This window comes from Agelaius tricolor, unplaced genomic scaffold (assembly GCF_023055355.1).
Source record: "Agelaius tricolor isolate 1412-34295 unplaced genomic scaffold, bAgeTri1.0.p SCAF_2, whole genome shotgun sequence".
Taxonomy (NCBI): domain Eukaryota; kingdom Metazoa; phylum Chordata; class Aves; order Passeriformes; family Icteridae; genus Agelaius; species Agelaius tricolor.
Window position 1 is genome coordinate 25,366,742 of NW_027269262.1, and position 288,358 is coordinate 25,655,099.

Genomic DNA, 288,358 nt, shown 5'->3' on the forward strand with positions numbered 1-288,358 from the left:
GATCTCAATATACACTCCTAAATAAAATGTTATATCGTTGAGTCAGGGGTGGTTTTAATTGACAAGAAGGTGAAAGAAAACCAAAGCAGCAAACTGGGCTTTGAGTATTGGATCTGCGTGCAACAACTGAATACAAGAAGGCACAGTAGTGTGATTTGATGTTACTATTATGGTTTGCTAAAAAATGTTGAGGTTTGCTTTTCCTGAAAGTTTCTCAGTCTTTGAGTGACTAAAAGTAACGTTTTATCTTTCTAAAATAATTACCATTTAATATTATACTCCAGAGTATGGATTAAAGAAAGTCTTCTGCTGAAGAGAAACGAGGTTGCTGAACAGAGCAATATAAACCTGAAACTCTGTGGTACAATAATAGAAGAAAGAGTAGTGCTGACAGGTACAGTGCTTTTGCTTGGGCTACAAACAAAGTGAAGCAGCAGCAAAAGAGACAAGAACTGGTGTTACATGACACATGAGCCTGATTCCAGACGATTCTTCTTGGTGCTGAGCTTGTAGCTGTGAGAAAATTTTCAATTTCCTATCAGTCTGTCATTTTACAAGAGTAAACTTCCTAGAGCTCCCCAGAAGCTCAAACAAACTACCAGCCTCCTTGGGAGATTGGGTCTGTTTTGTTGGTTTAACACATAGCTCCGTTTTAATCAGCCCCATTATTTGACCTGGCCCACAACTAACATTTTTCACCAGGCCCTAGCTTTGCACACACAAGGCATCTCCCAGGAAAGATGCTACTAATTGATGAGATCCTGCAGGCACTTTGTCTGAACACAGGTCTGGCCCATGTAAATATTTACAAGTAGTATTCCTATTAATGTTAAAAGGAAAGCCTTGTGATCACTTAATAAACCTTGTGAAAGAAGTGGTGGGTGGTGATAGGAAAATAGGTGCATTTGCCAGATTCCCAGCCATCATTCTCACATGATTTAACTGCATTCCTGTCCATACCAAACAGTATTGCTGGCTCCCAGGCTTCAACCTATTTAACATATGAAATTATGTTTCTTTGAAAGTGCTTGCCAGCCTACTCTAATTACATTGTATTAAAACTCTAGGCTAGACGTGGCGTGTTGATGGTATGATATTATAAAGCAGTCAAGTTTTAAAAAGAGAGCTAGATGCTGGCAGGAGCTTTTCTGCCTTTTCAGCCCCAGTGATTTTGGATAACTTGTATATTATAAAAGAAAAGTTTTGAGTTAAAACTGAGGCAAAACCTGCTAAAGCTAAGCAGAAGCAAAAAAAAGGGCAGGTCACCCTGTCTTGTCCTTACTCAAAGACCCAATTCTGAGCCTGTTTTTGTTTCCATTCCAGAAGGAGTGAGTGGAACACATGATGAAATCCATGCCTTTCTAATTTGCCCTGCAATACTCAAGATGTTGCTGTTGACTACAGCCAATTTGTCAAGAAACCCTGAAAACATTCAGTTAATATACCTGTTGTTTATAGCAAAATAATTATATTGTTAATATAGATATTTAAGGCTGATAATTGCACAGGATACTACTTGATGCTCTCCTGATGAAACCTGAGGCCTCAAAAGAGCTTCCAAGATGGCAGCAATATAGCTGATGCATCTTTCCAAAAATATTCATTACTCCTTTGATTTTCCTGCCTCTGTGTTTCATTTTCATATTATATCTTTTGTGCCAAGGGTTTAGTTTGGGGTTGGGGGGTGATGGTTTGATTTAATAATTCTCATATTTCTATCACATTCAAAATAATACAATCAAGCTCATAGAATCTGTGTCTTCTAAAATTACTTTTAGAAGAAATTTCCCAGAATGTCACTGCAGCAATTGTTCTTGGTGGAATGGATATCTTTTGCTTTCCTAAATTTCATTCTATAAAAAACAGGTCTGCCACTGGAGGACACCAAAAGAGGCAAGATTGAATTTCTATAGGAAGTGAGAGACTTCTCTAATGAAGTAAGAGACAAATGAAGTCAACGTAATTTGATGGTGAAAGGTGTTTGTTGAGTTTCTTATATAGCAGAATGGGGAGTCAGTAGTTCATTAGTACTGGGCACTAATTGCATACAAAATAGTTGGTTCTGTGAAAATAGTATGCCACATTTATAAGAACGTAATTATATAGAGCATAATAAATTAACACATCACAGTTGGATGGGCAGAGATTTTGCAGAAAGGCTTGTTCAAAATAATTTGGCAGATGGTTCATGCGAGCTGCTTTAGCTCACACCCTTACAGAGAGGAACTGTCTTCCATATCAGGTGCTTTGATAAGTAGCTGCTTGTAATTCATTATGCTGAGTAATTTATAACTTCCTACAAATCACATTCTATAGAGTCTGTTCCCTGGCTTTCCAGAATGGCTGTGTGATCCCACACATATTTACAATTAACAGTATTTCAATTTTAGTTTCTGAAAAGTATTTGTTTAAAAATGCATACTTCTGCTGTGCACAGAATCTGCATCATGCTATCACAGAATGTCACCTTTGATCTTAGCAAGAAGAATGACTGTCCATGCTTTGAAATAGCAGGCATTTTAGCACTGCTTGACTGAAAGCAGAAGTGCCACCCAAGTGTGAAGTGGAGCTCCTTGGTAAGGTATTACTTAATCCTCACTCAAAGGTACATATGTGCTTAATGTCATTCAAGTAAACATTAAACCACTTAGTTTTTTAGTATGTCCCGAGGACTTTCACATTTCTATTTGAACTAAATTATTACTTCAGTAATTTTTCAGTCTCAGAGCAGAGAATATAAAAGGCAATCCCACCATATTTGAGAAATGAAGGTGTTGTATTCTGCCATGACTTCATCTGTGATTTCTGCTCTTTGGGAAGGGATTTTTACCAGTATGTAAAATTGATGAATTCATGACACCTACTTAGTCTGTTTTTTTTTCTCTATTCCTTGAGCCATAGAAAAGGTAAAAATTAAAACAGAAATTTGCACCATTTCAAATAGAGACATTTTAACAGACTAATCAGTCAGTTTCCCAGGAAGTGGAGTAACTAAGTTTCGAATGTGCTCTGAAGGGCCAAAACAGATGCTGGGTGACCCAAATCCAAAGCCTGGGAAAGAGAAGCTAAGGCACCCAACACTAGCTGATCCTCATCTCATAGAAACAGGCACAATTAATTAGACCTGCAGATGTGCAGTTGTTCATTGCAGAAGTGGCAGATTTATTAACTTTTAAAATCACTGCCTTGGCTTAAATCTAATGGAAGTTGGATTCCTCTTTGATGACTTCTGTATCCAAAAAATTTTTATATTCTGGCAGATTTCAATCTTAATGGAGAAAAATAGCTATGGACGTTAGGGTGTGTCTTTCATTCAATAGGAATACATTTGTAGAAAGGGCAATGATGCAATTTACTCAGCAATAATAAGAAATAAAGAATATTTGTACAGGCATCATGCTGTCCTCTGTGTGTGTGTGAGAATCATGACTGAAATTCTAGGTGGTTTGAATTACCTTATATAATGGCTGTATTATGTGTCTCTATTGACCATAAGAAAGAGCTTTTGGGGATCAGATTCTTATGCAATTCATTTGTGTAGAACAAAAAAAAAAACCTGAAAGTTTATTCCTCTGCTCACAGTGTCATTCCTGGTGGGTAAGGTGGTCATCCTCTGCACCACCAGATTCCTGCTGGGTCTCCCACTGCCTCTGCTACCACAGGTCTGCACACTCTCCCCTTCTGTAGAAGGAATTGCTCTCCCACCTCTTTGCTGAAGGAACTGCTGCTGTAAGACTGATTTTCATCCCAGGCGGCATGTGGCAATTAATTAACAGAATTTTTTATTGTTGGAATATTCCCCCTTTATACCTACCTTTATGTAGGTATATTTTATTGTTTAATATTCCCCCTTTATACCTACCTTTATGTAGGTAAAGGAGGACGAAATGTCAGACATACATTCTCCACAAGAGAAAATTCAACAGTCATGTGATGATGCACTGGGACCACTATAGTGCTAGATGTGTACTTATAAGGATGTTCTAGAAGCAAACTGACATTTTTAGGGCTATGTCATGAAACAGAGTTATTTTTCTATTTATTTTCCTACTGTTATTTTTTTCAAAAATAAAAGTATCTGCAAATGAACAGACATAAACACTAAAGTGAAAAAATGTCACAAAACTTTACAAAAAGATAAATGTGTGTTACATATTCTTTCCCCACCCCTTCAGTTTTGCATCCATTTTTATTCCAGAAAAGTAGAAACAAATGCAGAATGTATGCTGTGGAGTAAAGCAGCCTGAAGGCATTTCTATGAACCCATCCCCTTACTGTTCATTGCACTGAGAAGAAAAACAGAAAGATGAGATTCCTCCATGAAAGCAAAACAAGAGGCAGAAACATAATCTCATCTTTTCTGAGGAAGCAGGCAAATCTGCACTATTCACTAGTGCTGGAATTAATCAGCTTCGGAATAATACATTTGGACTGCTTGGTGAGATGATTCTGAGTTAGAGAGCCCACTCTGCAAGTGGGTGAAGGAAAGAAAAGAAGATATGGGGAACGCTATACACCAATTCAAGGCTCTGTTTTGGAAAAATTGGCTCTGCCGTGTGAGGCAACCGGTGAGTGTTTGGAAATAATTAAAAAAGGAATATTTTAATGATTTTAGTACCTGGAAATATTACTATTAGTATTTAGTATTGGAGAGAGTGTATCTATTGGTTTTCCCTATTCCCTGCAGATTGTTAAGGACAGGCTGGCTGCAAGTGGTTCTTGTTTTGCCTCTTGTCACCTAAAAACCCAAGTAGAGAATGTGTTGTTTTAGTTCTAAAATGGCTGAATACAGCAATGCTCCAATTTGAAAATGAGACAAATGTCATAAGAGTTTTGAAGAGCCACTTCTTATGTTTTAAATAACATTAGATACTAGCAGTGCTGGTTAGCAGTGGCAAGGGAAAAAAAATCAATTTTCTTCACATTACAGGTGCTTATAGGTAATGTAAGAAAGCTTGCATGACTGTGATCAAAGTCTAGATACAGAGAATGTATTCTGTATTAAAAATTGTATAAACCTCTAAATGTCCTTTCTTATCTGCTCTCCAAAGCCTAATTTAACCTTTCCAATTCCAATATGCAAAATTATGTGGCAGCTGCTTCAACAGAAGTCAAAATTAAAATGATGAAAATTAGATGTCTTTTACCTTAACTGTGATGGAAACAATCTTTTAGGATAGAAGGAAGTGAATTTTCTCAAGTGAGAGAACATTTTTGTGGGGAAAAAAGGTCACTTCAATTAATAGTTTCACACAGATTTCACTTGTCTATAATGATGTGGGGATTTGCAGAGAAGCATGTTGGCTGCTTTGGATAGGATTCTTTCAATTAAATAAGCACACAGCTTTCAGTTTCTGAAATATTTAGCCTCAATAAAATAGTGATTTAGAGAGGGATTTCTTCCCCAAATTAATGAAAGTGATGTTTTCTTATATAAAATATACTTTTGAGGGAAGGATGTTGTTGGTCATATTCTTCTCCATGCCTGAAGAGTTCTTATGTTCAATCGGGGTGCATCAAGTGGCTTCTCTGTATCTCCTGTTTTCCTGCATGTGGATCTATTTCTCCTCTTGTTCTGTGTGGTGTTCCCTCATATATTTCTGAAGGAAAAAAAAATCTTAATTCATGTAAGTTGTAAGTTTGTCTAATCGGTAGATTTCCTGAATAGAGGACTCACTGAGAAGCAGACTTCTCCAAGCCAGGAATCACAAGGGTGATCAAAAGCAAACTTCGTTCTGCCTGTTGAGAGGCAGAAGCTGCCCTGGGGAACTTGCACAACCTCCTTGTGTGCTGTTGTGCACGCACTGAGCTGTGAAGGAGCTCCATCTGCAGTACGGGAGGAGAAATCCAGGTGCACCGTCCACCTGTGCAGAGGTGGTGAGACCCTTGTGAATCTGAAGAGAGAAGCACCTCCTGAAAGATCTGATGTGCTTCAGCTCTGTTCCATATCATATAGATCTGTCTGTATAAGACTATTTTCTCCTCATGGCTATTTATCAGCAGTTAGAGCTGGAAGAGAGGGCTGTTGAACTAGCAAAGTGTCCTGAGTGCCATGTGACATTAGTCAATATTACACAGTGAAGGGTGCAGGGGTTGTGACAGATGTGAGAGTTCTGTAAGGAACAAGTCTTTTGAAATTCAGATTGGCATCAGCACCTTCTATCAACATGATTCAAAGGCAGGACAGGTTCTTTTGTACGTTTTCACTTGTTGAAGTTTGAAATTGCAGTTGTGCCAAAGACACATTCTCATTTCTTTTTTCAGAAGTTCTTACTTCAGGACTACAGATTCTAGAAGCTCAGGAGATACACACTACCAGGCAAATATACTACTTTAGTTTTCTATCACTGCATTTCTTAACTACCATTTAAATAATGTTTATTACCATCCAAATTTGTAGCTAGGTAAAGGATGACATGTGATTCCCAAATTCTGATGTCCTAATTTAGAGGACAATTGGAATTATAATCAGCTGATTTTAATCAGCTCTGTTACCAAAACTCACCATTCCTCCAAGGTGCATCTCCCCAGAATGTCATAAGCTCTCAGGCTCCAGTTCTCCTCAGTGCCTGGGCAAAGCAGCCGTCCCAGGGCTGCAATCCTGCAATGGCATGAATACTCTTTCCTTGGACCTTCTGTGGGTACTTGTCCTATTTGAACACAAGTAAGCCTTTTACAGCAGCATTATTTTGCCATGTTTACAACAAATAACTTACTTGCTAAGATCAGTTTTGCATGCTTAATGCTTGCAGCGTGCTGATGGTTCATTGTGTCCTCCAACCTGTTGTTTCCTCTGCAGCTGCCTTATCAGTTCTTATCCCAAATTCCTGTCAGCAGGAGCAGCAGTTCCTATCCAAGCTGAACCCTCCTCCCATGGACTATGCCAGAGATGGCAGGGCTGTGTTTGACCCTCATTCCTGGCTCAGACTTAGCCCTGGCTCACTCAGAGATCCAGGCTCCCAGCAGAGCCTGCTGCTTTCCCGGGGCACTGCCGGCCAGACCCTCCCTGACAGGGGCCCTGCTGCCCTGGCACCCTCCTGGCTCCCTGCCCTTCAGGAGCAGCTGGCTCCTGCTGTGCCCTGCCAGCGGGCTTGTCCTCAGCCCTGAGGGGGCACCAGGGAGCCCAGCTTGTGGCTGTCCAGGGCCTTCCCCTGTAAACCCCTTGAGTTCTGGTCTCCCACCCCCTGAACTTCTTGTTGGCCCTTCCCCCAGCCACTGACTGTGGGCTCTTATGGTGGTGGTGTGTGTCCCCAGGGACAGCTGGACCCTGCTGGGCAGCCTGGTGACATCCCCTCCCAAGTGTCCTCCGCAGTGGCCCTTCCCTCAGCTGCTGCAGCTGGCTCCATTCCCCACAGAGAGCCCAGGGATACTCTGCAGCAATGGCTCTGCTCCACAGCAAGGCCTCCATCTGACCCCAGGCAGGAGGAATGGGGATGAATATGCCAAGGAGGGGAGGATGCTGTCAGGCTTCTGGGCCTCTGCTAAGTTTAATGACTCTGAGCAGCCCAAGCCAGAACTGGGTTTCTGTGCCCTCTTGCCTGAGAGAAGTCAGAGTCATACTGCTCTCCAGCTCAGCCCTTGTGCTTGGCCACTGTTTGGCTTGACCTGCTGTGACACTGACCGAGGATTTGGACTCCTGGCTGAGGCTGGCTGTGAATAGCAGGCCTTATCCTGCTCCCCTTCTGGGCTGCCTGGGACGGGTCCCCTGCCCTGCTGGGTGGCGCTGTTACACACAGATCCCTGCACCCTGGGGAGCAGCTGGCCCTTGGTGATCCCTAAAAGATTGAAATAACCATCCCCACTTTTATTAGCTTGGCTTCTGTACTGTTTTAAGGGTGATCAGTTTAGAGAAATGGTGATTTCCCTAAATTTCAGGAAACCATTAGTTCCTTGTGTCATGTTCAGCACAGATGTCCTTCTCCACAGGGAAGAATCTGCCACTGGAGTTTGTTCTTAAGCATTATGTTATGGTTGTTAGGCATTTTTCTGACATGCCCAAGTTTACTTCTGTGATGGGATTTGGTAAACTCTGACAGTTTAGAAATAAAATCCCCTGTTTGCTCCAGAGAAGTTAACAGCCCCTAGTGGGAGACCTTCAGCATGCCTGTAATTTCTACTGTGTTTCTGTCCCTATTCACACTTTCCTAATGCTGTTACCAGTGAGTCTAGGAGCCTTTTGAAACTTGGCTGAATGGCTGTTTCTTCCTTTCTGCTGCTGAAAACTGGCACAATTGCTCTTCTTGGTGTTTATTTTTCTTCCTTCCAGTCCGTTTGAGAGTTTGTGCCCTCTCTGCAGAGGCATGAATGTGCTCTGTGTATGTGCAATCTGCTCAGAGAAGACACACTCAAAATCTGAGTCCTGCTGCATGTTAGCTTGTGTACCTTGTCATTGAGGCTCTGGAAATGGGAACACTGGGATAAGAGAAGTGTGGCTGGGGGCAGCCTCAGGCCTGTTAGCTTGGTCTCACTTGGTCTTCCCTCCTGGAGGTGGCAAGGGTGACTTTTGAATGAAGAGCATTTGAGTGCAGGTGGCTTTTGGAGAGCGTTTGAGTGCAGGTGACAGAAAGGGTGTAATGGCAGCAGCCAGGGAGTCAGGGAAGGACAGGGAGGTATGCCACCAGGAAGGGCTCAGGGGAGCATGAGGAATTTCACCAAGGTACAGGATGCTGCTGGCTTCTTAGGAAGCTCAGGTACGGGAAAGTTGAAGGTCACTATCATCACCTTGCCAGTCTTTGTCTTGACCTGAGGAAAATATCTACAAACAATATAAACTGAAATGAAAACTACTTTTCTGTTCTGAAAGAAGTGCATTTCACAGAGTTATAAGGATTTAAAATAGATGTGTCAGTTGTTAGCTTGCTTTAATGGTCTTGTTTTTCCTTAGATAGTTGTGGGGAGGATATTTAATGTTTTAATTTTAAAGTAAATGACATATGAATTTTAATGATTTGTTCCCAAACCCTATGTGCTATAGACTGATGTTCTGTTTTCCTTTTTCAGGTCCTCTCTCTCACTGAAATACTGTGGCCATGTGTACTTTTCTTGATTCTAGCTGCCATCCGCTTCCAGGAGCCCCCAAAATACAAGGAAAACTGTATGTTTTGGTTTTTTGTGTCTTCTCTTTTGGTTGCCTCTACTTGTAGAAGTATTTAGCAAACACTAAACACATCCTAGAAGGGAGGACTTAAATGTAGTGGAGTCAATGGAAAGAATCCTAGAGTGGGATTCAATCTTGTCCAGCTACAGATCTGAGGAAGCTGTATTTATGTGGGAAAGAAATGCTAAGTTTGGTAAGACAACTTTTAAACATAAGTTTTCGAGTAAGGGAGATTATTTGGGTTTTAGTTGTATTTATTGGTTTCTATTCAGTAATGGAGTAATGACTGCCTCAGAGGTGGATATTTACAATTAGACAAGATGAACCTTACCCCTACTCACTTCCTGTGATTGAGAATTTATATTTTGTTAAATTCTTCCATTTCCTTTAACACTTCAAAATTTATTACTCCCTCCACCTTATAAAGCTATTTTTGCTTTTATCTTGTCAAAATATATCTTAATTTAGAAAAGAATTATTTATTATAATCTATTCAGTTTATTATTCTGTTATTCGCCAATGCCAGTAAAATGGGGATAAACCAGCTTTAGCTGCATTAAAAATAAGTTTGGTAAAACAATTCTAGATTGTAGAGTGACCTATCTGGAGAGAATGTAGCCTGCATAATATATATTTACTTTATGGAGAGCTGTGGATAATTCCAGAGATAGGGAAAAATGGCTGTTTAAATAGTCTTGATTGATGCGTGTCCAGACATTGCTGAACACCAATTCCTTCATTTTTTGAAAGCCTTTGAGAAAAGCGGAAATACCACTTTGTGCAGAAGTTTATATTCCAATCCAGGTCACATGATTTTGGGGCTAGCAACCATGTGATACTGCAATAATGTTGCTACCAGGAAAATCAGATTTTCAAAGCTCTCAAATGTCACATGTAGCTTGTTGACACAATCTGACACAGAGGTTACTCATTTTCTGTGATGACTGAGTTTTTCTTAAATGAGATACCTGACATTGATACAACTTCATTGCTTGCAGGTGACAAAGAGGCTTTTTAGGATGAGGGAGCACAAATGTGATGGTACAGCTTGCAAATGTAATATTACTGGTCCTATTTCTGCTGCTGCTTGGTTTCAGGTTACTTAGAAGCTCGTGATTTACCGAGTCGGGGCCTTTATCCCTTCCTGCGGAGCCTTTTCTGTAACGTGGGCTCGAGGTGCAGGAATGCCAGTTACACAGCGCAGAGACACAGCCGCTCTGGGTGAGTTACGTCAGTGTGACAGAGCTGCCCCCACCACAGTGCATCTTCTTTTACGGAAAAGGTTCTTGCTGCCTTGCAGACAGGAAAAATATGAGCAATGTTATTCTGTGCTAAAAGTTTCCTTTGGTGTTCTTATGATTGTAAAAGGTCTAAGGCCTTAGTTGTACCTCTTGCTAACTTTTGTTTACGTTTCTTGGCATTTCATGCTGGTTTTGGATACTGAACACTCTGTGGGGGTGAAATTGTAGAGTTACCTTGTCATATTCTTTCCCTTTCACTGCTACCATGCCAGAGCATACTTTTATCCTTTACCAGAGAGTCTTTTATGACATGTGAGTGTAGCAGAGCACCAAAATTATATGTGGATTTAAACATTGAATAGTTTGGGAGCATATGTGGTGGGAGAAGTGAACCCAGAAAAGTGAAACAAGAATAATTTTCATGTAAGAGCCAGCAAGGAATAGCAGAAGTTCTTTGTTATTACAGAACTTGGAAGATGTTATCCATTAGAAGTCCTTGTCACAGATCCTAGAATGCAATTGATTTCAATTTGGAATTTTTCTTTACTAAATGAAGTAGTTTAATCTACTCCAAAAATGCTTGAGATGCAAGGACACTTATGCAAACTGGCTGAAGGGTGTGGTCATAAACAGCCTTTCAAAATATATAACAATAAAGTCAAAATAGGGTCAGCTAATCAGAATATATACATTTATATCTGTATGTTTATTCCTAGAAAATTGATAATATCTACCAAAAGATCTTAGAGGGCTGAGCCAGGTGTGTTAGAGCATTAAATATTTATGGTTTATTATTTTAGAGGTTTATAGGTAGCAATAAATTCAGCATACAACAAGTTGGAAAGCTTCAGTATCATAGTAACAGGCCATACTCATCTATTGATCTATATGGTCTGCTTCAGTTATTTGTACATGTAGAGAACTGTTGATTGAACATAAGACTGTACAAAACAAACTTTGTTTATGGGCAAACATGTTCTGCATAAGGTAGAATTTGTTTCTAGAATTGAAATCTTAACAATTTAAGGCAGTATTAGTCAAGATGCATTGTTACACAAGATACAGACAAAAATACCCCTATTAAAGTTCTCTTCCACCTCCTCCTCCTCCCACTAATACAGTTAAAATTTTTGCATGACCACTGAGTTTCCAGTCCTTTCTCTGGGGTTATGCTCACCTTTCCACTGGTGCTCTGGGTCATGTAAACAGCTGCAGATGGATGAAGATGGGGTTGTTATGGCAAGTAATGATATACAGTACTTTACCTGAAGGAATGTGGTGTTAATGGCTTCTTTTCTCACTTGAGGGTACACTTGGGGTCACTTGTGTTTGCTAGTGTGCTTTTATACTTTGCTTGTTTCTGTTGGTCTGCAGCTCTGGGAGACATTCAAATTTATGTGGTACACCTGAATGTATATGGTATTTTTTACAAATGTTAGCTACATGTTGTTTTTTCTTGATGCTTAGAAATTGGCTTTGTCCAGCTACGGTTCTGAATTTTAACTAAACACTGGTGACTTATTTATGGCCCTCAGAGCCAGCCTGTGCCCCACCTCTGATCAACCCAGATACTCCAGTTTATATTCCAGTGCAGTTCATCTCTGTCCCCACCTCTCAAGGCCTCACCTATTATACTGGGCCTGTGTTCTTCTGCACTGCCTTGTTAGCCATAAACATCTCATTTTGCCCTGAATGGTCACTTGCTACTTCTATCTGTATAAAACTATGATGGTGTTATGCAATCACAAGTGAAAATAGAGCAAATTGCCAGAGTTTCCCGGCCAGGAAAATTAAAAGAAAGGTAAAGTGAACACAAGTCAAAATGAAAACAAGTTCAGGCAAACCAAAGGTGGCCAGCCCCTGTGTGGTGGTCTTTCAAACTCCGTACAAAGCCTGTAGCCTCTCACTTGCAGTAGCAATTCTATATTACTGGGTTAAAGAGTTACCCTAACTCAAGCCTTTTAAAAAAAATTGTTCCCTAAAAGTATAGCTTTTATTTACATCACTAGTTCAGATGCCATCTAAATGTGTTGTATCTCTAGAAACTATGAACTATATTGACTGCTCTGCATGATTATTTACACTGTTTTGACTGAACTGCCCAAATTATGTTCCAGCTCAATAGAAAATCAGGAAAGAATTTCCTGGAGGCAGTCTTAGACCTACTTAAGAATCTGGGAAATTATTCAGTGGCTTTCAATTATTCAACTGAAAAATAAAATGCATGCATATATCCATATTTATGCACTCAATAGGCTGCACTGAGTAGCATATAGCATAGGTAAGGAAAAAACTAAAAAGGTAGGATGAAGTTCATTCTAAGGTCAGCCTGTTACACCAGGTCCATCAGTACAAATTAAATCAGCCTCGGGGCTGCTCTGACCTATGCTGGCTGCCAACAGCCTTAGGAATAGAGACTGTCAGTCTGATCAGTCAAACAACTGAATCCAGTCCCTGTTGACTGGAGAGATGGGGTGTCATAGGAGCAGTAATAGCAATTATCTTCCCTTCAAGGATTTATATCAAACCATAAGTCTGATAAGGGAACATTTTTTATGTCAATAATATTGTGTTTCTTAAGAGTGAGTCAGAGACTTCACAGTTTGCATGGACACTTGACCATTTGTTTCACAGTATGTAACACTTTTGTGCTATTCACTTTGAAATGTAGTAGTTGTCTTTGGGAGGAAGCAGTTCTGTGACTACTGTTGGAACCTCCATGGAATCCATAAACCACAAATAGCCATTTGTCAGTGAGCAGCACCCCCCATGGGGGGGCTGAGCCCAGGGTGAAGTGATTCTGGTGCAGGCCATGCCCTCACAGATGTGTCCCTGTCCCTTCAGGCAACAGCCTGTGGTATGGTGAGAAGATGAGCCTACAACCACATTAACTTTGATTTCCAGCAAGATCTGCCACCTCCTCTGATGCTTCAGAAAGCATCCAGTTGCAAGAGCTCTGTGGCTTCCTCCTTCCTCCTCTTTTCAGCCACTCCAAAAGCTGCTGACTGGCAGCAGTTGATATGATTCCCTAGCCTGATACACCTTCCCCTCTCAGAGCAGAGGAACAAGGAAGTATTCAGGAGCTCCCATGGCAAAGGACATTTTTCCCTGCTCTTTCCAGAGTGTTCCACTCCCCACCTCATCTTAGTGGAGCACAGTGTAAAACAGAGAGCATGAAAATAAGACAAAAACCTCACAGCCCAGGGGTCCTGTGGCTTTACACCCACACATTCCATGAATGTGCATGGCAACATCATGATTTCCCAGTACTCTGGATTCCCTGGCAAATCTTGCAGAACATGGCGGGATTTGCCCTTGCAGTCTTGACTCCTAGATCTATGTTAGTTAGACTTTTTGAGGACTAAAAGAAAATTAAGCCATTCTCAGACTTGGAACCACAAATATCATTAAAGCAAGACTCTAAAATGTCATTTCTAAGCACATTAGTTTATTTCTCTTTATTAGTTTATTTCTCTAAGCACATTAGTTTATTCGGCTACAAGTGGTAGCAGCCTGCGCAGCCTGACCCAGTCAATGTGGCAGAAGCCTGGGTCTGTCTCTGGCACCTCTTCTGGATGTGCCACTCATACCCACACAGTAGCTCTGTCTCCTTTTGCACCTGACTGGGCTCCTGGGCTCACCCTGCCTTGTTGGGGCTGTCTCTGGAGCCTGTAGCACGTTCCTGTGTCTGCCTCGGGCAGCCTGGGGGACAGTGTCTCACTGGTGAGGGCATGGACTGTTCCAGGCTTGTCCCAGCTCCTAGCTTGGCCCCCCTCCTGGAGCAGCCCTGCTCATGCCAGCCCCTTTCTTCTTACTGTTCTAAGCCTTTTGCTTTATTAATACTGGGCCTATGTTCTCCAGTGGAAGAGCTCACGTACAACAGCAGGTGGGGAAGAATAAAAATCGAGGAAGGTCTAAGCATCAGCAAAAGTCCTTGTGTAACAATTGCTTAAAGGGTCAGATTTTTCTTTAGTGACCTATATATTCAAATGAGAAATAGTTCTTCAAGATAGCTTATGGCTGCAGCAACTTTCTGCAATATTAACTCTGTGGTCTGGGCTAACTTTTGTAGTTGCAGGTTGTGTAGCTGAAAAACAGAAGCAGTTTTTGTGACCTTGCTTATAGATTGCCAGAGTTGGGGGGAAAAGGAAATTGAAACGTGTTTTCCTAATTTAAGAGCAAATTAAGAAGAATATATTTTTTTAGTTTGTTATATATTTTAGTCCATTGCATTTTAGGAAGGTTAGAATTGTATCTACATGGAAGAGAAAGATCTTTCTGTGAGAGACACACAGTATGTTATTGTCCAGCTTGTGTATTGGTATTGATGTCTCCAGGCTTATAATTCTGATAAAGTGCAGAATGAAAGCCAGCTGGGGCTTTGCAATTTTAGAGAGAAATTATTAATGTGGTGACAGGGGTGAGGTTGAGATGAGTGTGCTGAGATGCTTAAGAAAATCATGAGTCTAAAAGGCATTTCACATCATAGCTGAGTTCTCGAATGAACTCTGAAATGTTCTTATTGTTATCCTGAGTAACTGAGTAAATTGGACAGAATTAATGTTTCTGAGTCATGGCTTTAGGAAATAACAATTGCTTTTACATGCTCAAAGAGATGCAATCTTTTTGCTCTTTTGCAGTATTTTGTCAAAATCAAACTTTGTACCAATGTGTGTCTTTAGTTTGATTTCTGTTCTCATGAACTTTGTGGAAATGTACGGTTGAGGGAAGAGCTTCCATGGACAATAATGAAATTTTATATATACATTCCTCAACCCCTTCTTCTAAGACCCCAGTTCTAATTATGTATGTCCTCTCCTACAAATTACTGCTTCCTCCTTTTGTCTTTTTTATTATCCCTTGCTTCCTCTCTTTACTGTTCCTAGCAACTGCTGCTAGGAATTTCCTTGGAATGGCTGCTGGACTTCCTTTACACATTCACACACAAATGCGTTAGTGCCTCCTTCTGCTCCAGAAAGCACGCTTTGAAGGCTCTTTGGGAGAGTAGCAGTAACACAATTAAGTACTTTTATTGGCACACTCAGTGAAAATTGTTTGCTTTGACTATCTCTGTAGTTGGTTTTAAAGTGTAGTTTCTTATCTTTCTGGCAAGATGCTGACATCTTCCTGCAATTTTGTGTAACCTGTGCTGAATTAAGAGATTGGTAGAAACTTGTAGCACTCTTATTAGGAGATAAATGTAGTCCTCTATTACCATGCTGAAAATATATAAAATCCTTTAATCTTAGCACAGATATTCAGCAATTAAGACCTCTGTAATAATTTAATCTGTTTCATAAAACTGAGCCTAATAACCACTGTCATGTCTGTTGCCATTTCCCCTTCATAAAGAGGCTGTGCTCAGATCCAAGGATAGCAAGAGGCAGGTCTGTGGCAATGATGGCCAAAGAGGGTCACAAATGGCAGCTAGCTGACATGGCAGCTGACCTGGAAATCCCCACAAAGCTAATAGCTCACACAGCTCACAGCCAGCGTGTCCAAACAGCTGCTCTTGGACTGCTGAGAGGCTTGTGCTTAGGAAAGTGGCATATCTGTGGGTCTTTCATGTGCTTGAGAAGCCTTTAATAGCTAGGCCTTATGCCTTGGATTTGCTCCTTTTGCCATGCCCCAAATATCTATGTCCCCCTAGAGTTTCTCATCTCCCTCTCCACTTTCACCATCAACATGATTTCCCTGCACTTTGCCCAGTAGCTCTTCAGAGCCACCACACTTATAGTAGAGGAAATTTATTGTACCTGAATATCTGTATAGAGGCTTTGCCCCGGGAGGTCCCGGTCGTCCTTGATGGGCTGCAGCTGTGACCCATGAAGATAAGTGGGATAAAAGGGGGCGGGTTAGCCAGTCAGGGAGAGCCTTGGAGGAGCTCTGACCTGAGAGAGAGAACAACATGCAGAAGAAGGAGTCTGTGCTGTGAAGATCTGCAGCCATAAGAATGCACTGAGGAGGTATGGACTTTAGAAATCTGACAACAACAATATATGACTCTAGAAATAGAACAACAACACATGCCCCAAGTGCTAGTCTGTATCTTCCTAGTCTCCTTTCCCTGTCCCCATGTGCTCTGTGGGACCTTGTAGGGGTACCAGTTTTCAGTTTATCTGGGCCTGGGTTGAAGGCACTTGAGACAGTAATTTGTGTTTGGACTCAGGTGTTTATTATTTCTTATGAGTAAAACAGTCTCACTACTGTGAGTTTCGCAGCTTTCCATTAGAAGGCACAAAATGGTTAACAATTTCTTGTTACAAGGTCTTTTAAGACTAAACTATCCAATTAAGAACTGACACCTAGATTATTTTCCCTTTTAACCCAATAACTGATCCCAAAGAGTCCACAATGTGGACTTTTCTGCCTAATTACAAAATGCCACCCAAACCCAGGAAGAAGGAGGAAGAAGCATGAAGAAGAAACCCAGGATGACACCCTGTGCCATCCATCTTTCTTCCATCCACAACATACTGAAAATCCCAAAACATAAATTTCTCACCAAGTGATACACCTGTGTTATCTAATGTACTTCTGCTGTGCACCAAACAAATGGCTAAAGCACAAAAAATTAGATGCCAAGAGGATGCTTTTATATTGTTTCCCTGCTGTTTATCAACCCAAGCTTTGCAGACCAAATGTGCAGGAGAGTTGGTGATGGGGATAGAGTGGAAAGAATTACTGATTGTTTCCATCACTGCTATCTGTGCCCCCTGCAGCTGGTAGGGAGGCCAGGCAGCCCCAGCAGCCCCTGGAGACAGCATTGAGTCCTGCTGTGTGCCCCTATGTGATTAAGGCCTTTTCCCCAGTGCATTGTTGTTTGCAATGTTACTAAAACCAGGAGGTTTGTAGATGGGGATGCAAGGCTTGGGTCTAGTTTGGGGGGCAAACAATGTGGGTTGAAATACTGCACTCCTCTGAACACTTTTAATTTTAAGTGACCTTCTTAGGAGAGTTTAGTTTTCAATTTTACCTTCAGCTACTATTCAGAAAAAACCCAACACCATCACTCCCTCCAAACCCCACAAAAAAACAAAGACAACCAAAACCTGTGAAAAATCCCATGGAAACTGAGCTAGAGTTTTGGTATTTTTTAACATTCTGACTGTGGCTGCTGTTTTTCTGGTCAAGTGCTGGCTTCTTGTTCATCTCAAAAAGCAGAGTGCTAGGAAAATTTCAGTTCTTTGTAAACATGAGTATTCTCAGCTGTTGAAATTTTGGGCACTGGGAGTTTCAGTAATATTGGAATTTATGAGGTGATTTTCAAAGACAACAGCTAAAGTGCAACTTCTAGTCACTCAAAAAGCCACCTTCTGAACAACAGAAAGCTGCTTTTTAAAACTCCATTTAAAAGGGAAATATATATGTTGAGGAAATTTTCTGCCTTTAGCCCACTGAAGTTTGAGGCTGGTGAAAGAGTTTTCCAAAATCCTGCTGTCTGTTGGCTAAGTTGGGATCAAAATAAGCTGTACTGAAACAAATAAGAACTTGATTGTTTTAAGATGAAATTTTCTTTGTTTCCCTTAATCTGAAGTTGCAAACAGCTCTGTGAGTGTCTGAACAAATGAGTATCAGGGAGGGATGGAAAGAGAAATAAGAGAATGAGAAAGTGGAGACTGATAGCTTTCTTTGATTTGTGAATTGATCTCATTAGGCTTTTCTTTCAAAAAGTAAAAATTGTGGTGAAAGCAAGTATTGGCATATAAGCTCGATGTGAAAGGAATGTAACTCTTTATTATATTTTGTAAATGGGACAGGACAAGAAGCAATGGGCAGAACTGACAGACTAGAAGTTGCACTGCAATATTTGGAAGAACTTTACCGTGTAGGGGACTGAGCACTGGGACAGGTTGCCCAGAGAGGTTGTGGAGTCTGCCTCACTGCAGATAGTCAAGAACCATCTGGACACAATCCTGTGCCATGTGCTCTAGGATGATCCTGTTTGAGCAGGGAGGTTGGACCAGATGACCACTGTGGTCTCTTCCAATTTGACCCATTTTGTGATTCTGTGACAGCTAATTGTGTTTTTGATGCAAAATAGCAATGTTTTTGCTAGACAGATTGTAGCCTGTAAGATAATTTGAATCTCCTGTTAGATAAAACAGAATGCAACTGCCTAGTAACATGCTAAATAGAATTATTCCCTTGTTTATGGTGTTTTAGGAGAGTCTAAGTAATTTTGTCCTGTAAAGAGGCATTTAAATGGATCTGACTCCTGGTTTCATTTAAAAGTATTGTCAGAAAATTGTGCTGTTGAGTAGTCACCAGATAGCAATGTGATAGAGATAACAGAGATAACATTTACTAGTGGTATGTCTGCTGGGTAAAATAAGGAAAAAGCCAGTAGTAAGAATAAAATACTCTTTTTATCCATTGCTGTGTGTATTTGAAAAAACAAACTGTTACCTTAGATGCAACAGAAAAGCTTGAACTTTCTCATCAAAGAACTGCTACCAGGACACATGATAATCCAGGGGAGAAAAGTTGAGTGTGTTCAGAAATATTAAAGACATTTTGGACATGTCTGTTCTTGGCTGCTGCCAGAATTGGCATAGGTGACCTCAGCAATTTTTCATTGCCCACTTTCCTGAGGTTTTGAGACCCAGTGCTGCAACTTGCATGGTAATGAATTTAGCTAAATAGAAATTGTATAAATACATATTTGTTAAAAAAAATTATCAGAATAGTGCTGTGAGTATATACACATTTTTCAGCTACTTAATTTCAGTGTGTTATGTCACCTATCCCTCTTTTTTTCTGTCAAAAAAATAGTGCAAGCCCCCAAAGTGGTCCAGAGAGAGCCACTGGACCTGATCTAGACTTCATGGAAGAGCTAGAAGAACTTGCAAAGGAATTTATTGATACTACAGAGAAAGCCATGGCCTTAGAAAAGCTATGGGAAGAAAACTCAAGGCTCTCAGGTAAGCTGTGATTTTTCTAAAAATTAATTTCTTGGCCTATTGGTTAGTGATAGCCATCAAACAAAAGAATAGTTTGATCTAAAAAATAAAACTAGCCAACTGAAATTTTAGCTGATCTAAAAAAGGGCCACTTTTATGATTAGCAACACTGTGGCCATCAAAATTATCAGAGAAAAAATTTAGCTTTCTAAAACTGTGCCCTTGTATACTTGAGAGTTATGAAAACAATAGGAAAGAGGAAAGTTTAAAAGATAAGGATTATAATCAGAGTACAAGATTACTTTTTCTAATGTGCATTCAAAAGTAGTTTATGAGGATGTAGCTCTCCCTCCCTGTATTTTTCTGTTGTAATAAAGAGTATGGGAATGGAAAACAGCAGTATCTCACACCTGGTGACCTTAGGTGACCTTCAGTCTTGCACAGAAAGAGTGAGACTGGAAGTAGCAGGGTCGGGGTCTCCTGTTCCGTTTCCACCCACACTGCACAGCCTTGTTGCTGTACCGGGGGCACTGAGCTCCTCCCACTACCCTGCGTCTCTGGCTGAGTTCTCAAGCAGAAATATTCAGGGGAAATGGCAGTTTGCATGCCTGGCTGTCTGATAACTAGGACATTCATATAGTGTTGACATGATCCTTTTGCCTCACTAAAAAATTGAGCAGTAAGCAATGTCTTTTAAATTGTTTTTGTGATTTCCGTAAAAGTATTGTGAAGCACAGAAAATCAAATGGACCACTATCTTTGGGTATTAGTTGCTTCATGTGCCTTTACTTATCTAGAAACACCCTTTGTGCACTGTTTGCTCTGGCTTATAATATTGATCCTTCTAAAGCTAAAAATGTTTCTATTTAAAGGAAAATATTTAATTTTACAGGGCTCCATAACATCACCACTTTTCTTACTGTAAGTATTTTTTACAGTCTGTTTTGAGATTATAGCTCTGGGGTTTGAAGATCTTTATAATAATGGTTAGAAATTTGTATCCTGTCAAGTTTAAGTAGACTATCTTAAAAAAAAAGATGTTTGAAGGAAAAAATGGTGTCTTGTAAATTTGATAGACGTTCAATGGTTTCTAGATTACTTATTTAAACCAGTGTAGAATGTTAGTAGCTAAAATCCACAACTATTTGAAGGGCCTTTGTTTATTAGGAGCAATTTGAAAGTGCAACCATCAGATGTACTTTTTCCATATTTGATTGATTGTTACTTCTACTTCATGAAACTTAGATTTCCAGTTTATAACTTCAAATGAGATGGCAATTTTTAATTGCTCATAAGATCTCATTGATTGAAAGGAGCCATATCAATATGAAATTTCATTTCTGGAATGCAATGTAGAGTAGAAAGAATGTATTTCTCAACATTAAGAAAATATTAAGTTGGCAGTAGATGATCATTATTAGAAACAGAACTTGTATACACAAGCTTCTTTTTGTATAAGGCATGCTCATGTCACCATTATACAAAAAAAAGCCTTAGTGAGACATTAATTTAGAGTAGCAAAGAATGAATAATAAAAAAATGTGATAAAAGCTTGTTTTGCAAGGCATCATATCGTGTAGTCCTATGAAAGAAGCTGTTTTATCCTAGGGAGTTCACCTTTAAAGAGCCATTCTTATAAGTTGTTATCTGAGACCCCCACCAGCCTTGCAAAGAGCTGTGAGGCAAGGATGGCAAGGCCTGGGCAGTCCCATCCATTGCAGGGCTTGAGAGCTCCAAGATAATCCTTCCCTTGGTTACACCTCTGAGCAGAAAGAGATGCCTTAGCTTTACTTCCAGCTCCATTTCTCCGTCAGAGCAGAGAGACATATCAGAAACAAAGCCTCCATGAGTTCAAAATACCACCAAAATAATGTGGTATATTGCCAAATATGGAGGTATGTTTTCACTTCAGTAATATATTGTGAATGCTTTAAACTTCAAGAGAGTCAGGGAAATAAGAGGTACCTGCTTTTTTGTTTTTAATTTTTCTTCTGTTATTGGAAGTGTTGCATGTAATTTTTATTTTTTTCCACCTAAAGATGGATTTGAATGAAGCAGAAAAAATTATTTCTAGAGCAGAAAATCTGTACAAGCAACCATATTTCTGGAACCTTCTGCATTCACTCCCTCATCTTGAACTGAACAGCTTTTATACAGAAGATGAGTTAGCTACCATAAGACAGTTTCTAAAAGTTATTCAAAAGTAAGTACTTTCACATTCTTGAAAGTGCTCTGTTTTAAAATTTTATCTGCAATTCTCGTTCTTCTCACTGTCTACTTAATAAAATAGGCATCCTTTACATTGTAAAGAGGCCAAAATTTTCTTCTCCTTACCAGATTTTGCTTTTATAAAACTTTTTAGGAATTTTCACCCACACTGATTCCTTTGTAACTGTGTTTTGCACCTCTGCCAAACTCAACAGAGATGCCCTCGGAGTCTTTGTTAAGCAGCTCTATGTTATGAGTGCCTGAAATTAGCCCATCATGTAATATGGCTTTGAACCTTGTAGTGTACTTTGGGGGTCTTTGAAAGACAGAACATATACATTTGAATATAAGAAAAGAATAGTTTTGATCCTAATCAGATCTGAATGTATGTAGCACTTGGTCAGTATCAGGAAAATTACTCAATTTTGTTTCTTAAGCCTCTTGCCATCAAAATAGCTTTAGGTGTTCTTTTGCAAGAAGTGAAGCAGTAAGGAAAACACCCCAGAGACTGTGTTCTGAATCAGGTAAAGGACAGCTGGGTTCAGAGGAAGACACAGAATTAAAGCATAGACCAAGGCATAGATCTACCAGAATTTTCAGTAAAATAAGGTAATTATTAGGTGACAGTCAGATATGTGTTTGCCAGGGTAGGCAGTTTGTTGTAGTGGGTTGATATGCAATTATCATTGTAGTCAAATAACACAGTCATAAAGCAAGAGAAGCCCTCTGAACCTGGGTGCTTGTGCTAGACTGGCCAGGTATCTCACGAGCCTTAGGCCATGGGGAAGCAGGGGCTCAAAGATCATGAATGAGAAATTATTGTTCTATTCTACCATCCTTTATCATCCCACTGTCTTTTTCTCTTAAATTAAAAAAAAACAATCCCAAACCAAAGACAAACAACAAAAATAGCTCCCCACTCACAGAAGAAGGATATGATGACATAGCTCTTTGTCAAACTGGGAAACAATTTTCTCTTACAATATGTGGATTGCACCTATATTGGTGCTTGATTTTTAAAATTTAATTATTTTTCCTTTATGCCTAATTTGTAAACTTATTTCAGCTTGTTCTCTGAGCTACTAACATGCAAAACTACATAGGAGACTCAGATGTTTACGTATGGGCTTTGGTGTTTTCTTTTGCTTGGTTTTTTAAGATTTCTGTGCCCTTCAGTGACCAAATTTACCCTCATTGATGCAATTTGGAAAGCAAACCACAAAACCCGATGCTTGTTTCTTGACTAGTTTTGTATTATACTACATTCTAGTGGTCCTTTCTAAGGCAGAATTAAGCCAGTAGAAAGGTTCTTTATTTACATTTCCCACTTCCAGGTCTGTACCATGTTTTGCTGTGTCTCTCAGAGCTACTTAACAGAACTTTTCACATCTATGTGACTGGCTTTGGGTTTTTGTGGCAGGGGTGGTTTCTTTTTTTTTTTTTTTTTTTTTGTTTGTTTTTCTTCTTTTCATGAATGTTGGAAACTGATGATCCACACTGAAAAGCTGGATTCTCATTTGCATAATAAGAAAGGATTACTTGGTAGGAAATAACTGGCAAATTCGACATAAATTTTAAGTTATATTAACAGAATTTTTTTTCACAGATAAGGTAACAGAGACTTGTTAGAAATTCAATAGATATATTTTTATCAATGCATTCTGTAATGCACTTTGTTTAACCTCTTCTGAGAACAAGTATTATGTTGCTTTAAATTTTTTTTCCCTGCAGATTGCTGGGAAGTAAAATGTAAGTATTCTGTGTTGATCCTGCCTTCTTATGGAGATAACAGAGAATGTTTGTGATAATTTTGCCCTTATTTTTCCTCATCCCTTTTTTTTTTTTTTTTTAAAGAGGACATTGGTCCTCTCAGGACACATTTCCTTAATGGAAATTGACTGATACTCTAACTGTAAAATCTCAATTTGTGTTTTGTTCGGTTAAACTCTAATTTCATAAAACATCAGTTTTTCAACAGTAAAAAAAGCATTTTATTATTCAGTTGCTTGAAGGTTGTCTCTTTCCAGCAAGTCCTTTCAGGGTTTTGGGTGTATAGAGAGCTTGGCTTTTCATTTTATTTTCCACTTTCAGTACCTTAGCATCACTGAAGGATTTAGCTATGATGCCACTGGGCAAAAGTTTCTATGAAGTGGTGAAAATGGCACTGAATTTGACTGTTGCATCAGTACAGGATAGGAGCTTAGAAGGTAAGAAATTTGCTTCAGATTTTCTTTGAACTACCTAATAAGCATGCTGGAAATATAGGACAGTAACTGCTGGACCTTCTGCTGAGTTCCTGATGTGCAGAGACTAAACTATATTGCTGTACTGCTAACCTACTTTACTCATCTGCTTTTTAAATACCAATACTGATTACTAAATTTTATCAGACTCTGGCAACTATCAGATAAACTGGTCTAATACATAGTGTTTAGAATGATCATGGCTTAGCAATGAATTTTGGTGACAGACTAAACCAATGCAAGGGACAGTTTCTTCCATTTAATAGAAGGACAGCAATTCTTTTTTGGACATGCATGTTAAGCATTATGACTGGCTTACTTTAAGCTTCATCTTTCTGTTCTTGTAAATTCTGCCGTCAGCTGAAAGGTTAAATTTCTCCATCTGCTGCTTCACCATGGAAGATGAGTTTAATTGGAGAAGGTAGGCTGGCCCCAGGAAAACAAGAAAAGGTCAGGAGCAAGTTTCATGGGCAAACTGAAGAACACCATGGATAGGTGCAGCTGTCTGCTTGGTGTGGAAGTCAGGCTAAGAGTAATATGAAGTCTAAATCCCACTACACCTGCAAAAGTGAAGGCTGATGTGGGACAAAGGTGATGTGCTGGAGCCCTTGTACAGAGGATGACCTTGATTTCTCTGGAATTTGTGGTGTTCTCCCGTTGCTCTCACTCTCACTAGTGATTCACACCCAGTCCATACACACACTTTGCATGCCTCTGTGCAGTTCAGAATGGCACCCTACTGAGTTTGCTGGCAATTGCTATGCAGGGGCATCCCACCATCAGCATATCAACTGCTGAAATGCCATCACATTAATTGACTTTACCATTAGTGCAATCATGGGTTTTCTCCTCTGTAAATTTGTGTTCAGGTGCACGTATCCTGCTGTCCCCAAAAAAGCTGGGAACATGGTACTTGGATCTCAATAAGTGAGAACCACCAAGAAACAACATGAATAAATGAATGAATTACATAAACAAAAGATTTAATTTCTTTCAGGTTTTCAATACAATCTTTCTTTTGGGGATGTTTTGTGGAATCCGCTTGCTGTGAAAGCAGAACTTGAATCCAGGTTTGGTTTTGATGGCCCTCATGTTGAGAAGCTGCTAAGTTATACAGCACAATTAACAGAGGTAAATCAGTTGAAAATTTCTGTGTCTAACGCTTCAATATTTTTTTTATTTGTACTGAATGTATTTTCCTGCATTACAGAAGCTTGGTTTTGTGAAGCAGCAACAAGGTTGTTAAATAGCCTGGCTTCATTCGCATCAAACAAATGTCTAGCTTGACCTGAAATCTCTGCACATGAAGATACTGATAGGTCTAGTTTTATGCACTAATAAATTTATGCTTCTCTCAAGTCACAGCTGTGTATGACAGAGTCCTGTGTTTATTATCCTGTAGAGAATTCTGAGGGTTGCTCCACTAAGCTTTTAAACCAAATCCTTGATTTGAATGTGACAGGATTAGCTTGTCTGGCAGCACTTTTCATCTTATTTGCTGGACAAAGAATGCCTGTCTCTTCTGTGTGTAAATTAAGGGAGACCAAGAGTCCTTTCTTCTCAGTTGTGCAATCTTGATATGAATGTTCTACAATGAGTTGTCTCAGTGGTGCTTAATCAAATGTCCTGGAGATGCATCACATCTAGAAGAAAATCTCTTTCTTCAGATAGAGCAACCTATCCTCTAGACCAAAGTTGTCTGTTGTGGTGGTCTGGTTTGACTGCAGAAAACTGGAAACAACTTTTGAATTTGTGCTTAAGTCCACAGTTTCTTTAATAGAACATGTTGGTATTTATATGAAATCTGTTTGTTCTTTGTAGAGCAGTACAGTTTAGGGTTATAGTCCAGAAGAGCTCATTGTAAAAATAGCAGATTTAAACAAATGGATAAATTATAAAAAGAAAAAAAACCTTGACTTTTGAATGGCCTTTTAATGAAATATCATGATGGCCTGTTTAAGCAAATGAGCTGTATTCCACTGCAGCTTGGTAGCTGTGGTTGACTGTGAAATCCCAGGCTACTCACTTGGTAACTATTTAAACTAGTATCTCAATATTTTGGGCTTGTGTCAGAACATTGAAGACCATCATAAACTATGAAAGCAAATATGGAAGCCTGGTTAATACTTGTTTGGAGCACTTCAATTCTGTATGTAGCTCCCCATTTTGTTTGGTATCAAAACACCAGCAAAATTTTTTATGAATTCTCTGGTCAAAGTTGAAAGGAGCAAGGATGCAAAGTATCTCAGAAAGGCAATACCAGAATTAAAATGTGTGGCATTATTTCTGTAAGCTTTAATAATTATAGGCTTGGGAATATTTAATTATTCATCACAATTTATTGGCTTGGGAATATGAAATCATTCATCACAGAATTTAAAAATTAGTCTATGAGGAAAAAATTTTGTTGTCTTGGCCACTCTCTTGAAACCCACCAACCTCAATTTAAAGCTAGTTTGCTATATGTAGTGACTGGTGGAGATCCATCATTGTACTAAGTGCTTTTTATATCAGTAATTTTTGTACTTGTGAAGTTGTTGCAATATAGTTATTCTACTGTAAGGGTACTGTATCATAATCAAGTTAGTTCAGTGCCAGCCTGCAAATTACTGTAGAAGTAGCAACACGAGTGTAGCAACAAGGTGAAAATTCCTTGCATATACAAGTCCCATTATTCTGCCTGTTGTATGAACACCTTAATGGGGCCATTGGTATTTCATACAGCAACCTGCAAGTGCAGTACTTTGAAGTATGTGCCTGGGAATGTGAGGTTGGGTTAAATGGGCTTTGTTCTTGCTGAAGAGGCTATGTGTTATTCTTATTTTCACTAGATAAGTAAGTTGATAGGAGAGCTAACACTCAGCAATGCTCTTGAAATACTCATCAATTTCTTGTGTCCTTGCCAGATTCCCACAGGAGAGACACTGGAGCAGTTTGTGTGCTCTGCTCTGGCTGTTGTCCCAGAAGATGAAGCAAACAAGGAGAATAATGGAGAGGGCTGTAATTCTGCACAGCATGAGGCCAAACTGTATCTTGTTCATGCTGTCAGCAAGTTCAAACTCTATGCACGGGTAACTTTAATAAGTTAATAGTTTGAATTCCTAATTTTTGCATGCAGGTTGTCAGCAGTAACTCAGTTAAAAAAATCTAAGTTATCAATAAAATTATTTTAATGAACTTTCTTGCTAATAAAATGAAATAATCCTTATAAAGAATCATTATAGTGGAAGTATAATCTATCATCATGTGTCCACTTAATCAAATTTTCTCATTAATGGAGATTCAGATTTGAAATGTAATAGGGAATGTGATGAAATATGCTGCAGTGCAGAGACCTGTCAGAGGAAACTGTTTACTGTTCCACCTGAGATTGAATGTTGAACAAAACTGAAAATTGACTAGACACCTCCACTGGTATACAATTAATTAATTTATTTTTTCCCCTCACTGTCTCTGGCAATGGTGACTGAAGCAAGATAAAAGTAAACCTCCAGTAGAGCATCTTAAATTTCTCATCTGGCAGAATAGCTTGCCACGCATTCTCTGTAATGACATATGAGTAGTTGCATGGACAAAAGAATTAAATATCAGGTATTTCCTAAGAAAAACACCTAGCTGCCTTAACACTGGTATTTGTTTTTATACTGAAACATCGTATTTTTCTCCATTAAAAAAAGAAGAATGTATCAAGCTGCTCTGCAGATGTTTTCAATATTATGTAAAGAAAAAATGTAGATCTTCCTGTGTATTTCCTCAAAAATGGAATCTTTGAGGTTTCCCTGCTATATGATGAAGTATGAAGTAGGAGGTAATAATTCAATGTGACTGCCTAAACTAATGCACTGATTTCTGTGTAGGAAAACCCAGTAATAATTTCAGTCATGATTTTAAAACTCTTAGCATGGGTTGATGTTCTTATTATGGGAACCAGAAATATGTAAGCTGCTGGCCACTGTGAATTATCTTGGTGAACAGAATATCTCTTAGAGCAAATCAGTTATATTCACTTGACATTTAAAAGAAAAGTAATGGTGAAGAAAAGGAGAGCAGTCAGTAGTTTTGGCCAGGCCTTTTTATGCTTATTTCTGGACTACACATTGGGAAGCATGCAGGCGTCTTCATCATCACTGTGTTATGGGGCTCCAAAAATGTTAAGGCTGCTATCTTCCATTATATTGGCAGTGTAGGCAGAAGTCTGGTAAAAGAAGCCTGAGTAATCGGTGGTGGAGGTCAGGTTTTGGTTGATTTCAGCCTCAGTCCATCTTTTTTCCTTTCCTGGGTCTTTAGACAAGATCAGCACCACATAGGATGTCAGTTGTTTGTGTGCTGTAGCCTCTTACATTGCCGACTTGCATGTCAGTCAAAACTGTATTAAAAGTCAAGGTTGTCACGTCAGTAATTTCAGAGTCTAGACAGGTTATAAGGGAGAAATTTTGGTATCATTGTTGATTGTGGGAATTTTTTAATGACATGCAAATTCTGTGTACTGCCTAAGTAAGAAAGCTTTGATTAATGAGATGTTCTGTTTTGCATTCAATCCACTAGGTACTTGAGCAATGGCTCGACAGCAGCAGTCTCTCTCAAAATTTCCTTTTGGAACTTAGAAGAATTGTGGCTGATTTAATATCTCAATTTCTAGATGACAGGGAAGGCAGAAAACTTTTTTCAGAGATAAATACCCTGATCCAGCAATGGAATGAGAAATCAGATGCCTATTTTTCAGAAGGATATGTTCCATCTCATTGGTAAGTTATACTTATCTTTCTGAAACTTGTCTTATAAAATGAGATCAACCTGAATATTTGTTTTACTTTGCATTTAATTGATTTCTGCTTTTGTCTGTTTTGTGGTTTTATTTTTTATTCTGTAGTTCAAAACCCTGTATACAGTCAAATAATTGTGCTGATGCTTACATATTCTGGAAAAGAAATTAAGGGCTTCAGAATGTAGCTTCCGACAGGTTCAGCAGAGGACATGACTACTACATGATCAGGACTCACAGGAATCAGCAGCTGTGGATAATTGGCATTTTGAACTAGGACATGAATTTGTTATCTTATATGTTCTGCAAACAAAGTTGAATTCCCACAAGTAGTTGGTGTGACACAGTAATACTTCTCATGTATAGCAAGTCCAGCGCATCTGAAATATTTAGAATTTTTATTACAGAGGTCAGCCCAGTTGTGCAGGAGATCTTGTAACAGAAGCCTTCATCAACAGCTACAGCCTATGGAAAACAGAATTTTAAGCATATAGAATTAGTTGTACATATGTAATTTGCAATCTCATCTAGGGCACTCTGATTTCTTTTGATGTTTTTGAGCTTTCTTTACAGTTTCAAGTTCTCTGTTTGGTTCATGACAATGCAAATGTAAACACTTTATGTGAAGATTTGGCTGCAAGCCCTGGACTTATTAAGAATGATATGTTTTGTCAAGCTGTTCAAATATTCCTGCTCTGGAAAGTTCTACAGAGGAGTTAAGCTGTACATAAAGGGAGATAATGTTTGTCAGAGTTGGCAGAGGCTCAAGAAAGGTCTATGGCAGAGCACAGGAACTGATATTTTCCTCTTTCCAGTGGCATGTTAGAAAGGAAATTCCAAATATGGAATGACTTGCATCGCTTCCAGGAGTTATAATATTGGCCTCAGTTTCTCATTGCTTGTAATTACTTGTCAACTAGTGAGAGAGAGATTCCCTTATCAATTAGTAAGAGAGAGATTGCAGTCAAATTGTTTAAAAATTTAGTAGGGTGTTTTGAAATTTGGTTCTAATTTATAAAAGGAAACTGCTGTGCTACTGCAGTTGTAAGCAACAACAATGTATTTTTTAGCAGTTTTATCCTTTTGTTTGCAGCACACAATGTTTTTGTGCTCTACCTCTGTTGATTGCAGAGTCTGGAGAGAAACGAAATATATTTAAGGAGAAGATATTTTCAGCCTGAGGCCTCTACATTCAAAGACTCCTTTTTCCATGCACCTCCTCTTGACCAAACTTACAGAGCTAGTAGTTGTTTTTTCTTTTGATAAATAATACTGACACAATAGAAACATCAGAGGGTGCATTCCAATTTTCACTGTGATTTCACGTTTTTGTAGATACTAAAGAACCTGGTGGTTCAGCTACCAGGCAGTCAGTTGGAATGTTTTAACTTTCAATAATTATGAGAAAACAAAAAATTATTTAGAATTCATGGAAAATTAGATGTTTTGATCGATTTTATTGACACATTCCTTTCTGTAAAATAGTTAGTCTGTGGAACATGAAATCTTTGTTCTTTTCAGCAGCTGAAAATGTGATGCACTCAAAGGTGTTGGACTCTCTGGCTTCCAAGCTTGATTATAAGTACTGATAAATGCACAATTCTTTAACTGCTGTCTGCATTCAGGTTTTGATTTGAATGAGGTTATGACTTTCCAGTAGGGTTTTTTTCCATACTTTTTGAAACCCAAAACAATTGTCAGTTTTGCTAATTCAGATTTTGTGGTTAATTTGTGACTGCTATTTAAATTATATTTGGAATTTCCTTGAATTAAGTAAATAAACCTAGATTCTAAAATTTTAATAATATATAGTTAAAAAACCTTGGCTGCCTGCTAGATAAATAACAAGAAAAGAACTTACGATTGATTAATTTTTCAGGATTTTGACGTCTTTCAAAGAGTTTTTGAAGACAGAAGAAAACTTAAGGATTTCTGGTGAAAACAAAATGGATCATCTTTTTCACCTTGTAGAAGTCATAGAAAAAATTATAATGTTTGATTTCTCAGTTTCTTCAGACAAGTCTCTAATTGAAAATGCCTTGAATAATGCAATTATATGGATAAAAAATTTTGCTGAGGGGAAGGAATCTGCCGCCAATTTCTCACTTGCAGTTTCTGGACTCCATAATGACCTGCAAAAAAATTTCCAGCCTCTTCAGAGCATTTGGACAAAAACAAAGACAGAACTTTTCTGGCGTATAGTGGAAATTGTATTCCATGAACTAGATTCTAGGCTTTCTCTCTTGAGTCAAGTAGAAGAGGGAGAGGTAATTGAGACCCTATCTAGAATTTTATCTTCCATTACAGAAAATAAAATCTATAACAGAAGTACGGTGTTGCTCAAAAAGATCCTGACTGATTGGCCAGAGTTAAATATTACTGCTTTGGACCATTTAAAACATTTTAGTGAACACTTTCGGAGAAATCTCTATGAAGCTGGATCATTGTCTGGTGATCATGTCAATGTCTCATTTAGCACAATTCCTGGAGTGAGTAATACCTCTCCTTTATTGCTCTCCAATCCAACTTTTATGTATAAGGTACAAGAATTAGGAGAAATTGTGCATGATTTCCTCAAAAATATCCAAAAATTAAACAGTACTATTGTGGCCTCACTTGTTCCAAAAATTTTCTCTCTGTACCAGAAGGATGATCTGGTTTTAAATATTAAGAGCAATAACACTCTGTTAAAACTTCTTTATGAGGTTTCAAAAAGTATGTCATCCTCTCAAGTATGGCATGATTTGCAAAATAAGGAACTAATTTTTGATTTTCTGTTTGAAACTTTTGATCTTCTCTGGAATCTCACCAGTAAGTCTCTCTGTGAAAAATTACTATTAATTTACAACTATACAGAGTTTCAAGCACAGTTTCTTGCACAGAATGGAAAAAAAGATATACAAGTTGTTTATGACATTCTGAGCAGCCTTAAAACTTTATTTATAGATGAAGAGCTCCAAACAGCTGTCTTATGTTATTTGGAAGAGTTTCTTGATCTCCCTCCAGAATGCCTGGTAAATAATGGATGCACTGATTTCTATCTAGCAAACATGAGTTCAGTAGAGTATTCAGCAGAGGTTTATGACTTACTTCTGCTTCCATTGGACAGTGTCCTGTCTGATGTAACAAACTGGGGAGATAAGGTAAGCGTGCCTTCTGCTTTGCACTGCACTTTTACGTGGCTTCAGGCATGGACTGAGATTTTTGAAGAAGCATCAGAAATCTTAAATTTGAATTCAACCTTTTTTGTCTGCCTAAGAGATGATTTGGCATATCTCTCTGAAAACCTTTTAAATGTAACTCAAGATGAACTGTGCAATAATACAGGTATGGCTATTGTTGAAGCTACAGGAGCAGCAATGAAGCTTTTAAAAGCTGTTTTTCAGGAACATGGCAATTTAAATGACTTGAAAGATTTTGAGGCTTTCCTTGTTAATTTTCAAAGTGTAATTAACAATGCATTTGAAGTCACAAACTTGCTTAAAGATAGCAGTTTAGAAAGTGTTTTAGAGACAATAGGAGCTGTGATAACTAAAATTCAGAAATCTATACTGAAGATTGTTAATGAAGAGTTTTTGAATTCTTGGCTAGATGCTTTCATCTCAGGAGCATCTGAGGGAGAAGATAAGGGTGCTGGTGTATTTTCCATTGAAAGTTCCCTTTCTACTATTCTTAAGCTCTCCCAAGAGGAACTTGAAATTATTCTCACTGAGATAAATGCCACATCTGCTTTTTTAAAAAGTGTACCTCAAGACAAATATATGGCTTGTATCAGCATTTTCCAGAATATTACCAAACTAATTTTGGGTAATAGTCTGAAAGACATAAGCTACTTGCAAAAAAATTTTTCATCTCTTCTTAACTCCTTTCTAAACTTTCATAGTATAATGGATGAAGCAGAGGATTGTAACATGTGGATACATGGATTAAGTAATCACACTGAAAAAAACAAGTCACCTTCCCCCCTTGAAAGTGCAAAACGTATTTTATTTCTTCTGCAATCTCTGGGAAATGCTGAGACAGATGCTAAGCTAATGAATGTGATGGACTTCGTTAATTTGGTTTTTAATTTGACACTCCCTGAATGTTCCCTAGGTGGTTCTAATGTGATTTGTGCAGGTGTTTATTTCAATATCCTAGCAAAAACTTTGAAATTTATTCTCCCTGATCTTCATGTCAAACATGACATAAATGTGCTTGAATTTATTTTTAAACTTTTAAATGATTCTGGAGAGCAAATACAAACCGTTATCAGTGATTTAGTTGGGAGCTCATTGTATATGTCAAATAAGACCCGTTTTAGTCAGTCGACCCGTGATTTCAACAGAACCTCAAGAATGCTCCTTAATCCTTTTCACCACATTTCTCTTATATCAGTGGAACTCTTGTCAGAAATCCAAAGTCTTCTGAAAAATAAAACTTTTGACTTCCAAGAAAACAGCTCCTCTCATCTGGACAATGAGATTGAACCTTTCTTGCATGGGAAAAATAGGAGTTTGCTGATGGAGTTCTTTCAATATATGATTGGAAAACTTGACTCAAACTTGCAGAATGAACATAAAACATTTCCTCAGAAACTGATAGAAACAGCAGGTCTGAATATTGAACTGGTAAGAAAGGCACTTGAACTTTTCAAGTCACTTTCTTTTGCTGACTTTCCATTAAGAGATGAAAAGGAGCTTCTAAATCATATGGTTGCCTTGGTACAAATCATGAGAAACATGGATGTTGAGTTTTTGATAAGTAGATTCAAACAGATCCAGGAGAACCTAGAAAGTTTCTTTAAAAATATCAAACCTTTTAACCTTGAGAACTCTGGGTTAGGTATCTTAACAGACTGGTGGGATGCATTTGAGAACATATCATGTTACTGGAACCTGACTGGTGTACGCCAAATAACACAGCTTTTTGAACATGATGAGCTCTACAACACAGAAGATGTGTTCAACCTCCTCTTTGATGTCATTAGCCTTACAGAAAGATTGGCTCATGGAAATGTTACAGAAGCATTAGCGGAAGTATATGCTTTCATACTAACTCAGGAAGAAAAAATGCCAATGTTTACTGATGAAGAGCTCTCTAACCAAGTAGAAGATCTTCTAACGTTGCTGGAGATGTTGGCAGACACCTCCGATGAACCTGGAGAGGCCTTTGTTTGTTTTTCTGCAGCATTCTGCTGGACTCTCACAACAGCAACACCTCAGAGTGATACCACTGTTAAACCTTGTGACATGGTGCACACCAATTCTACTCTTCATTACAATGCAGTCATTGAAGTCATTAAGGAGCTTAAACTCATCGCTTTGGATGACAGTTTCACTTGTTCTATGGAGGACATTCAGATGGATATAATTCGTAATCTGACTTGCTTTTTTCATCAGATTAAAGAATGGAACTCTATAATTTTGAAATTTTCTGAGCTCCATCATATAAATAGCTCAGTTCTCAAAGAGCTGCTAGATTTTTGGAATGAGCTATCCCTTTATGCTGTGCCACTGCAGGTGAATAATACACATGCGATCAATTGTTCCTCCACACCAAAGAGCCAAATGGCTTTACAAATCATAGAAACTCTGGGCAGCATTTCAGTATCAGAAATAGAGATGGCCAAAAGGCTTCTTGAACAGCTGGATAATCTTTATGGTGGCCTAAGCTGGAACAGAGAGTCAAGAACATCACTTAAGAATGTTCTTACTAATGTTAAGAATATGACCAGTGAAGTTTCCAGACTCCTGAGTACTGAAGTTGTTCTTTCTTTTCTTTCTGTAATTCAGCATTTAATGACGCTCTCATCTGTTGGAAACCAGACACATGCAATGCTTATGACAATATCAACTTTAAGTGGGAACATCAATATAACTGACAACTTTGAGAACTTCTTATTTCCCGTAGTTACTAGCATAGAAAATTTATTGGTGAATTTTAGTGTTAGACACTTACTTGTGGTGATAGATCAAGGGTTTCAATTACTAAAGTTGGCCACTGGACAGTCCTCTTCAATGGCTCCTGATGTTTCACTAGAGCAGTTTAAGATATCGTCTGTAGAAGCCATATCAAGAAATTTTGAAGACCTACAAGAAATTGTGAATATCATTCTATGCGAGTGTAATGATAAAAATTATTCTAAAATAATGCGTGCTCTAATTCTCCTTATGACTAATGAAAGTTCATCAAATGACCTACTGCTGGCAGTCAAAAATATTATTGCCTTTCTGGAACTATTTCAAAATAAGCCTAAGAAGGACTATACTGGTATGTGGTTTGGGGACAGTCATTTTATCAAAGAGAAATTGAATAATACTCACCCTACTTTTTCAGTTTTGCTGAACAGCCTCCTTCACATAATTGCTGATCTTGATGTTGTAGAAGAAACTTTGCATACAAACAATACTGAGCTTCACAAAGTTGACTTTATTGATTCATTTTTTCATAATGCACTGTATAGAGACACTTCTACTCAGTCCCAAAGCAGAACTCTGAAGATCATGGAAGAGATTTTGCAAATAATATTTCAGTCCACTGCAGAACATGACAGGGATAAAACAAAACTCTTATTAATGAATTTGCATAAGGATGTAATGGCAGAACTGAGGTAAGTGTTTTCCATGTACTCATTTTGGGAAGTGTGCTGAAAATGACAGAAGGGCTCTCTGTTTATGAACAGCTCAATCAAAATTTTATTAAGTTAATTAGTGTTTCATTTCAGATTTGTTCCAACTTATGTTGTTCAGACCAGCTGTATTTGGTATCAGAACACATTGTATGGACTAGATTATTGTGTTTAGCTTATGTCTACAATATGTGTTTAGTCATGTGTTGATACTTGAATTGGTTTCTTTGAAGCTATTATAGAAACAATTATTTGAAGATACTTGTGTTTTAAAATCCTTACAAGTCTGAATACTGAGCCCCCACTAATTGCTGGGCAGCAGTCATTTTTGCCTTTGGAGCTAAATGTTAAGGAATGTTTGTGCCTAATTCTTTGTGGCATGAGTGGAGGTTTTTTCCTACATCTAAATAGAGCTATACAAAGTTTCTTTAACTTAAATTTGTTGATGTCTTATGGCTATTGAGTTAAGTTGTTCAGTTTAATAAATGCAGTGTCTGAAAGAATCTTGAGCCCACAGTCATATTTGCCTGATTGCTCAGATCAGATATAATTCAGAAGCAGAGCAAACCACTTCATATTTACTGATGGTTTACTTAATAAAAAGGCTGCTGGTCTGCATTTGCTGCATTTAAACAAAATTGAATGAGACACAAGTTGGTTGCTCCAAACAGCTCTAGGGTATCTTGCTGGTGGAGCTACTGGCCCTACTGATATAAACCAGCTGAGAAATGGCATTGTAAAGTTGATACATGAAACCATTGTCCATCAGGGCCAAGTATTAACCTAATCTGTTGAAAAATATCAAAAGCAAGTACTAAAAAAGTGGTTTATTTTCCCTACATGCTGGTTATCTGCTCTTTACCATCAAGTTAACATATTCTGTGGCCTCTTAGTATTTCTGAAGCTATTATGATTTTGCTTATTTTGTGAAGGTGTTTTCTAGCACTCCTAGGGTATGTTTTTTAACATGGAAGTATTATATTCTGATTTTGAAATCGTTCAAACAAATGTAATAACTGTTAATACTGAAATCCTTGAGTGGTTCATTGAAGACTGTATTTGTGCATTGTCACTTCTTGAAATTTTTCTGTGGTATACCCTTGGAATTAAAATAATGTTTTCTTATTGATATTTCTACAGAGCATCTAAAATCTGCAACATTCTTCAGGAACGTTTATACCCCGATAGTGTCGTACTATTGCAGAAATTGCAATTTACCGTTTTGAATATTCTCAAAATCTTTTCAGGTTGGTTACCACAGTAGTGACTCTGGGACCTATGTGTTAGTGCTGTTAAGTTAAGGCTTTACTCTAAGCAAACTTTTGTACAAATAAGGTAATTTGGGTGATGCCAAGCACACCAAGCATACTGATGCCTGGAAATTAAACCAACAGAGGCACATGAAGAAATCTGATACAGATCACACAAAGGAAGCATTCCTTTCTGGAGTGTTCATGTAGACTTAAAATCCCAGGGAAAGCAGGAAGCTTGCTGCTCCTCCTCAGCTAGTGAGCTGAGTCAGGTCACAGGGTTTTTTTTAATGAGGCAGACTTGCCACAGGGTAGTGTGTATTTGACAGTAAGGAAAAACGGGGCAAGTATTTAAAGGAAGTAGCCTCTCTCACTTCTGGCCTTGTCACACCAGTGAATTGGCTACCTGTAGCTGAAAACCTTCACCTTCAACAAATTGTTCAAATTTTAATGTGTTACCTTGTTTTATTCCTTATGTATATGCTCCCAAGTTGTGCATTTAAGAAAGGCTAAAACTTTTCAATATAGATATTGACCTGAGTATAAATTCATAATATTATTTCTTTGGGAAACAAAAGCCAGTGCTTTTCAGAGCTCATATTTTAGCCAACTATGCCCCGAATTGTTTGTAAAGAGCAATTAGGAGACATTAACCTGCCCTTCTAGGGCAAGGGACAAAATCTGTAATGTCTTATGCCAAATTAATTTCCAAAAGAGTGTAAGATGTGATTACAACCCAGTTTTGACTCTCTTCTCCACTCTCCTGTGAGGGATGTAGTTCCAAAGAGTAAAACAGTAGTGCTGTTGAGCTAGGATAAGTGATACTGCAATTGTGTAGCCAGGTACCTGTGTTCTGTCCTTGACCTCTGAAGAACAGTCTTTTTGAGAGAACTGAGATTAGGGAACTAAATTTCTGTCATTGTCATTTCAATCCTCTGTTCGTGGAAATGTTTCAAAATGTTTCATTTGTTACAGAAAATATTATGAAACCTAATGAGAAAAAATGAAAACTGCTTGATTTGGTTTGATTTGAGGAACAGTATTTTATTACTTCTATGAGCAAGATCAAGGTTTGCTTGTTTTAGAAGCAGTGTTTAATGTTTATTATTCTTCCTACTTGACTTAAGAAACAAACTTAAGGAAAAAAAACCATAGTTAAAAAAATTGCCTTGATATTGAATGAGAATGCAGCAGTCAAGTCAAATTCCTTCACTACTATCCCATGTATAAACCCACTGCAGACAGCAGAAAGGAGGCTTTTTCCAAGGATATGGTGGCTGCAAGCTTGGGTAGAAAGAGTCTCCATGGATGACCAGGGGGTAATACTATCACCCTATATGGTTTCATTATCCCAAGATATGGATAATACCTATGTAATGCTGTTTTCCTCCCCTTGTAGTTTGGGTTTGAAAGTTACTGCTCACTGGAGGGTTACTAACACCCAGGTGTTCCTAGAGGGAAATAGCATCAGGGGAGCCTGCCCGAGGAAAAGATAGATGTGGTTAATATACTCAGCTTCTCACAGTCATGAGCTCTTGCTCATGAAGAGCAAAAAGGAAATTGTCTTCTCTGGTTCTGTAGCAGGTAGGGATGCTCTTATTCCTAATCATACAAATGTAAAGGAGAAGAGTAACTGAAATTGAATCAAACCAGCCTTTCTTGTCCTCAGAAATTATACATACATTTACTTAGAAATATTTCTCTGTGCCTTAGCACATCAAATGTTCCTTCCTTTTAATAAATTTTCTCTCCCTTACTTGTTGGCCAACTTTAAATTTGATTTCAAGTTGGTTTTTTATCTGATTAAATCTGGACATTTTCTCTTACAGAAGAACCCATTGTCTTTAGCAACATTTTCTGTGCCATTTCCAAGTGTAAAGATGGATTAATGAGTCACTTGCTCTTCGCTGTCTTTGAAGGGATTGCTGTGGTTCAAGATCATTATCAGGTCTGAATGATTTCCTCACCTACAAGTGTACTTTACAGCATGCATTAAACTTCAGAAACTAATGAAAGTTTCCTTTTTTCCCCACTGTCTGAATGACAAGTCTCCGCAGTGGCTATACAAACCTGAGGTTTAAATAGGTATAGCTCTGATAATTTTGATAGAGATACCCAGAAGAAATTCCTTAAATTAGCATCGGTGAGCTTTACAAAGTATGACATTGAATTATTAGAAATCCTATAACTAGGATAGTTGGATTGTCAATCAATGTCAAACAGCAGCCCATTTTTAATTTCATTAAATTCCATTATTCTGCTAATTTAATGATTTATAGTATATTTATACTTTAAAATCTTCACAGGAACATTTGTGAAATTAGGCGAGAAACAAATAAACTTCTTAGCCAGAATAATTAAGGCTAAAATAACAGTTATGATTACCAGTAGGGTTCAGTCTGTTTTTCTTTAACATGACATTGCTAGCAGGTGAGAGCAATATTTGGCATATAGAGGCTCATCCAGAGTTGAAAGCAGGCCTTTGGGTAGCACACATATGTGTAAACAGGCAAGTGTGCTGTACACAGATAAAATACTAAGTCATACTTTTTAGTATAGAATCTGTCTTCTCTTTATTAAATAGCTCTTCTGCTGTGTCTACCTGGACATTTTTCTGATATGAACAGCAATGTGTTAAACACATGACAAGTGGCATCACTCAAAGCAGACTTTTGCAGGCCAAATGCATTGTCTAGTCACCACCCTTCTATGACCTACTTCTGCAAATATTAAAAGCTTTGCAAAATTAACATTGTAAATATTCAGCAGAAAACATAGAAGTGCATACTATGCAGAGCATAATACATGAAAAACTTTGGATATGAGGATCCAGATATTTTGGATTGTTGAATCAAAACAGATGTTCAAAACAAGTGGAAAAGATAAAATGGTCAGACTAAAATAAAAAAAGGAAAAAGAACAGCTCATTTAATTTTGAAACAAATTTTAAAAGGCTGGCATTTCTATTAGTGGATGACTGTCCATGACAGGCTAGTTCAAATTCCCAATCTGATTGTCTCCAAAACTCAAATATTTGAAAATTCCTTGCTTCTTGAAAACTTTTATTCCAGTTTCAGTTAATCATACAATAACTACAAGAATATTATTTTACGCAAATTCTCATTTGAAGCTATAAATAATTTAGTTGCTGAGAGCTGCCACTTCTAGCTGTTACACAATTTCATGAATTTACTAACCATGTGATCACTGTGTTCTGCAGGATGTTGGAAGATACTTGACCGCTTTCAACAAGGGAGATTGTGAGAGTATGGTATATATAAACCAAAAACTTTCCGATGCTTTGGAGAGCTTTGTGGGAGCCTTGCAGAATACCAGCAGTGACAGCTGTGAATGCCAACTAATGTTGGGGAATGTCCAGAGACGACTGCAAATGTAAAGCCTTTCACATTTTGGTACCTCAAATGGTTCCTCATCATTAGTGATGCTATTCTGTGCATATGTCTGTGTTCTAAACTAAGTGATTACAGGAGAGATACTGTCTTTTTAAGCTTTTTTAATTTAACTTCAAACTGAGTGGATAAAATATAGAAATTATTTAAGTAATTTAGAATAACTGAATATTCCTAAAAACCCTTCCATTTTTTTGCCAAGATCTTGCTGCTCCACCAGCCGAATGCTTTGGATCACAACTAAGAGAATTTTCAATTTCCTGTGACTCAAGTTAGGTCAAAATTTTGATACCAAATTTTTTATTTATAGCTCTTTTGATATATCTTTTTGTGAAATACTAAGCATTCAGATCAGTTCATCAGTTCAAAGAGTTAAAAACACAGTAGTGTGATTGTAAACTGATGGGATTGAAGTCCAAACAACTTCTCATAGTTATTTGCATGGGGAAAGCCATTAGATTTTAAGTAAAGCTGCTGCTACAGAGTGTTTCAAATTTGCAATCAGCTAGAAGTAGATAACATTATAATTATTGCTATACTGGTTTGACTGTTGGATTGTTTTCATAACAGGCTTGAATGGTGTCTGTGAATTACAATAATAATACAGAAGAACTTGAGCCTAGATGCTGCTCCTAAACACCATGGGCTCATGTCCACTTTTGAAGAGAAAACCATATCTAAGGAGTGCATACACTTCATTACTTAAATTATAGTTAGATAGATTTCTTTTCATCCTGAACTGCAGTGATTTGTATTTCTAGGTTTTTAAAATGTGTGTTCAGTGAGAAACATGGAAGTGAGATATTGCTAGACCTGTCCTTCTCTATAAGCTACTGTTTGCTAGGGCCCTTAGCCATTATGGGAATCTATCTCTACATATGTATATATGTAGAGTTGCACACGTGTATCTCTACATATGCAGCCTCATTTAGGCATGAAATATGATGACCACTGCACCATGTAAATGCTGCATGAGAAGGTCTGTAGAGGTGCTGACTGTGTGCACATTGTGTGCAGAAAGAGCACAGTGGGACCCTATTGCCTCTTTTAGTCCTGTTTCACTGTTCATGTTTGTCTTCATACATCGAAATGCTAATGACTTGGTTCTGATACCTTGTGAAACTAAGGCTATCATTCCAGGGTGACTGAAAATTTGGAGCTACAGTTGTCGGAAAACCCAGCGGTGGCTTTCCTCAACAATTTTAATCTTGTGAATGGTGGGTTCCAGTTTTCTTCACTTTTTCTATAAGTGTAATTTTGTAGGACAATAACTGTTTCTTTGTTTTTCCAACTTCAAAGGGATACTATTTATTACTACACTCCTACTATTGACATAAGGCAATTTTGTCACGCACAGTGAATTGAATTGAAAGGATACAATCTGTAGGGAATCTAATTAATAAATTTGGTGCTGTTGGTACTATTTTCTTTCTCTTCCAGATGTGAAAGTCAAAGATCTTGTGCAGAATATTACTCAGTTGAGGCTGGATATTGTTTCTTCTGTCAATATTTCTGAAGAAACTGTCAATACCCTTTTGGAAGCCAGTGTCTCTCATTCAGAGGTAAAAGATCAAAAAGAGGTGTCAAATTAGTGGGTTAATCTATAGCGTGGTGTGCCAGCTGAAGCAAAACAAATCATGTTGTTTGTGTGGAATCTACGATTTCCACATGAAATACTTTGGGAGTTTTAGGACTTTAAAGTAATATTGTGATGCATTAAGAGGTCAGTTTATAGTAGCACTATTCCTCTTGTCTAAATGGCACTGCTTCATTACTTTCAGCAATGTTTTATCCTCTTGTGCTGATGCAGAATTGGAGCTTTCTTGGTATTGTGGAAAAGATGAGGGTTTCTGGAGATATCATTTTGTATCTTACCACTTCTGCTCCTTGTGGTATGGAGTTGTCTTATGTATATATTTTTTTAAAATTCCTTTATCTGTTCCTCACTGTTCTTACATTATCTTACCAGAGTATTGCTTTACTTTCACCTTGAGATGTTGACTTTTGAGTAATTTTCTGAGGGAAAGAACAGTTACTTTTTCCTGTGATCCCAGTGATCAGTCGAAATCATGAGAAATGCCAGCTGCCGAACAGGTTCTCTCTTCTGTGAGTGTCTGTTGAAGAGCTGGGGGCACATTTGATGAAAATTGATCAGCTCAGTCAAGCAGCCACTGGGTGTCAGTGATGCTCCGCTTGCAGAAACCGCCGCAAGCTCTGTTTGTGAAAAGTGCGGCATTAAAAAGGCATTTCAGACCATCATAACTACTTATAGATGATTTGTTCTTTTGCTTCTGTGGCAGTGTGACTGCCTTTATTGTTAGCTTGTTATTGAGATACCACTAAATGGTAATGAGAGAAATCATCTGAAAGCAATTCAGTTAAATGGGATTCAGTGCACCTTTGATCCTTTGGAATAATAATGCTAATTAGCTGAATTGTCAAATTACTTTCCATCATTACTTTTTGCCAGTCTTATGTAGAGCTTAGATATATACACACATCTCACATTTGGATAATGGTAAAGAATTTTTTGTTTGCTTAGTGCTTATATCCTCCCCCAGTCCAACTGGAGCATTAAAGGCCCGTGTCTCTTACTAATTATGAAAGCTGCACAAGTACTTTCTAGAGCTGTATTTTAGGCATGCCCATTACGTTTATTGTCTATAAAGCCACTGTCTGATAACCTAATGATAGCTATAGGCCCATTGTAGCCCTATATTTCTGTGATTATATACTACTACTGTGCTTTCCTATAGAACAGTAAGAGTAACCCTGGGAATTTTTTGTGCTTATTTTATTTACCCGTAATTTCTGCCACAATGTTTTGTGCTGGCCATGCTCATTGCCAAGTGATGAAATTACTTGAAATCATTTAAAACCTGTAACCTGAAGACTATAAGCGTTCATTTACTGAGTGTGGATTAGCTCTGGCCCTCAGAAAGCTGCAAGAAAATTTCAGAGGAACTTAACCCAGGGGATAAAACATAGAATGTGTTAAAACTGCACTGAAATGGTGATATAGATTTGAGGCACATTTGAAATAAATTTCCAATTGCATCACAGTCAAATTTCCTCCCCAGCAAGAAGTCCAAATCAGTATCATCTTACACAGCTTGCAGAATTATGTTGGTATTCTGTTCCTTGAATGCACACACAAAAAAGTGAATCTTTAAATACATAGAAAACCTTGTAGAATCACAAAGGAGAAATTCTGTTCCAGAATAAAAATAAAAAAATCTAATTATTAAGTTGAAAAATAAAATGTTCATAGGAATTAAAGAGTTAAATTGCATATCCTGACTGTCTTGCATATCCTCTCCCTGACTGGGTGCTGTTAGCAGCAAGAGGTGCATTCAGTAGAGGCAGATTTTGTCCTAAGCAGTACAATGGAGCCCTGTTCTGTGGCTCCTAAAGGCTCCTAAAAAACTTGCAATTTTTCTGGACTTGTTGAGAATGGGTAGCTAAGAGCTCCTGAGATACCTGGGCTTCAAGCACTTCATTATCCAAGAATGTTTTATTATAGCCTCACCCAGGGTCTGCTTAGGCATTTGTCCCTTTATCTGCTATTAAATAATACTTTAAGCAGTGTTTAACTGAGAAATGTGAGCTGGCTCAGAGTAGATATTATGCCACATAGGCATCCCCAAGTGTTCATTTGTGTCCTTTGAAATAAGGAAAGACCATTTTGTTTCATGTTAGTGATTCACACACCTAGATTTTGATCTTCAGGTGTTTCTGCAGCAGAGGTGTATATCTGCTAGAAGGAGTATACTCAGCATTGTAAATATGCCTGCTTATGGTATGAATGCTCAGGAATGAATGATTGACCTGTGAAAAATGAAAGCAAATCCTTATAAGAAATACACTTCATCTTTTTATATGTACAAGGAGCATAAAGTAGGAACATAGCAATCTGATATAAAGCTGTATGGTTTATTATTTCAGGTCTGTTGGTGCCTGCAAATTATCATGTTACTGTGACACAAATTTTCACCTTATTGACTATAAAAAAAGGTGATGCATTTCAGAGAGAAAAATTTTTAATACACATATATTGTGATAGGTTCTTTACAGTGCCATTGTGGTAGCTTTAACTGGAAGATGTGATGAAGAAGTACTTAGCCTGCTGCTAGAGCTCCCTGAAAACAATAGAACTTCCCTGGTAGTGGAAGAATTATGCTCTTTACCAGCACTGGACTTGTATACTATGTTTGTATTGATTATACAAAATTTGAATGTCCGTCACATCATTTACCAGGTAAGATTTTTTTGGAAGGTAATATGAAACATACAGGTAGATAGATTAATAATTATGTTTTTTCTTCAGATGTTCTTTCTCTATGAAAGCAAACAGAAGACATATGTTACTTTTAGTCTTTGTTTTGCTCCCCAAATAGAACAGTTGAAAAATAGGTCTGATAGATGCTTCCTCAAGAAAATTATCACTGAGGAGTTAATTACAAAAGCTTTGCAGAAAACACAGGAGGTCAAAGACATGGTTTAATAATCTTTAGCAGAGTTTGCAGTTCATGCAATTAGTCACTTCATTATTTGTAAGACTGGAAGACTGATCTGACAATATTTGAACTAAAACCAGCATAGGTGCTCGCATCACAAGAATGACAAAACTATTTTCTAGGAAGAATTCATAGCACTGTGGATGGAGGTGTCTACAGCACAACTGTGTTATCTGTATAACTGTAGATAATCTGGAATCTAGTGTGGATATTCAGTGAGATAATGGTTTTATCTGTAAGAGCAGAATTATTGAATGGGGTAGTTAGAAGACATTTAGTTCAGTTCTTTTGGGAGTAACTGATTGACAGAACATAAAATGTGAGCATGAATAGCTGAAATATCCTTACAACATTGTGAGGAAGAAAGGCTTGTTCTAAAGCCATAGGACTCTGGTTGTATTCTGGATGTTTCATGTTTTGTTCTGGATGCTGCATGCTCAGTTAAGCAGATAGATATTGAATTTTAAAAACAAGACAATTTCCCATTGTGGGTAAAGATGCCTGAGGGGAAAGAAAAGACTTTACTTCCTGAATTATCTGCAAACCTAGGGAAAAAAAATAGAATAAAATAAACCAGTGCTTATTCTGATGAGTGTTTCTACTGAACTCTACAGACACCTAATCAAATTCTAGCAAAGAGTAAGAAATATTGTCAGCTCATCCTAAATTATGATGGAAGTTCACTACTTTTTTAGCAAAATAAGATTTTTTTTTAATGGGTGTCTTTCAATTTTTTCTCTTAACTGTGTAAGACTGAGAAGAAAATCAAGTACAGACATTATAGTAGGAAGACAAAGGTGAATAAAACATATAATCAGAGGGAGAACTGAAACTATATAATGAGATTATATTGGTTTTATTATTTTGCATAGACAGGTAACAATGAATCAGTTTGTATTATCATATCATCTAACTAATCCCCAAAAGCAAAGGGAACAGAGAGAAAATCCATAATGACAAATTTGCATGGTGTAAATAGCAAACAGCCAATTGAACTTAGGTCAAGTAAGTAATAAAATGCACAAAATTATTTTCAGCATGAAAAATTCAAAGACAGGAAGAGTGTGGCAGGAAAGTTAGTCGCTTTAGGGGTTATATTAAGCAATAAAAGTGGTTTCTAAATTTAATTTAACTTACAAATTATTTTTAAAATATGAAATTATTGCATTGAACATTTTTAAAGTGGTGAAAGAAAAGTTTTTATTAACACTGAATTCTAAAAGGATAGAATGTTGCAGATCCCATTAGCATCTTGGCTTGGAAAGCTCTCTTCAACTTGGCAGTTGTAAACATGTTTTCTGAATATTAATTTCTGTTTTGTCATAAGCCAGATCTAACATTAGATTACAGAGAACTTCTCCTCAGTTTAATCTGAGAGTAACCAGGGAGTTATATCAAAAGGAGTTTTGTTAAACATGGTTTGTAGGAACATTGTATTATCAGTTTTAGAAAAAGACTGAATATTTTGGACGCTTCATTGAAAGGTTAACATTTGTTTCTAACTGGAATTTCCTGTTGTGTTTTTTTTTCCTTCTTTTCCAAGGTCCAAATACCACCTGAGGTAGGCAATGTATTAAATCTACTACTGGATGTGGTTTCTAGTAACAGTTCACTTCTCAATAAAGTCCAACATGTCATGGAAAAGCTTCCAGTGTTCCTCCAAGGAATTCAAAATATTGGTGTGCTTGACATCTCTTCATTGCAGCAGGTATGTGTAAGATTTCAATATGCAAAATTAATTCCCCTTGTGAGGTGATTAGGTAAGGATATGTGCTTAGGAAGGAGGCAAACTAATAGAAATTATTTCCTAGAAAGTAGGGAATGCTAAGAAGAGTCCATAAATACTAGGAAGATTCATTTTGTCTCTTTCAAGCAGTCTGGTAATTCTAAAACTAGTGTTGTGATGTTTCTGTCATCTCTTTTTTTCTTAATTTATGAGATTCTATCTAAGTTACCTCAGTGTTTGTCAACTGACTAACATTATCACTCTGTGATTTGGAGATAGCTAGGCAGGTGTTTTCTGCTAATAGTGTGTTTTTGTTTGTTTTTTAAGAGCAGGCCATTACTTTTTTAACAAGAAATATCTTTGCTTTTTTAAGGAATATAAGTTCAAGAGAGCCTATGCAGTTCTTCTATCTGCCTTGTGTTTCTGTTCATGTCACCTAAGGGGTTTGTGTGATGGCTCTGCTTGACATTATAAAAAGTGGCATGAGGTGTGAGTGAGGGTATTTCTTTTGTCTCTGCCTTTAAGGGCAGTTGCTGTATGCACAGCTAGCACGCTGGTGGATCTAGTGTTAAATGAATCATCAGAAGGATTTCTGTCTCTAAGCAGGTTCCAATTCCATAGGAAGACATGCTGACCCTCATGGTATTACTTTTTGGGTTTGTTGTCCTTTGTGGAAGCCTGAGGATTGAATCTGTTTTAAAATTGCAAACCTCTGAAAGATCCCATAGTGATTGATGGTGCAATCTGGTTTATTGCTAGAGTACAGAGTAAACCCTGCCCTAAGTACTATTTTCCTTAGTGATACATTTTTCAAGATCTTCTCATCTGTGTGATAGAGACATGTTGAAAAATGCTGCTGTGGTGCATCTATCAGTTTTGAGCCTCTCTTTTTGGGGTAGCTCTTTGGCTGCTGCAATTAATGGTGACTTTCACCAGACATTTGCATTTTTTTCTGCTTTCCTTAAACTAGCTCCATTTGAGTCAGACTTTCCTTCCAGCAAATGAAATATTCCTTATGGACTAAAACCCCGAAGTTCCTTATTTGATAGAAGAACCTCTCAAAAGGTGCTGCTCAAAAAAAGTTTGCAAAGGAACAAATGGAACAGCAGAGGGCCCTCTGCTCACAGTTTTAAGCTATGCTCGATGGCCTCCCCTATTATCCCATAATTTACCATAGATTTAACCTTGGAATGATTTTTGTTCTTTTTTACTTCTAACCTTTTTTGATCACTTTTTTTTCACACAATCTTTATTTTCTAATGTTTTGCTAAATCCCTTTTACTTGTGAAATTGCTGGGGCTTATTGGTCACCTAATAATTTGTGGAAGATTAAAATAATCAGTGCCTATTTCTTTTATTAATAAGTTACATTTTTGATTTCAAGGGCTCTTCTGTCTCCATAACTTTTTTTTAATTTTGAAGACTAGTAGAAGTTTCTTTTTTTTTTTGTTTAAATTGATTTTTTTATACTTTCCAATAATTTTTATATTTTCCAATAATTTTTATACTTTGCAATAAGTCTTACTTATTGATTATTTTTTGCTTCTTTTCTATGGTGACCAAACATGTACTATTGAATAAGTGCTCCCCTGAAGTGCATATATTGCTTAGACACTTCCCTCCTTAAATGTTTTCTTCAATTTCCAAAAGAGCCTATCCTTATGGATTTTTGTTTTCATGATTACCAAAAGCAAAGTATTTCAGTGATATTGAAAGATTATCAGATAAAGAATGTAAACGTTTTTGGGGTAAAATATGTTGATCTTCGTCAGAAAGACATTGAAGCTAATTAAAAAATACTTCTATAATGAAAGAGGTAATAAAGTAATTGTCAACTATGCATACTAATCAACATGGATTTCTGTCTGAAAGAAAAACTGGAAAGGAAGAAATAACTTTAATGTATCTGTAAAATGTGAAGTTGAATTGAAAAGGTACATGTATTTTAATAAAAGATGATGTAAAACCTGTCAGTATTAACTGGAATATGGTGCCAGGTTCTACTTTTAAAAACACTGAGTGAATGGATAACTCCCTGAAGAAAAACACTGCTGGTTTCAATAATGATTTTTTGCTTGTGTTTTGCTGTTTGAAATTATTCACTTATATTTTCATACCTAATATTTTGGATGCTTGTCACTCATCAACACATAAGCTGTAGGGGACTTCCTAAGTTGCTAAATGCTGTTAATTGTGAGAGATGGCCTCACTCTGTAATCCTTCCACTAACTTGAACAAATTCCCTGTTGAACCTATCATTGTAGAACAACCTGTTGGGGTTTTAAATGAACAAAATCCTGACTTAGGTTTATTTGTGCCTACTATGTTTATTCTTGTATCAAAAATGTTCTGTGGCATTTTTAACGTCTCTGTTTTTTGCTTTAGCTTCTTCTATCAGGCTCTCAGTTGCTTAAGACAGCCTAGCATTGTTTTTGCATGCTGGTTTAAGGCTAATCCTGAATGCCTGGAAGAAGAAATGTGTGCAGTGTTTGAGGGGAATTACAACTGATGACTCTTGTAGCCTGCTCATTCTTGTTTATGCCTACTAAAATGACTTTCCTAAACTTGCATTCAACTTTTTCATCAGCTGCGCACAGTTTTGTCTCTTAGATGATTAAGGATAAGTGATATACTGAGATGACCTCCATTTTATAGCAAGATCTCATGATTTCAGTTGATAAATAAGATTTTGTACTGGTTATCTTTCTATTCAACTTGCTTTGAATTAGGCATATGTTTTTTTGCCACACTGGGTTCTCATCTTCTTTTCTCCTGCAATGCCTTCAATATTAAATGATAGGCAAATGTAGGCAATTTGCTTCTTTCAGGGCTCACAGGAAAAACACTAACAACTTCTTTGTAATCCTGTGCTTTCTTTCCTGTTAACAGGCTCCCTGCAATATTGTCTTAATGCCATTTTTTCACCGCTAATGATCGGCTGATTAATCGGTTGATTAATTGATGCTTAATATTTTCTGGAGCATGAACATTAATTGGTTGCTAGAGTTCCCCTAAACTTGAGTCAACTGGTAACATTTTGTTGAGAAAGGAATTGCCCTCCCACGTAAATATGTTGTGTTGGTCAGGCATGATAACTTGAGAATGCATTAAATTTTACTTCTCAAATATTTTTTCTCTTTAGTGTTCTCCCCTTGAATTTCACTGTATATCTTGCTCTAATAAACGTCAGAACCAGATATCCATTATTTCCTGGATCATTATACTTCTCATTCTTGAGTATACATGATTTTTGTACTTTTCAAATAGTGCCATCTAAATTTGATAGGCTTCTGAAAACTGTTTAATCAAATCAGCAATTTTGCTGTTATTCCCCTGATTCTGTCAATTTCAGGATGAAAAATACTTTGTTCTGTTTATGTTTTTTCCCAAGAATTAGGATTATCTATTTGTCTGAATTTATTGCCTTTAGCCCAATGGTTTCATCAAATTTTGAATTATCTTTAAGCTCCTTGTAGTTTTCCAGGAAAATTGCATTATTTTTTCTCTCTCTTTCTTTCTCTCTAATATAATGATTCAGAATGTATTTTAGATTTATTTTTTGCAAGCACTGTAGCCCAGTATGACTTTGAAGTCTCTTTTTATTAATAACTGGTATTTCTATTCCATGTGAATTTGTTTTTACTAATAACATTTTTTGGCATACAGCTGTTCTATTAGGTCAGAAGCTCCTATGCTATGAAGGTTTTGCCTCCATTTGAAAATCCAGTTCCAGATAACCTTTTAATCTTCCATATCAGCTTTCCTCTTCCATGACTTTGCTACAGTGGCTTGCTTAACTGATTAGTTTGTAGGAGAGGCTGGTTGTTTGGATTTATCCGTCTTGATTACAGCCCTACTTAAACTAGATCAAAGATAACTCTTTTTTTTTCGTGAGAGCCATACTATATATTCCTCATACTTTATCAAAGCCAAATTTTAAGAAACATATTTTTTAGAGTCAGTGGATATTTAGTTGAAAGACAGTAAGTAGATCCAGCCTGTTAGTGGCAGCTTACCACATAAATATTCATTATTTCAGTTTCAAATTATTTTGATTGGAACTGGAATTAATTAGTACGTTTGTGCTCTTTGACTGAAATAAGCCTCATTTATCCCTCTAGTGCAAATAGTCACTAATAAAGATTCATAACCAATTTTATACAGCATTGTGCATAAATAAAGTTTATTTCTCCAGTGAAGTCCATGCCAGCATATTCATTCAAGGGCTGTGCATGATTTTATTATGAAATATGGGTATTACTTATTTACTTTCCTCTGTGCTGAAACTGTATGCAAAAGTAAGATTTTGGGAGCAGCTAACACTGAGTTTTAAGCAACACTTACTAATATTCCTCCAGGATTACTAAAGAAGCACCTGGCACTTCAATAAATGCATTGATCAGGATAAACTGTTTCTAACAGCACAATTTCCAAACTGTCTGTGATTATGTCTTTATGTAAAGTGCTGTATTACTTTGAAAATTGACTCTTCTGTTTAAAAAAATTCCAGCAATAAAATGCTAATTTTTTCTTGTGTCGAATGTGTGTGTTTGACATACCACAGTGTTTTTTCTACTTGCCAGTTGTGGAGTCTTGAAATGATGTCTGATAGTCTAGTTATGCCTTTCTTGACAAGCATCTGCTGCAGTAATGAGTATCAGGCGAGCCAGTGCACTCTTCATTTGCACCACAGCAGAAAGATGCCTTGCAGTTGTGTCCTCTTAGAGCTGTGCACCTGTACAGACTTCCATGAGATATCACTTACAATCCAAGCCCATTATTTGAAAAGTGGAGCTGCACAGAGGATGAGACTATTGTTGTTCTTCTTCCTTTTTGAATGTGGTGAATGATGGTGCTTAAGCCATAAAAGCAGTCAGATTGCTCGCTCTCCTCATTAGATGTATGCTAGTCATGAACAAATGGCAATAATAAATGCTGGTATGACTCAAGATGTGCAAAAACTGTAAGCACATCTAACAAGTTAAAAGATGTACTTGAAAAATAGACTTTTAGGGCCTGTGAATATTTTTTTTTTCTTATTAGCAACTGTCTTCATTGTAAATGTTCATAGCAAAATGGCTTTGGTTGTTTCTGCTGCCTTTGTGACACAGGAATAATCTACCAGAGGAGCACATTTTGTGAAAATTGGCAGTGGAATCAGGGTATCTGTCGTCTAGTTGTCTTGGTGTTTTTGGTCCTTTTCTGCCGAACTGCTACACAGTGTTTTTCTAGTTTCAGTGTGGTACATTATGCTGCTGTCTTTCATTGAGTATCCTGACAATTAAAACTACATTACCTTTCCTCTCAATAATGGTGATCAGAAGAATAGAAATGAACACAGCAGGACCTCATCCTAACAGGCTCTTTCAACAGCCTAATTTTGTCAATCTCCTTAGACGTCAATATTGACAGAACACCAGGGCTAGTCCTTGAAGCTACTTAAAGCAACTTTGATTCATCTGTGTTTTTTGTTCATTTGTTCTAGTTTTTGCCGGGTGGGCAGTTCAGAAGTTCGGCTGTTGGATCCCTGGATTCTGTAATCAAGGCAGTATGTAAAGAAGAATCTTCGTTTTTCAGCAATGCAAACCTGTTCATAGACATGCCCAGAATCATGGGACTTTTGGAGGAAAATATGGCAAAATATGGCATTCCTGAAGATTCAAGTAAGAAAAAAAATCTGACAAGTTGCAGTATGAATTCAGAGTTAAGAGTAGTTTTTTCCACTTAAATGGAAATGTATATATACTCACTGACATCTCAATTGACACTGTCGTCTTGAACACTAAGTGTTGATCAATAAAAGTGGCTATGAGATAATTGTGGGTGAGACAGAAGAGATTCTGTTTTTTTCTATCTTTGCAAATAGTAAATAAGAGTGTTCTTGTCTTTGAAATATTTTGTTAACATTTTTAAAGCACTTGGTATTAAAAACATATCTTTGAGATACCGGATTGAGAATTTCTTGCTGCTTACCTTTCTTCGGAGAACACAAAGCTGTGGTATTATTGAGCAGTAAAATATACAAACCTTCTGGATAGAATGAGTTTTTTAATGGCTGATATTCCTATTCTGTTTGTCAAGTGCTCAGAAAAATCCCTTAGCTCTCATATAGTTTCACCTTTGCTCCCTTTCTTCAATACACATTTGACTTACCCTGATTAATTTTAATATTGCTAATAACCTTGTTAGTGCCTCAGGTGGCCCTGTGCAAGAGAAGAATACAGTGACAGAGTGTCACTAGGGAAGCCTCTGTCATCTATTGGTTTCTACAGGCAGAAATTGCTCCTGGCTTGGCTGGGACCCTTGGGAGGGAGCCAGAGCTCTGCTTCGGCCTTTTCACTTACATGTGTGGCATGCAGTGGTAAGCAGGCAGCTCTGCTTTTCTTTCCTGTTGGAAGAATGAAGTCAGCTGGATGGCTGATTAGACAGATTGTTTGGAACTTAGTCTCTTCAAAAGCTGTTTAGGCCAGAAGCACTCTTTCTTGATTTTTTTTTTTTTCAAGTTGTCACAACTCTTCTGTGCTTTTTACCATGGGACTCTGCAATATTTAAGACATCAGTTAGTTCCAGCTTTTCCATAAGTGAATTAGTACTGTTGCCCATATTTTATTAATTTGTAATTGGGGCAATGGAAAATGAAAAATAAAAAAAAATTGAAGCCACAGAAACTTGTTTCATACTGCTTCACAGTGATTAACTTATGTGTATTTTGCGGATACCAAACACTTCCTAATGACTTTCTGAAGATCACAGCAAACCCAGATTAGCAAGTCTTCAGTGTCCTTAGTCATTTATGTCTGGCCAACTTCTAGGCTCTTAATTCTTTGCTATTGTTTAGCAAGGATTGTTTACTAATGATTGTTTCATTTAAGAAAGTAAAAATTTGAGCAAAGATCTGTTTCTTGATGAAACATTTCTGACACTTCTTTCTTTAAATTTTGTCAGGAGTTTAAATGGTTTTGGCCCAGTTTTCCATCATGTAGATGATTTGTCTTCCTTGAGGAGTTCATTGATATTATTTAATATTTATTCAGAGCACTAGAAACAGGATATTTTGAAAACACTTGTAATAAATAATAAAACCCCCAAACACATGAGTTGGGCATAGAAATCTAAATGTTTCTTATAGGAACTCATTGCCTTTATGTGAGTACAAATGCAGTGGGATATATGGAAACTATTCCTTAGATCCTAGTTCTGAAGGATATACACCCTAATGCATTAGTAGCTCCATGTGATGTAGGAATATGGTTTTTTATTGAGGAATGGAAAAGAAAATTGGTTAGATCAAGAAGTTGAGTGTCATGATAATTTTTTGCCTGTTTTTTTGGCAGGTTCTTGTAAGATTATACAAAAATGAAAGTCTGTATTTCTGAAGGATTTTGTATATTCCTACTTCTTTCTTATGTAGGAATCTAAAGCTGCAGAGCAATGGAGGGTGTGGAAGGAATTTTTTTTTCTCTTTTAAGGTGACTTTTCCCTCTGAATTCACTTGCATGGGCAGAGGTCTTGCATATGTCCTTCTGCTCTAAAATGCACTAATGTTACACTTAGGACAGATAGGATTCACAGGCTGCTTTTCAGAAATGTGAGGAACTATTTAGATTCTGATTTTTTTCCTATTCAGTGTTTAGAGTTCTGCATCCTCAACACTATCATAGACTTTGTTTAAACAATTTCTATAGGAACCTCTAATGATTACTTAGTGGCAGTTGCATGGTGTTGTTACCCAAACACTCATAAAAGTTTTTCGGCATGGTGCTGTGGTAGACTCTAAAATAAGACTCGAGCTTTTATTTGAATAAAAAAATGTCAATCTTAAATGTGAATCTGTCTTTGTTTTTGCAGCTCCTTTTTGCTTGAAGCTTTATCAAGAGATTTTGCAGGCTCCTAATGGGGCTTTGCTATGGACTTTCCTGAAACCTTTATTACATGGGAAGATACTGTACAATTCAAACATCAGCATGATTGACCTGGTGATGGAGAAGGTGAGTATCAAAAAATGTCACTATTTCTGTGTATTGATTTTTGTCCTTGCAATTCGTTTTAAAGGTCCACTTCTTTCAGGGTAGGCAGAAGCAATTGGATAATTGCCTTTCAGAAAAATAGATCCAACCTGCCCCCTGAGCCCTTACCTGTTTCCAACTTTAAACTTAATGCTTCTCTTAACTTTTATCCTACTTGTTACAGTGGTTCAAACTCAGTGTGAAAAGCAGACTTTTCTCAAAGTCCTTTAAAGCGAGTATAGAAAGATTAAAAAGAACAGGTTAGCATGCTGAATTGAGGTGTAGGGTGCTCATATTCTAGGGAAGCTTTTGCCTTTAACATTTTCTTATCATGGGAACTGTAATGGGGCTGCATAAAGACCTGTGGGAAGGGATGGCCCCAGGGAAAAATAAAAGCCTGTTCTTAGGGAGTCACTGAGCTGAATTAAAAAGAAAAGAACTTAAGTAATCAGTAGTTCATCCTCATTGATTGTTTCTGACACCAGTAGCTGAGTGATCAGTCATAACTGAGGTGCTGTAAGTGCGGATGCTGATGATGGTATTCAAGAGTTGTACTATCTCTGCAGTTCTGCTATGGTTGATTTTCTTTCTTGAGTGGGGTTATTGACAATGACATGTTTCTTCATGCCTAGCTTAGAGGCACTCTGTAAGAGAAGGGTTTATGACTTGTTTTAGATTTCTCTGCAAATTTTGCATTCATCTTCTAAATATATGACTTTTAACCTGCAATGTTAGTTATTGTAAGGATGGAAATTTGGAAAAAAGAAATTGCTGCTTGTAAGTGGTACACAAAAAGACCATAATAACTTTAAATGTGGTGATAACTATATTCTCTTTAAATTGAAAACTTTGTGGTATTATGAATTGCGTTTTAAAAATATAGCAAAAAACTAAGCCAAAAACCCCACTGTAGATAGCAGATACTATGTAGCTTTATAGTTTCTGCTCTGAATTGGAAAAAAGGATTGAGTAATGTCATGCTTTGCAGTTAAATAACTTAATTTGGGGAATATCAGTTATCGCTCTAGAGCACAGTGTAATTAATTTAAAATTTCTAGTCAGTTAAAGATAAAGCTGTTCTTGATCTTTCTGGATGGAAATTCTGTAAAAAATGAGTTGTAAAAAATGATAAATATTACTTATATTTTTGAACTTATATTCTATGTTACAATGACATTTAGAATATACCACTTAAAATATTTCCACATTATTTTGCCAATTAATATGCTAAACCTCCTTTCTTAAAAACATCTGTGGGAAAGATGAATACCTTCACATACAATATATTCCCCTACAGAACTTTTAGTGAAATCTGGACTGAGTAATACAGTTCAGAAAGAAGCTGGCTTTAGGGTTGGTTTTTGGTTTTTCTGGTTGATTGGGTTTTTTTTGGGGGGTGGGATTTAGTCCTCTGGAACAATACAAAGATTCTGGTGGAAACTCTTATTCTACTTATATATTCTTAGGCTCGCAAAAGTTCTATGAGCCTATCCAGAAATCTCTGTAAATACACTCTTGCCCCTCTTCCCACTCCTGTAAATCTAACATGTAGTTATGAATGGGTATCTACTTATGTGTAAATATGAAACTAGTAGAAAATTTTCTTGTTTTTATTACAGAAATCTCTCAGCTATTGCTTGAACACAAACAAAATTTAAATTCAAAATACTGTCCCCAGTGTCTCAAATGCTCAAATGTTACTACTAAACCCCAACCCTATAGCATTTACAAGCCTAATCTCCTACTGAAACTGGAACAGTTCTGACTTCCTTTAGACTGTGTGGCCACATGTCATCTATTTACTAGAAGAAAAAAGTATCAGATTACAGCTTTGAAGAATACTGATGTTTGTATACTCCAACATATTCTCTAAGTTTTCCACATGGACGAATAAATTTGAGAGCATGTAATTGACCATTCTTTGATAAATTGTGAGGTTGCTGGGTTTGAGTTTCAGAGAAGGCAGCAATTCCACTGTCTGGAGTGATGGTGGTGATAGCCACAGGAACAGGCTGTGGTGATGACTGAGGGTAAAAGAGTTCCGTGCCATCTGGCATCCAGGACTTCGAAGGCCTCGTGTGATGTCTTTGATCTTTGCTTTCACAACCAAGTTTTTTGCCACTGATGAACTGATCTTATGGAAGTATTTCTTATTTCAGAAGATTTTCAGAGTTGATCTTATATTCAACAATCATTTTTGAATAATTTTTTGCTATTTCCAAAAAATGTTGGGGTCAGGCTTGCCAGGACTTTGCTGCTATAATTTGTCTACTTGCTTTTTGGGTTATATAAATTCCTAGTATTTATTGTGCCTGTGGTGAGTTCTGCATCAACCACTTCTTCTTCACTTGCTTGTTCTTCCACTTCAGGCTGTGGCACCTTCTATTTTAATGCTCTATATTTTTATCTCCCAGCTATAGTTATTTCTATTCTCTATTTACTACTGCTCTTTATTGTAATTTATTATTAGTATAAAAAATTGAAACTTTCTTAGATTTCAGAATTATTGGTGTGCATTAGTAGCATCTTTATTTATAACTTTGCATTTGTTATTTTCCACTTCCCTCATAACAAGGGAATTTTAATCAGGAAGTTACACTGCAGTGAGTAGTTCAGCTATTTAATCCTTGAGCACTTTTGAAATTCTTGGCTGGACATTATCTTTTCCTGGAAACTGCTTATCGTTCACTTCGTTAAGTTGTAGGACTTTATTTCTTAGTGCTGCTTTGATAAGAGACAGACTCTCCAAAGTGGTCTGTGTAGGGAAGGCATCTGACACAAGAACTTCCCAAATGCCTACAGTCATCAATGAATGAATGAAAAAGCAAAACTACTTTTAAGTGAACTCCTATTATTATTATTATTATTATTATTAATTTTTATTCCTTTGTGCTATACAGAATCAAGTTAAGAAGCACTAAGCTCTACTGAGTCCAGATCTTACAAGCTGCTTGGTATACTAGTTTCTAGTGGTGTCTGAAAGTTTGACCTCCTTGTGTTCTGGTGTGAACTGTAGTTGCTATGTCCTGGGGAGAAAGCAGTCTCCCAGACTGCCTGCTTGGCACCCTTGCAGCCTTCCGGTCTCCTTCATCTTGTCACCATTGTGCCTGGTCTGGGGGTTTCAGTCCATGAGGCTTTTGTGTTATTTCTGATCAGAAGAACTTATTTAGTTTACTTGACAGCAGGATTTGGTTTAACATTTAGGATCACTTTGTCTTTAATCCTTATGAACGATCACTCTTTAAAGTGGAATAGGGATTCTCATAGAAGTTAAACGCATAATGTTTTTCAAGTAAACAAAATTACGTGCATGTTCTCTTTAGAGTGTTCTGTGTTACAAAGAGGAAGAAAGAGCCACCAGAAATTGTTTTCTCTTGTTGTGCTAAGAGTGAGATTTCGAAAAAGAAACTTAAGATACTATGGTAGAAATTGCATACTTTCAACAGGAATTATTGCAAAAAGCATGGTCCCAAATTGGAGTTTACAACTCACTGCAGACACTCTTTGCTGGAAAATGTCACAATTTTTATCATAACAACTATGCTGGATTGTTCTTAAATGCACTTCTGTGACTGATAACACCAATTTAAAGAAAAAGATACTGCAATATTTTCTAGTCTTGAGTATACTTATGATCTGTTTAAAACAGGCTGGAAAAAAATTGCAGGTTGTTTACTAAGAGAGAAATTGTAACCTGTGTTTGACTGGGACAGAAAATATTTTTCTTTACTCAAGTCCTTCCCTGTGAGGGTATTTTGAAAGAGATTGATTGATCAGTTATATTTATTGTCCAAACTGTGCTGCCAAATTTCAGTTTTATTATGTACTCAGTCAAACTAGTTTGAATAAAAGACCCACAACTGAGAGGTTTTCTTTTGAATATGTCCCAACTTTATTTATTTTTTCTGTCTTTCTCAAGCACCCCACATGATATTCTCTATGAAAGAGATACTATAAAATAAAGAAGTCTTTGTTGATATGTCAGGTGGGAAACCTACAGAGCACAGGAAAACTTTGATTTGCTTGGTATAGAAAAAATATGTTTAATTTCTTAGGTAAAAAAAAGAAAACATGGATATTCTTACTGCTGACTATCAAAATGGAATGGAAAGGAGTTGCACAAGATCTAAAGCATTCCAGTTTTTTCTATTTCTTAAAATTTACTGTGCACATGTTTCACTTCATCTGTTTCCATGTATTTTTTTTTTCCCTAGGCTAATTTCACTTTTGGTTTTGTGGAAAACTTGAAGAGTTATTCTGAGACATGGCTTAGAATGTCTGAGGTTTTCAAAACCACTGGAAATGTCCTCACAGTCTCACGGCTGCAGGTTGGTGAACTGTGGGCGATCTTTCAATTTTCCAACTTTTTGCAGTTTGATCTAGACACTATTTCTATACATGCAAAACCACCCATATATCTGATTTCAGATTTAAAAAGAGCTGAAAAAGAGGCAGATTAGCTTTAGGTTATGAACCTAGAAACTGATGCTGAGAAACTTCTGACATGAAAATACTTAAAAGGAATGTTGCCTCACTATCTCCAGTATTGCTCCAGTATCAATGAAAAACAGGGGAAATAAAATGGTTTTGGTACTTGTTTGTTCATTGCTTATGTTTGCCAGGAAGATGTGAAACCGATGAAAAAAACAGATGAGGGAAATATGGACTATAAAAGAAAAGCATTCTTCTTACTTGGGTTTTTCCATTGTACATATTTGTGCTTTCCTCTGTCACTTCTCCTAAATCTCTTCCCTGCCCCCCTGCCATTTATTTGAAATGTGTAGTGCTTACCTGTTAAGAGGGAAAGACATGGACAAGCTAAATGACTTCTGCAGTGTCATGCAGGAAATCTTGGTAATGGAATAAGTCTTGGTAATGGAATTGAACATTAATACATATGTATATTTTGTATTTTCTTAGAGAAGATAAGCCTGAGGTAACATCTATCACTTTTCATTTCAGGAAGCACTGCAAAACAATTTTGTAAAGCATTTCATAGAAAGTAATTTGGATATCAACATGGAAAAACTCCTCAAAAAAATGAAAGCATATGGTGCGTATATGAAAGTACATGCAATGTTTAGCCTTGTTAGGCTTCAACTTAGAACTACATCTAGTTGGAATTGAGTATTTTACTTACATCAGTGATACTTGAGTAATGTAATAATAGACTTTACCCTCTTGAGTTAGTCTCAAATGTAATTGTCTCTTTTCTTTTGTGTGACTGGATAATTTGAATTTCAAATATTGAAACAATATTGGTAAAAAGTCAGAAGTGGGAAAGTGTCGTGGGAGAGTCTCAAACATATCATCCATACTTAAAAGGCCACAGTAGTCACAGTTCCATTAGGCAGAAGTATATTTTTGTAGTATATTTTGAAGGAAATAAATAGAAAATGAGATTGGATACAGTGTGTTTGATAAAAAACTCTTTGTATTTATATTTTCTGTTTATTCAGAATCAGTTGTGTGCCATGTCCTTGACCCTCAGAAAAGCCTGAGAGAGGGTTATAACCAGGGAGCTGCACTGTCAGTAGGAAGCAACCTGGGTCAGTCCCAGCCCTGGGGATGGGAATGATGCTGAGGGCAGAACACCACCCCATGGGAAGCAGTGTGGGCCCAGGTCCACAACCAGCTGTGAAATGGTGGGAGCTGCAGCCTGGAGCAGATCCAGGCCCAGTCCCAGCTTTGTGCAGCTCTGGTGGGCAAGGAGTGGCCGTGGTTCACTGGTCTGCCTGGCAGTCTCCCCCTGGGCACAGCCATTCCTGGCTGCTCCCTTTCTGCCTTGGTAGTGACCCCTGGCAGGCAAACAGAGAGCCTCCAGGTTTAGATAGATAGCCCAAGGGGGATGGTTCCTAATGGAGGAGAAGGAGAATTATTATTTTGACAAATTTGGGATATTCAAGTATTTAAGTAGAGAAGAGAAAGGATTATGCTGTAAATTTATGTTACTTAACAATTTTATAAGAATTTGATAACTGGAAAAAATTCAGTACATCCAGGTTTTAGTAAGGTAGGTGCACAATCATTAAAATGCTCTCCAGCATGTTCCAGAAGAAAAACTCTGTATTGAAGCAGATTCCAGTGTCATTTGAGAAAAGTTCACGATTTTGGGAATCAGAAAGAGACAAAAGTGGGATAAAATGCAATAACAGACAGTGTGACATCATGGACAAAAGGAGCAGAGTACTTCCCAGAGGAGGATTGTGGTAGAAAGGACAGATCTGTGTGGTTTCAGGTCACTGCCTGTTAGGATCATTATGAGCCAAACCAAAATCTGTTCCAGTTGCTTTCTGGAGGAGGGCAGTGATGAGCTCTCAGGTACCCCCACAGAGGAACTTTGTGACCCCCACTGGTTTAAAAAAATTCACTTTACAGAAATGTAAGTCATTAAGTCTGCTTAACAGTCAAAGAATTAAGACTACAGCTAAAATAAATAAATGCACCTGAAATACACTTTTTATTGGTTTTCAGAATCTGCCTCTAGGCAGGAGATGGACAAAATCCATGGAGGCTCCTGAGAGCTTGTAAATGAAGTGTGCTCTCAGTCTTGTACTACTGCCCTGAGCTGGTGCAGTCATAGTTGGTCTAAGCTGGTGTGGCTTTTCTTTAGCAGACAGGTTGTGAGATTTAGTTGAAATTGTGGATTTTAGTTGAAGTTGAAGGCTTTCTTTGAAGACTAGGACATCCTGTGCACTTTTTCAGTAAGAAAAATGGCAAACAGAGTCTGGAATTCAAACTGGAAAGAATCTGGGCTCTGTGTCCTCTGTAGGCAAGGGACTCAAATTCAAATCTTTGTCTTCAGATGATTTTCTTCAATAAACTGCTGCCTAGTCTGGGTTGGGCACAGCACACCACTCGAGGTGAAGATGGATCATAATACAGCTAAAAACCAAGCCCACAGAATCACAATGTTGGAAAGATAGGATGGAGGAAAGAGCAAGTCTCTTAAGCTCCAGGGAGTGCTGGAAACATAGCTATCTAAATCTATTAGTTCAGTAATAGCTGGATTTTGTTTGTGTGGACCTAACACTGAGAACTACAAGATAGGTTATGGACAAACAATATTCCATTAAATAGGTATCATGATCTCTGGAATTATCAGATCCATCTTCACTGATGCAGACAACATCAAAGAAATCTGTACCTGTGTTTCTCAAGCTATAGCTTTTTAACAGAGCTAAGGATGCTTAATGATATGTAATAAATGGTTAATAGCTTGGATGGTCAAGAAAAAGTATGGTTTGAGTGGTTTGTGAAACTAGGATTTCCTTATTTTAAGGGACTACAGTTGGTAAAATTAGCATCATATAAAAACTGAAGAAAATCAATAGGGGCTATAGATCACAAGAGCATTTATGCCTCTGTGAAACTGATCTCTCCAAAGCACCAGAGCACTCCTCTGCATTTATTATGCCTCTTTGTATAGATTCATTTGGTTGTTTTACTTCTTGAGAAATGATATGCACTCTTATTTTTATCTTAGCTCGTGTACTCTTTGTTTATTTTATTGGACCATAATCATGTGTAACTTAACTGTAAACCTGTTCTTTGTTTTTTAAAATTTTCATCAATCTTATATTGTATCAGCTGTTCAGTCCTGTAATTACCTTGTTTGCATCCAATTAAAGCCTTGAATATATCCATGTTAATGGTTTTACCACTCAAAATCTTTTTAATTTTCATCCAAAGCTCCGGCTTTCTAAAATCTCCTGATCTCTGTGATTATGTCTTCTAACTAAAGCAAATATCTTCTTTTATCACCTCTATACTCACATACAGATGACTTTTAATTATCCTCAAATACAAGGTGCTTGTCTTGGTATCGTTTTTTTTTATTTCTCTACAATGATATAAAAAAATGTTGACAGACTTAGTGATTTTTTTTCTGTGCTACTCCTGCTGCAAAGTGTCATGGACAGAGTGGATAGATGTAGACCTCTTCCAATGTCTCTATAAAATCATCATGCTGCAAGACCTCACAAGTTACCAATTTCCAAAACTGTTATTTAGCAGGATTACTGTGTCATATTTACTCAGGTGGAGCAAGGTAAATATTTAGGCTGAGGGCTAAAATCTTGTGGTTTTCCTTTTAATCCCTTTACTTTCTAAGCTAGCTGAGAGTGGGCACAGCAGTTGTTTTACTCTATGCTTGCTTTGCAGCCCAGCAACTTGGAATAATTTTCTACTGATCTTATATAAAACCTGACCCACTAGCACTTGTGAGCTCCTTGCTGGGCACAGTCCTTACAAACCCTCAGGAAGCACTGGGAGGCATTTGTGCTGCAAGTTCCTCTTTTAAATTCTTACTTGCTGAGTCTCTCTCTTGTCCTTCTTCTGTGGTTTCTTCCAGGTACGAATTTTCCTTTTTCACTATCAAGGGCTCTCCTTAAAGAGGGCTACATATGACACTGTGTATAACAGCCAGGGCAATAAAAACCAAGACCAAAACAAGCAGCTTTCCTTTGTGCTACCCCTCTGCTGCCCTCGTTGTAATGATATAGTTTTGTGGGTATTTATAAGGTAAGGAACAAATAGCTATAGTGCCATCACTGAAAACAGCGCCCAAAACCAAATCTTCTGATCCGAGAGACTTTTTTTCTAATTTCTGACCTAAATGTATTTATTCCTGATTTATTCTAATTTATTCTTCCAGCAACTTTTTATTTTTACTTAAACAGCACTTCTACCCCATGGTTTCACATAAACCATTTGTAATTTCTCCCAGTTACTTAATGATAGGTTAAACAAGCTGAGCGGAAGATGAGGGCTGACTTGATTTTTTTTTAATGAAATATGAAGATAATAGTGAACACAGATTTACCAAGTCTTTCATTCATAATTGCTACATTTATAAATGGGAAAAAACAAGGTCTTCAGCTCTATAGATCTTGATTTTAAAATTTTCATGTAGATTGCATTTTTCATATATGTGGTATTTCTAAAATGGAGTACAGAAGTTCATTAAGACAATTAAGCACATTAAGACAATATTTTTTCAAGATATATTTATGTATACCACACTCCAAGCCAACAACAATATAGATGTTATTTCTTATGCTAAAATATTCCATAATTTAACTCATGAGAGAAGCTTTTCTTACCTAATTATTGATTTCAAATTAGGATTTTGTGTGTGCTTATATCACTCAATGATAGAATGCTTTCAGTAGGAGGGGACCTTAAGGATGATACAGTTCCAATCCCTCTGCCATGGGGCCACCTTCTGCTAGACCAGGTTGATCAGAGCCCCATCCAGTCTTGCCTTGAACTCTTCCGGGCTTGGGGCATTCACAGCTTCTCTGGGCAACCTGCTCCAATCTAAATCTACTCTCTTACAGTTTAAAGCCATTCCCACTTGTCCTCCTAGTATATGCCATTGTAAAAAGTCTGTCCCTGGCTTTTTTGTAGGCCCCTTTCAGGCCACAATAAGATCTGGAAGGTGCTTTAAGGTCTGTCTGGAGCTTTCTCTTCTCCAGGTTGAGCAACCCCAACCCTCTCAGCCTGTCTTCATACAAAATAATGCATAGAGGGTTCTGTATAATTACATACACTTATATAAAAATCTATGAAAACCCTGACATTTGGGCTGAAGGTTAGGAATATTCTCTTCTCTCTAATGCTGTAAAAAAAAAGAGGTAGCATGGGTGTTTCCTTTATTGTCCTCCTCAAGGATAGCCATAAATAAGACATTTATTATATCTATTCTGTTCTGGTTTCTCTCAACCTATGAATTCACCCTGTCATTGTTTGCCTATCTTTTGAATTCTAGACTGTCAGTTCCTCTGCTTTTTCTCCTTGTGCACTTTACCCTTCTCACTGTTAATCATGCTTCTTCTTCAGACTGCTTCATACATTTTCCACTTATCTTCCTTCCTATTGTAATATTTCCTGTGCTGATGCTGAGTAATGTCTATGATCCAGGATTTGTCTGTCACCACTCTTATCATAGGAGATCATCACCTATCCTTTTTTAAAGATTATATCATCAAGTGAGTGTTGAAAAATTCAAGATGGAAAATTGTGTTGAATGTTTTATAGCCTTGCTTATTGCCTGAGAAATTCAGATGTTTTATTAAATCCAGATAGCATGTTTCTAGCTCATGATTATTCTCTCAAACATAAGGATATAGCATTATACCTACATTCTCTACCAACAGATGATGACCTGAATTCCTCCAAAGGTTGAGTTTTTTTAGAAACAAGGTTTTGATGGAGGTATATGTTGCTCCTGGATCCATAGATAAAGTAAAAATTAAGAGACTAGCAGGCTTTTTTCAGATTCTTTTAAATGTAGGACTCCTGTCAAAATGCTTACGCTCTATTTAACATGGTTCTTGAAATATTCACACTATCAAGGAGAAAAAGAACTGGATAATATGTTGCTAAATGAGAGATTAATATCTATTATGATATCTGAAGTACAGTAATTCCCTTGTATTTGTGGAAGTAGTTATGGAAACATAACAAAAAGTTCAAGGTTGTGGGCTCTTTCTTTTGCTAGAATTTGTTACATTTTTATTCCCCTGAAATGGAAGGAAAGAATAGCTGAGGGCTTGTAAAAGCCACTGAAACATGAACTGCACTTCCACAAGTTCACACTAAAATTTCTATGTCTTTTAAAATTCTTTTTTTTTTTTAAATACAATGAGGATTTACTCTTATAGGATGTGCAAGTGACAACACACCTTTCTGTTCTGACCATTAAAACTAAGCAAGTCCAATTTGTTTCCTCATCTTAGAAACTATGACGAACAAGATGCTTAACAGCTCAGCAAGTAAACAGATTGACCTGTTGACACAGCTTGTTGTAAATATCTCTTCCTGTGTGTTACTGGACCGTTTCCAGCCTTTTAACTCTATAGAGAAATTGGAGGAGAAGGCTCATGAACTCATGCAGGAAAATAATCTTTTGGCTAGTAAGTACCTTATGTGAAATGTATTTTTACAGAAAATTACAGACTTTGTATTTGTTGTCTGTGTTTATTGATAAGGTAGGTAAAGGTTACACAGTTTCAAAGCATGCATTAAATCACATATAAAACAGTCAACATAAAGCACATTTGAATGCTGTAATGTAAGCTGGAAAGACTAATTATATTGTTTTAACTGTGGAATGGCCAAATGAATGAGTCCTTGGAGTCTCTTATTTCTATCAAAATGTTTAAAAGAATGGTCATAAATATTAAAAGAAAAAGATAAAAAAATGTGGAATACTGAGGAAACTTAAGATGGCAAGGTCATCTAGTTTACATCCTTTCAAAATTTATTTTTTATATTCTGGACTTTTTAAAAAGGAGGAAAGGAAGGGGATTTGTTAAGATTTACTCTTAAATCCCTCAGAGAAATTAGCTTGTTTATTAAGAGTAAATAAGTTCTTTAGGAATTTATTTTCTTCCTTGGGATTACACTTTTTCTCTTTTTCCTGCATTATATGCTTATTGCTGAGAATCAATTAATTTTACAAAAGATTAAAAGGCAAGAACATTTTCCCTTAACATATGCACTTGTCTTGCAGAAAATGCTGTAGATTGCATGTAGTGTTTCCAAAAGAGAGGCCCCCTTAAGTCTATAAAAAGTGTTCCACAACGTTTTCCCTCTGTCTTTTTTGGGTTTTTTGTCTCCCTTATGCCTATAAGTGTATAATAGAAGATATGAGAAAGCAATTGTAAAGAAGGAAACTGTTCAGTCTGGAATCTCATGCTTGTTTTGTGATCTGCACAGTACCCTGGCAATTTCTACCCTCTATCAAAATGAAACAAACAGGCTATACTTTGAGACAAGGAAAGTTGCTCAGGAGTACTTTGGAGAAGGCAAAGTGTTTGTCTCTTTAAGGAAAGAAAAGGACAGATAAGTCTTGGCCCTCAGAAAACTGAATGATCAAATTATAGTTTCATTTTTCTTCCACTTACCTAGGGAAGGGTCATATTCTAATATAAGTCAAGACATTTTGTGTATTTTTCAGTACTTTGGCCTTATTATCTCCTCACATTATTAGAGATCAAGAAGATGGCGTTCTAAGGAACATAATGTGTCCAACGTGTCAATGTTACATGCTCTGACGGCATACGTTCCTTTCCATAGAAAGATGTTAAACTAGAATAGAATTCTCCTTTCTTTTTTTGTGGTCTTCAGAGCCTTCATAGCTTCATGAAATGTCTTAGAACATCAACTTTTTATTTAAATGGAAAAATGAGATTGGCTGGTTGAAAGACATCAGGTTTGCAGTATTCTGTTGAATTTGCAGGCAACCCCAACACGGGAAGAGATGGGAATCTTGACTCCGTGTTTCAGAAGGCTGATTTATTATTTTATGATATATATTGTATTAAAAGAAAATTATATATTAAAACTATACTAAAAGAATAGAAGAAAATATTTCATCAGAAGGCTAGCAAGGAATAGAAAGGAATGATAATAAAATCTTGTGACTGCTCACAGCCTCAACACAGGTGGCTGTCATTGGTCATGAAGTAAAAACAATTTCGCATGCCGAGTAAACAATTCTCCAAATCACATTCCAAAGCAGCTAAACGTGGAGAAGCTGAAGCTTCTTAGGTTCTCAGGAGGAAAGATCCTAAAGAAAGGATTTATCATAAAATATGTCTGTGACAGTATTCTCTATTTTATTATCTTTCGGAGAACCAGCTGGTAGGTAAGATATCGCTCCCTTTTCCCAAGGAAGAAAGGGGCAACATCTAGCATTTATCAGGAAGTCCAAAAAGTCTGGATAACACAAAAAGAGAACACAAGCAGTTTCATTTATTTGGCTTCAACTTTACAGCTACATGTTAAGCTTTCATCTGTTTGTTTGGGGTTTCCTTTCCTTTATACACAGCTAGAGAAAACAAACATGCAAATTCTGCTGTGCTAAACTAGAACTTCTGCAATTGACTTGAAGATTAATATCAGAATAAATTTTAGTGGGTTGGTGCTCTTTATCATCTGCTTATGAAAACTGTTGATGCTTTGATGCACAAATTTTATGGCTGCTGCTTCTACTGTGGAACTGATATCAGTCCCCCAAAAAGAGCTAAATGTGGAAGCAAAGAAAAAACTGCAGCTCAAAAAAAGAAAAATCACCTCAGATAAAAATGATTTTTATGAACTCATTTATCATGTGAATCATCTTTTACATTTCATATTCATGAACATGAAAAATGTGTCTCTGAAACCTGCCATTTTTGGGCTTGGAATCAAGAAATTTTGGAGGCCTGCCCTGACAGATTAATGCATCCTATATCACATAGTAATTAGCCATGAGTTAGCTATGGAAATAGCATAAATTATATAAGCTTAGTTATGAAGCTTCCTTTCTTCTTGTGTCAGGTATCATCTTCAGTACACCAGAGGACAAGAAGCAAGATTCTAGCAATTTCCTTCCAAGACATATTTCATATACAATTAGAACCAGTGTTCTCTACAGCATGAGAACAGATTTGATTAAAAATCCAACATGGAAATCTCATCCCCACAAGTTGCCAGCGGATGGGTTTAAATACAACCATGTCTTTATTCCTCTTCAAGATATGATTGAAAGGGCAATTATTTCAGCACAAACTGGGACAGACACCTCAGAGATAGCAATTCAGGTGCAAGCCATGCCTTACCCTTGCCATACCAGTGATCTGTAAGTAAAATTTCAGCTTTTTAATTTGATGTATTATCCTTGTTAGATTAGTTCTAGAGAACTTGGGATCCTACTAGGTTCCCACTTTTCAGTGGCTGAATGTATATCTCTGCACAGTCTTGAACAGGAATATTCAATACTAGAGTATTACAGTATAGCAAATATTGCCCAACAGCTGTGTTTAACATAACATGTTGTACATTGTTTGTCAAGTGACCCCTTACAAAATGTTTGCAGTCATAGTGCGATGTAGTCTGCTGGACAGTGGCTGTGTCAACATATTGTGCAATAAGCTTAAATTATTGTAAGAGATCCCTTTTAAATCCTTAGTTATTCTATATACAAACTGTTAATTGGTCCCTTGAAGGGTGAAGTTGATGAAGCAAAAGGGTAAGGTTGTTCTCTGTAAAACCACCAAAACATCCCAACTATTAGATTTTGAAATTAGTCAATGGTAACAAATTTGTTAAAGTGGAGTGAAAATTGACTGGGTCATGTTATTCCTTGATGTCCAAATATATTACTTTGCCATTGACACAAATCTGAATTTTGTTTGACTTTGAATGGAGCCCTAAAGAGTAATTATATCAGCTGTATGGTTTAAAATACTATAATATATAAAATTAGTACAATAATATTGTACCAGTACATACATTTAGCTTGTTACATTAAAAAAAAGTAATTCTAACCAAATCAGGAATAAATCTTTTTGTTCACGTCAGATCTTATTTTGAAAACAGTTCCAGTATTAACATATTAACATTCTGCTAGAAAATAGTTTACCTTTGTGGGCTGACAACTCTTCAAATTTCTTCTTTCATAGATTCTTGAACAACATAGGGTTTTTTTTCCCACTTATGATGATGTTAACATGGATGGTTTCAGTTGCTGGCATGGTTCGCAAACTGGTTTATGAAAGGGAAATTCATCTTGAAGAGGTAAGAGGCAGATTAACCTCTAAAAAGAAAATTTATTCATTTAGGTGCACTGAAATACAAAACTTGTGAGGTACTTTTAGGTACTCATAATCCAGATGGCTTTGTTTTCACTTGTTTCCTCTGGGCAGTAGGCTCTAGTTCTAGCTGCCAACTCAGTTTCAAAACATTATTTGAGCATCAGTATGCAAATATTGTCCATGAGACAAAAAGCAACAAGCAAAAGTTGAAGCTGAAAGTGTTATTTGGGAAGACCTTGTGATTAGAATGATTTTTGTTTTGGATTCTTTTTCATATTTTGCTCTATGTAGTCAGCAACGATAAAGCTACCTAAAATAAGTTAAAAATTTGTTATGAACTGTGTTATTACCAGAAATAAAAGGGAAATTGCAAACCAAAAATAAGGAGACAATTTGCTTCTATCAACAGCTAGTCTTCACAGGTGCTAAGCATTTGGAAGGATGGGGTCTTTGTGGTACATTTTCTTTAGGGAAAAATACGCTTTTTAAAGAATTACACTGATTTCACTCTATCAGCAGAATTACTTCTTGAGTAAGATTTTTAATTTGTGGAATTATTAAGGAATTATTTAATTTCTCTAATCTTTCTGTTGTACTGTAAACTTTTCTAATGCTCCAAAATATTAAATCAACTTAATAATAGTTTTGATGATCTTATGAGAACTGCTTCAAAGGTTTTATTAGATTGTATCCAAAAGCATTTTTTAGAAAAAGAGGGATGTACTTCATACCTGGCTAAATTATTATTTGCCTGGTAATACATAAAGGTTACAAACTATATGCCTCTTTTAGGCTGAGAAAAAATATTTGTATATATATTGCTGTGGATATTCTCAGTACTTAGAGTATAAAAAGGCAAAATCCTTCCCTAGCTGGAAGTAATCTGACATCTGTTTTTGAAACCCTATGCAAAAGAGAGTTTTGCTGACCCTGGTGATTCCTTCTGCTCATGTGTGATGACCTCAGAGCCTGCTCTGCTCAATAAAATGTCTGATCCAGGAGAGAGCACAGCACAAGGACAAAGAAACAAGAAATTTAAGGGGAAGATGACATCCTTTGGGAAGCTGATAATGTCTTGGTGACAAAATGTTTTGTTTAAAACAGAAAAAGGAAAAGAAAGTTTGTTTCCTGATTCTAACTCTCTTTGCTCTGTTGTCCTGCAGTATATGAAGACAATGGGTGTGTATCCGGCCATTCATTTCTTTGCTTGGTTTTTGGAGAATGTCATTGTGCTCACAGTAAGCAGCTGTGCTCTGGCCATCATTTTAAAAGCAAGTGGTATCTTTGCTTATAGCAATGGCTTCCTTATCTTCCTTTTTCTCCTGGCATTTGGAGTTACAGTCATCATGTTAAGCTACTTTTTGGGAGCGTTTTTCAGCAGTGCCGATACAGCAGCTCTGTGTGCCAGCCTTGTCTATATGATCAGCTTTTTACCCTACATAGTTTTGTTGGTCTTGCAGAACCAGCTGAGTTTCACCAACCAGATTATAATGGTAAATATTTCTTCTTTTCTAATTTTTCTCCTCCAACTGTGCTGTGAATTTCTGTAGTTTCAAAACTTCAGACCATAATGTATTTCTTTTTTCCCATGTTTCTGTTTGCTTTTGTGATTATTGGAAATAAAGCACACTAATAAATCTCCAACTGAGAAAATATTTAGAAGGTAGAAAAGAATGAAAAATAATGTGCCAGGGTAATTTTGTAAATCTACAGAACATATCAGGAAGTTGCATTCCTCATACCCATGAGTTCTCTTAATGTCTTGACTTCAAAATATTTGTAACATTAGTGAATTTTCAAGATCAGCTGATGACATTTCACTTCTCAAAGTCATTATTTGTCTGGAAAAAAACTAGTGATTGATTTTCTGTTAATATAATTGGAGAATAGATCAGAAATTTGTCCAACCATATAATCTGAGGTATGTGTTTCTTTGGTGTAGGTTCTTTCAGGTCTTTTCCTGTTCTATGTATTCCATAGCCTGTTTTATGTCTTTGTACTGTCCTAAAATACCACATCCCTGAATGTGACATCAAGTATCACCATCATATAAAGAAAACCATATTTCACATATTATGGCTTCACTATTTCAAAATAACTCACTAAATTAGGCTGGTGGAATAATTCATACATTGTTAAAAAATGCTCATTTTTTCAGTCTCAGTTGGTCAGATAAAGTAACACTTTCCAGTATTAATAACTAGGTCAGTGGAGCTCTGTTAGGTGGAGCAAATACTACTAAGGTTTGTGGGGAAGTATGGTTAAAACATAAAATGAAATAGCAACCATTAGCCTGTGTGGAGGAAAAAAAAGGTCTATTTAGTTTGTGCGTGATTTTAGTATCACAATATATTTTATTTCATGGAACTTGATAAGAGCATGTTTTTATTTGATGTTCACATACTCTTTCTCTGATATTGCAGTGTCTCCTGTCTACAACTGCCTTTGGGCAAGGAATATTTTTCATTACATATTTTGAGGGCCAAGAAATAGGTAAGGTCTTTGGTTAGGAGAAAAGTTTTGTAATTATTATTTCAAAAACTACAGTTGAAAATGTTTTTCAATCTGTTCTGAAAAAATCTCTAATAAATTGATAAGCTGGAACAAGTTCAGGTATTATATTAATGGATGCAATCTTTTTTTAGTATTACGGCAAGAACAATATTCATAACAGTGGATGTTTCAAACTATTGAAAAATTGTCATAATGGTACAAGAGTTTGTAAGAGTGGAAGAGACAGTTGCAGAATATATCACTTAAATTTCCCACCAAGCGCTTCATCAAAATGACTCATCTTTATTGAAGGAAGGGCAAAATGTGTTTTGGGAGAAACAACTTTCCTTGACAATTGCAGAAAAAGAATTGTAGAAGGAATATCATGATCCACTGTACTGCAAACAAAGTGGCATTTGCAGTTTAAAAAATGCAATTTTAAAAATAAATTTACAACTTTGTTACTTTTGTTTTTCATTTAGCAGAACAGTAGCTTTCTGTAGCATTAGTGTTTGCACCTTTTTTCCTTTAGTGTCTTCTGCAACGTAACAATCTTATGAAGCAATTATTCAGTGAGTTCATTCATGTTTACCTCTAAATGCAGTAAATGTACACTATGCTTCTTAGTTAGAATTCACAGATTTAAATCTTCAGATTTAGCATTATAGAAATGATATTAAACTTTGTGTAATCCTTTTCTTTATATTAGCAGAGTGGCTTAAAGCCTGATTCATTTTGTCAGTGTTGTAGTTTTTTCTTTTGCCAAATTAAGGGCCAGCTAAAACTTCATAAACAACCCTTTCAACATCTTCTCTACATTATCCCAGCAGCACTGTCACCTGCTGTTCTAAACACAGGCTTGTAGAGGCATAGAAATTTTTTTCTGTTCATTAGGATTTCTATTATTAACTATGGTCGGTCTTATGCCAGTGCTTAAATGCCCAGAAGTGTGTGGTGTTGATGTGTTTGTGATCTTTAATGCTGTGTTGATCTAGCTTTGACCTTTAAAAAAATCATTATTATTACTACCAGGAATTCAGTGGGATAATGTGCACCAGTCAACGGCACAAGGAGGATACATGACCTTTGCATGGATGTGCTGGATGATGTTCTTTGACTCCATTTTATATTTTGTTGGTGGCTGGTATTTCAGCAATATTTGTCCTGGTAAGACCATGGGCTTGTTCTTATTTCATGTTTTTGAAGAATTTATTTAATATTATTCATCCATTAATGTCTTCACAATGTAAACATTCAGTCAACATAGGAAACACTTATTGTGGCATTGTCTTTCTTGGTTTTATGCAGATAAAACAAAAATATGTATTTTTCTGAGTTATGGTTCTGTTGTGCAAAACTGTCTTTCTTTAGGGACTGGGAAACAACATCTTCCTAAATACATAAATACTGACTGGTGTTAACACATGGACTAGAATTTGTAGCCAGGCATGAAATATCTTTTGTTTGCAGATGGGTATGACAAATATTTGATAGAATTAGGAATTTATTGGATCTTCACAGTAAGAGAGCTTAGTCTAGAAGCAAAATTTCCTGGAAAAATGGTGAATCTCCTCTTAGTACCTGGGCTGAAACCCATGAACAACAGCATGTTTTCAGATCAAAAAAAATTTCAGACAGCACAGTAACTGTATCTTGTTCCCAATCAATCCATGGTCCAGTGTATAGAGAAAACAAATTGATTTTCAAGTATATTTTCAGAAAGTAGTGGTGTGGTTATTTAAATTTTTTCATTAACTAAGTTTTATAAGTCTTATTGAGTTAGTTGATGTATTTTGAATCATGGCCTCACGCCTCACTGTATGTTTTACCTTTCCTCTGATGATATATCTTTCCTCTGATTTGCATATGTCACTTTTTCTTATGGCTACTTTGTATTTTTTGTTTATTAAATTAAAATTAAATTTTGCCTTGAAAGATAGGGGTGGGTGGAGTATGCAACTGAATTTAAAAATCTTTATCTTGAATTGACACTTGCCCTTCAGTGTCCGTGTAATGACACTCCAAACAGAGAGAGTGTGTATTGTGCGATGGGTAAGTAATGCTTGAAAAGATCAGGCACTGCCAAAGATTAGTTTGTACATAGGACTGTGTTTTTGCCCTTTTTGTTTATGTGCCACAATAAGTGTTTCTTTTGGTGGCTGATTTGTTTGCGTGTTGCAGATATTAATGGAAGAACTGGTGCAATGGACTATTTTTATAATAAAAAAACAGGCTCTTTCTCTTGGCAGGCTATTTGGTGCATTTTCTTCCCTATGGGTTGCAAGATTATGATAGGTCTATGATTCTGTTACACTTTGAAGCTGATTTGGAGATGGGGTAAAACATCACTGAGGCTTGATTAGTTCATGGAAGAACCTGGTTTTATGACCAAATGACTTTTTTACACTTTATTAAAATTTTTAAGTAAAGAAAAGTATTTGGGCTAATTAAATGGTGTAACCAACTCGTTGTAAGCAATAATAGGACATTTTAGTCTACAAACAGATGAAAAATGACTATAAACTTTTCAACAGTTTATATCATAATTCTAATATAGGAAAATTTGGATTGAAGAACCGGTGGTACTTTCCCTTTACTCTTTCCTACTGGAAGAACCTGTGTGGTACAGAGAGAAGCAAGAGACATTATCTGAATTCTAATATGTTTTTCTTCAATGAAAACTTCCAAGAAAAAGGTTTGTAGTAATAGAATTTGAACAATGGCTTTTTTTTCTGAATGATGTATGTACTAGTCAGAGTCAATCTGCTTTTATCATTGCTTGGTCCTGTATTATATGTTTAGAGCTTATCCCTTTCTCTCTTTCATTATATAATATATACTGTGAATATTATATAGTAAGTGTTTCATTTTGCTACCCCCTGTAACGATTGATTTATTCTGTGAAAACTATTGTACAGAAATATTTAAGAAAACTCTTTGAAAGATGTAAAATAAGTATCTCTTGGGTTCATCCTCTCCTAGTGTATTGCCACTTTGCATTGTTTGGATCTTTTGGAAGCCACTGAACCCTTTCATACTCTCAATGAATCCCAAACGTGATGGGCTTTATTAACTTTTTTTAAAATTTGCTTCTTGTTTCAGTGGAAAAATTAACTTTGTTTCTTTCCCTTCTGTTCCTAATTTCCCTCTTCTATAATCACTGTTCTTTCTGTGTCTGCTTCTTAGCCATTTGTCTAGAAAGCTGTTATTGTACCTAATTTTTTTTCAGCCTCAAGATAATTTCACTGCTCTTCTATGTATGTTCACTTACTTACAATTAATTCAGATTTTTTAACCTTTTCCCCCCTCTCCAGTCCCTTTAAGGATGTTCCCACATTTAGTTTAGGTTTTGGAAATGAAGGAGTAAGTCACTCTCACCTGCGTTCCATCTTGGGCCTTAGAACAACATGATGGGTTGTTGTGCTTATTTTGGGAGTTACAATATCTTAGAAATTATTCAGTTGTGTGTAGCATAGGTGAAGAAGCTGAATAACTCAGCGCTTTTACATACAGGTGTCTCCTAGATTGGAGCAGACTTCAAAATGTCTTGAGGTTCATTTTTAACACTTGTGGAAAAATTATTTGTATGAGTTTTGTCTGAATTTCTGCAATTTGGAACAAGTCCATTTCGTTAACACAATTGTGTTTGGTTCTTACATAAAATGAAGCTTTCCCATGTTTCCTGGGTTCACCACATAATGTGCAGAAAACAAAGATGTAAACTTCTCTGCCTGACCAGTTTTAGTGTGGTTTCTGGCTCAAGTTATTTAAGCCATTTCCTCATGCCATGTGGTTGATAACAAACTGTGTGTGAATGGTAACACTGTCTGCAGCAAAGGAGCTTGCTGTCCTTTAAAAGAATTGGGTGCCATTGTACCGACAATAGGATAAATGCAGCCATGAAGGATTTTCTAGGAAGAGCCAAGTGACTTGTTTCCAGGCAATTTCTTCCCTTGTTCCATACAGCCCAGGTAAGGGCTGGTCCCAGGGGCATGGAGAACATTTAGGAAATCAGAGGTGTGTGAGGGAAGATCTGGGAGTGTAGGTCCTACCAGCTGGAACTACAACTGCAACAGGGCTGGCAGTGACCAGGGTGCTGTGTTCCCACTTGGAGCTCCCCTTTGGAGAAGTCCCAGGGTAATCAGTTTAGTGCTTGCAAGTAACTTGGAGCTCTCTCTCTTGAGTCTTTCCTGAGCTACATTGTCTGACGCCCCTCTGCTCTTGAGTGCTTTTTTGTTAATTTAAAGGATGCAAATTTAGGGAACAGCAGAGAGGTTCCTAGAAGAGAGGTGCATGGGTAGGAGATCTTAGTAGTGTCACAACTGCTGGTAGTATCTTGCTAGCAAGTGACCTCAAGTTTAGAATGAATTTTTGCCAGAAGCTTAAAATTGAGTGTGAAAGCAGCAAAACAACTTCTTCATTCACAGCGTAAACAAACCAATCTTTGAAATAATTATGTTTTTTTTAAATTTATAATTTGATTTATATTATTCAAGCTTTTCATGTAGAGGATAATTCTCTGTTCTTGTAATGTTTGCATTTTATTTATGTAAAAGTATTGCAAAGAATATAACTATAAACCATAAATATCTTATGTGTATGTATATGCATAGAATACTTCTCTCTTCTCATAATTCTCAAGCATAAAAGTTTGTTTCTTTGGATTAACATTGCAATCTGGCTTGCCTTTGCTTAAAAATAAACCAACTCACTGCCAGATCTCTAAGTAGTAATGAGTCAATAAAATATTAAACATGAATAATGTAATGGGGCTGCTGGTTGACTGTGCTCTTGTTTGGAAAGTAGTGCATACCTGACATGGACAGGAAGGCAACTTCATTGGTGTCACATGGTGTCTCAATTTGCTTAGGATATTGCCTCACAGCAAGAACATTGTTGGATATCTGCTTGCCTTGAGCACCTTGAATTATGCTTGGACTAGGCTGCTCTGAATAGTTTGAGATCTGCTTTGCTTAGTTGACTGAGGGGAATTGTGAAGAGTAACTGCCTGTGCCTGTGACTATTATGTCAATATTGTGTGCCTGAAACTGGATGACATATATGAAGTAGCTTACACAGTTACAATATTCTAATGCTTATGGACATAAAAAATGATTCAGGTAATGTTATTATAAGTATTTTTTAACTAGAAATAAAATATAGCAACTATTTTATGACTTTATCAAGATATATATAGACATGCACATAACTCAGCGTAACAAATGGGCCAAATTCTTAGGAATATTAATTGGCATGGTATCTTTCATTTCAGTGTAGTTTGTGTCAGTTCAGTCAATTTGAATGTCTGTTCTAGGCCTTGGTAAATGGTAGCAGAAGTTAACTAATTTTGTTATTCCTTTTATGCACAAACACATGTTTAGATTCAGCAACCTGCTTGTTCTGCTGCTCTTCCCCATGCAGACCCAGCACCTCAGGGATGGAAAGTCCCTTGCACTGAAGGAGCCACCACCATTGGTGTTGTGCTGCTGTCCCTCACCAAAGAGCACGTGGATGGTCAAAAGGCTGCTGTTAAAGATCTCAACCTCACTTTCCATAAGGGCCAGATAACAGCGCTCCTGGGACCTAATGGAGCTGGAAAGACAACAGTTATGTAAGCCTGACTTTTAATGCTATTACTCTGATCTCTGCTATGCTTTTTCAGTTTAAAATTTTGTGAACTGTTTGCTATGCCTTTTCTTCCCCCCCCCAAATAAATATTTGATAAACTCCCCAAAGCACATGGAAAGTGAAGGTTGTATATCTATGATGAAAGGAATGTAATGAGTAGAGAACTGAGTCCTCTGTGCCACCAGAACCATAATATCCCAAGAACTGCTTAAGCAGGACTTGGGCATGTCTGGTTGGAGATGTGTCAGGAAACACATCTTGAAGGAGTGTTTTTTGGCAACGTATATTTACTCATCACATGGAGAGTGTGGAATTTTATGGTGTTTTTGTCCCTAGAAGTTGCAGGGGACTTCTTTCTTGGAAGCTGACCAAAAATGACAGTAATAAAATTAAAAATGACCTTAGAAATATCTCAACTAAGAAGCTTATGTTTCTACCTTTCTCTTAGCTATAATCAGCTTTCATCAAGCCAGTGACACAGAATGGGACCTAACTGGGAAATAGTCCTCACAGAATACCCATGTGGAAAAGGAAACAACCACCTGTTATATTTAATTGGGGGAAAAAAAAGATTTTGCTCTGGAAGAAGGGAAATTAGGAACTCTTGAGATCATGTTCAAAAAACAAAACGAAAAACACACCAACAAACAAACCAACCAAAAAAATCCCCAAACCCAAAAAGCCACCAAAATAAAAAAGTAGCTAAATCCAAACCCAAAACATTAATGATGTCTCTATAACTATACTTGATTGAATTGGTGTTACTCTAAGGATGCCTCAGGATATCTAAGTGATGAGCTAATTGCATGTTATCTTGCTGATTTTTTTTTTCTTGTATCAGATCCCTGTTGACTGGTCTGTATCCACCGAGCTCTGGCACCATTATTGTTGATGGGAAGGACATACGGACAGAGCTGGCTGCCATCAGGACAGAGCTGGGTGTTTGTCCCCAGTACGACGTCCTGTTCAACACGCTTACGGTGCGAGAGCATCTCCTGCTTTACGGCTCAGTGAAGGCACCCGGGTGGACAAAAGAACAGTTGGATGAGCAAGTCAGCGGGTGAGTTTTCCTTCCTTTTCTTGAAATCTGTCAAGTGATTGGTAATGACTGTTGCAAGCCACCCAAATAAAAAAGAGAAAATGCAAAACTTACAAGGGAAAAACAATGGAAGCTGCAGGGTTTTGTGAGTTTTTGTCACATTTCATGTTCTGAAATCATGACTTGAAAATAAATTTCCTAGTGCCTAACTATTACTTGAATATATTTGTAGAGGGAACTGTCAATTGTTAAAACTGTCAACTGTTAAAAACCTGGTATACAGAACCATCAAATAATGATGTTTTTCACTGGAGTGGAAGTGCTTAGCCTTGTAAAAGTTGCAGGGGTTCCACCTCATGCTGTCTGCCTTACCTCTATCCTTGATGGAGAAGCAGATAGAAAAAAAAACCTGCAGTGCTTACCCCGAGTTTTTAAATAAATCAACAAAATTACTTTATATATTCATTATCCTGTATTCCTTCACCTGCAGCAGAAGAAAGGCTAGAAAACCAGAAAATCCAGGTAAAGGCAGTGATTGCTACAAATATTTTTAAATAAGCCACCTCATTTTCCTTTGCCAAATCCAGCCTTGAAATGTTTTTAATAAATGATGAGGTTTAAAAATGAAAAATACAATAGCAAAAATAAGTCAGAGCTCTGACATGAACTCAGAGGATTTACCACTTGTCAGGTGAAAAACATTTGCTAGTGTTTTTGTGCTGATATTTCTTCAATATAGGACTAGATATTAATTTTTCCTAGTGTATATTAAAGTAACTAGTAAACTGTACAAGCTGAAATCTGGTTCATTAGTAGCAAACTGCATTTATTCTACTTCAGAAATAAAAGGTATGCTTTTCAAACAGTGTGGAAGTGTAAAAAGTCTGTATTTACCTTCTGACTCATGCTAGACTCTGAGAAGGGCTGGGCATTTCCATGCTTCAATGGAAAAAAATGTCAAGTGTATGAGACTCTTCCTTAGGTGTACAATCAGGCATATGCAGAGGCATTTGTGGCAAAGTGGCTTTCCTTTTTGGTAGCAATCACAAAAGGCTGTTACTTTTAAATTTGGATCTGAACAAACTCAGGTGTGGACACCCTATTCTCTCCAGAAACAACAGAAGGAATTCTCTAGAATTACAGAGACAAAACAAACTTAGTAAATGGTTTAAAATTGATGCAAAATAATGTTCTGTATCTTAATGTACTTAAACTGCAGAATTGTAATTCTAGCAGCAGCCCGTCATACTAATGGCACATGAGAACACTCAGAACTCTGCAGACCTTGCTACTAAGAAGAATTATTTTTAAAAGACTTCAGAGAAATTGGAAAAGCAACAAAAGAATGAAGCAAAAGAACTTCATTTTATTAGCTAAAAGAGCAGGCTTCTAAAGAGATTAAGAATAATTTTTCTCACTATATATCTATAGAACAGCTATTGAAATGTGTTTTCTTAAAAATGAGAAATTCTCTCAGGGTAAATGGCATTGCTTACAGACTGCATATTCACTGTAATGATTCAGGAGTTTAGCTTAGGACTGTTGAGCCTTCTATGTCTTGCTTGCCAAGCTGATAGCAGCTGAAAGCTCTTAGGTCAGTGACTGTACTCTCAGTGTGATGAAAAATAAGTTAAAGGTCTTATAGTGTTGCCTTTATTAATCATGTTTCCATACCGTGCTCAGACGCACGACCAGCATCTTGCAAGGGCAAGGGCTGAATTGGAAACATCTGTAAGATATCTCCCAGTCCTTAACATAGGAATTAGATTAAATTTGATTAGATAATATCATTCTACTCAGGGATCTCTAATCAGTTTATTTCCCAAAACTAGCAGTCTTTATCATTATTTAGAGGGGCTATAATCTGTAGTTTGCTGAAGCTGCTGAACAAATTAGTATTAATTTTATTATCTTTAATTTAAAATTTTCCTTTACAATATTATTTAAAATCTGTGCATCTGAGGATGATAAGCATTTATGCTTTGTAGGTAGAGATTTTTTTTTCCTATTTGTTTTTGATACCAAAGTATATCATCAGACAGAGGTAGTGATTTTATTGCTTTCTGTTTACAATGAATTTTCAGTACTTGTTCTCTGAGTGGACAGAATGTGACTGGAAAGCATTTTCAAATTGGTCCTGTTTCTGTGTTCCTATTTCAGAGCTCTGGAAGATGTGGATTTATCCCAGCATCAGTACAAACCTGTTGGAGCCCTTTCTGGGGGAATGAAAAGGAGGTTGTCAATTGCCATCTCCTTTATTGGAAACTCCAAGACAGTTGTTCTGGATGAGCCCACCAGTGGCGTAGATCCATGTTCTCGCCGTAGTATCTGGGATGTTCTTCTGAAGTACAAAACCGGTACAAAGTTTATGGCCATCGTTTGCTTCTTATTTTCTTTTCTGTATTTTTTTTTCAATAAATTTAAACTGGATAGTCAAAGTGTAGTCAAAATATTATCAAAAGCTAAATACATTCATTTCTGAGGAAACATTAAGTTGATTTTGGTAACTTTAAGGCAAGTCAAATGGTATTACAAGAATTATCCACTATTGCACAGAAAGACACCCAGTCTTTAAGGCTGAACTTAGTCCTAAGTCCTGTCCTGATGTTTCTCCCCTTTCTTCAGCTTTCCAAAATTGCTTTCTGGTTTCCATTTCCTGTTTCGCATATACCTGTATATAGATGCTTATATACTTCTAATAAAAATGTATTCGTTGTCAGTCTGCTACACTAATTCTAAAATTGATTGTCGGAAGCAAACTCTTCAGCTAGTGAGCAATCAATTAGCTGTAGTAACTCACATAAGTGATCCATTGAAAGAGACACTGCTGTTACGTCATTTTAAGGAATTTCTTAAGCTTTTAGAACAGCTGGAGGTTCTAAAGCCTTAATACTCTTCGCTAAGGATAAAATAGGGCAAAGTTAGTTTAGAACTGAATGTAACTCAATTTGTAATTCTGACAGCATATTTTGTTTGTGTAGTAAAGATTTTAAAGAGTCCTGAAAATATGTTGCCCTAAGGCTAAAGGACCCTTGTGAGGGGTTTCTCTGGAAACCAGGTTTTGTAGACATGTACCAATCTTTGTCATGCAGGTTGCACTCTGATCTTTACCACTCACCATCTCGATGAGGCCGAGGTGCTCAGTGATCGCATTGCCATCCTGCAGCGAGGCCAGCTGAGGTGCTGTGGCTCTCCCTCTTATCTGAGGGAGACATATGGCCAGGGACACAGTCTAACACTCATAAAAAAGGTAAGTTAAAAATGTACTGTACTGAACTCAAGAGTACTTATCAAGTACAGTTTAAGGAAGATGTATGTCCCTGCCAGGAAGTAATATGTTTAGTAATAGGATTATTAGAGAACCAGCAAAACATGTTTTTATTGGATTCCTTAGTTGTTTTGGGTGGATGGTATTATTATTGCTATTTAAATGGATACAACAGCATCTTTGAAAATGCTCAGTTTCAGCTAAATACTGATACCTTGTCTCACTGCCCTTTATTCCTGAGAGGTAGTCTCTGTATCTCAGCTGTGATGCAGTTTCATTAGTGGACTTTTTCCTGTATGAATTCTAATATTGAGACCAATACTTCTGGTAATATTTAATTTTTTCTGCATTATTATCTTTCTTTCTTTACAGCCCTCTGTGTTTGAAATCCAGGACCCTAAGCACATTGTTCAGGTCACTTCTCTGGTACAGACCCACATTCCAGAGGCCTTCTTGAAAGATAACAGTGGGACTGAGCTGACCTATGTGATCCCAGAAAGGGCAGATAAGACATCTTTTAAAGGTCTTTTCCAAGCTTTAGATCAAAGCCTTCAGCATCTACATGTGACTGGCTATGGCATTTCTGACACAACTTTGGAAGAGGTACTTGTAGTTTTTCTTGTAATGACATTTTCTTGGTTAGAGAATCTTGATTGTATCTTTTATGTTGCACAATTTCTTGTGAGAAGCACATTTTCGAAAAAAAGGCAAAAAAACAAGCACAAGCAAACAAACAAACAAAATCTCCCAAATCAGGTAAAATCTATACTGTATAGTTTTGCTTTGCTGTTAATTTCAGCACCCACTCTACTATGGCATATTTTTTTCTTTTAAGAATCTAATGTGAAGACTGATGAACTGTGTAACCCTTAAATGTTTTTTTCTGCATTAACTTAAGGGAAATGTAATGTGTCATTGACATTGAGAAGCAGTGTTGTCCTAAGCCCATAGCATTGGAACAAACTTTGGGCTTTCAAGTCTGGTGATTCAGCTCAGGTGACTCTTTGGACTGAAAAAAAAATGCTAAGAATACATTTCAACTTACTAGTTCTGAAGCTTAGATCTTAGCCAAACTGTATGATGAAGTACCTAAAGAATATTTTTTGTGTATACTGGGAGACAAAGTCTTTGATGAAAGTATACATCAGCATATATACAAACATATATGTACATGTATATGGGTGTATATACTAAATGGATCAGAGGAAGAGAGTCTGTTATGCATCTTCATAATTCTGAATTTAGCTCTGTGTAAATAGCCATGTCAGCAAGTGGTTATTTCTTTTTGACTTTTTTTACCCTATTTATAATTTCGAAATTACAAGAGTCCCGAAACCACCGCTATCCAAGTACTGTACTATAGATCCTTTAGAAATAATTTTTTTTCACTTCAAGTGATGATAGGAGGCTAATGTCTCCTAGCATACATAATTTACAACTTTAATAAACATTTTATTTAATCTTATGAAGTAAATTAGATTCCTGTGATACAATTCTATGAGGCAAGTAAAAAAATATTGAAAAGTTTTTATTTTCATATAGAAGATGGATGATTAAGATGGTATAAGTAATAATATTGTTCACTGCCAACATTAGAGATTTGGAGGTAATGTATATATTAAGAATACTTTTGGCTTACATCCCCATGAGATAACACAAGACTTTCCAGAACTGACATGTATAAAGTAAATGCGAAGTTGTCCTGATATGAGGATGATTCTTCAGTGAGCTGTATCTATGACTCAGTTGAGAGCTTGCTTTTGGCTGTTTTGTGAAGGGGAAGTTTAAAACATCTTTAAATGTGTATTAGATATTAATGTATCATTCTTCAGCTTGAAGATTTAATGCATTAATTTGGGTTGATTTCTGTCATCTCTGCATCTCATCATTAGTTGTCATTACAACCTCAATTCTCTATTATTTTATCAAAAGCCACTTTGCATTGGGAACTAAAAGGATAGCACATAATAGCACTATTTAATCTATTCAAACAATCCAATCTGGAAATGAAGAACCTTTGTCTTAAAGGAAGAAATGTATTATAATTTTTTTGTCCTTTCTTTTTGTTCTCTTATACACTCACCATTATTGTTTTTAATTCTGAAGGACACTCACACTCTCTAAAAATCGTATTCACTGAGGGAAAATAGACTTCCATTCATATTTCAAAGGAATCTTAAAGTGCTAACAAATCAGTTTCTGACACCTTTAAATATCACTAATATTAAATTTGCTCAAATTTAGGCTTTAGATATCTTTTCCAACCATTTGTATTTGTATATTTTATAATATTTGTACTCCAAAGTGTTGGTAGAACCAAAAGGAGGGTAGAAGGGTAGTTAATTAAATTAAGCATATACTAAGAGCTCTCTGGAGGATGCTTTTTCACTTTCTGGCAACTCTGGAGATTTCAAATGTTATTGCTTTCTTGCTTTTCCTTGAGGGGAGAACAAAACAATTGTAACTTCTTTTCAAAATAAGATGTGTCAAAATTTTTTAATTGAGTACTGATTTGAAATTATTTTCTTTTGAAATTATCTGAGAGTTTGCATCAAAACTTTCCAGGGAAAGGCATATACCTAGTTGAAATGATGTGCACCTTCTAGTGAGATGCAGGGTGCTCCAACACGTTCTGGTGATGGCACAACCACATTAATCTGTTTCACTGTAATATTGTCATTTGGCCAGACTTGTTTTCTCAAGGACAGAAAGCACTTTTTGTCCTTGACAAGTCCTTAGTCAGATATAGACTTGCTAGTCAAAACAGAAATTAAATAGAATTTCAGAGAATTACAGTGTGACAGTGTTCGCAGGGGTATGAGGATGAGGGAAGAGATGAGGATCTGACTCCATGTTTCAGAAGGCTTGATTTATTATTTTATGATATATATTATTTTGAAACTATACTAAAAGAATAGAAGCAAGGATTTCATCAGAAGGCTAGCTAAGAATAGAAAAAGAAGGAATGAATAACAAAGGCTTGTGTCTCGGACAGGGAGTCTGAGCCAGCTGACTGTGTTTGGCCGTTAATTAGAAACAACTCTATGAGACCAATCACAGATCCACCTGTTGCATTCCACAGTAGCAGATAACCATTGTTTACATTTTGTTCCTGAGGTTTCTCAGGAGAAAAAATCCTAAGGAAGGGATTTTTCAGAAGATATCATGGCTACATTACAGAATTTTACAGAACATTCTGGGTTAGAAGGGACCCGAAAATGTCATCAAGTCCAGGTCTTAAGTGAATGGCCCACATGGGGATTGACCCCACAACCTTGCTGTCATTAACACCATGCTCTGACTAACTGAGCAAGCAGGAATTGCTAGGGCATGTGGGGAAAAGATGCTCTGCTGAGGTCTAGAATATGCCTTCATTTAGATGTAGCAAGAACACACTGTCTCTTTGTCATGGTGCCTAATCCTGACTTTTCCATGCCTGTGTGTTTCAGTAGGTACTCACTCTGTTTATAACATTGTTAGGCTAACACCACTTCTGTTCACAATATCTGGTTCAACATCAGGTAAATTATCATATCTTCTGTACAATGTAGTTCCTAATGATTCCCATTCTTAAGAGGATGTTTGAAAACTGGATACCATGGGAGGAATGGGCAATGTAGGTGGCCCTCTGCCTTTATAGCTCTATCAGAGTATCTGTCAATGAAGCTACAACAGACATGTAGAGAATATATTAGAAAAGCATTTGGTGGGTTTGTTTAATTTTTTTTAAGGTCTAACTACATCCTCTCTACAGTGACTTAATGAGATTAAATAAGAAAATGTGTCTGCAGCTATTTTAGCACTGAAGTAAAAATATGCAGGCAACATTCTGTAGTGTAGGCACTGTCCTAGCCACAGATATATAGTTTGTGGTTTCACCAAGTGGTTGACACACCTGAAGGACAGGATGCCATCTGGAGGGAGCTAGACAGGATCAAGAATTGGGCCCATGGGAATCTCTTGAGGTTTAACAAGACCAAGTTCAAGGTGCTGCCCCTGGGTTGGGGCAACCCCCTGTACCAACACAGGCTGGGGATGAACACGTCAGAGCAGCCCTGCCCAGAAGGATTTTGGAGTGCCCGTGGATGAGAGATTGAACATGGCCCAGCAATGTGCACTCGGAGTCCAGAAAGCCAAAGGTGTCCTGAGCTGCATCCAAAGCAGCATGACCAGCAGGGTGAGGGAGGGGATTCTGCCCCTCTGCTTTGCCCTGGTGAGACCCCACCTGCAGTGCTGCTTCCAGCTCTGGGGTACCCAGCACATGAGGGACAAGTTGGAACGAGTCCAGAGGAGGCCACCAAGGTGAATAGATGGATGGAGAACCTCTCCCATGAGGAAAGGCTGAGAGAGTTAGGATTGTTCAGCTGGGAGAGGAGAGGGCTTTGAGGTAACTTAATTGTGACCTTCTGTACCTGAAGGGAGGCTATGAGACAGAGAGGGACTTTTCACAAAAGCATGCAGTGACCGGACACGGGGCAGTAGGTTTAAATTAGACATTAGGAAGAAATTCTATTTTGTGAAGGTGGTGAGGCAGTGTATTGGGCTGTCCAGAGAAGCTCTGGATGTCCCATCCTTGGAACTGTTCAAGACTAGACTGTATGCAGTTCTGAGGAATCTGGTCCACTGGAATATGTTCTTGTCCATGGCAGAGGAGTTGAAAATAGACAATTTTGAAGATCCCTTCAAACACAGGGCATTCAGTGATTCTATGATTCAGTTGTTGCAGTTTAGTTTGGTTTGTTTGACAGAATTGGTGTTCATAGCTGTCATCAAGCAGGTCCAAGAAAACAAATTAGAATGTGGCTTTAGACTGTCAGGATCTGCCTCCAGGGTCTAATACAGAAATATCAGGCCAGAAATTTCTGGACTTGCAGTTTTTAATGGCCAAAGTTGCTCCCTGAAAGCTGGCAGGTAACAAATGCAATCAATAACCACTGTTAAATGGCAATTATATTGACTAAGCAAAATATGGTTTTTGTAACAGTCAGACGTTAGAAAGTCAAGAAATATCTTTCAAGAGCTATAAAGTACTTCACATTGACTGGTTTTTATTGTCTATTGTATGAGCTCCTTGGAAACAAGGAATTCTTTGTTATAGCTGAGATCAGATTCTTTTGTGGGAAGAAATAAATGGTTTCTTAATGATTTCTGAAAGTTGCACTCTGGGTATAATCTGTCTTGCAGCTCCACCCAAACAGAGGGGTAAGAGCAAAAGAAAACTTTGATCAAGACAAAGAAAAAATTTGGTTGTTCTTTTTCTGTTTAATTTGAGATGCTCATGGCACCTGTATTTTCTGTAAATTTTTATTTTTTTTCTTTTTACTTGAGGTTCTTAGATCACTATTTAAATTGCAGTTCAGGTTAGGATAAGAAAATGTTACTTGTGTTTTTAGTTTGAGCTTACAAGAAGTGGAGAGTGTGTGAATAAGGCTCATTATGAAAGCTTCTGCAAGGCTGAGGTACGGATAAATGAAATGCATGTCTATGAAATTCAACAGGCTTTATGTGGACAGAACTGTGAAACAGGTTTAAGGAAGAAATAGGTTGGACACATATCTGTTAGGGAAAGTGTATATAGCATTTAAATAGACCTCATGATTATGAAGTTGGTGAATTCTGCTGGGTTTTTATAATTTTAACTATAAGTTCCTTCTGACATGCATTCTGCTACTTTAGAAAAATCAATCCTTTCAAGCTAGTGCATAGTTTTAGATTGTTGCTTTTATAGAAAAGTAATTTCAGTTTTTCTCATGGCGATTTTAGGTAACAGGATCCTATAATCTCTATCCAATTTGGGGTTTGCAAGCTAATGTTTTCCTACTAAACTCACATTGTTGCCCAGTCTCTTCTGCAATATTAGTTTTACAAGACTTTGTTCACATTGGCTGTCTCTGATGATTGCCTTGTCCTTTATATGTCTTTCAGTAATGTTATTGTCCATGTGCTTGCACATATCTGGCACGTTTTCTGAGTGTCCCTAGACATTGTGAATTCCCTGGAATCTGTAGGTTCTCAGCTCTGTAGGATTTTGTACATTAGATTTAGATGCTCTAGTACAACTAGAACTCTTTGGTAACAGTTCTAGTTGTGCCCATAGATTTCTAGCTGGAAAATCAGAAGAGAGTTAAGCTGTTTCCTTGATAGAAACTGCAGTAACTGAGCTCCAAAATGTACCAAGGCTTAGGGGCATAAAAAGTCAATCAAGGGCAGACAGTCTATTGAAAAATCTTTGCAGATAAAAGTGTTCATAGGTCAGCAATGTTTTGCATGGATTTTTGCATCTATTGACATTTATTTCATTTTCCTTATCCCCAAGATTTTAACTGGAGAGCTTGACTAATTTTATAGTAATATTCTAGTAAGGTGTTTACAGCAGTCAGTAGTAATTTCTGACATTCTGGATGGTTTAGGATATATATATATGTAAAATAGTTTTAGAAAATCAATCGATTCTAAAGTACTTTTTCTAAAGTACTTTTTTCTACTTTCATGAAAGGTTTTTCTGAAGCTGCTGCAGGACTCAGAGAAGATGCCCTATGTTCCACAGGCAGCACACCTAGACCATACAAATGGTGCTGAACCAGTCCGTAAGTACACAATGATGTGCCTTCTGAAGCAACTAGATTTATAAAGATCAAAAACACAAATGTAAACACGCACAAAGTTCCCAAAAGCGAGGAATGCACAAGCAAATGGAGAATACTTCTTGCTACCATCTGGTAATTTCTTTTTTGTGTGTCTGCCTCGGGAAGTAGTTTTTCTATGTCTGCTGTGATTTACCTCTATCCCTTCACAGTCATCTTCCCACCCTTTTGTGGACACATGCATTCTCTCACTGCAGCAGCATTGACTAACTGCTTTGTACCAGTCCCTGGAAACTAATTATCCCCTTTGTCTCATACTGAAAATGGATAAATATTATGGACATATACCACAGATATAAAATCTCTACACTCTAAGAAAAGTACATTCATGTTCATCCACATACAATTCAAAGGAAGACATAAAAAGCTGGTTCCCCTTGGAGTAGATAATTCATCTTCTTAAGTGCCATGTTATTTTAGGTTCCTTTACATCTCCTTTTAAGGAAAAACCCCTCATACTTTCTCTTTTTTTGCCCTGCAAGCCTGGGAGGAGGTCCTTCCAAGTGCTTCTGAAAACGCAGGAAGATTTTTCTCTTTTAACAATTCTATTCATAAGAAGAATGACTTATCATCACTAATGATCATAAGGTGATGCCATTACAAAATCCAAGACTCAAGTTCTCTAATGTCAGTGCCCATCATGTTGATAAATGTTTTCACATTGGTTCTGGGATTTTCATGCTTCTATACTTACCCTGTTTCTATTTGAAGATTGACATTTAGATTATAGTTTTCTTTGGTTAGATGTCAAGAACTTTTTTCTATGTTTTTCATTATGTTTTTATAAAGTACAGACACAGGGAAGTCCTGATCTGTGGACCCTTAATGTTACTGTAAAAGAAATAACAATTTTCAGCCAAGCTTTCTTTATTTGTTAAGATAAATTCAATTGAATCTGTCAGTAATAAGTAATCATTGCCAAAAATGGTGGTCTAAGGTGAGACCTTGTCTCACAAAGTGCAAGCTTGAATAGTTGACTTTTTCCACAGGGTGTGTTTGCTGGGCTATTCCATCTTGAATCAGTGAAGATGTAAGTGTATAAAACTCAAACAACCACACTAAGCAAATAAAATTGCCACTTTTTCAATGGTGAGAATGAGACTTCTTTTCAAAACACAGTTTTGAATATCTCTTATTTTATAAGGGTCAATTTATTTATTCAAGATTCAGCTAGGACATCTGAACTAGTTTCAAATCATAACAATCTATCTTTTCCACATTGCATTTGCATTAAAGAGTAAGATTTACAGTTCCTAAAGTAATGAAGACAGTATATTCTACTGAAGAACTTGATATACTTTGCTATCTTCATCTCAAAATGTATAAAGAAGTATTTGTTTAAGTTATTACGTTAATAAAGAATTGAGTAATCAGAGACTCTGTATTTTTTCACCCTGATAAATTATAGCAAGAATATGTGATGATAATGCCATTTCTTTGGGGATGAGAGTACTGGAAAATTGTCATTCATTGCAGATGACTGTCATTCATCATTAAGGACAGTTGTGAAATGTAGGCATAAGGGATCTGGGAAATGGTCATGAAAGGTATCCATCATTGTCAAAGTTAACCAGAATACTCCATGGGCAATAGCTTGACTTGTATAACTTTGTCTTTGAAAGCAGGTTCAAAGGCAGTCAAACTTTCCTTTGTCAGAGTAGTCAAATGAATTTTCAAAACCCCTTAGAGCAAGCAGCTGGGATTATTGAGGAGATCACAGGACGCTGCTATTTGATTTGTGAAAGAATTTAGGCTAGAGAGATGCTTTCACAAAGCACAGATCTGAGCTCAAGCAGGGGTGTTGGCTATCCTTTAATGCTGCTGAGCTCTTGAGGTGTCAGGATTGTGCAGAAATCAAAATGTTGTCTAATGTCTCCTGGACAAGGAGGCTTAGCAGAGAGGTGTGTATGTCTCTTCTTAAATGAAACTGCAGAAAATCAGTATTTGATTTAGGCTGACCACCAATGCCAAAAACACACAAGAGACATTATTTCAGCAAAATATGACAGTATCTCACTGAAGTTAGAGCTGAGATAATTTCTAGTTATATTTTACAGTGTCTTAGTGTACTGTGTCTTATTGGAATTGAGTTACGTTTCTTCATAGCAGCCTCTATGATGCTGTGTTTTGGATTTGTGACTGAAACAGTGTTGATAACATGCTAGTGTTTTGGCTATCACTGAAAAGTAATAGTGGTGCCAAGGCTCTCTTTTCCCATGTCCCTGGTATGAGTAAGCTGAGGATGGGAAAAAGGGTGTGAGAGGACACAAGCTGGACAGAGGAGCTAAATTTGCCAGACAGTTATTTAATGCTACAGAGCGCCATTCTTGACAACAAAAGCTTTTTTGAGGAGTTAGCTGTTGCTACCAGTGGCTGAGCATGCCTACTTGTGGGAGGTGGTGATTGCCTTTGCATTATCTGGGTTGGATTTTTTTTTTGTTTTAGTTTGTTTCTTTTGGGTTTATTTTTCTTTCTTTTTCCTTTACTGCTGAAACTGCCTGTGTCCTGACCAACAATTTTTCTTGCTTTCTCTTTTCCTATTCTCTTCCCCATCCTCCTGGAGGAGGGGGAGTATGGGTGAGCAACTGTTTGGTGCTTTGCTGCTGCTTAAGGTCAGCAATGAAAATAATGTAAAACAAACTCAGAATTATTTACGCATTTTTAAATGAAAATGTTATAGTTAATTAACAGTCCATTAATTAAATTAATTGTAACAGTTTTAACACTGGTAATTTTAAAGATGCAAAGCACGCTGTAATATATAGTAGTTTGTTTCAATTGTGAATGGTTTTCTCAAATTTTTTAGTTTTATTCCAATGAAAAAACCTTGGGCTAAAACTAACTTTTTTGTGAAAAGAGTTAGAATTTTTTTAAGTCAGGGATTACTGTGTGCAGACATAGTACATGGATATATTATAGTACAGTCATGCATTATTAATTTATACACAGTTGGAACATACAGTAATTATTGTGTTGTAGATGTATACAGAGCATGCAGAAAAATGGTTAGACTGAGCTTGCAATGACGGTTTGACAAGAGCATTGAAGCCAAATAGCCTAGAGAAATGGAGAAACCAGCTCTATGGAGGCCAATAAAATTACATGATCCACAGCAGGCAGTATATATACAGAAATAATCAGGAGAGCTAAGAGCAAGCCCAAAAGGTGACTAGCTAACCATGGATAAATGACAAAAGAATCTGAACATATGGAAAAGCAGGTAATAGGCTAGTGAGCAGTCTCACTGGCTCATTCAGGGACCAATATTGTTGAATTAAGATACTCAGATGTTTTGCTGAAGAGCCAAATTATTTAATTTTGTAGCATTTATTGTCTTAGAAATTTCTGGGACATAACAACTTTGGATCTAGTCCCATCTGGCAGTAAACTACAGTTGGAACCCTTGAGGTAAAATGAAACTATACTGTAGAAAATTCAAAATTGATTCGTTATATTTTCGCACAGAGTAACACGTAACATTTGAATTTTCTTGCCATATAATATTACAGAGATTTAGAATATTGCATTACATTTTAAAAAGCCAAAGAATGGTTATTAATGGATGTATAATATGAACACATATAGTAACAGTAGTACTATTAAGGCTTATATGCCTCTGGACATCTTGGATGAATTAGCCTCTGAAAGCGTGGGTGTGGAAGCAGGGTGATACATAACTACCTTTTAATGTTGCTTTACCCTTTCTCTGAAGCAGCTGGTGTTAGCCATTTTGAACCAATATTGGGCCAAATGTGATGTTGCTCCTGTTAGGATTGATGAAATCAACAATATACAGTACTCATAAAGCTCAGCTAAAAGCTAATTTACTACGAAATTCTAGCTGACAAAAAGCAGGTCTTAATAGTGAAATATCAAATTCAAGAGCTTTTGTAAATTTGAGCTGGGTTTCAACTCTGCCTTTTAATTATCTTCATGACTGATGCTGAAGTAAACATAACCTTGCTGATGAAAAAGAAAGACCACTTCTAAAAGGTGATAAGTGAGACCAGTCCTAAGGACTGAGTTAGATCACTTGAAAAGCTGAATCCATTTTAAATAAAGGGTATTTTAATTAAGCCAAATGCTAGGCATGTCTGTGTGATGGGGAGTAATATCCTGGAAAATACTGACTGAGTTATCTCCTGATCCTGGTTGAGAAGCATTTTAAGACAGCTAAGGTGATTTATATTGGATCTGAATGTACAAAATGTTGCGAAGAGGTCATTTTGACTATCCATTCAAAATTGATGAGACTGATGCTACAATACTAGTACAATTTTTTTGTCCACATTTTTAAGTTTGAATGACTTTAGGAAGAAATTGAGAATTCAGAAACTGAGCAGAGAAGAATTAATATTTGTAGGTTGGCAGTGAAGTCCTTATAAAGACACCATCAGGGCTCCTTTTATGTAGTTTATCAAAAATAAGATAAGTCTATCAAAAATAAGATAGAGATGTGGTTTGCCTAAAGATCCTATTTTTTTTTTTAATCCATGGAGAATATATCTGTTAAAGTATAATTCTACCTTTTATTTAAGCAGAAGAGAGAAATTAAATAAAGGAAGAAAAAAGTAAGCAAATAGCTGTAATCTAAAGACAGGCAAGAGTTAATTAGCAGTTGGACTTTATCTACCCAGGGAAGTGTGCTGCTTCTCCTGGTGCATTTGGCACAAGACTTGGATCTTTGCAGAAAATATGCTATAGTAAAGGGTGTTATTGATTTCTGCACATGAGCAGCAGAGTGGAATTTGATGTCTTTTGGTAGATGATCAAGTGGTTTCTTCTATTCTTAAACAGGATCTTTTAATCAAATATGACTAATTGAGTTAACTGTAATTAAAAATGAAAAGGCTTGACAGTGATTTTTACAATATCCTTGAAGTTATATTTTAACATCCATTTTTAAATGGAGCTAACTTCTTTCAATTCCCTCTAAAATTTGCATAAAAGAACCTAGGAATTACTTCAGTGCTCCATCTTGCAAAATGTAATTTGATTTATGAGATGAATATTGTAGACATGAAGCATCAGTGTCTCTGTTTATAACTATTTCAGAGACGTGGTGTTAGTTTAACCCTACCTGCCTTCCTCACACCTCATATTCCACATAAACTATTATTTCTCTCCCTCGTAATATGGAGCCTATGTGTTGGACAAAATTTTCACTTTGATAATCAATGCAAAGTCATACATATGGTGTCAGAAAGCATTTGTTGCTAATAGCTAGTCTTAAGGTTTTATATGGAAAGTAAATTCTGATGGTTTCTTGCCTTGCTTGAGCTTACAAGTGGAGTGTATATTTTATAGATCTTTTTGTGTATTTATATTTTTACAGATGAAGAAAGTGTGTGTATGTACACACATGCCTACAAGTATTTTAAAACAGTTTTGCTTTATTAATGCTGTTGCACTAGAAACACAGATATTTTAACTTCAATTATGTAAGTAGTGTAAATGACCAATTTTTAAAAGAAATGCTTATCAAGAGTAAGATGTTTACTTTTCATTCTGAAACAGAACATTGCTTAGGGAAGGGGCTTCATGAAATCTTCCTAACATCTTGCCTCATTTATTGAGTAAATACCCTAGATATGTAGAAGGTGTGCTGTGCATCTTAGTTGTGCTAGTAAGACTCTCTTTGAGGCTGATGCTTTTACATGAAACTAGATTTTCACCTGACCAGTTCCTTCTCAAAAGAATTTCCTTTGGTGAAGTTGTTGTCTCTGCTCTGTTGCTAAAACGTTCCTTTTGTGCACCAAAAGCCCACAAAGGCTTCAGCAATATTCACACTTTTTTTTTCTCAATACTAGCAACATTCAGCAGTACTACATGGTTTTTGTTTGGGTTTTTTTGGTTTGTTTGTTTGTTTTCCTCAAAACTAAAAAAAAAAACCCAAAAAACTGGTTTAGGAGTACAGGGACAACGTGTAAAGTAGCTTCAGTATGAAGGGCAGTATGTGGAGCACTTAGGACACCCTTTTTTTGGCCAACTTTTCATATGGTAAACTTGTTACAGGATGATACAAGATGTTTATTACACTGTTGCTAGCCAATTCCTCATTTGAAATATAAGTGGGACTTCATTATAGTAGACCTGGTGTTGGACTTCTGTATAGGTGGAAATTTTTAGCCATGTAATTTTTTTCTATCAGTGTCTAAATCTATTTTACAGTTTATTTAGGTTACCATATTCATTGGAGATATTAGAAAAAATGAAGCTGTTGTTTCTGCTAATCCAGATCCTTGAAGTTGTTTAATACTACTATTTATGAGATACCTAAATGCCTGAGGAATGAGATTCTTCATCAAACACATTTTTTCAATAGTTTGCTATAGCTTCAGGTCTGAATAAAACATGTCTCCTGCAGAACTTTCAGTTTTGAATTGCTTCCCTGCACAAACTTTGATATGATTTTTGTATTAATAGAATAACTCCAGTAGAGATGTGGTCTAAAATATTCCTGATAATGGGAGCTGCAGTATTTTAGACCAAGTCCTTTGTTTGTATTAAGATAATACTTGCAAAATTTCTGAAAGTTAAAGTGAGTAAGAATGTCCTTGACTGTCATGGTGAAATCTGGGCCCTGCTGTTTCCTCTGTTTAATGTCTGAGATTTCTCTGAGCAATTCCGAGAGTCTTCTTCCAGAGTGCTGTACACAGTGTTTTCAAAGGCCACTCGTGGCTAACTGAGCAGCTGCATGACAGAAGCCATCTGCAGTACAACAATGGACAGTTGTTGTTTAAAAGTTCCCTTTCTGGCAGTAACCAGTGGGAAGTGGTTAGAATATATAGTTGTTTCTTCTGTTGCTCTATTTTATCTGTCTAGTTGGAAATGCTAAGGTACTTAGCATTAAGTCTCACACATAATGTTATGGGAAGTGGTAGAGCAAAGTTCAGATTTTATTGCCATCCTGCCCTTTTACCAGTTTTTCACCAAACACAGCAAAACTACAGTGGGGTGCAGCCCTATGGTCTGCATTGGATTCAATCTTGAAATGTTGTAACTTGAGTCTATAGGTTGTATTCAATGGGTTAAATTCTAACGACCTTCTGAGTACTGATTTACAGTTCTAGAAAGAAGAGGAACCAACCTCAATAAGTGTGCTACTGATTGTCATAAAAGGGTATATTCTAGTGCACAAGATATATCTGATGGTTGTTTACCTCTGCATGCACAAATGTATTCTTTCTCTTGGCCAAGTCTGACATAGATATGACATATATTAAATGAATTGGGATATTTTTTGCAATTCTAACAGTCTGTGCTTCTCTTCTACTGTTGTACCTTCAAAGACTACAAACAGAAGGTGAAACTAGGTTTCCATGTTGTAGCCACAATCTGTGCTTGTTTTTCAGCTCTTCCTTAACTTGTCTCCTCCTCCACGTGGCAATTCATTGCAGGTGCATCACTGCAGGGGATACAGTACTGCAATAAAAGGGTACCTATTTGCAAAATTATCTCCTGGAAATTGAAATTAGCCTAGTTGTTAATGTTGCAAGTTGACCATGCAGAAACCAAAATCAGAGAATTAAGGGTTTCAAATCTGTAGTAATGTTTTTTTCCAAGACATGATAGCCTGTCTACCTGTGTTTTGTTGTTGTTGTTGTTGTTTTTTTGTTTGTGTTGTTGTTGTTGTTTTTGTTTTTAATTTCCAAAGAATAGTCGCATCCCAAAATGATGAAGTTGTCCTGGCCACAGTAGAGTTCACAAGTCTAATAAAAATACTTGGTGTTTAATTCAAACTTCTTTTTCAGCATGCTTTAAGCTGACAAAAATGCCAACTAGGATGAAGAGATACAAATTATGGCAAAGTGGGAAAAAACCATAAAAATTGATCAAAAGGGATTGTTTTAGGCATCACAAATGTAGAAACAGTTGAAACCCTCTATTTATGAATTATTGTAACAGTGCATTCGGTAGTGTGTCCTCCTTTTCCACCAGGCCCAGACTAGCTTAGGTGGCCATTCACCAGATTAGCTTGGCTGTCAGTGTACCGACTGTATTTGGCTCTCCACAGCATCTGTAGGATGATGGATAGGAAGACACCATTGTTTCCCATTTCTTTATGCTCGTGAACTGTCTGTGGTCTTATGGCTCGAGAAGGTAAAGAAACAGAGTATTCTGCGCTAGAAAACTAATTCCCTTCATTAAAAGTAATGACAGTGCTTTTATAACCTGGAAGTGTTACATTCCCAAATAAATGTATGCTCAGTCAAGTTTCTGCTATGGCTACATCCCTGCCCATTTCCACACTAGTAAAAACAACAAGGGGTGTTTTGACACAAGCTCACACTTGAGCAGCAACAAAAAACAACAACACAAGGGTGTTGTTTTTTCCTAGGTTTTTCCTAGTGGAAGCTATTGTTTATTGTATGAGCCACGGTGCCTCGGAAACCCAATCTGAAGTCATGCCCTGTTGTTCCAGACACCCTACAGACTAATAGTAAGAATAAAAAACCCAGGTCCTTACCACCTCTGACAGCTTGCAGTCTAGTTTTAAGACTGAATGCAATGAGTAGATAAAAGAGAAAAATAGGTTTGAGAAGGCATGAGTATAAAGCAGGTCCACAGCAGAGGTCTCAGATCATTGTTTTTCTGACTATTTTATTTATTTGCTAAATTTATTTGCTAAACGCCATTTGGACGTTCTTGCTTCCTCAAATTTACATTTAGAGTGTGGTTGTGATGCACATCTGTTTTAAAGTTTTTATCTACTACCCCACATGTGATACATGGTGTGGCACTTTTAGAAGATTTTCTGCTATTTAATATGAGTGATGATAAGGCTTAATTTTTTTTTTGGCATTGATATGAGATTGAATATTCTTGCATTAAATAGAGGGTTAAAACAGTCAGGAAATTCTGTAGGTATATATTAGTTGTGTATTAATTAAAGAGGCTGGCTTACCTTCTTTCTGTCTTGAATGGGCATTTCAGATACTTAAATTCATATTTCATAAGATAGAATTATAATATTGACTATAAGTAGTTGTGATTGTGAACATATAAAGGAAGGGAAAACTAGAATCTAATTTTTAGTTTTAATCTATTTTGTATAATTGTGAAGAAATATTTTCCTTGCATTCAGTGGTGCTCATCTCTTTATCTATTGTTCATACCTCTAATATGCTCTAACTCTGAGAAAATGCAAGTTCTTGAAATTAAAGGATGATATTCATAATGTAAATGAGCGTATGCTATGCCGGGAGGCAAAATAAAGACCTTGACTTGTACTCTTTTTTACACTTAAAGTGTGTTCTGACTATTTTGTAGATCTTTGCAGCAGCATAGTGTGATGGTGGTTGGATGTTGAAAAAGTAGATTCAGGTAGGGATTCTGATCAAATTCACCTAGTAAACTCTACAAAAGTTGGAGAGTTTGGGGGACAGGTATAGTAATTTGCTGCATTTAATGAGCTCTTGAGAATCTAGGTGATGTACTCTATTCAGGTTATTTTGAGAGCTATCTAGTTGTGTATCCTAATGTATTCTCTTCAATTAGGTTATTCAGTACTCAAAAATTAGTCCTAATTTTAATTATTTCCCAGTCTGCTAGCTACCTATCCAGAAACTCTTCCATGGCAGGGTTAAGGTCCAAGATGAGTAGAGTATTTTAGATTGGTGCTTGAAGTGGGTCATATTTCTTGTGAAACTTCAAGCTGAAAATTCCTTTTTTTAACAATTCCTGCTCTCCCAACAAAATAATAAAAAAAGAGTGGAGCTCATGTTTTGGTTAACAAATTTACAGAATCAGAATCACAGAATCACTTAGGTAGGAAAAGACCACTGAGATAATGAAATCCAACCCATGACCTAACACCACCATATCAATTAGACAATGGCTCTGAGTGCCACATCCAGTCTTTTCTTAAACACCTCCAGGGCAGTCACTCCACAACCTCCTTGGGCAGCCCATTCCAGTGTTGCATCACACTTTTTGTGAAGAAATTCTTCCTAATGTCCAACCTAAACCTCCCCTAGTGCAGCTTAAGACTCCTCTTGTCCTGTCACTGGTTTCTTGGGAAAAGAGATTGACCCCAACCTGGTTACACCGCCCTTTAACAGAGTTGTAGAGAATGATAAGGTTCCCCCTGAGCCTCCTTTCCTGCAGGTTAAGCAACCCCAGATCCCTCAGACACTTTGCATAAGACTTGTGCTCCAGGCCCTTCATCAGATTCATTATCCTTCTTTGGACATGTATTTTCCATTGCCACTTAATTATGTGCCTTATGTTATTTGTACAATGTGTTTACACCCTGTGACAAACCTGGATGAAAATCTTGGCTGCAGAGTGATGTCCAGGATCAAATGCTCTTGCTTAGATACACCTCTGTCACTGCTTCAATAACAATGCAGCAAATCGGAGTAAAGAAAATTATTTTATGGATGAAGGCTTTTTGCTCTCTAACACCTGGATGTTTTAACTTTTCATTTGCACAAACTCACTTTACACTTCTGTCTTTCCTTTAACTAGTGAAAGTCAGATATATCTCCTCTCTGTGTCAAGTGTGAGGGTACTGTAAAGCCTTTCTCCCTCTGAGATTTAAATGCAATTGTATCCTACCAGTTCTTCCCCCCCTTACACATTGCTGGGAGTAGATAATTCCTACTCTGCTTAGGTCTGATTTTAGGATATATTTCTTTTAAATACAATGACAAATTGGAAAGGACTTTGCTGCATTCTTTCCCTAAGCTTTTTGTGTACAAATGAACTTTTGTTCATACCCCTTATTCAAGGATATAAAAACTAATAAAGAGATTAACGAGGCACCTTTATGAGTTTGCTAGTAGTTTTTCTAGGGGCAGGTTTTTAGATTATGAGATTTGGGTATTGGAGTTTCTTCAGTGAGAGTATACAGCACATTTTTCTGGTTATGCTGGTTCTTGATTTTTCAATAGGATTCAGATGTGTTGTTCAAGCTATCCTTTCACTGGTCTTCAGTGTGATAAAATATTAAGTGTGTCAGATCTTGAGCAAGAATATCATCTTAGATAAAGGAAGGAAATTGTCTAATCAGTCAACTGTCTGGCTTGAGGAAAAGGGCTTGGGAGATCTGAGTTGTGAAGGGAGTTCTTTACAAGGTTGGGGAGCGACAGACACCAATTCCTTGGCTTTAAAACGTGTTAATTCTACTGATGAACTCTTCAGGCCTATGCAGAATAGTATTTTGGGATCTGGCACTCAGAATGGAAAGCTAAATTTTTACTTTAAGCCCTACATGTTTTGCCTTCAAAAATGATACTTAATTGGATTAATCAATACGTATGGAGCAGGGAGAAACTCTCAGACAGGAAGTTCTTAAGATGGAAACAATTTGAATCAATGTTTTAGAAGAAATATTCACAATGCCTAAAATTAAAAATAGCCTGAGGGGAGGAATAGGAGGATTTATATCTAAAAATGCCCAAGGGAACTTCTCTTGTGACATTCCCCCCCAAAATAAATATTTTTCTGATCAGCTTTGGATAGAGACAACTCATTATTCTATTGGATATAAGCAAGAATCAGTCATTGTATGAAACACAGACTAGATGCATTCCCTTTGTACTTTACACCATGAAAGTGCCTTTTATTCACATTCCCCACATGAAAATTTGTCTTCAAAATCCTCCTGGAAACAAAATCAATACAATAATATTTTGTTATAATGAGTAAAAAAATGTGCAAGAAGAGGAAGGACATTTTTATATCTTCTAATGGGAGGCTGTGCACAGATTGGTGAGCTAGCACTGACTCTGGTGTGGGCTGAAATGCAGAGTGATGTCAGTTCACTTGCTCAGCTTAGAACTACTTGTTGGCAAAAAACTTCTGATAAACCAATAAATATGTGCAGCCTCCGAATGCAACCAGTTTCATGTGAGCTAGCTCACCTGTTTTGCCAGGATATTGCAGCTCCAAGTATTACCTTCCCAAAATCTGGACCTCCTCTAAATGACTTGCCTAAATGCCAAAGTTACAGAAGTAGAATTGAAAATGTATGCTCCTGGCTGTTAGTTTATCTATTGCATAGCCCATCTTTCCTTCTGCACTATGAAAAAACATTAGAATTACATTGTTTTCTAGAAGTGAAAAATACAGGAGAAAAGGATCATTTAATATCAAGTTAGAGACTTTTATAATAATTGTTTCTGCTCCTAATTCTAGAATAGTCTGTAGGCAAGGCTTTAGACAATTTTTGTTTCTGGATTTTAGGCCTTATTCTGTTTCCCTGTACCTCATATTAACCTATATATATTGGACAGTAGCATCAGTCTTGTCTATAATACAAAGGAAAGTCTGGATGAATTGGGAAGTACAAGTTAATTGTGAGCATAATTGCACTTCTGGTGGATAATTGCAATTGTAAGTCAAGCAAGACAGCTTCTAACACTTGGGTCAGGTTTTTAATTCTGTGATCTAAATTATTAATGAGGATATTTTCATAAGATTTCTGCATAAAAATTGACTTCATAACAGAGAGGTCAGCTGGTCTTGTCTTGTAGCCTTTATCATTTTCAGTGATAATCAGAAGCTGTTTTTCCATAAATGTATGCTGTTTATATGCATCCTGACATACATACCAGATGTAGGTGGTGAATTACTTAGAAGATTTATGAAGCAAAAATTAAAACTGTAGGTTCTAGTTGAAAGAGTGATTTAATACCTTGGGAATCTTGAAAGCCATATTGAGTCTATTATGGAAAGCCCAATGCAGGCTACTATTCACAGTGTGGCTGCCATCTGATGAAGTGGTATGATGCATAAAGAAAACAAGTTGACCAGTACAGGCATATATAATAATAACATATAAATCAGGAATGTTTCCACATCTGATAGACAGCTGCATTGAACACATTATATCTTGAGACTGATACAGTGTCAATATAAGAGGATTTGAGACAAGCAGCAAGGTTGATTAGGAGTATAAAGATTTTTATAAGAGGAGAGTGAAAGGATGGGATTATTTATGCAGAAAATGGATTGAAAACTTCTATAACCTGTCTCCTAAAGAAAGATTTAAGAGCCCATCTAGTATCATCACATGGAAAAAATTCAAAACAAGTATACAGGAATTTTGTTTTGTACCTGAGACACAAAGAAATGACAAAATTCAAGGTTGCAAAGATGGAAATTTAAGATAATTCAGAAAGGTATTTGGCACCCTTTTCAATTCAAATTTTAAACAATAAACATATGAGGTTTTAGAAAAGATAAATCACTTTAAAGTGCCTCAGTTAAATAGTCAAACGTATACTTCCACTTATAATGGTTTATTGCATCTTCTTGTGGTGTGTCTTGGCTCATTGGCATTATGAATATTGAGTAAGAGTCAGGATATTGGACAAAATGGACAATTATTTATATTCAGGGTGACAGTTTCCATTCCTTTGGCAATCTGAATTAAGTTGTTATAATTTATCTCCGCTCTGTTTGTCAAGAAAAAAAAGAATGGTTGACAGCTCTGATTTCCCTTTCTGTCCCCAGAAAGTAGATGTCATTGTTGCCTTTTAGAGATTCAAAGGGTCAAATATATTGAAGACTCTTTCATTCACATATCATGTTAATGAGGTCTGGGACTACAGAAAATATCAAATTCTGTGCTTATATTCTGGCATTTCACTACTTAGGTGAATGAGAGATGGAACACTTTACAATTTCAGAGATGTTAAGCTGGAAGCACTTACTGGGTGTGTTTTAGTCTAAAAACACTCTTACCTTGAAAATTTTTCTGCCTCTGACTGTCTCAATTTCTGTGTTGTACCAACTATTGGGAGTCTTATAACTTATCTTATGATATGATATTATCTTACCATGATAATATGAAGAACTTAATACATTCCTAAGAAGTTTCCTTCAAAAAAAATTTTTCTTAACAAGAGTGTCTCCTCCTCCTACTCCAATTTACGGAACAAAAAATTCCAAGCCTAAAATGTAACCCTTCTTGATCAGAGCACTTGAAAGTTGAATCAGAATCTGAATTCAGAAGGTACTTTTTCTCTCCACAGGTTCAAAACCTTCAATTCCATTTGTGTTAACTGTCAAATTAGCAAGCTATGGCTGATTAGAATGTCTTAAAGAGAGAATTTCTGCTTAATGGGATTTTCTGGGGAAAAAAGATATAAAATTCAGTTGCGGAGTTAAAGTAACAAATACTGGAGTTTCCCCCCTTGCCCTCCCCCCAAAATAACCCCCAAATTAATTAATTATAGTCTATTAAAATCAGAGAATATTAATGTTGAGAATGCAGGTCAAGCAGGTCAAGAGCAAGTTACTTAGTACCATGTCCAGGCCAGTCTTGAGCTTTGATTGTTTTCTTCACAGTGAAATTTCTTTTTCTGATTTATGATATCAGAATTTTCCAAGTACCAGCTGGTGCCTGTTGTAGCTTGTCCTTACCCTGAGCAGAGATTTTGCTCACTTATATCACTAGGGTTCTTAGATGCTGCCAGAGAGTTGCTCCTGCTGCCAGGAGTTTCTCCTTGTCCCCAGTGCCTTACAGAAAAATGATTTCAAACAGGGTGGATCCCCTCCAGGTGCAGGTATGCACACATGTCTGTGTTAAAAGGTACTGTTAGCCAGTGTTTTGCTCATCTTTGCCCCCAAGGGACATCCCAGCTAATCACCTGCTCCTCAGTTGGATCAGTATCCCTGTTCCCAGCCTGACAGGGTGGTACCTGTCAGTCCAGCCAGTGGGCCTTGTCCTCCACAGCCCATACAACTGTGGGACATCATATCACAGGCTTTGTTAAATCAAAATAAACAGCACACTCTGCTCACTTCATTCACCAAACCAGTCCTGTATTCATGATGAGTCTCAAGTGACACAGCTCAAACGTATCAAGTTTATTCCCGGTCATTACTTGTTTTTCATATCCTGGGAGTAATTTTCTGGAGAATTTGACATGTGACCTTCCCAGGCACTGAGGGTGATTAACCTGTATTTACCTGGAGTAATGAGTGCAGAAACTTAGCTGTTTGTTCGATGACCATGGTCAGAAGTTTGGCTTATTATCTGATTAATTTTTCTCTCTCTTTGCCTCACTTCTTGGCTAAAAATACTGTTAGAACAATGCAAAGGGTCTGGGATTAAAATTCTGTTAACTCAGAAAAAAAACCTGTTCTAAGGACAATTAATTTGAGGTTACTTGAGAACTTCCATACACGTAACTGTTTAAACATGGAATGTGGAAATCCTGGTTAGAATCCTGTCAATAAGCAGAAGGGAAGGTAATAAAGAGGCAAACCAGAAGTGTTGATAAAATATAGCATGACTTTGAGCACTGTAATAAACAGGCTATTCAGTCTTGCTACGGTACAAATACCCGTGGTGGTAAATCTGTCAGACGCTCTGCTATGCTGTTATGAAGTAAGGAGGTTGAAGGACATTTAACTGGGGAAGGCCACAGGCAAGAGGGTTTGATAAGAGCCTGCACATACCTAGAAGGCATTAGGGGCTAAAATGGAGGCAGAGTGATTGGTGTGATTCACAAGTGTCTGACAGAGAATGATCAAATAAAATTAAGGGAGGGTCTATCGGGAAAGTGATTGAATAAGCTGTGGACACACTCCCATGTGAATCTGAAGGACAGCCCATGAGCTCTGAAAACTGAATTGACGAACAAATATGACAATTTTATCAGTCCCATATGAGCAAGGAAATGAAGGGAATGTTTTATGAGAATCCATGTGCTTATCAACTGTGATGCTCTGAAGAGGATCCATTGAAATTTCTGTGGAAAAGTTGCCATTGATTCCAGTCAAGGTAGATCAAGACATTAGTGTGAATACAGGCCATGTTTGTCAGAGTAATTTGTCCAGGGTCAAAGGTGACAATCCACAAGGAATGGTCGAACCAGTGCAGGATCACAGGGAGTACCTAGGGAAAACAGTATTCAGTAAACCATTACCTGTGCATGGGAACCTATAGAGATGTGTTAACTGAATATCTGTTTTCCATCATAGGAAGAGTTAATTAGTTAATTGCTTATGCTTGGAAGTGATGTGGTATGGGGTTGCACTATTCCATTCAGGAGAGCATGCTAGGCTTGTGTAGTTTGATTTTATTAGAGTTAAAACACTGTCACGTTCTACATTTGACAGCATAACGTGAAAGTTTGGTTTTCCTTGTTTGTCAAGGGGTTGTTTTCTTTGTCTCACTTAGGTATTTCACTTGTGGGAGCCTCGAGTGTGCGTGGAGCCCGCCTTGTTCTCACACAGATTGTTGCCCTTGTGATGAGGAGGTTTCACCACACAAGGCGAGACTGGAGAGGAAGCCTGTCAAATGTTCTGCTGCCCGTCCTCTTTGTTGCACTGGCAATGGCTTTGTTTAGTGTGAAGCCACTGGCTATCGATTATCCTTCTCTCCAGCTGACACCAAGACTTTATGGCAATGCAGAATCCTTCTTTAGGTAAAGGGCTCATCCATCATCATCAACATCCAGGGCTCTGGGACCTTTACCCTTGAGCTCTCCTATTGTAAAGACCTTCTTGTATTCTAGAAAGAATGATAGGTTACTTTTTACAATAGTTATGTGGTGGGTTTTTTAGATGTTTAGTACACTTGTATAGATTATTGTAAGTGAAAGATAAAATTAGAAAAACTTTGTGTGAAGGATTTTCTGGAGGAAAGGGCAAAGACTTTGGAGAAGATTGAACTCAAATCAATACTAGCCATGACCATTTATATGTAAATGAACAAGCGTACTTAAACAAGCCTTTGCATGCTTCATTTTAAAAAAATTGCTTAGGTCTGAAGTTATTTTCTTGAAACAATCCTTGGGTTTGAAAATACCACACAGTATTTACAAAGCCTGCTGCTCTTCTTACTCAACCTAATTTCTATATGTTCAGCTTCGAAACCAACTAGATTATTTGTTTATTTATTTATATTTAATGTGCAGTATCAATAGAATCAATCAATATAGAGTGCTAATCACGTATATAGGTGCAAATATACAGATGAAGATAGCAAGATGCTGTTTGAATTTATAGATATAATATAAATTTATTTTATAAGCATAAAAACACTTTAGCAATGCCAATAGTTAGAAATGCATGACTTTAAGGAGAAGGATGCCCATGGGTAGATGTTGAGATTTGTTTAGCCATAATCGTAATGAACTTTCTTTACATGTTCACATAGAGTGAACAGTTCTCATTTTGAAATGAGATTATTGTGGTATGTTTCCTATGCATGGATTTTATAGTCCTTTAATTTCTTGGAAAATACATAGGACCTTGAGACTGAAGGCTAATAGAGCCAGCCATATTAACAAGTTTTATTTATTTTCTTTTTTTTTTTTCTTTCCCCTTCACTCCTTATACCCCTATGGTCCTCTTTGAACAGCACTGAAGATGATAACCTAGGAAAACTTTCTCAGGTTCTGCTGGGATATTTCTCTGACTGGGACCACAGATGCATGCATTCACAACATGGGTAATTGTAACTAATGTAACTATTTCCTTAATTTAAATATCGAATATTTAATTTTTTTTTCTTTCTGTGTAATGGATTATCTTAGCCTTTTTTTGGCAGCATGGAGTTAGTGACAAATCGTTTCTGATAAAGGAGCTGGCATAGAGGTGAAGAACAAAGTAGGCTTTACTGTTAAAGGTCTGATCCATACATCTTAAAAGTCAGTGGCACTTTTCCGATTAATTTCAGGATGATTTTGATCAAGCCTGGTGTCCATATGAAGGATGAATAGACAGTAAAGAAAATACTTGTTAGGAAGCATTCTAGATTTCCAAATTCAGGAATGAAGTGGTGACAATGCTTTAATAATTGCTGCAAATATGAGACATGAAGCTCATTTGACGCCTATATAAATACTTTTAATAAATCAACTTCGATAAAAGTGAGTAAAATTTGTATCACTCCTGACACAGCTGCTGCTGTGATCAAATGCTAAGAAGGTGTTAGCATGCCTGGTCTCATTACTCTCTGGACGACTTCTCTTAAGTGACATATCCCTCTCATTTCCTAGTTATAATTTTTATTACATTTATTCCTATTAGAAAAAATAATTCATGCTGGCAGACAGAATCTATGTCACCTCAGGATTCATGCAGATGTCTGTCTGAACAAGAGGTATGTAATTTTTTATTTACTTACATATGTAAAAAATGTATGTGTGTATATTTCTTCTAATTCCTTGGCTGCTGTTTTTAAAGGGCTGGTGAAAGTCACGAGGAAATAAATCCTCACAGGTCTGACTTTGTTATGATTGGAGGTTTACTTCTCTTTCACCTAATGAAATTGTACACAATTTTCTTGTTTATATATATATATGAACATATATGTGCACTAGAAATGGCTATAGATTGATCTGAAATAACAGGATCAGAGACAGCTGAACTATTTTCAGCAAATGCAACTTACTTTAAATATGTTATAGGACTCTGATTAAGTAAAACCTCCATGTAAAACAAGGTTAAAACATAACACTTCCATAACATCTGGAAGACTACCTACTTTCAGAGGGAAGGGTGGGTGAACCTAGCTTGTAGAACCCACCAGGGAATTTACACATGTATGAGATTCAATTGTTAGAGTTTGCTTGTGGTTTGGATTTTGGATTTCAAAATACAACAGGCTTCAAGAAATGAAGGATTTTGAAAAACATAATGAATTTCTGACCTTCTTAACAAATTATTTTTCCTGCTGACTTGCTCTAATTTGAGTAATAAACAAAAATATGAAGCTGTGTCTGCGGTGACAAATGCATTTCCCCAAAAAGGAATATCCTACAAAAAGTTTCTTTTATTTATAAGAAACTTCATAAGAATAAGAGTTGCATATGAAATATAGCAATGCAGTTTTGGGAAAAATTGAAGGAGGAAACTTATTTTTTACTTTTCTGGATGAGGAAGAAGTTTGTCTCTAATACTCAAGAGACTTAAATACAAATGGGAACTTTCACAGTGGGAGGTCTGTTAACCATGAAAACTGAAAGTCACTTGACAGTGGAGGCAGAACTTTCTGTGAGCTATGTAAGAGCAGTGTTTGAGAGTGAATTTTTATTTTTTTGTAGATTTGAGATGTCAAGCATTAAAATTTTTCAGTTGATTGGCATACAGTACTTTGTAAAACTTCTGAGATAATTGAGTATAATATCTGTCACCTTTTCTTTGGTTGTGAGAATGTCCCACTGAATCATTAGAGGACATCTTCCTTTATTCTTCTCTTCAGCTCATCAATGAAATTTTTAGAAGCTTATAACATTAATTAGAATTTTACTTTCATCTCATATTTATCTGGTGTCTATTTTGTGTTTCTTCTCAGGAAAAACAAATAAAAAGCAGTCTTGCCTTTTTCAATGCTGTAAACATTCCTAAGCTTATATACAAGTTTTGATGTTTTCAAAACAAGCTGACTGACAGGGCTGCAAGAGAAATCAAAGGGATTTCTAATGTGTAGGTGGCACAATCATTTGAGTTGCCTTATAAACATAAAAATATTCATAATTTATTGAAAATATGTTAAAGCTGGGAAAGGCAAATAGAGTTAAAAAGAAATGCTATAAAATCTACATCAATATCCAAAAATAAGGCTAAATGTAGTGCCACTGCTTTTAAAAAGTGCTTTACTTACTTTACGTATACTTTTTTTTCAGATGTGCCCAGCTTTCAATACCTCTGCTCCCTATGTGAAGAACAAGAAAGGACATATTTTGTATAATCTTTCAGGGTTCCCTGTGGAAGAGTATTTAGTGAGGTCTTCCAACAAAACAAGGTAACCTTAGAGTGTCTAGCTTTTGTTTATCCTTTGTGTATAAACCCTACAGTCCTCCCTGATCCAAAGCATAGACATTTGTCACTGAGAATATAAAGGGTCATTGTCTTTATCTGGTGATTGTTATCAAGGTGTAGAGTTAGGCTGCAATTCAAGGTAACATGAAACACCCTGAATGGTCACATCTCAGAACTTCCTCCAGCAGCTGCATGATGATCACCTCTAGGCATACTCTGGAGTTTCTTCCAGGTAGTGAGTTATTTCAGCATCTCAGAGATGCATATCTAAACCAGGTGAACAAAATAATTTCCATTCCTCAGAGACTCAATCAAACAGAGGTGGACATGCTCCAATTAATATTTTCTTTGAAGTAAAAAGGGCTGGTGTGCCCCTGGCAATACTTCATATTCTGTGATATCTGCAACAGAGGTTATCTGCTGTATTTTGAAGTTTATTTATATGCCTTTACAACTCAACCGCTGCTGATAATGTAAGTGGAAATATTAGACCATGTATGATTTTATTGAGGTGAAGAAAGTGTTAGCCATTTATATATTAAAAGAAGGTGCATCTGATTTGATATAAATAGAGGTAAGCATCTTTGGATGAAAGATTTGAGCTAATATATGAATGATGTAGGCAGAAATAAAGCTGTTTAAGATGCTTCTCACTTGCTCACAACCCTTCCTGCTGCTCAAAGATTTCAGCTTTCAGAAAGAAAAAAATTCTTATCTAAGGGAATACCTTTGCTAGAAAAAAACCAATAATATTCACCTGATTAAAAACTGCATTGTCCCTCTTTTTAAAAAGGAAGGCATTTGTGAGGGGTGAAGTTTTACTTTCAGTTGAAAAATAAAGCATTACTGCAGGTATCTCAACTTTACCCTTGCAAGAAAACTGCAGAGCTTAAGGCAGATAACTTTTTGTTACTTTAATTTCTACTATCAGATATGGTGGTTGGTCTTTTGGAGGGATGAAAACATTTGAACTTCAAGATAAAAAATTGAATAACACCAAATCTCTGCCTCTGGCTAAGGTAAGAGTTGCAAGTATGTGTGCACATCTGTATGTATGTATTGATTACCTTTTCATGCTTCCAAAATCATAGCACTTAGCAAATAAAAAATCATTTCATGAAATCCTTGCACTTGAAGAATTGGGAAAAAATCCTTTGTCTTTTATCATCTAACTCTGTTCATAATCCTTGAAATAATCTCCTGCATTTGATAAACTGTTTTAAATGAGTCAAATGATATACTTTTTTTTTTTCTCCTAGTGAACTCATTTTAGAATCTAAGTTTAAAACTTACTTTTAGATAGTCAGCCAAATAATATTTTTTTTTGTATTCTGCAAAAAGCCAATGTCAGAATTGGCCAAAGTGCATTGAACACCACAGTAATGGGTTGCTGTTGATGCTTTTCATGCCTACAAGGGATACTTTACTTTGCTTCATTTCTCTTACCACCCTCCCCCTAAGAGTAAAGACATCTTCCAGGAGCAGCTCCTTCTGCATAACAAACATATTATTCTTTTCTCAAAAGAACCTTTCTAAAATGTTCCAAGGGAAATAAAATCTCCTGCATTGGTAAGTGCGTGTTAGCCTCCAGGTCTCATCCCAAGTTTTCACAATATGGAGATACTGTACCTCTCATGGCCACTGCATACCAAAAGGCCCTAAGGAAAAACCCATTATTTCAATTGTGCTTAGAATAATCCTTCTTTGATTTTTGGGATTCATTCAAATGTAGATGCATTACAAGTAGAAGAGGAGCAGTCTTGGAGAAGTACTGATGCATATCAGTTAGAGGTCTCTGTCTTTGAATTTGAGGCAAACAAGATTTCTTAAGAGGAAGCTGTGCATTTTCCAGATTCTAAATTAGGATATGAAAGAAAGATGTTTCTGACTTTAAATATTTTAATGTAAATATAGATTTTATTTGGTCTTTAAAAAAAAGGAAAACAAGGAACAGCATAAGTAAGCTCCATACCAAAATCCATTTTGAGACAAAGTGTAAAGAAAAAATACAGATTTTCTCCAGTCCAATGTAATTTCATGCTTAGTTTTGCAAAATAACTTCCTGTTTCTCATGTTTTTTCCATATAATTTTTTAGAAATCTTCCTATTTTATATACAAATCTGAGCATATACAGATTTTCATTTTGGTAATTTGAAATCTCTCTTTTAGTCCCAGATATTTTATAGGTTTGAACTCCAGTTCCATCATTCCTTCATGAGAAACCTGAAAGTTTTCAGCAATATTTTTTTTTTCTGACTTCCAATTTTTCCTGTGTATCTTTAATCATTTTAGATTCTTGTTTTGACATGCTTGCACAGTGGTTCTTTTTTTTAGTGTGTTTGGTATAGAGCACCACCTGCCATCAGGACAGGGATAAATTATAGTTATATTCTTAGTGAGTAAACTTCATATTTCAGACCCAAAGCAAATAGTGGAGTCAATTTATAAAGGGCACTGTGTTATCTAAAGCATCTCCTGGAAATGTCTTTCAAGGGATGCAATGTCAAGTTATTGCATTAACCTTTCAGTAACTAATGACCAGATTTTTACTTTGACCTTTCAGGTCTGTTCATGAGACAGCGAATGTACCATTTACATAGCCTGGTATGAAAGAAAATGAGGAATTTGCATTTGAAGAGAATTACTGTATGATTCACTTAATTTTAGAAAATTTCTGAATCTTTATACATTCTTTTCCAGTGCTTGAAAAGCCAACAATTTTTCTTGTTCAAATTAAAAATATTTACTTAGTAACTATTTTACTGTACCTAATCATACTGTGCTGTATATATTACATATATGGTATATTGCATGCACATGAAGTATATATGCATATAAGAGAGAGAATATATCTGTGGCATGACAAATAGGGCTGATTAGAAACATTGATTATTGGCATTCATTGGTGATCAGTGCTAGCTAGCAAAAGCACAATTTCTCAAATTTTTTGTATTTTCCTGACTGTATATTTTTTGGCTTCCTTTGGTAATATGGCCAAAAAATTGTTCCACAATAGCTTCAGAGTTGCTGTTTTTTATAGCATAATGAAATATAGGAAGAACATGTGGTAATTTAAAATACTGCCGAAAGGCAAATTATTCTGTTCACATGTCATTTGGAAGAGTATATTTTTCCAATCCCAAAGGCTGGGACTTGAGGCTTTGCAGTACAGTTATTGTATAAGTGTCCAGAGGAAAAAATTACATCTTTCTTGTTTAATATCAGTCATTAATCTGGTCCAGCAATGCTGAGGGACTTCTCTGCTCCTTCTCATCCTTTTTTCTTGATAGGCATATGTTAGCTGAAATGTAAGTCTAGCTTTATTCTGGAATATTAATGGCAAGTAAAAGATTATGTAATAATGTAAAACATGTCTTCATAGAACTTCAATCTGATGTGGTGAGGGGTTGTGTTTTTCCTTGGGAAAGAATTTTCCTAACTATGAATAAAGTAAAAATTAATTATATTGATGTATATGGTTTTCTATTCCTCAGCTCTTTTCTGCCCTCTGTAAATAATTACCTGTGTGGCACAAAAGAAATATGAAAGATGTTTCAGCTAGAGCTAGTACATTTCCTCTTATTATATTTTACCTTTGCTAATAATTTTGAATAAGAAACAAGTCTTTAGAAAAAAGACCTTAAATATAACTTCTGGTGAAATGAACAACCTTAAATGTCTCTTTTTCCTGTTTATAATAAATTAAATATCCATTTGGTTATTTCCTCATGATTTGATTCAGTTACATAATGCAGCTTGGAGGATAATTCCAATTAACATGTTGGATATTGAAATATATTGTTACACACAATGCTCTATTGTGGTATTCATTTCAATACTGGTTGCATTAATTTATTTCAAAGGTGCTCTCTGAACATTTGCGGGTTTTCCCTTGCCTAAATTAAATGAGGATGTGTTGTCAGAATTTTGCTTTGTTTTTTTTTTTTTTAATTGCCTTTTTTTTTTTCCAATGCAACAGACACACTTGCAGTGGAGTTTCATTATGTATGTATGTAAAACCTTTCAAAAAATTATAGAATTGGAGGTGGGTATATGGGGCTGAGAAAAAGACAGGTTACCCTTGATCACTTGCTTCTTTTTGTCCTGATTGCTACTTGCACAGGAGGTGCTGCAATGCAAAGATTTTCAGTTTTCCTCATGAATCTTAGGTTTTCTTTCACTACCTTTTGTTAAAGACTGCTCTTGTTGATTAATGAATGGGGGATTTAGTTTGTGGAATAATTTGTGGGAATTGAACTGGAGAAGAACAAAGGAATTTCATGACTTTGCAAAGAGGAGAAGACGTTAGGTTTTGTTCTTTTTTCTTTTCTTAAATGTTGGGACATAGGGGTTTGAGACATTTGAGTACCATGTGCCATTACATTACATGGCACATGGAAGATATCCAGGGGATCAGGCACAGCCTATGTGGATTTATGAAAGGCAGGTCCTGCGTGACCAATCTGCCCTTCTATGACAAAGTGACCTGCTTACCAGATGAGGGAAAGGCTGTGGATTTTGTCTATCCAGATTTCAGTAAAGCATTTGACACTGTCTCCTACAGCATGCTCCTTCTAAAACTGATTTCTTGTGGCTTGGATAGCTGACTCTTATGGCTAAAAAACTGAGTATATGGCTGGGCAAGAGAGTTATGGTGCTACATCCTCTTGGTGGCTGGTCACTAGCTGTGTTCCCCAGGGCTCTGTTTTGGGGCTGGTCCTACTTAACATCCTTGTGGATGATCTGGATGTGGGGATTGAGTGCACCCTCAGTAAATATGCAGATGACACTAAGCTGTATGGGGGTGGGTGTTGATCTGCTTGAAGGTAGGAATGCTTTTCAGAAAGACTTGGACAGACTCAGTCATTGGATGGAGGACAACTGCATGAGGTTCCATAAGGTGAAATGCTGTGTCCAGAACTTGTGTCCCAGCAGCCCCATGCAGTGTTACAGGCAGGGGAAGAAGTGGCTTGAGAGCTTTTTGGCAGAAAAGGGATCTGAGGGTCCTGGTTGACCACCAGCTGAATATGAGCCAATGTGTGCCCAGGTAGTGACATCTTGGCCTACAGGATGAGGGTAGCCTAGCCAGCAGGACCAGGGCAGCGATTTTCACCTTATATTGAGCATTGCTGAGGTGGTACCTCAAGTACTGTGCTCAGTTCTGGGCAGCTCACTTGAAAATAACACTGAGGTGCTGAAGCGTATCCAAAGAAGGGCAGCAAGGCTTGTGGAAGGGTCTAGAGAACATGTCTCATGAGTAATGGCTGAGGGAGATGGGTTTGTTTAGTCTTGAGAACAAGAAGCTCAGGGAGCACCTCCTTCCTCTATACAACTCCTTGAAGGAAGGCTGTAGTGAGGTAGTGGCTGGTCTCTTCTGCTGTACCTGCAGAGAGAACAAGAGAAAACTGTCTTGAGCTGAAACAGGTGAGATTTAGATTAGATATTGGGAAAAAAAAATATGGGGGTCAGGAATTGGAATAGTTTTCCCAGGGAGTTGGGAGTCATCTCTGGAGGTGTTTAAGTGTTTGGATCTGATGCTGGATGATGTTGTTTAGTGTTCTAGGAGTTACAGTGGTAGTACTGGGTTATGTTAAAGGTCTCTTCCAACCTTGATGATTTGATGATGCTGTTGAGATTTCAAGCAGTTTGGAATACCACATAAGAGTATAAAATATGAAAGATAATGCAGACAAACATAATGGCAGATCAAAGCTGTTAATTTTTTACAAAATGGCTAACAGAGCTTGTGGCAAAGATTAAATGGTGAGAGAAGAAATGACAGTGGACCTCAGAGTGGTACTTGGAATTATGATCTAGGATAGATGGGAAGAAATAAAACAGACTCAGAGTACTGTTAACCTCACCTCACAAAAATGTGGAGATTCAAACAAGTAGGTAGTCAGGAGAACTAATCAGAAGAAAATTATTAAGAGAGGGAAACAGAATTGAAGGTAAGGCAGCCTACACTGGGAAATATAGAGGAGAATGTGTCAGAAAAAACAGTCAGAGTCTGGAACTAGGGTCCAAGTAAGGATTGTAGTTGGATAGCATAAGAAAAAAGAAAAAAAAAAGGCAGAAACATCTGCAAGTAAATGAGAACAGCATCAAGGAATGATAAGAGAATCTTTAGAGAAGTTCCTAAGATGTAACTGTATAGGTGGCAATTCTAGAAATGATGAAATTAAGAAAACTGATGTCTTAGGAGTGTTAAGACAAAAAAGATGTATATTAAACCCTGTTCACTTTGCATTATTATTCAGAGTACAGAGAGACAATGAGAATTGCCCTACCCATGATGTACAAAATACAGAGTACAAACAGTTGATATCAAAGACAGAAAGGTCAGGAGTTTTTCAACTGTTTAAAAAAAAGGGGAGAGGAAAGGGTGCTATGATGTGAGAAATGGTTAGTAATCAAATGGTTTTAAATGTCACTGAGACTGAAAATAAACATCCATAATAATTTGACTTCATTTTCATTATGTATAATATATATTCTAAGGCACTATGATTAACAGTAATGGGTGATAAGAATCAGTTTCTAACTACAGAGGAAACTCAAACCTCAGTATATTTGGTTTTGGGACAGATCAAGTCCTCAGCAATGGTTTTAGCAAGTAGAAGTGTGGACTAAGAGTACTTTATCAAGTCAGGATGATCTGCATGATCTGAAGATAAAGTGTATGTTACAACAGAAGTGTTTCCCTGTGTTCCTCAGAGAGACTGGCTTGTCTTGCCTGCCTTAAGGTTTGTCTGCATCAATTTCCTCCATGTTTAACAAGCCACTGATACAAAGTGAGCAGCTTTGTCTATGGAACAGCTTCATACCTTGTAAACAGTGCTTCCTTGATTCTTTCTTTCACCCTCTTTCTAGAATATTCTGTTCCTAGATACTTTATGCTGTGTGTCATATGTAGGTATTATTTAGAAAAGTCTCTTTGGAATTTCAATGATTCTTCCAATTTGAGCAATAGTTTTGCTCATCTTTTTGCATTTTTAATCAAACTGGCAGGTGTTATTTTCACATTTTTATCCCTCTATTTCTTCAACCACATGTGTGTAAAGGAAGGGAGACATAGTGTTCCATTAAGTCAGAGAATCTCAATTTAGTAATAAACATATGTGTACAGCTCCAACAATAGAAAACTGCTGCATGCTGTTGAAAGACTTATGCAAATCAACCAATTCTGTTCTGCCTGGTTGACTTTCTTCTATAAATAAATGTCATAACAAAAGAATTAGATATCCTTCATGCAATTTTTAAAGGTATGTGAACTTTCAGATCAGCATGCAGATTGAACTAATTTTTGATTGACATTTTCCATTCTTTCTTCCAGGTGTGGTATAACCAAAAAGGTTTCCATTCACTGCCATCCTACTTAAATGAACTCAATAACTTCATTCTGTGGCTGAATTTACCTTCTAATGTGGATTGGAGACAGTATGGTAATAGGTTTTTTTTTGTATATATTTGTATGTTTTGGAAAGTAGTTTTTAAATAAACTATAATAATTTTAAGTATGAAAATTTTTGGTTTACAGTAGGATTTCAGGGTTCAATTTCTCTGGAGGACTGTAAAATGAAAATTTTACAAAGTTTTTGTGGAGAATATAGTACACAGTAAGGTAAAATTTGAATTTAAAGCTCAACATGTCATGTGAGTTCCTTACAAAGACATTCCTGTGGAATAAGTAAGTGTAAATTGGTTTGGGATGTCAGTCCCTCTGAATCTGCTGCTAGGGCTTACTGAAATGGCATGACTAAGGCACAACAGACTATGGATTTATAATTTCTTTGGCACTTTGCTATATCTCCTTATATAAATATCCAGCGTAAATCCAGATTAGCCTGTAAATTCACAGACCAATGTGATGTTTCACATCATTCTGTTACTCAAGGAACAGGAAAGGCTACTGTATATTATTATTGTACAAAACAAAAGAGCAATTAATATATCTGGCATATGAATTCTCTGATTCAGATATCCTGAACTTTATAAAAAATTGTTAAAGTAAAAATTCTATGAACTGACATCTATAAAAATGACTGCTGCCAAAGACTCAGCTGTTAACACAGATGATGTGGGTGTGGAAATCTAGTTTGAAGTCTGGGCTTGATTAACTTCACAAATTCATGTTAATTTCAATTCATTCTGGTTCCTTTCATTCTTAAAAATTCTGTTAAATAGGAATTTGGTTTAGGGAAACTTAAAAAGAGCTTTTGACCAATTTTTAAGAGTTCTTGTAAAATTAGGATGGTTTTCTGTAGTGGAAAGATTTTAAGTGTTTTTATAATGATGAAAGAAGATGAAATCAATGAAAATGGGGAAGGAGTCCTGAGAATCTAAAATCAGAGATTCATTAAGAAAACTTTGTGGCATGTCCAAGAAAAAAAGAGTAATGTCTTGCTTTCACGATGGCTGGGCTTTCATTTTTTCTAAATGAATTATGAGAATGGAACAAAGGTAATATGTTTACACAGAAAGTTTGAATGGAATGAAATCAGCTATTTTAATGAAAATTTTTAATAGAAATCAATTTTTAATCAACTTTCCCTGCCCTTCATGAGTCTTACTGATGCTAGCTTTTTTTTCTATAGCATTAGATATCTCATTTTGGAACTTAAATGTTTGTGTACCCTTACTTTTATATCTATCATGGAGAATCAGGGTTTGCTGTCCTGCTTACACTCAGAGAAAATGATAACTTTCCCAAAGATTTGTGGGAATGATTTATTTTTTGGTATTTCATGACACAGAAACACAGCAAGAACAACAGCGCTTAAGAAATGCAAGTCTGGTACCGACAGTACAAGTGTGGGTTCATTGTATAATCTTGTGGCAGAATGTGTTAGCTGCCTGCAAAGAGCTTTCTTAAGCTCTACTTAAGAACTAGAAAGCAATTTATTTTTTTTTCATCTATTGGAGAAGTGCAATAAAGATGGACTGTTCATGCTCTGGAGGCATAATGTGGAGGGAGGTGTGACAGAAATCTTGGGAAGATAGGTCAAGTTGCCTACCTAGATGTCTGTATATATATATATTTGTTTGTGTACTCATGTTTGTGTGCGAACACACATGTATGTGTTTGTGGAGACCAATATATATGTATATTTTATTTCTAAAAACCAGTTTTCCAGTGCTGTATGGACCATCTGAACTCAGTTCACTTTGATGTTTAACTTTCCCTTATTTAAGGATACTGTTCTAACAGAGAAGAACTATTCATATGCTTTTGTTATTCAAATTGTTATATGCAGTCCTGTAAGTCAGCAGTCAGAAGACCACTAACTGTGCTCCAAGACTGAAATCTACTCTTTTTGATTTTTTTTTTCCTTCTTCCAAACTCTGTTTATTGGCAAGGTCAGTTCTAGAATATTGTTGGAAATTGCTGTGAGGAAGTTTGTTAAGATGCTGCAGACATGGCTTTGTAGTTCTGCTTCACATTAATGACATGTTATTTCACAGAACAACATTTTCCTGTCAACAGAATGCTTCTACATTACTTTTAAGTGATATAAAAATAATTTAGTGCTTTAAAAGGGACTGTAAGGACAAAGTCCTTTCTTCCTTCACCAAAAAAATCATATTGCTTTACAGAAAGAAGCTTACTACAATAGAGCATTGCCGTGGATGTAAACAATAGCAGCAATATGATATTGAAACAACATTGAGCGAGGTCAACAAGATCAACCACTTGTTTAAGTGCTCGTTCAAAAGCTAAGAAACACTTTCACTTTGCAGGGATATCCTGTGTGTATTTCTTGAACATGAACCCAGTAGGAGTTCTCCCAAGATCTTTGGAGGAGGGAAGAGCCATTACAGACCACATACTGAGTTCTACCTGCTTTGCCCACAAGGACAGATCCAGTAACTTTTAATGGAGATCAGTGGCACTAGTCCAAGCTTGTGAAAGGTTTTGATAAAAAGGAGCTGAACAGGAGGCTAATTGCTTTTGTCTAATGTATTTTCTGCAGTCATGAGGATACAGAGAATATAGACTTATGATTTGATATGAAAGTTTGAAGGAAAAAATTTTACCCAAGAGCATAGAGGACATATGCTGCCTTGCACTGGTTTATATCTCCAGGGATTTATATCTGTTCAAAAAGCTTTGAAAAAAATTATTACTTTTTGTTCTGTCAGTCCAAGTTACTGAGTCCTCAGCATGCAGCAGCAGGAAATGATATCTATTTCGTGATTAAAAAAAATCAGTCCTTTTTGCTATTGTGTAATCTGATCTTCAAATACTTTCTCTGCAAGTATAGAGATTTCTCCTCACCCCTGTCTCTTAACAATTCGGGATTATTGGTAAATTTCTCTGTGAGGATGCTTGGAAAGTTACAATGTTTGTTTCTTGTAATTTTCATGTAAATAGTGATGTGTCTGTTGAAGAAAATGTGTGTGCCCAGCTGGAGGTGCCCGTAACTAGATGGAGCAACAGAAATTGGCCCAATCAGTTTATGTCAGTTTAGTGTAGTAAATGGATCAGATGTCTCTTTTGGAACAGCAGTTCAGTGATACTTCTTGTATAAAAATATGTCATTTTCTCTATCATGTGGATATTCACCCCTACTTTCATCATCATGTAAGTCTTTGATCCCATTGTGGGAAAAAATCATCTGTCTCAACTGTGGAAGAAATCAAATGCATTCTGTTTCCTAGAGGGTTATAAATTTAGTGACAGATGATAAAAATGAATATGTTAATAAATAGTTTAAAAAAAAATTAGTAAAACTCTTCAACAATGAAAGTAAATATGCTGGATTTTTGTCCAAACCCTTTACCTCTGACTGTTATTCAAGCTTATATGAATGATGTTTTCTAACCTTTTTATGAAATGCTGCATTCTTGCAACTAATTATTGCAATTGTGAGCAAATAAAAATGCCTTAATGAAGTAAGAAGAATAAAAAACTAAAAGGCAATAGTTTTTGATTAAACTTAAGATAGAAATTTTGATCAAGTAAAAATGTTATTTTTTACACCTAATTGTATAATATTGAGTCAGAATGGGGTTATTATGCTGGAGTATAGGAGAAGGACTATAATCTCACTCTTAGGGTAAGGCTATATAAAGAAAAAAAGGAATAGTTATCGATTATAATTTTGACTATAAAGCCGAGCGGTCAAAAAAGTTCATACGTCATTGTTCAAAGAACAAAAATGTCTGAGTGTAGAAGGCCCTTTTGCAATTCAGCTGCCCCATCTTAGGATTCATACTGAAGTCATTGATTTTTTAAGAAAGCTTTCATACTAGGATTCATTATCGCTTTCATGTAGCATCCTCATTTATTTCAGATTCAATTCCTCAAAAGAGAAGAAGGGATCAAGCGAATCATTTTCAGCTGAATTTTGGTGGAAAGTGGCTGTATAGTTTCCTGAATGCTTTGCAAATTATAACTTTAAACCCTATTACAAAGGAAACTGTGAAATGGCCTTTGGATGGAGCATTCTTAACCATATCTAGTTAGTGGGGGAAACTAAAATAGAAACCATTAATGATGGTGCTGCCTGTGAAATTCAACATATAAATTGTAATTTTCAGATATATATATATATATATCTATATATATATATATATATATATCTCTATATATATATCTCTATATACTACCTCAATTTTTCTAATACATAATATTTAATCTGAAATAAAATGTCTTGCATAAGGAAAGCTAGATTGGTCTTCTATTCAAGTCTGCCACAATCATGATATTTAGAATCAGTAGCACAGATCTAAGCTGATCTATGTACATAAGATTCAGCTTGATGTAACAGACAGTTTACAAAGGAGTGCCAAGAGACACACCCAAAATACAGTGCAGAACCAGAAAATACACCTAAGGACAACTCTGACTAATCTACAGTGATGGCATACAATCTTGAAGACGTTTAGGGTTTTTTCATCTAGATTTCTCCAAGTGATACTGAAAAAGTATTGCTGGGTTCATATCACTTTCCTCATTTTTAATGAAAAACCACAGATTTTGAAGTCTGTTTATGTAGAAAGTTGCACCCAAGTGGGATGAACTCGACTACCAATATCTTCTGTTCTTTATCATGTACAGTATGGAAACATCCAACTCTAAAGTTATGCCAAATTGTGCATGTCTTTATTTTCTGACAGAGGGCCAGTGGGTGAGGATGTGAGGTAAAAGATCTGGAGCACTTTCTCTTGAAGGCACAGATTGAAGACTATGAGTAAGATGTTGGTACAGGGGAAGGTGCCCTGAGTTGTGCAGCTCCTGAATTGCAACAGGGCAGGATGCAGAATGTTCACAGCAAGATTGTCTAATGTGAACTCATTTTCCTTTTTCCTGTGAGCATTCCTATCCAGAATGAAGTATAGTATTTTATTGTACAAAATGTTACAATCCTTCTGATATTTTATGAAGAATTTATTTCACTAGGTTAGGAATGTCTTTTTAACAAATTAGAATCTAAAATTTGTTTAAACAAGAACAATGTAAGGAAAGGAGGAGGATTGTTCCACCTGGAAGGGGGAATACAAAAGGGAAATCATAGAGAAGCTGAAGGGGGTACAATGAATAGTTTACTGCTTCTTCTACTATTAAACATGTAGCATGGGACTCCTAGTGTAATTTTTAAAGTAAATACACTCTCCTGCCTAGGTCCCAGCTATGCTACTCCTGAAATTTATTTAAACTGTAAAATTCTGACTACTTCCCATCTCTTTTTTCCATAGTAATGTGACTTGCAGGACTGATAAAAATGCCCTTGTTCTCAGTTGTATAAAAAACAAAGTCTTTCATCAAGCAATACAAGAGATGACAACTGGGCCGTTTAAATTAATGAAAGACAAAAATGAGGAAAAAAGAAAAAGACACACCAAAAATATAGTTAATTATAGGCAAAACAACAGAGAAAAGAAAGAAAGAGAAGCTTCACAGCTGAAAAAAAGCTGAGAAAATATATTCCCGTTCCTGAATTGCTTTTGCTTGGTATTGGAAAAGTTGGAATGTATGCCTGTTACAATTTTTCACCTCTGCCCATAAAAAAGCCTAAGTGATCACTGTAAAAAGAATGTGACCAACTGCATGCTGAGGACATAGATGAAGGATGTTTTAGGATGATAAAGAAAGTTTTTGTTGTGATTAAGTCAGGAGAATATAATGGCAATCTGCAGTTGTGGAAGTAATGATTTTTATACTGAGAAATTTATGAAAAGGAGCAGACAGACTAAGTGGTGAATCATATCATATTTGGTGTTATTGCCTGGCTTGCTTTTCCCTAGTGAATACTGATATGGTAAAATTTTCCCTGAGGGCTGTTCACACAAGGCTTGCAAGTACAGTCCTTAAAAAAATCCTTGCATAAACACCAGAAGCATCTGTTTAATAGTAGCTTTATAATTTAGAACTTCTTAGTTTATCTGTCATTTATATTTTTTAAGTCCTCAAACATGGCAGATAGTTTTCAACTTAATGAGCCTCATTATAGCAGCTTTGCATAGTAAGAAGGCATATAAAGCCAAGAAAGTATCAATAAGTACATTTTGCATCATTTTAACAGCTGTATTGGGACAGAGATATGTGTAAAAAAAGATGGTCTAGGTGGTTAGAAGAAATGTAGGAAGAGATAGAGGTTACAAAAGTACATGGAAGAGTTTTTTAAATAAAAAAAAATATATATACTAGCCAATATATTAATTCTGTTGGTTTGTTCTGGTATTTGAAGATAAATTATAACTTCTTTCTTGAGTTCAAGGGAACTTTTTTCCTCCGTGAATTACAGGCCAGTTTGTTGGCTCTCTCCAAAAATCATCCTTTTTTTTTGCCAACGGGGTGAAGAAATCATTATACTAAAAAGGTATCAAATTCAGAGATTTTCATGCCTCAGACTGATTGAAGAAACTTAAAATACTGAATGAAAGGGAAGAATTCCATTTAATACAGTGGTAGAATTTTGAATTCTAAACACAACTGAACTTAGTTTAGCACAGTCATACTTTTCTTACTTGTAGCCAGAACCTTGTGAAATTTAATTTCAGTTGTGAGTATAAATTAAAAGAAAATGTAATCCTTTGTTTCATCTACATGATTTGAATGGAAATTGACTGTCAAAAATGTTTGCTGCTCTTAAGATGTGTGATTAGTTTTTGTGACTATTCCATAGAAAGAAGTTAATTCAGTGTAACAGACTTTTGATTGGTATTGTATGATACAATACTGCAAGGAGCATTATACTATTTAATGTCATGGATTTTTATTTTCCCCTGCAATTACCTCTTTTTCACAGTTTCCCTTTATTCTGTATGTTAATAGAAAAGGAAGTTAAAGCAGTGCAGTTCTGCATATGGAACCCAAGTCAGCTGCTGTAGACTTTTGTTTAATACCAATGCAGTAATCTGAAAGTTTTGTTAGTTCCCCCCTGAGATCTTGCTGCCAGGAAAGGAAGGGAATTGTCCTGCTCTGCTCTGCACTAGAATGGCCTCACCTTAAACGATGTATACAGTTTTGGGTGCCACCAAAAAGACATTAAGCTGTTAGAGAGCACCCAAAGGAGTGCCACAGGGATGGTGAAGGGCTTGGAGGGGATGCGTTATGAGAACCAGATGAGGTCACTTGGTTTGCTCAGACTGGAGAAGAGAAAATTGAAGGGAGACCTCATTGCAGTCTTCAGTATGCTCACAAGGGGAAGTGGAGAGGCAGGTACTGATCCCTTCACTCTTGTGACCAGTGACAGGACTTGAGGAATTGCCTGAAATTGACCCAGGAGAGGTTTAGGTTGGATATCCTAAAGGAAAAGAGAGTGGGTGGGCACTGAACAGGCGCCCCAGGGAAGTGGTCACAGCAGCAGCCTGAGAGAGTTCAAGAAGTGTTTGGACAATGCTCACAGGCACATGGTGTGACTCTTGGGGTGCCCTGTGTAGGGTCAGGAGTTGGATCTGATGATCCTGGTGGGTCCCATCCAATTCTGCATATTCTATGATTCTTCTAATATGCCCACTTTTATTCAAGCTTTAGAAAAACCTAGAAAAACTTTCTGGAAACTAAACTAAACATTTTTTTCCTGTCATGCTACTTCTCCTTTACATAAATGGAAATTCCATGGTTCCAGTGGGAAAAAAATATTTTCTTTGATATGCCTGTTTTGCTTCAGCACAAATAGCAGCAATTGTTTAAAAACTTAATGCTTTAAAAGAAAAACAAAGGAAAATTTTAAACAGTCCCTGAAGGTACATGACATGAAAGACTTCTACAAATAGCAAGATACCTATTAGTGATACATCAAAATGTTATTGGCTTGAATCTTCTTTTGTTTTTCTAACTACCGTTGGGCTTCAGTGTACTGCATTTAGCTGTTATTTGAAAAATCTTTACCTTGTACAAATTTTATGTGTGATTTAATCATCATCCTGTTTTTTAGCTTTTTACCATGCAGTGACTTAGTGATGTTTAGATTACTTTGGCTTGAAGATGAGAAATGAAAAATTAAAAGGGCAAAATAAATGCATGCTTAGTTAAATTTCACCTGTTACTAGAATGAAGATTTTTTTATTTTTGTCTTTATGCAACTGGGCTTTAATAAATTCAATTAAGTGGTGCCCCTCAGAGTCAATGTAAGGCTACTAATAATTCATATCTTTACCAAAGTTACTGGAAAAATTATTATTGTTGTTAGGATTAAGTTTGTTTCTTTGTTTTAATTTGGAACAGCATAGATTTATTCAGACACTGATCAAATAATGCTGATGTCATGGTTTAACTTCAGGCCCACTTACACAGCCATGTCCTCAGTCTCCCCCAGTGGTGTGTTAGAGAGAATATTAGAAGTGATAAAACTCATGGGTTGAGATAAAGGCAGTTTAATAAGTAGGAAAAAGCCACACACACACAGGCAAAGCGAAGCAAGGAATTAATTCACCCTTTCCTGTGGGCAGGAAGGTGTTCAGCCATTCCCAGGAGAGCAGGGCCTCATCATGCCTAACACTGATTTAGGAAAGCAAATATCATCACTCCAAACATCCCTCCCATTCCTTATTCTTCCCCCATGTTACAGGGTGAGCATGATGCCATATGGTACAGGATGTCCCTTTGGTCAGGGTCAGCTGTCCCACTGTCACCCCTCCCAACTCCCTGTGCACCCCCCATTCTCCTCACTGGTGGAATGGGGGAGGAGCAGAAAATATCTCGGATTCAAGTGCTGCTCAGCAATAGCAGCACAAACATCCCTGTGTTATCTACATTTTTTGCAGCACAAATCTAAAACGTACCCCCATACCAGCTACTATGGAGAAAATTATTTCCATCCAGCACAAAAGCAGCACAGCTGGCACATCTGTCAGGCACACCTGCAGAGATAAGTCACAAGCAGCATCAAGTCCAGTGGAACAGCAACTTCTGCAGTGACAATGCACCTTCACCCCCCACAATTTTTCTTATTTTTCTTGAAAAGAAAAGAAGCAAAAAGACACAGTGTTTGTTCATAAACTACCTTCCAATTCCAAAGTTAATTTTGCTAGATTGCTACAGGTTGGTTGCACCAAGAACCAAAATAAGCCTAAGAATTCATTGCCTGCTCAGGACTCCCAAACTAGGCACGTTTTTAATGTAGAGCTCCACAGTTTCAATCAAAGGTGTGACTTTTTTTCCCTTTTGTGAGTTTAGCTTAACAGTTTTTCTCAGAAAAACATCAGTAATCTAAAAATTGCTGAAAGATCTAATCTAAAATCTAAACCAAGTGTATAAATTGCAGTAATAATCTACTTTACCCCAGAAGATTAGGTATATGAACAAATTCTACTTTAGGTTTTGTATTTGGTCTCTTCTGTGGTGTAGATTCTGTAGCAATATACAGCATTGTTGAACAAATTTCTCAACTTCAGAACACAGGAAAGCACTACTACTTCTGTTTATTCATTAGTTTTTAGTGGTTCCAGACTCTGGAAATCACTCAATGGGAGACAGTGTTTGATTTTGCAGACTGGTATTTGACCTCTTTCTGTTGATTACTAAATATTTAGCCTTTTTATTCATACATGTAACAAGTGTTAACAGTGTACTCCAGAACTTGAAGTCCTTAATAAGATTTACTATTTCATGATTTATTTTTCTTTTCACAGGGATAACACTCTACAGCCAACCATATGGAGGAGCCTTGTTGGATGAGGACAAAATGTGAGCAAACTCTTAAAAGGTTTCACAGCAGCAATCAGCAGACAATCAAAACTATCTATTAAATAAGAATATATGTTACCTGGAATAGATGTTGTGAATTGAAAGACACAATTCAGTTCTACTGAGTGAAGCCTTTTTTAGTGTGGTCGGTCTGTAAAGTCCACTGTTTATACCAAAAATAGTTGCAGTATTTTGTAAAGAAAAATACTGAATTTATGCTGGTTGTGTCATAAGTTTTAAACAGGGTTACTGTTTCAAATGATTTTGAGGGTTTAAATTTTAGTTTTCTGTAAAGGGGAAATATTTGCATAAGCTTCACTTTACAACTCAGACACATGCTGTGCTCTGTAACTCACCTATAGTTTTGTAACTTAATGCATCTTGTTCCTGTTCTTTATTGAGATGTTGACAGTGAAGAGACATTGTGTCCCTGCTCATTGCAGGGTGTTAGAACTGGATGATCTTTAAGGTCCCTTCCAACCCAAACCACTCTGTGATTCTATGGTGTTTGCAATCAGGATTAAGGTCCTAATGTCTAGTGTTTTGGTGAGAAGTTGGCCTGAAAAATGCTAGTATTTGAGGGGTTTTCCCCCATTGTGTTTTCAGTGCACTATTTTGCTTTTTACCCTAGAATGGAGAATGTTCGTCAGTGTGGGGTAGCACTGTGTGTCATGCTGGGTTTCTCCATCCTTACTGCATCCATTGGAACTGCCATAGTGAAGGACAGAGTATCTGGGACAAAACGCTTGCAACACATCACAGGCCTGGGTTACAAAACTTACTGGCTTGCTAACTTCTGCTGTGATATGGTATGTATTGGGTGAGGCAGCATGTGCTCAGGTATGCACTTTAGGCTAGTTTCTTATAAATGAGCAAAAGGATAATGAATGAGATTTGAATTGCACAGTGACAGCTCTTGGCTGACATGCTAACAAACATTAAGTCACCATTCCTACTTTAAGGTGAGCAGGGATTGTGTTCCTTGCTTCCCAAAATTGAATTGTAAATTATTTGCTAGCTTTAGCTATGTGCACTATTATACAAATAAAAGGAAATTGGCTAATCAGCCTAGACAGAAAGAATCTTCCACATAGCAGCTCATAGCAGGAATTTCTATGCTTTGAATTTTGCCTTGCACTGGCAAAACCTGACAAATTAGTGGAGAAAACTGAAAACAGTAGTCAGCTACTTCAAGGCATAATTGTGTTATGTGTTGTTGTGGATAATATGAGAGATACTTATGATTAGTACCTTTTATTTTTGTCAAACACTGGAAGAGGCGGCTCAAGGAAGTGGTGGAGTCCATCACTGGAGGCATTTAAAAGCCATGTAGATATGGCACTGAGAGACATGATTTAGTGGTGGACTTGGCAGTGCTGGATTAATGGCTGGACCTGATGTTCTTAAGGTCCTTTTTTTGGAACACTGTTTTCATTTAGACCATTCTAATTCTGAAACATTAGATCTTCACCCATAAATGCTTGAAATCAGAATTTTCACACTTGAGCAATCTTGTGGTAAGAGAACATTTTTCCAAATGTTATTTACTTAGGCAGTCAGTCTTGGTATTTCGTTTTGCTGCTGCTTCAGATAAGAAGGCTTGGTTAAAAACAGTCCATCATTCGGTTTCTCCTTGTGAGCAAAGTCAACTCCTCATTATTTTCTGCCAATCTCTCAAAATGTTCTCACAAATTCAAGACAGTACTGCATGATCAATCATTATGTGGGAAAGAATAGACACTGCTTTAAATGCTAATTGTGCTACAGATCATTTAGGGACACTGAACACATGAATATATGAACTGTCAAATTTTAAATCCCTCTACGTATTTTAAATATTACAGGCTGTGTCCTGTATTACTGGTAGCAGAATCTTTACTAGGTCTGCAGAAGTATTTGATTTATGAAATTGCTCTCATGGGAATCAGACTGTTCTTACTGTATTTATAGGCATGAATGATATTCATTACTATGTTCAACAAATGGAAAAAGTGTAAGTGCTAGGAAAATGTAAAGAGAAATAAAGACATTTTGTTCAGATTAAGCTTGTGTCACTAGAGGGGCAAAATTAATGCTGTTTAAAGCTGTTTTGTTGTACATGCACAACTTCTGTAATATACCATGATTTCAGGGTAAGATTTCCAATAGAATTTGATTTTAAAGTTATTGAGTTATTTCTCAACAGAAGCTCCAGGCCTATTGAAAAATACTGGGACTCAAATGCATTGTGACTTCTCTAAAATATTTTTAAACAGCTTCAGGATAACTGAAACATATATCTACGGGTGGTATGCTGTGATACTTGAATATGGCAAAGAAAAGGTACACTGTGAATGAGAACATTGCATCCATCTACATTTTATTCCATTTCCTTCTCTTAAAAAAAAAAGTATGTTCTCCCAGTAGCAAAGACATGATGGTCTCTGGTTTAATTTGGAACAGGTTTTCCCTGTACTTCAGTATGAAAGTCTAATTTTAATAGTACGTTGTTCTTCTACACTGAATATTTAGCTAGACCTTGATTTGTTGCCTCTATTGCAGTTGTATCTCAGAATCTCAGTTCTATTAGGTTAAATCTATAAAGCTAAATATTACATAAGCAGAGATGGAGGCAGTCAGCACTTAGTGAGCTCAGGTTCAGTGCACAGAGCAGGCAGACACTGAAAATGGAGCTGAGAACAGGTCTTCACATCCTGACATTGCTATTTGCAAGCAGAACCCCTCTCTCTTGAATACTTGGAAATGAATCTCCTGTACCAATCCCTACTTGCCACCCCTAAGAATTGGTTGCCATTATTTCAAGAGACTAAAGAGAGAAACTGCTTTCCCTGTTGCCTAATGGCTGTAATGCTTTTACATATTTTTAACATTCCCAATAAAAGATGTAATTTGCTTCATCAGCACACATGGTCCTTCATTAAAATCTCTTTTAAAATTGCATCATTATTGTTCTCCCACATGAATGCAGCACCAGTCAGTGAAACTGCTATTTCTGAAACCAAGCCTATGTATTCACAGTGTAATTTGATGTTTTGGAGCAATGGCCCCACACGGACTCATTATCTGGAAGAGTTAGCTTGTTAAATGGATGTATTGGAAAGGTCAATAAAAATAGGATTAAGGGGGATATTCTGTAGTCAGATTTTATCTTGTCAGGTTGTTTCATGTGTAGAGGGCAGTTTCACAGCAAGTGCAGACTATCAAATCTCCAAGCTCTTCTGCCTATCTCCTCCTAACTTATAGTAAAATTGTATTGAAAGTATGGAGAAGTTAATTTGTAAAACCCTCCTATGCAATTTTGGTAAGACCAGTAAGAGATGCTCACATGCTCAATTTTTTTTCCTTCTGTTTCTAGCTGTTTTACATGATTCCAGTCACTCTGTGTGTTGGTGTTATTAGTGCCTTCCAGCTATCAGCCTTCACTTTCCGAAAGAACTTGGCAGCCACTGTTCTCCTGCTGATACTCTTTGGGTATGTGATTGGAAATGTTACTATGGAATTACAGGTTCCAAGAAACAAACATAAATCTTTAGATGTAGCTTGCACCTGCTGCTGGATGCATGGTTTTCTGTCTTTGTAACTGATTATCATTCACCAAAGCATAGTGAGAAAACAGGCTGAAATGCGAGTTTGAAAATTAAACAAAAAAAGTGGAGGGAGATTTACTCACACATTAAAAAAAAAAAAAGGAGTGCAGATATCTTAGAAGATACTCAGCCTGTGTAACAGTAGTTTACTGGTAGAAACTGATTTTATGTTATCTTCCAGAAAATGAGGGAATATTAACATAGGTCAGAATTTCAGTGCTTAGCTGTGCAGAATAACATCAAGAAGGTAAGAAACATTTTTTCTTACAGCTCTAACAATTTTCTGTAATTCAACATAGCTCCAGGAGTTTATATTTCCAATGAGAAGTCTGTCCAATGTGAAGTACTGGGGTGGATGGAGTTTTGTCTCCCAATAGTACTGTGAGAGAGGAAAGTTCTGCCATGCTACTCTCTTGCTTAGTTTCCTGTGAAAAACAACAGCAACAAAAAAACCCCAAACCAAAACAAAAAAAAAACAAAACCAAAAAACCCCAACAAAAAAACCACAAAACCCAACAAAAAACAACCAAAAAAACCCCACAAAAACCCCAAAAAACAAAAAAATCAAACCCTTAAAAACCCCCAAGCAACAAACAGGGGAAAACAAAAACAATACCAAAAAAAACCCAACCAAAAGCAATCCTGTAATAGAAGGTTAAAATAGCTGTTTCAATAAAGAATTGATATCTCTATAAAAGTAAGTCTGCTCAGCCCTGGGATCAATTATATTAACAGTGTGTTCTGTTGTGTCACTTGAGGGGCAGAATTAAAGTTGTTTTGCTGTACATGTACAGCTTCTGTAATACACCATGATTTCAGGGTAAGATTTCTGACAGAGTTTGATTTTGAAGTTATTTATTTATATAAACACAGAAGCCCCAGGTCTGTTGAAACATACTGGAACTCAACTCATAGTGGGACTCACAACTCTTCCCATGTGCTGACTTAGGTGATGTTAGAAATGCTGAATTGTTAAAGGAAAAGGCTTCTCAGAATTTTATTACTTATTTCAAGCAACTAATTGTTGCTACCCTTGTAGGGGGAGAGTGCATATCTTACAGGACAGATGTTTAGATAATGAAATATCTGAATGAGAGAATGGTAGGCAAGGAAAGAAGAAAGGACCTTCTACAAGATCATGTCATGTTCTATTCCAGAAGAGTCTCAGAAAAACCCTTCAAAAACACCCCCAATTTACTATATTGCTCCTTGAAAACTGTTTTCAAGGTTTTGTGCCTCCAGCAACTCATTTTTTAGAAACTGTTTAGGTATCCTCAAATCTGGATTTTTTTCGTGGAAATTCTAGCCTAAGTTTATTCAGAACCATACTTCATAATTGTCCTTCATCAAATGCCTTTTGCAAGCCAAAGCAAGCCAAATCCTCTCTTGTAAAACCTTAAAACCTCCAAATTCCTTGCATAATTCTATTTATCATTTTTCCTTATAATTCCCATTTGAGCTCCTCTTTCCTGGATGTGAATATTCAAACTAGCATGAACTATTCTAGAGGTCATGATGCTAGGATTTTGTAAATAACTTGTATGAAACATCCAAAGTTCATAATTTCCTCCTCTCTGAATCTTTCTTGTGTACCACCCTCATTTCCCTTCTTCTGCACTTCCATCAAGTGATTCCTTCAAGTTAAGGGCACAAATTCTAACCAGTCTTAGTGCAAAGATTTTACACTATGAATTCTCACACCTTTTTTTTTATTAGCTTTACAACCACTGAATCCTTCTTGTGATCCAGTTGCTGTCATATAGTGAGGCATAGGCTTCTATAGAAACCCTAGCCAAGCAGCAACTGAAGCACACAGTACAGAGCTGTATGTCTACTGAAGTCCTGAAAGGGTTCTTTCTGGTATGCCATGGGCTTTGGCCCTGCCCACAGTGTACTATCAAGTGCCAGTTATATTGGCATTGTTTTAACCAAAGAGTTGAGTTAAACTTTGAATATTTCAGAAAAAAAAAAGTCAATGAATGAAAATGGGTCTTATTTTGTTGGCTGCAGATGCAGCTTAATCAGCTCAATATAATCCCTACTGTACTGTTCAGCATTGGCTGACATAACAGATGTTGCAGTGATTTTTAACAAGAAAATCTGTGTATTCACTGTGTATTAACATATATTAAAGATCCAATATCTGTCTGTAAGTTTAACATGTCTCAAGGACATTGATAAACTTCACAGTTTCCACTCTTCCTAATCTACCCTTTATTCAGCCTAACTACACCAAAAATATGATGAAGCCCATTGTGGCCATTTTATTCTTCCCCAATACTGTGCATATAACCCTCTTTCATCTGCATGCCATCACCATCTGTGTTTTTTTCCTTTAAAATTTTATTTTTCTCTTCAGGATACATTTGTGTGGATTTTCAGATCTAGAACAAAGATAGAAATAGCCCAGTTATACAAAAAAGTTAAAGAGAAGAGGGTGTGTTCGAAAGAATAATCAAGTTTCTTAGTGTGCTACTTTAAAAGTTATTTTCTTTAAAAATAAAATTAAATTGCATCTTTTTCTCTTTTAGATGATTGCAGAGGTGTTTGCTAGTCTAAATACTTAAGCAGTCCAAACTGTTCTTTTATACTTAGAAAATACTAAATTGCAACTGCAGCTGAGGGAAGAGAAAGAGGACAGAAATGTAGGTGTAACCGGCCCCAACTTTAAAGACTGCATTTGAACATCATATAACTTTAGGAGTCTGAAAGTCTTACTCATTTCTTAGCAGTTATAAGCAAAAAAATCAAATTTTGCTTTCATTTACAGCAGAGCAGTAGCACTGTAAATCATCTCTTTCCTGAACTGTTTCCAAAGATGGACTTGTATTTATGGTATTGTTATTCTGAGAACAGTGATTTTGGTATGTGCATCAAGGGAAGGAAAGATAGTGTGATTAAGACTGGCAAAAGGATGCTGAAAAGTATAGTGGGATCTTGAATAGTTACAATTTCATTTGAGACCCAAACATTGAGTCATTTAGCCTTTATCTTCCTGTAAACTGAAGATAACATTTATATTACTTCCCAGCAGAGTTTGCAAGTTTGTTTTTTAAGGTAAAGGATTTTAGCATTCTTCAATGCAAAAGATTCATCTATAAAGTACAGAATACTGAATTGAAAAGGGAATGACTTAGTTTAGTATTCTAAAGTCATTTAATAAAATGACTTTTATGACTTAGTTTAGTAATCTAAACTACACTTTAGGGCAATGAAGAAGTGAATTCACAGACTTTTGGCTAGTTGCTCTTGCATTGAGCTCACTATTAAACCACTTACATATTAATATTATACAGGAAGTATTTATATATACATTACATATATACTTATTGATGTACGATAGTGTATGCTGATACATATGCTCCTGCAGTCTATGTACTGCTTGTTTGACAGATATATCTTGCACTATGCTGAATGGAAAATAAATTTTCTTTACATGGCATGCACATGCTGATTGCCTGGGCCTTGTTTTAACCTTTATAAACATCTCTTTATAAATAAAAAGTGTGTGTGTGTGCTCCATTCTGGATAGGCATGGTTTGATTTGTCATGATGGAGGTGCCTTCCTCCTTCCGTTAAAGATTGAAGATGATATAATCATGGACATGCTGTCTTATCCTCATATGCACTCATTTTTGACTGCTATTACTCTACTGACAACCTGCTTAATGTAATAACATGGTCTGTGGGATTTTTCAATTCTTCAATTCTCACATATCACCAGCACAAACACTAGTTCCAATTCAAAAATTATTGGTTTTTTACTTATTTTTCTTCTCTTCCTTTGCTCACTATTTCCTTTTATTTTTTCCTTCCTATGAAAGCCTCTCAGAAAAATAACTGCTCAGCATCCACGATTTAAACTTTAAATATTTGGTTTTAATTCTATATCTGTGTTAGAGGCTTGGTCAGATGCATGGATTTCATGCAATCATCCAGAAATCAGGATTGCGAGCTGTGTGGAACAGTCAAAGTAAATATCTACACCTCATATATGCAAAAATGGATCATATCTGCACATAACATGGGAGTAAATATGTGTATATCTATGGAAGTATAAACTAGTTTTTTAAAGAATATGTATCCCAAATTTGTCCCTTTTTTAAATCACTTGTTCTGAAGAGTTGTTTGCCTGCCTTAAAAATAAGAAACAGTAGTTATGATTTTTTTCTAGTGTGATAACTGACTTTTTGGGGATCAAAAGAATAACTTATTTATGACAGTTTTGTTTCTTTAAACTTTCAGATATGCAACTTTACCTTGGATGTATCTTGCATCCAGATTCTTCTCAAGTTCAGATGTAGCTTTTATTTCCTACATCTCCTTAAATTTTGTGTTTGGCCTGTGTACCATGCTGGTGACTCTCTTACCTCGCTTGTTAGCTATAATTTCCAAAGTGCAGGTCAGTATAAAATCTTTGGTTTACCTTTTTCAAAACTGACATGTATACACACACATACATGCATATATATATTTGAGAATGTTCATGTGTGTTTATATATTTGTACAGATAAGATTTCTCCTGAAGAAAAACATACGGTTCTTATATATTCATGATTTTTCTATATTGACTGTTACCGTCTTGAATTTTAACTTGTCTATAACCCAAAAAAGCATGCTGTAATAATGAAAAAACAGTGTGAATTGAAACTTTGACATTTTCTAGACCATTAAGTTGTAATTGGCACATAATGGGAGCTGTTCTGGTCGATTAAATAGATTATATGCATTGTAAAATGTGTTTGAATAATATTGACATAAGAGATAAGCTGCATATTCCTAGGATCACTAATGAAATGTATGAATAGTAATTTATACAGCACATTCTCACTCCATGTATGTATTTTTAGTTAGTCATAACAGTATTTAAACAACTTGATGGAAAGGACTTCCAGAATGAGTATGACTCTATTCATGTACAGGTCAAAACCTTGATGTTTAAAGTCAAATCTCGATAATCTGTCATGCAAGTGTGTAAGAAAATTCAGTATTCACTTGGGTTTAAGTTCGTGATTTAAATTTGATATTATTCAAATATTGAAATGTTAAGGAAATAGAAGAATCATGGTTCCATGTGTTTTGATACTGTCTATGAACTTCAACTAAGATCAGAATGCCATGGCTATAAAAAGTCTAAAATGCACTATTATATAACCCTGAACCCCAAAATAGTTCACAATATGTTCACTTTAGAATTCAGTTTACCACAAATGAGATTTGAATGCAGTATCCAGTTTTGCAAGTCTGCTCATTAGGCTGTTGGAGAAAACTAATTTTTTTTCCCTTTTATCTTTATTCTCCTTCATCCTTCCCATGTCTTAATACAGAGTTTTCACAACATCTACAATATCCTCAAATGGGCATTCATCATATTCCCACAATTCTGCCTAGGCCAGGGCTTAATAGAGCTTTCATACAATCAGATCAAGTTTGACCTGACCAGGAACTTTGGAATAGATTCTTACGTGAGCCCCTTTGAGATGGATTTCCTGGGCTGGATTTTTGTGGCAATGTCCCTCCAGGGAACACTACTACTTCTGTTACGTCTTTTCCTTCATTGGGATCTCCTCTGGAAATCAAGGTTTGTTATCATTTGTATTCTGCCACAGTGGGCACTGAACTTATTTTCGGAGAAAGAAAATGGTGTGTTCCTTTAAACAACTGAAGACAAATACTTCTTATAACATGGTGTACCTGTATTGATGGAAACTACAGAAAAAATACAAGTAGTAGTTTTTCTCTTGAGTTCTGATGAGAATTGATCACCAAGTGCTAAGGAATTACAACCAGGAAAATAAGAGTTATACAGAATGCAGCAAATTATGACCAATTTTCCATGTATCACTCATTATCATCCTCTGTTGTAGGGGTCATTGCTCAGTTAACAGCATGGACAGCCCTTCAGAAGATGTTGATGTAGAAATGGAGCGACAGAGACTCTTTGGTGGAAGAACTGGTAATGATGTCCTACTTCTGTACAACCTCAGGAAGTGTTATGGAGGTTTCAGTAAGAAGAACACAGCTGTGGAAAACATAAGCTTGGGCATACCAAGAGGAGAGGTAAAAGAGTCTTTTTTTCCCCCTTTTATAAAGTAACACTTTATTCTGAGCAATTGTTGAGACATACTCAGTGTGTCTACAGTGAAGGGCCTGTAGATAGCAGCAGAAAAAATTCAGTTGTAGTAATTTCTAAAATTGGAAAATTGGAAACTGGATAAAAGCAGAAACTCTGGTGGTGCTGAAGAAGAACTGGTCATTTATTTTTTGGTTAAACATTCATCAGAGTGTTAATTTTTTACTTGCTTATCTTTACCAAATTACTCTACTTTAGGCTAACATAAGTAAGGTAGCATAGCAGTTTATTGTTCAAAGAGAAAACAAAATACCCAACTCAATAGCAAACTATGGACTGCATCCTGAATTTGTTACCACAGCACATTTTTGGTTCCCATGCTGAAATTATCACAGTACCTTTGAATATGGCATATACAAAGAAACTATTTCAATAAATCAAAATTTAGTGCTGAGAATATTTGTGTTTGGGGGCTTTATTCATTATTTGGATGGTTTGGGGAATTGCAGATATTAATTTCTAAACTACTGAGAAAGAAAATACTTTTCTTGGTTGCTAATATAAAACTGGAAAATCTGTGAAACTCGCACATGGCAGCACAGGCGCAGTGATGTTCCTGCTACTTACTGATCAGCTGTTGGGTATCTGAGGTAACCAGGAGGACATTATTGTTGATTAAAGCCTATAAATCAATAGGAAAGTTCATGAAAAAATTATTTAGAAATCATAAAGGGCTATGTGTAGACTTATTATGAATCCTATCCTAGATTAAGCATTAAGTTATTGCAGCTAGGGGCCTGAAATAAGTGTTCAAAATGAATGTGTCTCTTGGATGTCTGGTATTCAGTCATACACAATGAAGCAGCTCATGACAAGCTTGGAAATATTCACTCTATGGACTGATATCCAGGGTGTGGAAGCAGGACCTAAAATCCTCCTGTTCAAATGTAGCATTTACTGATAATATGGATAAATAATGGGTTTGATTGTTGGGCAGGGTTTTAAGAGGAGGGCTAGAATGCTAAATAAGTCACTTCTGGTAATTAGCACACACATTGTACCCATATACAGTTTCTTATAGATATATAATAGAAACATGGGAAGGGGAGAAATTTGAAGAAGTAATATTTATTTTTTCAGTATAGCATATTGATTTTTTTTCCCAATATCTCTGATAGTGTTTTGGACTCCTGGGAACAAATGGAGCTGGGAAAAGCACAACATTTAAGATGCTGACTGGAGACATCATCCCATCTGCAGGACGTGCTGTTATCAGGACTCCTACTGGGTAAATAACACAGGGTTTGATCAGAATAGTGCTAATTGATAATGCACATGATCAAAGACTCAGCATGTCTTCAGTCCTTTATCCTGTACTCTAGGGATCTATTTTGTTCTCTTTTAAATGTATATTGCTTTGTTGCTGTTAAATCTCTGTGGAAGAGCTTTTTAGAATTATTTAATTCTGTTTGACAGCTGTGTTAATTGAGAATAAAGTTGTCTACTAGCAAAAGAGAAACTCTAAGAAGACTTAATATACATCCTTTCAAAACTTTTAAAAAAAGCTTAACATATATTAAAATGCATGGACATATATCCCCCTAAAAGTTCTGCACTGAGAGTCTTCCAGGCTTAGGTAGATGAGCAGTGCTTCAAGTGGGTAATTTTAAAATATTTTCTTACACTAATGTACTTCAGAGTCATTAGTTAATTACTTGATCAATATGCTACGTATTAGGATAAGAGGTAGTGTTGGTGAGATTTATCATTCTGATGGACTGATAAAAGAATAATGGACTTTAGGTCAGATGTAACCAATAATTTTAAGTTTTCCCAGCAAAATTGGAAGGAAAAGAAAGTAATTTTTTTTTCAGTAAGTAGAAAATATGCATATACACATACGTAAATGGCTTTTGTGCTCTTTTCTTTTCCTGAATGATGTAAATTTCAAAATCTTTTTTGGACAAGGACAGGTCAAGAGTTTCATTAAGAAATTTTTAAAGGAAGCATTTTTGAATTTTCAAAATGGCAAGTTACATTTCTTTGGCCTAGAAATCAAATGCTTTAATAGGTCAGTGTTTCCTTACTTCTTTACGGAAATAATGATCATCAGATTTAACTTCAAAGATAAGTAGCTTCAGTCATTGCAAAATTCAGTTTTCTGGAAAATTTGCACTTTTGAAATGGACAATATCACCAATATTAACATAATTGTAATTCAAAGTATTTTCTCATTATCTTTCATAGCAAATCATATGAAATGTAGAAATGCAGAAATGATTTTTAAAAAGCATTTTTAAAAAGGGATTTTGAAAAAAGTATTCTTAAGAGAAGTGGTGTGAGCAAGACTTTAAAATAGTTAGAGAGACTTTTAGATGGTTGTTTTCACTTGTAATTTTTGAGAATTTTTAAAAGAATTTTTTGTCTTAAACAGAAGACAATTTTTCAGATATTGATCAAAATTAAAAATAAGAGAAGTGATTTAAAATTGGATAAAAATCAACATTTGTTATTCTTTGGAACTGATGAATAGCATTTTACCTCCTGGTACACGAAATAATGGAAGCCAGAAGTTTATAGCATGAGTCTAAGGAGGATTTGAGATTTGGAAAAATGAAATTATCTGTAATACATTTTTTTAAAATAAAATTTCTCCATTAGGGCATCAGGATATTTAAGCTCCCATGTTTTGTTTTGATTCTGAGCAGTATTTTGCTGTAGATTTTAATAGGACTTGTCTTGGGTCTCACCTGTGCATTCATGGATCACATATGACTATCCCTGTGCAATGTTGTTTCAGGTCTGTATTTGGGCAAATGATTTGATCTGGTAGGAAAATTGCAAAATTTTAACATCTACTTGAAAGCAAATATAAAGTTATAAGAATACAATTCATTATTATATATATTGACACTTACAGTATGTTTGCTGACTGCTACATGGTTTTTTAGAACCCCCTAAAATAATTTTAAAAAATTACAAAACAATTCACCAATGCCTGGATTCCTTTTATCAGTTGTGTTGCTATATACCTGTGGTTAAATGGCTAAAAATTCTTCTGAGGTCAACTAGCCAGCTACTGGCTTTTGACAATAGGCTAAATGCTGTCCCTGGACACTGTGTGTGTCACTTTCATTTCCCATATTGTGTTTTATAAATCCAACATGAAAGCATATATTAAGATGCAATGTTATTTACCATATACTAAATCATAGGTAATGAAATTTGACACACTTTAGGAGGCTTGAGAGAAAGCCTTAGACAATTGAATTTCAGTGTACAAAATACCCTTGACAACATTAATTATCGCCTTGTATTATGGTGGTGTCAATCGAGTTTATGGATTTTTTGTGTTTGCAGGGGCTGAAGTGAGTGTAAATCCCATATTACCAAGATTTCAAAACTTAATGCTAATTCAAGGAGGCAACCTTCAGTAAAAGCTGCTATTACACAGTAGCTAAACTTAGAGAAACAAATGATTTGAGGCTGTGAGAAGAAATTTATGTCCCTCCTGACTTTGTTCCTTGCTTCACTATTTTAGAAACTGCTGTTGAGCAGATCATGGTGCAATGTGTTGCTGTACCCCTGAAAATCACTAAGAGGCAAGTTTGCTGGCTCTTCCAGAGGTGTGATGGTAACCACAACAGGTCTGGAGAGCCATTCCTCAGCAGCTAAGAATGACCGAAATTACTGATTGCAGGGAATTTTAGGTGAATTTATTTTCATTTATGACTCAGATAAATGAAGGAAGGTATGGTAAGAAAGCTACTTTTTTTCTTATTCTGGAAGTATACTCAGAAGTCTGGTGTTCCTGGCACAGAGACTACAGTCAGCAGAAGAAAGCAGCTGCAGAACATTTCTTGGTCAGCAGAATTAGATTTTTTTGCTTAAAATTTACATCATGAAGGAGATTTCATAAAAACATTATCTCTGATACCTATTCCTGATGAAAAATGCAGCTTAGATATAGATCCCACCTCTTTTGGGTTTGACTGGAAAGAATACATCTTTTGTCCTCTGTCACTGTGAAAGGACAAGACATTGTACTTTGATGGATCCTTCACAGAATCATAAAATGGTTTGGAAGGGACATTTAAGATCATGTAGTTCCAACCCCCCTCTGTGGGTAGGGACACTTTTCACTAGACCTGCTTAATCAAAGCTACATCTAACCTTGAACAGTTCCAGGGATGCGGCATCCACAGCTTCCCAGGGCAGCCTGTTCCTGTGACTCACCATCCTCATAGTAAAGAATTTCTTGCTAACATCTAATTTAACCCTACCTTGATGATGTATTCTTCATGATCAAATAATTAAATAAGTATGTAAAATTACTATTATAAACATTGGAGAACCTAACTAATTTTATTCCATGCAGAAAATCCTTAATTCATAACAGATTCCATTTCCTTGAATAGCTATGCTTCAAAGTTTTTGATTTAAAAAGAAATTTAAAAACAAAGAAACCAAACAAAAAACCAAACAAATCCATGCATACCTTTTCCTGCTTGATACAGAATTTGAAATGAAGTCAGGAGTGTCTTTTTGAGGCAGTGCACTGATAATGACCTTGAATTTTATTAGACAGCCATTGCACCTTGGAAGAACATGAATTCTAGAAATAGAAGATGGGATTTTTGAAAGGTATAAGTTGAACACAAAGAAGAATTTTTGAAAGGTCGACCTAAAACATCTTAGAAGTGCAGGGGTTTATAGAGAAAGAGCCTCAAACACCAATAATAAACTTGTATTCAAGGACCTTCTGCTACAGTCTCAAAGAAATTTTTAAAATATGCTTCTGAGAAATAACATCCTTTTTAAGAGGACATAAGAGCAGATTCACAACATCTTCACGTACTTTTAAAGATTTGTTGTCTGCTAGGTTGGTTGTTTGCTGAATGCTTAATACCACCAAAAAATAAAAAAAGCTTATTCCTAAGAATCTGAGAGAGATCTATGTCTGTTTTCATAACAAAAGCTAATAAAATCCATAGAAGATAGGTATTATGTATGTTATTTTTCAGTATCACTGGGATTCATAAGTCAGAGTGTCATTAAGTGGGAATATTTGTGAAAAACTAAAGCCAACTTCATCTTTTCTGCATATTAGTTTTTACAGACTTCTTTGGTGGGGAAATGATTTTGGGGGAGGGAAGGCTTCTGATCTGTTTTAATTGGGGTTTTCTCTTTTTGACACACTACAAATTAAGTAGATATTTTAAATGCATTATATGCCTGAGCTGTGTATCTTACAATTTGTGTAACCAACGCACATTTATAGTATACAAGCTGAGCAGTCTACAAAAAACCTATTTCTTTCTAATTTTCATATCCCTCTGCAGAAAATATTTTAGGCAACTTATATAACCTTTGTAGGCCCATTCTAGTTGTTACTGTTATGTGATTAAAATAGTCAGAGAAGTAATAGGAATTTATGACCAACCACAGCCAATCATGTGAATATAATGCCTTTCACAGGGGATTTTACTTTTTAATTGTTTTGTGTACCTCATTAATATCACTGTTGTCAGTGACATATCTGTGCAAAAGAAACAGAAAAATAATTAGCTTCTAGAGAGTGTGTCTCCATATTAGGGATATTTGCCACCTCAATATTGAAGGGTGACAAAGAAACAAGCAACATTGAAACAGTTACTTCAGAAGGCTTGGAAACAAAATAATGATAGCAAAGTATCAGGAGTATCTCTCATAAAGGACAGAAATATCAAAAGCAAAACCAATAACTACAAGAAAGCAGAATATTTGAATAAGATTTGTTTACTTCTACTTAGAAAGTATGGTTTTATAAGACATTAAGAGACCGACAGGCTTTTAAAGAGCTGCAAAGCTTAAATATGTTTAATAATTAACTGCATGATCTGCCTGACAATTAGAAGAGTTCTTTGTGTTCTCTGTAGCACAGCTGTTGCTCTACAAGAGTAAAAATGGACTAAAATTATCTCATGCTTGGCTCTACTGCCATAAGTAGATTGCCACCAGTGTGGGAGCTGTCTAAATGAAAGGTAGTGAATGAAACTGTAAACATTTTTGTAGTTACTTTTTCTGTCAAACAGCTTGAAGAAGTAAGGTCTGCATTAAATATGTACAAAGAAAAGCTGACACTTAACAAAGTGGTATAACAAAGGAGAACAAAGTGAGTCTTCGTAGTCTTTGAATGTCTGCTGGGCTAATGTATCAGCAGATACTGTACATCTGTTCCACTTTTTTGTGTTTGTGTATTCTTTGGCCAAGCTTTGTTTTCTTTCCCTTTCTATACTTGTGTTTAAACCCTCCTTAGTGACTCTGTCATAAAACCTCTCTAAAGTGAAGAGCACTAAACACAGCTTTGAAGAGAAAGTGTCAAAATCCTTTTAAGTGCCGTGGCAAGGTCAATGTAAAATAATGAATAATGTGACTGGTGGTTTGTTTGCCTTTTTGGTGCCCTCTATTTTGCAATCTTTTCTGTTGTACTTTGCTGAATAGAGATGACTTTAACTTCATACTTAGAGTGGTATGCTTATGCAAAAAAGTACATAAACCAGGTAACATCTTATTCATAAGTTGCCCCACCAAAGACTGAAGCATTTGGCAGTCTTCCTCGTGTAATTAATTTATCTCCCATGAATTTCCATCTTCCTTCTGCACAGAGATCCTCCATGACAGCAATTCCCCATCCTATTTGAATTGTGTCGGTCATCTCAGCTGTTGTATTACAAAGTCATAGGAGCAAAGAACTGCTCTACAAAGAGGGAAAAGTAAAATATTTCTTTATGGCTAGAACTTCAACTCTTTTGATAGGTATGATATTCAGCTTGATAAATAATTAAAATGTAGTTCAAATAGCTTAACTTGAAAGGAAGAATAAATTTACATAAATATAATGGCTGAAATGGCTGTTTTTACACTGTATATCAGTATAATTAGTCTAATTATAATGAAGCTATAGTTACATTAATTATATTTTAACCTTGATTTCTTTGTAATGTTAATTGCGCATTAGTATGCACTGAATTGAATGTGCAGTTATGAGTACAATGAAATGTCTAAGTACTTTTGCAATTTGTAAATTTATATTTCATTTTGACTAATTAATGGAATTTATCACTCTGTAGAAGCAGATATATATATGTGGTATTGTAAGTACCAAATATATCACTGCTTTTTATTGCATTGAAAAACTGCAGAAAAAGCATATAAAAGTGAAACAAAGTGCACAGCAGAGCCAAAAGCGAAAGAACTTTTTCCAAAACCAGTCATAAGACTGATTTCAGAGACTGAGTTGTCTCTGGAAACCCAGCACTGAGTCTTACCTTTGAATTACGGCGCACAACCACCTATAAGCAATGTTGATAGTAACCATTGTAAAAAACAAGATCAAATCTAGTTCTACAATAGCCACTCCTGCCTTCTGGAAACTGCAGGTCCTGTTTATACAGGGGAAGGAAACAGGTTTTGTCCAAGATCATATTCACTCATCCCAGTGGTTATGACTCTTTTCAGTGTCAGCAAAGGCTTTCTGACTGGAGTGCCCCATGCCACCCCCATATAATCTGTAATCAGATTGCATGGCTTTCTTTAAGTACTCAGAATAAATAGATCAATGTAAAAAGCCTTGCAATGGTCTGTGGAGGAACAATTTTGAATCTAAAATTTTCTATACTCTGATTTTGGTTTATGATCTCAGTATCTTGAAAATCTGGCAAATGTATTTCCTCAATAGTATAAACCTATAAGGTGAACACTCCATGGTGAGGAAAGTCTCATTGAGTTCAGGATATTTTCTCAGGATGTCTTGCACCAAAATATCATGATACTCACCAAAATACTTAGACAGGGATAGAATAGAAAATCTTCCATACTTCAAGTGCTAGACTCCACTATTTTTCTTGAGGATGCCAGATGTTCTGTTGACCATTTCTAAAGGAGATCTAGAAATGCAATTCTGCAACTTTAAAACTATATTTAAAATATAAAGATTTCTGGAAATATTCCAGTGATGTCATTTGTTGCAGCTGTTCACTCTAAAGGAAAGCTTAACTAACGAGGGGAAGTATTGACTGAGAATAAGGATGTAGTCTAAAAATGAAGTAGAAAAATGAAGAAAATGTCTTTTATATCTTGATCAGATGATATAATCAAAATTGCTAACAGAATTTAGAGAAAACAAGTATGCTGTGTTATTATAAAGATACAGAAAGTTGTGTAGTAGTGTAAAAGCTTAGTGTAAAAGTGTTTTACTACCCATAGTTTTAGATATTACACTAGATTTCATTGTGTCTACTGTACTATGGATAAAAGCCTGAGAGGGGTTGGAATTCATACTTACATGTTCTTTCTCTCTATTTATAAAATGAGCTGATTTTTTCCTCCTGTATGTCTTGTTTTTCATGTGAATAGTTTAGTGAAAAATTATGGCATCCTGATAATAATAGGGCAGAAAAAAATGGCTGTTTTTCTCTGGCTTGAGAATAAAAAGAATCAGCATTTTGCTGCATGCAAATCTATGTTTTAGAAAATATTAAAAATATATCTTTTGAATTTGATTCTGATAATAGCATATATCATGATGTTTGTTAAGGAAGAAGAGGATTATAATTAGTTTAATGAATAGAATAAGAAATTTTTTAGAAAAGGGAAAAATATTTACAGTATATCGTTTACTGAGAAGATTTTCTGGTATCAAGCCATCACTACTTGAAATGTTAATTTAATTTAGACCCATAAAAATGAAATCTGAGAGATTAACTGAATTTCAAGGAAAATCAATTTGCTAAGACAGGAGCTTGTTTTCTGTTGTACACTATCTACTATAATTAAAAATGATAATGTGTTTTTCTTCCATCTATTTTTTTATTTATATTGTTTATACCTTCAGAAAAAAATGTAGGACCAGGCTAAACAAAACTGAATGATAATGTCGAGAATTTTGATTTGGAAATCTACTCTGTGATGTTGATGAGGGAAGATATGTGGCATTATAGTGCACACTAAAAAAAAAAAAAGTATCCTAATATGTTTTGGTTTTTTTTGTATTCTGGCTGGATTATTTTTGAGCTGACAGATACAGAGATGAGAGCGAGGAGTGAGGTGGAAAGGTCCATGAGTTCTTTAGTGAATGCAGTGGAATCTCTGCATTAATGGGAAGTCTTGAAGTGTTCAGGGTCAGCACTAATGGATAAAGTTACAAGATAAGGGACTAAACTGAGTAAGAATATTTTATGATCCCTTCTCATTTTGCCCTCACTTTATGAAAGCTAAAGGTCAGTGGCTAGGATGCTGTTCACTTAAGACTGGGTGCATTAGATGGGCAGAGCACTAGAATCCTGTGTGTACAATTAGCACTGAGAACACTTTTTATTTCCTGATGCAAACAGGGTAAGGATGCTCTAATATAGTTCTGGCTAAAGAACATTAGATGTCTGTTGTTTTTTTGCAGCTGTCCATATTTAACTTTTTGTTCTTCATGGTAGGGGCCCATTGCAGACAAGATGTTTCTATCCAGCTCCAGGGTTCATGCTGAGTAAATGTTCCTGAAATTACCCCTGAGTGGGATTTGTTCTCTTCTGACTGGACTTGGCATATTATCAAAAGCCCAGACTCTTTTTTCTCAAAAGACAGCAGCTGCACCAAAAGAATACCCTGTGTATGAATCTTCCTAGCACAACAAACCTCAGATACATCTCTCTATGTGCAACAGCATCTAGTTAACAGTTCACTCTGAATAGTATTTCACTATGTTAGAATTAATTAAATAAGGAATCCACTGCTTCTGACTAGTTATATAAGATCAGCATTATTCAATCTACATCTTATGGTAAAGATGACTGTAGAAAAAGGGTTTAATTTGCCATATGTATTATTGGAAACTGAGACGGTAAAAATTCTGGATATACTCCATTGAAAATGTCCTATAGATGGATATAAATTAATGAGGATCACTCCTGTTATCCTCTTTCCCCTATCACCTTCTACTTTTTGCTAACTCTTTATTTACAGAGGTGTCTATAGGCAGATAACTTATGTAGCACCATCCAAACCAGCCAAAATACCCTGATTTTGTAAGTTTGCCATTAACAGCAAAGGACCATTCTAATTAGTCTATGGCAAGGTTTGTCATAATCATGTTAATTTATCTTTTGATAGCATTAAAATATATTTTCATGCTGTGGTTCATTATGAAAAATGCAGATTTTTTTTTCGCCTCAGACTCCTGAATCTTGTTAACAGGAGATACATATTTATATTTTCACTAGTGCTAGTATTTGTAGATCCTGCAGTTAATGCATTTACTTTATGTCTAAATGATTAATCATATATTATGTTCTTTTAATCAGAAATGTAGAAAACCACTTAGAGGAAAAATATTCTGTTACTCAGAATCTTTTGAAAACTTTTTTCCTTCAAAGCTCACATTTTTTTATTATTAAGTATCTTCATTTTGATAGGTCTTTCTGTACATGTAAATCAGCATCGTTGAGTGTTGAATTAGATGTTGGAATAAATAGGATAGATTTAGTGTCATTATGGGTAATGAGACACCCTTGCAATCAAGCTTGCTTCTTAGCAATGAATGTAATTTCAAGTAATGCTGTAGAGCTACAAAGTGAAGGCCAAAGTCTCTTAAATCAGGATAATTTTATACTTTTTCCTGTATTGTTTTTAAGTTACTTGGCTTTAATATCCTGTGTTTTGTTTTGCTATTGTTGTTTAGAGAATGCATGCATGCGTATGTGTGGTCATAGACACACAAAGAATACCCAGCAGAATTTCCCCCTCTCTCAAGTCCTTCCTCTTCAATATTCAATGAGATTGATATGAATATAATATTGTATATAGTATAATATCCAATATGAGCAATGCATGGTTTTAAATGTGTCTCTTTAGAGCAGGTACTACCAAAAAGATAAGAGAAGTAAAACAGGTGAGTATTAATTCTCATGGATGTCTCTTCTTCATGTGTTGGTCTGTTGACCTTGATACACATGCTGTCACAACAGTGACATGCTGGTGGCTGTGCTAACCCAAAAGGGACAAAAAGTGTGCATTGTGTGTGGGTGGTGCTGCACTAAGTAACCATGGCAAAGAGACTCAAACTCCTTTATCTGCAGACTTCAGGTTATGTGTGTTTGTCTTGTATCCCAAGTGTGGAACCCAGGGCCATGGGATGTGTTCAACAACATTCAAATCTTTTTCTTTTTCTTTGAACAGTTCTGAAATGGATATACTCTCTGCTAGCTCTGAAGGTATTCTTATTGGATATTGTCCACAACAAGATGCCCTGGATGAACTTTTAACAGGTTGGGAGCATCTTTATTATTACTGCACACTGCGTGGAATTCCAAAGCAAGATATCCATAAGGTAACTATCCAGAACAGATTTGCAGGGGGAGCTATTGCCTGGCTAGACTGTGGGGTTTATAGAACAATTGTACCTTTTGAACATGAGAAACTGTCTAATATTTCATCTTAACAACTTCAGTAATAAGGTTTTTCATTACCACAATTTTATTTAAATAATTTGGATTTTTTTCTGTCTGTTACGGCAGTTCAAAACACAATAACATCACTGCAGATAGTAAAATAACATTATTGCAAATGAAATCTTGGGCACAAAACCCCTAAAAGAAATTAAGTTTATGAATGGTTCAATGCCTTCACTATCCCACATGAGGAACTGTTAGAGAACACCACGCTTTGAGTCTTGTACCTCTGAAAAACTCTTTTCTTCAGAGATACCATTTAACTCTGAAGGAACTAAAAATTGTTGTATGATTCTGTATAAATAAACGAAACACCTGGGTGCTGGGATAGAAGCTGTCAGCATTCTGCTGTCTTAAACTTCTCAAGATGGGAACAGTCTCTTAAATGCTCTAGCTGCCACACAAAGCTTGGGTTGTCCAGGGAGAACAGGCCAAAGAAAATGCTTTGAGAATTTACTAGCATACAAGTTGACAATATCTAGGAATATCACTGGGAGCTTGGATTTACAGATAGAGGTGTAGCTGTGCTGATCAGCAGACTGAACTTTTTCTGTAATGAGGCAACAAGTCAGCTAATACAGAAATTAAGTACGAAACAGATACTGTGTTGTTGTGTTGTGTCTGTGTAAGTTGGACTGTACTGTTCCCCCTTATCATGTGGTGGTCCTGCCCTGGTTTTCCCCTCCCTCCTTTGTGCTGCCAGTTATCCCAACTCCTCCCCAGTTGCCTTGGAGATCAATGTACCCTTTCTCAAATCCCTCCCCAGTGCCCTGTCCGCCGCTCGGCGCTCCCACCCTTCTCTCTAGAATTCTCTAGAAACTTCCAGCCAGAGCGTTGAGTGATTGGCTCAGGGGCTGGGGCCCCACCGGGCCCCACCCTTACGTTATCCCCATTGGTGTTCTTCCTAAGTCAATCTTTTGTATCCCACTCCCCTCTGAAACTCTATTCGTCCAAGGACTGACTCCTCCCCTGTGTCCCTCCCTCCTTATAAGCTGTTGCAACCCTTCCCTTGTTCTCCTCGGCTGTCAGTTTCCCCTGGGGCCCAATAAACCTGGGTTCACCACAGCTGGAGAGCGCTCTCTTCTTATTTCTGCTGACAGTAGCCACAAGCCAAGCCACGTCCTACCACAAGGTCACACTGCTGTCACAGCACAGAGCGTTTGCCTCAGGTGCTGTCCCGAACCACGGAGATTGGGATAGTGCCCCGGTACTGCTAGCGGTGCTGGATAGCTGGCCAGGACGTCTGAGAAGGACAATCTTTCTCCAGCAGGACTGCTTCACTGTGTAAAATATGGGGTTTTTTCCTGTATCAGCAGATGGAAGTTTACAATATGACCTGACTTGAGCTGCTCAGTCTTGTCTGCTTAATTGCATCTCTATTAACATGAGAAAACATGTAGTGTGACATGAAATTGGTATCTTTCAATTTCTGCTGTATAGATTGGTCCCAAGTAGTATATATTGCTGTAGCACTGCCCTTGTAACCTTCAAAATAGTGCCTGTTGTTTTCCTTTCATTTTTTCAGAAGCAAAACTGCATGAACTGAAATAGGTTGTTTTTTTTCCTACTACTCAGTGCATTTCTGGCTGTTGCCTCAGGGTCTAATAAGTGGTTTGCAACCAGTTCCTTGACTGTATGTGAGAGGGCTGCTTTCTGATTCTCTGTAGTCTGTTTTCTTTTTCCTCAGCAGAAAGGTGCTATTTCAGAAAAAAGTAGGATTCCTGTAAGGGACATTGAGTATTCATCAGGACAGGCAATATTTTGAATTTTTACTGTTTTAAGCTGATAATTTGGGTATTTCTGGGGAAAATAAGTAATTCTTGCAAGCCTTTGCCCCTTGTCTTCGGCGGTATCCATTGTCCAGGACAAAGCCTGGACTTTTACATGTTTTAACATGTTACTTGCAGACTACTCAGAAATTATCATATAGTCTTTTGTTTGATTGTTTACCCTTCATAACTTATTGTGTTAATTTTTACTTCAGACTACTAGGAGAGTATTGAAACTATTTCCCTTGATCTAAAAGAAATATATTAAGGCATGGCTGTTATTGCACTGAAGCCCTCAACTATAATTAATTACCTGTTTTCTCCATGAAGTGTCAGCTCCTCCATAGCAGTTAGGGAAGAGTTCCTGAAGTAGTATGGTACATCAAATACACTTCCCTCTTCAAATGAATGAAAATCATTCATTTAGATATGAGTTATGTTACTGTGTGCACTGAGAGAAGACTAACATTAACCTTCCTGGACCTCAGATGATCTAGGTATAGGCTTAGACTATTCTTTGTAGTCAGCCTTCTGTGCCTTAGCATCCCATTTGTGAAAGAAAGATCATCCTTCTTTTCAGTTTTCTTAATTTTTTGCCTGCATGGATTGCAGAGCAGACTTTGTTGCCAATATGCTTGCGATCAAGGCATCAAAGCGTTCCTGCAAGTAATATTTAGCTTCTCTGGTTGTCCTCCACCAAAAACTGAAATGCATCTATCTCAGAGGAAAACAAATGTTTTTGTCAGTGGGCCCTCCTGATTGCGTGGCACGTCTGTCAAGCACTCAACAGCTGCTGTGCTTCAACTCAGAAATGGCTGGTGCCTGGAGAAAGTGACCATTTTAGCTGCCTATAAAGAAAATAAGGCTTTGGAATGCTTTAGAGGAGCAGCTGTATGGAAACGTAAGCTGTTATTTTCTCATCATTCCCTCCTGCCTATGATACAGCACTCCAAGCCTGCCTCTGAATATTTACCAGTGACTAATTAGACTAATACGCACAGACACATATAGTCTAGAGAGTACATTGGTTTGATAACGAAAGAAACATATATTCACTTTGTTTTTTAAGAAATTGGTGAGCAGGAAGGTGACTCACAGGTTGTGCTGCTGCTGAAGTTGTCTATTGAAGCACTCATGTCAAGGACCAAATCCTTTGCTAGACAAATTTATCAGCGGCAGGAGTTAAGTGCCTGACATAAAGTTGAGTGCACTTAATGTTCCAAAACAGTAATTAAATGAATGGGAAAGGAGGAGAAAAATGGGTCATTTACTATAAGTGTTAAGCTTCACATGTAATGTGAAGTTTTTATACTTCACAAATCTGCCCGGAAAGTTTCTTTTTGTTCAAAATTGGAAAAATTAGAGTAAAACTTGTAGGTTATTTAGAAGGATATTGATTAAGCATAGTACTTTTAATTTTTATTTCTTTAATATATCAACTTCCTAGATCTCAGTTTGTTCCAAAATACAGTACTCATCTTGTTAAAAAATTAAAATTATTAGCATAGCATCAAATGGCATCCCTCATTAGCATTAAAACTTCTGTTGCAAATCTCAAAAGAAGCTTTATTGGGTCTTCTGAGGTAACTTTTTTGGAGTGCCAGTATGGTCTCTCTTTTCATAACTCTCCAAGAAGATTTTGGTCTGATTCTAGAATCTCAATGATTTCCTTACATGTTATATTCTATAGGTGGCTGAAAATGGGAATCTGTAAATTCATATATTCTTTGTATGTTTACTTATTTTCAGACCCCAAGCAGAATTACTGTGTACAGTTTTATGAGATTTTGGGATAAAAAATACTCTTCCCCAGAAACTTGACCATGGATATACACTTTCCAAATATAAGAAATCAAACAACTCTAAGTTTACTTGAAAGCCAAATAAATACTGTTTTGTGTGGAATTGATGAATGATTGCTCTTTAGGATGTTCAAACTATGCTGTATCCACTTACTCAGAACCTCAAACTTTGGATTACTGCTTTGGACATGTAAAGTTATTTTTCAGATGGCTTTAAAATTCAATCCATGTTTATTATCATTTCAACTGGGTATGATACACATTTTCAGTATTGGATCAGATTTGCTTTACAAGGATTTGTTTAAATAAAGCAAGAAGTTATCCATTTTATTTATTGTGTCAGAAATGATGAAAAATAATACACTTTCAAGTCAAGATAGACACACGATGATGTTTCTAGTCTTTGAATAGATTGATTGTAGTCTTTCGATAGATTGATAACTCCCGATTTTTCTGGAAGACACACACACTGAAAGTCCTTATCACCACTTAATATTTTACTTGACTATTGGAGGTAATTTTAAAAGGGAGTGGAAGCCCATAGGCATTAGTGGTTACACAATTACTGCTTTTCAATGGAATGGATCTCTTAGTTCCCTGGTGGATGGAGGAGGCCATGCCTGTTTTTACCTTTACATCCACAGATAATGGCATGTGTGTAAAAAGTTATCTTACTGCCTCTTCTGGAATGAATGTTGTCTTCAGGAACTCCACAAAGTATTGGGGGATTTTGTTAAGATGCTGCAGATTGAAGGGCTCATTCCAATGCCTGTTCTACAGCTAGGTGGAATAGCTCAAATTAACTTTGGGGAAAATCTTTTGCTAAATATATTAGAACTGATGAGGAAAACAGTAAATAGTTTTAAGAAATATTGGAAAATAGGGAAATAGCTAGCTGATAGATGTGAAGTCTGTTATAATTTTTACTGATAGTGTAGGGAGGAAGGAAGGAAAAAGTTGAAATACATTATTACAGTCATGAATAGACATTAAATATTTTCACGGTTCAAGTGTGCTTACAATATATATATTTGCATATAACTCTGTAGCTTTTGATTTGGCCTCAATCTTACTAGCTTAGTAAATAAATTGATGTATTTCCTCACTCTTTGCTGCTGAAGATGAATGAAAATATCCTTCAAATAGAGCATCACAGTGAATATGACAAAGAGGGAGAGAAGGTGCTTGCATATATATCTCACATTCACTACAGGAAGGAAATCATTAGAACTGTAATTCTCTTGCATAAATATGTGTATCTGTATCTGCAGATTGATCACATGCGCAATTCTGACTTTAAATTAAAGTAGTTCAAGAGGGATTTTTGTATTTACTTTACAGTGTACTATGATATAAACCACTGACTATACAGACAAATGAAGTTGTAATGGAGATATTCAGGCTCCTCTAGAATATAGCTAATATGTAATATTTCTAATTTTATTCATATTACTGTTTTGTTGTTGCTTAGGTATTATTGATGAAGCTGAAAGATTACTGGAAATCTTATAATATGCATTAAAGAAAAAAGTCTTGGGGTCATCTCTTGAAAGAAGATTGAGCTCTATATTCTTATATTTGCTGAACCATAGTCTGCAGTGCTCTTTTGAAATATAAGATTTGAGGGAGGTAGCAGGAATAGGAGACTTTTTTAGGTGAAACTGGGAAATATTCAGGAATAAGGAAGTTCGCTCTTCCTTCTGCCTTTTTGTTGCTAATGTGATTCAGTTCTAAATCAGTTCTAATTTGATATGTTTTGCACCAAAGAAGTGTATCTAGGTATCAGGTCAGACTGTGCTGTGTACTGTGATGATCTGCAAGGTTTATCTTGGAAGCTCTCCACATTTAAAGCAGTGACAAAGTGGGTACTATGAAATTATTCCCACCCCTCTCCTTTTACCTATTTAGCTTTTAAACCTTGTCTTGAAAATTTCTATAGCAGGATGCTTGCCAGGCTTTACCTCCTTGTAGGAAACAGGAGATTGTGGAGTCATGCTGAATGCTTTAGCACACACCAGAGAGAGGAGAATTCAATGTGAGAAATTACAAATTTTGCAAAGTTCGTTCTTTTTAATGCTGCTCCCTACAAAGAGCTTTATATTCATACCTGACATGATTGAGTCTCCTTGGGGGCTGCAGACTACAAGAAGCCCATCTAACTTGAATAGTTACTTTCTTCTCTCTCTCACTATTCCTTGACCCTCCAAATTCTTCCCCATGCAGCATTCATTGTCTCTTCAAAAAATCTTCAAAAAAAAAAAAAAGGCATTTTGCTGACTTTAGATGACACTTCAAAGCAGTCAGAAAGAATGGTTCTAGTCATAGCTAAAGAATAGTCTTAACTACGTTTCAGCTGTTATGCATGGTCCTCCCTTGATTATTTTTTAATTACTCTTGAAGCTTATTGTAATTTAAAATGTATATTTGATGTAAACATGGGGTTGCATATTTTTTTCTCTTTCTGGTCTTAAATTCTTATGAGATCTTCTGTCTAATTTGTGATGACTGTTGGTGAATATGTAGGAGGATAATCCTTTAGTCACTAACATTCATGCATTCCCAATGGTAGCCATCAAGTCAATTTCGTAGACAGAATAAGGTGTCTACCACATGCTTTAGAAGACTTCACTTTGTGTGTTGCTTTGGTGTATAATGTGAAAAAAATCCGCATAACGAAACAAAGCTCAGCTGTCTTAACTTAGAATATAACTTAGGTGATTAACCATTTTTAAAGCCACAGCTATAACCTCTAATTGGAAGTAAGTTACTGTGAATTAACTTTGATACAGCAAAAGCCTTGAACTTTTCAGTATAATATTACCTGTGGCTAATTTAACAGTTATGATTTTTTTTTTTTTAAAAACCTCTCTGCATCTAAAGTAGGCAGAGCAATATTTCTGGAATGTGGGTTTCGTATGAGAACATGCACTACTGTCAGGTTATACATCCAGGTACCCCAAACACAGTGACTATGGATACCAGTCCAAGGATCATCACAAGAATATTGCAGATTCTCACCTCTGCAGCATTGTTCCTTTTACAGACAAATTTCTCTCAGAGATGTCTCTTACTTTTATAAGTATCGCTTGAAAAATCTTGCTAAAAGGGTCATGAATATCTTGATCATTTCCAAAGGTGCTTGCATAAAAATCTTCTATAGAAAGAGTTATTATGCTTGTGGCAGTTTGTTTATGATGGATAGTGAATAATAATTCACAATATTGTTTTTTGAATTTTTTTTCAATTGGAATTTTGTCCATGTGATATAATTAAGCTTTCAAGTCCCTCCTTGCTTTTTGCTGAAGGTAATGTAGAGGAAGCAAAGAGAATGAACCATGCTGCCAGGGGTGCTCTGGCAGTTAATGTAGGGCAATAACAGCACCATGCAACTCCTTGTTTTACAAGAATCTTCCAGCTGTCGTAGAAGATGCACTTGCTCTGTTACAAAGTTGATCACTCCTTGATGACACAGCCCCCCAGGAGTCTATGCCAAACACCCGCTGCTTTGCAGGGTGCATTTGGCAGCAGCAAGCAGAACAGTTTCTGCTGTGTCCCTCATGGTTTTGAGCTGAATCTCCATGGACAATCTAGCAGTAGTAGCTGATATAGATGGATTAAGATTATTGCTACATTTCATATTCTCTAGCGCCAGTATTTTAGGGAGCCTTGTATGTCAAGATTGTATCTGACACGGTAAAAAAAAGGCCATAGGGGACAGCATGAGTGTTGTCTCCAGCTGTGTTCACATGCCTTTCCAGCTTGCTCGGATCATAAATTCTTGTTAAAGCAATTAAAACCAATCCAGCTAGGATCAATTTACCCCTCCCAGTTATTAAAAAGTTACATTAATTTAATCCTGTTACATTTTGTCTTAAAGAAGCTCTAAATCCACAACTGCGACTTGGTTTTCTGACATTTTCATCTTTTTTTGTAGCTGATGGAGGTCTTTTTTTCTTGAATTTTCAATTACTCAGGTATTTGATCACAAATAGTAGAGACATTTTAGATCATTGACCCATGAACACAAACCAAATACAAATGACTGTGCTGAGCAGTGACAAAGCCAGACTTCTATATGAGAAAATCCATATCATTTTTGAAGAACGAAGGGGCCCCAGAGCAGTTTTTTGCCTGTGTTTAAGATTCAAAAGTAATAATGTGCAGCAAGTGTGGATAAATAAGGAAACAACATGTACATTTTCTTAACATGCATGAACAGAATGTTCTTTTAATCTATGCACAAATGCTATCTAATCTGTCTCATCATTGTTGGCCTTCAAATTTGCAAACCACAGGTTGCAGAGGACCTTGTTAACAGGTTACACCTCAGCGCCCATGTTGACAAACTGGTGAGAACGTACAGTGCTGGCACAAAGAGGAAGCTCTCTACTGCTGTGGCTTTAGTTGGTAAACCCCAAATACTTTTACTGGTGAGTGATATTGTGGTTATGAAAAATGGGCTACATTGAATTTTGTTGCCGTGTATGTTGCTCTAAAGAAAATCAGGTATTTTCCTGATCAGTCGGTGAGTGATTGATGTACAACTGTCTTCTTTGTTCTGCTGTATTAATGGCTTTAATTTTATTCTCCAGTGCTCCCAAAAATAGAAAGTAAAACTGTTTTTCTTTTCCTATTTTTTTCTTCCTTGGAGCAATTGGGTGAGCAGAAAACAAAAGCCATCAACACAAATACAATTGAGGTATTCGATGGTCCAAATACGTGTTTAATTGACCCGTGTTCTTTCAGGATACTCCTAATTCTTACTAGGCTGTATTTATTTCATAAATCTGGCTAGTTCTTACATTTTGTTGCATTTACAAGTCACCCAATCAAGCAATAGTTCTGAATTATATTAATTTGAATTACTTATCCCAGGTTGCTTTGGTTCTTGCATACTACTGCCCATTTAGGCCTTACACTGGCCACTCCAGCATAAACAATGCCTTCTGTATTGAAAATCAGGGAGCTACAAAGCTTTGGGAACTGCATCACTACAACACTGCATTCTCTTTCATACCATTGCCTATTGTTTCACTAGAGAATATTGAACCTCAATTTCTTAAAACTTGGCTAGGAAGAGTTAAATCAGTGCAATAAACCTTTCAAAACAGTCAGGGGTAGGAAAGCTGCTCCTCAGAGTTCAGGGGGATTCCTGGGCTTCCGGGAAAAGATCTCAGGTAAACCAGAACCAGATAAAATAGGTGTTCTCTAGGGTTTGTGTTTCAGAAGATTAGACATATTTTGCTGCTTCTAACTGCCTATTGTTTCCTCACTTCTAAGAGAAGACATTTTATTTGCATTTTATGTTTTAACTGGCCCTGGTTCAGCTAGTAAAAGGAGGAGATTATCTTAAATCAGTGGTTTTTTCCTGATCTTAGGAAATGCTCCAACTGGTTTTGAATGTCTTTATGACAGTATACTACAGCAAGTATCCATTTCAGCCTACTTGCTGCAGGGCACAGACTGTTGCATATAGAATGAAAAGAGGAAAGAAAGATATCTAAACACGTAAAATTCTTTAAAACATTTGCTGGCTTTAGAAAGCTAAAGGAGTTTTTCAGTATTTTAAAAGGAGGGTTTTTTTAATTATTTTCTCTGAAAGCAAAGACAGCAATATAAACTACTGAATCTGCTTTTAAATTGCATCCAGGATCATAGCTATTAATTTGAGCAACATTGTAGGTTGCTTTATGTTTATTGTGTTTTATGTTTTCTTTGTTAGCAATCCACAGATAATGGGAGACTGAACTTAATTCTTTAACCTCTGACATTGGTAGTGAAGCACTAAAATTAGCTTTAAACTGGATGTTTTGTTTGCTTTGTTTCTTGAAAACTTTGCTTCCAGGTTTCAGCTTGGATTCCTTGCTGAAAATACTCTGGGCAAAGCCATACTCATCTAACACGTGCTGACACTCCCCATGGAATTCCGCTGGATAAAAAGCAACTTGGAAGAGTTTCCTTCTTCCTAGTTTTGTTGTGACAGAGACTGGATTTATCAATCAAATATAATTCCTTTTATTTATATGAATGGATGAATTTAAAAATTTGATTTAGGGAGGAAAGGAGGAATAGATAGGAAGGGACAATGTAGATTTTGTAGCAGCACGTCTTTCTCCATGAAAGCCATCCAAGTGGGAAATGGGTTTGCCAGTTTCTTTGCACTGAGTTAATGTTATTTTATCCTGTGAATTCTCTCCTCTGTGATTGAAAATTCCTCTTAAAAGGGCAGTGGGAGTAACTGGTATAAGATGTCAAATCCAAACATCTTATCAAACACCTGGATGTGGGATGTGCAGTGTAGACATCTGGGAACTATAGGACTTCTCCAGTTGTTTGTGCTCATAGCAGATGTGTATGCAGATCAGAAACAGTCACCAAATCCTTCCAGAAAATGAGAAGAACCACTTGCAAGTCTCTCTTATCAAAAAAGAGTATGTGCATATAGTTAAACAGATATAATAAATACTTATAGCTATACATATACTATATATAAAAATTTATATACATGATAAGCATTTATAAGTACACATAGATTATATTTAAATATTGTTTATATATATATACTTCTTTACTAAAATGTGTCTTCCATAAATTTAGATATTAAACTGTATGTGTTAAAGCAAAACATTGATCAGGGTGTCACTTAAGTGGCCCTCTGAAAATGTGACATTTAAAGAGAAAAATATATTATTTTATTGTGAATTGTGTTAATTCTTCACACTGGGTAGACCCTGTGGTATGCTTTTTCCATGCTGCTGTGTCATTTTCATGTTTCCTGTAGGATGAGCCCAGCTCTGGGATGGATCCCTGCTCTAAACGCTACCTTTGGAAAGCTATCCTGAAGGAAGTTCAGGATGGCTGTGCAGCTGTGCTGACATCCCACAGGTGAGACCCTTATCCCACTAGCTAGCATATTCCTGTGCTGCAGAGGAGTATATTTTGAAAACATGCTCACTCTGTTGTGAAACATAGATTAATTCTTGAAATTTTATGGTAATTCCTTCCTATTCATGAAAAAGAAACCTATTTAAATCCCAAAGATTTTTCATAGTTAAATTTTAAAAAATAGAGTATTGCTCAAGGGGCTGCAGGCACAGCAAAGATGATGTAATGAATTCTTTTTCCATGCTCTTTTTACTCAGTGTTGTAGTATCTCTCCTTGCTTGGAACATCAGGTTACTTTTTGTATTTGGCTACCTTAAAAATCCTTGCAAAAGGAGGCCTGAGTCAAAAGCCTTCTGATTTTATTAATTTTCTGATTTGCATCAGTATGGGAAAAGAGTAAGCCGTGGCATCCTGAAGATGAATGCATCAGCTATTCTCTTATGCATTACTGGAAATGGTAGGAGAGCCCCCATCCTCTTAGAAGAGTCCATCTGCATTAAATACCTTGTCAGTTCTCTGATATGGTCACTGGCATATTGGTTTAATGGAGGAAGCATCAACACTATTTTGTAACATCTATAGTGAAATGAAATAAATTAAATCTTCCCTCAGGTAATGTATATATATATGGTATGCATAATTATATATAAAATTCCTTTAAATGAGGGAAAGATCATGAAAACATGTCCAGAGAAGACAAAATTCAATAATCAGGACAACAATGAAACATTTGACCAAATGAGATTGGAAGTATAGATGAATTAATAAAGGAATGCGGCCATACTTCCTGCAATGTTTCCTATTTTCAGATTTTTTTAGATATTCTTAAGATGTATTTGTTGTCCCAGTCCATTATTGATGGAAAAATTCTCAAAAAAATTTTTAGTGTTTTATTTATGGAAGCTGAATTTTAAAATTCATGTGCCTGTGTTTGGTGGCCAAGTGCTTACCAGCACACTCATTTAGGGAAAGTGGGTTATACATTGTGAATTCAGCTCAGTGATTTTCAGGAAAAAACATGCTTTGACTTGTCAGCCCAGTATAAGAACTTTTAGTTGTCAAACACCAGCCAAATAGAAGAGACCTGTGATCTCATTACTAGTATGATGTAAAGAAACAAAATCCATCAAATTGTACGAAGTACACATTTAGCTCTACAAATGAATGACTTGAAGCAGACAATAGGTACTGTGTTACTGTTCACATTGTTGTGCCAGGGTGAAGGAAGGAGAAATTATTTTATACTATTTCTACTATTTTCTGAAGGCCATTGGGGCTTTGAGATTATTTACTTGTATAAGTACAGGAATTTTACATATGAAGTGAACTTTCATACATGTCAGCAAATACATGTGTAAGGTATGGAGAAGGTTTGCTGTGTAAAAATCAGGTTTTGAGGGCTGTTCATCTACTTTTCTGAGACAATTTTTTTACTTACAAATCTGAGACAAAACTTCTGTTTTAACTGGGAGGAGTGAGGCTTTGTCAACTGTCCCTAGAGCCCTAAATTTGTGTAATTTTGCTACGGCTGGGAAGCGTTATGCCAAGAGGAGCATTAGGAGTTATTCAGTGAATTTCCTGATTTGTGGGAAGATGTGTCAGCTCTCTCCCTGTCTGTCTCAGGCACAGCAGTTTGGCAGTTTGCACCACAGCCCTGTCACATTATAAAGAAATTGTTCTAGGGCAGAACTTAATTGCCAATGTTTTTTCAGTCAAATCACTTTGATTCGGACTGGCTCACGGCTGAGGCACACAAGACATCTCTTGTTTAGCTCTCTCAGAAGGGTTGGGGAGGGCACACAGTGAATTGTAGGAACACCAAGCATCTCTGAGTCCTCTTTGAGATGGTGGGTGTGTCCTGACTGGTTCCTTATGTCTAAAATGCTCCTGTGAAAGAGCTGCTCACACAGTTCTGCATAATATGAAGAGTAGCAGCCCATCTGCCATAAGTTTTACAAGTCAAAGCTATTATTTATCATCTGAAGCAGTCACATCTAGAAGGACCCTGCTTTTCTATTCAGATGCATTTCCATTTCCTGAATTCTGTTTGGATTGTAGTGATTTGGATTGGCTTCTATCCTGCAATCAGGCTAAGGGTAACTTTTTTTCAAGGCCATGTGCTATGCAAAAGAAAGGCTGAGCAAGCTTTTCCTTCTCACTTTATCCTTTAGCTCAGAATAACCATGAACACATATTTAAGAGAATAAGAGTTCATGACTCCATCAGTGGCATTCCTGAGATTGCTTATGAGGCATTTGCCTGTGGTAATGATACCTTTATATTCTGACCAGAATTGTCCAATAAGGTATGGACTAAAATATAAATGATGGTTTAAGGCTCTCTTCTAGCTGTCATGTGGTAACAGCTTTTGGTACATACCTATTCGGGTTATAACTTTGACTATCACCCTTTGAAGCCAAAGGTTTTGTGTACCTGTTTTGAATCTGTTCAGATTCTTCCACTTTAACTAAAGTTAGGTATAAAAAATGTTCTCTGTTTTCACTACTAATTATTTGGTTTTTTCCCCTCGATTTATTTTGCAGTATGGAAGAATGTGAAGCTCTCTGCACAAGGCTTGCTATTATGGTCAATGGAGCTTTCAAGTGTCTTGGCTCTCCCCAGCACATTAAAAACAGGTATTATGCATCAACATCAAATCTTCTGCATCTTTATTCAATCTAAGAGCTGGCTAGATGCTTTAGTAGTGCCAAGGCATAAGCACTTATGACTGCTAAGAACATCTTTTTCCTGCTGTCACTGAATTTAAAAAAGAGCCAATTGGGATAACTTAGCAAGCTAAATTGACACGTGACATTGCTAAAATGCTTTGTAGTCTGCATTGGTAATTGAAAGAGACAGATCTGCATCCAAAATGAAGCACTTCTGCACATAATCTTAAGAATACATTGTGAGACTACGACACGGCAATGAAATACAATTTGGTTCCTTCTGAGGGTTTTGCATAGTAGAAAGAAGCATTTTAGCAGGTCAGCAGCCAGTATGAACATCTACTTTGAACTCTCTTTGCTCCCTACCAAATTCACTGACAATTGCAGATATTTATGCTGTTTTCTACATCCTTTCCCTGGTGTGCATAAGCCTCTTTTCTGTTTGAACTCTGCTCACGAGTTAATTTAATATCTATTAATGAGAATGTTTAATTCAGAGGATGTGCTCAAACCACCATAAAGGAAACAGGATCAGAAGCTGAGGGGAAAGTTGCTGCAACTTATAGCTAGAACATTTACATTCAGTTGTAATTGTTAGGACACACAGACAGTCAGCTGTGTAAGATGATACAGCTCATTTACAAGCAGCAAAGCTACACTGCTTTGTACTAGCTCAGCACTTAGTTGTCTTAAGTGCAGATGCACGTGATATTGGGAATAAACTCTACAGAAATGCTTTGGAATTGCTGTCTGCCATGCTTATAAGGCAGAAGTTATGTGCTTTGGACAACTTCTTGTGCTGTGATAACCCTTTTGGCTTTCTGGCCTTCCCTTTGCTTCCCTTTGGGTAGAACCATAGATCCTTGCTCCACAGCTGCATTAGCAAGATGGGCCTGACTCACACTAGCTCCCTCCTTACAAGTTTTTTCATGAAGGTAAACTTTCAGTTAGAGATATTACAAACCAGATAGTGGGAAAAACATTGATGTCTGCATCTCTAATTCTGATGATTCTGTGTGATTGTAGCCTTCTTTTCATCTTTGCACACCTTTCATTGCCTATTTGCTTCAATTTCTGCAGGCATGAGAAGTCAATTGATTGGCAGCAGTTTGTTCTTCTTTCATATCTAGGTCTTTGCCTTTGCCATCTTGTCTCTTCCCAAATTTCATAGCATAGAATGGCCTGTTATCTCACTGGCTGGAGTAGATTATTGAGTGTGGCGGCGTCCTTTATTTCTTTTGTATGAGAAACAGATCATACATAGAGGACAGTGTAACTCAGTATGTAGAGGACAGTGCAGATCTTAGACAGGTGAAAATGCTTTTTGAAGTTGAGTGTCCCCCCACTCAGGAAAAATAGTATTACTTAGGCATTTCAGTTGAGTGTATAAAGTTAGCTGGGATGAGTGTGAGTCTTCACTTTTTATGTGAGTTAGCTGGGATGAATGTGAGTTTTCACGTTTCAGATCCTCTGGATTGAGTACACGTCTCTGTCTTGTCATCTTGACCTTAAGAGGGAAAAATCAGACAGTCCACAAAGGCAACGTTCCCCTTTATCTTATCAGTGACTTTGTAATTTTTTTTATACTTCTGATGTTTCCTTTAGCAGCATCTTTTTATCTTCCCTCTTATGGAAACAAGACATCAAAACCATACTCATAAGTATGCACTGTATTCATATAAATAAGGCAATTATTTCTCGATTTGCTGCACTGCCTCTGTAGATAAACTTCTTTCAGATCACAGTTAGTAAATCAATGCAGAAGTATCCTGTTGGAAGTGTCATCATATTACTTCTTATTGAGATGATACTGGTACTGTTATTACTGTAGAGATAGTCACAGATCAGCCATTCCAGAATCAAGGCTTTATGAGTGCCTCTTTCAAATTCTCTAAAGCAAGGTCATAATAAAAATATTTGGCAGTCATGTTCATAGCAATTATTTTTTTTAAATTGTTGTAACTTTGTAAAAAGCACACCTTCTCTATATTAAGAATATTTCATACTGTCAGCAGGTTTGTGTTCCATGGCAGTTTTTTAATATATGTCCATCAGTGACCTTCACATGGGAAAATATGTGCACTTGAGATCAATATTGCTGAGAATTTCTACACAAACTGTGTAGCTCAAGCTGCACGAAGATTTTTCATTTAAGGCAGGACTAAATTCCCTTTAACTCCTAGCTTATTGATTGACTTGGTCTCCAAATTCTCCATGCTAACTATTCAGGAACCTATTGAATGTTTTTAAAACTTTAGAACCCTTTATTAAGAAAAAATAGCCGTGAGCTTTATCAAGGATTTAATTAAAATCATACTGTTTTCTAAATTTTCTCTGACTTCCTGATACATTTCCTTGGCTGGAAAAACAAAACCACTATAGAGAGCACAGTCTTAAAGCATCACACACACAGCTGCTAAAGCTTTCAGAAAAGGCATTTCTGTTTTTTCTTTGGAAATCTTTTGACAAGTTCTAGGAAGATGTCAATGACTGTTCCTGTACTCCTGTTACTTTGTTGGCTTAGTCTAGCTTCCAAACATCCCTCCAACACTTGCCAACATGATCCTTTTTCATAAAACCCAGGCTATCACACACCTAACACTTAAAGTAATTGTTAGGAGATTAATTGCACAGAATCTACAATGTTTTTAAAGTTCCAAACTTACTTGAAGACATTTCCTGGTATGCTACTTTGTACCATATGGACGATTCCTGTATCTACATGAGGTGGGGAAGGGGCAGAGAAGCAGAATTCCAAAGAAATCCATTGAAAAAGTTAAGCATTAAATAATTTTAAAATCTTCATTTTCTCACTTTCTGCTCCACCTGTGAACATCCTGAAAAGATTCCAGGACTTGGAAGAGTATTGAATGATTCCTTCCTTCCAGTTTTCCTATGATTTAATAGCCCTATCACACTCATTGCCCTACAAACCAAAATACTGTTTCTTCTAAAGTGGTAGACCACAAGGATTAGTAAATCTAAGCTGCTGTTAGGAAATATCTACCTGGAAGGAAGGATGTTTTCCTTAACAGCCAGCTCTACTGATATAATCACCAATCTTTTCCTAGTGTTTCAGTGTTTTCCTGCAATTAGCACTGTCTATTATATTTGTCCCATGCACCATCTCACAGTAAAAAAACCCATCACCTCTTATATTTTGTTTAAAAAAAATGTTCCATGAAATAATATAAGGAAAGCATAAACAAAACTGATTTTGTTGCATCTGATTTAATTTAATTACCAATACACTAAAAGCTTGTATTTTTGGATGGTGTTTTTTTGTGCTGTGTGTGAATGAATCAGGCTAGTAATATACACATTCATATTAACAGGAAAGAATGGTACTAAAATAAATTAATGGGGTGAGAGTTGTAGATTATCATGGTTTCTTTGTTAGATTTTACGGCTTGTTTTTTAAAAATTGTTCTTATTTATAAGCAGTTCTTGACATCTTAAGTCTGTTTTCAATTTGTTTCTACAAATCAAATTGAAGAAATATTTTGAAATCAACACATGTCCTGATCTGGCTTTGAAGATTGCAAGGAGATACATGTAAACACTATATTAATACTTAAACCAAAGAAAACTTTGATTCAGCTTTTATTTATAAAAGACTAAATCCTGTACTGTAAGAAACAGAAGCATATTTTGATATTACACGTGATTCCATTACTATATCTCAAGAAATTTCTTCCTCTTCTAAATGTAGGCACATATACTAAAATGACATTCTTTCTTCCCTTCTTGTTGAATTCTGTCTTGATGGAAGTCCTCAAAATTGTTTCGTTTGTTTATTCTTTAGTACCACTCCAGCCTATAGAGTCCAGATTATGATCACCTTTTTGATGGATATGTGATGAAGGTTTAATGGGTCTTCATTGGGGCCCTGTTAAATTTGCTTCTTTGCTATGCTGGGGAGTTCAAGGATTCAGCTCTTTCTCTCTGGCTACACTTTCAGCCCTTGGCAGATGTGAATGATCATAATTGTGGACTGAGTACAGCTTTGTCAGATGGCAGGACAAAATTCTGCCATGAAGGGTATGGGTGAACTCCAGGAAGATGCTAATGTGAGACATAAATGCTTCATAGGAATATAAAAAGTGATGTTGCTTCTAACGTGTGAGACTTGTTCCATTTTTCCAGACCTTCTGCAAGCCTGTCAGAAAATGCTCTTCCTAAAATATCTTCTCACTACAAATGTCGATGTTTGGGTTTTTGCTACCAGCTGCTGAACCTTGACTATATTTATATATGTTTAAACAGATTTAAAGTATCTACAGATGTTTATCAGCAGAATAATAAGGGTAAAACTTCTATATAAAGGCTTTTTTATTGTAGGTGGCAAATTTATAAAAAATATCAAGAAATGCATTGGGTAGAAGAACAAACTGAAGGGCAATTTTCAAAAGTTAGCTTCTTAGTTCTAGATGTAGTTTGTCTGAGACTGATGTGTTAACAGTTGTGCCCATTAAAGCCTAATTTCAGACAACTCCTGCCAACAGAGTCAATTACTCTAAATTGTGAATGGATTACATTTAAATGCTCTCTTCAGTATTCTCCATTGTACTTAATGCTTTTTTAAAAAATTCACAAAAGCATTTTCATGTGAGATACAGCTGGCCAGCTCTCTGAGAACAACATTTTGAATATTATCCTTCATTCTAGGGCCATCTGGACAGACTTCTCATATCAGAAAAACCCATACCAATTTGTCAGGTGGTGGACATCAAGTTTTTCTCAAATTTTATCAGCAAGCCATCTGATTAAATTACTGAACAATTAATTCATTTGCTATAGCTGTGTAGTGGTTTTGATTTGCCAATTTGAGATTTCCTGGCCAATGCACCAATTAATGTGGTGGGTTCAGTGCTGGCCAAACAACAGGGCACTCACTAGAATACACTTATTCATTTCCTTCTGTGAGATAGGATTAGGAAGAAGGCAAAGCAGGCTCAAAGCTTTAAAAGGATACAAAGAGAACTTTATTAACAGAAACAGAAATAATTAAAATTAGAATAAAATCTTCAGAACACTTCCCCTCCCCTTCCACCCCCCAACTTCTTTCTTTCCCTCTAATGATGTACAGAAAAAATTCAGTCAGTGTATCATCTCTCAAATAGTTTTTATTCAGCTTGGAGTCCCAAGTGAAGAGGGAGAGGAGTCCCTCTTGTCAATTTATGGAGACTTCTCCACAAGAAAACAGTTCTCTCATGGCTTTTAGTTTCCACGAATAGCAGCCACACAGAAATCTGAAATTGTGAAGATCCTCCCATCTTTCACAGCTTTCCCACAGCTGCATTTATGGGCCATGTCAGCTTATGGGGTTCTGTTTTAAAGATGAGCTGTTCAAGAGCGAAGGTTCTCTTTATCTTTTTCTGAGATCACCTTCATTTCTGAGAACAGAGATCTTTCCCCATTCATCATTCTTCTTGCTCTCTCTGTTCAAACATCTCTTGGGATCACAGCGACATCAACATCTGCTTACTTTAGCATAGATGCCTTTTCTCATATCTACAATTTGAACACTTCATCTCCCCATACTTTCAATGAGTTACAGGGGAAAAGAGTCTGGTGTGTCAGCTACACTCTTCTACATAGCTTTACATGAGAATTTCAGCCCAAAGTCAAGGCATCTCATCATCCCTCCTATAAGGGACGTGACTTTTTCTTCACTGATGATGGTATCTTCATGTTGTTCCTCTACGTGTTCTCACTCAGTCCTTTCCTTCACCCAAGGGAGGATTAAAGAGGTCTGCAAATCTTATCTGTGCACTTAAAGACTTAGAATGGAAAATATGTTGGCAGACTATTCATATTTTACCCTTTTTCTTAAAGGCTGATTGAGAATATTTTACTGCTCTCCTCAAACCTACACATGTAGTTTTCTTATATGGAAAAGAGAGGATTAAAATTAAAGTTCCTATCAATATTTCAGCCTTGGGTGGACACAGTGTTATAAATTGACATACTAGCAATAAGCTTCTGTACATGCTATAAAATATAAAAAAATTAAATAATTTTCATTCTTCTTGACCAAAAAAAAGCCTTTATTTTGTACATGAAAAATGCATTAAGGCAGTGGATGTGTAATCATGTAACATAGCTATTAGTTTGTCTTCCAAGAGGAAAGTTTGAAGGAAAGAGTTCTTAAAACTTAAAAACCACACAGATTAAGAGTTCAGGAATGAACAATATCTTTTGACTTCCTAAAACTTTGTACAATATTTATTCAGCCCTACTGTGCATGTCCATTAGAATGTTTTTTGTTGGGTTTTTTTTGTCATTTTATACTGTTTTTCACAGGATGCTGCATTGTATCTCTAAATAAATCATTAAATCAGAAGCAGCTACTTAAGATTTCATATTCTCCTCTTTCCCTAATATGTGTTTTACTAGGAGTTTTTCAAACCTGTTCTTAAATACAGTATTATCAGCATTTATTGGATCAGGGCATCACAAACACCAACAATGTTTTCCACAGCACTTCTGAGAAACTTGATTTGAAATAATTACTCCCATCTTATAGAGGAGTAACCAAAGCTTGGTGCTAAAGTTAAAAGGGTTTCGGCAGTCCATCTGAGCAGTTTATGACTAAATATTTTACATTTGTTCAACATTGCATTCAAAGCAAAACTCCAATTAACTTCAGCTGTAGCTGTGGGTGTTCCAGAAGGCACTGTGAATTCCCCCTGCCAACTGGAGCCCTTGGTTTCCAGGTAGGCCCTTAGGAAGACAGGAAAGCACTAAAGGAAGATGTGGTCTAAGTGAGTCACCACACACCACACAGGTATATGAGGATGAAAGGGCAATTTTGGTTCCCCAGGGTGTTCCAGAACCATGAAGCACTCTCTTCCCTTTCTCGTCCCTTCCCTCATCAATCTGCTGTCTTATTTGCAACATTTTCTAGGCATTGCAGTAAATAAAGTTACTTGTCTGAGCAGGTACATCCAGTGTATTATGTAAGGCATTCACAATAGGGATTTCATTACAAGGTGCTGTGTGATGATGTAATTGGTGTTCATTACATAAAGCAAATATAACTGTGGTTTAAATTTTCATTTTAAATCCTTTCTCCATTAAACAATCTTTAGCTTGAGATTTGACCCTGAGGTGTTGATAAGGTCTTTTAGTAGACATTTTAGTGTGTAGTATCATGATTATCATGCTATTAAAAATCAGTACATACAAACTCAGTCATAGAAACACAATGATTATGTTACTTACTCCTGCCTTTTTCACTGTTGAGCCCCATAAGGTGATTTGAGGAAACAGTTTGGGTCCTTTATAGGCTGTACCATCAGCTTTACAAAGGATTACAGCACTGCTGCTCCTGTTTCTCTGGAAGTGAAATATATAAATAATGCAAGTATACAAAAATCCCTGATACTTGGCAGTATGTGCAGACAAACAAGCACAAATATGGAGAGATATTTATGTGTGCACCTGTTTAAACAGTTATCGAGATTTTTTAGGGTTTCACCACATATTTGGAAATCACATCTAAGATTTTACAAGCACACAGAGAGCAAGGCAAATTTGCACCCTGCACTGCTCATAATCTGGGACTGTCACTGTTATGACAATTATAATATTGAATACAGAAATTAACTTTAGATGGTTTGATATGAAAGCCTGAATGTGTGTAAACAAATAGTTCATGTACAATATACCTGAACAAGTGTTAGTCATCATTTTAATAACTGTTTTTGTGTTTCTATTGTTACCCTGGAAAAGTCACGATTACTTAAAAATGATGAAACAAACTCTATGAATAGTACATGGAAGAGAGACTTTATAATTTATTTATGTCTGTTTGTTTGCATCTAATCAGGTTTATCTGTTCAGCAAGGCTGAGGTTCTGAATAAATGCAGAAGGAAATCCCATTTTAAAAGTGACAGGGTATTTGCATTTGATTTTAGCATTTTAAAATACGAGTATTAGCATTGTATTGTAAATACAATTGCAAATACAATTTTTAGCATTAAAAAATAAAAGTATTTAAAAATTAATTACCTTTTTTCCTTGGTATTGACTTTGCTTGGTTTTTAATAGATGAAACAATTAAATACATTGTGTGATTTAAAATTATCTTAAAGTGTGATTGATTTTTTTAAATAATTTTATTTAAATTTTATTTTCTTTTTTCACAATGTTTTTCAAAATGCTTTGTTTTCAATGTTGTTCAAGATTTGTTCTGTTTATAAATTGTATTTGTGTCTAAAGCTGTGAGAGGAATGACCTGGATGTGTATCCCGTGCTTCAGCAATTATACTGGTGTAACTAAGTTACCTTGCCTAGATGAGGCTTATTTTAGCTTAAACGATTCTGTGATTCTATTCACTTAGGGAAAGTAGAACCATATCTGCCTGCAAATAAATTAAACCAAAGCAGAGGGATAAACAGCACAGTAGAATAGTATTCCCTCTCTTTGATTTATGGCACATATTCTAAAAGATGCAGTTCCTAGCAGACATTAAGTGCCAATGTTCTCTTTACTATTTTTATTTTTTTTATCCAAAAATGTTATTTTGAAGCAGTCCTTTGATTGAACTAGTGCATACACAAAGTATGCACATTATATTTCAATCAGTAAACTTTCTGTGAGCTGCTTTTTTGATGTGAATATATGTATAAATATAACACAACATTGTCCAGGAAATGTACTCTTTGAATAGTGGGGAAGAGAAGCATATGGGTGATTAGATGCTCTTCTTATTCCTCAAAGTTTAGAAAATGGGGCCATGTTGTTCATTTCCCGAGTTTACATTCAGCAAATTTTACTGGGGGATAGAAGAGTTGGTAAATAGGCTTTGGGAAGAGTGTGATTTGATGAGGTGTTTATGCTGGACCTGCTGTAACTTAAAACAGTGGTTTCAAAGTTTGGTTTTGTTCATTTCAGCAAACTCTTAAGCCTTTAAAATGAAAATACAGATTTTTTTATTTTTTAAGCAAATCAAATAGAAGTCTGATGATAATGTACTTTCTTTTCCACCCTTCACATAAAACAGGTTTTCATGGGTCAAGCTTAAGAAAAGCTATTGGGTTAATTTCTAGGGACTCCTTGTGACCAAATACAGGCTCAGCTGTGTTTCAATGGGAACTCTTGTCCCCATTGAAACCTCTGAACCAGGACCCCCAAGGAATGGGCAGAAGGGATCAGTTACCCTGCCCCAAGTGGCAGCTCCTTGATCTTTGTGAGAACTTTCAACCTTTGGGCCACTAAATCCACTTCCATTACCATTGCAAGGTTAAAAGAGGATCAGGCAAGCATCCAGGGGACTTCCTCAGTATAGATTTGGTTACATTTCATTTCAGTGTGTGACTGGAGCTTGTGTAGACACATATATGAAGTCGATTTACATAAACTATTTTTGTACTGCGGGTAGTGTGGCTGTGGGGCTGCAAAACTTCCAAGAACCGAGGAACCATTCGGGTGATTTACTCAGGCTGACCTCCTCTTGGGGATATTTATACTAAAAGAAGCCTGAGGTCAGATTATACACCTGCTAGCACAGTATTCTCTCTCTGGGAGTGATCTAAAGGGAAAAGTACAGGAACAAGATAAGCACAGGAAGTTACTTTACCACTTTACTCAACAACCTTCAGCAGTTTCTGGTTCTTAAGTCAGAAGTGATTTTAGTGGATCCCCACCATGAATTTTTCTGGTCTCTTATTCAACTCATGTAAAGTTCTGACATCTATCACATCATATGTCAATGAGTTGTACAGTTTCTCTACATAGTGTAAGGAAGATTACTTCATCTTACTGACTTGGTGTTTCTTTTCCTATAATTTAACTCTATGACCCCTGCTCTTGCATGAGAAACACATGAGTGAAGAGTTATTTCTTATTTTCACTGTCATGATTCTGGGCTCCCTAAAAATACCTTTTGACTGCCTCGTCATCTTTCTTTCATGATGAAAAGTTTTAGCCTATTTAGTAATTTCTGGCATGGAAATATTTCCATTTCTTGCTACCTTTTTATGTTCCTTTTGCTCCCTTGTTATCTGAGTGCTCAGATACCTTGAGGACCTATGTAAATTAGAAGCATGGACTTATAGTTTTTGCTAAGCTCCTGCTTCTGCAGCTGATGCTGTCTCTAAATAGTCAAGTTAATTAGTTTACAGTCAATTTGAGAATTTATATTTTAGCTTCAGTCTCATTCAGTTGGCATTTTAACAGAAAAACCACTCAATAAGTTGTACTTCCAGAACTACTAATGAGGTGAAAGTCGAGAATGAACTAGGACTTTGACTGAGGAATAAGTGGAAGGATAGAGAGAAGAAAAATATTTTATTTTGTTAGTATATGTGGTTTTGTGTTTGTTTATACAAAAATAGAAGTACAGGTGTAGTTAAAGTAACATGGCACTGCATGATGCATTCTCTGTTGAGTAGCTTTGAAGAAATGAAGAATCTTTTGCAGCAGATGGCTGCTGAATGAATCTTCTGGCTCAACTTAGGCCATTCTAATGATTATCTCTTCCTCTTTAGGTCTTGAGCTCTCAGGTGCTAAAGGTTTGATTCTAACAGTGCTAATCAAACCAGATTATGGTTTCCTCTGTAATTGCACTTTGTGTTTCTGAATTAATTGAATTGTCTGAATCAGAGAGCAAAACAGAGTGAACAAAATGGTCAACTCAATTTCCATTTCCTCAGTGCACTGCCAAAAGCAGCTTGCTGATTATAGCAGGGGGAAATGTTTATTGCTGATCAGCTCACTCTATATGGGGAACTCTCGTACTAAAATGAAGTAAAAAATCAAGGTATAGAAGCATCATAACTCGACTAGCCAAAAGAAGAAAATCTTTTAAAGTTTTTATTGGTGCTATGCTGGCACTTATGCCATTTACAATTTAGAACTAAACCAAAGTTGCACGGACTCCTCTGTCTTTGCTAATCAGAATTTTGATTCATTTTCTTTGGAAACTTCATTGCATACAGCAGTTTCATTTTATGAGACTGTTGACTGTCTCCATAAACCAGCATTTTTCAAACTGTAATTCAATGGTCGTTGTATAGAAATGCCAAAAAAACTGATCAGAATCAATGATCTCTTGTAAAATGTTGCCTCAGGTTAGCTGTCAACTAAATTGAATACCCTTGTTAACTATATCCATCTTTGTAACAACTTTTTTTATTGTCGCATGTATTTTTTTCAGGGATGATGCTTTGCATTTAAAACATTTAATTAGAGATCTATTTAAAACATAGTAAATCTTTGGAAAGCAAATCTGCCAGACACCGCTTTGGATTCCACCTAATTCTGGATCTCTGATGAATCAGCACTGCTTGTCTGTCAGGCTACACTCTCCAGTAAATATTTAGTACCCTGCTGTCTGGACTCAATACAATTTAGTTCATGAAACATCCTTCAGGAACCAACAGACAGGACACTGCATCAGGATCTTTCTTACTCCAAGAAATTAACCCAGCCAAAGAAAAAACCCAACAGCAAAAAAAAACAACCCACAAAAAACCCCCACAAACAACCAAAGGCTAAAAAAACCTATGCTCATTTATCTGTGATGGTGTTTTTCATTTTTATGCAAAAGCTGCCACTGTTTTGTGCTACATAAAAAGTTAGGATTTTTGTTTGAGATCATTGGAAATTGTATTTTGAATTCATGTGAAATTCTTAATAGAATCAAATATTTTTTTTTTCATTGTGGAAACTTGCGTTGCTCTTAAATCAATTCCGATTTTTCCTTTATAACAACAGAGTTTCTGATGCAATGCAAAATAAAAGTTAAAGCCCTTACATTGCTGTGTACTTATTATAGGTGAGGAACGTGTGGTGTTTCATGTGGGGTATTTTGCTGGGAATCATTCATGCACTGGTTAAACTGGACATTTATCTCAAAATAGTTCTTTCTGTCATTTTTACCTTTTGATTGATAATCTGTAGACATTTTTTAATGTATTGATATAGGGCAGCATTGTAGAGTGTGCTGTGATATATGCTCTGCTTTGATGGCATGACAATGTGCCTCTCACCAGGCAGACCCAATTAAGCCAGCTGCTGCCCTGAGTCATGAGCTGCGCACAGGAAAGGCACGAGAGAGGAGGGTTTTGGCACAAGGGCATGTTACAGAGGTAATCACTAGGTAATAAAGGGTTTGGCAGTGAGCAATTGCCACACTGGAGAAGGAAGAAAAGGGAGTTATGCTGGAATGAAGCATGTGGGACTAGTGGTGAGTGGAAGTCACAGATTTCTGAGGAGACATGGGCAGTGCTGCACAAGCTCCCTGTCTCCCTTTCAGCTCTGCCTTTCCCTTGCTCACTGGCATCAGGGAAGAGCTGTGGCAGTGGAAAGCTCTTCTGCTGTGCCTCCTGCTGGTGTTTTTCCCTAGGAATTTACCAAAAAGGAGAACCCAAAGGAAGGAGGACATCTAGCTGCAAGGGAGGAAAAGGGTGCAGCACAGCACCTTTGTGTCCCATGTCTCTGCTGAGCTCTGTCTGTGCACTCCAGTCTGGGGACTAGTGCAACACAACCTCTATTGCTTAAGAAATGTGCATAAGAACATAGTTGTCAGTTCAGTATTCACTGGTTTATTGCAACTTTCCCAAATAACCATCAGCAGTGAGTAAAGCTAATAAAAAAGATAGTGTTGGTTAGATTGCCTGTACTTAACTTTTATCACACTTGTGTTGAGAAAGAGAAGTTAATTTCCTAAATTATTCTGAGAGAGATTGAATGGTCATAGAAGTAGAAGTCAAAGAAAATTTGCCATCTCCCTAAATATCCCTGCACTTGCCTTTGCATATCGTTAAAAGAGCATTGTACTCACACTGCTGAAATCTTCTTTTGAAGGTGCAGCTTTGTTAACAGATTTGAAAAATAGTGCTACATGCCCATTTTTCTCATCAGAAAAGTTGAAGAATTTTTTTTTTTCTTTTTCTGTATATGTGATTGGTAATCTTCATAGTTTTATACTGACCACTCAAAGCAATATAGCAATTAAAGCATAGTTTACTTAACGAAAGTTCAGGTATATTAAGTAGTGAAACACATTAGTTACTAAAATTTGGCATAACGTTTATTGTCTCTGTTGTTATTAATTTTAAAACTTTCTCATTGAAGTTCTGTTGTTCAATAGCAGTATAGTAAAATCACAGTGATAATGCAATAAGCATGCATGATATTTGATATAATTGTAGGAAAATCAGTTGAACAAAATGTTCTCCTTGTCTTCATGGTGTCTTCATGAATTTATGTTTCTGTGTCTCATTCCCAGGTTTGGAGAGGGTTATTCTGTCAAGGTTTGGCTTAGCAAAGAAATAAGTTATGGAAGAATGATTTTGGACTGTCTACAAATGCATTTTCCTGGAACACAGTTTAAGGTACAGATAAAACTCCATGTTGTAGTATATGGCAAGATTAATTTGGGGCTTGTAAGAACAGTATGTACATGTTTGAATATTTAAGTGTTCGGATATATTTCTCTTCTTGGGAAAAGTACATATGAATATACCCTTCATTTTTCTATTAAGAAATTCATAAAAATTTGACTTGTGATGTTGATTGAATCAACTCCAAACAGGCATTCAGGCAATGTAAATAAAAAGGCCCTTTCTCTGACTGAAAATTTCCTTTTGCTTTTATTATTGAAGTTGAACTCAAATCTGTTTTCACCTGAAGTAGGACTACAGTGTAGTCACTAAGAGCGTTTGCTTTGATTGCTTTCAAAGCCCAGAGTTGATAAGTCTCAGCCTTTACTGCAATTCTTTGATTTAATAAAAAGCCATATAAAAGACTTATAGCAATTACATTTCCATAAACACTCTCAAAGTCTTTTACTTTACCTGTGTTTAGGAAAAGAATCATGGGAAACAATGTCTATCTTAGATATGAACCTCTTTGTGGGTATAAGTCTGTATTGTGCTCAGACAGCTGTGCATCTGTGTTCAGCCTTTTCCCAAACTGCATTGTAACAGCCCTACTCTGTTAGATTCAAATTGTTCTAAAGTTTTATATCTTTTATGAGATTAACAAACTGTCACCTCACAAAATCTGCACTCTCAGTATGAACTGCTCTTTGTTCTATGAATTTAGACAAAATATGTTATTTTTTAAAAGCTCATAATTTCCAGATTAATCTGCAATAAGAACCTATTGAAGGTAGACTGATTGTAAGCAAGTGTAGGTTCATCACAAAGTACATTCATTTTTATGTGTTTTTATAATTTTTGCTTGTTTTCAGGGACAACATCTTAACCTGCTTGAGTACCATGTACCAAGAAGTCAGGGATGCTTAGCAGAGCTCTTCAGAGTCCTAGAGAATCACAAAACTTTTCTCCAAATCAAACACTACTCCATTAGCCAAACTACATTAGAGCAGGTATTTTATCATTTCTCTTTCTTCTCTTTCCCTGCCCCATTTTTTTTTTTTTTGCCTAAATGTGCTGTGTATTGTAGTTATTGATGTAGTAGAATATTCTGTCATTTGCTGGGTCACCCAAATGCAATACTCCAGCAGTTTCAGGCCATCTCAGGTCACACAGGGATTCCATGTCCCACACTGCTTTTATGCTGGAGGTGAGCATAGTAAGGGCATCACAGCAAGCCACATACTTGTAGTGTGTGCAAACATAATCTTTGCTTAGATGTATCTGGAGCTGTGTGGGACAACAAAATAGGACTGTGAACTGCCACTTCCACAGTCCAAAAGTTGGGATCTTACCAATGTCCTTGAAAAGGCTGAATTGGTCTCTGTAAATTGTGGTAAACCTTAGACCTTCAGAACATTCTTCTGCAAGAATTTTAAATGCACAAACAGACAGAAGAGATCCAACTGCTAAAGATTGTGAAATTTATTGTGACAAAAAGAACACATTGATGGCAAGCATGGGATTTCTGGGTGATTGTGGTGTGTCACATCATCTTCATAGGCAGCTGCTTGTTATTCATTCTGCAAACTGAGAGGCACATCTAGTCAAAATATTAATTTTCTGTGATTGATGGCGTGAATTTGTTCCTTTTTGCCATGTGCAAATCATTATTGAAGTATTCTCCTCTGTGCTGGTCTACTGACTACTTGTAAATGATCTATTCACTGAGTGACTGCATATAAGGTAATTTCAGCCTGTTTCTTCAGGCATTGTTCACTGAGGTTTATTTCCTCTCCATTTTGCCTGGTGATGCATCACCTCAGTCACCTACCACCGCTTCCTCTCCCTGACTGTCAGTTTTAAACAGGAAAAAAGTCGTTCACGGTAACAAACATACTTTAAATGCACCCCAAGTTTGCTTGCATATGAAGAGGATCATTTGAGTAAAGAAGAGCCATTTTCCCCTCTACATGCCTTACTGTGAAATACTTGTGTGGTTAAAAATGAAACAAGTCTTTAGTAAGATCTGTGTTTAAAAAAACCCAAACCAATTCAAGGAGGCACATTAGTTTTTGAATCAGAAGTGTGCTTTCCCCTTGAAATATTTGCACCCTCCTCATCAATATTTATTGGCAGAAACAACAGACTCAGATTCTTTAGGTATGTCATTCAAAGACAATTAAAATATTGTTTCATATTTACTTGTGCATAAAATGCCTTTTTCAAATCCTGGTAACTTATTTTATCATAATTTTTATAATTTATCAACCCCTGTCTTAGCTGGAGTGGGGAAGAGGGATTATTTCTAGAGTTTATAAAACATGTTTTTAGAGGTGTTCCCTCAACAAAAGTTATTAATTATTTTGTCAAAAAAAGCTAAGGAGAGCAGCTAAGAAATGCCATCACCTATATTCCCAAAGTCTGAATTCAAGTACTGTTATTTTGAAAATCTGGCTTTTTATCATGTCTTACAGGTATTCATTAATTTTGCGACACAGCAACAAGGAGTCCCGCATTCTTCACAAGGATCTCCTGTTGTTCATCATGATCATCTCCCAGTCTAGGCTTGGAACAGGACACAGCTTCACCATAACATATGAGTGTGTGTGTGTGTGTGCATATAGGTACACACAAGCTACATGCAATAACTTTTCAACTGTGAACAATTTGTGTATGAGAAACAAATAGTAGAAGCAGAGGTGAGTTTTTATCTGTAGGCCCAAAGGAATTGGTACCAGTACTTGGTTAAGCAAGAAACTGATTCTGTGGACCAAAAAATCTGCCAAAAATTAGGTTTTCTTAATTTAACTGGAATTTTAAAATACAGATAGCCTAATTAATGTAGGAAAAAAAAAGGCTGATCTGAAACATCAGTGTGTAGTAGATTTTTTTTTGTGATAGCTCTGCATTCATTTGACTATTCTACTTTCTTGCATGCACACTTAATATCTAATTTTTACATGATAAAGCAAGAAAAACAATTGAATGGTAGCAATAGCTTGCCTATCACCCAGTATTTTTATTTAATCACACAAATTGAGAGCCTTTCAATTTCCCTGTTAATTCAGTTCTGTGTTGTGACAAGCTAAATTAACCTTTTTCTTGAATAAAGGATACACTGTATTCCATAAGGCTTTATGTTAAAGAGGTTATTAGTGTACTAGCCTAGTGTGCCTCCCAGTTATCTTAAGTAAATTTAACAAGTTTTCTTAAATCATACTTGACAATGAGCCTAAGCCTGCGGGTTGCTGCTGGAAGTATTCTCAAGTACCTTTTTAATGACCTAGTTTGTTTTTCTCCTTTTTTTGTTTCCTTTTTCATCAAAAAGAATGTCAAAATGCTGTTTAATGGGAATGTTAAAGGAAAATAAGATGAAAATTCAGACTGTGATCAATAAACTTCTCAATAAATATATTATGATGTTAGATACTTCAGACAAGGCCACAGTCTTCAGCTGGTACTTGTGTAAAATAAGTGAACATTTAATGGATAAAACTCCTTGTATATTGTGCTTGGAGAAAAAAAGTGTGATTTTTTTTTTTTAGTAAATGGCTGCCTCATCCAAAACAAATCTTTGAAGCTTCTACAAAATTAGCTCATGCCATTTTATTGAACTACAGTGTCAAATAGCCGAAATTGTAGAACCTGTGACTTAGAAGTTATTTGCTGCAATATGATTTTGGGTGTGCAGTGGTGAGGGAAGTTCACTTTGAGATGGGAGAATTTGATTTTAAATGGCCAGTATTGCAGAGCCGCTGCTATAGTCCCCTGCTGTACAATGATAAAATATTAAAAATATATATATTTGTGTTTTATGCTTTGCAAGCTGATTCAGAAGACTGTTTATTGAGGCTTGATTTGTTCATGTTGCTTTGGCCCATTATGCTTTTTTAAAATCAGGAATTCAGGTTGCCTATTTAAAAAGATGAAATTAGGTCCTTGAAAAACAAATAAAATCCTAAAGATTTAGAGGCTTTTTCTGCATGTGCTTATGGGTCAGAGTGAGTGAGCTTATGAAAGTGCTTTATCATTAGAATGGATTGGTATAATATCAGAACTCTGCCAAGCTACTCAAGACCCAAAGCACCTAGGAGCCATTAAACCCCAATGGCCACCACCCTGGTAGAAGTGCCACAGCACAATGGGATGTCTGTATTTGATGTGAAAACAGTTATATTTAATTTCTTCATGAGGCTGGGAGTGGAAGGTTTCTAAGGTTCTAAGTTAGAACAAAAACCAGTCAATTTTACAAAGCAGAGCATGAGAGAAGTAGTGGACATGAAAGGAAAAGGAAGGCAGATGCAGGAAATTTTGGCAGAAATAGAAATATGCCATCATTGAAGTAGCCTGCTTCTGAGATGCTTTCAGCATCTCAGAATGGAAGAAACTGAGCATTCAAGGAACAGCAAGGATCTCTGAGCCATAGTCTGAAGCCACTCAACAGAACATTTCTGTAGCTCTTAATTGAAAAAAGTAGAAGGGAAAGTATGGCAGTCACGCGCACAGGGTTTTTGGCTTTTTTCTTTTATTTTTGTTGGTGTGTCTAGACATGTAGATTGCTGATATTATTACTGATTGATTTGCTTTGGGTTTGTTTGGGGTTTTTTTGTTTTTTTTTAATAAACTCATATCTCTGTCTCAACCACCACAAGTCCCTGAAAAAATGATGAAATATACTCAAGGAAATTTAAGGATTTGGGAAAGTAGATGGTTCCAATCCTTGCAGTGTAAGGCAGTTGAGCCAAAATATGTGATTTGTATGAAATTGTGAAAAGAGCGCTTATTCCTGCTGAGGAAGGGTGTCAGGCAGCTGAATTAATAAAACAGTCCTGCAGTTTGCTTTGACCAAGGGAAGCATAAAAGCACAAGACTCACTGTGGTGAGACTGAAAAATGATAGCCTAGCTGAATGCTCAGATAGGGGAGCTTCTTCAAGTCTTAGCTGTGTAACACTAATTAAATGTCACTTTTTTCTGATTAAAATATGAAAGATTATATTAGTTTAATAGATGAATACAGTAAATAAGGTTTGCTTCAGACTGATGGTTGAGTAAATTCAGTTAACAGTGTTTTTCTTTTTTTAAATTACTTCATATGCATCTCAGGAGACCCAATTTAATTCAGGCAAGTAGCAAACAATGTCTGTCTACCAATCCTTTATGGGTAAAGAAGGTCAAAATCTAATTGAGTGCCATTGTACCAGGTTCTGTCTCAGAGGATATTTTCCCTTTCTTTAACTTGTGGCATTCCTAATGTATGCAAGTTTCAGCAAAAGTATTTCAAAGATTTTTGTTTCATTAATTTATTTATTTATCAAAATAAATCACTAAACTAGGAGTCTGGACAGAAAAGGTCAATTATACATTAATGATGAAAGAATCCTTGAATTCATAATTCATGAAGAAATATCTGGTAACACCTCTGGATTTGGAATCAAACTCAGCTGAGGATTTTAACAATACTACTCTTGTGTGATTCTTGTTAGGAAAGTTTCATTTTATTTCAGCTGGAAATTTCTCTGACTGTGAAAGCAAGCCTTTCTACCTGAGCAATAAACTAGAATTAAGCTCAAAGTTATGAAATCAACTGAATAACTGAAATACTCAACACTAAAACTGAGAAGATGATAGTCATATTTTTAAGAGACTGTTCCACAGCCCAATTCAAAAGAAGGGCTTTGGCCAACCTTTGAGCAGATTATTTCAGGCCCTCTTTTTATTTTCATACAGTAATAGAATGATGTGACCAAAACAAACAGTAGGTCTGAACTTTAATTCAAAGTATCACAAATTCAGTGGGGGTGGAGGGGTGATAGTATTAGTAGACAGGGTGTCAAAACTCACAAATTACCTCTTTGAATATGGCTGCATATTAAAGTTCTGATTATAGAATTTTTTTCTTCTTACAAAATTACAGATTTTTTTTCTTCTGGAAAGAAAGAACTTATTTCTCTGGTTTGGTTCAGTCATGACCATGGATGATAAATTTTGCCCAGGGTAGTGAAAGACATATAACATGATTTTCAGCAAAGGAATTGGGTGCCTTTTGAGCTTGCTTGTCCTTGTGAAATTTGAATCACTGGGGTCTGAAATCATATACATTTGGAAGCAGAATCGAACTCTTACTGGAGCTGCTCAACTTCTAGATCTGTCTAAAACCAATTTAGGTAAGGATATTGCTTTCCTGGTCTTCTCCTAGTAAGTAGTAAAGCTGACACTTTCTTTGATTCAGTTTAATATGATCTAATCTTTTTATGTCAGCACCTTCAATTTTTCTTTCTTAAGAATAGGGAGATCAAAGCCAGCAGCAAAAAGATCTTACTTAAAGTGATTGAGAGCTGACTAGCTCAGACCCACAACAGCTAAAGAGAAAATGTTTCCTGAGTTGTGTATTAGATCCTTACATCACAAGTAGAACTGGTGCTGTTGCCGGTGCAATGAGGGTGGGCAGCAGGTACAGAGCAGAAATCACAGCTGTCTCATTCTTGCACAGAAAGCTGCAATCTGCTGCTATCAACGGGCCAGGTACTGCTGAATGTTTTAGCAGATGAGTTCTCCATGCTGAATAATGATATGGGTCACTGAAACAAATCAAAGCATCTTTCTTCTTTACTAAATTTTTCTATCACATACTAATACTGTTCTAGCAGTGCTTATAGCTACATGGAGCTATGTGCTGGGATAAATTCTGCTCCTTTCACAATGGCCCTGTAGAAGCCATGATCAGAGTCTGCACTGTAGAGGTGTATGCACATCTTTAGCTTAGGCTGATCAAAACACCATGGTTCATATCTGCTTTCATATACAAGTGGAGAAAGAAGAACTATAGGCTATATAAGCAAAACCAATAGGTGAGATTTCCATGTGCAACTGACTAATTCCAGCTATAGAACACTACACATACATAATTTTACTGCCTGTGCATGCCATGGGCTATTTAGAAAGTGCCTAGGGATTAATGGGCTATGAGGTGCTCAGCAGAAAAATGTAAGATCCTCTAATGTGCCCAGCAGAAAAATGTAGGATCCTCTGAGGTGTCCAGCAGAAAAATGTAGGATCCCCTAAGGTAAGATCAAACAGGAATTTTCTAACCCTCTTATTGAGGCAATAAAAGCTGGTTAATAATAAAGTGCAATGCATGTAATTTGAGAAAAGTATCAGAAACACTTTTGTTCTTAGCGTGTGCTGAAACAGGGAAATGCAAACTTTATTCCATATATCATTTTTAAATCATTCTTAATTCCTGTTCTACTTATGTTACTAAATGCGATAACCAGAGCCCCAAAAAACTTCAGTGCTTCCCTCAGACTAAAATATTTTGAAATGTGATTCAACTTTCACAAAATGTGAAAGCTTTTTTTACCTTAGGTTTTTTGAGAGCTTGTCCTTAAAACTTACATAATTATAGCTGAGTGTGTGAGTGAAGGAGCATGTGACATTTATGCTGAAGCAAATGGAATATGCATGCAATGCTCTTGCTGAGGAGTTGTAGTCACCTGGTACTTTGTAGCTAATGATAATTGTCTAATAAGAAGAACCTGAAATTGTTTTCCTAGAAGTCTGCTATCATAAATAATTCTGTTAGCAATGTGTGAATACAAAACAGATTGAATCTAGCTAAAAGAGTATTTGCAGTATGTGAAAGGTAAGAATCAAGGTCATACACAGCATGTTGAAGTGTTGTATTGTTGGGGTTTATTTTCCCTTTCAAAGTTAACTAAGTGATTAGAAGTGGCACTTGTCCGTGGCCAGCTACGCACTGAAAATGCTTATTTGTGGCCCAAAGCTGAGGCTGTTTACATGCTGATCAATTAGTAGCCTCTTTTTATTACTACCTGCATGTTGTAGACTAACTGGCAATTAAATTTAATGCATAAAATTACATTCTGAGGCCTTTGCAAGCTGTGCAATTAAAAATAGATTTTCTGAGTGTCCAGCAACTGGGTAAAATAGAAGTATTTAAGTATTTCTATATATAAAATGTTAAGTAAATTTTGAGAAGAGTATTTGCAGAAATGTTTGAGAATACTGAGTTTTTCTTTGCATATACGATATAGATTTCTACTTTAAATCTAGGTGCAAATAAAGGTGTCCATAATTATATGCTTCTAATTGTGAAATGGATAGATTTAGCTTTAACCCACAACCTTGAGCTGAGAAGAGCGGAAGCACTGAAGATGTACTATGTGTCTGAACTCAGGGATGGAGACTGACCACAGACTCTGTAACTCTGTAACTGGAGGGTGCATGTCTCTGCAAAGTGTGAAGACCCCTCTTTTTAACCACTTCATGGTATTCACTGCAGGAAGAACTGAAAAATCTTCCTGTTGCAAGCCTTCCTTCCTTATAAATACCTGTGACTGCACATCCATCCATCCCATCTATATGTAGCAGAGAAACTGCCGCACGTTTTCAGGAATGATGAGATTTTTGTTTGCACCAAGGTTCCATTTGCTATGACTTTGCTTGAGATTATTCTCCTTTTAGTAGATTTTAGTGTTCTTAGTTAGCCATCCGTGTTTTCAGGCTTTGGCTTTTACCCTATGTTGTAAAGTGACAGCTGACTTCGTGGGTTTTTTGATACTGTGGTGTTAAACAGGTCTTTAAATAGACCCCAGCAGAAAAAAATTTAGTGTCTGAGGAAAATGTTTCCCTTAGTAGATGTTTTGTCTTTTGCTCACTATATTGGTTGCCAGATCTTGGATGTGAAAAACATCCCTAAAACTGTCACTTTGGAGAGTACTGAAAAGCTGAGAAATTTTCTGTTTCACTTGTGCTAAAATATCAGAGCAATTTCTCTAAATAAATGTACTACTCTCAGAGAGTTCAAAGACACCAACAATGACTTCCCTCTATTCTGCTTGGTACCAGAACTCACACTTGCACTTACCTGGCATCTTAGAATTGTAGAATGATTTGGAAGAGACCTTAAATATTATCTAGTTCCAGCCCCCCTGCCATGGACAGGGACACCTTTCACTAGACCAGCTGGCTCCGAGCCCTATCCAACCTGGCCTTGAACACCTGAAGGGATCTGTGGCTTCTTTGGGCAATCTATTCCAGTGCCTCACCACCCTCACTATAAAGAATTTCTTCTGAATACCTAATCTAAACTTATTCTTTCAGTCTGAAACCATTCCCTCTTAGTCCATCATTCCACTTCCTGATGAAGAGTAGCCCCTTGTAGGCCCCTTCAGATACTGGAAAGTTGCTATGAGGTCTTCACACAACTTTCTCTCCTGCAATCTGAACAGCTTGTCTTTGTAGGGGAGATTCTCTAGTCCTTTAAACAACCTTGTGGATCTCCTCTGGACTTGGTCCATGTCCTCCATCAGAGAGTGCATCAGTAGGTTTCAGGTGAAAAATACTTGGTTCAGGAAGGCCTTAAGGAAAACAGACACTCTGTACCCCTTACAAAAATATGTGTGTCGGGGGGTCTATGTGTTAAAGAATGTTTCCTAGCAGCTGTGTTCACAAGAGCAACTGCTTAAAACATTAGATAATAATCAAGAAAGCATTTTTTTATTCTATTTGGGCCAACATTCATTATTCAAGGGTGGGAGTGAGATTTTCTCTATGTGCCTAATCAGTTTTGAACAGGTTTGAGCATGTTTCCTCAGTAATTGCAGAAAGTTATGGAAGGCTTTTGGCAACTAATTTTCATTGACTCTACAAATCAGAGTTTTAGTTGGTTTCATGCGCTAGAGAAAAATATCAGCTTGACTACCATGTCCACTGAAGAAAGCTGTACCACATTCTTCATGTCATTTTGAAAGTGGTGAAAAGTGTTGACACAATACTTGTTGACACAATCAAGGGTCCAAATAGTAAAACTGTCTCAAAAGCAATGGTCAGGTTTTAGGACATTTTCAGTGGGTCCAAACTGAGTTGAGAAATCAATACAATTTTTTTTTTCTGTTCAATGTTTGAATCTTCTGATACTAGTATAGTGAGGCTGCAGTTGCCAGTCTGACTTCTGACTGGTGTCCTCAGGTCCACTCTTTCCTCTGAACTGAATGGGACATGGAGACATGTACAAAATTCTGCAAGGTGACCCCAGTTTTGAAGTTCCTGCCTCTGTTGCCAAGAAGCATAGAAAACAGTTATGACACTGATTTAGATCACAATAATTTAAAGTGACATAAAAGCAGATAGTATGTTTACATCTTGCCCTTTGGCATTAATGAAGCCCAGAACAGGTGCAGCAGTCCAAGTCAATTATGTTATGAAGGCAAAGTCAATGGCAAGAGCCATCTCAAAGACAATACCTGCCCAGAAAAGCCACTCTGGTAGGTGTAGCATAGGCAGAGGAATGCCTGAGAACAATGGCATAGGCAGAGGAATGCCTGAGAACAATGGCAGAGAGCATGAGAAAGCAAGGACCTGGCCTTTCATCCAGTTTCTTCCAGCAGAAGCACTTATGTCAAAGGGCAGCATTGCAAAGATAGTACTGTAACTGAGGAAACAACAGAGCTTTTTCCCTATTGTTTGGTTTGGGGAAACAAAAAATCCTTACGTGGACTTTCCATCTGTTAAAGTAAGTTCTTTTTATAGGGACATTTTGTCTGCAATTGTGGAATTTTATCTACTCAAAAGCATCAACAGTTATCTTTTACTAAGAATAGCAAATAGTCTTTGATAAGAGACCAGGGAAATACAAGTAATTCTTCTTGGTTTTGCTTGCTATTCCTCTTTCCATTTTTTGAGGTTTCTTGTGTGTGTGTGTCTTTTCTTTATTGTTTATTTTGTTTTGTTTTGATTTGTGGGTTTTTATTGTTTCGTTTGTTTTTTTTTTTTAATTGGGTGGTAGCAAAACGTTTTCTTTTGTGTAATATTTATGTAGAATTTTTAATCTTCTTTTTTTCATGTGGAAAAGTTAATAGCCAGGAGCAGAAGCGGATGAAGAAAATACTTATGGCTCTGAAATTTTTCAAATTAAATAGTAGATCTTTTAAAATTATCTTAAGCCTATACTTTTCTTTTTTCAGCTTCCTAAATGGCATTAAATCACTTAGATTCTTTTGAAAATTTTATTATTTTTTACCATACAAACCTTGATCAACTAAGTATAAACATTTATTTTGGTAGCAGATATGTTAATGATTATTCTAACTTATTTACTTACCTCTATAGAGATTTTATATGTTTTGATACAAGTGCAGATAAAGGATTTCCTAAATTTAAATAAAACTTCATTTTCCTAAAACATATCGTATTCCATTTTCTTGCCAAAATACAGTAAAACAAAATATATGACGTATTATGCAATAGGAAAAAGGAAATATATTTTAAACAGATATGAATAACAGATTAGAAGAATCTTTAATTCACTTTTATCTTGCTTTGATCTGAAACCGAACTCTGAGCAGCCAGAAACATTAAAGACTTAGAAGAAACAAGGATGACTCATTTTCTTGGTTCACATTGAATTGATTTTCTAAAGAAAGGAGTATGACTTTGAATTATATGTACCATTTAAAATCTTTTGAGCTGATTTCTCAAAAAGTACACCTGTGGCAGATACTTAAATGCATCTGCCATTGTATCAGCATTAGACATGTAACTAAAACTTTCTCCAGTATTCATTGCTATATTATAGTTTTTTCTTCTACATAGCAGTTGGCTTAAGTCTTCCTTCAAGGACTTGGGTACATTGCATACATTGCAAGAATACAGAATTTCAACTGAAGTCATGCAAGCAAAATATGTTGGCTTCTTGATGTATCATTAAGGAATATGACAGTTTATTTGACTTGGGAACTTGAAACAATATTTATATATTAAGACCATTGCTATCTATGACAAGCTTGACACAGTAATCTGTAGATCTTAAAAAAAGGAAGAAAATGTTTTATTTTAATATTGTTCTGATCCATTCTATTCCTGTGTGTAGCCAAAATAGCTTTAAAAAATGTCTTTAATAACTAAGAGAATCAAGGGCTTTGTGGTTCCCCATCTCTAATTTACACAGTGGCAGGAGGATTGTGCTGGTGCAGCAGAAGATTTGGTCTCATTATGCTTTATTGCCGTGAGAAAATTTCTAGCTTGCCACTGGCAAAAGTCAGACTGGAAAAACTACAAGTAGTAGTTTTCTGGGCTCTGCCCATGTCTAGATCACAGAACAATGTTTTCCACCACTGATTGTGTAGATGCCTATACTGTAAGTACTTCTACTCCTTGGGAAGCTAATTATCTCTGTCTTGTCTTGCTAACTTGGCATTTCAGACTTTAACTTGCAGCACTGAGGTGCCTGGAAGCAGCATTGTCTTAGGCCAATTGCAGTTATGGGCAGTAAGTGTGTTGTGCTGTGCTCATGTTTCAGATCCAAAGTTTATAACTTCTCTTTAAAATAAAAAAATAAAAAAGGTGAACTTCTTAAAATGTAGAAGCAGTGGTGTTTGGGGAATAGGATGAATTTGCCACCTGCTGTCCTGTGCAAATGTAGCAGTGCTGTTTCTCATGTATAATTAAGTAGTTCAGGCTTGTTGCCAGCTCTAGCAGTCTGTAGGGTGGCAAATATTCATCGTGACAGCTAGTAGAGGTTGGCTTTTCCTTTAGGCATAGAAACTTATTTCACTTGTTTGCTTGAAGCTGAGAGTGGCTAGCTTTATGGCTCTGCACCATGATGCAGACAAGTTCCTAAGTACAACATGCAGACAATTTTTTTCCTTTTGGTAATAGGAAAGTTTAATTGCAAAAAGTTTAACAGCTTGGGTCTATGCCATCAACATCAAAAAGTGTTCAAAAGCAATTGTAGGGATGTGCATATTTGTACTTCTTACCTCAAATCTGAATATTGCTTTGTCTACAAATGATAAACCATAATAATCTGAGCAGTGGAAAGGACCTCACTACAATTTGGATTACATAGCAGCATGCCAAATGAAGGCTTATATTTAAAATTATTGCCAAAATAAATTCAGTCTTGGTCCTTTCCTATCAAGTTACTTTGGTTGCTTGCAATAGAAAAGAAAATAATGAGGAAAATCTTGTTAGAACTATGTAAAATTGTGCAGGGTTTCTTGGAGCACTAGAGGGAGCAAGAAGGTAAAAGTTCTCAAAAATGCAACTGCTTACTCGGAGGTTGAATCCTTAGGGTAGAGGTCTACCCTACCATGCAGGTAAATAAAACTAATACACCATTAAAAATCCCCCAACAAAACACAAACCATAATCAAAACTGAAGTGATATCTTTCATTGGTTTTAGGAATTTTGTTCGTTTGTAATGTTTTGTCCAATTATTGTTTTTTACTCCCACATACATCCGCTAACATCATTCTTCTCCTTCTCCTCCCCACCCCCTTCCCTTTTTGTTCCTGGTTTTGAGGGGATGCTTTTGTTTTCATATCTCTGAATGCCGACTGTGTGTTGATCTAGGCTACTGCTAAGGGCTGGCTCTGACGGAACCAGAAGTCCTTGTTTCTCCTCATCAGAGACCCCTTTAGGCAAACGTTAACCTGCCAAGAGCATGTGCCTTCCAAGGAGGATTTGTAAATGAACTAGTTGTTTTCCACGAAAAATATTTCCTGACCTAAATCTTTCTGTCCTAAGGAAAAAAATAAAAAGAAAACTAAAAAAAGAAATGATATGCAATAAGTACTATAGCAGATAAGAGAATATTTTCCCTAGTGTCCCCCCTGCCCAGTCATATTAACTATTTCTAGAATAAAATAATGCATTCTCGTGAGCACAGCATTTCATTTTGGTTATTCACAGAACTGACCCCCAGCCAATAAATAGATGTTTTACCCAAGTGGATTAGCCCACTTGCATGTTCGTCTCAATTATAATCTGCCAGTAGCTTTGGAAAATCAAAGACATTTAGGGGAATATTCTCATCTTAGTGTGTTTGATATTACTGGCTTCCTCCTCCTGGGATTTGTGAACAACAATGCCAGTACAATGAATTTTAAATACAATTCTACAGTGCTGAAAAAGCCTGTTTTTCATGAGGCACCATAAGCATCATGGTGGTAAATAATTTAAATTCTCTCTTTCCTGCTCTCCTTTGTCTTTCTTGGAAACTTTAGGCACTGCTTTGTATAAATAAGAGCAGGATAACTTTGGAAATGCTTGGCCTAGGACATCTGCCAACTCATGCACAGTCTGAGGACAATGCGAGGTGACACCTGCCCCTAAGGCTTAGGGGGAGCTGTGGATGGGCAGGTGGCAGCAGCCCTTGCTAGAGGAATGCTCTTGGAGGCAGAGCACGTGTAGCAGGAGGTTCCCAGTACAGAGAGCTCGAATTCTGTCTCTCCCAGCTTGCCAAGAGAGGCTTTATTTGTGCTTTAAAACACTGTCAGCAAGAGGCAGGGCAAGTTCCAATATGCAGTTGCCTCTTCTGAAGGTGAAGTGGGAAGAAACTCAGTGCCTCTTTTCTTTCGCCTGGTCTATGTATGCAGGCATAGCCACTTCAAGACTTCCACTATCAGCCATTCCATGTTAACTGTTTTGGCCCTTGCCTTGCAATATTTCTTCTAAATATGCCAACAAGATGTCAAGCAGCAGTGGCACCTCCCAACCACAGGTAAAATGGTGGCATGAAAAACCAGTGTGCAGTGAGATGTGGAGATTTCTTTAATAGTTCCCTCTTCCATGTAGATAGCACATTTTACTTCAATATTTGTGAGCCTTTTGTAGTTTTGTTATAATATCTTCTGCCTTGCAATTATATTCTCCCTTGACAATTAAAGAAGTGCCAACCCTTTGTAAAAATTTCAGTTTATTTCTGGATTACATTTGCTGATATCTCTGCTACATCCCAGTTTTCTTTGCTATTGTTTTTGCAACAAACAAAAATAGGTCCATTTATACCAGTGCTCTGATTTTACTGTAGCTCACCCCAGGATTGGGTGAAGCAGTGATATACTGAATAGGGTGCAGACATGTGCTCAGTGACTCCTGCAGCAGAGTGAGAGCTGCTATAGTGACAGGACCATCCCTGTAAACAGTTTTTCCCTTGAACTGGAAATTCAGTCTACAGGACTTTTCCTGATGCCCAGACTTTTGGTGTACATCCTTAATAACTTTCATGTACTAACATTTCAATATTTATTTCTTAGTACCCTTATTTATAAAAACAAAACTTTATTCCAAAATCAAATCTGTGGTATCTGTGGCAGGCTAGGTGTCAAGAAGGCTTTTGAAGCTTAATTTGAGGATTGAACGATTCTGGAATTAGGGTTGTTTTTCTGAGAAGATAAAGCCAGAATTATTACTGTTGCTACTTATCCAAAGTGCATTACTGTTAACACCTAACAAAAATTTTGTACAGAAGCATATTCCTCTGCAGTGTATCTAGGAATACAGCGCTGCCCCTAAAGATTAACTTAGTGTTAGGAACTGTATTCTCCAATTTAGTGCTCCCACTGAAGCCACTTTGAACCACACACTGCTCTCACCTCATGCCTCCGCTCCGCTCCACTCCACTCCACTCTGCTCCACTCCACTCCACTCCACTCCACTCCACTCCACTCCACTCCACTCCACTCCACTCCCTTGTGGCAGGCTGGAGAGGGAAACTAGGGGCACAAAAGGTAAGAGCAATTTACTGGAAACAGCAATGAGATAAGAAAATGAACAGTAACAGCAACAATACTCATGACTAAGTGTATAAGAAAAGAAATATTATTTCTTACTCTGCAGAAACCACCTGCAATACCTGACCACTCGCTCTGCCATGTGGTCCTGAACCCTTTCCCCCCCTTTCTGGAAAATGAGTGAGGGAGGACAGAACAACACCTGTGTCGTTGGCATGCCCCCATCCTGGTTACTGCAAAAAATGAATCCTCTCCTGGCCAGAACCAGGACACTTGGTCACTTCATATCCCAGGTTAGGAAAATGTCCCTCCTGAAGACAGCACTGAAAGTAACATTCAATAATAATCTTAAATCTCATTGAGATCAATGAGAATTTCATGCATGTCTGGAATTTAACATGTACTTAAAATGTTTCTGTGAATGAGGAAGGCTTTAATCCATCTTTGGATGGTTATCTTGAATGATGCAAGATTCTAGAGACATTAAACCCCATCCTTTGTCTGCTTCTGAAGCCAATCTCTCCTCAGAGTAAGAGATCAAAGCTGCCCCAAGTTCATAGTCTGTGGGCTGTTTTGTAGACTGTTCTGATCATATAATCTAGCTTCTCTAGGTCAGAGCTCAACTTTCACCCCAAGCCCATAGTAATTTTTTGAGTCAGAGAAGGCCATAGGCTAAAGAAGCTGTCTGACTGTCCCATGATTAGGAGTAAAGGATCAGCCAAGCTGTTGAGCTCTCTCCATCTTGAATTACCATCTGTGTTCAAATGACCAGCTTAACATAGGCTCTGAATGTGTCAAACTTTTCTGCTGATTTGGGGTTTTTTTTTGCTGCCTTCCATTCTTTCTGGAATGGAAGGCAGCAATCTTGATGCAGCTAAAATGATAAGAATTTTCATTTGAAATATTTTTAGTTTCTTTTTCATTTTGTGAAATTCCAGCCATTCTAGGAAGGCAGCCTCTATATATATTTGTATACTGCATATGTTTTTGCTAGAAGATATATCTTAGCTTCCTAGAAGTTTTCTGAATGAAATGATTGAAATCAGTGCATGAGAAGCCTTAAACGAAATAGGTCTCAATATTTGTGTATTATCCAGGGTAATAATGAATGGCATCCTACTTGAATACAGACTCTCATACTTTTTTCAAAGCCAGAGAATACATTTTCTTTATGTATTTTCATTATAATTTTAATTGCATATTTTTTCATAAGTGCAGGGCTTTTAAAATTATGTATTTATTATATAGGAAAAAAAGAACTACATTTTACTTCCATATATTCTGATTATAAAAGAAAAACAGAAAAGTTTTCAGTTATCCTGATATGAACTCATAGCTACTAACTCTGGAGTAATTCTGCATTTACATAAAGTTGAAGACTGGAAAAGTCTGAAAATAAAAGAAGAATTGTTGTGAGAAGAAGAAATTTTTTTTATTGAAAGTAGTGGAAATTGCTCACATGCCTTCAATTTATTGCTTCTCTGCTTGGGCTAAGGAGCCACAGAAGCAATAAGTGAAATGGATCTACTGGGTAAATAACATCTTGATTTTTGTAATCCTTTTATGTACTTACAGAGCAATGATTAAGTGAATGTGGCTTCTTAAAATTGGGCAGTATTTTAGCTCATCATATTCATATGCCAGATATGCTGCTGTTTTGATAATTATGCATCTATTGTCAGAGACAATCTCCACTTATATAAAAGCTGCAGGTGTTTAGCACTTATTAAAATCAGGCAATTCATCTGTGGTCAAAAAAAGTACATGCTCACCCTTTTTACCACTATGTGATATTGAATAAAGTTTTGCAACAAACTTCAATGATTCAGCCCAGTGTCCTTTCTTTTAACTTATTGAAAGAGAAAGGACTGGCTCTTGATTTCTTTGGTATGCATATAGGTAGCTGTAGATAGGATTAGCTTAGTTCTGCTTGAATATTTGCTGTCAGAAATAGTGCCTTCTTCTGGCAATTGCTTTTGACAAGCTGGAAAATGGACACCTTTTTACTTAAGGAAGATCCTCAAGGTAAGTATTCTAGGTGCTCTCTTGTTGTTTGAGGCAATAGCTGAGCATATCTTTTAAAAATTTTACTTTACTTGCTGTCCCTCTTTTTGATATATGAAGAGAGTGAGTGGAAGTGAGTGAGAGGCTGAGATGTTCAGCACACAGCACCCTGGAGAGAGAGCTTTGCTTCTCATTTGAAATGCAGAGACCTCTCTGGTCAGCTGAGCTCATGGAAATTAAATACATGGCTCATCTGTACCAGTCACAGGATAATGTGGGCTGTAGTGTTTAAGCTGTTCACAAAGTGCCAAAAGAACATTTTGTCTGTGTAATACCCACATTATAAAGCATGGAACTACCTTCGCTTTCAGATGCTGTATCAGCCATCACTGCAGATTTGTACGATTTATCATAGGAAACAGTTGAGCTTTGGGTTTATTTGGATCACATTTCAGGTGTTTTATATATATTTTTTAGCCTCTAAGCTCTGCCAGCATGCCCAAGTGGAATGAGAGGTTCAAGGCCCAAGTGCAAATGGGCGTACCCCAGTGAAAAGTTTCTGCAAAGTGGGAGTGAAGTGTTTCAGCTGCACAAAGAATAGCTTTACCTCCCCAGCTGGACCTCTGAGTGAGTCAGGTCTGGGTGCTGTGTTTTTCCAGTAGCTATGAAGATTAGGAGGTGTAGGCAGGGATTTTGATATATTATACTTTTGCTGTTGTGTAATAGCCTATTATTTATCTAGTGCCAACACAACTCCTTGAAACTGCTGGTAATGTATATTATATTTTGTATTTTCTCTCTCTCATGATGGTACACTGAGCAATGGAAGCATTGATAAATATTTTGTAAACAATATGTACCAATTACCTTGACAAAAAAGGCAACTAGCAATTTTTTCCTGAACTCTGATTTTGACATCAAATAAGGCACAGTCTGAAGTGTTTTTACTAAAATAAAAGTTTCAGTTCTACCAGGATTGTTAATGGGGTTTTTTTCCACTTTTGCTAAAGATAGTTGCCAATACCTTTGATCTGTTAATGTTCATCACAGAGTTCCAAAGCCTCATCAAGTTGGCATAATTTGAGTTTACTTTAATGATTGCAATGAAAATGACAACCCAGAGTGTGAGGGTTTTTTTAAATATTTTCATGCATGATTTTAAAAAACAGGCTTCTCAAAAAAGAAGATGCCTGGAATCTTAAGATTATAGTTGAAGGCAAAAGTTTGCTTCGCATATAATTGATTATCAGCCTAGCTGTGATTGAAAAAGGAAGTCTTTTATAAATTTGCAGAAAATAAGTGATAGTATTGCTGCTTGTAGATAGCTTAAAGTGACATCAGTGTTCTTGGAATGTGATTTTGTTCTTATTTTTACCATAGTTTGTAGTGGACAGCCCTCCAATAGAAAGGGAAACCATATTTTCTTTTTTTTTCAGTGGTTTAGTAAATCAGATCAGAGCTCCCAGTACGCTCTTTTTTCCTCTCTCCAGTTATTCTAGCAAGGGTCGCAGTAGTTACACTGAAGGCATGTGAGAAACTAGAGAAGTAAATCCTTCCTGGTTTTTCACCAGCATATCAGAGAAAATCTGAAATTCTTTCTGCCCTCACTGACCAGTAGCAACACATTTGCATCTGCTACAATGAAATGTGGGACTTAATTAAAGCTAAACTGAGCATCTTGAATTTTGATGATCAAGTACATGCTCATGTATCAACTTGCTGCCTACAGACTGTGCCCAGAAAAGGCTTTTCAGATGGGCTGGAGTGATGAATTTGAGAATCACTCCCTGATGATTATAACATCAAGAATCATATTCTGAAGATATAAACATAACCACAGATTTCAATCAACCTTAAAAAAGTGCCACGGAGCGCCCAGATTAGAAGACCAGATTCCTGGCTCTCCTTCTGTAAGCTTTCTCTGGCTCACTGCTTTACCTGTTAGGGATTTATACAATTAAGGGTTTTGGTGCATTTAGACATCAACAGGTATGAAGAGGTATGAAGAATTCAGGTCTACATAGGAGAGACGCATATGGACTTGCACTTACTTATTTTTGCTTGCCTGTGCTTAGAGTTTTAGAGATTAAAAAAATTACTTCACACCTTTAAAAGATACATTGATCCCTCTGGTAAATAGTCTGCAATAGTTATGGACACAATTCTTTTTTATGTTTCCATATGTGAATTGGGTAAAGGACATGAGCTGTTCCTTTGCTTTTATTACCTTTATTTCAGAGAATAGTCATCCTCATGCCTAGATATGTCTTGAAATAAAAACACCTTCCTGGGTTTAGCAGTGTTTTGAAAAACTTCTACAACATTGTGGAAATATTCAGATGGGTTAATTCCCTCCAACAAAAACACTTGAATTCCTACATACTCCATCCAAACACCTACCTTTTCTCTTCAAATCTTAAATTTCAGAACTTAGAATCTGAAATGTGCCAAAGTTACTCAACAATATATGGTGTGGAAATCCCCCATGATTTTTTTATTTTGCAACAGCTATCTGGAATTTGTGAAACTTTGCCATCAAACTTTAACACTTATGCTGTGTAGATGGTGAAGATATTTTTGCTGCATCTCTAAAGTCTTTGTGAAGGGTATCATACAGACATAGTAAAGGAGCAACTAAGTGAACTGTATTGCAACACACATAGAAACATAACATAGAAAACAACCTGATCTCAGAGATGATCAAATGGACTATTCTACTTTTAAGAGTATTTTTCTTGTTGTTATTGTAAAAGAAAAGAAACCTTAGAAGTGCAATTCAAACTTTTTATAAGAGAATTTTATTGATCATAATTTCAAGACAGAATAATTGAAAAAACTGAGATGAATTGAAGAAAGGTGGAGTGGGAGTTTGAAAGAACTTTTTGGGATAATACATTACAATTTCAATTTAAAAAGTTATCTGTTTCTATAGTAAACAGAATATTGTGAAGTTTTTTATAGGAGTCTGTATGTAGAAGTGATTTGAAAATAAATAAAGAAATAAACTTTTGAAAGACTAGAAATTAAACCATCCCAGCATATGAAAGAGAAAATGCAGGATAATACCAAAAAAGATCCAATAACTTGAAGATAGTTGCAAGATATGAAATTGCTTTCCCTGTCAAAGTGTTTTTCAAGTATCTTGCCTCCATAATGGGACAAGATGGCTAAGAAAAGAGTAATTTTCTGTCCGCTCTGAAAAGTACCGATTCTGACAGGCATGGATGCACTCTCGCGTGTCCATTTCAAGAGGGTTATTGCTGTTCTCTATAAGCAAAGTATTTTAAGAGAGATGGCACTCACAAAAATTCTATGAAACCTGACTGATGCTGCATGAGTCCTTGCAGGGTTAAGTCTGATAGCATTGTCCTTCTGTTCTCCAGTGTGTGAGACAGACATGAGCAGGGATGATCCCAAGGGCCATCCCTTCACTTGGGACCTTCACTGGCTCCAGCAGAGTCCAGCTCTGCATGCAGTGGGGTGCAATAAGAAGAGCATTCCCCACAGGTAAAGAGCAATGATCCTTCCCCTCTTCTCAGCCCCCACGAGGCCACATCTGGAGTTCTGTGTCCAGTTATGGGCTCCTCAGGACAAGAGAGACATGGAGTTCATTGAATCGGTCTAGCAGAGGACTACAAAGATGAATTGGGTCCTGGAGCATCCCTTTTCTGAGGAGAGCCTGAGGGAACTTGGGCTGTGCAGTCTCAAGAAGAGATGACTCTGAGGGGACCTCATCAGTGTCTGTCAGTATCTGAGGGGTAGATATGTCAAGAGTGTGGATCCAGGCTCTGCTCAGTGGCGCCAAGCAATAAGACAGGAGGCAACAGGCAGAAAATGATGCACAGGAAGTTTCACCTGAAGATAAAGAAGAACTTTTTTTATTGTGCAGATGACCAAGCACTGGCGCAGATTGTCCAGAGAGGTTGTGGAGTCTCCCTCACTGGAGATATTCAAGAACTGTCTGGACGCAATTCTGTGCCATGTGTGCTGGGAAGACCCTGCTTGAGCAGGGAGGCTGGACCACAGATTTCACTGTGGTCCTTTCCAACCTGATTCATTCTGTGACTTTGTTTTTCTTCCACATTTGAAACAGTTTTATGATTGCAAAGCAAAACACGGAGGAATTAAAGGACAGTTCCTTTGTGACAGCAATTTCACTTGCACGTATGAATTGAATTAACAGAGATCAAACCTCAAAAAGGTAAGGCTTGGAAGTACTGTTCAGGTCTAATGCCTTAAAGCTGTTTTTCTTATAGTAGCTTTATGTGTAATTGATTTGCTGCCTGTCCTATGCAGGGATCTTGCAGAATAGTTATCAAGGGATTTTGTCATGAAATATTTGGAAAGACAGTTCCTACTATAATGAGAAACCGAACTTTTGATAAAATTACTGATTTGTGCATATCAGTAGGAAGACAATTTGTCAGTAAGAATCACAGCTGTTAGGCTTTCTGTAATCCTTTGATTGTCAAGGGGGCATCCCTGGTAGTGGAAGAAGGAAGGTTTGGGAGGGGGAAGCCTTTCATGTGTGCAAGAGAGAAAACTTTGAAACATGGCCTATGAAGATGAGACTTGTATGCCTGACTTCTAAAGAATGTCTAATAATGCCTTCTTGGCTATATTTTCACTGCTCTAACTTTGCTTTATTTTGACATGCAATTCCTCCTATTCTGCTTCATCTATTCTGGTTTTTCTGCATCCATATTTCAGGACCTAATTTGTGTTGAAAAAGACCTCAGGACATCTCCAGCCCAATCTCCTGATCAAAGCAGAACCAGGTAGGTCAGGCCAGGTTACTCAAGTCTGTTTTGGTCAGGACTTGAAAACCTCCAGGGATGAAGTTTGAAAAGCCTCTCTGTACACCCTGCTCTAACATCTGAGTGTTCTCACTGTGAAAAAGCTTTTCCTTATGGGCAGTTTTAGCCTTTCTTATTTAAATTTGTGCCTGATGTGTCTTTTCCTTGCAGTACACACTGTCATCAAGAGCCTGGGTTTGTTTCCTGGATGACCTCCCTGTAGATACTGGGATATCCTCCTCACTGAAGCCAGGTGGTGGTTTAATACAGCAGGAAATTAAACTCCAAGTAAGCTGCTTCCTATTTCCTTCCTTCTGATATGGGAGGGACAAAAACAGAGACTATGGGTTGAGGTAAAAATTTACTGAAAACAAAAACTAATGGAATAAGAAATGTACAATAACAACAAAAATAATACCAAAAGTTTGCAAAGAGAGGTGTTTTATCCCCAGAAAAGTATTCCTCACTGGGAACAAAAACGAGATGGCGTATGGTCGCTGCAGGTCATGTCCAGTGGTTTCCCCAGATAAAGAAAATAGGGTGATTGTTCCCATGTGCCACCCACGTGACAGTAGAGAGGAAAGGCAAGATGGCAAGGGTGCTTCCATGGATAGTGTTTCCCACCCCACAAGCCACTGAAAAATCAGTGACAAACGAACCCCACAAAAGCTGCTCATCCAATTGGATCCCATTACCACTCCTCTGGGCTCCAGTCTCCACAGGGTCCTCAGCTGCTGTTTCTATGGCTCTGCTGTGCCGGAGGTCAGTCCTGCTGTTGCTGCTTTCCATTCTGCTGAACTCCTTTTGGTCAGTTCAGCTGCATTCAGCTGAGCTTCCTTCCACTGGGATCCACAGTTTTGGCCAGGTTGGAGTCATTCCCAGCTGTTCCTTTCCCCGTGGCAGTGTCTGTATAGGAGCTGTCAGTTCAGCACTGCAGGCAATTCACATTTTCACTGCTTTCCTTTCAGCACTACATCCCATAGCCACGGCCCAGAGCTGTGTGAACATGACCAATACCCTGATGTTATTCTATACCATCCTTACATCATTGCCAGGGACAGGGAAAAGGATTCTTTATTTTCCAGAAAGAAAGGGTGACCCTTTCCCACTGAAGAGAAAGCATGGAGTGCAGAGTCTGTCCATCATTATTTTTATTGTTCTGCAATTGGTGAGCATTTTGCATGTAAATCACCCTCTCTTTGTACACTTTTGCTATTAGTATTGTTGCTGTTACTGTTTGTTCTCTCATCTCATTGCTATTCCCAGTAAATTCTTATCTCCACCTGTGATCTTTAACTTTTTGCTTCCAACTGTAGGGCAAATGAAAAGTGAGTGCTGGAGCAGTTTCAGTGGCAGCACTAAATTGGGAGATACTATTCCTTAACCATGACAACTTTTGTCTGGCTTTCTGGCTCCGTATCATCCATTAACAGTGGCACTCTAAGCCTGATCACTCAGACATTTTTTATTGATCCACTAGTTCACTCTGCTGGTTTGAAAGCAGACCAGTGGGAGATATTAAGTTAGAACTATAATTTAATGGGAAAATTAAAATAAAATGCAGCATTACAAAAACACTGACAGAGTCAGAATACAACTTGACACCCTGTCGGTGTCAGAGTGTTGGTTGCAGTCTGACTAAATGGTGGCTGTAGCGATTTTAACATAGAAGACAACCAGGCTGGTAAGGTGCCATTTGCACTTAGTAAATCCATGCTGCTTGTTTTGAGTCACCTTCTCATTCACAGGCGTGAGAATGTGTACCTGTAATGACGAAGGTGAACCTGGTTCTTTTGAAACGGGTTGGCCTTCCACCAAGTCAATGAAACTGGATGGCAATTTTCATTCCTGTGAAGAACAAGATACTGAATATTTCAAGTCAGTGGGAGTTTTAGCAGCTATTTCAGTGGAAACAGCTCCTAGCTGTAAAGTAGAAATGGGCTTGTTTGTTAATACAAAGTCTTTCTGAGTTAATCATAGTTTAAGACTGAGGACAGGATTTTTTGTTTCATTGGATTTTTAGACAGGACTCATGTGCCAAACAATAATAAAGAAGGATGTCTTGCCCTGGGAGCTTCTATCACTCAAACACACTTGAATTGAAGTTTGTATGATATGGAAGGCATTATGAGCTAACCATAAAGAGCTCTGCCTTTAGTGCATAATAACTAGGAGGATAGCTGTGTCTTGAAACTCAAGACTAAGGGATTTTAGCTCAGTAGGTAGGAGACAGCTTGAGGGTCAAACCTGACCTAACCTTCAAGATGATTTCAGCAGGAGTCCTGAAAGAATTTTATATGTTTACCTTTTCTGTCTTTTTTTTTTGTTTTACTGAAATTTTCAGTCCTTGAATAATGAATTTGAGACCGCATAGCCTAATGCAAGAGCAAAAAGCAGTGTGACACATCAGCAAGGTAAATATGTGCTTTGTTCTGTTGACTGATAAAGTAATCCTTTCTTTTTGTTGTATATTCTCTTTTCTCCCTGTTGTTTAAATTTGATTCTCATATGCTATTTCAAATTAGATTTAAAATGTGTGCTAACACATTCCTAAAAAGACATGCTCTCTTTGCTACATGACCAAGGAGTTTTGTGTAATCTTTAGTGCAAAGAAAACGGTAAATTCACCCTACACATGCTTATGTATTCCACAGCTGGTACAGCTTTAAATCACTTGACCAAAAGGTTGCTCATTACCAGGAGCAGAGACTATGCTCCACATGACTACACACATCAGAAACATTTGATATGGATTTTTACCTGCCTCTTGATTGTGTACTAGTCTGGTGATATCAGAAAACCTGACATCATTCCTCACTCTGCCACAGATTCCCCTAATCTAATTTGACACACTCAGCTAAAAAGCTCGAGTTAGAGGTGTGGTTACCACAGAGTGTCTTGCAATTAATATGAAGAGATAAGCACATCTCAGGAATGACTCGGCCCATCTCTGTTTGTCTGTCTGTTGCTAATATATGGAGTTTGGGACAGTTAGGCTCCTACATTATTGTCTCACTAAAGCAAACATGTCTGTCCGTGTTTTCATCCAATCTTGGGCAAACATTGTTCCAAATAGAGTTTTACAAATTATTTCACCTACTTGCAGACCTTTGAAAAATTTAGGATTTTTTTCCAATCCTTTTAGTGTGTTCTTGAAAGAAGTGTGGTGGGGGGAGTTCTATTTTGATAGGCAAAAGGTTGATCCAGCAACTTTAAATTTTCTGTTATTTTAATGAATTTCTGGATGGCAGCCATTCAATGCTCATAAATTTCAAAAATGTGCAAAACCAAGAGCTATTGCATGGCTGTGATTGGCCAAAAGGTGATATCAGAAGCCCCAAAGGTACCACTTCAGCACACCAAATTCAGCAAATCTCCTTGGCTTCCCATTGCTTTGCTTTGGTCTTCAGAGCTGAGTGTAAACAAAGATAACAACTGAAGATGGACCAATGGACCTCCAGGTATAGTTTGGTTCTGCAGACAGCCAGATTTATTCAGACATAGGCCCTTTTTAGAGGTATATAATTTCTATTTGCATGGCCATTTAATGCAGGAACCAATGACAGCAAGGAATAGGTAAGATATTTATTACAAAAGACTATTGAATAAAACTGGAGGGAAATGCTTTAAGAGGGGGCCTACACAAGAAGACAATTGTCTTACAACCTGCCCTAGGCAAGGGAAAATGACAGCACATGCATGCAGAAAAGTTTTACATGAGAAGGCTTTAGGTGGAGTGCAAACATCTCCTGAACTGGCAAAGTTATCTTTGGCCTGTGTGCTCATCTCTTCGTGCTTGTTGTATCATAGTAGGGCAAGGCTGATATTAACTGCAGTCTCTGGGTGTTACTTGTTTCACAAGTAATTACAGACAGAACAGGTCTGTTCAAATGTAGGAATAAAGGAAACAGGAGATGTAAAAGAAAATCCAGGATTCAGCACATTATCACCCAGCATTCAGCTCTCATATCTTTTTGAGGTACAGAAGTGCTGTTATTTTCAGGATATTGATGGTACATGTATTAAAGTCTAGCAGTATTAAGCTGTTTATGATAAATCCCACACAGAATGAATTCTCTTATGCAGAAAAGCATGAAGAGAATTCATAAGGTTAGCTCCATGCCTTCATTCTCAGATACAGCATCTCTTTACTCAACTACTAATAGTGAATTTTTCCCAACCTAATGCAAGCTGTTTTTTCTCTAATTTGGTTCCATTTCTTTTTCCTGTCCAGTCCTCCTAATGCTGTGATAAGCTGTGTTTCTGAATTCAAAAGGAATTCAAAAAGAAAGCAAGAGCATGTTAAATGCATACAGTATGCTTTTGTGGGACTGTTAAATGAAATACAGCAAATAGTTCTCTTTCTCCTCTTGCTAGGTTAAGCCACAGCTATAATGTAAGTTGTGATACTTATGTAGAGAGTAACTTTTGTTGTCATGTAAAGACAAAATAATGGTTTTTACAGAACAAGATCTGACACTGCCCTATACTTTCATAGAACACAAGTGAATCTAATATACATGCTGTTTCTCTATTTGCTGCTGCACATCTCTGAATTACTTGGACCAAAAATAGTAAAAAAAAAAATCAAGTCCCTATAGAAACCCTTAATCCTCCTTGCATAAGCCCCCACAATTTTCGAGGTTTGCAAGAGTACAAGTATACTTGATTAGTAGTAGTCTTTTCAGCAGTGCTATCTTCTTAACAGAATTCCTGTGTTATCCCTTACTGGAAGAACACAAGAGATGCTGCAAACAGCTGTCCCCCTGTGAACATAGGATAGCTTTTCACAAAAATATTTGTGATGGTAACATGCAAGTAGCTACCACTGGGCATTATTAGTATTTTATACCTGAACTACAAGACAAGCCTAAAAAATTCTAAATTTTAACAAATTCCATAGCACTACTTGACAGCATAATATTTCTCATAAAGTGCACCAGTGGTGTCAGGCTACATACCCACAACATGACAAAGAAAGTCTCTTAATTTAAAGCTGAATGAGTTCAGCTCAGCTTTAGTGGTGGTAATTTTTTTCACTCAGCTAATCATCCTCCCTCTGGGCTAATTTTGAACATTGCTCTTTATTTTCTCTTTACAGCTGTACTTAGGAAAGGAAGAGACACTAAGACATGGTTGTATTTTCCTCATTTATTCCTTTAAATGAAGTCAAAGAAACTCTAATGTTAAGGAGTGAAAAATCTCAGGAAATGTTTTCATTAGAACTCTGCTGGCAGCAGCTATGCCTCTGGCATTAAGGGTTGCCTGTGTGCTCCTCAGTTCTCAGTTGCTCTATTAAATGGTATAATTTCTTCCTCTTGAAGTGATTCAATGTGAGAAAGCAACTTTTCTTTATTTTTATTTTGCTCTATTCTGATGTTAAATAAATTATTTTTAAATATACTTTTAAGGCCTTATCCCAGTATTGCAATAGTGTATTTAGAAACTATGAGAATACTAAGGCGAGGAAAGAGATGTCACAAAGAATTTAATTGTAAATTCATTCTGTACTTGCCTTCCATACTTTTCTTCAAAATGAAATATTTCTCGGTTTTGGCTACCACTGATGTAGAGGGATGCTCCTATAATGGAAATTGCTGATTCCTTTTTGCCTAAGCATCTGATTCTGGAAAGGCCACTTGAGAGTTCATCATGAAAGAGAGGGAAGAAACCATGTGACATCAGGGTGGGCCACAAAGTTATAAGGTAGAATATGGATGAATATCCTATTTCTCCTGCAAGCTGTTCTGACAAATGCATAAATTGATAAACATTCAGTTTGCTTTCTTGTCAGTTTAGGTGCTTTTATATGTTCTCAAGAAACCTTATAGGCAACAGAAGAATCCTCCTTTATTTCTCTTATACATCTTTCTAGCAGTCCAATGAAAAGTCTATCTACAAATAATGAGAGCCTTTATCTTCTTTTAAACCATTTCTTCAATTCTTTGTCATATGGCATACAATCCTATCCTACAACTGGCAGGTTTTACTGAATTGGGGTTTTTTTGGCTTCACCTATGAGTAATTCTTAGGCATAGGGACATTTTCTACTTCAGATTTTCTGTTTGTCAGTATAGAATACTACTCAAGGTAGTTAATAACAGGTTTTTATAAGTTTGATTCTTTGCATATGAAAAAAGGAGTGGCAATTAATTCTGAACACTTAAAGAATACATTACAGAGCTGTTGGCACATTCAGAGTACACAATAATTGGCTGAATTTAATCAGATCCACAAAATGCTATTGTGGTAGATGATATGGCAAGGGAAACTGTCTCTGTAACTGCAGAGCTTCTGCATGCAGCTCGCTACTTGCTATGCCTTATATTTTGTAGTCAGCAACAGAACAGAAATTCTGTAGTGTGTGCTGGCTTTCTATGGGCTTTTCATCTTAAAAGTGTCTTTTGAGCAGCAACAGCACCATTGGGCAGAAGGGGAAGTGGAAAGCTTTTATCCAGTACACAGAGACAAACATGGTATTGTCTTGTCTTGTTTGCCAGACAAACAGAGAAGATGTGAAGACTCAGGAAGACAGAACTGATAGCAGGAAGCGAGACCCAAAGAAAACCTGTGAAGGCAAAGCAGTTTGAGACCCAGTTTTGAGTGATTATTGCTATGTTGCTATCTTTACTTTGGGAATGTTTAAAGAAAAATAAAGACAGAATACACACACTTTTCAGGAACTTAAAAAGGAAAAGGTCTGAGAATGCTGTTTCTCTTTGCTCCTCATTCCTGATGCATTTCATGATCTGCAGATGTCAACACTCCTCTCTTTCTCTAGGTGGAAGACTTGCCATGCACCATGGGGAGCTTAGTGTGACCAGTACTGTAGGTTGGGGGCTTTTCTTTGTAGGAGAGAAGTGTATATATGGAGCCTTTGTGTAAATTTCATATACATATATATATATATATATATATATATATATATATATATATATATATATACATTCATATTTACACATTACGTAAGTAATGAGCATGAGAAAGAGGGAAGATATAATAGGTCCAGAAAATGTGTCAAGGGAGGTTTAGACTGGATATTAAAAAAAGGTTCTTCCCTCAGAGGATGGTTGGGCACTGGGACAGGCTCTCCAGGGAAGTGAGCACAGCACCAGCCTGATGGAGTTCAAGAAACATTTGGACAATGCCCTTGGGCACATGGTGTGACATTGGAAGATGGTGCTGTGCACAACCAGGAGTTGGACTTGATGATCCGTGTGATTTCAAATCAGCTTATTCTATGATTCTGTTATATATTAAAAAGCATAGAGATATGCAAAAATCTTTACCTACTGTATTGTGGGATTTAATAAGAGGGTCCACAATGGCTTAAATTCAAAGGCTGATAAATACAGCATAGCCTAAGTCCATCTAATTTTAGCATCATCAGCAATATTTCTGAGTAATAACAAACAGAAAACCTAAAATTCATTTCAAATATCAAGTCTATTGAGTTTTTCAGAGTTGGACCAGAAAAGTACTTGTGTAACTATGCCCACATCTGTGCCCCAGACATACATACATGCATATCACTAAAACTCCTCAGTATTTTAGTGATCCCTTGAAAAGTCTGGTATAATAGGCTGATGACAAAGACACTTCTTGTTTGTCAGATATGCATAGCTGTATAAAAACTTTGCTGGTATATCTGAAGAATATTTGACAAGCTGACTGCTGTAATTTACAGTTAAGATGGAAGAGAACAGACTATGTCCCCAGGGGAGCAAAGCACTTTTAATATTTTAACTTTCTTGTATGCCTTTCAAAGCAAATTTTCACACAGAGCTTTGTTAGAGTACACAAAATCACGGCTAGTTGTAAATATAGGTGACAATGTTTTATTCTTGTAAATGCAGTTACAAGTATTTCAAGAAAGCCAACAGCTGACCCTGGAACTATTTATATTTCCTGATACACAGATTCATACTCTCTTATGTTCTTTAAGTAAAATAGTTCCTACTGTACAAATTTTTATAAAGACAGGTTGAGAGCCAAAAAGTTTGCACAGTAATTTGCTTGTAAAGAGTATTTGGCAGTGTAGGACTTTGCTTCCTCCAGTTTTAAGGGGCATCATACTGAAGTGTACAATTGTTCTTCAGTAAATACTCCTGGTATTGAAACAGCAACATAAAATTCCAGAGTGTCCCATGAAAGTACAGTAGCAGTCATCTCAGGGTTCAAAAAGGACAGGGAGATTATGGGTTATGGTAATCAGCTGAAGAAAAGTCTGTATAGATTTGCTCAAATATATACTTGTATTCTGCATGGCTCCCTGAAAGAAAGTATGCTTTTCTGATTTTAGGTTTCTGTCTATACCCTTCCTTAGGTTTCAGTCTATACCCTGAGTTCTTTCATGTGACAGTTTTCTAATGATGTTGAAACATTTGTCCCTGCTCCTTCAATATTTTCTGAATGAGGTCCATTTGTTTATTTTCCAAAGAATAAACACATTACATCTTCATATTCTCTACTTTCTTTAAAATCCCTTAGTTTCTGTCTCCCATCTGCTCTAATTTTTCCTTTGATTGTAAATTTTATTAAGCAAACATCCTATTAGTGTAAATTAATGAAGTCTTATTGACTTTAATGGGAAAATGATAGTTTATAACAGCTGATGATTTTGCATTATGTGTTAAATGAATATGCAAACAAAAATTGGAATGTTGTTATTGGCTATGCCATATTCCAACAATACTCTTAAAGTTATTTATTTTTCCCATGGGTGTTGTTGCATTGGGGCTTTTTTGTGTGTGTTTGTTGTTTCAGCCAGTATAATCTATGGATCTCTCCCTTTTATTTGCCTTATTTTCTGAATATGCAAATTCTTTTAGTCACACTATTTTTCTCTGTGGTAAATTGTATCTCTAGATGCCTGCTTCCCATCATAAAACAGGGAGGATTAATCTACCTCTGGAAAGGTGTAGAATGTTTCTGTCATCTCCAAAGGAAGCCTAAATGATTAATTTGGACTGGAAAGGGAAAACTGACTTAACCAAATTCTGTCTGTAGTGACTATCTACCTTTATTGACTTTGTAAAATGGTTTTTTGGGTTTGTTTTTTTTTTTGGTTTTTTTTTGAGCACTTATTAAGTTTTCTGAACTCTGGAAAAGGAACTCTGTGGTTTAAAATTGCAATGATATGGGAAAGAAAAAAGAAAAACAAGGCATTCATTCTGAAAGCATATTTACCATCAATTTATGAAAACTACCATTCAGCATCTGCCACTAGTTCCTGTTCTTTAGGCTAATGTCTCTTTTTTAGATGCTTCAGAACATTTCTGACCATCAGAGGTATACTGAACAACTGCCCACAGTATTCAATTTGATTAAGCTGTAGTCCCCTCCTTTTGAAATAGGATATTAAAGGGAATGATTTCTGTTGTGCCTTGATATCTAAATCTTCAAACTTGTCAGCTGTATATTTTCTGTTTCTGTTTGATAGTCTGTTACGGGGCTGTCCTGTTCTGGTTTGCTATTAATCACTAGCCTAAGCAGCATGATTATTTGTCATAACAGGTAGGGAAGTCTCAAAGTAATCAAATCTGGAAAGGTCAGTAGTGGAGAATTGTTCCCATATGTGAGACATTTTCAAAGAGGAAATGGAAGGCATCAAGTGGCAGTCCTGTAAATAGGAACATAATCAAAAGTGCAGATGCAAAGAAATAAAGGAAAGTAGGTCAGGGATGATTCTACTGATGCAGCCAGAGAATAACTGATGCGTTTACTAAAGGCTCTGTCATTCCCATGAAGAGCTTTATCCTACAAAGCCAGCAAAAAATAGAGCTGAAAGTGGAAGAAGCATTGAGTGGTTTGGAGCCTGTTTGTATTTCAGAGAGATAAACAAGAGCAATATGTGCTGCAGTCAAGAGTCTGAAACTGCAACAAGAGGAAACGTTCAGAGTATAGCCTGTTGGACCATTTGTTCCCCTCTTATCTTTCCCATATATATGATGACAAAAGTGCAGTTGTGTTGGTGTTTGTTCACAAATAGCTGGTCTGGTCATCTGTAAAATGAGTTTTGTTAGGATGATGCAATTCATATGGTGTGGTAGTGCTGCTGCAGATTTCAAAAATCTTTTCCTCAAAGCTGCTGGTGGCTTCTGTTTTTAGCTATAACAGACAGGGATGACTCATGGGTGTTAATTTGGGTTTAAGGCTATATTTTTAAACCTCATTCTTAAGTTTGCAAGCACTTAGAATCTGTGCCAGAATCCAGACCTGCTGCTATTTAGGGATTATTTGTATTCACAGCCTATTGTTTGAAAGGACAACATCAGTCAGGGCATTGTGTTAAGTGGACATGCATCAGTTTGACAGAAAGTGTCCTAATCTGCACATTCACCACTTGAACAGTTTCAGTGGTTCTAGTTTAAGCTTCTCTCCATGTGCATTCAGATGTCATTACTTGTTTGTATTGTCTCTGATAGATATTTGCTTAACATACTTACACTTTTTCCTTGGGTATGGAAGTCAAGGCAATTCCCTCTCTTTATGGTTGCAGCTGCTTAGAGCTACTTCAGTAATGCAAAATGGCAGCACATTTTTCTGGGACAGATCTTGGTCCTCAGAGTTCTCTTTGCAGAGAAGCATGGTGTTTGCCCAATAGGAGCAGTGAACTGCAGGTGGTCAAAGATATCAAAAAACTCATGAAAATATCACTGCAGAGTTTTAAAGACTTCTGAGTCTAAAAATACCTAGCTAATGTCTGTATGTATGCACTCTTCTTGGATAATTTACATTCAGACAGAAACATTTATTAATTCTGGATACATTATTCAGGATGAATAATACCCATTGCCGCTCTTCTGTTACAGCATTCATCTAAACTTAATACAGCTTTTTTTTTCTAATTAAGCTTTTGTTTATTGTCCATATTTAGGCAGTAATGAACTTGTATTTCCATCACCTAAGAAATAAACATTTCTGAAATTCATGTGTTCTGTCTTCCAGTCTCCAATCAATACCATGTCTTTCTTCCTGAACTCATTATTTTAACATTTTACTTAATTGTCAGTCCAGATAATTTGATAAGTAGGGTTAAAATTGTTCAAAATCGATGAGCACTACAGCTCTGATTAGCACTTTAAAGTTCAATCTGATTCTAACCTGTGTCTCTTCAATTACAGTGACTGTCACCTCGAGTTGCCAGTGGAGTTTGTATCTGTTGTAGACAGGCTTATGTTAGCTTTGAAAGTCCTTTTAGATAGGAATTTTTTCTGTCCAGACTATTATCTTTTTCCTCTCTATGTCATGAAGTTGGATTATTATAGGAATCCTATCTTGTTCTTGGACAATATGAAAATATGAAGCCTATCTTCTCAGTAAGCATAGAATTATTGGACCTAGCTCACTTGGGTAGAAGAAAGTATGCGTCATTTTAAATAATTTTAATCATTAGAGCCTCTGAAAGCTACTGGAGACCCTGCTTGTGCTTTCACCATTTCTGTTCACTGTAAGCTTTCTCCTTTTGTCACAAGCCAATTCTGTATTCTACAAAGAATTTCTCTTGAATGTCCAGTAAAGAACAGCACTTCTTTTCACTGCTATGAATAGTGTTTTTCAATGAGTAGCAACAGCTGCTGAGAGAATTTTCTGTTTAAAGTGAAAGTTGAGAACAGTCTTTAAAGTCTTTACTTCCCCTTCTGTCTTCCAGTTAGCAATAGAGCTCACAATGGGTGTATGCATGTATGTGCATACTTGTGTGCATAAATCAAAAACGTTTGTATACTGCTAGGGAGAACAGACAACCTTTAGGTTTTTGACTCAGCATGGCACAATGCTGAAATATAACCTGAAATATAACTTATTTTTCTGAACAAGGGACAATTTTGGTAATCTCTGGCCAATTAATGTACTTCCATTTTAAACATAACATGGAAGGTGAAAATTATTCACTGGATTCTTTTTCTCATCATTCTTAAATGTTAAGTCCTGGAATCTTGATTTAATATCCATAGGTGTCTGAGTTCAAATTGCAATACAGGTAAGTACTGGAGTAAACTACAGAAACAAGTTTAATCATCAACCAAAAATAATTAATTAATTGATTACTCTTGTTAAGATTAATTCCTAAGGCAAAAAAGTAGCACTGTTTTAATCTAGATCTCAAACATGTGTAAAGCAAAATTATGTGTAAAATTAAAATATATAAACCCCCAAACATGATGAACCACTGTTAAAAATAAGCAGGAAAAAGGAAAATAATTTGTGTGTTTTCTGGAAAATTGCTTATGCACAGTGTATGAAAATTATACAGGTCTAACTTCTCGTTAGTGTTCTATTTTTTCTGTAACTAATGGTGTTCCTCTGAAAATTATTGTCATGGGATTGATCTGAAAATTGTAAAGTTTTTCACTGTCTCCTCTAATATTTGAAATTGAAGTACTAAAAGAATCCTCTACACAAAAAAACCAAAACAGTGTTATGTGTTGCAAAGATGACCAGCTCCCCACTTCTTCCCCTTCCCTTTGTACCAGTTTTGGAGAGGAAATATTTCATTTCCTGATGAATACAAAAGAGAGGTGAAAGGTATAATGGAAGTAATAGACATATATTATGAACAGTAGAAAATTTACAAAAGCAAATAGTTCCCAAAGACATGGAGTTAGGTATAATGTATCTCAGACACTCCTTCCCTAAATGTAAATTTGCCCTATTTTTAAATACAGGAAAGTTAGGTAAACTGATTTGCTATTGTTCTCACATTACATGTTCAACTCCATGGTACTTCCGGCTGAAATAATGTTAATAACAAAGCCTCTTCCCACAAAAAAAACCCCAAAAAAACAAACCAAAACCAACAAAAAACAAAACAAAACAAAAAACCCCCAAAAACCATAGCACAAAAGTGTTCTTTGTTTCCCTTCCATGGCTTGACATCCTCTGAGCTGCATCCTGCTCCCTGCAAGCTCACCTAATCTCCAGGAAGGCATTTGGAGTTGTGAGGCAAAGTGCCTGGCTTTGCCTACGAAAGCTGAGATATTCATCATCAGAGAATGGAGCACAGTGCAAATTCTGAGCTTGAAACAGGGATCAAACAATAATACCCTGCACAGTCCTTTCAAATATTCTTTTGGCCTTGATGCCAAAGGGCAGCTTGGAAATTAGATTTGTTGAAAATACAACTGTATTTCCCCATCTCTTTTGTTTAAAAATTCAGTTTGTGCTTTGTTTAACACAAGATGAAGACATCTTTTAAGCTTGAAGTCTTTGTTTATTATTGCATCATCAAGGCTGACTTCCTAAACTAGAAGTTCAAAACAATGATATAAAAGAAGGGAATTTTTTGTCATTTTTAAAATAGAATTTGTATCCCCATTGTGCTTCTTATTCTTGAAAATGACAGCTCTTACTCTTTGATTACAAAAGGTACAAAACCAAAACAAAATCAGACATTTCCTATCTGTCTCAACTTAATTCAAAGCAAGCAAAAATGCGCAGTATCAATCAGTGTGTCATTAGTGTTACCTTTTGAAACACAAAGGGGACAACTAATGAAATTCCAGTACAAACACTGATGAGTTTCTTCTGAGTTTTGGGCATGGGCAGTTGGGAGGATGTGTCTGAAGACTAGCCATGAATGGGTTGAAAGCTTGTGGGTAAGAATCAGGGACTGATATAACAAAGGGAACCTTGTGACTGTTGTCTGCTGCAGGCTGCCTGATAAAGGGGACCTATTGACGAAGCCATCCTGCTCAGCTACAGGAGGCATTGCCCTCACAGGCTCCTATCCTGCTGGGGGACTCCAACCATCCTGATATCCACTGGAAAAATGTCACGGTGAGCTATAGGCAGTCCAGGATCCTCCTGATATGTGTGGGGGATAAGTTCCTAAGCAGCAGTAAGTTTCCTGGGGCATCAACAGCAGCCCTGCTGAGAAGGACTTGGGGCTGCTGGTGGATGAGAGGCTGGACATGAGCCAGCAAAATGCACTTAGAAGCAGTGAGGCCTAGCCTGATTGCCTAAATATACAGGTGCATGGCTTCTCAGGAGGGCTTTATAGCTTCTGCTGTACCACTGTCCTTTCCTTACCCAAAACAGCACGTCTATGGGTACAGATGTGTTATACATGCCCAGGCTGCAGTCCCACCTTGGGCAGCCTAGAGGACAGATGCACTCTTATTGACAGGGTGGTCAGACTCAACCTTGTTATGAATGATCAGCCAGAAATCCAAATTAAAAAATGCGAAAAATTTTATTTTCGTGACCAAAATACGGTCCTCAAAATCACAGCCAGTGTCGAGCCCAGGATCTGCGCTGGCTGAACCTGGATCTGACCTCTATCACATTGGACCTCCGTCTGTTCATGAGTGCCGCCTCCAGCGAGGATATTTTATACAGTTTTTTATGCCTAAGGCAGAGGTGCCCCAACTTCTTTTGTCACCCTGCATATGTATGAAGGCTTCTTTCACTGTGCAGGGCTGGACAATTCCTGTTTCCTGAGCAGTGGCAGGTGCTGATCATGTCAGGGGAAGTTGCCTATTCAGATGTATGTTCCTTGGCTCGTTATCTTGACTGATGGTATCTACCAAGCGATGATTACTCTTGGGTGTTCCCTGATGGCTCCAGAGGAAGCCCATCTCCTTGCTGGCCATGTCTTTTATTAGCAAATGGGGCATTGTGCTCCTGCTGCCACCAGGAGTTTCATAATTCCAATGTTGTCATCTGTCTCCCGGTTGCTCGTGGTCAGAGGCTCATTGGATGTTGGAGTCTTTTTACGATTTTTATTTTATACATTCTCCTCTTAAGCATGAATTACTTTATAACATATATTACAACCTGTATGAGTTTGATACCTAAACATAACAAAAAGCAACAAGTCAAAATCAGACTGGTAGGCTGTCATTATGCAAATCATAGGCAGGACTGCCCTCCTGCAGCTACTGCCTTCTGTAGCAGTCCTTCTTAAAAAGGAGGGAAAGCATAATACACAAAAACATTAGGAATACAGGAATTTGAAAACCAGACATTTAAAAAAAAACCACCCAAACCCAGAGAAAACCTAGTGTTTTAAAAAAGATTGAAAATCCCAGGACCATGCAGTTAGAGAGGAAACATGGATGTCTCCATTGGTGATGAAATCAGGAATAACGAGTGATACTTAGAACAGGAATCAGATGTTCTGATTAATCATCTCTCAGGATGATGTTTTATGCCATTACTACCTTTGAAACAGTTTTGGGCTTGCATGTCTCTTGAGATCATGTAACAGGGGATGTTATATGACAAATATATTTTCCAATTTGTAGATATCAACAGTTTTTGTATATTTTTATCTCTGTCTGAAGATACCACCTGCTTCAATTTCACAGTAATAAACACTGCTGCTAAAACAGTTTTGAACTCAGACATAGCACAGGTCTGACTGCTCAAAACAACCTTCTAAATAATCTCAGGTTTATGTTCCTGATCTGACACTTTATTATTCAATTGAGTCTTTGCTTGTAGACTGATACCTTAGATACAGATGTTCCAGTGCATTAAGAAACAAAAAGAAAGGTGCAATTCGCATTTTTACAGGAACTTTTCTTTCTTTCAATGAAGCAGTTAAAGGGCATCAGCAAACTACAACCATTATACATTCAGCAGCTCACTGCAGGTTTCTCTAGATTTTATTTTTGCTTGGTTTATGTCGACTGTGGAGATCATGGCCTTGAATATTCACACCATTGTTTTCTGGAGTGTCTCTACACTCAATTTTGAGTTTTGAAATTGTGAAAGCAAAGGAGAATCAAACCTCTACATCAAAAGGGAGGGTGGAATAATTTATACACAGAGAAACAGTTTGAACAGCACCTTAGTCTTTCATAAAAGAAGAGTTGCAAGCCTGAAAGTCAGTAATGCACAGCCCTTGTGCTTTCTTGTTGGCAATTATGATCATTATTAACATAGACTTTATGGGGCATGAGATGAATTGCTGCTCCAGAGGGGTAGCTTACTCTGAGCAGGAACAAATGTCACTGTTGCTTTTTCAGAATTTTGAAGGGTAGTTTGAACTTTGGACATCCTCAGTTTGATGAATTAACAAAACTTTTAAATCTAAAAGGATGTTGGTGAAGCAGTAGAGTTTTGTCAGAGCATTTTCACATATTGTGTTTCTGTATCAGTGAGTTACACAGGAAAGAAAATGTGCTTCAATAACTATCAGCAGTTTCCCAAGGGCACATAAAGAAAATTCCACTTTTATCACTTAAAAACTGACTGCTAAATATGTCTCATGTTTTCAACTTGCCCCTATCTCTTTCAATTGGACGGTTTGACATCTTCATGAAGCTAGATCTGACTTCAATGCTTTCAAAATTTTCAGTAGCTATTAATCTTTTTTCCTACCATTGTTTTGTTTTCAGTGAGAGCATGCCAATCCATGCACAGCTGAGCAGATTCATGTCACTAGGGTTTTCTTTTGTATCCTCTGGTGGAATAGAATCTGAGGATTTCTGAATTTACATGGAATTTGTTGGGGGTTTTGTTGCGTTCTCTGTCCTCCATGTGCAGGTCTGATTGTAGCTGTCTACAGCTTGAAAAGAGAATTTAAGAAGCTTCTTTTGCAATTCTTTGGTTTCTCATGGGAGGGAGTGAGCACTTTGCAATGGCTTCCTTTCAGAAATTTTATGAGTTGCTTCTCAATTTAAGGCAGACAAACCTCTGAGGGCTGTCAAACAGCACAGATAAAGGTTATGAGGAAGTACTGGATTTTCAATGCTTACTACAATTGAAAGCAGCAGAAATACTTCTTAAGCTAATGTCCTTCTTGGCTCCTAATCCCTTCAGTGTCCAAGCTGTCTTGAACTGTCTTATTGCAGGTGTAAATGTCAGGTTGTGCTGGCCTAGAAACTCATACTGAACACTGAATTTTTAGCAGCAGCAATATGTGAATGGTTCTCCCATATGTGATTAAAGTAGAAATATTAAATGGGTCACTTGTGCCTTGTGGTTTGTATAACAGAGGTTATGAAAATACTGATCAAGAGGTATGTAAGGTAATGCAAGGTTCTCTTTGTAAAGTCAAAAAAGTTGAAAAGATGCTCCCAACATAAGAAGGACATTAAACTGCAGGAGGAGATTGAGAGAAGGGCCATGAGGTTGACTAGAGCACTGGAGCACCTCCACTATGAAAACAGGTTGAGAAAGTGTTCAGCCTGGAGAAGAGAAGGTTTTGTGGAGACCTCATAGCAATTTTTCAGTATTTGAAGAGAGCCTGCAGGGAAGTTGGAGAGAGACACTTCATCAGGAACAGAAGTGATAGGACAGGGAGTAATGGGTACAAATTAAAAGAGGAGAAATTTAGGTTAGATAAGGAAGAAATTTTTTTACTGTGAGGGTGGTGGAACTCTGGAACAAGTTACCCTGGTTGTAAATGTCCCAGCTCTGGCGGAGTTCAAAACCAGATTGGATAAGGCCAAACTGGTCCAGGAAGTGTGTCTCAGACCATTGCAGGGAATTTGGGACTAAATGATCTTTAAGATCCCTTCCAACCTATTAACATTCTCTGATTCTGTAAAATTATCCAGGCCAGAGCTTTACTTTCATGTGCAAGAAACAATTCAGCTAATAGTTGAAAAATGTTTTTCTAGACAATTTAAGTTCTTTTTATCCATACAAGATACTTAATCATTTTAGTGGGTTATCTTGAAAAGAAATTTTAATAAGATTTTCACAGGAGGCTGTTCAGTCAAAAGAATGCTCTTTTCCATATGAGACAACATTCATTAAAATCACTACATCTCCCAGTAGATGATGTCTGCAAGTAATCAGAGTAGTTGTTGTACTTCACTAGTTGCTGGTTCAAAAATTCGTCATAAAAGTGAATTGGAAAGATCAAATAAAAGTATTGTTAATTCCAGATTTATGTTTTTGAAGACACTGCTGTTCAATTTTTCAGGTTTTATGTTACAGGTTTTATGTTTTTATTTTTTCTTTAACTTTTAAATGAAATCTCTTTCTCTTGTGTCATCTATAAAAATTATATTGCATTTTTATCTCACTAAAAATATGTCAGAATATACTTTTTTTGTGGTAGCACAAATTGCAAAGGTTATTTTCTTTAACTGAGATCTGACAGTGATGTTTGAGAATAATCTCCTAGAATGAGAAAGTGCCAGTAATACTTTTCAGTAAAGAAAAGGGATTTCATAGGGATAAGTGGTAAAAGATGACATATATTTCTGTACTAATCCTGTTGTAAGTAGTAGGAGAGGGCACACAGCTCTGAAGTAAAATACTTTGAAATCAGATTTGAGAGTACTGAATGAAAGAAGTCTGGACACCTACATATTTAACATCAGGAACTAAATGAGGAATGATGGAGATGGTGACTATTCTCTCTTAAATCTTTGTCTATAAATATCTGAAAGGGAAGCAACCTACAAGGTCATCTAGTTCCACTCTCCCTGCTCTTGGCAGGTACAACTTCCACTAGACCAGGTTGCTCAAAGCCCCATCCAGTTTGTCCTTGAGCACTTCCAGGGATTGATATGCAATGTAAAAATTCATGTGAAATCTACAGAAGTAGTGTTTTCAGGAGAGTGGTGATATTCAGTTGTATGTTTGCCTTGCATAGAGGATAAGTCCCAGAGTAAATATCTCAGGTTTATTTACAAAGCTTTTGAATGGGTTGAGGTTGAACTGGCTGAGTCTGATTCCTACCCATATGAATTGCTGGAGTCTGCTAGAAGAGGTGACTCTAAATTCAAATGATTAAATGTGTTTATTGCTTCAGCTTCCAGTATGTGTTCCTAAAGTAAGGTGGAATGGAGCGATAATGCTGATGTTGGAGATAAGGGAAAGGATGTTCTCATCCAATCAGTTAAAAGTATGCACAAAGTTTTTTGTAGTTACCTGATTGGATTGATGATATCTCCAGGAACTTGTTCACCTAAATGTCTAAGAATGAATTTCTTGTTTACTAAACTTCTTTATTAAGCAGTAGACTGCTTAATAAAGGAGAAAAGGTAGCATAGTAGTTTAAGCTTCAGTGAACTTGTAAAAGAACGTAACAGGCAACAGTGCATCCTACTAACCTTCATTGTGGGTCTAATAGTATTTCTGTATTTCTCAATTTTTTGTAAAAGAATAAAAACTACAGTAAGTAGATCTTCTTCCCCTGCAGATAAAGTTAGCCTTTCTCTATGCAGCTGTAGATTTCTATCTAAATATGCAAGCATATTATTTATAATAAAAAGAATAATTTAATAAAAGACCTTGCATGCATATGCATGATATAGTACTGTCTGATAAATATGAAAAATACGATTCATCAATGATGATGGTATAAAAAGTCCCAGTTTTATTTGTGACCAAAATTTATGGCAAATTTATGACCAAAATCTATGGCAAAATTGTTTGCTACTAGACAAACAATTGTGCCTCAAAGCCATGCATTGTCTTCCTATCTTCACTTTACCATGATTTGTTATGATTTTCAGTCAGTGTTTTCTTTTGTAAAATAGTTCTCATGTAGCATGTATAAATCAGGTACAGTTTTAACCTAACTGATATTCATCATCCATAAGGAGGCAGCAGTTCTATTCATGGGTATTGGTATCAGATTGTACCAATACCCTGCGTATTGATACATTTTTTGGTGTAAATTTTTACCATGCTTCTATACCTTCCTATAGCAGCATAGATGAAAGAAGGCTGTGTTGGAGACACTGCAGAGCATTTTGGAATCAGGGCTCCAGGTGTAATCAGAGCAAACAGTAGGTTGTGACAGCCCTGCAGTTCCTCTAATGGATGACAGCACATAGCTACAGCACAAAAATCTTTGTGATTCTCAACCAAATAAACATATTACCATCTATCCCTGGGGTACAGCTTCTTCACTAAAATGAAGTTTCTAAGAGGTTGCTGACAGGAACAAACTGTTAAGCAATCAAGATATATCAAAGACATTTTTCTGCTTGTTTTCTTTGTTCCCTATCTAGTAGAACAAATCTGACATCTGGCAAAAGCAAGTCAGCAGTATTTCTACATTTTTTGCTCCCTTTTTTTTTTTTTTTTTTGTATTATTCATATATTGAAGCTCAGGAAAGTCAGTACTGCAATCTTCCATTGAAAAGAGAGTGGGGGCTGTTGCAAATATTCTTGAGTCTTTTCTTAGGTTTCTGTGGACAGATACATTCACTGAAGATCTGAAGATTGTTTCTGTAATTGAACTGTGGGAGACTTTTATTGTTTTCAAAGATCTGTTTATAGAACTTAGAGAGATAGCTGGTCATTACCTTCTCTGCCCTTTTAAGAAGCTATGAGTATACCCTGTAATTCTTTTACATGATAGCAGAGAATAGCTGCAAAGAAAAATTTCTAAGTTCTGTTAGTGTGGATATTATATTTTGTCAGTAGTATAGCTGACTATGGGACAAGTTAACCACAAAAGCTAATGTCCTGGGGCAGGTGAGATGGAATATTGCAGCTGGGACCAGAAATTGCATTTGTGTCATTAATTTATGTTGAAATGACAGAGAAAATCATCCTCTCAAAAAAAAATTCACTGTTAAGGTGGTCAGGCATTGAAATAGGTTTCCCAGGTAGGTGGTGGAGTTGCTGTTCCTGGTTTAAGAGGCATTTGAGGTGCTGGATGATTGGTTTAGTGATTTAGGGGTTACGGTGCTGGTGCTGGGTTGGTGGTTTGACTTGATGATCTTAAAGGTCTCTTCCAACCTGGACTATTTGATTATATTCTATGATTATATTCTATGATTCTGGGAGCCCACAGGTTCTACTCTGATGCATGGATCCAATGTCTGGCATCATTAAAAGCCTTAGTGAGTCTTGTTGCAAATATAGAATGGTATCGATCCCTATGACTCACAGTGTGGCTGGAGCACTGATTTCCTGCTGAATATTCAACACACCTATCAGCCTTAACTAAAATTGTCAATCAACAGAAATGCTTGATGTTTCCTCCTCTCTCTGTAGTTCAGCCTTAGGCTCAGCAGGAGACTTCTGTTTGGTTTTTTTATACTCTGCCTGTTCTAATCACAAATTTTTCCCAGTTAATGGAAGGTGATAGGGCGAAGCCAACTTCCCAAGACCTGTGTTACCAGTGTATGCTTTGGATGGGAAAGGGAACAAACTAATTGCAAAAAGGAGACCCTAGTAGGGTACTAGCCTTTCCCAGCCTGAGACATGCAAAGACCTTTAGAAGTGCACAATGTGCAGAGGTAAATGAAGGTCCTCCTTGCTCTTCTTTGGGAGCAGAGAGCCCTTACACTGGCTAAGACCAGATACTGACATGATCATTTCAATGCAAGATGATTTTAAGCACTTTAAATCATCCTCCACATACCCTTTGCTTCTGAATACCCTGCATGAGACAGCAGTGAGTAGCCAGTTCAATTGTTCTTTGTATAGGGTATCCTAAAGGATGTCCTAGCTGGGTATTTAAACTGGAAAATCTGTGATAGCTGTAGAAATTAAATGGGGGAGGGATGGATAAAACACCAAGAATGAAAGCTTTCATAAACAAAAAAGGTGTACTTGTGTTTATATTGCTAAGGAGTAATAAAATTGCCTGAAATGAAAGCTTATTTGGCAAGAGGAAGTTATGAGGGTCATTACCTACAGATCATTAAAGATCCATAATTTAGGTCTTAAGTTGGGTCACACGATATTTCAAAAAGACAGAATACAACAGAGAAACAAAGCCTCATAATATTCATTAGATGTGTATAATTAAAACAGCAAAGTGAATGAAACTATTATGGCTCACATTACAGCAGAAAAGGACTAATGGTCAACATCAAATATTAGCCTGAAGGAGTCTAAACTGTTATAATTTACAGTTTACATAAAATTTTCCCTCAAGGCCTGATCCATTGTTCATTTAAAAACCTTTTATTCTGGCTGTGCAGAGAATAATTCTAGACATGGAGCATCTTTGTTGGCTCCCAGTTCCCCATAATCATACCCGTGGCACAAAAGGCAGAACAAACATTTGAATTGTTACAAATCTCCTGCTCCCTGCATCCTATATTAGAGAGTTGAGCTTATGTCAGAGACAGTTCTGAAGGCTACTTGTCCTGCCTGGCTCATCCAAAGGGCACAATATTGCTATTTATCCCTCTTGGAGATGATGAAACAATAAATGTTGAAAAAATTTTAAATTAGTTTAGAGTAGAAAGTGAAATGATGAATACTAAGAAAACAGAATTGGGATGGGGAAGATGGGACCTCTAGGTAATTTGCTGGATTCAAGGCATTAGTATTCTTCCTTTACTTCCTTTACATAACAAGCACCTGAAAGTTCTTATTGGACTGAAATGAACTTGAGTGAAATATGAAGGACTCAGTAATAAATATCCTAGTTTATATAAATATCTATTCAGCATAAAAAAAATCCTGACTAAATATAGTATAAAATCACTAGACCGATTTAGACAAGAATAAAAGTCAACAGCTATGTGAACAGTGTAAGCAACAACAGAAGACATAAATCATGAAAAGAATTTAAGCAAAATACTGAATGCTATAAAAAGAAGAATGTATTAGAAGAGAACTAAAATTAGACCTATAGAAACATAGACAAGACTATTTTTTTAGGTGAAAAAGCCCTGAGAATTCACTGAAGAAAGAAATTAAAACATCACAGGAGTGAATTAGAAAAGATGCAAGCAATGATAAAGCATACCATTACATGGTATGTACTTGAGAGATCAGGAAAAATATACCACATGACACTACTTGTGTATGCAGTCCTGTGAATGATTTTGTGACCAGTGAGGCAGAAGTATTTAGTAATTTAGTACTAATGAAAAACTTCAAGACTTTAGAACTAAGATGGTATTTCTTCTAAGGTTTTATGAAAGAGGCCATGGTAAAAAAGTGGACAGGGCAGTGAAAAGCAGCGTAGAACAATTGTTAGGCTACGGTGGGTTAAGAGAAAAAAATTACAGGGAAAACAGGCCAAATATTTTAGAATTAATTTATTGTCCTTTTGCAGGTGTTAATAAGATAGAGCTATAAACATCCATCATACTGGAGTTCTGTTTTAATTAGGATGTCTAGTGGATTTTGATAAGGAGTCTGAACCCATGGTTTACATGTGAGAGTAAGGCTCTAATCTGGTAGTTATACCAAAGTTTGAGGGTGGTTTTTGAGCTCTCCTACTGAGAGTATTCCACTGATAAAAATAAATGCATTTTCAGAGGACAAGAAAGGAGGAGAAATAGATTTAGTCAATATCCTGGCTTCATCCTGTGACAAACAAAAAATCCATTTTCCTTATGGAGTAAGTTTAAAAGATTGCTCAGAGCAGGAATGAAGAGGACCGAAATACCTGTTCTGATGAAAAGCATGGAGAGAGAAAGTAAAAGGAAAAAAGCTGCATGATTACCTTGAAGGAGAAGAGTTGGCTCGCCTAACCTCTCATACATTGATCTTGGAAAATGTTTTCTCTTGCTTTCGGTGCACAAATCACCTCCTCATGAGAGAAGATCTCTTTGTGCCCTATGTTGCTCCTGTTCATCGAGTTGATGGAAAAGTGTAACTGTCCTTCACCACACTAGATTTTAAATCCTAAATGTTCAGAGCATTACCTCTGCTTTACATCAGCTGCTCATTATCCTGTGGCAAATTATACAAAAGGAGAACAGGACCCAATCTGCTTTTATTTCTAGCAACTAATAAACAAATACTCATGTTTCTCATGTTACTTGATGTCTCCAGACAACCCTCCATAGACTTCCAACACCTTTCAGAATTGTGGCAGGTATTATGTTCAAACTGGAGTTTTTGAGGACTAGAAAACTCAGATATATTACTCTTTGACCATCTAATGTTTTTATTTTCAGGTAAATATTTTCTTGCCAGGTTGAAGCTGACACCTTGTGGTTTGTGACTACACACCTTCACTGGTAAAACAGAATGAGCTGTTTTACAGAGGAATTTCTTCAGCACTGTCCAAAGGTAAAATGTCTGCTTATAATTTTGTTAATTTAATTTTTACATGTAAAGAGTGCAATTAAGAAAATACAACACTATCCTATATATGTAATTGAGACCAGACAGTCATATATCCATTTTGCTCTCTTGCTTCCATATTTTTTCATGTTCATTCGGTTGAGTAAATGTATTGTTGAGACAATGTATTGGAAACTTTCTGCTTTTCATTCAAATTTTTCAATATTAGTCTGGGAGTGCTACTGGAGCAAGAAAAAAAGTAGTCTAAATGTCACATCCCAGCCTCTTTCATAAAGCAGGTCAAACAGCTTCATGGAATCGCATTTTGAATTCAAATTAAAGTAGGTTTTTTTCACTAATTGAGAGATAATGTGCAATTATGTTTTTTTATGTGGGCATTCACAGGTAAACTTTACCATCTTCCATGGCAAAAGTGGGAAGGAATAAATGTTAAAGGGGACCTATGCCTCTAAGTTGCTTAATTTTGTATATGAGTTCATTTTTTAAAATAAGGCCTGATCTCCTGTCTTTTATTTGTCTTGTATCCTGAGAGTCCAAGATGACTATGAGGCAGAGGGATATTGCAAATATTCATACAGTATCTTTCTTTTGGGGACTGTGACATTTCATTATGGGCTGGCAAGAACTGCAGTAATACATATTGCAGCTCAGATGAGGTCTCCTTAAGTTCATATAAAAGTGGTAAATATTTTCCAGGCCCTGTGTCTGAGATTGTCAGAATTTAACAAATGTTTTCTTGAGCAGGAGGCCAAGTGGGATGTTGAACTGTGTCAACAACCTAACTTTATGTACAACTCTAAACCTCTAGACACAATGGTCATGTATTTACTCCCGAGGCAAAGCAGCATTATTTTATAAGTGCATGTCTTTTATTATTATAAAACTCTGATTTATGAATTTCAATATTAAGCAAAGCAGTGCTTTCAAGAGAGTTGATCTTGAAATAAGCAAATACGTTGTCATTTAACCATATGCTTAATGGTATGCTACTTATAATTGTAATGATTGTTTGCCAAGCATAGTTTCAAATAAAGAAAGAAATGCACAGATGGTTTTCTTATTTAAGTGCATTAAAATGCATACAGAATGTTTAGAAATGCAAATCCTTTAAATCAACTACTTGACAAAATCAGGCTTTGTTCCAAGTTGTTGTAATAGAGTCTCTTGCATATAAATAAAAGATTGTGTTACAGAAAGAGAGGGAATAAGTCATCTGTAGAACAGCAGTCAAGAACCGAGTCTGAAAAGGGTGAAAACACAGGGCTTTTATACTGAGGAGTTAGAAGAGTTGGAGAAGTAAATTGTCTGCAGTTCTTTCTGTGGGTGATTGTACAGTAGAAGCAAGATGATGTTGATGCATTCGCCCCATTATAGCAACTTAGAGGGAATTTACTCCTTTTAATACCTCAGTGTCAAAGCCAGCATTGCATTATTTTGATTTGTATCATTATTAGTACAGTTTATATTTCAGTGCCCATCTTAATCCTCCTATTCGTAGTGTTCTACCAGTTTCTCTTGGCTTTCAGGAGTGTCTTCAGAAATAGTTTTCTAGGGGAATAGATGTTAAACCAACACTAACTATGGTTTATGATGATCAAAACATACCAGGGGTATATGGGTAGCTGGACCTGTGATGGAAAGCTTGGCACTTACTGTGCTGGAGTTATTATTTTTCTTTAAAATTCAGAAGGGCATCATGATTGTAGCAAATAACTATGAATCGCAGATGAAAGGAAGATTTAAGGATGCCTGTAAGAAAGGACTCAGGAAAAGTCTGAGAAAATAATAAGTGGGATAATTGTATCCCTTCTTCCCTATGATTGTAGAAGTTTAAATTCATCTAGGAAAACTAACGAGCAAGTTAGTTGTCTATGGAGGGTAGTTAGTTAGTCAGGAAATATTGATGGAGTCAAACTAAAAAGAAGATGGGGGTTATAGTTTGGTTTTTATGTAAATGAGACACTTGACACAAAGTATCTGCAGTCATGGTGTGGAAGGATGTATTATTTCTTTTTTTCTTTTTTTTTTTTTTTTTTTTTTTAAATGCTTCAGGAAACACCAGTACACCTCAAGGTGTCTCAGGGAGACAAATGAATATTCTTTGCTGGTGTTGCAAACTCAAAGAAGCAGAACAGTATCAGACATACATGCAGTGAGGATGTTTCTCATGTTACTTGATATTTCCAAATGACCCTTTCAAAACTCTATAGTCTTCCTCCACCTTTCAGGATTGTGGCAGATATGGACTTTCCAAGTGGAGCTTCAGGACCAAAAAGTTGATATATCACTTTCTTTCACCCTTTGACCACCTAATGCTTTTATTTTCATATGCATATTTTCTTGACAGGTTGAAGTTGACACCTTGTGGCTTGTGACTACACACCCTCTTACATCAAAGACTATCTTGTAATATAAAGGGAAGAGAGGGGATCTATCTAACCTCAGCTGCCAGTCTTCAAGTTGGATCATTTTAATCCTTGAGATTCTTGTGTTTGTGTTGGATTTAGTTGTCATGGAGTTAGTTTTCTTTGCACTGGTTAGTATGGTGCTATGTTTTGGATTTTTGCTGAACACAGGGTTGATGATAAAGAGATGTTTTTGTTATTGCTGAACAAGGCTTAGACAGAGCCAAGGCCTTTTCTGCTTTTTGTACTGCCACACTGTTGAGGGGGCTGGCATGGATGCATGGGAGGTTGGGAGGAGACACAGCCAGGACTGGTGACACAAGTTGACCAAAGGGATATCACAGATCATGTGACATCATGCTCAGTATATAATGTGGGGGGAAGAAGGAGGAAAAAGGAAGACATTTGGAGTGATCTTGTCTTCCTAAGTAAGCATTGCATGTGCTGCTGCTCTCCTAGAGATGATTGAACATGTGCCTACTCATGGGAAGCAGTGAATTCCTTGATTTGCTTTGCTTGTGTGTGGATGTTGCTTTCCCTATTAAACTGTTAGTTATCTGCTGTTATCTGTCAGTTCACTGCCATTATCACAACCCACAAGTTCTCAAACTTTTCACTTTCTGATTGTCTCCCCAGTCCCACTGGTAGGGGAGTGAGTGAGCAGCTGAATGGGCCTTGGTTGCTGTGTGGGGCTAAACAACAACATTGTTTTGGCTTGTGACCATAATAATATTTGGTGTCAATATTTAGTGCTTCTGCAAGTCTTATAGATAATACTATTTACCTAAATATATGGGACCTAGAGACTATCAAAAGCATGCTTGATGTCTCTTTTAGCGACTCCTTTATGGGAGTCACTTATATAGTCAGTAAAATTAAACAATCAATCTCTGACAGGATAATTGTTGTATCATTGATGTCTGTATTTAATCCTAAAATAAGAGACAAATAATTTTGCATGAACCTAATAGATTACAACTATTTTTTTGTAAAAAAGAGAAGATTTTAACAACTTTCTTCTGATTCATGCAGCCTTCAGAGAATTAAATTTCCTTTATATCCTTCAAAGATCTGAGCTATTGTGTGGAATGCCCAATAGTGTAATAAACACTGATTTTGCTAAATCAGGTGTAGGTTAAATAGGCTCAGGAAGAGTGAAGACAAAGACAGTCACTTGGTTCTATATTCCAGTTTTCTTATATCTAGTGATAATAAATTAATTTTAGTACAAATGAAAATGGCATTTATTTCTCATTGGTTTATTTTTCACCCTCTTTGCTGTCATGGAGTAGGTTTCAGAGGAATAAAACCAGATCAAAATGTCAAAAGAATAAGGCTTTCTTAAAAAAAAAATACACATGCCAGAGGTGCACAAACTTATTTCTTTTCTCATTGTGGGCACATCTGTTCCTTCTGGGACCAATTTTTTGCTTATAGTAATGTATGCACATATATTTGCGATCATACTTGAATTGGAGCTTAAAAGCAGACTTCATAGGGTTTAACTTTTTACCCCTTCAGGTTTGAACCATATCTGCTAAGCAGAGGCAATACCCTCTGTGAAGTGAATTATGAAGAACACATAGCAAGTACTTAATTGTGAATAAAATATTCCTCAAATCACAATTGGAAAAATAGCTCTACTAGACTGCACCAAACGATCATGTCCCTCCCTCCCACTGTCAGAATACTCTAACAGTGTATTCTAACTGAAGTCATGAGCATCTCAGAGAGGAAAATTAAGATTAGGCAGACCTGTTTCATTTAATAGGAATTATTACCTTGTTGTAATCTGTATCTATGCAGTAGCTATTAATAATTTATTTCTGTGAACATGAGCCTACATATTCTCTATCTAACATCCTGTTGCATGAAGAATTTAATCTTTCTGCTAGTTTGAACCTGGCTGCTAGCTCTCAGTTCTTGTCCTTGAAGAGGGCACAAACAGTCGGCCCATCCTATAACATGCTTCCTACCTCTTCTGATTGTGCAAAATTGTTGTTATTTGTCCAATTTAAAGAGTCCCAATTTACTTCTTTCTCCTCCAGCAGCCACTCTGTATCTTGTAGCCCTTCTCTCATTTTAAACTCAGATGTTAGTAGAGGTATAAAGGAGCACAAAGATACACTCTGTCCTGTCATAATAGGAACAGCCTTTTAAAGATACAGGGTTCCATCATTAGCACAGACCACTCTCTCAATTTTTTGTACTTTGATTATTCCTGAGTGACAGTGTTTTTATTGCACCAAGTTTGCAGCACGCTTATTCATTTTCAGCTTTCCTTTTCTGCTTTTTTAATTCCTAGATTTTTAGCAGTGCTGTAAAATCATGTTTTGGTCCTCTGAGCATCCCATTTAAATGGCATGCTGTCATTTCTTAATGGACTCTTTCTTATCCTTCACAAGTCGTGCAATTTGTTTGGTGTTCTGTGTGAAAGACATGTTCTTTTATGCATCTCAGCTTTTCCCCAATCTTCAGTTTAAAAGTTCACTCGCAAGATTTTTGTTTTTAAAGGCCAGCAGTCCAGTTCACTTAAAGTTCAAATTAAATACATCCTTCCTCTTTGGCCTTCTTTTACTCCAGAAGCATTCCATCTGAATCATTGGTGAGGAATTAATCTCTTAATATGTTCAAACCAAAACTAGGAAAAATGGTTTTAAAATACAGCAGAAAAAAGAAATTTGATACTACTTTTAAGAACGTTGTTACTGGTTTTTAGATATTCTGGATAATATTGCAAACTTAAATGAAAAAATTAACATACCTTTTATCTAACTAGTTCTGAACAGTTGTGGTAATTTTTCAAATGAGATCAAGACTGAAGCTAACTGCAAACTCAATTATCTCAAAAAACAGTCAAGACCATTAGGCTGTAAAAGATTCACTACTGCATTTATATATAATAGTGTTGTTCTCATGAATCATCCAAATAATATATTAAAGTTCTGCCTTTTGAAGGAACATAGCTTCTAACTATAAGAACTATTTTAATTGAATTGAGTCTGGCAATATTTAAACAGAATTTTTAAAAATATACTGAGTAGCCTTGTTTTTATGGAAGAAGCCCATCTTGCATCAATGCTCATGAAAGGTCACCCAGCTTGACAGTGTGCTAGAGTTTGCAGAAAGTGTCCACCAAATGTCATGCTCACGCATTTAAAAGCACCAGTTTTTTCCTTGTTTAAGGAATTTGCAAAGCTATATTCTCAGAAATGAATGGTTAGTCTTTTGCTTAAAAAAGACAAACAAAAAGCCAAAAAAACAATAAAGTTGAAACTGAACCAGGTTTCAACACGTCTTTCGCCTTAACAGTATTGTTCATTGGATTATTTTCATTGTTTAATCAAATTAGTACCAGGAATTTCTCTTTTTTTGAGGTTATAGTTGACAGAAAGTACTCATGACTTAGATTAGGAATTGAACATTGTCTGATTTTCCCACTCAAGTCTACTGCTCTTGTGTACAGAATGAAATTAAATGAGTGTTGATGTAGGATGTGTAAAGCCAATAACACTACATTCACAGAAGTTTTTTCTGATGAGCTTTATGAGATTTTCTCAAGTGTTCTTCACCCTTTGATCTGTATCTGCACTAATAAAAGCAATATTTGGACCAAAAAAATGACTGGATATAAAGAGTGTTTGAAGTTAGGAAATATGATTTTGTATGTGGAATGAGCATTTCTCAGTGGGGAAATCAATTGGTGGGAGGTAATAAACAAGGAAAACAATAAACAGGATTTATTTTTGATTTTCAGAGGAGAGTTGTAATTAAAATAGATAATCTTTAATTTTATTCTGAATTACAATGAAAACAAGTAATCTTTACCTCTATTAGATGAGATTTATTAATATCTTGTTATCTTACTACATTCTAATTTCTCTAGGAAATATATTCTCTTATCTTTCCCTCATTATGTTCTAGATGTTATTCAAGAACAATCTACAGGATTGTTCCCAGGTAAACAACACATGCTTTCTGCTTTTCTTCCTTTTTTATAATTAATATAAAATCATGTGAGCATACAAATGAAAATTAACACTATATCTAAACATTCTTTACATCACAGGCTGATACTCTTAGAGAAATCTATAAAAAAGTGACTCCAAATGTGAGGTACGATATGCTAAACACAATTTCTGAAAAAATATAGGATCTAAACTGATATATAATAAAAATACACATAATTTCTATCTAGTTTGGATTTGCTCTTGACAAGACTTGCAAGGAAATTGATCTGTTTTTTTCACAATTGTGAAATCTGAGATTTAGAAAATCTGCAGCATAGCCCTACTTTTCAGTGCTGCAAAATAGTAGATCATTTGTCTGAGAATGCAAAATATGACATATTTTGTTTCTGATTCTAATTTGTTATACTTTGATATCAAGTGTTCTTGAATCAAGCTTCATTTCCCATTTTGTTATAGAAGTAGACAACTGGTAGAATGAATCCTCAAAAATATGTGTAGTTTGTATATATTATACTGCTTTTTACATGAGAGATAATAAGAGCAGAATTGTAATAATCCTTACAATTACTGTTTGGAATAAAAATTTAAAATTATTATAGCTTTGATGAAATATTTTTTCTCTCTGTCCTTAGAAAGACACACATTTTCCCTGCCCCCAAACTATTCAGTCATCTCCCTTCAGATTTCTTCTTGGCGTTGCTATACAGTAAGTACATGAAAGAAGGTCATATAGCTCAGCTATAATACTAATTTAATTATCAAATCCACTTGCCATTGTTTCTCAGCAGTAATATTTAAAAAATTATATAATTGTACAAGGAAAATTAAGGTGTTATTAAAGGTAGGTAACACTTTCACAGAATTCCACTGCTTGCTGAAATCATAGAAATAATAACTATATTTCTTGTTATTCTGTTTAATGAGCTTTATATAAAATAATTGTGTTTGTTGATTCAGGCCCATGCGATCTAAAATACTTAAAGTGTTTCCAAAAATTATGACATTATAAGATTCATAAAAGATTACTATTTTTAAAAGAACAACAGAGATGTGGTTGCTCTTACTTGTTCTGCAGTTTTGGTGAGAAAACGTATTTTTAGATTAAAGAAATCTTAACTTTTGACCATGGTAACTTGAAAATAGGAGCTAGGTATTAAGAAAAATATTCACATGCCATGGCAAATTACCTAATTTATAGCATATCTCTTGAGTTAGACTCAGCCATTGGTCAGTATGTTCTGAGTGGGAGTTAGTGACCTGTGAGTTTACAACAAGGTGTCATATTATTGGATTTCTGGAAGTAGAGTCAGTAATCAAGGTCCTGTTGTATTTACAACTGCTTGAGAATTTTTGTTTATGTAACATGAACAGATGTTTCTCCTTTTTCCAGATGAAAGAACCAGACTTCTTCTGAAGAGACTTGAAGGGACTGGAAGGCAGGAGAGAAAAAAATGTACATTAGAAACTGAAATGCACACAACTTAATTCACTAAGAGAGCTGTTAGACAGGATCCTTGTTGCTGCCCCTGGCAAAAAGACTTCCATCAATAGCAAACTGCTAAAAGACCCTGCCTCTGTGGCTTGGAAATGCTCAAGGTACTGCCCACTAGTCCGGTGAAGTCTGCACAGTGCAAGGCAGCTTAGGTCCCATTACCAGGAAAACCCCATTAACGTTTACTGGCTTAAACAATTAACAGGCTAATAGATTTACCAGATCACAGATCTGTTTGAAGTGTTTTGTCACAGATGGACTGCTATAGTAACATTGATCAGCCTAAAATTAATGTCTCTGTGTCCTGCTGTCATATGATGGTCACAAGTGTGACTTAAGGATAGCCCCTCATGAGAACCCTTAGGTTTTCAAACAAGCATGCATCTCAGATGCTTCACTGTTTATCTGTTTTTATAGAACAGTTTTAAAATTCAAAAATCTTAAAATGTGTTTTAAATAGCCACTCCTACTCAAAAAGGTATGCTTCCCTTATACTGCTTCAACTGAGTTTATATAACAAATAATACTCCCACAAACTTCTTCCATAAAGAACAGTCTTTCCATCAATATAAGTGATTTTTCTCTGGGCTGTATTTCTACCAAATGTACATCTTACCTCTGAAAGAAACAGCTATCCAAGAAGATATTTGCTCATTTCTGAGATAAATGCATGTCAGCTACCCCTGGATGATGGGAAACCATGTAGATACAACACTAGTAAAATGCCAGAAAAGAAAATATTGCAAGAAACCAAGAATTAAAATAATTTGCTTGGGTATTTACACTGCATTGCTTATCTGTATTTTTCAAAGGCAGGTGAGCCATACCTGTGTTTAACAGTAGAAAACGGAGTCAGCATAAAGAAATCCTTGTCACAAAAATTGCAGAAGGCTGATAGGGACATAACCCTAGTGACAAGATCCCTATCCATCATAGATGATGTCCCCATGGTCACTTGAGAAGTCTGGCACAGACTCATGTCTTGAAACAGAGAGAACCTCTGGTTTCCTCACCTGATAATCTACTTTTGAACTGAAAAAGGGCATGGCCAACAATTCTTTATTTGAAAGGCACTATAATACGATATAGATATGTTTCTTTAGTAGAGATTTGAGAAGAATTTATTGAAATATACAAAAAAAAGTTTGTGAAAAAGAGCAATAAGTATTGACAATAGGTATAATGAAGATGATATTGAATCACAAAATCATTGTTTCTAAAAATGAGCTGCCAGTGCCACAGTTGAAACTTTCATTTTGGTCTGATACCAAATGAAAGTGAGGAAGTAAAAGAAGCCCATTCTACTGGGAATGGAAGCAAAATATTAAGGTAACTGAACAAATATTTACAGAAAAAAAATTACTTATTTAGTTCTGCCAAGCCTAGGGTCCTCCTCCCTGTAATACAGTGTTTTGTAAGGAACAAATGGCAGAAGCAAGCCAAAACTGAATTCGTTTTATACATAACTGTTTCTTGGAGCAATAACCAAATCTATTAAGCAGAAAACTAAGGTGGGGGGGAATGTGTGTGGAAAGAGAAAATTAGACTGGGCCTTGTATTTTATGTTATTACTTCCTTTAAGTTACTAAGGTCTTTGTCATTATTACCACTGATGATAACTTGGAATGCAAATGAGTTGAAGACATAAACATTTTCAGCTTTCCTAAACAGGATACAGGTCTGCTCTCCCCAGATTTTCCCTTGTAATTATTATGTGTCCATGGTTATCATGTCTCTCAGACTAACAATTGATTTACAGTTCTACTTCAAAGCATTTGTCTTTTCCTTAGTAGCAGTGAGTAATGACAATGGGCAAGAGACCAAGATCCAGGATGCTATTTTGCACACCTGAAAAGTATTTCCTTTTTCTGCATTTCTGTGATTGCATGGGTTGAAAAAACACTCTGTTATGACTGGTTCACAATATTTTTGATGTTAAACCTTTAACATTTTGTTCTAGCAATGCCATCTATTCTCAAATGCCTAATCAATGTTGATTAAAGTTACATTTCACTATAATTTGGTTTTCCAGCACACCCTTTATCTCAATAAACAGCTCTTCATCTTGTCTCTGGGTATTGGAGGTCCTATTACATTGAGAAAGGAAGCACCAATGATAAATGATGGGAATGCTGTTCAGCAAGTATTTGCATTTTTCATCTCTCATTAAATAAGAAGAAAGGTCTCATAGAGAGATTTGAGTGTAGGAGCAACTGCCACATGCGATATCTGTTAAAACATGATAAATTGACAGTTTCACCTTAGCTTCTTAACTCTTTGGACTGAACAAGTGGAGAAAGACCTTGTTTTTTTCTTATGAATTACCATCACATTCATGAGGTAAAGTGCACTAATCATAATTCCTTTCACTGAGGTTTAAAGTAAGGGCAGTGTTAGAAGCCACTACTTAGTGTTTTAGCTCCAGAAGTTTTCTGACAAATCTTAACATTGCACTGGGCTGAAATGAATTTTGGCTCTATGATAAGCAGCATAGCCATTCAATGTATAGAGGGAAATTCCTAGGCATCTGTGTCTCTGCTGTGCTCTGCCCTACAAAGCTTTGCTGACTCCAAATTCTACTGATTTCTCAGGTCTTGCTTAGAATGCATTAGTAAGGAAAATGTATCCCTTATGCTTGTAATTTTCCTCATCTGTGTTAACATTTTGAATGCTTTCCTAAACTGGAGAAAACTGTACTTGATGAATTAAATATTTTCAGGTGGAATCTGTTTACTCATGAGGTGTTCAGTCCTTAGAAATGTGTGAATTACCTGTTTCCCAAATATTGGTTGAAAGAGCTTAAGCGAAGAAGTGAAGATAAATATCAGACATTTGAAACTGCATGGAGAATTGTAGACAGGGAAAATGAAACAGATTACAGAGCTGATTGAGGTGCTGGAGGGCTTTTTTAAGTCTTTATGCTGTATCATTCTTCCATTTAGTGTAATTTATATTTTCTCTCTTGAACCTTTGCAGATTTATTACTACACTGAATCTATTCTGAAATATGTGCACATTTACCTGCAGTAAAATTGCATTCACTGTACAGTAGCCCAGATACTTAATATAGATGACATAGTCCTTCTGGTTTTTATTTAGACAACCCAAGTGATTTGCAGTGTTGATGTGGCAATTACAATTTTGAAGCTTTAATTTTTTTTGCTGTAAAGCTTTTTTTTTTACTGTTTAAAGGAAGCTAATTCTTTAAAATTACCGCATATATAATTTTCTGTAAAACGGAAGTGGAATAGAGTTAGGAACTGCATATATGACTCTAACTGCAGTAAGTAGTACAACTTTTAGGAGAGGTTAGTTATCTATAAATATACAGTGTCCTGTTAATTGTTTAAATATCTTATGCTAAGCTGGTGATCAATATCCTATTTTACTCTTAAGGTATCTAAAATTGTAAAATTAAATATCTGGCTAATCTTAGCTTCAAAGAGACAGAGAGCTCATCCAAACACATAAAGGATCCAGAATGTAAAAAAGTAATACTCTACCCTAACTCAATCTATGGTGAAAATATCTTCTAGGGAGCGTAGAGTCAGTGGAGACTCATGATCACTAGCAGAGTATCTAATGATGTAGACATTTTTCTTTTTCTTAAGGGGCTTTTAATAAAATATATTAAAATTACTTAAGGGAACCTGATACATCAATGAGTTATGTATTGACTGCCAGATGAAGTAGGAAATGTGCTATTCATTGAGTCATTAGGCCAATTTCTCTAAACTTATTGGAATTTCTGCACTGAAAAAGGACATCATCAACTGCTTTCTCCCTTTACTTGCAAGGCTATTCAAGAATCAGACTGCTTTAGATACTCCTTGCTAAGCTTTTGGATTTTAATTAATATTATATAGTCACATCAAAAAGATGCTACTCTTGCAATGTATAAAACTGTATATAATTTTATACATTTTCTTAGATCTAAGTATCCTAAATGTATCCTCCCTCACTTTGCCGTATACAAATGGGTTATAGCACTAGCAAATTCTGCCTTTACAGTGGTTATAGCTGCTGGTAACTGTTATGGGTTGGCTGGAAACACACCAGAGTCTCTAAACTAGCATCATATTTCTCTGGTGCCCCCAGTTCTCTTCAAGATATCAAGATAATCTGCAGAAATGTTTCTGCTATCCTGATTGAACTCTTGACAGTGAACTGAAGATGGTGTTCAACCTCAGGCAATATATTTGTGGATTTCGCTGCAATTTCCTTTTATCTTCAATGTCAAATAGAGTTTAGAATAAAACTATACTTCTGTTCATAAGGCCTGCAAGCTTGTTGTTTAAGCCAATGCTAATTTTGCAGCAGCAGAAATCTGGACAGCAAGACAATGGGAGATCCAAGGATCCTAGCTTTATAAAGTACAACCCAATCCTGAACTAGTAAAATTGCTAAACTTACTGGTAAGCAGCATAAATTGTCACCCTGGGCACCTGTTTGGTGAAATACAACCTAAGATATTTCTGGTTCTGCACCAAAAGTTTGAAACACACATAGTTTAAAGCAGAATTAACTGTACCTCTTTTATTTCATTAATATAATTTTCTTACCTAATTATCAAAATTGTGTGTATGTTTTGCAGGTTTTACTTTAAGAACATGTAATTGGAAGGAGTGGCTACTTAATAAGTTTTTCTTGTCCTACATATCCTGAGAAGGTAAGAAATGCCTCACTTCATGAGAGAAAATTATTTCTTTGTGAGAGAAATGCTGCTTAGGGAGAGCACATCAGCATCAATGCTTTCTGTGCCCTTGCACTTCACTAGCTCCCAGGCCTCCTAGAGTTTACATGCCTAATTCTGCAATCCCTTAAAGAGTTTGATCCTTTTGTTATCTGGTTGTGGATCCATATATTTCTCTCATCCTCCTTTCAAAGTGCAGCTGACAGGTGCCTCCTCTGTCTCCTGTGGCATCAAGTTCCAAAAGGTCACTGCCTGTTGTATAAAGTACTTATTTTTATTCATATTGGATTTCTCCTACTAGTTTAATCTTATTTTCCCTTTTTCTGCACAATCTTATGCAAAAGTGTTGTGCATTTGCTTTATGATGGATTATTATATTTGTGATAGGTATGATAATTTTAAAGTTTTCTCCCTTTTTTTCCTGTAGCTTGAATGTTTCAGGACTGTAATGACTTGTATATTTATTTTGTCTTTCAAAAATACTGTGGCAATACTTTTCCTTCTTCTGATTTATTTCTAAGTTCTGTTCTGGCTGTGCAAACACAAAGCTTTGTATCTGGCCTGAAACAAAGCCTCCATGTTTGAAGCCATTCCAATGCTGAATGAAGCAGAAGGCTCCCTCCATGCCTCCCGCTCTGTCCTTCTGCCTCAGCCCATTTGCCTGGCGTGTCTTACACTTCAGCTGCTTTCGGAAGTTTGAGTTCCATAATCTAGAAATCTCATCAACCAAATTATTTTTTCAGAAAGCCACCTTGAGGCAGTTTCAAAACCTTTAGTTGTGATTTATGGTTTCTCCACTGTCTGCAAAAGAAGCAAATAATTTGGCTTGACATGAGTTCTTTATTACTGTGATACTTATCACACATTTCTTGCTTTTTTTCCCAAATACTCACAAATTGCTTCAAAATTTTCTCAGATTTATCAAAATGGATAATTTTTATTCAATTAAATAAGGACATATTTATGGTTTTGGTGAATTGCCCCAGAATTATAGGTGAGAAAACAGGCAAATTTCTTATCATTGCCAGGAAATTAGTCTGGTTTTTCTTTTAATTGCCTACTGGTCCACATAAAGAAAAGTTTAAGCACATGCAAAAATGTGGAATTAATACTGCTTTCCTGGTAGAAAAACAGCATCATTCTTCAGCAGTGTCCTGCAGCATCAGCAGATCTGGCTGTAGTTGAGTGTCATCACAGAACCAAGGACAGAGAGCAAAGATCTCAAATTCACTGGTAGCAATCAGCAGCAGATCCCCACTTTTTCCTCTCCTCAAGAGCAAGGAGGTGCCTCTTCAGAAGCATCCCTGTGCCCTTGTTCTCAGTTGCCACTCCACATCTAATAGTTTGGCAATAACTTTCCCATAACTGATGTAAGACTGGAATAAGACAATGCTTAAGGACACGACTGTCCTATGCTTTAAACAGAGCAAGAAAATCACTGTCTGATTACCAGACTGACACTGTTCTCCCTATTTAAGCAGTTTGTTTTCCATATCAAGGGGAATGGTTCCAAACAAACAACTGAATAAAAAAGGGAGTGAAAAATATCTCACTAATGCTGAGCTGAAATGTTTTAAGATGGAAAGTTCCATCCTATAAAGTGGAAATATACACATGAAATTTTTATAGTTATATCACTTCTGTTCTAGTTCTCAAAATAAAGCCAATCAGTGCATTTGATGAGAGTCTCAAAGCAAAAAGAAGCATAAGGGAAAAGTGGAAATATTCATGCTGAGCATCATTTGTAACTGTTATATAAAAGACTGTAATGTTACTGAGATTTTCTTCTAGGCTACAGACTAAAGAAAGAAATTGGGACTCAGATGCCATGATGCTCTTCGATCTTTTATCATTGTTCAGTTACAAGTAATTTTTAGAAAATCTTTGAAAACAGCAATGGTCATGTTTCAAATATTCAAATGTATTCAAATAAAATCCTGGTTGTTTTTGTAATGCTGACACAATACTTTTTATGCCATATTTTTGTGGAAAAATTCACTATGAGGTAATGTGATAAATATCTACTGAAAACAAACCACCAGGTCAGCATAAGAAACTTCAAACATCCCAGAACTTCAAGAAGAAAATGGAAATAAATTTTAATAAAAATCAACTGAGATCAAGCTATGAATGCTTTAATTTACAGCAGCTTACTTGTGGTCCTCTGAAAAATACTGTCTGGAGCTCAGTGCAAAAAAGTGGACAGAAGTGCTGTCTCCTCAGAAATTTTGTCTTGTTTTGAGTGTGTTTTTGGGAGGAGGGACATATTATCTCTGTTTAGGCCAAAAAAGATTGTTCTAACAATGTACGTTGTTGCATGGGGGTTATTTGAGCTTCTCAGATAAGGATTAATTTTTTACCAGTTCATGTAAAAGAATACAAAATATTCTTACCAAAATATTTCTACAAAATACCAAAAAAGTATCTTGTCATTTCTCTAAGTCTTGTGTTTGCTTTTAAATAAGAACTTGTCTGAACTATCTGAAAGTGAACATCATTGCCAAAACCATTTCTACAAAAATGAACATTAGTTTTCAAATATATCTATCTTTCTCTGGTATCTCCTTTCCTCTTGCTAAAGGCTATATTACATAGGAATTTATCCAGTGCACTGTGTCTTCTCAAATTTGTCCATCAGCTTCACTATTATTGTTCATGCAGCTCTTTCTGACATAAATTGTGCCAAGATTTCAGTACAGAGCAAATGTGTGGCCACAGAGGTTTCTCCCCTGGTGATTTAAACTGGGGCAAGTTACAACTTATGCTGCGATTTTTTAATGGTGTGATTTTTAGTTCTGTGAAGATCAAATGTGGGTCTGCTGGAATAACAACTTCTCTCTCTTGTATATTCAGTTTGTAATTTTTGATTCCATACCTTGTGGATTGTCTAAGTGAAATTCTGGTTAGTATTTTATGTGATGGCACCTTTCTCCACAGAACTATAGAAAAACTCTAATGCAACTTGTTCAAAGCAGGGGCAGTTGTGAAATCAGACCAAATTGCTCAGGGTTTTACTCTCTCTTCCCTCATTGAAAAAAATTGTTTCAACAGATTTCAATGATTTTATGTTTTTTATTTTCCAGGAAATCTTAATCTAATTTTTGGCTTTAAAGTTTGAATATTCTGTATCATTAATTGTAATTAACCAATTGTTCAAAAGAGTTTTATCTAGAAGACTGTTTTCTGATAGACTGTTAGCTTACATTGCTCTGTTCACCTATTGCTTAGTCATGTAAGCTATTTCTGTGTGTGAGTAATCTTATCACTTGGATTGCTTTTTCTGTGCATAACAGGAAAACTGAAAGGTACCATAGCAAAGTGATTGCCATTTAATGAGCATGTGACTATTCAAAAGCACAAAATGAAACATATAAATCAAAAGTAGATGCATGAATCGGCACAAAAATATCCTGTCTTATAGTATTACACCAAAGAAATTCTCATCTATTTTTCACTATAAAGAGTTGTGCATGTTTAATAAAAGATAATTCCAACCATGAGTTAAATTGGTTATTGTGATCCCACATAAATTATAGATGGAAGAGGTACTGTTCGCAGCAAGAAGGAGAAAGGAGGAAGAAACCTGACTTCTAACCCAGTTGTTGAGTTCCTTGCTACTAACAAGGGTCACATTTTTATGCTAATGGATGTTTAGCCAATAAGAAGTACATGAGTCCAGTGCATGATTTCAAGGAAAAAATCACTGGTGGGTTGCTTTTTCCTGATCAGATGTCTTTTATTTCATGACAGTAGAGAAAACAAAGACATGTTTTTAAATATTTCAGAGAAAGCCTTCATCCACTCTGTTCTATCTCATGTAGTTCTGAAAGATAGGAAAAAAAAATAGTCTTCTTTTGTGCTTGGGTTTTTTTTCTTTCAGTTTGAGATGGAGTCCTTTATACAGAAAAGCTTTCATTTCCAAGCTGTGTTATGAATCCCTTGGAATGGGTCTTAGTGATGAAAGTGCTGAGCCACATTTGCAGATTGCCAGAATGGCACATCTGTCACTATAAAAGCTGTACTGTGAAGTGGCAAAAGAAAACCGACATATAATATGATTATTTTTTTTAATGGTAGCTATAATGCAAAACAAAGACAGGGCATTTGCAAATTAAACTTGTCACGATCTAATCCTGATTTTGCAGTGTTTAATTTTCAGGTGTCTGAGCTATGTAACACACAAGTTAGGAAGCCCTCTACTAACACAAATTACAGTAACTGAAGGAGACATTAGCTCCTGCCCCTTTTAAATTGTGGTTTTTTTTCTCTTTATGGAGGGCCTCCCTGGATCACTTACAATGCATTATAATTATTGTTTAGTGACATTGCAGAGAGTAAAGCTGTTAGAACTGAAATATGCTTATTCAATCTCTCTCCTTAAGTGGTGCCTCTTGATAGCTCATTTCAAAATGGGAACTGACACCTCATCTCTTTGTCTCTCATAATCAAATTCTCTTCTTCTTTCATAGGCTGCTGTTCAGAGGAAATTGCATTTTGCTGTAGTTTTGATGTTTTGTGAATCTGTGTTACAGGTAAAGGGGTAGTTTGAAGGTACAGAGTCTCAGTTGTGCCCTCATAAAAAGGCAGTGTCAATTTTGTTTGTATTAAATTGAGCTGAGTAGCAGTTCTGTGAGGGCAAATAGAACTGAAACTTAGCTGATTTTAATTTTAGTTGCTCAGCTGTTCAGATATTGATAAGACTAGTGATATTCTGTACAAAAAGAAAACTTTTCGCTGCAGATTTGGATAAAACAAAAGTTAATGAGACCTCCTCTGGTGGCATTTTCTCCTTTGCATCCTGATTTTCCATAGCCCTGCTTATTTTCCTACCCAAACTTAGCACCCCAAAATATGCACCTCAAGTTATCATTCCAACTTGAAAAATAATCATACCTTAAAAAATTTTAAGCCAAATATATATAGATATATTCACTGCAAAGAAATGGGCCTTTTATTTTAAGTAAGTAAATAAACTGTTTGCATCAGCCCTGCACAGCTGAAGTACTATGGTTAGGAGTGTAGTCACTGTGGGTGCTCTCTCTAGCCAATGAGGAGGAAGTGGCTCCTGAGGAATCTTCTTCATCCTCTTCATAGTTGAACTGCCTTTGTGGACTTTTCTCCATCTACAGACACGAGGTAGAGTCCAGTTGCAGTGACATCCCCAGATTTCCATGCCATATGATGAACTTCTGTCATATTGTAGAACTGACTGTAGAACTGCAACTGTGGAGCAGAGGAAAGGGAGAAAGTGTCTGGCAGAAACAAATATTAACCTGGAAAAAGAAGAATCCGAACTGGGTTAAGGTAATTTCAGTGTGTATGTTCACAAGTGATGTTTTCCTCTCCAGTGTTTGAATCTGACTGTGTGTCAAAGATCTTAATAAGGATCAGTGTAGATTCTTATCTAGAACGCTTCCCTCCTGATCGTGTTTATAAATCTCTGTGAAAAGCAGAATAAGGAGCTGCTGGTGTTGGAACACCTATAATCTCCTCTATGAGGACCTATTCAATGTAGAAGTAAAAATTAATTATGTGTTCTGTTTTGTTTGAAAGTTTGTTTCTTTACCAGTTCTGATATCTACGAGGATGGTTCAATGCCATGCCCTAAAGCAGCTGCAGAAGTGGGTTTTATTTGTTAGGGTTTTTTTACCTTAATGTTAAATGAATAAAAAGATTTTTAAATTCTATATTTGTTCTTTATAAAATTTACTCTCATGAAGTTGAAAACAAGTAACTTCTTCATTGGCTGTGTAACCACAAAGCCCTGTGCTGGGTTCAGTGTAAGCTGATACTGATGATATGTGTATCCAAGGATTTGGATTCCTCAATCAGATATCTGCCTGGTTTAGCATCCTCAGGAAAGGCTCTTTGGTAGGGATAACTGTAGAATAAATCTGTGAAGGCTGTGACAATTTGTGTTCTCCCTAACCCTTCCCTATTGCCAATGAACCTTCTTTTCATTCAACTGAATTGGAAACTGTGCAGGGAAGTACTGATTATACTTCTGTCCTACTAAGAAAAAAAAATCTGTTTTCTTTAAACTGGACAAATAAAAAGGGTGAGTTCTACACAGTGCAAAGCCAAACACAAATTTCTATGCTGCTATACTTACATTGGGGAAAGAATTCCACTAGAGATAGATTCCACTGAGATTGCAAAAGCCTTCCAAACTTGAAAGACACATGCCATTTACAGCAGTATAATTAATATGCATGATTATTTTTAATAGCATAATTACTCCTGTTTCCTTTCAAGGCTGGTTGTTTTTTATCTTCACTATGGCCCACTCATGTGTGTGGTTTTGATCTTCAATACAGAGCAAGATTGTTTCTCACTGCCACAGAGATGTAGGATGACTCATCAGATCTCCTGTGTACACAAAGGGACAGATTGCTGCAGACTGTGAAAGCTGAACACTCTCTGAAGGAAAAGGCTCCCTTTTTATTTACTTTTCCCCCCATATCTTATAGCAAATTTACCTGATCTGTTGCCAGCATGGTTTTTCTAAAGGATTTGCTTCCAAATATGCATAAATTGTCCTTTGTTTCCACATTCCCTCCATCTCAGTAAGAGAGGCTCATAAGTTATTTTGGACAATTTATAGAGCATGTGGTAGGATGTGGACAGCATGTTATGCTCCTTTCTTTTATAGAGTGAAACTACTTTTAAGAGATATAATTTTATTCCCAATTATAATTTTCTGCACTCTTTTGTAGTTTAATGGAAGAATCTTTTTTTAGCAGAGGAGAGAACAATATATGACTGATGTGAAAAATAGGTGGATCTCAGATGCTATGAAAATGGTGTCACATTAATATCTGCAGATACAAGACAATATGTCACTATTGCTCTGTCTTTAAATTTTTCTTTAAGTTAGATGTTTATATTTAGTTATCTTTTTACAGTATAACAGAGGATTTAGGTTTGATTTTTCATCTACATGTACCAAGAAAATTAAATCTGTTTCATTTGCAGAAGTATAAATTATACTTTTTCAAAAAAATTCTGCTAAATTCAAAGAGAGAATATGTTCAGGAAAATGATCTGTGGAATTGGAGAAAATTGTAATTAGCAGTGGTCAAACAGCATGGGGAGAAAATGCCGGAAACCAATGGTGAAATTTCTCATTTGTTGCAGGGATAATACACTTGGACGCAGCAATTTCCTGAAAGGTCAAGAGTTCTGTACATTTTGTGTAAGACGCAGATTCAGAATAGGCCTGCTGGGACTTTGCTCAGTTTAGGTTTTCAATGATTAGTTATTAACTTTGTGTTGCTTTTTTGACTTATCTCTGAGACAATGGATAGATCAATAAATCATAACAAGGAATATGTAACTTCTTTTAAAAGAAGAAGTTTTGGTAGAAATAATTTCCAAGTCATCTAAGATAACATATTCATTTTTGTAATGTGGAAAACAATGTCTGATGAAGACCATTGCATGTATTCTGGCTTTATTTTTTCACTAAAGAAATGTTTCAAACGTGTTAGAAGCTGCTTAGACTCAGTGTTTTAATTTAAATTTTCATTAGAATAGCCTAATTGGAAATTAAAGTAAAACTAGTAAAAAATTTAAAGAAAATTACTAGAGGAATTGTGAAACATTTAAGAAGGCTAAAAAAGCTCAGAAAATATTCTCCTGGCTCAACAGGCTTTTGAAACATTCATTGCATGTTTTCTCACCCAATCACATGTAACACCATAATCATTATTTATTTTGAGACATCTCAAAATTATAATCATTGGTTAATTGTGTCATGCCTGTATACAGCTAAGGATGACATCTGCCCAAATTACAGTGTATTAATTGTCAATACCTGTTATGTTTCTTTGAGATCTTCAGTATGTGGGGCTTATTTTTTCTTAGATTTAATTCTAAAATTTCAGCTCAATAAAAACTCCTCTAGCTTTGGAACATTTCAGTATGGGAACACTATAATACTCATATATATGCCTTAGGGTTTTCAGCTGTTACAGCAAAGTCTTCTGATTTTCAGAAACTGCCAGAAGCAGAGGGAAAAAAGGTCATAGATAGTTTTGATAACCCTCATCATCATCCTTCTATGGCTACATGGATATTTTTATTTATATGTGCTCCACTTTTTTTCTCTGCTCTATGCCAAGTTTTACTCCTCAAAGAAGCCATTTCATTTTCAAAGAGAGATCTCAGAAAATCAAAACCTTTTCTTATAGTTGACCTACAGTGCTTATAAATCAAAATCACCCAGGCACTGGAGAAGAAAGAGAAATGTATACATTAAAAATGGAACTCTATAAAAATAGAGCTGAGAGCATCCGTCAGTACAAGAAGTCCTTCAAATATGCGAATCATGAATAATGTAGTTCTCTATTGGACTCAATATGCCCCAAACAGAGGGCAGGCACATTCTGCCAGTACCACAGGCCATGAAGCTAGGGAAGAACATAAAAGAAATTATTTCTTCCTTTTCACTCAGCAGGGCAGTGACAGAACTTGCTCAATTTTGAATTTTTCACATATATCATGATTGACATAGAGTTGACTGTAAGACAATAAAGTTCAATGGAGCAATTGGTTTAATGGAGAATATTCAAGTCCAGCAAGTCCTGTTTTGTATCCCGGTCTTGCTGCTGATCAACACCCTGCTGTGCTTGGAACATTATACTCTCTTGTTTGTGCTGGCACTTGCTCACCCTTTGGCATTATTTTTTCTCAGTTTAGGCAATAGCACCCACCTTTGCAGAGCATGACATAGAAATGTGATTTTGTGCTTGAAATCTGTCAATAAACATATGCTTGTTTGAAGGAATTCATCCTATTCCTATAAGCCTACCACGCTCCAAGACTCCTTTTCCCTTTTCCTCACTCCCTGGACAACTGCAGGAGGTGATTTTGGCACTGTGCAGCTGCCCTCATTGGGAGTATTGCTGTGCCATGAGGGTGACCGTGCTTGTCTCTGCTGAGGTTAGGTGTGCTTCCCTTCTAGAGGATGGATTTCTGTCTTGATCAAGCTGGGCTAGAGTTTGTCCACTTAGCAGATTGGGCTTTAATTGGCCTGGGCTGGGGTCACTGGTGCCACCACAATGGCAAAGGATTCAGTCTCTCCTTAGGGTCTAGTGCCCTTTTTCTGAAGCTGCTGCAGCTGAGGTGTGCTGTGGCAGTAAGTACAACATGCAACAGGACCGAGTGTTGCTAGCTCTCCCTCTGCTGCTGCCTGGGAGTGAGTATCATTCTCTTAACTGGCTTGTCTGTGTCAAACTGGAGAGGATTGCCAGGGTTGCCCAGGACCTGTCATTCCCAACCACTCAATGCTTGGACACTGCTTCTAAATTCAGAATTACACAATTGTCCTTGGACTCCCTCCCCATTCAGTCTTCCACTACTAGAAGAATAACATCAAGAGTTAGCTACAAATACTTTGCATGGATTTGGTAAGACCTTTAGTGGAGTGGACTGACTCTGGCTGCCTGCAGACTGCCCTTCCTTCCATATCCATTTACATGGCAGTGCCCCTTTTATCACACACTGACTCCAGAGCCAGGATGTGCATAGCAGATAATCTAGTTTTGAGAGAGTATTATGTCTGTAACAGGTATATGATGGGAGGCCAAAAGGTCATATATTTAAGTTTTTCATAGTTGGCAACAGAAAATGAACCAAATTTCAAGGCTCTCATTTAGCAGAACCTCTAGAAATTAACTTTGGCAGTAAGTCATTTTATTGGAGTAATCAGTGTGAGACTGGATGCCAGTAATAATAATGTTATCTGTGTGAATTTAAAATCAAGTAGTCATGACTTATTTTGAGGAAGACTTAATGCCTAATACTTCAATTCACTCTCATCAAAAAATGAGATAATTATCTCTAATTCTCTCTTTTGGTGTCATGATTTTTTTATTGTGTAGAGACTATGTATTCTTAAAGCAAGTAATTTTTAAGTGCTAATCAGACCACATATGACAGTTTCCATGACAGTCTAATTGAATGCTAGCTTTTAAGTCAGGAATATGAAATAATTTAGACTTTTTATTTTGCCTGTATGTTAGTTAATCAAATACCTTTCCAAAGGTAGTGATTATTTTACTCAATATTCATCTTTCATGTATGCACAACATCCATACAGATTAGCTTTTTAATAAAGTTCAACTTCTCCCATGAATATCATCAGGGTAAAAAAACCCCAACTTTTTCAAGCAATAATATTTTGGTCTGAGCATTTAGTTTCCCATTTCCATAAAATAGGAATTATTTCTTAAATTATAAGTATCTTCAAATTGTTATCTTTTATATGTATCCTTTGACATTTAAATAATTTAAAAAATTGAATAATTAACAATAAAAACTTTTGATTTCTTAATAAGTCTAATATATACTAGTTAATTATTATTCATGGTTTTTGGTTCTGAAGTTGACTCCTGCAATGATATTGCATACTGCAATGATAAGCATGTAGCATAAAATTGGGGAAAAAAGCCATTAGTTAAAGAACATTATATATTCTACTGTTAAGTGATTGGTCACTTGGTCACATTCTGGATTTACTGTAGCAATATACATTATTTAAGGAGAGATTGAATTATCACTGTTATCACATGATGCAGATTAAAAAAATTAAAGCATTTAAAGTCCTTTATTCCTCATAAATGTGGGGAAAGGGGTTTATGGGAAAAAATTTAAATTCTGTTGACAGCCTAAGGCAAACTTTCTCATAGAGCATCCTGATCTCACATCATATCTTTTTCATAGCCAGTTCACCTGGCACAGCTGAGCTTGCATCGTCATGGGGTCTGGCATTGGATAAATTGAAATGATGCAGGAAAAAAGCAGCCTTCTTTTGCTTACAACAGTTGAAAGAATATCCTTCATAAGTGGAAACATTTAGAGACAACATAATCCTCTTTGAAGGAAAATTCAGTGTGTTTTGGAAGAATCTTCATTTCAACACTTCACAACACCCAGAAAGGAAAAATCCCTTCAAACTGTGCAGAGTACTTCAGGAGGAAGTTTGATGTTGTAAATTAATTCTGAAAGTTTGCATATGGAGCATCAGGGCTCCAAATCCTTTGATATGTACATTGTTTTTTCTTGCTGTCACAGTTTTATGTTTAAGACTCATTGGTGTGATAGACCGCAGCCAAAATGCTCTTAGTTATTCCTGGTTTCTCTTTAAATAACATGGAGTCTAGCTGCACGAAACAAGATCAAATTACAGTCTTTGGCTAGGGGTGGCAGACTGGTGCAAGAGACTTTATTGCATTGTTTCTGCAACAGGTTTTGCAAAAATAGAAAATAGATTAATAGACTTACAGAATCCCTAGGGTTGGAAAAGAACTCTGGAAATCATCTGGTCAAGCTTGCTTTCTCTCTTCAGGCAGTGTCAGCCAGAGCAGATTGCTCAGGACTCTGGTCAGGTTTCTGTTTAATTTAATTCTTAAATTAAACACTTAAGTTCATTTTGGAAATATCGGATTGTCACAGGAAACTGCATTTTTTTTGGAATAAACAAAACAAAATAAACCAAAAAAAGAAATAACAGCAACGTGAAGAATGATTTTGACATCTTTGCTGGTTTTGCTTTCCATATTTGACTGAATCCTGACTAGTGTCATCCATTGCTACCTACAGAGATCTCATTGTTTGACCTATAAATCAAAATTTAATAGACAAAATCTGTGTAGCAGCATTCTCATTTCAATTTTATGCTTTCGTGGCAGGTGACCCAGGCTGGATGATAGGTGCCCACCAAAGCTGCTCTGTCTCCCCTCCTCAACTAGAGAGGAAGAAGAAAATATAACAGAAGTCTTGTGGATTGACATTCAACAGGGAGAGATCACTCACCAGCTTCCATCACTGGCAAAAAAGCCTGACTTCAGCAAAAAACTAGGGTCTTTTGACAAGAACACCACAGAAATGTTCAGTGCCTTGGTTACAGAAGTATAACTCTCCATTGAAATATTTTTCTACTCTGAGAACCACAACAATTTCTGGTCACTCTCCTGCTGGATATGTGGTTCAATACTTGCAAAGAAACCACAGAGTTTGTAGTGCAACTTCTGAGAGGCAGTCTGGACAGGGCGAAGCATTAGAAGGAATGAGTTTAGCAAAGCACAGAATCCCATATTCAGCTCTGCTGTGGGTAATGCATTGCTTCTGGCAGCATTTTCAGTAGCTCAATAACTAATGGCTTCAGAGCAGATCACTCCTAATTTATACATGCACCCATAACAACAGGTATTCTGTTTCAACCATCTCTGCATCTGTAGGCAATGAAGCTACATTTTTTTTCCAAAAATACTTTTAAACACAAGACAAACGACCTAATTCAGAGCTAAGTGTCCTCTTTGTACTTGTGTGTCTTAATATGCATTAAGGCTTACTCCGGAAACCATTGATGGTTAGTTCATTCATTAAATTGATTGACAGTAAAACATCAAGAAAAGCATCTGTCTGTGACCACTTTGTCAAGAGAAGTACTGTCTGAATGCTGCTGTCACTGTGTATGTTGGCATTTTGGCACAACATCTAAATCACTAACAAACAAAATGCCATTCTAACAAGCACAGTAATATTGGTTCTGACAAAGCATTTAAAAACAAGCAGGGGATCAGAGAACCCCTGCTCAAGGTGAGCTTTGGATCAAGTTTTATCTGCAGAATTTTTCTTTGTCTTTTTTTCGCCTTTGTCATCACACCCATAGTTTCCATTCTGTATATGTCCTTTTCCCCCTTTCCTCTCCTTCTTTCTAATATTTCTTTATATTTCAAATCTCTTGGAGAAACAATGACAGAATTAACTTTTTTTTTTCTTTTTAAATGTGTTGAATATTTATGCATCTAGAAGACTTTCAGAGCTTCATTTTTGTTAAGATTTTTGTTTTGATTTGTTTTTCCAGCAGGAATTATAATTAGCCAGGAGCTGTACTCAAAATTGTAGGATTTCACGTGGGGTGAAGCAGATGATGTTATATAGGATGAGTAGCACTGCAGTGAAACTAGTTAAAAAGCAAGCTTGTCAATATGAGGGCTTACAAAATCATTTGTGAAGGTATTCAGTTAATAAGATAGAGCAATTAGTTTCTTCACTGGCTTAAGAAAATGAGGCAAAGCAGCTTCCAGAGGAAAATTTTCATTTCACTGAAATCTAGAATTGCTCAGCTTCACCATTCATTAGGAAAAAACATCATAGCATTATCTATGAAAGCTCTAGCAGCCAGATGAAGACAGTCCTTTACATTAGGCAATTGAACAAAATTAGAATTGGCAATTTAAGTCATGGCTACATAAATTTGCAAACAATAAGTGGATTGCATAGAACTGTAGAATCACAGAAATTACCTCTATTTATTGAGTGATCTGGATGGACTATGGTGATCCCTTTATCAAATCTATGGCACACCTGGGTGCACAGTCGATTGACATTACCCTTACATTTCCATCCATGTTGAGAATGATACTTGCCATGGATGTCACAGGTCTCATGGGACAGCATGTCAGCTGGTTTTGAGCCATTCTTCAATATAAGTAAGTCTTTCCATAGAGTTTGATGTGATAATTCTGTGACAGTTCAAGAAATAGCAGCTAACAACCCAGAGAAGTTCAGTGTTGATGTAGATCAATTTGGGTTACTTGCTTGTACTTGTGAGCCAAGTTTTAGAAGGCTATGTGTGCAGGTTCTGGATTTATCTGCATATACTGTTGTTTCATGTTTATTAATTTAAAAAAAAAGAAGTAGAACTTGGGTGAAAAGCACGTTTCATTTGTACTCAGCCTTGGGGAAGGAAATATTCAAAAATAAAAGAGCAAGTCTTTTGCAAAGGCAATTTTGTACACGGGATTGTAATTTCAAAAGTTGCCAACGAGAGTAATCAAGCTCTTCAGATGAAAGTCAAATTTAATAATAGGCCATAGTTTAAATGATTCTTAATGTACTCATTTCCTAAATGGGAAAATAATCTTTTTTTGGAGGCACTTGTGGATTATTTTTGGAGCCACTTTTTCTGACTTTGTAATTCTTTTGCACAGACATTTAAAATTCTGCAATACATATATGCTGAGAGACAAAACAGTCTGAAAAGAACATCCCAGATGAGAATTTTGAAAAATAGGAGATAAAAAACAAAGCTCCCTACAATGATATAATTCCTTCCTTGCATCCTTGTTTTCTATCTTCCAAAGCTTTTCTTATCTGTGTGTAGTTATATTTCTACATATATATATGTATGTATATTTATCTTTCAAAAGAAATTCTCTCTCTTTTGGCATTCTTCATAAGCAGTATATTAACTGAATCCAAGTTAATGTGAAATTGAATTTTGGGGTACTTTAAGACTCTTGTATCTATTTCCATTTAGAATGTTGTCACTCACATCCAGATCAGCTAGGCTTCCAAAGTCCCCAGTGGAGATACTCTCCACTTTATTTGTAGTCTCTACTACACAGTGGTGGAAACAGAAAATTACTTGTTGGCTTGGCATAATGCAGGGCTAGCCTAACACAGAAGAGCCATGAGTCAGGCTCAGTGGGATGTATTCAAACCACAGGGAGTCCAAAAACTCCAAAGTGCCCATTCCAGAAAACAGCGCAAAGTAGACAAGATGGCATTGAATTTGTGACCTCCACTACCAATGAACAGACTTTGGAGGGGGAGCAGATAATCTCAAATTGCCAGCTAATATGGTGTACTACAGTTTGGTGGGTTTTGTCAGCCAAGAAACACACCAGATATGTAATCCTCTTGGTCTGCTGCTTGGTTGCTGATGTCAGTTGAGGAAAAAAAAAGGTCTAATTTTCCTTCTGTTATTTCATACAAAGAAACCAGAAGTTTGAGTGGGAAACAAAATGAAAATTATTCAAGAGTCATTAGTTTAGAAGCCTTTGTTGGCAGTTAAAATCATAAATATGTTATCTGTTTATTACAATGTCATTAGCTCTTTGAAGTTTCAACAAAAGGTTTGAATGAATAAACGATCACAGTTAAAGCTCTTGATGTGGCATGAAGCAACATACTTTCCCTGAAATATCAATGAGTAGCCATAACTCTTCATACAAACTGAAAAATCACCTGGACGTGCTTTGTGCAGAAGAACAAATTAAACACTTCCTGGGCTAGATGCTGTATAGAACAAAGTCCATCTGTATCCAAATGTTAGTTAAGGACAACATGGTTAAAAAAAAGGGGAGAGGTAAACCATTTCATATCAGCCAAAATATTTCTTCTGTTCACTGAGGTGTGTTTCAAGACACAACTGTGGACAGTAGGTAGCAATAAAGCAAAGGAGGGTCAAACTTGGTAGTAAAACTCCAGTAGCCCTGATTCCTTGCCTTCAACAATGAATTCAGGCTACATCTTCAGTTAAAGTAATTTGACATAGCTCTACTGCATAATTCTGTTTAAATCTTGTAATGTATTATTTGCAACTAACATTTTTCATAAGTATAAACCTTGCCTGTAAACAGGATAAGGTTCCCATAGCACCTGACAAGCCTGTCCTTGCAAAAAATAACTGAAGTGAAGTCAAATCTAATGATATATATAATAATAGCCTGAGGAAATGCTATTGGGATGCAAACTCTTGGATGACAGCCTTCTACTTCCCACCTATGGGCAAGGCACAAGTTTAAAGCTTATTTCTCTAAGCTTGGGACTCAAAGCTTATTCAAAGAATTTATTAAAGTTAAAGAATGTAATTTAGAAGAACCCTATGAAATATCTAAGACCAGGACAAAAAGTTGATTTTAGATAGAGACCACATAATAAACATACAGCTAAAATAATATTTTATTAGAGTATGCCAACTCTGCTGCTTTTAACTAAAATTGAAGACACAGTACTGTCAGAACGGTCAGGAGAATTTCATTGCAAAATATTCAAGTTTTATAAGTTCCATCCCTCCAATAACTGCTTTGGAGTAAATGCAAAAGTTGCCACTGAATTGTTTCATAAATGATTGCTTTCATTTTGGTAACCTCTTAGTAGAATTTCAGTAGCAGTAAAATAAGAAATCTGACAATTAATCATATACCAGTCAACTATCAATCACATAAAAGCAAACCTTCAACTTCAGAGTTGTCTGTAAGTAGCAAATACAATTGACATTGACTTCTGATCCTCTGTGTATTCCTTAGGTTTCATTAATTTTAATTATGTTTATCTTGCTCTATGAGCAGTTTCAATAAATGCTGAGCAATGAATATAACAAATTATTAATGTCACATCATAATTCAAAGGCAGCTGGAAATGTGCATACATTTGTTCTTTTAATTTTCATGCTCTATTGTCAAAATGTAGATTATGCTAAGTGTTCTTTTGGGAATTATTAATTAGTTCAAATTCCATCAGTAATAATGAAGTCAAAAGTATCTAATTGTATGAGTACTTTGGGATGATTACATTATACTAAAAATGCAGTGGATTGTGGAGAGTGATAGTGGGGACTGCTGGTTAGGAGCAAAACACTGAAGAACAGAATACCTGGATTCTAATCATGTGTCTTGATGTGTAATTGATGTATTAAAAAGATGTATGTCATCTTTTCTAAGGGTGATGTTTATTATTTTGTTGTCTGTCAAATAAGTAAATATTTAGCTTAGAAAGGTATCAAGGTTCTTTAATACTTGCCATTTTACTATCAGCAGCACTTTTATACATGTAGAAGACAAAATTTAAAAAGTTTGCATGAAAACATGAACATCTGGGACCACTTTATATCATTATTTGAAGCATGTCCTAAAAATAAATTAATATTCTAGAATATTCACATTAGGCAGAAGTGTGACAGGTAAAAGGCATAAGTCCTGAACTTCATAGCCTCGGTTGCGTACATCAACATATTTAGTAGTTGTACAAAGTCATGGCCACTGTGTTCTTACACAGACAACAGACTCACAAGTGCATTTTGCTCAGCTTTCCAAAAAAGCCAAAGAAGGCTTTTACACGCACAGTTTACCTCTCAAAATTCAGGTACAATTCTGAGAAAGGTTGTAGGTGAGTCCTTCAGGTCAGTTGTGTTTTCTACCCCTGCTGATTGAGATCTTCACTGCAGAAAATTAGAAAACTCAAGCCTAGAAGCTATTTGCATCCAAAGGGGATGGTGTGACATCTTCCTCAAATGAGGATACCAGACAAAGATAAGACAGGACTAGGTAATTCTGAAACTTTGGATGCTTTTGTACTAGAAGAAATAATGTGTTTCTGTTTTTGTTGTTTGGGGCTGGGTGAGGGTGATTGGGTTTTCTTATGAATTTGGTTTTAAGGGTATTTGGATTTTTTGTTTTGTTTTTTTAACAAGAGAAAATACTAAGAGAAAATACTACGAAAATACTAATATTGTGCACAACATCCATAACTGAGGTGTAGTCATAGTAACTGCTGTAGAGGATTCCCCTCACTACTTCTACCTTCTGTTTCTACTGAACCTCAAGAAGGCAGACCAGCTCCCCATCTTGTCTCACATTGGATTTGGTGGAGGTACAAGTGTTATTCAGTTTGAACATCTGGCCACATATATTTAATCTTAGCCCTTATTTATATTTTCCAAGACTGAAAAAATCATGTATGTATACTTTAAGCACATGTTCATTATATATGGAGAATAGCTTGTTATATATCAGCCTGACCTGCTTTTGACTTAAATGCTAATTGGACCATGTAGAAGCAAAAGAGTAGAAAGAGGTGTTTATTTTCTAGAAAGTATATTCAATTTGAGAAGGGGAGGATGTTGCTAAAAAAACCAATCTCTGTTTCACTGTGTAGATTTATTTCCTGTTGAAACTCTTAGTCCTTTGGTGTAATGCCGGATTTAGCTCCAGAAATTTATATATTTTCCTCTCTTTATTTTATTTTCAATTTGTTTGTTTGTTCACCCTTTTTGTTGTGATACCCTCTGGATTTCAAGATGAGATTGCTTTTTGTCCACAGAGATAGTCTCCACAGACTAATGCAAACACAAGAACATTCTCTGAAGCTTCTGAACAATTGAAATCTCAACGTTTTGAAGGTGGAGTATGAATGAATGCACATCTTCACCACCGCTGTTGCTGCAGCTGTTACAGCAACATATAAAGAAAAGATTTTTCCCATTAGGGCTTCAGTAAGGAAAGGCCACAATCTTCACTTTGAATTGACACTGAAAAGTCTGTCTATGGAGAGATGAAGTACAATAGACATTTGCTGGTTGATAATAAGTTGCACCAAAATTTGAATTTGAATAGATGCTTTGCTCTCTGGTAATAAAGAGAAACAAAACAAGTTTTCCAACTGAAATGCAACAGGTATAGAAATTACTATATATGTTCTTAAGAAATAATTTTAAAAAAATGAAAGGATGCATTAAAAAGGAGATTTAAAAAAACTTAAAAACAAGCTGATTGTTTTGATAAATATTCTATAAATATTCTTGCTCACTGTTACATCACTGTTACAGTTGTGCTTTTTTTTTTTTTTTTTCAGGGAATTTTTCTATTTCAGAGTGACTTTTTTCCCTATTTTGAATCATTACTTTTTAGCAATGTCAATGTTTTTCTTTTTTTGTGTAAAAAAATATATGGGGAATTAATAATTTGCTGATGAAATGTTTCCAGGCAGCTTTGGTTACTATAAGTCAAATCACAATTCTAATTGGCAAGCTGAGCTACCTAAATTATTCTAGCTACTTGCAACAGGGCTGAGAAGGGTGATCCCAGTGATGTTGAAGGGAATTTGTGCAGGAATCAGATCAAGAAACATCAGATTGATTTTTTTCTTTAATTTACATTTGATTTTGGATAGAATCTTGCATAAACTTCTGTGGGAAGATAATCAATTTTGCATACTGCTACTGTAATTATTTCCCACCTTCTGAGTAGTCCAATCCAAGTATTTGCCCACTCTGATTTGCTTTGTAATTTCTTTTAGATTCTTCTTTGGGAAAAAATGGGATTTGAAATTACTCCCTGTTTTGCCTAAGTATATATCTCATGAGATCTCATAATCTGTTGTTGAATTTCTAATGATTTTTAATTTATTCCTGGAATCATAGAACCATAAAATGGCCTACTGTTGAGTTTGATGCTGGTCAAATGCCTAGCACCCACAAAAGCCTCTCAGTCACTCCTCTCCACAACTGGACAGAGGAAAGAAAATTTAATGAAAGGCTCATGACTTGAGATAATGACAGGCTCGACTTAAAGATATGAAGTGAATTTATTACTAACAAACTCAGAGCAGGATAATGAGAAGCAACATAAGCCATTAAAAACACCTTTATTTTCCCTCAACCCCTCCCTGCTTCCCACAGAAAGCACAGGGAGAGAGGCAGTGGGGTTTTTTGTCAGTATTTAATCCCAATTACAGTTATAATATTGTTTTTTAGATAGTTTCCTGAAAATCTAAATACATTGGGGAATTGTGGTGTGCTCTTCAATGTTGAGGAAAATTTGTTGAAAAAGTTCTTTCTGATGAAGTGAGATAGTGATAGAATCATAAAACAATTCAGCTCAGGTTGTAAGAACCTTAAGAGGTCATCCAGTCCAACTTTTTGTGGGAAAGGGAGCCAAGACAAGCTTGTCTGGCACCCTGTCCAACTACCTCTTGAAAGCCTCCTGGTGGGTGCTTCACCATGTCCCTGGGGATTTTGTCTCAGTGGGTGATTGCTCACATAAACATTTCCATTCTTAAACCAAGTTGAAACTTGTCCTCATGTAACTTGTGCCTGTTGCCCCTCGTCGGCTTCTTGTGACTTGCTTCCTGTGAAATTAGAGAGTGCTTCTCTCCTTTAAGAACTGAAATACTGCAATGAGTTTTCTTAGTGGGCTTTATCAATAAAAATGTCATGTTTCAAAGCCAAACTTTTATGTTTTGTTAATAATCTCAGCAAGGAGTCATTACGTGTCTCACCGTGGTCCTGTAGAAATTGAGGTGTAGTTTGCTCTTTGCACTGAAGAGCACTCATCTGGGCCCACAGCTGTGAGCCAAGGGGCTTGGTGTGCAGCAGCTTCTCTTCAGCAGTGCATGGCTGAGCATTGTCTCTAGCTAAGACTTTTGGAATGTTTGCCTCCAAACAAGTTCTCATTTCAGATGAGCCCTTCTTTGCACAGCTACCAGTATGAAAGTGAGATGCTTTCCACATTATTTGGCTTAAGTTCATTTGAAAAGCCTTCTGGTAAGCTGTTCTCAATTGCAAGTTTCCTAATAAATCCTCAGAGTGTCTGAGTTTTGCTTGATGCAGGATTTTGTGACTTGAAATCTGTGCAGGATATTATGACCCATTGAAATTTGGGTAGAAAATTTAGGTAGAAAAATATCCTGAGATGTGTTTGTGTTCCACTAGGCCATCAGAGGAACATCTTCAGAAGAAAGGTCTGCACAATGCCTCAGTGTGCAAGCCAGGCTTTTAACAGGCTGGACATTAAAGCCTTCTTACATACTATCCAGCTGAGTCTAGATTATAGATTACATCAACTGCATTTTAAGGAAAACTTGATCAAAATACAGTTAAGTTGGAAGCTTGTCCTTAGGAAGACTCTTAGTAAAATATATTGAAAATACTTTTACTTGATAGGTGGATTTGTATTGGATGCTCCATAAACACTTTTAGTCAGAACTAGGCTTCAATATATTGCCTATATTAATTCTTGCCTAGAATCTTCATATTTGTGCAACTTGTTTGGAATAGTCTAATTCTGCATGCTTAGCAGTATGTCTTATTTTAGGTAATCTAGATTAAGTTTTAAAAGTCTTTCTATTTGCAGGGGATTCAACTTGCTTCCATAGTGATAATTAATTGCATTAATTTTGAATGTTTCTTTCTATTTATCTGTCTGTCTACCTATTTATTGACTCAGTTGAGATTTTTTTTTAAATTTTGAATAACTTCTCTGAATAAATACAGAAAAATCATCACCTCTGGTTGAGGCACCTTTCAAGGGCAAAAGTATTTCTTTCATTATGAATTCACTATTAATACTAGAGCAGTTTTTTCTTAATACAAGAGAGATACACACATATTTATTAATAGGGAGTTAATTTGCTGCTGTGGTGCACTGTGAAAGTACTTAAGTTAGTCTAATATGTTATATGTTAATATCTTAAAATTATCAAATTCTATAATAATTTTAATTCTTTAATAGTATTTTCTATGGGAATTAAAAACAAAAACATCTTTTTATAAACTTATTTTAAAAAGATGCTTCCAAATATATGGATTGCACTAAATTCAGAGACACTGTCCTTATTAAAAATTCAATGACACAGCTCCTATTAACATAAATACAACTTGCTACAGGCATAATCTGTCCCTTCCCAGAAAAGCCCAACAATACTCTGATGTCTCAGGGTTCTGGGTAAAACCAGGACATTTTTAGATTAAAACCTGTTGATATATTTTCACCTTCCATTCCTCAAGGCAGTATACTTAAATTTTAAAAAATACTGAATTACAGAAATCATAAATATTGAAACAGCATGGTTATACTACACAGGATTTGCAATGAGGCACTTGTAGATGCAGAATTAATTTCTGCCCTTGATTGATGACCTCACAACAATCATTCATAGCTGTGCTATGCTCTGTCACTCACAAGTTACACGTAAGGTCATCAGTAATGACTAGAAATGAATAATGTATTTACAATCGCTTCATCCAATATCCTTTATCCACACACATCTCCTTGAAAACAGGTTTCCAATGAGGTCAAAACCTTAAGAAAGACAAAACAGTCATAAGCAATAAAGTAGCTATTTAGACAACTGGTTTTTTAGGAATATTTATTGCATCTAGTTTTTAATACTTATTTAGTTATGTCATGTTCAGGCAGATGCATAGAGTTCTGACTCAGGAGAAAGTCCAGGACTGAATTTAACAAGCTTTCAGCTGAGTTAAGTATCCAGATTTTGACACTTGCTTGCTTTGCTGAATAGGGGATGTGTAGGACTGGAAGTGGCTAAGGAATCCATTTAGTTTTCTGTCACTGGGTCAAAAAGTAACAGTGAAATTCTTTCACAAAGATACTGTCAACCCAATTAAAAAACAAAACAAAAAAAACAACCCCAAAAAAACCCCAAACAAAAAAAAAAAAGCATAACCCCCCCAAAAAAAAACCAAAAAACCAACAAAAAAAAGGGAAGAAAGAAAAGCAAACCTTCATGATTTTGCTCTTGTCCATCAACCCCTTATTCCTCATCTTCCCCAAGCCTATACCCTCGCTCAGAAAAGTGAGACATGAGGGGGAAAAAAGAGGCTCCTCAATAGTCAAATGTCCTTGCTGACTGCAAAGTCAGACCAGATGGATTCTCCAAGAATGACACAGGACAGGAGGAGTTACTTATAAAGGAGGCCAGATTTAGATTGCATAAGATTCAAGTTTTCTCATCACATACTTGTTAGAATTTTTTCTGCTTCATCTCTGACCTTCTCTATTCCCAAGGGCTGCATTGTAACAACATTTTCCTTCTTTCAGTATGATTTACATTCAGTGAGCTGATGCAGCACCAATTTTTCTTCCATACTACTATTGCAAAAAATTCAACTGAAGAGCTCAGTGTGACTAACAGCCTTTCAGCTGCCTCGTTGTACACCACCACAAAATGGTCTCTCTAGCCTAACTACAAGTACCATTAGTGAACATAAAGGACAAAAGGACCATCGGTAATCTCTGCCTAACTGCTACTAATGATTGTTCTTTATATGCAGAATAATTCCAGATTTCAGGTTTTTTTGAGCGGGGCTCTGGGGAAGGAGGAGTGTGGTGAAGAAGGGGAGGATTGGCATATACCTAATTCTAAGCAATATGATCAGTATGAAAAAATGTAATCTTATTTCCTTTCTGAAAGTTTGGCACTATCTAAAAAAGAATTTGTACAGGGCCAACACACGTATTAAAATTCATAATGTCTTTACTTGCCTGGCTATGCCATTAACTGACAGGCTGTTTTTCTATCTGTCTCCATTTCTAATCTCATTCTCACATGAAAACAGATTATTTTTAAATGCGGTAAATAGAAAAATGATGTCAATTTGATTTCTCTGTCCTTTGTTTGGCTTATTCTTTGTCAATCTCTCAATCAGTGTTAGGTATCTGAAGCCCTTCATTGCCTCCTTTTGTTCCTCTTATCATTCCCTCTGTGTACATATGCATGTCCCACCCTCACACCCAGGAGCACACACCTATAAAGTCCTGACAAGCAGCACTGACAGGCCCCTTAGATTACCACATCCAGATAAACAGATGTGACACTAAATATGTCATCACTCCTCTATTCAAATACTTCTTTGGCTTCAATGCCAAGATAAAATAAATTTTGTCTTTTTATTTTCTCCGGTCTCATTATATGTGCAAGGAACATGATGCATAAAATCTTTTCATTTCTTAGTCATAGAAACTCCTTTTTATACTCCATAATGAGATGCTTTGTTGTTGTTGTTTTAAAACTTCTGTACTCATTTGAAAGGTATGAAGTTAGAAAATATTCAGAAGTTGAAAGCAGTGTTAATTTAACCCCCCTTGACATGATAAAAGCATATTACAGGAAAGAACTTATTCTCAGCCATGGGCTAAATCAATACCAGCAAAGCCAGCATTCCTAAATGTAAGCCTTCTCCAGAGCTTAGTAACTTTGAATTTGGTCTTTAAGTACTGATTTCTTCACCTAATTAAAGTCAGTGCAAACTTTGGCATTGACATTATCAGGAATACCATTTGAAAAAAACCCATATTTAGATCATGCCATTTCTGCATACCTCTCCCTCTTTACTTGAAGCAGTGGATTGCATTGGTGAGTATCCTGAAAGGATTGCAAGTTGATGAAAACAAACATGGGGAAGATTGTCCTTCAAAAGTAGCGGTACACCACTATAGACCAAGCTGTAAAACAACGTGATGAAGCAGGTTTTATAACTTTTTACCTGTAAGTAAAGTTAGTAGGGGTTTGTTTCTAAAATGTTTGCTCAATTCTGGAATATTCTGTTTTATTGTCTTGTTATTACAGGGGAAGTCTCTGACATTGTCACCAGACTCATTCCCTGCTGGCCAGCTTTTTCTATAATTTACCTCTGCTCAGATGTTTTGTTGCCTAGGTAACATATTCCATTCAATTCTGCTTTTGTTCTAAAACAATGACAAGCCCCTCTTTAGTATATATCTGTGTCCCTGGAGGTGGACTAAGGTTGTTTGTTTAAAAGGCCAGGAATCAGCTTTTTTTCCTTATGTGAAACTAATGCTTTTCTAAAGTGAGCCAACCAAAACCACCATGGCTAACAACTTCTAGTCTAAGCACAGATACTCCTCTTACACTACAGTATTTTAGAATTTAGTGAGAAAATGTAGAAAAACAGAGGTTTATTTCCCACTTTTTCTGTATACTTGGAAATAAAAAGTGAAACAAATATTTTCAATAGCAAATAAAGTAAACTTGAGAAGCTGTTTTCCTAGCCTGGGTGACTGTTTGAGAAATAAAAGTAAAGTCTCATTCAGAACAAAAGGAAAGAGGACCAAAAGAAACTACAAAACCAGAATTGAAATAAAGCTGAAACAAAAATAAATAAGGAAGTGAATGTACCATTAAGTGGAAAAGTTAATAATGAAATTTTATAAATAATTGATTTACTTAGAGGTCTTAAATAAATTAAAAGAGAAAAAAAATCTTAGTGAAAGATCTTTTTGGCCCTCCAAGTTCATATTACTAATATTCAAAACATGCAATTCAACAATAACAGAATTTGTTTTCTGAAAAAAGTTTCAAAATGAGAAATGTAATGTAACCTGCCTTTTTCTTTCAACATAGCCCTTTTTCTGTTGGTGGTGTCAGAAACATTTGCTTCTAAGTCCTACATTGCATGTGGTAGAAGGAGCAACTCATATATCTGCTTCCAAACTCTATCTTCTCTTCCTTCTTTGTACCCCAGCTGCACAAAACACAGCTACATCTAAGACTTTGGGAAAAAAGCTCAAATATTTGATAGGAATATTATTAAGGGTTTGGATATTCCCTTGCAAAGCAGGTGAACACTTTTTTTCTTTGTTCCTTTATTTCTTTTTCTGTCACACACACAAAGAGATTTTAATGATACTCTTTTGTCTTACACTGTGACTGTACCATTCCTTGAAGATTTAGCTACAGCGCTATCATGGTTACAGAAAATTTTGTAAGTTTTTAGCATTTAAAACATTGTTTAAGTCTTAGACTCTGTATCCAGAGCCTACATCTTGTCATCACATTTAAATAATTATTTGGACATATAGGACACTTAAACAAATCTTTCCAATCATCCTTTATTGAAAGCAAATACATAGAGTTACAAATTCACCAAGAATTCAGCAATAATGAATTAATGTGCCTGCAGAAACAAGAATAGTGTAACTGTAGTCACATTTATTACCTTTCTCTGAAGATTTACTTTAACTATTGAAGAAATAGCTAATACAAGTCTTTTTGAACAATGAAAAATACTGTGATTTATTGTATGGTATTGCTCTTATCCTTTAAATAAGCCTCTTTTACTATTACATATTGCAAATTACATATTTTATTGGAACATACTAATTCCATATTAATTGGAGTATAATCTATGATTTGAAAAGCCAGTTCTCTTCATAAGATAAAGCCTTTGGATTTTTATATGAGAATAGTAAAAATTTAGTTTTACTTTATGGGGCTAATAAAGCAAAGCATAAAGATTATTCTGCGGTATTTTATATTCCTTTTTCTTGTCTCTTAGTGTATGTACTGCAAGTGGCAGTTGCATGAATTTGAGAGCAGCTAGGTTAAAAAGGTGACATTTTGACATTATTTGTGGTTAGCTTGACTTTTGGGCCCTCTGATTACTACTGCCCAGCTTGAAGTACCATGGAGGAGCTTGATTTTCAGACATGGTCATCATGAAATCAAATCTCTTATCACAGCTTGACTGCCTGATAGCAAGGCACATAAAATGTGCCTTGATTTTGAAATTGTCGGCCACTATGTCAATTTCCCCAGTTTCTGAGATGCAGGGATCTTCCTTCAGACTCATTACCAGGAGCTGGTGCAGTTCAGCTGAACTGCTTGTCAGATGTCCACAGGAAGTTTATTTCTTTAGTGCAGACCTACAAAGATATCACCGGTACATTTCAGCTGGCCAGAGTGTACGTTATTTTTTGTCAGAAAATTACGTTGAGTCTCTGTCAAAAGTATGAAAAGGATTTTTGATTCAGTGGCCCCACAGCCTTGTTATTCCCTGCTCCAGCACGCTGTGGAGCAGGTAAGGCAGCCCTGCTGACCCAGCTACAGAAGCACAGGACACTTGTCTCCAGCCTTAGCTGTTCCCTGCCGTGGGGGCAAAGCCACAAGGGGGAGAGCATTATTCCCTCTGGAGAGAAGGAAAGAGAGAGATGGGCATCACCTCCCTCGCCCTTTGGCGTGTTAAATGTTGATGTGTGCCTATATAAACACACAGGACCTGTTCCCACCCAGCTCTTTGTGCACTTCTGTCAGCAGCAGTAGGAAACATGGTGTTATTTACTGACATTTCTAGAGGTGCTGGTGGCAGGTGGTGCCAAGCCTGCCAGCGCTGCACGGTGAAGTGCTGCGGCGAGCACTGCACAGCTCAGCCCAGAGCTGCTGTTTAGAGGAATTAGTCTGTCAGCATGCTTCAGCTCTTACAAATTGCTAATGGATTTTGTGCATGTGTTATCTTGAGCTCCAGTCCTGCTGGTTTTGTGTGAATGTACTTCGGGAAAACTATGTCGTTATAACTAATAGCTCTATGTCGTGCAAAATTGGGAGGAAAATTCATTTCAGATTTCTGTCAGGTTTGTTTTCCTTTTACTCCAGATGGCACAAGGTCCTAGATCCTCATTTTTCAAGTCCCTTTTGTTCTTCAGTTCTTTTGTTGTGTGTAAAGACAATATTTTATTTATGTTTTTCAGCCTTTCAGCTTTGTACTAAAATCATAGAACCTTAGAATTTTTGAGTTGGATGTGATCTTAAAGGTTGTCTACTTCTAACTCCCCTGAACTGGGCAGGGACAACTTCCACTAGACCAGATTGTTTAAAGCTCCATCCAACCTTGAACCTTGAACCAACCTTGGTTCCAGAAATGGAGCATCCACGACTTCTCTGGGCAACCTGTTCCAGTGCTGCAGCACCTTCAGAGGAAAAAAAATTATTTCTAATATCTAACCTAAACCCACCCCTTTTCAGTTTAAAGTCAAGGTAGGCAGACAAAGGTATACAGAATCTTGCACCCTATGACAGCAGACAGAAGAGGATGCTGAGGGAAGAGTATGAGAACAGCACACATCTAGATCTGTCCCTATTACCTTCTCATCTTTCATTTTCCATTCAAAATAGAGAAGGCAGATTATGACAGGAAGAAAAATTAATTGCCATTTTTTCACAGACAATTACAAGATAAGGAAAAAATGGATGGAAATTTTCACCCAGGCATCTAAACCAAAAACTGAATTTATTTTTCTTAAGCCCTTCCCAATAAGCAGCAATATATCACAGTCAAACAATATCTGATGTTCATGTAAAAAATTCTTTTCTTATGCATAAAGTCACTCATTCTGTTAGACTTGGACTAGATTCAGGACTGAAACCTGTATTCTGACTTGAAGCTGAAGCATTTACTTAAATACAAGGAATCTACTATAGAGTCAGTTCCTAAAGTGAGAACTTCTCAATGCTTGTGTAATCCCACAGGAAAAGCTGATCACATTCTTCAGACCTAAATTAGTATAATGGGGACTTTCTATGTGCAAAACAAGGAGAGCACAAACCTTGGGCTACTGTGCATGGAATTTTCTGGGCAATCCAAGTGGTGATTAGGTAAGATTTTATGAAAAATGGGAATTCTCTTATAGGTGTTAAAGTTTTAATCCCTATATTATTTATGGTAATATTTTTTTTAATAATTAACCTGTTTAGTATTAATAAAAATGTACCATGTGAGACGAAATTCCAATTAATTTTGTAGTTAAAAAGCCATTCAATTTTTATGCTGCAGCATCAGGCCATGGAGATTATAGTGTCACAAAACCAGGTAGGCACAGTGGGAATACTATTTCAGCAATCTACAATACTGGAAAAAAAAATCTCTCCTTTACACAACCTCAGTCCTCAGCTGATGTGAGGCCCAACATCACAAGCACAATTTAGTGAATTTATACTAGTCAGATGCCTTCTAAATTCTAAGTGAAAATTATAAATGCCTGATGTTTCTTTTTTTCATTTTTTTACCTTTATGCCTTTTATCTAGCTTCTCCTCTCGGGGTATCTGCAACCTGTGAAAGCAATAGCCGCATTTTCTTAATGTGTCAGGTTACAGTACTCAAGTAGAGTCTTGGGCTATTGTCAAAAATTAATTTTTTTTCCTTTCTATAGGAACCCATAGAGCTGTGCATGGGGATTTTTACTGAAAAATAGATTGCTTGACCTGCACCTTGGTTTGGCTCAGAGCTACACACCTTACAGAGCAAAGGAGCGCTGTTATGTCTTTTTTTTTTTTTTATTATTTTCTGTCTGGTTGTTTTGGGGTTTTTTAAAAGACAGACCTGCCTGGCTGCATAATAACTCCAGTGTTAGGAGTAAGAGAGTCGTGTGTTACGTGTTTCTAACCCAGCACAACAGGAAGTGAGGCAATGCTGTTCTAGAGGAGCAAGGCCCAAGGCCCCTTCAGTCCGATGCCCGTTCTTCATGATCTCCTTGAAAGTACTGGATGTTTTGCTTTGTAGCATCCTCTTTGTTCTTGTCCTGTAGGGAGGTTTTGCACATTGATTTACAACAGCAATGTCCAGAGATATGAATTTTCCATGAATTGCTTCATAAATTTGAAAACATCTGTGAGCTACCTCCCTCCTCTGATGTTTCCCAAACTGGTCATTGTTCCAAAGGCCACAACAGAGATAGGAAAGACACAACAAGCTTTTGGTAATTGATATCTTTCTGAAAATTTTTCCTTTGTTTTTACCAGAAATTAAGCATTTTGTTTTAAAACTTAAATTTGTTAAAGCCCCAGCTCAGGCAAGCTCTGTTCAAGGTCAGTGAAGCTGCATAAATGCTTTTCTTGTTGCTTAGGTTAATCAAAAAGAAGGGAAAGATTTTGTTTTGGTTTTCAATAAAAATATTTATTCTTGGTAGGCAATGCTTCAGAGGTAATTTATTCATATCTGTTATAAAATATGCCTGCAAGAAGTTTTAGAATATTAATTTTTCCATCTCTAATGCTAAATAAAAAACACACTTAATGCTCTCAATTTAGTGTCTCATCACTGATATAGTTTTTCTATATCTATTTTAGTGCCAACATTAAAGGTAATATTTTCTTAAAAGACACAGTCTCATGTATACTGACATTAATATATGAGTTGACTAGTGAACGCTAAAGCAGTTTGAAGGTAGTTTTTTAAACAAGTGTAGGCATACAGCTGCAACAATATTTATCTGCATTTTATACAAAGAGCTTGTATACACACAAATTATTTATGTTCCAAGTCTATGACTGGCTTTACATAATGAGAGCTGAAAGAGCTTAAGATAAAAGACTGTCAGGAATTGCTCCTTAAAAAGCACTAAAATGTCATGGGTTTTTTGAGGTTTTTTAATACATATTTTGATAGCTTCCTCTGCTTCTAAGGAAAAACATGGGGGCTTATCTAGAATTTTCTGATATGTAATATCAGAATATATTTCTGTAATATGTTTCTGATAAAATTTTCTGAAAAATATTTTCTGTCTTACACTGAAGTTTGTACACATATTTTTGTTACACACTGATTTTCTGTATGCCCTACCGGCTTACCCTTGCTAATTTAGAGAAAAGATGAAGTGGACTTACCAGGAAAAGGTACACATGGTGTGTGTGAAATCAAAGCCAACCACACCCCCTGAGTGAGAATGTCACAGTAGCAAAACAAAGAATCAGTGGTCTCAGATATGCCTGCATGCTAAATAGAATTCCCTCTTACCCACCCTGCCTTTTAGAAACAGTTTATTGCTATGATGATTAAACATGACTTTGAGAAACTTACACTATTCTAGCCCTTTCCTCCTCCCTATAGTCACTTCAGGGATCACAGGCTCTCTGTGAGTGTTGGCTGGTTTCCTTGTCCATGTTGCTCCTGCAGGAAGGGCTTCAGCAACATCCCCAGGAAACACTGAGGCTCATATCTTCCCATCGTTGTGTTGAGAGGAGATTCAGCAAGCTCCAAAAGGTAACCTAGGATTTTTGGATGTGATACTCTTATCCAAGTGAAATTTCCACAAAGCACTGAACCTCCTCTGCTCTTTATACTCCAAAAGCAGTGTTTCTAAACTATAATCACCTGTCTTGGCTCCAAAAGTCCATGGCCCAGTTTTACAGAGTGTGGGCAGGCAAGTACATTTATAGCTATTTGATGTGTGTAGACTCCCCTGAGCTACCGGGACAGCTGACAGAAGAACACAGCAATTTTTTTGCCTCTCAAGCTACAACTCATGTATGTTCTTATTAGAAATTAGCTTAGCAATTGCTTTCTTATATTTGCAAGACACAGGGCATTAATTGAACCAAAAACTTGATCAAAATAATTTAACAAAGAAACCACTGTTTTTACACCTATCTGTGAAAGAATTCACATTATTTAACAGCATAATGAATTATCCTTGGTAAAACTTTACTGTCAAGATTTTGTGTCCTCAGAAAGAAATTCAGTTCATGTTCTGTCTTCTTCTGAGAGATAAATACTGAGGAAAAACATGGCTTATTCCTCATGTAATTTTGCTGGGTTTGGTCATATAGCAGTTGCAGTTACAGATCCTAATTTTATACCCTGCATGTTTAGGAGGTGTAAAGTTACAAAGTGTATCCACTTGGTATATTTCTGTAGCAAAAATATTTATATGGGACATGCTGCTGATGCCCCAAGCTGTTATGAACTGATTGATTATTTAGAGGTGTCTCTGCCTGAACTAAAGTGCAAAGAAGACCATATGCTGAAGTGAATAGTACAGATTTTATTTAACAGTAAATGTAAGGTAGAGAGGGATGGAAAGAAGTAGGAAATAAAGGAGGGCAGGGGACACACAGTTAGAGAAAGACAAAATCAGTACAAAGATGTCACCTCCTGTAGAGGCAGATGGAATCCCATTGGTCTTTCTTCTGCTGCTCTTCTTGGTGGTGGGGGTCTCAAGAGTCATTCCTCTGGAAGTACCATCTTTATACCAAGTTCCCAAGTTCCAGGTATCCACAAGGTAGTCACGGATGTTGCCATAATTTGAGGTGCCATGTGTATAAGCAGTTGCTTCATTTCTCAGAGTTTGCCACAGTGGGATTTTTTGTCAGGATGCATTAACTAGGATGTGCTAACCAAATCTCAGTTCCACTTGGTCTGGAATGACCACCTTCTTGTTGGCCAATTCCTCTCTTCTGGTTGCCAATTCCTCTCTCTTGCTTATCTCGAGTTCCTGCTGTTCTGTGGCCTTGACAGTGTTTGAGGAAATAGTGATGTTTAAATCTCCTACACAAGCTCAAAAGTCAGCACAGTTGGGCCAAGATGGCTAAATAAATCCTTTCATATCCTCTTTCTGTGGATGGGCTTAGCTCTTGAAATGTCATCTGTTCATAGTGCGCAGCAGCGTCTGTGAGGAAAGGTGAGCCATGTCTTACTGTCTTTAAGGGCCAGGAGGCAAGCACAGAGTTTTCCAAGCTATCTGTGTCAGGTTTATTAGGTGTCTAACTTTGGTGTTGTTAGTTACCTACACAGCAAGTGATGGGAGTCTCTTGGAGATGTGTCAGAGCACTAAGTTAGGCGGCTACAGGCAGGCTCAGAGACCTGGTCAGAGACCTGGTCTGGGTTGTGGGGGCTCCTGGGGTTGCTCCAGAAGCAATGCAGAGTTTGGTTGCTATCAAGTGACTTTATGGTGAAGCACTTGATTTTTTTTGCTACTGAGAAATCTATCTTATTCCCCAAAGCAATTGAAGCACAGCCAACCAAAACAATTTCCCACTAAATAAAGAGTGTGTAACAACAATTTTAAAAAAGTAACTCAGTACAAGCTGCTTTTTTAGACATTCTGCATTTCTATTCAAAGGTCTTTTCTTGTTAATTTAATTAATTTGCCATTTAGGAGTAAGGAAGGAGAGATGGTCAGTCTCAAAGCATCACATTTTCTAACAAGTTATATCTGTAATTGATTTTTTCCACTGTACACCAAAAATTACACCATCTCGGAATCATAAAAAGCATTTCCAGAATAAATTACAGAAATTATTTTTCTTCTGTTGCAAGTGAACCAAAGTAAAATTACAACCCCTACTGGTCCTGCATGCTAGTGTTTATTTAAGAGCCAGCAAAATTTGGCTTTTACCCTGCTTGTTCATGGTACACTGATTCCCTCACCTGGGAATAAAGCCCACCTTACTCTGGGATTTATTCCCAGGTCTTGAATTTCCTTTCCCCCAGGTAAGAGTGAAGGTCAGCCCAGAGAGGATGGCCAGAAAGTCAGATCAGTTCTTGCTCTGCCACCTGTTCAGTCACCAGTTCTGGGTGTTACTGGGCAAGGTCCTGGGTGCTCAATGACATTGATTTCCACCAAAATATGATCTCCAGGATCTGCAGGCTATGCATCTTCATCTTTTCAAGACTGTTACCTCTTTTTGGGAACCTTTCTTTTTCACACCTGCTCTTCTTTCCAGAATTCAAGACCTTGATTTCCCAAACCAAATAGTCCCCATGCAGAAGCAGAATATACAATCATCCCTAAGTGTGGTGTTTCTTGTCTCTTATCAATTGGCAGACTGGGATCATGCCACTTGTCTTTCATCCACATGTGCATTCACCCACACACATGAAATAATCTGTTACCTGTCAGCATTACCAACTTAATGGTTTTTTCACCTTAAAATCCTAATGACAATGATCCTCCTAATGACAATGATCCTACCATGTTTTTCTTATGCTGCTGTTCAGTGTATATTTCCTTGTAAAGACCAAGGCTGACCATAAATGCTTATTAGCAATAACCTGAGAAGTCAAAGGAAATAAGAAATCCCACTTAGGTGTGCTCTTTCATGTAAGAGTTCTTAAGTGTGCTACTTTCATGTAACACACTGATCAGCCTGTCAGGCTGATCTGTCCATGTCTAACTGCACTTGTGAAAGAACTGTCTGGTGAAAACTTATAGCATTGTCTTCCAATATTTTATGGATTAGTCCAAAGTGAGTGCTATGAGTAATGAAATTCATCAGGCTATGTGTAAAAACAGAAACTGATTTAATGACAAGAACTTTTAGTCTGCCACAAGAGCAGACCTCCCATCCCGGGAAGTGCTGCTGCAGGTGTTCAAGGTCAGGTTGGATTGGCCATTTAGCAACCTGGTCTAGTGGAAAATGTCCCTGCCTATGGTAGGTGGCTTGGAACTAGATAATCTCTAAAGTCTGTTCCAACACAAACCATTCTGTGATTCTGTGACTCTATGAACTTCAGGGCTTTTAGCTGCTAGACAAAGGCCATTTTCTTCAACTTAAGCATGGTTACTTGCCTAATCCCTTACTACAAATATGAAACTGATATTGTTAAAGAGAAGAGGTTGCTTGGGTGATCATGGTGATTTACAGCAGTGACATGAGTCTCTCTTCTCAACTACCAGTAACAACAGATTTTCTGCTCTCTGTGCTAAGTTCATTTTGTGCATTCAGTACGTTTTGTGCATTCTTTATTTTCATGCACTCAAGAAAGTACCCTGCTTCATCCACTGGGTACAGATTGTTCTGCTTCTGCAGATCCGAGATTTCAAGTCACAAAGGAGAGATAAAAAACTTAGAGTAATGATAAGATAATCACTAAAATATATCTGGAAAGGTTGATAGGATAAATAAATTTTTGTTTAGTCAGTATTTGTGCTTTATTCGTCCAGTTCAACTTGCACAGATTCTAACAGTTATGGTCAACTCCTCATCACTGCAGACCGAGGATCATCCTCTTCCTGCTAAGAAACTGCCAAAAGAAAGTATAAGCTGAATGTGGTATTATTATGTGACAATTCCACCAAGAGATTTGTGAAGGTCCCCTAATACTATTCAAAAACTTGGTTTTGAACAGAAAATGCAAAAGTTCTGGTAACTTTAGGGGGATATAGAGTTTTGAGATTTTTATTGATTTTATTTATCTATGTGTGAAGTGTGCAGTTTGAGATATTGATATAAGAAGTAATGGAGTAATTATTATTAAACTGTATTTTCCATTAAGTATTTGCTCCTAAAATATGAGAAAGTATTTTTTCTTCAGTATGCATGTATATTAAGTACATATATGTAAATATATAAACATAAAAATCGAAATATATGTATTGTTGTTTTGTTCTGGATAGGGATAAAACTCCATATTCATTCACTTACAGGTCTTTCTGCTGAGATTTTCCAAAGTGTGGTGGCATGCTTTATGTGGCCAGCTGTCTAGTAGGAAGGGATTGCCATGTTTACCTACATTAAATTTACTTGCTGACAGATGGCTATGAATTTTGTTCGCAGTCAGCAGTACCTGAATTATTCAAAGGTAAGAAGCTCTATATTGCACTGTGGCTCTATTTTGTATAATTTTGCTGCTGTCTGTAGCAACTTTTATTGGAAACATAATGGAAGAAAATGTGGGAGTACAGAGGAGGTCAAACCACATAGTCTAAAGGCACTACTTGATGAAACATATGAAAAATAATATCAAGTTTAATATGACTAAGTCATAGCAGTATTTCAGGGAATGGAGCAAATGTTTCTGACTGAACTCGTAAAATATTATCACAGGTAACTAATAAGGGATTTCCTATTTATGAGGAAAATAACCTAAAAGCCAGGTAGGTCTAGGGAAATTAATTTGTTTATATTAACTGGAATTGATTTTAAGATTATGTTTTAGAAGCATAAACTTTACAACTAGTTAAGGCTCCATTGTTATTTTCCTATTTTTCTTACAAGAAGGCCTGCTGACAAAAAAAAGCTGTCTGCCCCGGTTTCTATATTTTTGGAGAAAAAACAATGAGATATCTTTCAGGGAAGTAGCCCACTGTAAGGGGGGATTCTAAAGAGGACTCAACATTGGGAGCAGAGTGTAGACCTGTAATTCCTCCCATAATGACCAAATGTGCCTTTACCATTTATGAGCAATATCTATCAGAAGGTCACTCACTTCTCCATGAAAAACACACAAAGGAGGAAGTAATAAATTAATCTCTCCTGCCCACATCTAAAAATCCCAATGCCGTTGTCAAGATATAAGGCACTGGGCTTCAGTGCCTATGTCTAAAGTTATGAAGACAAAAACCAAAGGAAATCAGTTGAAAATGCATAAATTTCTTTTCCCTTACCAACTCTCATAGGAATGGTTTTGTTCTTTCAGTTTATGAGTGAGAATGGCATGCATACATTTTGGGAAGAAAATGGTGCTATTATTCTAAGAATAGGTTCAACCTTTGCCTTTATCTCCAGTTCTATGGAAGAAGCAGTGTTATATAAAAGATGTGAGATGTCCAGCAATAGTTGCTGTGTCCAGCAATAGTTTCTGTGCTGGTGAGTTGAGACAAAACTGATAGACAACATGGGATAAGACTGAAGGGGAGGGTGTACATTTCCCCATTGCTCTCCTATCTTGTCTGCATAGTTGCATGAATAATTGTAGTGATCTTCAAGAAATATTCAAGTGATAATCCATAAAGAAATGGGATATATCTTTGTAAGTTCACATGAGAAATAAATTTTAAAAATCTACTACTCAGAGAGTTTTTGTAAGTAGCCATTCTTTTTTAGTTTACCTAATGATTTATCTTTCAGTTAACTTTCAAAAAATTTCATTTTTTAACTTATGACAGTGGCACTATGACCTATATTGATCACAGTTACAACCACATGCAAGTCCAAATTCAATATCAACACATGGGTCTCTTTTATTCATAGATGGAAATGCCAAATGCCAGTAGAATCAAAATACATTTAATTCACAATGGATAACACTGATTTCACAAAATAAGAAACTTTGATGTCAGTTCATACCATCCACTGTTTATCATATGGGATCTCAAATGTTGAATCCTGGAATACAATGTTCTCATTTGATGTGACCTCTTGATCACTTTTCTTTCTAGTCCCCTTCTTTTAGAATGACTAGCACTGTGGTGGTCTGTGATGTCTCACTCTGAAGCACTTCAGAGCTGTGGGCTGACCTTTCAGGGAGTTACAGTCATCCAGGTTTGGCTCAGGCAGGTGCAATCTGAGAGCAGACAGGTTTGAGATGGGAAAATAGCAGTCATAAAGTGGCACAAGCACTGCACAGTAATGAAGGTCCTGAATTTGTTAATCAAGAAGACAAACAAATCGTCCCAAACTTCCATGGTCTTCAGTGCTTACTGTAAGGGTACCCCACACACAGACTGTGTGATGTGGTTAGGGGTTTTTTTCCCATTTGAAGAGGGTTGATCTTCCTGTGGTGTTGGGCCATACCCAGCATTCAGGCACCAGTGTTGGTGTCCCTTGCTAGTATTGCTAAAGTATATGGAATACTAACTTACAATTAAAAAATTAGTTTCAAAACAGGAAAAGCTTGATAGTGAGAACATAAATCTAATATCTTCTTCACTGTTTTAAGCACAGTACAAACTATGAAAGGTACAAAAAACTGTTCTCTGAGCAAGACAATAGTGATTTTTTTTTTTGTCATGTAAATTGCTTCAGCTGTGAGTTTTATCCAAGCATGGTTCAAAGGGGATGGATTTTGGCAACAGGCAGATGTTGGTTTCCTTTCACACTCAAGCTAAAAATCTAGCAAATATGAATGCTACCAAAATATCTTTGGCACATTGAAAGTGCCAGTACAAATTCTTTAGATACAGGAAGATAAGTGCTTTTAAGATAAGTGTGGATCAAATATCCACATTTTTCTACAAGTAGTAAAAAAGAATTTGCTAAATCTGCTATTACTTAGAGCTAGCCTCTAGAGGAAAGTCCGAATGACAAAGTAGACCAAAATAGTTATCACTTTTACATTAAAGAAGTAACATCAGAATATATATAGAAGGATTGTCAATAGGAAATGTGATATTAAATCACTAAACTCTAATATTAATGTAATAAATAAATATAACCATGTATTTTTATGCCACCATATTCTGATAAATCTTATTAAAACTATAAACAAGGTCTTAGGAAAAAATAAATCACTTATGATCCAAGTGTGGTTTCTTTCCTCTGTCAAATTGATTCTTGTTGATTTCAAAACTTGTGTGAGACAGAAGGACCTTTGGCACTGTGACATTTGAATGATTCTATAAATGGTCTGTATTTTCAGATAACATGCAGAAGTGGGGTCTGCCTGTAAGACTTGAGGTTTCTTGTTGGCGCATGCAGCTCACACAGGTCCACATTTACCAGAGGTGCTTGATTTGAACAGGACTTAACAAACATGTTCCAGTATTTTATTCCATTATACACTCTGATCCATTATTCTGAATACATTCTAAACCAATACCAATTATTTGTAAAGTAAAAATTAGTTTTGAGCTTCTTAGTTATTAAGCAAAAAAAAAAAAAATAGAGAAAGCTTTGTTTTCTTGGCTCTTACCTACTATAATTTTTTTTGTGGCCTGGCAGCTGAGACATAGTTGGGGCAGTTTCTCTCTAGGAAAAACTCTAAAGAACTGTAAACTTAAATACACTTTCTATACCTAATCTGGTGTACATTTTCAGACGTGAAGCATTTTTTAACCAGACCTTTGGAATATGCAGTAAATTTCCTATAAAGTATTGATAGCTACACCAATTTTTTTACAATCACTTATTTACCATAAAAAAGAATCATGATTTTATTAAAACTTAGTTTTACAGATGGATTACTAACAAAGTAATTCTTGTAAGGAACTAGAATATTACATCTTAACAAAAAACATTGTCTTTAATTCTACCCAGTAAAAAAGAGTAATATAACATTTTTTATTTATAGAATGCCTTCCACACAGTATTAGAGCCACCATCCAGAAAAACCTGCATTTAAAAAACTTGGTGGGAATAATTTTGGTGTGCTGGACAAATTCACAAAATTTAATAAATAATTGAACATAGAGGATGAGATTGAGGGAAAAATACTTCTACTTCCTTCACTTAAAAATCTAACCCTGAAAGTTTCCACTAGGTCATGAAACACCATTCCAATTTAAGGGACACTATATATCATTAGCACTAGCTTGTTGCTTCATGACTTGCTCTGTACTTCCTTACTTCTGGTGGTTTTTTCCCAAATTAATCAATTCAAAGATGCCATGAATACAATATGCATATAATTTATACAATCTTCTGAAAAGATCGTCCATGTTTAATCCTGTAGGGAGTTAAAATTTTGTTTTGTTAGTAATTCTGCAGTTGCAATTCACTTGTGTTTTCTCCTGGCAGTGTATTATAGCAGAAAAAAAATTCGATGTGGTTCATTTTACAGTAGTGTTCCCATTATACCTTTAGAAGTCAGTCCTTCATATCTCTGTAAGAGAGATGTATGAGAATAAGGTGTGGATCTTGCATATGGACATTTGGAAACACCATACTGAAATCCTGGTAATTCTGTAAAAGTTTGTCGTTGCTTGTTTTATGCTCATTTTTAACAAGTTATAACATGTTAAGCAGGCTTCACTTCAGTTGCATATCCTGGTGTTTAAAGACACCCTTGTTTGTACCCCATAGTGGGAAGATTGCCTGTATTCATGTAGTATAGCCAACAATGTAAAAGAATAATTAAAAATCTATGCTAAATTAACAAGGAATTTTATAATCTCTGATGATTCTGTGGCAGTGAGATTCTCTCCAACTAATCACATCACCTGACCCTGCAAGAGCCAGCTGAGTATATCCATCCCAGAACTTGCTAGGTATTAATGAGCAGAATTTGTTGTAGCAGGATATTGATGAGTAAAAAAATATGCACAGAAAGTATATCATAATCAAAATGAAACAGTAAAAGACCAAGTAACTATTCTGTACGAGTGACAGTCCACTTAGACATATTTCAGTTATCCAACAAATTGTTCTCCAGGCAGAACACACGTGGGCCACCAGTAGTATATTACCCAACATTTTCATCTTAGCTTCCTGCTGAAAAGCCACCCTAGGTGGTTCAGCCTGAGAAGAAAGCAAGTATGTATGTGAAGATGTCAAAAGAGATTCAGCTAGCACTTTCTGAACTGACAGCAGCCTTAGTCAGTGATGATTCTGTGCATCCATGTACTTCCCGAGAGATGTGATGTGTGCCTGTGCCAAAGCTATTTACTTGCTGGTTTTTTAAGCAAAGAAGTGAAGTGAATTATTTACTTTTTTTTTGGTCTGATATTGGAAAAATCGGGCTGTTTAAATCCCTCACTGCATTCAGCCGAGTTCCAATACTTCTGATGGAATTTAATTATAATAACATTCTAATTGAAGGTAAATTTAACAAGAGTATGACCAAGTGCTGTCACACTAAATGAAAATTTAAATTACACCAGTAACAGACAGGTCTGTCCTAGGATTATGAATTAAAGAGTGTGACATTTTGGTTTCAGGTTAATCAATGAATGCTCCACAAATATTTTGAAGCCTTCCTTGATGAATTATAAGCTAAATTAAATCTTAAGTTCTGACAGACACTGAGCAGGAGAGCAAAGTAAGTTCACTTTGGAGTGGAAAAAAAATATGAGGCATGGAATGAGGAGTTTTTGTTCAGGAGATGTGAGGCCTTCTACCAGCACATACAGAGTTGCACTTGTCTGGTATCTTACCAGCTGCTATCTGCTCTCCTGAGTTTCTGAAGTATCAAAGGAAAAATATTTTTGACAAGAAGAAGACAAGTCTGACAGATCAGTGAAGCTTTCCTTGATTTCTCCTAGGTCTTGTTTTTGACACCCTGTTTACCACAGAAAGTGCTGCAATACTTTCCCGAGGGGGTGCAGCCAGTGCCTCTGCAGCCAGCAGGGGGAATGGCAGCTGCTGTGTGCGATGTAATTGCCCCAAGAGCTTGTGTGAATGCAAGGAGGGACTACGCTGACATTTTTTCCTCCTTTCCCTCTGTTTTTGCCCAAAACAAAACTGGCATTATATAATTATGACATATCTATCACAATTTTATCTGTCAACAGTTATAACAGATCCCAGCTCCCTGTGGATCCTTTTGCTTCTGCTTTTGCAGCCTGCTCTGGCCCCCACTCTGACCCAGAAAGAGCTCAGGCAGCTTTACTGACTCGTGTTCTCCTCATGATCACAAACTTGGCTATTTCTTCACTGCCACCCGCCCCCTTTAAAACAAAACCACTGATATGAATTTGTTCCACTCTAACTCACCCATCATGTCAATCTCTCCCCTCCTTTCTGCTTCTTCAGATGTGTAGAAAACAAGCCTCTGAACAAAAAAAAAAAACCCTTCATCAATAAAGCTTGTCAGCTGTGGGCTCTGTGAGTGAATTTTGCTGCTCTTTAGCTGCAGATCTTAATATCTCTAAGAAAATGACTGCACAGCTCACAGCCTGTACTTTTCATCCATCCATAAATGCACAGCTGGCATCCTTATGGGATTTTCTATTATGCATATTCAGCCTAGCATTTTTAAACTTTCAGATGGTCTGTATCATTTCTCCTTTTGGAGGAAAAGATATTGTAGAAGCAGAGGGCTGTTCTCTAAATCTTCTGGATTTATCAAAGGTTAGATTTGGGATTTTAATAGAAAGTTTTCCATTTTTGTTCACTCACATCTTTCTTGGGGGACCAGAATCCAGGAGGTTGCTAGTAAAGAAAAGATCTCAGCCTAGCATTAGGAAGTATGGACCCTCTGTCTAGCTAGGTAAGGGTTGTTGAAAACACAGATCCCAGCTGCCAGTTTAATGCTTTGTCCCAACTACCATTTTCTTGACAAGGAAAATTGCTTGTTGAATTAAGAGTCCTACTAATTCAACCAGAAAGACACACACACAGAGGCACACACACAGACACACATAGAATGGGAGCAGGTTTATCAGTTTGTTCCAGTTTTAATAGTTTTTGTTTACTCATTCAGGTAGCACTGTCAAAATGGTGTCATTTGGAGATACTTGCATATTTAATCCTTCTGATTGAGTTTTCTTCTTTTGCCCTCCTGCACTCTTAAAGAGTTCTGTTTGGCATATTAATTTCTCATTTCTGGTGGTCTTTTCAGAACTAGAGCAGGTCAGAAATGGTCACTAATGCAACTTGTATCAAAACATTTATTTTTCGTTTAGACAGATAGCTCTTTCTTATTGAGGATCTGTCCTCAATTTCATTGATAACTACCAAGAGAAAGGCAATGTCAAAGTCTCTCCAACTATATGCAAAACTGTATTTGCTAGAAGCAAGATGAGTTACATAAGAACAGTTTCTAACATTCATAAATCCTACTTTCCTAATTCTGCATTGCTGCTGCACAGTTTAATGCCAGTGGAGTGCAATAACCCACCCAGAAACTAATAACCAATACAAACATTGCAGTTTAGAAGTTATTAGCCCTTTTCTTTTTCATGTCATAAGATAAATAGTAACCAAATGATTTTAAGCAGCTGTTTTCTTCCCTTTCCTCCTCCTGTCTAAATGGAACCAGAATCACTTCATAAGCTTGTGTGTCTGTTTGTTTTCAAAATAAAAAAACAACTATTAATTTTATTACTTCAATTGAAAATTCTGGATGCTCTTAGACTGAATTCTGAGAAGATTTTGTGAGATGTAGTAAAATTAGTGCATAACTCTCTTGTCTTTGCACCTGCTGAGAGAAGGAGCACACAATGGCATTTGGCTCAGGCTGGGAGGACATGGCTAAGTGTAAAAGATAACATAGCCATTCTTTCAAATGTCTGACTCAAGTAGAAGAATCCAAATTTTCTCCTGACCTCATATAACAGACTTGGATGCCTCTAGTGGGATCTCCAAAAGGCAATGTAGCCAGTAGAGCAGCACCTGGTCAGCTCACTTTATGTGTAGTGGTATATGGAGGTATGTGGTGTGAAATAGCATAAAAGCCCCAGGCTGGAGATTTATCTTTTTCCTCTTTTTTTTTGTGGCTTGAATTGATCCTACTGGAGTAGGAAGAATGGCCACTGGAGTAGGAATCTTATCTGCATTTCTGTTAGTATGCTGTAATCTGCGAGTTGCAGTGCTGAATCAGGGAACAGTAAAAAATGTTTCACTCTTCTTCTGCAAGAAGTTATTATGAACAAATAAAGTCATGAGAAAACCTGAAGAGACTGTGTGTTTTGGCAAGAGGATCTCTCTGTCCCAGCAGCCCTATGTCCTCTGTTGTTTTGTCTTCCTAGTTCAGTTTTCAATTCTTTATTGTATCTTGGAGGAGTACTTTTAAATAAAAAATGCCACAAAATATAATATAACCTTCAATTGGATTATTATTTCACTCTTCTGGGCTGAAGGAGGTACTAGTTTGCCTCCTTGCAGGTAGAGAAAAGAACTGAGGTTGGCTTCTTTGAGAAGATTGAAACCAGTCTCAGTCTTCCTTGATGAGTACCCTTAAGGGGAGTGGGGTGGGGGAGTGGAAATCCTACCCTAGTATTTTTAAATGAAGTGGAGCCTGTAACAGATTTTTTTCCCAACTTTGCTTCTGTATGTGCTTGTGTGTTCATACAATATGGAATGAGCTACACAAGGAACAGAGGCAGACAGTCATGTGGTTTCTTGATCCTGCTTCAGTAGGTGATAAATTGGCAGGATAGTTTTGACTGTGATGTCTCAGACAGAATAACTTTATTGCAAATAATGAAGATAAAAAGGATCAGTATTTATCATTTTCCAGAACTTATGTATAGGGTCTGGCTGGGCTGGAGTTCATTTTTCCATGCAGCCCTCCCAGAGCTGCGCTTGGCATTGATGGCTGTAAAGGTGTTGATGGGACACCAGTGTTTGGGCTCCTGCTGAGCAGGGCTGGCACAGCTTTATTGCTGTCTCTCAGCATTCCACTCTCATCCAAGGACTGTGGGTGGGCAAGATCCTTTGAGGGGACACAATGAGGTCAGCTGACCCAAATTAACCAAAGGGATGTTTCATACCCTATGATGCCAGCTTAGATGTAAAAGGTAAGGAAAGAAGGACTTATGTTTACAATGTTTACCTTCTGGAGCAACCTCTACATCTGCTGAAGCCCTGCTGCCTGGGAAATGGCAGACACAGACTGCTGATGAAAAGTAGGGAATAAAATTATTGGCTTTTTCTCTTTGCTTGTGCACCCACAAACTTTTGCTTTTGCTTTAGTAAACTACCTTATCTCAACCTACAAGAAGTTTTCCATCTTATTTTGTCTCCCTTGTCCAGTTGGGGAGTGATAGTGTCAGCTTGGTGGGCGCCTGGTATCCAGCTGAGGTCAACCCACCACAGTGGCATTTGTATTTTGCAACTTGATTTGTAAGTTAAGATCTTCTTCTGCATCACACTGCTGCTCAGAGATTCGTAAAGAAGTATTGCAAATTCATTGTGAGTGTTCTTGATGAGTTCCTATTTTATTATTTCCTCATCATTCTCAGCAATTTTGAGATTCAAGTCAGCAAAAAAGTAATCTGTTATATTGTGTATGGTGATGTTAAATATTAAAGGTTGTTAAAATGGTGGTCCTAATTATTTTTGTATTCTATGTGAATTTTTTTTTCCTATTTGTAATTCCTGGGATCACAAGAAAGCTATTTACACTCAGTTACAGAGTGATAATGGTAGACACACTAAAACTGGCTGTGATGCCAAAGTTAGCTTAGTTGTTACCAGCAACTTAGAGCCAATGGAACTTCAGGGGTCTGATACAGCAATTATATTGTTTCCTGAAAATATATTGTCTCCTGAAGATTGCCAAGCTTGATGACAAGTGAATACAACAAACATATTATTAGGATTCAGGTGTAGCTTCCTAGGGCCAGAGTTTTACTGAGATATTTGTATGACCAAGCCAGTTTGGTCCAAGAACGTGCAGTCACTTTATAAATGTGCATTTCTAAAAGCTCAGGCTTATGATTCCTAATTTCTCAGGACTCCTGCAGGAATTGGAGAATCAATGTCATCTATTACTAGCACTTATCTAAGCTTAGTGGATGCCTTTTAGATATTTGCAAATAAATACATCTGTTTTCAAGGGACCCGGTGTCTAATCTTCTCCATTTACATGTGCTTAATAGAAACAAATTGCCAACAACCTCCTGATGGGTGTCATAAAACTGTTTTCAGAGTATGATTTAGACTTTTCATCAATCTACTCTGTGTAGCAGCATTTGCACATTATACATGTGCTAAATGATACTACATGCCTCATACAGCCTGTGCTCTACATTGCTTAAAGGCCTTGTTGTTCACTAGTTCTTAATTCCATTTCATTTTGACCTCTTTGAACAGACTGGGGGAAAAGTCTGTAACCTTGTTTGAGAACAGATTTCCCAAATTTAAGGAACTGCCTGTTTATTGAAGTTTTGGTTTTTTTTTCAATGAGGTGTGGAATGTTAGGTTATGGAATTTTTTCACAGCTAAAACAATGCACCCACCCCAGTTCTTTATAAATGCTTCCTGTTTTCCCTTTCTTCTGGGAGAGGAATGTAGCATCTGTCAGCTAGAAGGTAACATCTGTAAGGAGCTGCAAGGGAAAGAGTAGGCAGATGAAGGACTGGACAGCAGAGTGAAAAAATGGATGGAAAGCTCAAACATGGATGCATTAACAGTATGAGGGGACAGATTTTTTTCAAAATGGGAGGATAATTTATACATATTCTGGGTTTGTTATTATATCTATTTTATCTGGAACCTAGGAATTTAAATAACAGATGAGGATGTGACCAGAACAAGGAAAAGAGATGCATCTCAGTACTATGAGGTTTATCCCAGTTGACAGAAGTAATCTCTCTAATGACAGAGACAATTGCTAGATAGAAAAGTACTTCAACTGAGCAACTGATTTTGTATGATAAGTGACAGTCTCTGTCCAATTAAAAACCCTTTCAGTCTGCTTCCTTATAACATTCTGTCTCTACATTATTGACATTTAATCACTTTCAATAAAAGAGTGTAACACCAATAATTTAACAATGTGACTTGTAAAAGCTTATCCAGGAATATAAAAATTATGAGACATTGAAGGACTAACAATACATTTTTTCTTCTAGATTAAATTCCTGACATAGACAAAGTGGCTTCTTTTCAGGGTGGCTTCTTTGGGAAGTCAGTCACTTTTGGAAAATTTTGAGGGGAGGCAATCATCACAAAATAATTGCTATCATATACCACTTTAGCCATCAATTTTTTAAAGGAAATGGTGATCCCAGATACTCTAGGTACTGGTATTTCCAAAAAGACAGATGGGATCATCTGCCCTGAATGAAAAAATGTACTGAGATACACAACTGCATGAACAGTGCATGAGAAGCTGAGATTTTAGAAGCCAGTTGGTGGCTAACATGCTTTACCAGTCAGGATTCATAATATGGGGAAATGATCAACACATATATGATTATAGCAGCCATAATTAAACCTTTCCTGAAAGTGCTAGGGTGCTGCAGTCCAGTAAACTGACTTCTTGTTTTTGCTTAATAGATGGTATAACACACCTTTGGGCAGACCCCACCTTAGCCAACTCTCCTGTGTCCAGGAAAAGATAAAGAATTCCTATCACAGTTTAGAAAGTCGTCCATTCCTGGCAATTACAGATGACAGGTCAGGGTTATTTGCATGCTGAGAGAGCACTCCTTGGAATGGGCTAAATCCCAGCCACCACTCAACCAGTCTGCCATTCCTCAGATGCAAAATCTACTATGCACGTACATGAGCACTACGTAAAGTTCTGCTGCTGTCTTCACAATTTATGAAATAGTAGGGTCTGACTGAGATATAAACACCAAGTGTTGAATATATATCTTGACAATTAAGTGTTTAAAGACAGATTTCATGAGCCTTTATCTCTAGATTCAGCCATTACTAAGAGGCACAAAAGAGGCTATAACCCACTTTTTCCCCCTTTGCTTTTTTCCCCCTTTGCTTTTCTCCACCACGTTTAGGTATGTTTCCCCCATGTCCTGATAAGCAGTGGTTGCATGACCTCTATACAATGTTCTGGTTGCAAAGCAGCATCTGCACACCCACTTTTCTTCCAAAGGAGGTTAAGACTCTGCTAGCAGGTAGAGGAACTTTATAGCACAGCTGTGATTCTACTTCTCAAATTGTGCTGGTGCTACTCTTCTCTTAGTAGAGCAGATTTGTAGTTTGCACACTGAGTGTGCTGGCTCATCTCACAGAAAGTAGAAAAAATGTTGCATGTTTGTGTTTTCCTTTAGCTCCTGTATAGGAGGCATAAGCAGGACAGGACTCAGGCTGATTCTGTATTATTCTCAATCATAATACTAGAAGTAAGCAAGTTATAGCAGCAACCTGGAACATTATTACAGCTGCATTTCTGCAGATTGCCATACTAGACATGTGTGGGGTTTACCTCTTTCTTAGATCACAACTTCTAGAAAAATGCATCTGCCACCTGGAAAAAGGAGTGTTTGAATGGTTTTTATAGAGGAGAACTTATTTGTTGATTTGGGGTTTTTTACAAACTTCTTTGAAACTTTATTTTCAGCATATTCATTGACTATATACTTAACTTTTCTCCATCATGAACAAATATTATTTCTTCTCTGAAGGAAAGTATGGAACTCACCAGCTGGAAAAATACAATCTATGAAATTGTTGTGGCAACAATTTTCTCAAAATTCTGAAACTCAGATTTTGAGTTTCAGAAACTCAAAATCTGAGTTTCTGGCAGATTAACTCATATCCCCCTAGCTGCAGCTATATTTGAGCAAATAGAAGATGGGGATGATGTCAGGGCAAATAATGTCTGCTTCTGATGTTTTTTTCCATAGGATAGAACCATAGATCTCTTTTTATGGTTAGAGAAGTCATCTGGTGCTGCAGATAGATAGTCATTTAGAGTACCACTTAGATGGATTAACAGCTTAATGCAAACTTTCTGCAAATTTACGGAATGAACTCTCAATATTTCCTTTTCAATCTCCTCTTGATTTAGAAAAGGAGCTATTATTATGAATAGGATAAAAAAATATATCTTATGCCATTATCGTATATAAACAAATGTGGCTTTTTGTATGTGCATGACAAAACTTCTCTGCCCAGATCAACCTTTGTCTGAAAGAGAATGTGTATAGCACCACTTACAATCCTAGAATAGGACAAATATAACAATTACAACACTGAAAGAAAAGCCAAGGAGTTTTCCATCAGGAATCTAAAAGGCTATGTGCGCAAATGGTTCTGTATATTGCATGAGTCTTAAATAAAATGTTGAAAACAAATACACAGACATTCTGCGGTTCCAGTTGTTTTCTTCCAAGTCAATCGCTGTTTTTCTGTCGTGCAGGGGTTGTTCAGTTGTTATAAGAGAATAAATAGAGAAGAATAAGTATTCTAAAGTAGAATAAAGAGAAGCAGGCAAGAAGTAATAGTTTGGAATTTTGGGAGTTTTTTTGCTTTTGTTTTGTTTTTTGTTTTTTAATAATACGGCAAGCTACATGAAACCTGTGAAAAGCAGATTTTGTTTGCACAATTAACATTAAAGGTGTGGGTTTGGAATATTTTTTGGCGTGCTTTTTTAAGGAAATGTGACATATGGAATTGCAGTGTCCATCTACCAGCTTTTCAGTCTTCCACCTCTCCTGCAGGGATGCTTATGCCTGCTGGCTGAGTTCAACCAGGTTCAAAAGACACTGAATTCCTTAAGATTACTGAAAATTGGTTGGGGAGGACTGGTGGATAAGGGACAGATATGAGCATCATTGCAGACCTCTGGCATGACCACAACACATGCAACCTCTTCCCCAGCTGATTACTACCTGACTAAGCAGGCACATGCCACCTCCAGGGAGGGGCTAACAAAATAGAAGGGCTTAGAAAGTAATCAGGCAGTCAGAATTGCCAGTGGTGCTCATAGATAATGCAAAATCTTAAAATCAGTATGCAAAAACACTTCAATTGGTTTGCTGCTTGTTACTTTCTGTTGATTTAATAATCTTTTCAGAACTTCTTGGAAGGAGCTGGGTGACAAATGTTAATGGAGACTATATATTTATCATGCATTTTATTATTTTCCCTTTTGTGTCTCTTGTTGATGGTTTGTGAAAGTTGAAGCTCTTTTAAGTGCTATTAAAAATATGAGATAATTTTCATCATAAAGAATGCCTGTGCGTTGAAGAAAGTTTATGTGTATTTGTAACTAGATTAATTAGAAGAGTATTTGCTGGCTGAGTGGCAAGGAATATATGTATCTTTTTACAAGAAGTAGAGCAACAGATTGCAACTTCAAATTAGAACAGAATGGCTGCTCCCTAGTTTTTTGAAAGTAAAAACTTCAGAGCCATGATTGTCAGCTCGTGTCATGTACACCTTGGCAATGGTCTGCCAATCTCTTTCCACAGTGTTTTTTAATATAGGATCACTCCCTTCACTTCTTAGCTAGAATTTAAGGAGTTTTAACTTTCAAATGCTGTAGTTTCATCAGATTCCTGTTCCTTGTGGTTTCTGTGGTCTTGTCTTAGCTTGGATGCGAGCTTGTGACCTTATTACAATTCCTTCCACCTGTCCAAGGGCCCTGCACTGGCTCTTGTTTGTGGCCTTATTTTTCTTCCAAGAATATTCTTTACTGCTTAGTTCCTCTGGCTCTCCAACCTTTAGCCTGACATGACATTTGCCTTCAACTAATCCTCTCAGTATTTCATGTCGATTCTCTCAGTTTTCCCAGAGTCCAGATCTGATTGCATCCCTAACAAATAATTTGTTTGATAGACTACTCAGTATTCTGAGTATGGTCCTGGCCTGTCCTGATATCTCTCCTAAGATTCTCATACTGCATCCACATTTTAACATTAAACTGGCAGCTAATCTTGTGAGGCGTGTTTTGATTTTCTCTTTGGAGTTTTCCTGGCAATCTGATTTATTTATGAGATAATCAACAAAGTACTTAAATACAATTTATAGTAAATAACAGTGTTATTATTGATGGCAGTAGTAGTTTTGATTGTTATAATGTATAGATTTAAGATGCAAATAATAACTATGGAAGGTCATATTGCGATCTTTGATACACAACTGTGTAACAAGGAAACTGGTTTTCCTTTTTTTTTAAATTAATAACGGTGTGGGAAAAACACCCATTTCTGTCATGTAAAAACAAACAGGAGAAAAAAATCAATGATTTCTGATAGTTTTAAAATTGTTGCAGATATTACCAATAATGCCTTTAATATCAAGCAAATACAATTAAAAATATTCCAAAAAATAAGACACTCCTCTCTTAATAGACACCATAAGATCATATAGAATGAGAAGAACTAAGAATTGAACACAACTCTATTTTAATAGTTTTACAAGATTTTTTTTCTCTAGCAGATGCTGCATTTATTTAAAAAGGCTTTTATTTTTTTTATTCAGTGGGCCAGTTGTTTAATTTGGATCTTCAAGTGTAACAACTGGGAGATAAGGCAGCCGTGAAACAGTGTCCATGTATCCCAAATTTTGGCTATAGAGAACATCAAGTATTACTTTATAATTTCATTTTAAATGTAAAATAACTGCTGAGCCTCAATTGCTTTTAGTGTTATAATTGGAATACAGAAATAAGATGTTACATAGTATGAAAGGATTAATTATTTCACTATTAAAAGTTATCCATTCTAGTGTTGGAAAGTAATGTTGTTCATTCCCTTATTTCCACTAGGCAAGTCATATTTTTACAATATTGCAAGAAATAGTGCCTCTGGAAAACACTTCTGTATATGAGGGAGCAAATTAGAAGCAGCTGAAACCCCTATTGTGTAGCAGTGACATCTCTGCCAGTTCTGCCTCGAGTGCTACAAGAAGTGGTATGCAAGAAATCTTACTAAGCAGAGGCAATTAAGATCGAAAGAGAGGAAGGTTGAAAATTATCAGAAAAAACACTGCAAGGTCAGGACATCAGGGCATCAAGGAATGTTAACAGAGACAAAAACATCTGAATAATGACTACCAAATTTTGTGGCATTTGAAACTAACATGTCTAAAAATATGTTGAAGCACTATACAGTTCTTGGGATGTTTTCGTATCTTCTCAGAAAGATTTAGTAAACAATCACCAACAAATGACATGTAGAAATAAAAGCTGCAGGGAAAGAAAATTATCTATGTCTACATTGTTTTGAGAATGTTAATAACAGCAAAAGCACAACAGTATGTAATTTTTTTTGTTAGGGGAGCATTTTTTAAAGTATGAAGCAGCCTTTGTATGACAATGTACAAAATTTGGACATTTAGGCTAGAGGTTATTTTTCCTTTTGCTGGAGGAAAAGCTGGGTTAGTTTTGTTTGTTTGTTTTCTGTCATCATTATTTTCTACTCCACACAAGCCAAACAATGCCAAACATTTCCCTGAATTCCATGTACAAGGGTCTTAGTGCTTCTGTGTTTTGATTCCACATCAATCTGTAAGTGAGACTTTTCCAATTCTTCTGCCTCACCAAATTGCAGACAGAACCTCTGAACTGTGGAATAACTAAGCGCCCAGAGATTAGGGTGCTCTAATATGTTGAGTGAGAATCCAGTGAAGTTTTCCTTCTAAGACTAATACTCCTATCAATTCATACTTCCTTGTTAGCAAAAAGAGGAGCTATCCAAACAGAGAACATTGTACAAAACCAGTTCTACAGTACAATAACCACAGGACTTACCTGGGATTTTTGAGAACTGGGATAGATTTCTTACTATGACACAGATACAACAAGCACTGTCCTCTCAATTGACAAGAAATTTCACTCTCCAACTGAGGAAAAATTGTGATGCAAGTTCACTAAAAAAGTTCTGTTTGAGATAGTAATTTCAAGAACAAGATATTAGCAACATGCCTCAAAAAGCATCCTTCAGATAAGTACTACTAGCTGTAATCTAGATAAAGATTCAGAAAACATTTTCTCCTTCATATTTTTAATGATGTGCATGTGTGTTGTAAATTCAAAGATTTATCTAAATTTCTTGAGCCCAGATGACAGGCATGTCACGAGGCATGTGCTGTAACACATTTCAAGAGGCAGGCTTTGATACTAGCAGTCAAACCAGTTGAAGGAATGTAATCTTCAAATTTGTTAAGAAAATGTCTGGTCCTTTCACCAACAAAGAATGCTTTACAACTCCTGTGACTGACCCAGGTATGGTCGTGTTGCATTTCAGAAACTGAAAATCTATGCCTGATGATGCCTTTCATTCACCCCAGGAATGAAAGATTTCCAAAATATATCCAGGGCAAAACAAAAAGCCATACAAAATATTAATTAGGCAACATTTCTTTTGATCAGTATTGAAAACAAAACCCAAAATATCATTATAGGATTCTATGCATATGACCACAGAATTGGATCAAGGAACGGGAAACAAACAAGCAAACAAGCAAAAAAACCCTAAACAAAACCTGATCACTTACACTACTAAAAATCCTCTATTTTGAAATTTTAACCACTTTTTCCATTGAATGCTGAATTACTGCAGTCAAAATTAATTCTGTAAGAACTTAACCATTTCACAGAAAGAGTTTTCTAGGATTTAGGATGCTGTCTGTGGTCAAAATGAATACTTTCTTGGTATATGGAATAACCAAGTTTGACTCTATGTTATCTGCTCTCAGTAAAGGAAGGAATTAAAAGTGAGACTCTTATCTCTTAACTACACGTCATAGATGAAACTGTTGCCCTTTTTTATTAGATATTTAAGAATTTAGATGTTAGTCTTTGGAAAAAAATTAAGCTCCAGAAAAAGGTAGTTTTGACGTGGTGAGAGGGTAGAAATATTTTTCTTAAGGAGTCAGTTTGATTGTAATGCAAAATGAGGGAGCAAATTTTATAAAGCTGTAAAATTATTAGCCTCTCTCCCCTAGAAAATCTTGAGGTATATTCTCCAATTAATTTTCCACATTTTCCTCATTTGCAACTTTTTTTTAGCTCTTTTATGACATATTAAATATTTCATAAGAATTTTCTGGATTAAGTTGTTAGATTTAAGTTGTTGATTTAATTTTGCTATGAATTGTTAAAAGCTACAAAATTCTATCATAGCACCATTGGGTCAGTAACACTTTGAGAAAAAAGAGGTTACTACTATATTAAATAACATGCCCTATAAAGAATGCCAGCATTTAAAGATGTGAGAAATTTAAAAGAACAGAAACTACATTTCTTCATTGTGCTATAACTTCTTTAGAAATGCAAAAATAAAATAAACATGATGCCCACATGAGCAACACAAGAGATCACTGTTCTGTTCTATTCTATTTATTTTATTTTACTTTAACTGAATGCATAAAGACTACTGGCAAATATGCCAAACAAGACATTTAAGTATAAACTGTGTGGGAATCTGTGATCACTGCAGAGGAGTTTGTTAAAAAAAAAAGAGGAATTGAATTTAATGTGTGCATTGCAAATAGGAAAAAAATATACATCAGAAACATACTGTTGGTGCTTGTAACAAGCTGAGCAGCTGGTAATACAAAATTCAGGCATGAGCATGACAGTTAAAATCAAAGCTATGTGACATTTAACCCTAATATCAAAATCCCAGTTTCATCATTAAGTTTTATAGTCACTCTTGGATGATTTTTTTGAAGAAATCTAATTTGACTCCACTGCTAAAACTTTTTCAAACTCACTGATTTTTCAAGAGATTTAAATTTACATTGAAATTTGATTTTCCACCAAGACTCTTGTATTTTGAATCATTGTTGTGAAATACAATGGTCAGATGAGCTAAGCATTCCTTGTTTGATAACAATATGTAAGGATCTTTATTAGGATACCATTTGTTTTTTGTACTATGAGAAAAATGAAGTTTTAGCTCATTTGAGTTCATGAAGATGGACTTCTATTTATTTCATTTAATAAAATAAAAAGAGAAACAGCAATGCAATTCTGGGCTTTCATTACAAAGGCTCTGTGTGCAAACCTCTGAACATTACTTTACATAATCCATGCTAATGTGTAGCAAAAGTTCATAGACATGCAAATGGGTTCTTGTGAGGTGCTCTAGTCAAGAGCCAGCAGTGCAGTGCTCCCTGTAAACAGCCTGGCTAGCTGTGGATAAATGAGATGCAGAGCAGAGCCACAACATCACATCACAGGGAACTGCAAGTGCTTTACCTCGTGCCATTCTGTTGAAGGCCATTACTCATGTCAGCTGTTCAAAACATTACAGCACAATTCTCTTAGCCTTTACCATGCCTGAGTGAAGCGTGACAATTTCAGGCAGTGCAATAGAAGTGAGAAACTTGAACAAATCTGACTGATAGTTCACAAGATTTCAGCACGCATTGCCCTTTGTGCCACGCTCACTAATGCATCCACAGTGCAGCGCATTAATCGCATTAGGTTAGGCATCAGTCGAAATCTACTGCCTCAAAAGCTTCTTTTCACAGGAGAGCTTTGGAAAGGGGCTAATGACCTTCTTTAGCTTCATCTAGAAATATTGTCACAAGGCAAAGATTGGTATTATGTGACTATCAGCATCAGAAGTCACTCCCTGATATTTATTACAAATGAGGTTGGAAAAAAGATATCTCTGACTGACATAAAATCATAGCATCATAGGATGGTTTGGGTGGAAATGGATCCTGAAGGTTATTTAGGGACACCTCCCACTAGACTATTGGAGGTTGCTCAAACCTCCATCCAGCCTGGCCTTGAGCACTTCCAGGCATGGGGTATCCACAGCTTCTCTGAGAAACCTGTTCCACTCCCCTCATGACCAAAGGCAGCTTACTCAGCCTGGCCTCTGGTACTTCTGTGCCGAGGCACCTCACCACCCCAAAAGCACTGGACCAAGGCCACACTCCATCCATCAGTGTCTTGTCTGGACTGGAGAGACTGAGAGGGGACAGAGGAGGCAAGATGCAGTCACCAAAGTGCCAGATAAGAGGAAAATATTTTTATTCATTTTCTTGTTTTCTTATCTTTAAAATTATTCATTGTGTAATTATGACAAGAACTGCTAATGATGCAGCTAGGAGGGACCTTGGTGCTGAAGGCCAGCACTTGGGGCTGCAGTGCCAGCATGATACAAGGAGGCTTTTGGGATTCTTTGCAAGTGAGTGCCTTCAAAAATGACAGCGGAGCTCTAGGACAAACAGGAACTGCTGCACATTGCCAAGAGATATCTTCTAGGGATAGTTGAAGGCGGAGCTATGGGAGGCCACCAGTGTTGATTATTCCTGCAGGCATGTTACTGGATTAGCTACAGTCCTAATCTAGTTTGACAGCTGAGGTGTGCCCATCTCCTTTTCAATCAACCTCTCCCCTCTCAACTAGTGTTTCACACAGATTGTGCTTTCAGGATTTTCATGATGAAGCTTTCCTGCAGAAAGACTGACAGTTTATTCAGGAGACTTTAGAGTTCTTCACAAATATTATTTATAAAGCAAAATAGTTTTGCTCCTTGTGTGGATTACATAAAACTCAGATTTTTTTGTCCTGCACAGACAAGATCTCATTTAAGTGGCTGTCTTCACATCTTCAGACATTTTCCTCAGACTATGAACTATCTATGACTGTGGAAGGGAAGGAGGCAAATCAGTAAATTTGCTGTCCTAATGATCAACTACAAGAGGTATCAGTGTGTATGTCTGCTCTGTCCCCTGAAAAGAGCTCAAATCAAGGACTCAGATTTGTGTCTAAGATTGTTCAAATCCCAGGAGCAAAGAACAGCTTTCTTCCTAAGTCCACCTGTAAGAATCTCTTAAAATTGCATTCTGCCTTCAGCATCCCAAAGGAGGTAGTGTATCAGCCATATATTGCTAGTCTGCTACTGCAAAATACCCTTCTCATCCAAACACCACCCCTGTTTGTGAAGGGAAAAAAAGTCTCATAGGAATTAAACTCACAGAACAATATTGTTTTCCACCTTCTTCCCCCTTGGCTGAAAAGAAATCTAACAAAAGTCCCAGGTGCTGTTCCCTCTCATTCTATCGATCAAAGTCCTCCTTGTAAATACAAAGCTGTCAGTCCAATACATTTAATATTTCAATATGGGTTGTGTTATAATTTTGTGGCTGAATGCCAAAGTTTAATCTAAGGAAAGCAGAGTAATAATTTTGATTTCACGGAAAGGGTAGCATATTGGAAGTATTTTTCCTAACTAGACTTTGATTTATGCCACTGGCAATGTTATCTTTTCCAGCACTGAGTTATTAGCAAACAATGAGTGGTTAAAAATGTCCTGAAACCAGACAGCTAAATCCGTTCATTAACTACATTTATGTATTTCTGAGATGTCAACAATTGTCAGTAACAATGTCAAGAGAACCATAGTTTAGTTCCTAGAATGTTTCAGGCAATGCCGTTTTCTTAATGAATATGCAGCTCCACTTGCTTTGAATGGTAGATTTTATCGAGGTCTTGCATTCATTTTTCTCACAGCATGGCTTCTAAATTTGAGAGAAAGAAAAATAATTTTTTTTCTACATTTTCCTCAAGTTTTGAAGGATAATAATTGTTTAATATGTGATGCCCTAAAACAAGTGCTGGACTAAATGCTGTCTTTGCTCATTAACTTCACGACTCATCTTTAGTCCTCAAAATACTCATCTTGACAAAAAAATCTCTTTCTCATAGTAAAGAGGAAGAAGCAACAGAACTATTAAATGAATTCAAGGAAATTTCTAAGTAGGCTTGCTCACCTTCCGAAGGGATGACAAGACTAGAAGGATAATGTAGGTCTAATTTCCAGCTTAAATGGAAAAGAGGGATGGAAGCATGGTACAAATTGTAAAAAGCTGTCAGCAAAGGCAGGAATTGTGTCTGTAGGGGGATGAGGGATGTACACAGTGCACGGGAAGATAGCTTTTATAGACATGAAGTAGTTACATAATATGATGAAATGCAGAGAGGCAGAGCTCTAGGGCACAATCATTCTCTACTAGCAAAATGCTCGTTCATGCAAAAGACATTTCCAAACAACAAATTAACCCAACAGGAATAGAAATTGCAGCTGTAAAGAAAAAAAATGCCATACTCAGCATTAAGGTTATTCTGACTGATAACTCTGTGTGTGAAGAGTTTTTTTCTTCAGCTCCACATTCCACATCCACTAAACAAAGTAAGAAATACAACCTTAAAGGAGGTGCAGGAAAATATTGGGGAGATGTGTCCCTGTAAAATTTTGTCTTTTTGTACTTTTAACCTTTTTTCCTAAAGGAGTAATATTTATTGTGGTAGTGCCGAAGGATGTCCATTAGCCTGTTCCATGAACGTTGCCTCTCTTTCCAAAAACCTTGGGACCTATTTGTTATTTTTTATCAAATTTGAAGAAAGGTCAGAAATCTAACAACTCTCTGTTAATTTGTGCAGAAAAAACCTATTCTTCCACAGGATAGGAGACAGGCAGAATTCACAGGTTAGGCTGGTGCTTAACATCAGTCAACTTAATCGTAACATTTTGTGATTTTTGTACACCAAATTAAATAAATATTTAATTTCTTGTAATATATAACCTCTGTACACACCATTGAGGTGGTCTAGATTGCTTAAGGGCAAGGATGTTCAGTATGATTTGAGAGGAGAAAAATAAAGAATCTTATATTAAGAAATTATCTTACTGAAGTGGCTACTGCTGGGTGCTCCTTTTTGAAGAATTTGCTTTCATTACTGTTTCCAAGGCCAAAAGAAAATCTGGTGCAGGTATATGGGCCAACAGGCAGAAATATATGAGATAGAGTAGAGATGCTGATGTCAAAACTGATGCTGTTTATCAAACATATTTTCAATGACAGAAAAGTAGTAGTCCTTCAGCAGCACCTTCTAGACATCAAAACAAGTCCCTTCAAAAACTGTTTCTGTTTTCCTAATTGTATTTACTGTCCTTCTTGTTTTCATGTGTCAAACAGTGTCTGTTCTTAGCTTTGGCTGACTACCTTCAAGTCTTTAAATATTTCCACAAAGCTTCATTTGCCATGCTCTTTCATCCTGTGTGTACTCTTAGGGATGCTTCATAAGTTCCATTTAATTTCATATCTTCCCTCAATTTCCATCTCATCTGTTGAAGTACTGACACCATTTCACAGTAGTTACTTTTATTAATAATTAATTTATTAAGTAGTGCATAAAAATTAATCATTTGTGGTAATGTACAGCTATAAAACATTGAAGTTACATATTTCCCAATTTATTTATAAAAAAATTCAGCATAAGAAGATGTCAGCCATCTAATGAAAATGAGAGAAGAAGTATTTGATATCTATAAAAGGTACATTCTCTGCCAGTATCAGCATCCACTGGGCTAATTTCCCTAATCTCTTGTTTCTGTATCAGCATATTCTATCTTTATCAAAAAACAACCCTGTTGTAAAGATGGAAAACCAACTAAGTTTTTTTACATATGAATCTCATTAAGAAGTTTGAGGCTCATAGAAAGCCATACGGACTATCCTGGAAGTTCTCAGAAAAAAAAAATGTAAAAATGCAGGAGAACCACTATATTCA

General features: G+C 36.6%; 1 protein-coding gene across 1 annotated transcript; it reads left to right on the forward strand.

Moving 5' to 3' along the window:
* The first annotated feature begins 4,499 nt into the window (after positions 1–4,499).
* On the forward strand, positions 4,500–174,955 carry ABCA13 (ATP binding cassette subfamily A member 13). Its single transcript, XM_071454709.1, has 55 exons — positions 4,500–4,568; positions 9,001–9,094; positions 10,195–10,318; positions 19,114–19,262; positions 20,134–20,162; positions 21,281–21,444; positions 23,541–23,656; positions 24,690–24,823; positions 26,599–26,763; positions 28,238–28,437; positions 30,334–35,046; positions 36,205–36,311; positions 38,144–38,262; positions 39,535–39,707; positions 40,865–40,941; positions 41,165–41,286; positions 43,788–43,982; positions 45,785–45,949; positions 51,453–51,630; positions 53,816–53,955; positions 58,188–58,301; positions 58,936–59,026; positions 64,716–64,892; positions 67,303–67,603; positions 68,427–68,541; positions 69,722–70,051; positions 70,982–71,051; positions 72,084–72,218; positions 73,609–73,746; positions 76,473–76,662; positions 77,521–77,739; positions 79,879–80,075; positions 80,811–80,968; positions 81,359–81,589; positions 87,483–87,573; positions 103,772–104,018; positions 104,957–105,046; positions 105,628–105,700; positions 107,226–107,344; positions 108,293–108,380; positions 114,699–114,807; positions 124,445–124,499; positions 125,131–125,308; positions 127,855–127,970; positions 132,332–132,488; positions 133,414–133,667; positions 133,954–134,146; positions 135,338–135,447; positions 145,368–145,518; positions 153,506–153,640; positions 155,992–156,095; positions 158,639–158,731; positions 172,007–172,112; positions 172,973–173,110; positions 174,575–174,955. Exons 1-55 carry the CDS (start codon positions 4,500–4,502, stop codon positions 174,662–174,664), a joined length of 12,396 nt encoding a protein of 4,131 aa, XP_071310810.1. The 3' UTR covers positions 174,665–174,955.
* The last annotated feature ends 113,403 nt before the right edge of the window (positions 174,956–288,358 follow it).

Excerpts from the sequence above, each read along its gene's own strand:
- ABCA13 (XM_071454709.1), top strand. The coding sequence starts at position 4,500 with ATGGGGAACGCTATACACCAATTCAAGGCTCTGTTTTGGAAAAATTGG. Across the intron at positions 125,309-127,854 it reads CTAACTTCTGCTGTGATATG|CTGTTTTACATGATTCCAGT; the intron begins GTATGTATTGGG and ends TTCTGTTTCTAG. Across the intron at positions 172,113-172,972 it reads TTCCTGGAACACAGTTTAAG|GGACAACATCTTAACCTGCT; the intron begins GTACAGATAAAA and ends GCTTGTTTTCAG.